At 41.7% G+C, this 288,358-nt stretch overlaps 2 protein-coding genes across 6 annotated transcripts; one reads left to right on the top strand and one right to left on the bottom strand.

The window, feature by feature from the left end:
* The first annotated feature begins 76,224 nt into the window (after nucleotides 1–76,224).
* On the top strand, nucleotides 76,225–113,886 carry ATIC (5-aminoimidazole-4-carboxamide ribonucleotide formyltransferase/IMP cyclohydrolase). The gene is made up of 16 exons (XM_063317909.1): nucleotides 76,225–76,367; nucleotides 78,620–78,746; nucleotides 82,122–82,198; nucleotides 83,052–83,118; nucleotides 84,869–84,957; nucleotides 87,157–87,308; nucleotides 87,410–87,566; nucleotides 90,517–90,642; nucleotides 90,962–91,069; nucleotides 91,602–91,687; nucleotides 92,783–92,872; nucleotides 100,731–100,859; nucleotides 102,716–102,808; nucleotides 108,258–108,440; nucleotides 110,461–110,616; nucleotides 112,855–113,886. The coding sequence occupies exons 1-16, from the start codon at nucleotides 76,346–76,348 to the stop codon at nucleotides 112,972–112,974; spliced, it is 1,782 nt and encodes a 593-aa protein (XP_063173979.1). The 5' UTR covers nucleotides 76,225–76,345; the 3' UTR covers nucleotides 112,975–113,886.
* A 2,665-nt stretch (nucleotides 113,887–116,551) lies between these two features.
* FN1 (fibronectin 1) lies at nucleotides 116,552–203,883 on the bottom strand. 5 transcript variants are annotated; one of them, XM_063317903.1, is made up of 47 exons: nucleotides 203,764–203,883; nucleotides 203,506–203,665; nucleotides 201,069–201,197; nucleotides 197,360–197,497; nucleotides 195,862–195,993; nucleotides 194,948–195,085; nucleotides 190,858–191,016; nucleotides 189,656–189,859; nucleotides 187,992–188,171; nucleotides 184,699–184,875; nucleotides 184,119–184,271; nucleotides 181,881–182,009; nucleotides 177,835–177,978; nucleotides 168,039–168,160; nucleotides 166,550–166,727; nucleotides 165,137–165,313; nucleotides 163,648–163,776; nucleotides 163,442–163,531; nucleotides 162,915–163,109; nucleotides 161,978–162,250; nucleotides 156,678–156,944; nucleotides 154,794–154,888; nucleotides 153,315–153,483; nucleotides 152,521–152,607; nucleotides 151,788–151,979; nucleotides 147,894–148,166; nucleotides 146,561–146,743; nucleotides 145,453–145,542; nucleotides 144,691–144,960; nucleotides 142,977–143,093; nucleotides 141,886–142,050; nucleotides 140,365–140,520; nucleotides 137,179–137,292; nucleotides 134,476–134,745; nucleotides 133,184–133,371; nucleotides 132,365–132,452; nucleotides 131,534–131,710; nucleotides 130,555–130,644; nucleotides 130,185–130,364; nucleotides 129,247–129,336; nucleotides 125,848–126,311; nucleotides 123,902–124,040; nucleotides 122,341–122,505; nucleotides 120,807–120,932; nucleotides 119,667–119,773; nucleotides 118,853–118,945; nucleotides 116,552–117,453 (listed from the first exon to the last, which is right to left on the bottom strand). In XM_063317903.1, the coding sequence occupies exons 2-47, from the start codon at nucleotides 203,654–203,656 to the stop codon at nucleotides 117,382–117,384; spliced, it is 7,425 nt and encodes a 2,474-aa protein (XP_063173973.1). In that variant the 5' UTR covers nucleotides 203,657–203,665; nucleotides 203,764–203,883; the 3' UTR covers nucleotides 116,552–117,381. The 5 variants fall into 5 exon arrangements, with proteins under 5 accessions (XP_063173973.1, XP_063173975.1, XP_063173976.1 ...); XM_063317905.1 differs by having other exon boundaries at nucleotides 125,848–126,173; XM_063317906.1 differs by lacking the exon at nucleotides 134,476–134,745.
* Between the last annotated feature and the right edge of the window lie 84,475 nt (nucleotides 203,884–288,358).

Raw genomic sequence — 288,358 nt, 5'->3', positions numbered from 1 at the left:
AACATTGCCAGTCTTCTTAACTAGGAACAACCTAGTGTCATGGCAAAACATATTAATAAAATTTGCATTCAAAAGGAAAAAGCCATACATAAATAGAAAAATCCATGAAATCTTGATAGGTGGATAGGGATTTCCTAATACAAAGTTATAATTTTAACCTTTTCAACTGAAACACTCTCCATTGTATTGAAAGGTAAATTTTTAAAATGGATAGTTTGAGGAATCACATTTACTGTATATAGTCAAGACCTGTATATAATACTGCATTAACAAGAGGTCAGATTTCAATCGGCAGGAAAAAAAAATCTATAAAATGCTTTTCTGGAGTACATAACTGAAATCTGGTAAAAAGTAGTACCAAAATTGAGCACCATGTCACTCCCCATTAATGTCTCTTGCAGGATATTAATCATCTTGGTGAATTGGTGAAGGCCCTCTGGATAAAGAGGTGAAACAGGCAGATCTGAAGCTAATTTAAAAGACTGTTTTATAAATGGAGGAATGATACCTAAGATAAACCACAGAGCTAATACTTTATGACTAAATTGGCTACAACATTCCCAAGCTCTATTATCACTAAAGACGAAGAGAGAAGGGAAATAGCCCAGCATCTTCTAACTGTCTTTGAAATAATAATTCTTCAAGAAGAGGAAAAATGTAAAAGGGCAATGTCAAAATCTATAATGTTTTATTAAAGTTCTCTGGCTGTTGAAACATTTATGGGAATGGGAGCTTGGGAAAAAATATTGGTGATAAAATACTTTATGGAGACAAAAACCGTTGAGATTTGGTTCTGAAAGGACTAGAAGAATCCACTGAAAGTAATATAGGAATGGTATTAGACTCCAATCTTTTTGACAAAAATGCTAAGGCCTATATCTAAGGATTGTTGGAAGGAATGTGGTTACATTGGCACATTTGGTGGGTTATGCAAAATGCCAACAGTTCTGAAAATGAACAAGAAAATCAGTAAGTTCTCTTCATGCTCTGTCCTTCCAACACCAGAATTATGTTTTTTATCACAGCTGAGAGGAAAAAATGATCTGATCTTGGTGAAGTTATATGCCTCCACCATTCCCTTTGCAATCCTTGGAGGTAGAATTTGTTTTCTAAAAAAATTTCCCACTCCTCTTCTAAAAGAAGGTGCCAAAATGAAACAGAAAGCATGATGGCATTAAGGTGAGCTGCAATGTTCACTGCTAATATATCTGAAATGCTGTTCCACCACACCACAACAGTGTGTAATGATGCAGACAGGGTTCTTTGGTGCAAGAATGGGTATTTACAAACTTCCAAATATCCTTTCTAAACAATGGTTAAAATTATTGAGGAGTATGTAATAATGACTTTTCAACAAACTTAGTTTCTCTTAATTTTTTTGAGATGCCATGAGAAATCTTGCCTAAACCAAACCCAAGTTTGAAATGTTGATCTCCTCAGCAAAAAACAAGCAATGTATAGTTTGTCAGCTGAATGCATCTACTGCAGTCTCCTCTCACAATGAATGAACTGCATGATTAACATATTGGAACAATATCAGTAAAACTTTGGGTGTCACCTGCATACATATGCCACCCAGGAGAAAAACACCTGTAGAAAACATACCAAAACTATATTAATATATGCATGACTAGATGAACTGGTATGTAACTGAGCATATGGGCTTTAAAAAAATCTCCAGTTTTCTATTTTGGTGGCAAGCCAAGACAGCAGCAATTTTAATAGCAAGTTTGCCACCATTTTTCACTCTATTCCTGTTGTTCCCCCTGTTTTGCCTTTGCTGGTTCTGTGGCTTGTTCCTGTCCTTTTCCTTCCTGTCAGCAGCAGGCAGAAACTGCTGGGTGGAGCTGCTTTATTCTGTGATGCATTGCTCATATGCAATTTCTCAAAGTGGATTGTTGCACTTTGTGATGGTGAAAGGCCCCCTGTGCAAGCACCGAGTCATGTCTGACCCTTTGGGGGGGATGCCACTTTCACAACGTTTTCTTGGCAGACTGTAGCGGGGTGGTTTGCCATTGCCTTCCCCGGTTGTCACCTTCCCCAGCAAGCTGGGTGCTCATTTTACCGACCTCGGAAGGATGGAGGGCTGAGTCGGCCTGAGCCGGCTACCCAAGAATCCAGCTTCCGCTGGGATCGAACTCGGGTCATGGGGAGAGTTTTGGTTGCAATACTGCCGCCTACTATTCTGCGCCACAGGAGGTTTGTTGCACTTTAGCACTTAGCAAACCAGAAATGCATTGCTAAAGGTGAGGGGCTAAATGCCCCAGGGGCAAGTCTAGAGAAACTAGCTTGCAAAGAGAAGGAAATGATCAAGACCATTAGTAGAGCACTGATAATAAGTTTCATTCTGAATGAGACTTCCAATACCCATATACTGTTAAGAGAAAGAGAATGGGATCGCAGAAAATATTTGGCGGAAGTACCCACACTGGCCCAGGACACTCATCCTTACTTCAGCCTAGCTCTATTTATGTGGCTGAAAGCTACATGAAATTGTTACAAATACTGCTGTCCCCTATCAGCAATTATCATATGATTATTTAAATAGAGGGGGGGGAAAAACCTCAAAGCTTCATGCATGAAAAATGCCAAGGATGCTTCCAGGGAACTAATGGCAAACTGAAGACAGCTCCACTAAAAGCGGATCTGATGACTGAAGCGGAATTAAGAGCAACTTAATAGTTGCTATCTCTGGTAACCCTTAATGGACTTTTGCTGATCAGGACTGAACGAGGAGGCTTTAAGGATTTGTTTATAGACAAGAGATGGGATATGGGAAGAAGGGATCATTTGTTGTATTTTAAGAGAAGGTGGTAAGTTACTGAAATTGTTTATACTTGTTGTGATGAAGGGGGAAGTCATTTCTTTATATGTTTCTTTTCTTTTTCGTTACTATATTCTTATTTTTTCTTTCTTTTCTATTTTTCTTTCTTTTTTTCATTTTTGCACTTTCTATTTTTTATTCTTTATTTTTTAGTTTGTATTAGTTTATATCTTTTTAATTGTAATTTTTAATAAAATTACTACTTAAAAAAAAAGAAAAATGCCAAGGATCAGCCTTGATGGGATATAGAACAAAACAAAAATATCTTAGTTAAAAATATAATAATTAATGAAAGTCTCTTACATAAAGGACTGGCCTCATAAAGAGAAAGAGAATGCACCACAGAGAAGGTTAAAAAATAAGTAAAACCTGTCAGCATCATCTGCTGCTGCCTTTAATATATTACTTGTTGCATAAATGCTTCCTTGTGCGGATTCTAATTTAATCTAAAACAGCCTTCCCCGACTTGGTGCTGGGACTAAAACTCCCAGAATTTCCAGCCAGCATAGATGTAGATGAGTACCAAACTGAGAAGTTGATCTAATTACTGAAATAACGAAATACTCTCTGATATAAGTTGCCAACTCTTGGGATGAGCAGCTACAGATACAGAGCTCAGTAGAAATATTACAAGATCCAGTCTGATATAGTGATTGGTCAGGCTAGAAATCGGGAGACAGTGAGTTCTAGTCCTGCCTTGGGCATAAAGCCAGCTGGGTGACCTTGGGCCAGTCACTCTCTCTCAGCCCTAGGAAGAAGGCAAGGGCAAGCCACTTCTGAAATCTTGCCAAGAAAACTGCAGGGACTTGTCTAGGCAGCCTCCGAGAATTGGGCATGATTGAACAGATTACAAAAAGAAAGAAATACTACACTGAAATAATATTTAGAACACAAGGGAGCGCTTACTTAATATTTCATCAAAACAAAAATGTAGAGATTAAGCAATGGAGAAAATATTCTAACCCCAAACTTTGCTTGCCGAGCTGGCTTTCTGCTTGGTTAACATAACATTTAAAAATACACCCTGCCCCTATCCCTAGGTGCCATCCAATGTGGATCATTCTAACAACAAAAAATTAAAACTTTCCACAAATACAGCAGCAGCTTTGGTTGGTCAAATAAGAACCCCCCCATATGTATATATGTATATGTATGTATATATACTGTATATATGTGTATATATACACACGCGCGCGCACACACCTTATTCATTGATCAAATGTGTGTTTGTGTCTGTGTGTGTGTGAGTGAATCTTACTCATTGATCAGACACAGAATAGCACCACATTCATAATCAAATTTCACTAGAGAAAATATTTTTCATGTTCGCAATTTCAAAAAGTTTATTACTACCCTTTTCTTAATATTTTCTCCTGGTTTCCCTGGCACTTAAAATTCTCTCTCATTTTAATTTCCATACTCACAGGTTGCCTTTTGACACTCAGCCAGTTCTTCCATAGCAACACCCACAGGTGTCGGAAGAGCGAAGCCATGCTGGGAAGAGCTCCGGGAAAAGAAGCAAGTCCTTGTCTTCTCTCCCACCCGGCCTCAGGTTGCCAAAAACATAGGCTGGGACCAGGAGTTGTAGTACTTTGCCTGTGGACTTCTTCTATACAACCCAGATAGCTAGCTCATCCCTTTGCCTCTGCTCTGCGCACATCATTGACTTTCCAGCTGCAATAGCCCCTAGCACATGCAATAGGTTGATTCAACCAATGAGAAACAAAGAGTGCGCATTATAATACGATGTACTCTCTCAGCTTTCCTCAGTCCCTGTGTGAGAAGGCTGGTGTCATTCCAAGAAGATGCTTCTGCTGAAATTAAAGAAGCCTACCTGTTCCCCCACAAGGAACTCCCTACCACCTACACATATAGCCTACAGAAGAATTGACAAAAGAAGCAAGCAACCAAGTGGCTTGCCAAGCCAGCAGGGCCTGTTTTATTTCTTTTCCCTGATTTAATGCACACAAATTGGCTGGGAGTGATACAAAGTAGAAACAGGCATCCTTTGTAGTCTATTTAAATAAAAATCAGGTCAATGTTTGTCTAAGTCAAAAGACAGAACATTTTTTTTTCCATGAGGGCATGTAAAAAATTCTGGACCATAAACTTGTTCATGATAGTTCTCAATAAATGGCTTACAGTAGATTGACTCATTAATTATCATTATATCACACTTAGGGTCTTTTCCCACTGCTGAGATGAAATGTGCTCCACCCTTGAACCAGCATAAAATTATATCAGCATGGAATTTGCTGTGCCCATGGCTGAGTTCTATCCGGCCTCCATTGTCTCTCTTTCTAGTCACTGAAAATACACCACTTTCTTCCAAGTTGAAAGCCTAAGAGTTCTTATACACCTTGAGTCTGCCTTTGGATAGAGTCAGAATAAGGGAGAAAATACTGCACTACGGACAAGCTTAACCTGGTCTCCTTCATGAGCTGGGAATGAGATAAAGGCAGTGGGGATTCAGCAGAACCAATATAGTGTCAGGACATGTTTGTTCTGTAGTTAGATGTAACTGAGGAAAGGTCCACAGTTAGGTCTTAAATCAAATGAACTGTGGTCCAGTTGGAGACATTAGGTAAGATTCTGGTGGGATAATTACCTCCCAACATAATAGAAAATTGAGTATTAAAAAAATGAATTTTTCTTTCAAAACTATGCACATCAGCACACAATGTTGTCGTGGATTAGTTGGGACAGTCATGATTTGCCTTTGTCAGAACAAGCTACCTGGGAAATCCCAGTTTGGTAGTGAGAGTCAGCCTGGTCTATGGGTTTAGTGGAAGAGACAAGTGGAAGTATGTGCAAAAGAGTATAAAGTAATGTACCCCAAATCATTTGTGGGCCCCAAAATATGACTTCCTTGCCACATGGCTCTATCTGGAATCTTTGGGAAGAAGGGTTAGGAGGGGCTGTATATATCCAAAACTGGGCTTCAAAAGGCAAAAGGTCTTCTGGAATATAAGTAATTCCTAACAAATATTCCCTCTAATAAGAGGTGTGCACTTGGCTAACCTATGGAATTTGGAAATCAGAACAAGAAAGTATAAAGATGTCACTCTTAAGTTATGCATGATGGGGACCTTCAGTCATGCAATGCAGTGTGGCCTGTTTTGTTTTTAAACAGGAATACCAGCTGACATGCATTTGCAAATGCAAGGTTCTAGTAATTCTTAAAAGAAAAAGTCAAAGGATTAGTACCGCAAATGGCCATACCACAGCTGGTCCAAGATTTATCAGATCAAAGGAAGAATGCTCTGAAACATGTCCTGACATGGGAAGCAACTCTCCATAAGGAAGAAGCTCAAAGGAGCAAATCCAGTAACAATAACCAGAAGCAAGAAGCACAGAAGATATTTTGCACTACAGAATTCAATCAGCTTTCAAGCCCCTGCAGAAGAAACTGGCTCTGGATCTTCAGAAGGGTTAAGAGAGACACTTAAGAAATAGAAGACAGGACACGGCATGCAACTGCACCCTATGAGAAAACAAAGAGAAGAGTCAGTGGCTCACAACTATGAGGAATAGCAGCCCAAGTGGCATACATTTGTAAAAATAAATAAAAATAAATGTATAGCAGCAATGAAAAAATATGCCCCAGACTAGCATTTGGCAGAGTACCAAAGAAGGCTTGGAAGAGGAGTTCAGATGCCAGGATGTGTCTACACCCACAAAAATCAGAATCATGCAGGCAGTGATTTTCCCTGTGACACTCTATGGAAGCAAAGGTTGGACTTTAAAGAAGCAGGATAAGAAAAGTATGGATGCTTTTGAACTATGCTGTTGGAGAAGACTGCTGAGAGTACCGTAGATGGCCAAGAAAACAAACCAATGGATCACCGAAAAAATCAGTGCATTTGAGGCCCAAAGAACTGGCTCAAATTTTTGTACTTTGGACACGTTATGTGAAGACCTAGCTCTCTAGAGAAGTATATAATGCTGGGAAAGGGGGAAGGGAAGGGAAGGGGCTTAATTACAGCAGCAATGGGAGTACTGTTAGAAAACCTGAAGGACCAGGTTGGAAACAAATTGTTATGTGGTCACTAAGAATCAACACCAACTTAATGGCTTATGATCAATCAATCACTCAATCTGCCAAGTGAACTCATAGCCCATGAAGTATACCTTCTGCTAGAAGGAGGAGCAGTGGATCAGAGATGTAACAGAATAACATAAAAGGCTTATCCACTGACAATTAATTGAACCCTAATCCACATGGATATGAATGATACTCCAAAAAGCAGACCAGACTGTATCCTATCATGATACAGTAAAGAGCATCTGGGTTAAAAAAAATAGAGGAATGAATAAACAACTTTGTTGTTGGTGTCCAGTATCAGTCAGCCAACCAAGAAACAGCAGGTAGTACCTTCTGGAAGCATCCTGCAGAGTCTTCAGAGAGGCATGAAATAATAGTGATGGGTTTTCTTTTTCTTTTGACGTATGAAGCTGACAGCATTTTCCTTCAGAGATTCAAAAAAGGAACTTGATATTAAGAACAGGGAAGGAAAGGCAAATCACAGGAACACTGCAGGGAAGTGACTGTGGAATGATCTGAATTAGCTGAAGGCTGTGAAGTTCCTTCTGAGCAAATGAGTCCAACTCCTGCTGTTCACGAATACGAGAAGTTAAGGGAGTAGGGCCCAGTGTGGTGGCAAAATTTTCTGGGCTCAGTATGGAGGCCAAAGGTGCCTCCCCAGCCTTGGATCCATAGTTTGATAATTGTGAAAGCACATCAGCCCTTCTGTTGCGAGTCTCTGGTACATAGGAAACTACAAAGTTGAAATGTGCAAAGAAAAGTGACCAACAGATCTGTCTCTGATTTAGTTTGCATTCTGTGGGTAAGTGCTCCAAATTTGTATGGTCTATTTGTACTTCAATCAGATGCCATGACCCTTCCAAATGATGTTGCCAGGTCTCAAAGGCCTTCTTAATAGCCAGGAGCTCTTTCTCCCGAATAGAATAGCTGATCTCTGCTTAAGTTAGTTTGTGTGAATGAAAAGCACAAGGTAAAGGGGACAGTCGGGAGTTGACAGTTGCAGGAGGACAGCTGCAACAGTGAGATTGGAAGCATCTGGCTCTACAATGAATAGTTTTGCTGGGTCAGGATGCTGTAAAAGTGGGGCTGACAGGAACCTTCCCTTGAGCTGTTGGAATGCCTGTTGATTCTCAGTCCCCCAAATGAAGGGAACGTTTCTTAATAAGCCCAAGAGAGGTGCAGTGATCTTGGAGAAGGCAAATATGAATTTGTGGTAGAAGTTGGTGAAGTCCAAAGATCTCTGTACATGTTTTTTTTTGGGGGGGGGGTTACAACTTCTGCAAAGCCTCCACCTTATACCCCAGGAATTCCATGATACCCTGGGTGGAAATACAGTACCCCAGGAATTCCACCTCTGAAAGATTAAAAGCACATTTCTCTAATTTAGCATGAAGGTGGCACTCCCAAAGATGATGCAAGACGGCCTTGACATGAGTTGTGTGTTCTTGTGGGGACTGGGAGTAAATTAGGATATCATCGAAGTACATGATCACAAATTGTTCCATGAGGTCCCAGAAGATATTGTTCATTAGGTGCTTAAAGACAGTGTCCTGTTCAGACTACGAGATGGCCAGGCAGAGTTACTAATAAAATTATTTATTGAATAAACTATTTACAACAGTAAAAGTTCTTCAACAGATTAGAATATGTAATTCAAATCAAGTCCAACCAGGTGGCAAAGGACATGCAGGCATCAATGCAGGGTCAGACTGTGTCAAGAAAGCAGGGCAGAACTTGGCCAATCCTCTGATTGAAGCTGCAAGGCTGGAAGGAGCTAGAGTGCATGGCAAAGGAGAGGCTGAATGCTCAGATTGGCGCCCTGGCATGCAAGCTGGATCAGGCTGGCACACCAAGGCTGGACAAGGCTTGAATGGAGTATCTAGGCAGGGCTTGGTTCTAGAGACAAAGGCTAGACTTGGTTGAAGCATCTAGGCAAGGCTTGATTCTGAAGGCAGGACTAGACTTGGCTGGAATGTCTAGGCGAGACTCAGACCTGGAAACAAAACTGGACTGGGAAGGAACATATTGGCAAGGCTTGGATCTGGAGATAAGGCTGGACTGGACTGGGGCACCTAGGCAAGACTGTGATCTGGAGGCAAGGCTGGACTGGACTGGGGCACCTAGGCAAGACTGTGATCTGGAGGCAAGGCTGGACTGGACTGGGGCACCTAGGCAAGACTGTGATCTGGAGGCAAGGCTGGACTGGACTGGGGCACCTAGGCAAGACTGTGATCTGGAGGCAAGGCTGGACTGGACTGGGGCACCTAGGCAAGACTGATCTGGAGGCAAGGCGGGACTGGACTGAAGCATATAGGCAAGGCTGAGATCTGGAGGCACACTCAGATTGTGATGGAGTGACATGGCAAGGCTTGAAGCTGGACGCAAGGCTATGCTCAGCAGGGACAGCAAGGAGAGGCTCGAATGGAGTGACCTGTGCAGGAAGCAGGTCCGCAAAGGCAGGAGGCACTGGCGCTGGTTCCACGCAGGCTACAGGCAAGGCTGTAAGGACTCTTCTGCAGGTTCTGTGAGCTCAAAGGATTGGTTGTCTCCAGCAGCTTGATCTAGGCACAACTGCCTATTTATCCACTCCTTTTTGTGCCATTTTCCTCTAGCAGCCAATCGGGTTTCTTTGTCCTTCGCGCGCTTCTCTGCTATCTACTCTCGAGCACTGATTGGAGGCTTCAAATCTCCCTCTGGAGTTTGTCCAATCAGCATCTGCGATTTCTCCTGCTCTGCTGAGTCACTTCCCGGTTTTGATTCTCCAAGTGCTTCCTGATAGGTTTCGTTTTCCCCTTCTGACACCGAATAAGTTTTGTTTTCGGATTCAGAAGCAGGCTCAAACCTCACAGATGGCGGGTGTGTTGCATAGGCCAAAGGGCACCACGTGGAATTCAAAATAGCCAAACTTGGGTTGGAACGCAGTCTTCCATTCATCCCCTTCTTTGATCCTGACTAGATTATAAGTTCCGCAAAGATCCAACTTGGTGAAGATCATAGCAGAGTGCAGATGTTCCAACAAGTCAGATATCAAAGGGAGAAGGTACCGGTTATGTATGGTAATCTGGTTCAGACCTCTGTATTCACAAAAAAGCCAAAGTTCTCCAGATTTTTTTTTTTTTTACAAATTGCCCATGAGCACCTGCAGGAGAGGTGGATGGTCAAATAAACTCCTGCTTCAAATTCTGATTGATGAATTTATGGAGCCCTTCGGTTTCTGGCTCATATAGCACATAAAGACAGCCTGTGGGGATGGGCACTCCTGGTATCAGGTCAATGGCACAATTGTAAAGGTGATGAGGAAGTAAACGATCAGCTTCTTTGATGCTAAAAACTTCTTGATATTCATGGTACTTGGGTGACAGTTGATCAGCTTCTAATTCTGATGAAGAGGCTATCTGTGTGGTCTGGAGAGCCTCCAAGGAAGATTTGCAATCTTGTTCCAGGAAACACAGGTTGCCCTTGGACCAAGAGATCAAAGGATCATGTAGCCGCAACCAAGTTAACCCCAATACAAATGGAAACTCGATTGCTGGTGTAACCAGAAATTGAATTTGCTCCTGGTGCTGTCTCTAACGCATGGTTACAGGAGTGGTAACCTTAGTAATGGGACCTGATACCAAGGGGTGACCCTCAGTGGTCTCTACTAACACCAGTATCTTCATAGAACATATAGGAAGGGCCACTTGGTCCACAAACAAAGCGCTTATAAAGTTACAAGAAGCCCCAGAGTCAACAGTTGCAAAAGTCTGAACACGGTTATGGCTGGAAACTGCAGTTTGACTGGAACCTGGAAATGAGGTGGATAAGTTGTAGAGTATGACAGGCTTGTAATATTCACCCCCAGATTCCGCACCTGTGACCTTCTGAAGATATAGCATTTCCCGGCAGTTCTTTTTTATCCTGCTTCTCAGGACATTGTTGGGCATAGTGGTTTGGTTGGCCACAGTAAACACAAAGGTTCTGTTGGTGCCGTCAGCTCTTTTCTGTATCTGTTAACCACCCTCGAGTGCTACTCAAGTGCATGGGTTCCTGAGGAGTCACTTCTGGAGGAGCACTACTAAATGAACCAATGATGGAGGGCAAAAGCAGTTTAGTTCTCTTGCAAGTATTGGAACGCTCCCTTTGAGCCTTGTGCGCCTCTAGTCATGCATCAATATGCATGCATAAGTGGATGAGTGCTTGTAAAGTAACGAGTTGATCCACTTTGGCCAACTCATTCAAGATTGCAGTAGAAAGTCCTTCCTGGAATTGATCCATGAGCATGGCCTCATTCCATTTTAAATCTTGCACAATTAACTTGAACTCAGCAACATACTGCATCATGGAGCACCCTCCTTGGTATAACTGTCTCAGTTTTCAGTTGGATACACCAGCCTTGGCTGGGTCTTGTGTGTTTATCTAGAATAAGTTCAAGTCTGTGACTCTTGATGAAGTGGACAGAGTCTGCGAGCTTGGCCAATATTTACTCCAGATCCCTCCTGAGTTGTTAAGGCTCCCTGGGAGGTGACTTGTGGTTGAGTCCATGTGGTGGTATAAGCCTCTTTGAAAGAGGAAGAGGTTCCTTCAGCTTTGAAAAAGAAAATGGCATACCCACTTCTTAAGAAACCATAATTGGACCCAACAGTCCTGGACAATTTTCATCCAATGTCCAACTTTTTCTTTTTAGGGAGTGTTGCTGAGTAGATGTTCAATAACAACTCTCAGAATCCTGGAGGAAACAAATGATATGGACCCATTTCAGTCAGGTTTCAGGCTGGGATATGATATGGAAACAGCATCAGTGCCTGCATCAGTACCGTCACTTGCCAATGGTACTGGCAAAGCTAGGATGGGAGTGATGTGTCCATCCCAGTGCTCCTTTTGCTATCTTTCTGGACCACTGTGAAGATTGGGAGTGGGGGAGCCCATATTGCAGTGATTCTCCTCCTTTCTCTGTCCATCCCAGTGCTCCTTTTGCTATCTTTCTGGACCACTGTGAAGATTGGGAGTGGGGGAGCCCATATTGCAGTGATTCTCCTCCTTTCTCTGGTTCCAATTGCTGTTGACAGGGAGAGGGGTTGGGCCCATGGCCTATCATGTATTGAGTGCCACAAGGCTCAAGGTGCTCACTCTTTTGTTTAACATCTACATAAAATCACTGAGTGAGATCATTTGCCATTTTGGAGTCCAACATCATCAGTATGCTCATGGTATCCAACTGTATAACTTAAATCCTGGGGTACCAAAGTGATGCTATTGATATCCTGTCTCAGGGTCTAGAGGCTATGTGGGTGTGCTTAGGTGGAACAGACTTAGGCTCAATTAGACCAAGTGGCTGTGGATATTTGGGCCTCTGATTCTGGGGACTTTCCATTTTAGTCTTGGATGGGGTAGCACTTCCCCATTCAATACTGGTGCACAATCTGGGGTCATCTTGGACTCACATCTCCTATTTGAAGAGCAGGTAGCATCTGTGACCAAGAAAACTTTCACACTGATTCATCTGTACCTCTGATGCCTGTTCCAGAATCAGGAGGCCCTTCAGGTGGTCACGCATGTCCTAGTCATGTCATGAATTAGAGGAGTGGAATGGTTAAAGAATATATATTACATATTATAGTAATTATGGTATTCTTATTTTATTGCTTGAGCCAATTGCAACAAAATTTCATTTTAATGTACACTTTGGTGTATAGTGAAATGACAATAAAAGTTCTATTCTATTCTATTCTATTCTATTCTATTCTATTCTATTCTATTCTATTCTATTCTATTCTATTATTCTGAATTGACTACTACAATACACGTTACCTTAGGTTACCCTTGAAGTTCTATAAAGGCCACAGCAAGTTCTAAAATGCTAATCAAACTACTTAGTTATAATCACCCAAGTACTCTGCTTTCCATTCTAAAGGTCCACAAGGCAAAAATCATATCAGTGTTGACATATGGTGCCAAACTGTGGGGCCTATCAAAGGCCTCCTTGCTCAAACAAAATCAAGCATGCTTTTTAAGAACCATTCTGGGGACCGACAGGAATATGCCTGCAGCAGCAGTAAGAGCTGAAACAGGCACCCGTTCCATTTACAGTCTAGCAGTAAACAAAGTCTTCAACTACTGGTGGAGGATTCTTCCAATGGAACATGATAGACTACCAAAAATGTGCCTTGAAGAACAGATGGGCACACCTCAACCCACCACATGGATCAATCAACTCCTCCAAACTATCACATTCCTCAGCTTTTCATCACAGTACTTACTTTCAGCTGGAGACCAGGCCAAGGTAATATTTAAACAAAAAGTCTTGGATGTTAACACCCAAATCGATATTGAGTCACTTGCAAACATTAGGTTGCTGAAATGGCTGGCTCAGAATAAAATGTCTTTTCAAACAGAAAAATACCTGACAATAGGTTTGAGTCAATACCATAGGATAGCTCTTACCAGAGCAAGATTTGAGCAGTTGGATTCTATGGTCAGATACGGACGATTCCATCAAGTGCCGTATTTTGAGAGAACATACGTCTGTGGAGCATCTGAAATAGAAGACATTGAGCGTGTCCTATTTAACTGCCAACTATATGCCCCAGCAAGGGCTCAGTACCTACAGACACTACTTGACAGAGACTGTAACAAATGACTATGTTACTTCCTTCAGGGCACAAACACATATGTAGTCACTAAAACTGCTAAGTTTATAGTCAAGGCTGTCCAACTGAGAATACATTTTATAGAACACATTGGGGTGGCATGCAAAAGTGATGAATTCACCTAAACACATATTGTTTTTGTATTTTATTGATCAACTTATTATAAGCCTCTGCATTATCTTATATTCTTTTATCTAACTCTTTTAGTTCTATTTCATCTTCCTATATTTTGTCCTATTTCTTTACTTGTCTTATCTTACTGTATCTTACCTGCCTTATGTTACTGTATTTTATTGTGGCTAATGCCCATTTTTTTTTATATGGTCAATTGACTAATCAATAAAGTTATACTACTAGTAGTCCCTTTGATTAAACAGTGTCATCTATTGGGACCCAGGAAGTATGCCTTCTCTATCATAGTGCCTGGCCTCTGGAACAGCATCCCCACTGAGATTGGTCTGGCTTCCACCTTAGATGACATTCAGAAAGTAATTGAAAATCTGACCATTCTCCTAGGCCTTGGGGTAGGGAGGTTGTTGAACCCCTATGGGATGTTTTATTTGTTAAGTAATACTGTCATCCGACAACAACTAGACGTGTCATTAATTACAGAGAAGATGAGAGAAAGCCAGCTTCGTTGGTATGGACATGTCCTTAGAGCAGAAAGTTCCACTGTCTCCAAAATAGTTTACCATCTTAAAATCCATGGCCAGCGACCACATGGGTGACCAAAACAGAGATGGCAAGACACCGTCAATAAGGACATGCAAATTGAGGGCCTGTGCCCTAAGGATGTGAACAATCAGGCAAAGCGGCATTTCTGGATCTGAAAAGCAGACCCTGTGATAGTGGAAAAATGCTAGGAAGAAGAAGTTTGTCATCTGGAGACATACGATTTTTACCCTTGTTTTTATTTCTTGCTTTTTAAATGTAAGCCACCAAGAGTCACTGGGAGTTGGGCAACCTCTATATTGTATAAACAAACAAATAAATGTCTACAGGGCAAAGGAAGAGTTCCTATGGGTGAGAAAACGGCCATCCAGTAGCTTAGCAGAGCACCATCACATATCGGCCTGAGAAAGTAACCTTGGACACATGCAATAACCCAAACATACATTCCTCAGTTACAGTAAGGAGATTACAGCCTGGCACGGCTGAAAATCTCCTCCCAGCAAACGTGAAACACGGATCAGGAAATTGACATGGGAAACGTTATGATGTATTCAGTACATTGGAACGATGAAGATGACATACCGCCCCCCTTAAAGAAACCTAAATTAAGGAGCAGGCTTGGCAGGGTAGGCAGCATGAAAACGGGTCACTAAAAGAGGGGAGTGAACATCGGGGGCAGCAACCCACTCAGGATGAGGGAAATGTTTCCATTGGATAAGATATTGCAGGGTAGAGCGAAGGCGCCGAGAATCGAGAATCTCCTGGACCTCGAAGTGTTGTTGGCCATCAATCATAATGGGAGCGGGCGGTGATGGCTGTGGGTGCCAGCGATCCGATTGGTGAAATGGTTTGAGCAAGCTGCAATGAAAAACGGGATGCAAACGTTTAAGATTATGAGGCAAATCCAATTTAAAAGTAACAGGATTGATTTGGGCGACAATAGGGAAGGGCCCCACGAACTTGGGTGCCAATTTCTTAGAGGGCTGCGGGGATTTGATAAATTTTGTGGAGAGATAAACTTTATCACCCACTTTGAAAGGTGGTTGAGGTGCGCGTTTGGCGTCAGCATGGCGTTTGTAAGCGGCTTGTGCATCGGCAAGAGCTTGTTGAATTTTTGGCCAGGAGTCACCCAGATGTGCTGTCCAGTCTGCAGGGGACAAAGGAGGAGAGGTTGGTCGAGGCAGTTCAGGAATGGGCACAAAATCTCGACCAAAGACAGTACGAAATGGCACCTGCCCAGTGCTCTGATGCACGGCATTGTTGTAGGCGACTTCAGCAAAGGGCAGTAGATCGACCCAATTATCCTGCTGATAGTTAACAAAAGCACGCAAATATTGCTCCAGTGTGGAATTAAACGCCTCTGTAGATCCGTCAGTCTCAGGATGTGACGCAGTGGACAGTGCTTGTTTAGTGCCCACCAATTTCATAAAAGCCCGCCAAAATTGGGAAGTAAATTGTGTGCCTCTGTCAGTCACCAAACGGGAGGGGCTCCCGTGGAGCCTGTACACGTGTACAAAGAAGAGGCGGGCTAGTTGCTGTGCTGAGGGAATGGAAGTGCATGGAATGAAATGGGCTTGTTTTGAGAAAAAGTCTTTTACAACCCAGATTACAGTCTTTCTCTGGCTTGGAGATAAATCCACGATAAAATCCATAGAGATTTCCTCCCAGGGGTGAGAGGGACTGGCCACTGGCTGGAGCAACCCTTGAGGCTTACCAACCTTCCGTTTGGAGCCAGCGCACACAGGGCAGGATGCAACATAGTCTTTAACATCACGCCTTAGTGTTGGCCACCAGAATTGGCGTCTGACCAAATGGAGTGTTTTCACAAACCCAAAATGCCCAGTCAGCTTGTCATCATGGGAACAGAGCAAAATGTCTTTTCGCAAAGCATTAGGCACATAAAGACGATCGTGCTTCCAAGCGAAATCACAGTCAAAAGTAACACTGTGTAAATTTGCTTGCAACCAAGTGTCAGATTTCAATTGGGAAAGAAACTGTTGTTGCAAGTCTGAGGAAATTGGCAAGTGTCCCGGACGGGGTGAAAGTGAAGCGTCGGGTTGCTGTGCGCAAGTCTGGCTGCGAGTCACAGCTGCCAGACTCAATTGCGGCTCCGTCCACAGTGTGCCTACTACATCAGGCACAGTACTGGAAACTTGGGGTCTGCGGGAAAGTGCATCAGCCAGAAAGTTTTTCTTTCCCAGAATAAATTTTAATTTGAAGTCAAACCGGGTGAAGAATTGAGCCCATCTGATTTGTCTTGGGTTGAGCTTACGAGGTGCACTGAGCGCTTCGAGGTTCTTGTGATCAGTCCAAACCTCGAAAGGGTGGGTAGCGCCCTCCAACAAGTGGCACTAGGTGTCTAAAGCAGCCTTAACAGCAAAAGCCTCTTTCTCCCAAACATGCCACCGTCTTTCTGTTTCAGAGAATTTGCGGGATAGGTAAGCACAAGGCTTCAAACATCCCGACTCATCTGCTTGTAGCAGGAGCGCTCCAATGGAGAAATCAGAGGCATCCACTTGCACCACAAATGGTTTGTTAGGATCGGGATGCTGTAGAATAGGTTCATCTGTGAATAGCTGTTTGAGCTTTTCAAAGGCCACCTGGCATGCGGGCGTCCATTCGAGCAACGCCCCTGGATTTTTTGCCCTCCGTGTGTCCCCCTGCCCCTTTGTTTTGAGTAACTCAGTGAGGGGCAGCGCTATCTCCACAAACCCCTGGATGAACTGCCGATAGTAGTTCGCGAATCTGAGGAAACTTTGGAGCTGCCTACGCGTGCGTGGCGGCTTCCATGCCAAAATGGCTTCAACCTTAGCTGGATCCATTTCAATACCTTTGTCTGAAATTCTATAGCCCAAATAGTCAATTTGAGATTTATGAAAAGCACATTTGGACAATTTAGCATACAGTTCAGCCTTTCTCAGCTTGCTGAGCACTTGTCTGAGCAGTGCTACATGTTCTTCCATGGTTTCAGTATAAATTAACACATCATCCAAATACACCAAGACCCCCTTGAATAAATGGTCATGCAAGACCTCATTAATTAATTGCATAAAGACCCCAGGTGCTCCCGCCAACCCAAAAGGTAATACTTTATACTGGAAAGATCCCAGAGGGCAATTGAAGGCGGTTTTCCATTCATCCCCCTCCCGAATGCGAATCCGGAAATATGCCTCTCTCAGGTCTAACTTGGAGAATATTTTCCCCCTCGCCAGATGTGCTAACATGTCTTTGATTAATGGTACGGGATATTTATTTAATATTGATACTGCGTTCAATCCACGGAAATCTGTACAGAGTCTCAAAGTTCCATCTTTGGTCTAAAGAGCACAGGAGCCCCTACTGGGGAGCTGGCTGGTTCAATGAAACCTCTAGCTAGATTTTTGTCAACAAACTCCCGTAGCGTTGCCAGCTCCTTTTGGGACATAGGATAGATTTTTGGCTTCGGCAGTTTCACATCAGGAATAAACTCTATAGCACAGTCAGTTTTTCGGTGCGGTGGCAGCCGATCAGCCTCCTTTTCACCAAACACATCTGCAAAATCCTGGTATTGTACTGGTAGCCCGTCTAGCGGACCATTGAGGAAATGCGGAGTTGCCACTGCCACCCTCCCCACTGTCCCATCGTCCGTATCATCCCCCTCAGGGGCTTTGTAGAACCCATCTGCAAATGTCACAGTTCTGTGCACCCAATTTATATGGGGGTTTTGTTGGACAAACCAAGGCATCCTCAAAATGACAAACGGACCCCCCACAGGCGCCACCACAAAAGGCAGTTTCTCCCAGTGACTGCCCATCTGCAACGCCACCAACCCTGTGGAAAGAGTCACAGGCGACCCTCCCGCTGTAGATCCATCCAATTGCGTGAAGATCATAGGACGTTTCAAAGGGAACTTGGGTAACTCTAACGCAGCCACCACATCAGGGTGCATCAAACACCTAGAACACCCCGAATCAATCATCGCCCACAATTCCACCATTCACCGTGAAGGGTGGGGGTCTCGCTGCTTCTGGTCACTCAGCCCTTGGCACGGCCCCTAGCGAGCACCTCCTCGCCGAAGGGGACCTCGAAATTGTCACCCTCGGGCCCCTCTCCTCTCCTCGGCGCCTGGTCCTGCTTCTCCCTCTGGGGGATATTAGGGGTGATGGTGGGGTGGAATGCCTGTGGTGGGACCCTTCCCTTCCTCTTTCAGGCGAACCCCAGCCCATTGACATTTTTTTCAGCATGAATTCGACCGAGTCTAACTTTGACTCCAACACCTTTATACGGTCAGGGGTGGGTGATCCCTCGGGCGCCTCTTGTCTGACCACCTTAGGTGACAGCGGGTACCGCCGCTTCCAGGAGGCTTGAGTCGCCCTAGTGACCGAGTCTTCATCCCAGGTGATGTAGTCACCAGCCGAAGTACTGGTCATTTCTGGTGCTTTTTGACGTCCCTCCTTCTCCTTTGGGTTGGGGTCGGGTTCTGCCTGACCCTCTGGAGCGTCGCTGCAGGGTACCTTCCCCGCTCTCACCACCGTGGCGTCCGGTTCCCCTTCACTCGATGCCTCGCTCTCCATCTCTTGCAATCTCGGTTCGCTCATCGCTAGCGCTCCCCTTCACAGACGGATCTGGATAGGGGCTAGCGGAATAAGTTTTTTAGATTCCCAGCTTTATGTAAGGGTTGCCTATTCTAACAGACTCAGTCTCACAAGCAGGTGCTTAAGGAAAACTGGTTTATTGAAAGAATAGTGTGCAAATACAAAGAAAGCTGGGAATGAGCAAAAGCGCGCCAAATACAAACTAAAAACCCTCGCTTCAAACCCGATCCCGCCCTAGCTCCCACTTAGCAACCACCCCCTCCCAGGTGTTGGCAACCATCACATATCGGCCTGAGAAAGTAACCTTGGACACATGCAATAACCCAAACATACATTCCTCAGTTACAGTAAGGAGATTACAGCCTGGCAGGGGCTGAAAATCTCCTCCCAGCAAACGTGAGACACGGATCAGGAAATTGACATGGGAAACGTTACAATGTATTCAGTACATTGGAACGATGAACATGACACTTGCACTGCAAAGAAATTGCTTTGCAATGATTTCAGAAACTGGAACTGGCTTTGCTTCAGTTTCAGATAAACAGCCAGAGAGTCAGGAGAAAAAAAAAACTCTCAGAGTTTTTTGCCATGGTTCTATCACAATTGGTTCTAAACCAGTGGAAAGCCTCTGTGTATTGGTACCCATCAAATAAAACAAATAAATGTTTGAAAACAGTGGTAGCATGACAAAAAAGAAGCATCAAGGAAGAGGCATAGAAAGACTGAAAAGAAAAGATAGTGTCTTGGTTTATAACCGGTTACAAAATGAATGCTAATATATCTCCTGAACTGTTCACTTTAATTTGTAGGTGGAGGGTTTCCTGAAAAACATATCTAATACATATGGCTAGACTAAAACAAATGCTTTTCTCAGCTTTTTCAGATGTTGTAGTTGCTGCTTTGTGTTACTGCTGTGGTTTGTTGTTGCAAGGGTGCATTGAAAACATGCAACCCTTCACCTGCAATCTAAAACTGGCTTTTCAGCTTGTGGAAATTAAGAAAGAGTGAAACAGTATTTACTTTTTAAAAAATAACTAAATAGAATGGTTCAAAATATCAGGCATAAAAGGAAACACTAAAGAAAGATGGTCAAGAAAAAGACTGACAAATACAGGACTGTAGTTGGAAAGTTCTTGTACGTGATGCTGCTGCAACAGTCAGAATCCTGTTTAGGAAAGTGAGTGCTCCAACCAAAGGGGACTGGATTGGAATCAAGAAGGTGGAGCAGATACCTAAAGGCCATTATGAACTTAGCTCTGAGATTTCCAGGGAACAGCAATCCAAAGTCCATTAAGAGTCTATATAGCAAGGCTCTTGATACAGTCTCTTGATACACATGTGATGCTGATACATACCCTGCTTTGGTGGATCATAGACGATAGATGATTGTTCGTGGCTTGCCCAACTTGCCCTACTGTGATGGTCCTGATCCTTTTTGCTATTAATTCAGAGACTTCCAGTACAACCCATCAAAGGAAATAAAGTAGTCCTTTATTAATACAAGTGATCAATGCAAGTGCAAAGACTAGACTGGAAAACCCCACACAAAGGGGTAGTTATTGTCCTAACAGCCAGGAACCACGCTGAGACAAGGAACAGGTTTCTAGTGTTTTATTGCTGCTACATAACAGGAAATCCTAACAAACTGAAGAAGCGTGGGAAAAACCCAGACATATCAACCCCAAAGGTTAAGGCGGGCCCGATCTGTGTCTCTTGGAATGGTTACCTAATTCCTCAGTGCTACGCATGCGCTTTACAGCCTGGATGGGAGCCCCCTGCTCGCCATCCTTACTCATGACAGTTATATCTTCCACTTCCACACCAGCCCCCACCCCCGCCACTTTGCTCTCACAGCTTCTCTTCCTCCCAGTTACAAATCCTTCAGTCCCAAGTTGTTAGAGCCCCTTGAGCTGGCCTTGGTGTCAAGCTGTTCAAATAAATGACCCTAATCCACATTCCTAACTGCTATTTCAAAGCATTCCTAAGGACCCTGCAGGCATCCTAAACTAATTACTGCATTGCCCATTACACACTGGTAAGATATCCCATCCTGACACCTACCCCATAAAGGAGCAGCTGTTGACTTGTTTACTTATGATCTGTCCTGTCTTCTGTCCAGCCTGTGTCCTTGCAGTGTACTAGGGGCTGCTGTTCCCTGGAAATCTCAGAGCTAAGTTCATAATGGCCATTAGGTATCTGCTCCACCTTCTTGATTCCAATCCAGTCCCCTTTGGTTGGAATACTCACTTTCCTAAACAGGATTCTGACTGTTGCAGCAGCATCACGTACAAGAGCTTTCCAACTACAGTCCTGCATTTGTCAGTCTTTGACCTTGTTGGCTTCAGTCAGCAAAACAAGCATTGATTGATTGATTATGTAACATCAAGTTGTTTTCAACTCCTAGTAATGACGTAGATAGATTTTCTCCATGGTGTTTTTTCAGGTCTCCCAACGGTGCACTCATCACTACTGTAACTGAGTCCATCCACCTTGCTGCTGGTTGTCCTCTTCTCTTTATTTTCTTTCTTTCCACCTCTCACAGCATTAGAGCCTTCTCCGGAGAGCTAGGTCTTTGCACGTGTCTGAAATATGTAGGGTAATTTGAGCCTGGTCATTTGTGCTTAACAACCTAAGAGACGGCTTTATACATGGACTTCACCAGATGGACAACACCGAAATCAGATTGATTACATCCGTTGCAGCCAAAGGTGGCGGACATCTGTACAGTCGGTAAAAACAAGACCTGGAGCTGACTGTAGTTCTGATCATGAACTTCTTATTGCACAATTTAGGATCAGACTAAAGAGACCCACAGATCAGCTAGATATGAGCTCACTAATATTCCTAAGGAATATGCAGTGGAGGTGAAGAATAGATTTAAGGGACTGGACTTAGTAGATAGGGTCCCGGAAGAACTATGGATAGAAGTTTGCAGCATTGTTCAGGAGGCGGCAACAAAATACATCCCAAAGAAAGAGAAAACCAAGAAGGCAAAATGGCTGTCTGCTGAGACACTAGAAGTAGCCCAAGAAAGAAGGAAAGCAAAAGGCAACAGTGATAGGGGGAGATATGCCCAATTAAATGCAAAATTCCAGAGGTTAGCCAGAAGAGATAAGGAATTATTTTTAAACAAGCAATGCGCGGAAGTGGAAGAAGACAATAGAATAGGAAGGACAAGAGACCTCTTCCAGAAAATTAGAAACATTGGAGGTAAATTCCAGGCCAAAATGGGTATGATCAAAAACAAAGATGGCAAGGACCTAGCAGAAGAAGAAGAGATCAAGAAAAGGTGGCAAGAATATACAGAAGACCTGTATAGGAAGGATAACAATATCGGGGATAGCTCTGACGGTGTGGTCAGTGAGCTAGAGCCAGACATCCTGAAGAGTGAGGTTGAGTGGGCCTTAAGAAGCATTGCTAATAACAAGGCAGCAGGAGATGATGGCATCCCAGCTGAACTGTTCAAAATCTTGCAAGATGATGCTGTCAAGGTAATGCATGCTATATGCCAGCAAATTTGGAAAACACAAGAATGGCCATCAGATTGGAAAAAATCAACTTATATCCCCATACCAAAAAAGGGAAACACTAAAGAATGTTCAAACTATCGAACAGTGGCACTCATTTCACATGCCAGTAAGGTAATGCTCAAGATCCTGCAAGGTAGACTTCAGCAGTTCATGGAGCGAGAATTGCCAGATGTACAAGCTGGGTTTAGAAAAGGCAGAGGAACTCGGGACCAAATTGCCAATATCCGCTGGATCATGGAAAAAGCCAGGGAGTTTCAGAAAAACATCTATTTCTGTTTTATTGACTATTCTAAAGCCTTTGACTGTGTGGACCATAACAAATTGTGGCAAGTTCTTAGTGGTATGGGGATACCAAGTCAACTTGTATGCCTCCTGAAGAATCTGTATAACGACCAAGTAGCAACAGTAAGAACAGACCACGGAACAACGGACTGGTTTAAGATTGGGAAAGGAGTACGGCAGGGCTGTATCCTCTCACCCTACCTATTCAACTTGTATGCAGAACACATCATGCGACAAGCTGGCCTTGAGGAATCCAAGGCTGGAGTTAAAATCTCTGGAAGAAACATTAACACTCTCAGATATGCAGATGATACCACTTTGATGGCTGAAAGTGAAGAGGAACTGAGGAGCCTTATGATGAAGGTGAAAGAAGAAAGTGCAAAAGCTGGCTTGCAGCTAAACCTCAAAAAAACCAAGATTATGGCAACCAGCTTGATTGATAACTGGCAAATAGAGGGAGAAAACGTAGAAGCAGTGAAAGACTTTGTATTTCTAGGTGCGAAGATTACTGCAGATGCTGACTGCAGTCAGGAAATCAGAAGACGCTTAATCCTTGGGAGAAGAGCAATGACCAATCTTGATAAAATAGTTAAGAGCAGAGACATCACACTGACAACAAAGGCCCGCATAGTTAAAGCAATGGTGTTCCCTGTAGTAACATATGGCTGCGAGAGCTGGACCATAAGGAAGGCTGAGCGAAGGAAGATCGATGCTTTTGAACTGTGGTGTCGGAGGAAAATTCTGAGAGTGCCTTGGACTGCAAGAAGATCAAACCAGTCCATCCTCCAGGAAATAAAGCCAGACTGCTCACTTGAAGGAATGGTATTAAAGGCAAAACTGAAATACTTTGGCCACATAATGAGAAGACAGGATACCCTGGAGAAGATGCTGATGCTAGGGAGAGTGGAAGGCAAAAGGAAGAGGGGCCGACCAAGGGCAAGATGGATGGATGATATTCTAGAGGTGACGGACTCGTCCCTGGGGGAGCTGGGGGTGTTGACGACCGACAGGAAGCTCTGGCGTGGGCTGGTCCATGAAGTCACGAAGAGTCGGAAGCGACTAAACGAATAAACAACACATTTGTGCTTAAGCACTGAAGAAGATCCTTTATCGCCTGTCTTTGGCTGAGGAGGTAATTCCCATCCTTCTTTCTTTCTGTGTGAATGGTATGCTTCCTACCTTTTTCACTTTGATTTATTTCTTGAGATTCTTTAGAATTTATTATTGTTCTGATCTTGCTAGAAGATAATTATATCATCCATATAAGTTAGGATGTATTCTGTTGCTTTTACAGTAAATCTGGAGTAAAGACAGGGGTCAGCAATACCTTACATGAAGACTTGCTTGATGAGCCTCTGGTACAACTTTTTTACTTTTTACTATCTGCTTGCTTCAGATAGGAGATACCCATCAAAAGCTTGCACACTAGATCCTGGTTCCTCAAACCTGGGTGGCTTCTTCATATAGATGTTTTCTTAGATTTCTCCAGGCAAGAATTATATCAAAACATTCTACTTGTGTGTTTCTTGTTCCTGTTATACTAAGCAGTGTCCTTGATTACAGGTGCAGAAATTTTATCATAATCCCTATCATACCTATGAGTGTAAACCTTGGCCGCCAGTCTGGCTTGATGGCACCTTGAAAACCCATTTGCATCCTATGGTTTTCTTCATTGTTTTCTTCATGGTAAGTTTTCATGTGTCATTCTTATGGAGCCCTCCAATCTCTTCCTCTGAAGTCTTTGTCTTAAGTGGCTGATATCCTTTCAACGTTCTTCCATGTGGAGGTTAAAGTTTATGATCTTAAAATAAATTAATTCCACAAAAGTGCTTTTTTTCATTTTTATTGGACCTCTGAGAATGTTTAGAAAGGGCTGGTTGTCAATTTCATTATGGTGGAACTGTAAAATGATGGAGGAAATACTTATACATATGAGATCGGCTCTCATTATAATCCTGTTTCAGTTTAAAGGTAAAGGTAAAGGTTTCCCTTGACGTAAAGTCCAGTCGTGTCCGACTCTAGGGGGCGGTGCTCATCTCCGTTTCTAAGCCTTGGAGCCGGCGTTGTCCCTAAGGACCCGTCCGTGGTCATGTGGCCGGCATGACTCACGGAACGCCGTTACCAATTAATCTACTCACATTTGCATGTTTTCGAACTGCTTGGTGTGCAGGAGCTGGGACGAGCAACGGGAGCTCACCCCGCCGTGCGGTTTCGAACCGCCGACCTTCCGATCGGCAGCTCAGCGGTTTAACCCGCAGCGCCACCGCGTCCTTTGTTTCAGTTTAATATCCATAAAATTGTTAATATGCTTTTGAGAAGTAATGTGATTTAAAGATATCACCATATCCAAAATGTCAAATAAATCAATGTACAGGTAGTCCTCGCTTAATGACAACAATTGGGACCAGCAACTCCATTGCTAAGTGACACAGTTGTTAAGGAGACATCATGTGAACATGACAAATTTAGGACCTCACTTCCACCATGGTCATTAAGCAAATCGCCCACAGTTGTTAAGAGAGACATCATGTGGCTGGGACTTGCAATTTTACTGCCAGCTTCTCCATTGACTCTGCTTGTTGGAAGCCGGCTGTGAAGCACAAATGGCAATCACATGACCGTGGGATGCTACAACGGTCGTAATGCACACTGGTTGCAAAGTGCCCGATCTCGATCACATGACTGTGAGATTTTATAGATTTATAGATATATTATAGATTATTTATAGATTGTTACTATAATTGAAAGTGAGTGACATCTTCCCCATTGGTTTAAAAGAAGCTTGGGATGCAGATTTAGGAAAACAAATGGAAGAGACAAAGTGTTTGCCACTTTGAACTCAAGCAGCTAAGTAGGGAGGTGGTTGTGCAGCAAGGAGGTTAGTACTGTACACAAGCAGCAGTCGCTTCTGGCTCCTACAGCCAGCATTCACAAACAGGGTTCCCACTTGGCAATCTGTGGAGCAGTATCCATGAAGGCTAGTAGGGTTTCTCAGATGACTATAGCCACACCTCCACCCTGACCCAGTTTGTGGCTGGTTCCACATGCGAAACCTGGCTGGGCACATCTCCAAAAGGGGACACACCCCCAACCAAGCCAAGTTTTGGTGATGCAAACAAGGTCAGCCCTCTCATCCACAATTAGATCATGCATGAAGTCAACTTTATTACAGACTGCTTTATTAAACAGCAACAGCCTAAAGCCAGGGTGTCTGGGGCTCTGGTTACCATGCCTTGTAGCACAGAACAGAGGGCTGAACACTGTGGTTGCCTTCCACAAGTGCAGACCACCCCCAGTTTCCCACTGCATCTCCCTCTTTCTACAAATCTGCCCCCAAAATGTATAAATCTCAGTTTCAGGGACAGAGTGTTCCAGGGAATCCCAGAATAGTTTATTTTTCTTCTGAACCCCCTATAGAGAGTAAGGAAGATGACCTCTATAGAGATAGGACAAATCCGTTACCAGAGTGACAAGGGGAAAAACATCCTTAAATCCAAAACAAGAAGAAGGTATGTGCAAATGACCTCCCTAATTCACATGAGTATGGAGGGGCAAGGGGGAAGGGAAGTAAAGCACAGTCAGACGTGCAAGATTCTGTTACTAGAGCCAATATTAATAAAAGCAATTTTAGCCTTCTTGTGGAGCTGATTTCTTGGTTTGGTCTACATAGCGGGGCTGACACCCCTTGACCCAGGCATTCCAGATACAGTTAGGTAGTTTTCCAAAAGTAAGTCTTCTGGAAGAATAAGTGATTTGCAGAGTTCCTGGCCCAGGGACAGGAAGTTGAAAGTAGCTGTCTTCTTTGAATGGGTTTCCCAACATTACAGTCCATCTACCTGGGGAAAAAAGCTGTGAGGCTGCTTAGTGCAGAACTAACTTGTTTGTGGATTCCACATTTTGTTACCCTAACTGAACTTTAGAAAATCCCAGCATGTCCTGGTTTTGAATTCTCCCTCTGTCCAACACCTACCCTTCCCCACCCCTCTGACATGATGATACTATGCCTGAAGCAGGAGGTCCACATCTTGGGGGTTCTTCTGGAGTCTTGCTAGAGTAGCAAGTGGAGATCACAGCCAAGTGGTCTTTGCCCAGCTTCAGCTGGTATACCAGTTACAACCCTACTTGGAGCAGGACACTCTTTCTCAGTGACTCACACCATCCTCATCACCACTTAGACTACTGCAACACCCTCTACATGGGGCTGCGTTTAAAGATCACCTGAAAACTGCAGTTGGTTCAGAGTGCAGCAGCCCTTGTGCTGACCAATCTTCACCAACAGGAGCACCTTACACCAGCTGTGGGCTCTGCACTGGTACCAGTGGGAATCTGGGGGCAATTTAAAATGCTCGTGCTCATCTTTAAAGCCCTGTATGACTTGGTGCCTAGTCATCTGCAGGGCCACATTTTTCCATTGGAACTGGCCTGACCAGTTCAATCGGCCTGAGAGAAACTGTTAGTGGTGTCCCACTGTAGAGAGGTGAGGGGGGTCGAGGCTCAGAGCTCTGCTTTTCAGCAGTTGCACTGGTTCTTTGAAATGGCCTCCCAGTGGACATCTGGTTGACTCCAAGCCTGACTGCCTTCTGGAAGCTGCTCATAAGAGAGCTCTTCCAGAGGGCACTGGGGCCTTGACTCCATCTTGGTTGGGTTAGTTTAGTTTGATTAATTTTATTCTATGTTTTCATTTGCTTGTGGACATTTTATTTGTATACTATTAGTTGAATGCAAATTGTTTTTTATGTAGCTTATCTGTAAACTACTGAGAATTATTATTGAAAATAACAACAACAACAACAACACTTTCAACACATTGCTTATGATTGAATAATTTTTATAAGTTGTGCATTTCTATTTGCATCAAGCCAAAGATATTTATGAAAACCGTTTGGGAGTCCTGCTCCTTCAATAGAAGTAAACCAGCTGCAAGATGATATATCCAGTCTGGGACTCAGGTTAGGCAGCTGATTTGAGAATACAATTTGAAATTTGGTAGTGCCAGTCCACCTCATTCTTTCAGGACTTGAAAAACCTTAAACTGTCTTCTATTTGACCATATAAAATTAGTTGTTTGTTTCTATTATTGCTGCTGTTTTCTAACTGGGATTGTTTTAACTTCTCCATCTTAAAATATCTGCCATTGTATTTTTTTTCTACTCTGTGAATCATTATTCTTAAATAAGTCTTTGTTTTTTGTTAAGAAAATTGCTGGGAACCTAATCAGCTTAACACAATATTGAACCCTGTTATGACTGCAGATGCTGCCTTTCTTCTTCAGGTAAATTCAGTATAGTCCTTTGAGCCTTTTTCTTGTTAACCCAATATCCTGATACCAAACCATATTGCTGTGTACGTTCCATTATTGATTCTAAAAAACCTTTTGATGAGTAATTGTATGTACAACATCATCGGCATGCATATAATTTTAATCTGCGTTCTTCATGCCACTTTGGTTCCTGAAAATTTTATTTTCTTGTCCTAAGTTCTTTGCAAAAGGTTCTAATGCCAGTAGAAATGAGAAAGGGGGGCAACCTTGCTTTTATCCCCTTCATTATAGTCCATTTTTGTGGTAAAAGTATACTTACTATTATCTTAGCTTCTTATTCTTTATAAATTATAAATTATATTTGATAAATCTTATTAAGTTATAACACATAATTGTATTGTACTATATTCTCTATATCCATGTAAGAACATTCAAACTTTCAAACATTCCAACTTTCAAGCATTCAAAAAAGAGAGCCAGTTTGGTCTAGTTAAGGCTCCAGGTTAAGGCTCCAGGCTAGAAACCAGGAAACAGTGAGTTCTAATTCTGCCTTAGGCATGAAAGCTGGCTGGGTGACTTTGGGCCAGTCCCTCTCTCTCAGCCCAACCCACCTCATAGGGTGGTTGTTGTGAGGAAAATAAGAGGAGGAAGGAGTATTAGGTATGTTCCCCACCTTGAATTATTTGTAAAAACAATAAAGGTGGGATAAAAACATCTAAAAAAAATGCATTTCCTATTCTTCAGGAAGCTATTCCAAATTATTAAAGGCTTTCTCTTTCTCCATATCAAGAAAAATCATATCACTTTCTTGTTATTTCTTGTTTATATTATCAGTAGCATTCAGGATGATATTGTCCCTCATGTCCAGTCAAATCCAGTCTGATCAGGATGTACTAAATCAATTAAAAGGTCTTGCTGTAAAAAGTTTATAATCCACATTCAACAGAGAGAGTTCTATATGACTCTGGATGAATTGGGTCATCCTCTTCTTTGTAAATCAAAGAAATAAAGGCTTCTTGCCATGAGGAAAGAAATATCTATCATGGCTGTACCTCACTCATTACTTGAGTTAAAGGTTTAATTTGGAATATCTTGTAATATATTGCAGAAAAAACATCTGGAGATTTGTTCACTTTTAATTTCTGAATTGCTTCTTTTGCTTCATCTTCTGTAGTTAATTCCTTTGTGGATCTGTAAACTTCATTGTTGTATTTAGGAATTCTATCTTCTTTGGGTTTGATGTTTGTTTTCTGTATAATAGAGAGTAATATTTAATAAACTGATTCATTGTCTCTCTGTAGCTGAAACATGACTCTTGCCATCCCAAATACAAGTAATAATTTTTTTCTCCTGTTTCTTTTTCATAGTTGATAAGCCACCAGTTTTTCTGGTTTATTATTGTTCTCAAAATATTTCTGTTTAACAAAACTCATCTTGTAAGTTGCATTTGCTTCCATTAGGTCCAACGGATTACAAATCATTTTGATTTTTTACTTTATGTCTAGACCAAGTTCTGCTTATGTCTTGATTCCAGTTGCTTCAATTCATTCAATTGCTTCAATTCATTCATCAATATGTCCTTTTGTTTCTGGTATGGCTTTCTTTCTATATGATGCCAAAATGTGATGCCAAAGAAATAAACAGTCCTCTCATAAATGCTTTGCTAGGATCTCATACTTTAAATAAAGGAACATCATGAGTTAGGTTGGTTTGGAAGAAGCTTTTTAAGTCATGTTGACACTTCAGTTTAATATCTTCTTGCAATTATTATATATAGACCATTCAACCACCATTCAATTATTATATATTGACCATTCAACCGCCATCTTTTCAATTTGGCTTGAGTGTTAGCAGCTGATATTGAAGTGTTTTCATTATTGAACTTTTTTTAAAAAATTGAATATTGCTATTAATTTCATAATTATAGTTTACTATGGATGTTTTAATACTATGTATGGTTTTTTGTTAATCTCCAGGACCTATAATTATGATTGTATACACATGGAATGAATTAACATAATAGTATTCTGTGTGGTCATGATTTAATTTATTTAATATATTTAAAAACTGATCTGTTTTCTCTATTTATTATATCTTTTTATATTTTTGTATCCTTTTCTTCTTTATTTCTGTTCATTAAAGCAAATAAACATTTTTTTTTTAAAGTTTAGCCTTGAGAAAAGATGACCAAGAAGGCATAGGTTGGAACTTTTAATACATGAAGAGAAGTAAGCTGTTGGTGTACTGTATTTTTTTTTCCTGGCTGACTGCATGTCTGATGCCCTGGTTACTAATTACTGAGGAGTTCTGTTCCCTCCTCAGCCTGTGGATCCTCTCATGTGATGTTTGCTAGGAGTGTTGGATGGTTGTGTTTTTGTTTTTGTTTGTTTTCCTGGTCAGAACAAAACACATGGGCTGGTCATGCTGGAGATACTCAGCTGCAGGTTGTTTGACTCTCATTGCAAATATAAAGTGGGAGAAAAATGAAGTGCCAGGAGTGAGAGGGGAGGAGAGACCATAAAGAGAAAATGATGGCAGGAAAAAAACCTGCCAGATGGGAAGATGATAATGGGCACTGGTGGGCTAAGTGAGTAGATGACACAGGTTGTGGTATCTCTGAGTTTGAAGCACTTTGTGATTTCCAGTGCCCACTAGCACCAAGCCTGGCCAAAGAGGAAGGGACCATTGCTGTGAGGCACTGCCAGTATTACAGAATCATAAAAGAATGTGGGATGCATGACTAAGGCAGGGATATTGGATTCCACAGATTTGTGGTCATCCACAATATGCACGTCTGTCTTGTCAATGATGACTGAGAACCAGCCTTCTGGCTAGCCTGGCTAGACATATTGTGTGAACACAGATGACTGCTATTGCCCTTTTATCCAATATTAAGCAAATTTACAAGTCACCATTCTCCAAATAGAAGCCATTTTTGGTATCACTTAGTAAACATCCAGAATTAAATTTCCACGGATAGTCTGCTCACTGATGAATGAAAATGCAGATAAGCTTGGTGTCATGCGCTGCCTACCTCTGAATAATTCTCAGACACTGGTTCTGTGGAACAGGCTCTGATTTATTCACAGCGTAGATACAGATTGGAAAAAAAGCTGAGAGTGACAGGAGCGCGCCGGTGCGGGGTTTAAATACCCCGCGCCGGACAGCGCCCCCTCACTCGCGGTTACGTCACCCCCCTTTGTCCAACACGTTGTCCTGCCGGTAGGTGAGGGGTTGCGAGGCCCCGCTGGCGTTCCGGGATCGCCCATCATCGGTTTCTCTATTCCTCCGGTGATTGCTGTCAGCTGGGCGATCTCCGTTGCGTTAGCGCTAACAGCTCGGGTGTGCCTCGCGATCCGTTTAGCCATTGTTTCTTGACCTTCAGTCTTTGTGAGTTGATGGCTACTTATCTTGAGCCCCTTCCCCTGTTTCCTTTCTATTGTCATGTGTGCCATTGCGCTGATGTCTTCAGCTCAACGGCACTCATGACATACTGCCCCCTGTCCGAATAGTGCCCCCCCCCGGTTTTCTGGTTTTTTTTTTTTTTTTTTTTCCAGGAGAGCTGTCAAAAGGAACTTTTGAAATTCCCGCCGGAGTATTTTTCGCCCCTCCCTTTGTTCCGCCCTCTACCACGTGCCTTCCTAGGGTGTGTCCTTAGTGCGCATGCCCAGGTCACCCCCTGGCGTGCGCATGCTCCGGCCACACCCTGCTAGTTTGGCTCAGTTCGGCGAGGCGAGAGGCGTGGCTGGTCGGGTGCTTATCGGTCCAGGTAGGGCCCTTCTTTTTTATTCAAAGTGCGTCGCCTTTGTTATGTGTGCTCCTGGGCGTTGCCCCAGGATGCCCCGTTGACTTGCTTGCCACTCCCCCGTGGGCCCGGGGCAGGGGGAGGGTGCTGGCGACCACTTGTTACTGCCTCGTGGGCCCGGGGCGGGGGGAGTGAGTCCCGGGGGGGGAGGTCCACCCAAGTTGCGGGCTTGGGGGGGCCCTTTCCCTTGGGGCACGGGAGGCGGGGGGGCCGCGGGGGAGGGGTTTTGCAGGTGACGGCTTGCTGGCCTTGGTTTTGGCTTGTCGGGGTATGCCCGGTGAAAAGCCCGGGTCAGGTCAGGCGCGTTAACGTTGTGCGCCGCCACCCATTCTGGGTGGGGGAAGTGTTTCCACCTGACCAAATAGTGTAAAGTTCCCCGTTGCCTGCGAGAGTCGAGTATGTCCCTTACATCAAAGTGATGTTGCCCGTCGATCATCACCGGTGAGGGCTGTGGCGTGCTTGGGTGCCATCGTGAGGTGGTTGCCGGTTTCAGGAGGCTGGTGTGGAACACCGGGTGGAGTCTCCGTAGGTTGTGTGGCAGGTCCAAGCGTATTGCCACCGGGTTCACTATTTGCGTGACTCGGAACGGCCCGATGTACTTAGGCCCCAGTTTTTTCGAGGGTTGGGGTGACTTTAGAAATTTGGTGGATAGGTAGACCATATCCCCCGCCTGGAACGTCGGTTGTTGGCGCCGGTGCTTGTCGGCCTGCTCTTTGTAGGCCGCCTGTGCATCCTTTAGCGCTGCCGTGATTATTGGCCACGATTCCGCAATCTTCCGTCCCCAGTCGCTAGCGTCCACCTGGGGTTCCGGGGGTTGTGGTAGCTCCGGTATGGGGACGAAGTCGCGCCCCGAGACTACCTCGAACGGAGTTTTCCCCGTGCTCGTGTGGACGGCGTTGTTGTATGCGACTTCGGCAAACGGGAGCGGTTCGGCCCAGTCGTCTTGATGATAGTTGGTGTATGAGCGTATGAATTGCTCTAGGGTGGCATTAAGGACCTCTGTGGCTCCGTCCGTCTGGGGGTGCCAAGCAGTGGATAGGGCCTGTTGGGTCCCCGTCAGCTTTAGGAAGGCCCGCCAGAATTTAGAGGTGAACTGTGTACCCCTGTCGGTCACCACACGTGCGGGACATCCGTGTAACCTGTACACGTGGATGAGGAAGAGTTTGGCTAGTTGTTGTGCGGACGGGACCGACGTGCAGGGGATGAAGTGGGCCTGTTTCGAGGAGTAATCCTTCACCACCCAAATGGCCGTTTTCTTCTGGCTGGGTGGGAGGTCCACTATAAAATCCATAGAGATTTCCTCCCATGGGCGGGAGGGTTCTGCCACCTGTTGTAATAGCCCCGCGGGTTTGCCTGGTGCCCGTTTGGCCCTAGCACACGTTGGGCAGGACGCTACGTATGCTTTCACGTCTCGTCTGAGCGCAGGCCACCTGAATTGACGCCTTGTTAGGTGTAGGGTCTTGAGGAACCCAAAGTGTCCCGCTTGCTTGGCGTCGTGTGCCCTATGCAAGATCGCTTGGCGTTGCGAGTCCGGGACATAGATTCTGCCTTCCCCCCATGCCAGGTCCTGTGCCATCGTTACCTTGTCGGGGTTTGCCAGGAACCAGGGGTCGGTTTTGAGGGCGGCGGCGAGGTCCGTGTGTATTCCCCCTGGTAGTTGCGGTTGGCTTCGTCTGGTTGCAGGTTGTCCCGCCGTCGGCTGCGCCGTAGAGTCGAGCTGCCTCCGAGCGCCGCTTCGGGTGGTCACGGCCATCCCCAGTTGCGAGGCGGATAGGACCGTCCCAATGGTGTCTGGGGCGGGTTCTTCGTCCTGGGGCAGTCGGGAGAGGGCGTCGGCCAGGAAGTTCTTTTTTCCCGGCATGAACTTCAGCTGGAAATTAAAGCGGCTGAAGAATTGGGCCCATCGGACCTGTTTTGGGCTAAGGCGTCTGGGCGTTCAGAGGGCCTCAAGGTTCCGGTGGTCGGTCCAGACCTCGAATGGTTGGGTGGCTCCCTCGAGTAGGTGTCGCCATGTTTCCAGCGCCGATTTTACCGCGAAGGCTTCTTTCTCCCAGACGTGCCATCGCCTTTCTGTCTCGGAAAATTTCCTCGACAGGTAGGCACATGGTTTCAGGAGTCCCGTGGGGTCCTTTTGGAGTAGGATGGCCCCCAGGGAGAAGTCTGAGGCGTCGGCTTGGACCACGAACGGCCGTTCTGGGTCCGGGTGCGCGAGGATTGGCTCCGTGGTGAACAGCGCTTTCAGCTTGTTGAATGCAGTCTGGCACGCGGGAGTCCAATTCAATACTGTGCCCGGGTTCTTGGCGCGTCGGGTGTCCCCCACCCCTTTGGTTTTGAGGAGGTCCGTTAGGGGGAGGGCTATCTCTGCGAACCCCCGGGCGAATGACCTGTAAAAATTCGCGAAGCCGAGGAAGCTCTGGAGTTGGCGTCTGTTGCGAGGGCGTTCCCAGTTCAGCACCGCCTCGACTTTTGCGGGGTCCATTTCTATGCCGTCTCCGGAGATTCGGTACCCCAGGTAGTCTAGGCGCGCTTTATGAAATTCGCACTTTGTAGGTTTGGCGTAGAGCTGTGCCCTTCTGAGCTTGTCGAGGACTTGCCTGACTAGGGTCACATGTTCTTTGTGCGTTTTCGTGTAGATGAGGACGTCATCTATGTAGACAAGGACCCCTTTGAACAGGTGTTCATGCAGTACCTCATTGATGAGCTGCATAAACACCCCGGGGGCCCCCGCGAGTCCGAACGGCAGCACTTTATACTGGAAGGCGCCTAGGGGGCAGTTGAACGCAGTCTTCCATTCGTCCCCCTCCCTGATTCGGATGCGATAGTACGCCTCGCGAAGGTCCAATTTGGAAAAGACTTTGCCCGTGGACAGGTGGGCGAGCATGTCCTTCACCAGGGGTAAGGGGTATTTGTTGGACAGGGAAGCCGCGTTTAGGCCCCGGTAGTCGGTGCAGAGCCGTAGGGTGCCGTCTTTCTTCTCCCGGAATAAGACGGGGGCTCCGACCGGTGAGCATGCTGGCTCTATGAATCCCCTGTCTAGGTTTTTATCGATGAACTCCCGGAGGGTTGCCATCTCCTTCGGGGTCATCGAGTAGATCTTTGGTCTAGGTAAGGGGACGTCGGGCAGCAGGTCGATCCGGCAATCCGTCTTGCGGTGGGGGGGTAGTTGGTCAGCTTCCGCCTCTCCGAAGACCTCGGAGAAGTCGGCGTATTGTTCCGGTAGGTCTGCTATGGTAGCGGCATTGTCCTGTGTAGTCGCCTCCGCTCGTCCCACAGTGGGGTTGGTTCTGCCCGCTGGAACTGGTGCCCGATACTCGCCGTCGCCGAATGTGAAGGTGCGGGTCGCCCAGTTGATGCGCGGGTTGTTTGTCGCGAGCCATGGCATCCCCAGGACTGCAATGGGCCGTCCGATGTGAGTGACGACGAACGATGTGCGTTCGGTGTGAGTGCCCATTTGCAGGGTGACCGGCTCGGTTTGCAGCGTAGCTGGTTTCCCTTCCGCTGTAGAGCCGTCCAGCTGGTGGAATGCCAACGGCGTGGGGAGGGGGAAGCAGCGGAGGTCGAGTTTGGCGACTAAGTCTGGGTGGATGAGGTTTTTTGAGCACCCCGAGTCCACTAGTGCCGCGGCCGTGGTGGCTCCGTTGCCGGCATAGAGTTTAATTGCCGCCATTATTACGGCGCTTTCGCCGTTCCGTCGAGGTGGTTCGCGTTGCTGTCCCACCGCCTGCCTCGCAACGCGTTTCAGGGCAGGCGGGGAGCTTTTCCCGCCGGCTGGTCTGGGTCTACATTGTCCTCTTCCCCCCAGTAGGCGTCCCAGCCTTCCTCTGGTGTCGCTGTGGCCACGGTCATTCGGCGGTGAGGGGGCGGCCCCGGGTTAAGTGGTTTGGGGCTAATTTTCGGGGTGGGTTTAGGCGCACTGGTCGGCGGTCGGTTGGCGAAGCAATCCGCCGTCTTGTGCCCTAGTTTGCCACACTTCCCGCAGGGCTCCCGATTGAATTTCTTCTTTGGGTATGTGGGGCCGGCCGTCCCCACGTGTGGTGCGGGTACCTTTTTGCAGGTATAGTTTGTGTCTTCCGTGGTTGTCATGAGGAAGGTGCGGTGCGCGTGTTCGGCTTTCCCCGCGAGGTGGATCCACCCGTGTAGCGTTTCTGGGTCGTCGCGGTAGAGGGCCCATTGGAGTACGTCGCGGTTGAGCCCCCTTTTGAACATTTCCAGCAGGGTGGTCTCGGACCAGTCGCTGACCTTCCCCGCGAGGGCTTTGAACTCCAGGGCGTAGTCCGGGACAGTGCGTGCGCCCTGTTTAAGTCTTTGGAGTGAGCTTTTCGCCCTCACTTTGGCTAGGGGGTCTTCAAAGTAGTTTTTCATCTCATTGATGAAGGCGGGGAAGTTGGCGAGGGCGGGGGAGCTGGACTCGTACAGTTGGACGTACCAGTCCGCCACCCTGTCTTGTAATTTGATCGCCACAGTGGCGATCTTCTCCGCTTCGGAGTCGTAGGAGTGTCCGTGCCTCCCCATGAACTCCCTGGCGTTCGTTATAAAGAACGACAGTTTCATGGGGTTCCCATCAAAGAAGATGGGGAAGTCCTTTGGGGCCCGGGCGTTTTGCGTGGCCCTTCCTCTCGCTTCCCAGCCTGTGGTGTCGTCCGCCTGGGCCGTCTGCTGACCTTCATCTGGCCCGTGGGGGTTCGGTGCTTCGCTCGGGGCGTGGGCCTGTGCGGGGACGTCGTTGGGCGGCGCGGGGGGCATGAGCGACTGCAGCATGGTCCGGAGTTCCTTCAGTTGGGTCCGCATGGCCGCGAGTTCAGCTCGTGCTTCCTCGTCCACGGTCCGCGCCGCCGCTGGGGCCGGTTCCGTCGGTGTGTCGGCGGGGGTGGGTTGCCGGCGGGGTTCATCCTCCCTCTGCCGTTGGTCCGCTTCCTCCGCCGTCTGCTGGGTGTCTCCATCGTCCTCCTCCATGCTGACCGCCGTTGGGCTGTCGCTCCACGCCCGTTGCTGGGGTGCGATGTGGGGCGCGGGGTCCTCCGCTGGTTTCGGAAGGTATGTTGCTCCCTCCCGCAGTCGGGTCGCCTCCGTCGCCATCTCCCCTTGGGGTTGGAGCTGAGGCTCGGGTCGGGTCGGGTGGGCGTCCATGGCTCCGGGAGTCCGCGGTGCCTCTGGCCTCGGTCGGTCCTCCTCTGCTTCTTGCCGTGCGGCTCGCCCTCCTTGTCCGTGTCGCTCCGGCTTCATCTTTCTGGTCTTCTCGCCGTCTATTCCTCCCGCGGCTCGTTGTCGTCCGGTGGGGCTCGGCGAGGCTGAGTTTATGACTCTCAGCTTTATGTCATGCGCTGCCTACCTCTGAATAATTCTCAGACACTGGTTCTGTGGAACAGGCTCTGATTTATTCACAGCGTAGATACAGATTGGAAAAAAAGCTGAGAGTGACAGGAGCGCGCCGGTGCGGGGTTTAAATACCCCGCGCCGGTCAGCGCCCCCTCACTCGCGGTTACGTCACCCCCCTTTGTCCAACACGTTGTCCTGCCGGTAGGTGAGGGGTTGCGAGGCCCCGCTGGCGTTCCGGGATCGCCCATCATCGGTTTCTCTATTCCTCCGGTGATTGCTGTCAGCTGGGCGATCTCCGTTGCGTTAGCGCTAACAGCTCGGGTGTGCCTCGCGATCCGTTTAGCCATTGTTTCTTGACCTTCAGTCTTTGTGAGTTGATGGCTACTTATCTTGAGCCCCTTCCCCTGTTTCCTTTCTATTGTCATGTGTGCCATTGCGCTGATGTCTTCAGCTCAACGGCACTCATGACACTTGGTCTGAAATCAAATGCAAAAGAGCAAATATAAAAAGAGATTAGCTGTCATCCAGACTCTCCTGAAGGCAAGTCTCAGCATGCTGGGAATTCAGCCAGCAGCAAATCATACCACTGCCTACCTCCAGGGTAGTTTCAAAATTACCTAGTCTGCAAAGTAGGTTATTGAAGTTATGTTAATGAGACAAGGGAAATGAGGATAAACACTAAAGAATGTGGATCATAAAGTTTTTTTCTATATTATTTATTTTGTTCTGTGCTATAGTATTTTAGGCAATCTTCGGAAAAACAGCCAGAGAAAAGGGTAGCTGATTGATGACACTCATAAAGATGTGACCACTGTTGGCATTATTAGCTTCATAATCCTTTAATACCATTCAGGTCTGCTTCTGAACAGCAGGTCACATGATAGCAGATGATAGAATATGTTGGGCAGACCATCATCACTGTTACTTTATTTTACTGATTTGTAGTCAAAGACCAAAAACAAACAAAAACAATTTTACACTTAACCAAAGGTTATACAGTAAAAAAATGAATTAAAAATGCAAATAAAAATCTGCTAGTAAAATAAACTATTAAGTGTTGAGCAACGCTAGGAATTGGACGGGTCTCAGATGACCTGTCTGTTAAGAAGAGTGTTCTGCTCCTGTGAGCTCCCATAAATATTAGCTAATAAAAGCATTATTAGCTCATTTCACCAAGCTCTATAAAAAAAACACATGATAAACTGATTTTCTTTCCCCCCATAGACAGCAACGAAGTCACTTGTACCCAGGAATATCATTATATTCTCCTTCTAGCAGAAAAGACAACAAAACTTCAAATCAAATGAGTCTAGGGGCTCTCCTGTGGATCAAGCAAATAGTAACTAGATTCTTGGCATGGGAGAAGGATCCTCCTTACTAACCAAGCTCTCTGACACCAAGCGAGGTCAGCTACTGAGCTGATAGGCATCAGGTTTTCATAATCTAGATCATCACCTCCATTCTATGATGATATAAAGTTACCCTGCAAAGTTAAGAAAGCCAGGGAGCTGCTACCAAAAACTAATTTGAGTTCAGAACTATAGGTAGCAAAGTCTCATGTGAGTCTGTAGATTCCATTCTCAGCAGAGAAATAGAAACACACTGGGGAACTCCCAAGAGGGCTTCTAAGAATTTAGACAGGGCAGTTTCAGAAGAACATAGATCATGACAATGACAAATCTGTGCTATGGTCACTAAAATATAATGAATGCCACTGCAATTGACATGTCACAGGACAGCATTCAAGAGTTTGTGGTCCAGGGTGGTAAGAGTCCTATGTGGTTCTTCCCAGATTGCTGATGCTTAGAAAGAAATACCCATATATTTTAAATATCTTAATTTGGTCAAAACTAAAGCCATTGGTTTTCCAGGAAAGAAGACTTTTAATTTAGGCAGACTGGGGGTTATTATTTTAATGTTCCCTTGTGTAAAACAGATTGTTCTAATAGGGGAAAACTAGAACATCAGAGATAATTGTCCTCACCCAATCCACAAACTATTATTCTAGTTTTGTAATTGCATGGAACTTCTTATATGCAGGAGAGCATTCAAACTATGATCCTCCCCTGCAGCCACAAGTGATGAAATCCCTTAGACTGTACCAGAATTGTCCCATCTGATTCCCATCTCATCCTGTTGCAGTGTAGACCTAGCCAAACCACTTAGACAGTTTTCTCTATTGCCAGCTATTGCCACTCTCCCCTGTGCTATTCAACAGTAGCAAGAACTTTTCTTAGGAGATGGTGGAATCTCCTTTGCTGAAGATGTTTATACAAAGGCTGGATGGTCATCTATCAGAGATGCTGTAATAGTGGTTTCTGTACTAGGGAGGGAGTTAGACTAGATGATCTACAGGATTCCTTCCAATCCTTCCATTCTGTGATTCTTACAGTGCTGTCTAACGGGCTTCTTTTTCACCACAGTCACATGCAAAGAGACATGGAGACCTAACTGGGGCCAGGAGCCATAGTTACTCTCTTAGGGCCAAGTGATAATAGCAATAGCGGTGGTATTCTTGTTTTTCCTAGAACTAGACACAGTCCAAAATGATGAAAAATTACACTATATGTATGGTAGGGGAAGACCGACCTTTTCCACAGCCCCATTTGTACATGAAAAGGGCAAGGGGGCAGTGTTCAACCAAGCCAGGAGCAGTGAAGATGCTGCAGCAGGAGTGATTCTGGTTTTCAGCATTTGACTGTATGACTGGAGCCTGGAGGCAGAAGAAAAATCAACCAGTGTTTAACAGCTTCTCTGGTTTCATATAGTGACCTATATGCTTTTAAACTGTAGTTAATGCAAAGTCTTAACCACAATTCAACTCTCTCTTTTAACCACAATCTTAGTGCTGCAACTGACTCAAATACCCTGCTAATCCTAACTCTGGTATTGTTTAATACAACCTTCTCCAACCTGGACTTCCTTCTGGTAGGTGGATTTCAATTTCAATTCCCAGAATTCTCCAGCCAGGTTGGCAATTGCTGAAAATTCTGGGAGTTTGCTCGCTCATATGGAGGCGCCCACGATGGGAAAGGCCAGCTTATCTATTGTAGGTTACAGTATATGATTAAAACAGCATAGTTTAGTATCATGTGTGAACTCAAGATAATTTTGTACAAATGTTTTCGTTACATTTCCTCTTTTGTGGTTTGCCTTTTCTTGTCCCATTACTAATATTTAGTTGCTACTTGCATATGCAAGCTTCTCCTTCTCATGTTTACCAAAGTCAACTTTTCTGTTATCAAAAAGAACACCCCTCAAAAGTATAATTATATTTAATGTGTTCACTATAAAGTGATCGATTCATTTTGACAAGGAACAAAAAGAAATTCTAAACAGCAGTAGATGGCCACTTAGTTTAGTGATGGTTCAGTACATGTGTGAAGTAGGTGGATGGACTAGGTGATCTTGTCCTTCCCTTCCAATTCTTACATTATATGGATTTTTGAATTAACTTTAAGCATAGTCTCTGGACACATGACCTCAAGAAGATACTACATTTCTACAGATATTGCCTCAGAACAGAACTCACTTTTACAAGCCCTGGTACAGACCCAATTCTCAATGGTAATTGTACACTGTACATGTGTCCCATAGATCTCTAATGCCCCCAAGTCTTGCCTTTATTATTTCCTTGTCAGCCTAACAAGAGGAAATATGAAAGTAACAGAATTTCATGAGGACAACACATCTAGATAGGTGACATTTGTAGGAGCCTTCTGCCCTGGCTGCACTGCTCACATGAGATAGGACACATCTTAGTTCCCTCTGTATATATAATAGTGGCAGTGTATTGTATCATCAGACAGTGACCAAGCTTCTAGTTGAACTTTATATGAAAGCAATTGAAAGCATCTCATTTTTGTGCAGCAAAATTAATACCATTAGAGAAAATAGCATATTGCCAGTGTCATCACAGCTCATTGCCCAAATCAGCTGAATATTCATTCTGGCTGATGGTTGTCAGCACACTGCTGCTTGTGTAATGTGCCTGGGTGGGAAGGCTTCACTGACAGGTCTGTTGGGGCTGTTTCCCTGCCAGCTTGTTTTGTTGCAAAACAACCATGATTGTTGAGTAACAGGAGGCAGGAAATGCAATCTTCCCTGTCAAAGCAAAGGGAGAGAGTTCAAAGCATTGTATAATTGATCCTACATCTGATTTACATTCTTAAACATTGGCTCCCAAGCTGTGCTCTTTTGGAGTTTTAATGGTACATTTGGGGCTTTTTTTTTTTTTTGAATCACAGGGTTCCTTATTATGAAATACATTGTAGGAGGAGATCCATGTTAGTCTATGGGAGTAAAAAAAATCAGGAGTCCACCAGCACCCTTTCCAACTAACAAATTTAATTAAAAGTAATATGCTTTTGTGAACTGATGAAGTAAGCTGCAGCTCAGGAAAGTTTATGCCTTTTAATAAAATGGATTAGTTGGAGATTCTTACCAGACTCTTGATTTTTTTGTTACGAAAGAACACATTTAACATTTCATAACATTCACCAGTGTCTAACATGTCTAAAATGGCATGATTAGGTACATTTCAAAGTGTGAACTACTTAACACTGTAGTTAAGTAGCAATTGTTTGTCTAATAACTGTGAGAAATGAATTCTGAATGAATCCTTGAAGAGTTGCTTCAGGTCTGTGGATATTAGGAATGTGCAAGGATTGTCTAACCTGCTTTGTGGCTGGATCCTTGGCTCCAAAAGGAGCTGAACTGGCTTTGCATCAATCTGAGGAAGAGGGCCCAGCCCAGCTCCAAATTCTAGAGCATGAGTCGGAAGAAACTGAACCCTACCCTCTTATTACCAAGCCTGGGAAACATGACAAAGAAGATAATATTTTTTTTCTTCAGTTTTTCTTCCTAGCGCTTTTCCCGCAGGTGCAGGGTCTGCTTTTTTGGATTAACCAAATGTTGACCCATTGGTTGCAACAGGAATTGATGAAATTGTAATAATACAGACATGTTTAACAATACAGGATGAAATTTTTGGGAAAGTTAACACATTGTAAAGGGACGCGGTGGCGCTGCGGGTTAAACCGCGGAGCTGCTGAGCTTGCCGATTGGAAGGTCGGCGGTTCGAATCTGTTTGACGGAGTGAGCTCCCGTTGCTAGTCCCAGCTCCTGCCAACCTAGCAGTTCAAAAACATGCAAATGTGATTAGATTAATAGGTACCGCTTCGGTGGGCAGGTAACAGCGCTCCGTGTAGTCATGCTGGCCACATGACCACAGAAGTGTCTACAGACAAATGCTGGTTCTTCGGCTTTGAAACGGAGATGAGCACCGCCCCCTAAAGTCGGACACGACTGGACTTAATGTCAAGGGAAACCTTTACCTTTACTAACACATTGTAAGTGGATGAAGTGTGCCAAATTTCATACACTGTACATTATTCAAGGGCTTTTAAGCTACTCACTTTAAAAATCTGTTTTTTTAAATGCCAATAAATATTGTTTGCCATCAAAACAGGGGGGAAAGTATGATTCCATTTAAAATGGTTTAATAAAACAGCAGTGAACATTAAGCAGTGTCTCATTATAAATGTCACACAAATCAAATCAATCAGTTATTAAAATCTGGGACTTTCTGTAATGATTGCCTATCCTGATATACTCAGACTCACAAGCAGGTACTTAATGATATCTGATTTATTAAAAGAATAATATGCAAATACAGAGAAAGCTGAGAATGAATAAAAGCGCGCCAAATACAAACTAAAAACCCTCGGCTCGAAACGTAATCCCTCCCCTCGCCCAACTGCAGCAACCACCCCCCTCCCAGGTGCTGGTAACCGTTTTCCACTGATCCTGGGAAAGCAACCTTGAACACATGAGATAACCCAAACACATTCCAAACCAGCAGCCAACATATAACAACTCCCCGAAGTGGAATCCTCCTCCCTCCCGAGATCACACACGTATCAGGGAAATGACATGCGAAACATTACGATGTACCAGGAACATTGAAACGGTGAACATGACACTTTCTGGATAAGCTAAGAAGGAATTCAGTGCTTTGGTAGAGGAACAGAAGAAATTATAATATGATTGTAATTAAATAAATTACCATAACTTTCTAGGTGAGTTTTATAAGAGCTTCCTAGACTTTATTTTCATTCTTATTTAATGAAGTTTTAATTTCGGGAATTATAGGGCAAAGTAAAAACCTATTTAATGCGTAAGAAGAAAATCCAAACAAAGGTACAGGGATCTACAACCTGAGTCCCAGCAGACCTCATGTAGCCCATGAAATCATTTGTAGAGTTACCTTATTGCAATTCTGTCTTTGCTTGTATTGTATCATTCTGAAGCAGAAAAAGACACCCAACATTAAATTTATTAAGCTTGTATGCTGTGGTATATGTCTTAAAATATGATGCTCAAGTTCTTCTTAAAGCTGCAATAATTTTATTCAGTGGGGATTACTTCTAGGTAGCCTTAGAATTCCTATCTAAACACATGTATTTGTGAAACAAACTTTTCCCAGAACTCAAGCTAAAATGTAAAACTCAAAACATTGCTGGAATATAAGGAGTAAAACAGCAAAAAGAAAATTAGTCAAGAAGCTCTATGGCAGCAAAAATGTTAAGTATTAGCATTAACATAATAAAAGCCTAAGAAAACAGAAATGTCACTGGAAAGGTAATAAAATAGGCCTGACATCCCAACAGGATGCCATTGGACTTGCACCCCACAGGAGAGTGAAGGAGGTGGGGATGCAGGTGGTATTTTATTCACTCTTTTCTGATGAAGAATGTGGAAAATGAACAAATGCTACCAATGGGAACTGTTTGGATTGACTGATACAAGGACATGTTTTGAGAGGGAGTCCTGGCAAGAAATGGGATGCACCTCACAAGAACTGGAAAGAATGTTTTTGGAAGGTGCCTTGCAAGCCTAATTTAAATAGAATCCTATGGGGGAGAGAGAAAGTGTGATGCCAAGTACTGGGAAGGATGTACAGGATGTGGAGCATTTAAATGTAAGAATGAATACAAAGAGTTGTGAGACACAAAAATTTCAGCATCAGTATTAAAATCTACAGAATATGGGGAACAAACAAGAAGGACTAGAAAATGCAGGAAGGCTAATTTTATTTAGTAGGCATGACTGAAACCTGGTGGAATGAAACTCATGAGTGGAATGCAAAGCAGATGCGTACAACTTAAATGGAACAGGCCAGATGAAAAGAGAGGAGTAACATTAAGGAAGTGCATTCATATTTGAGATTAGGTGGCAGATCCTTCCGATCAAAAGGTTCACAGAACCCCTTATCGGAGTATCTTCCTTTAGTCTCTTATCACTGGGAACAGACTCCGTGTTGCCAGATGGGAGGGGGCGCTGGGTTGGAGTGTGAAGTGGATTATTATGGCAAGGAATTTATGATGTTCACATGTCAAGGCCAGTGAGAGGAGATACACCAGGGAGCCACCTGGATTGGGAAGGGGGGTGACATGCTTTATTGGGGAGTGGGGGGGAAAGTAATTATGTGAATGTAGTTTTAAATGTAGGTTTTGCGCGGGAACTTTCCATTCACAGCTTTGCTCTTGTACTGCTCATTTCGCTTCATTAAAACAGTAAAAGGAGCTTGAACTCTAGACTGTTATTGTGTGAATGCCTGAATGTGCCAGTGCTTACATTAAGCTGCGAATCCTGCATTCGGTAACTCTTCCTGGGAATCCTAACCAGTTGAGAGTTAATGAGAAAAGATGCCAAAACGTGGAAAGTCCAAGGTGAAGGAGCCATCGCTCTCCTCCAACACGAACCAGATTGTGCTGTATGCCAAAGTGGAGGAAGGAAGGATAGAGTCGGCGGACAGTTCTGGAAGCGGAGAAAGTGAAGGAGAAGCCGAGCCCAGACTGAGCACAACAGAGCTGGAGAGTGCACTCCTCACCCTTGATTTTGTGGCAGACCCCCAAACCGCAGATGTGAGAGTGGGGGACCAACAGATGGGTCCATCAACCTCAAGCTCAAAGGGGCTGGATGGGAGAGCCCCCCAACCCGTGGAAGCCCAAGTATGAGTGCTGAGCCCAGGGTCCCGTGGAACAGCATCTGAGGTAGATGGGACCCTGCAAGCAATCAGAGGGCTGGAAGCAAGGATGTCAGCCATGGAGGTGATGATGCAGCACATATCGAAAGCGGATACCCTTGTACCCGCCAGGTGAGCTCTCAACCCAGCTTTCCAGAGGGGCCTCGCCTGATTGCCACCGTTGCCATCGCACTGTGACGCCTGTCGAGGGGTTCGACTCTCCTACCTGGCGACGGAGGGGTGGTGGCCACACGGAGAGCCAGGATGGATTGATGGGGGCTCCTGTGGCAGAGGCGGTGCACACAGGGGCCCTGAAAGAAATACAAGTGAAGTTTAACAGCGACCCCCAGCAACTGTCCTTTTTTTTTGATCAACGTGTCCATTTATATGTGGGAGTTTGGGACTTGTTTTCCTATGGAATACAAGAAGGTGAGCCAGGTCGGGGCAAGGCTTTGGGGAGCCACAGCCAACTGGTATGTACAACTTCACGACGCTATGGCTCCTGAACTGAATAATTTAAAAGAATTCATGAAAGCCCTCAGGGAGAGGTTCGAAGACCCTTTAGACAAGATGAGAGCTAAATCAGCCATCCATCAACTCAGGGAAGGGGGGAAGAGTGTGGCTGAGTATGCTATGGAGTTTAAAGCCCTAGCTGGAAAAGTGATAGATTGGTCTGAGACCACCAAGATAGACTATTTCAAGGGGGGCTTGCAGCCAGAGATCCTAAGGTGGGCACTCTGCAGAGGGGATCCCCCCACATTAAAGGAATGGATCTGCCTGGCAGGGGAAGTCAAAAACACCCAGTACCAGTTCTGGAGGCAACTGAGAGTGCAAGCTGCAGGAAGAAACACTGGAGCCCTGGGTCAGTTCCTGTTCGCCCAACGGAGAAATGGAGGAGCCCAAAGACAGAACCTTGGAAGAGAGGGGGATGCTTCAAATGTGGCAAAGACTCCCATTGAGTGGCAAAGTGTCCCCGTAGAGGAATTGAGGCAACCAAGCCGGCAGGGAAGGTCACCAACCCCCACACACACACCAAGCGCAAGGGAGCTGCTGCAACCGCCCTGAGTGGGTCAACAGCATTCATGTCAACGCTCCCCTTCTAACAAAAAAGTTTCATGCAAAATATCCTCTAAAACCTTTCCCTTACTAACTACAAGCCCTCACCTTTCCCCCTCCCCATTCTTTGCATTTTGATTGTCTGTTTTTTTTAGGGGGGGCAATATGTTAGATCCCTCCAATCAAAAGGTTCACAGAACCCCTTATCGAAGCATCTTCCTTTAGTCTCTTATCACTGGGAACAGACTCCGTGTCGCCAGATGGGAGGGGTTGCTGGGATGGAGTGTGAATTGCATTATTATGGCTAGGGATTTATGGCGTTAACACATCAAGGCCAGTGAGAGGAGATACACCAGAGAGCCACCTGGATTGAGGGGGGGGGTGACATGCTTTATTGGGGAGTGGGGGGAAAAGTAATTATGTGAATGTAGTTTTAAATGTAGGTTTTGCGCAGGAACTTTCCATTCACAGCTTTGCTCTTGTACTGCTCATTTCGCTTCATTAAAACAGTAAAAGGAGCTTGAACTCTAGACTGTTATTGTGTGAATGCTTGAATGTGCCAGTGCTTACATTAGGGGTGTTAGCATGAGGATACAGTTGAGAATATAGGGAAGGGGCATCAGTACAAAGAAAGGAAAATAATAATGATGTTATTGTACATATGTGTTTTAGACCAGGGGTCCCCAAACCCCAGGCCTGTTAGGAACCGGGCCGCACAGCAGGAGTTGAGCGGTGGGCGAGCGAGCAAATTTACAGCCTGAATATTTACAACCACTCTCCATTACTTACATTACTGCCTGAGCTCCACCTCCTGTCAGAGAAAGCAAGCCCATTGGCTGCTATCTCCAAATGGTGCAAAGAAAAAGGAATGAAAGGTCAGGAAAAAGAGGAAGCGCTTGAATCATCCCGAAACCATCCCACCCCTCCCGACCCGACACCACCCCAAAGGGGTTTTTTCCCGTGCTTTGGTGTATCGCGTTGTTGTATGCGACCTCTGCAAACGGGAGTAGGTCCACCCAGTCGTTCTGGTGGTAGTTTATGTAGGAGCGGAGGAATTGCTCCAGTGTGGCATTAAGGATCTCTGTGGATCCGTCCATCTGGGGATGCCAGGAGGTTGATAGGGCTTGCTGGGTACCTATCAGTTTCAAAAAAGCCCGCCAAAACCTCGAGGTAAATTGTGTGCCCCTATCGGTCACCAAACGGGAGGGGCAGCCGTGTAGGCGGTACACGTGGACTAGGAACAGTTTCGCCAGCTGTTGGGCTGACGGGATCGAGGCGCAGGGGATGAAATGGGCTTGTTTTGAAAAGTAGTCTTTTACAACCCAAATGACCGTTTTCTTTTGGCTGGGTGGTAAGTCTACTATGAAGTCCATTGAGATTTCATCCCAAGGGCGGGAGGGTTCAGCCACGGGTTGCAGCAACCCCTGGGGTTTGCCAGCCGGTCACTTGGCCATAGTGCACACTGGGCAGAACGCCACATACATTTTGACGTCCTTCCTCAGCGAGGGCCACCAAAACTGCCTCCGAGTTAGGTATAGGGTTTTCAAGAACCCGAAGTGACCAGCCTGTTTGCTGTCATGCGATCTGTTGAGGATCGCCTGCCGTTGTGAGTCGGGTACATATAACCTTCCCTCCGCCCATGCGAGGTCCTGTGCCATAGTGACCTTGTTGGGGTTGGCGAGGAGCCAGGGGTCAGATTTTAACGCCGTTGTAAAATCTGCCCGTAACCCACCTGGCATTTGAGGTTGCCTGCATCTAGCTGCGGGTTGCGCAGTAGTTGTTTGCGAGGGGGGGCAGGTTGTCCCCGAGTGCATCCCCGGGTGACAGCTGCCATACCCAGTTGGGAATCGGAGATAGGCTCCACATCCTGGGGCAGTCGGGAGAGTGCGTCTGCTAGGAAAAATTATTTTTTCCTGGTATGAACTTCAGCTGGAAGTTGAACCGGCTGAAGAACTGAGCCCAGTGTATCTGTTTGGGGCTGAGGTGCCAGGGCGTACGGAGCACCTCGAGGTTGCGGTGGTCTGTCCAGACCTCAAAAGGGCAAGTCGTCCCTTCCAAAAGGTGACGCCAAGCCTCCAGTGCTGCTTTAACCGCAAATGCTTCCTTTTCCCACATGTGCCAGTGCCTCTCTGTCTCTGAGAATTTCCTCGAGAGATAGGCGCATGGCTTCAGGATTCCAGCAGCATCCTTTTGCAGCAGGATGGCACCTATTGAGAAGTCAGAGGCGTCCACCTGCACCACAAAAGGCCGTTCGGGGTCCGGGTGAGCTAGAATTGGCTCCGCTGTGAACAGCGCTTTTAGCCTGTCAAACGCGGTTTGACAGGCAGGAGTCCAATTAAGTACAGCCCCTGGGTTTTTGACCTTGCGCGTCTCCCTGACACCTTTGGTCTTGAGCAAATTGGTTAAGGGCAGGGCAATTTCCGTGAACCCCCTCACGAAGGACCTATAGAAGTTCGCGAACCCAAGGAAGCTTTGAAGCTGGCGCCTGGTGCGTGGGCGTTCCCAGCTCAAAACTGCCTGAACCTTCGCGGGGTCCATCTCTACACCTTTGTCAGAGATTCTGTACCCTAAGTAGTCCAAGCGTGACTTGTGGAATTCGCACTTGGACAGCTTAGCGTAGAGTTTGGCTTTCCAGAGCTTAGTGAGAACTTGCCTCATTAACCTCTCGTGTTCCCTCTGCGTCCTTGTGTAGATGAGGACATCATCCAGGTAAACCAGTACGCCCTTGAATAGGTGTTCATGCAGTACCTCGTTGATGAGTTGCATGAAGACCCCCGGGGCCCCCGCAAGACTGAATGGCAGTACCTTGTATTGGAAGGAGCCCAAGGGGCAGTTGAACGCCGTTTTCCACTCATCCCGCTCCCTGATGCAGATTCTGTAATACGCCTCACGGAGGTCGAGTTTGGAAAACACCTGTCCTTTTGACAAGTGTGCCAGCATGTCCTTTACGAGGGGTAGGGGGTATTTGTTGGATAGGGAAGCGGAATTTAATCCACCGGTAATCGGTGCAGTCTCAGAGTGCCGTCCTTCTTTTCATGAAATAGGACGGGTGCTCCAACCGGCGAGTTCGCTGGTTCTATGAAGCCCCTGGAGAGGTTTTTGTCCAAGAATTCCCGCAGCGCCGCTAATTCTCTCTGGGTCATGGGGTAGATCTTGGGCTTGGGTAATGGGACGTCTGGGAGCAGTTCAATTGTGCAGTCCGTCTTGCGGTGGGGGGGGGGGTAATTGGTCTGCCTCCTCTTCTCCAAAGACATCTGCAAAGTCCACGTATTGCTCTGGCAGTCCTTCTGGGGGGGGAGTCGTGGGTTTGGTCGACGACTTCTGCCCTCCCCACCGTCAGAGCAGATGGTTTGTCCGATGTTGGTGCCTGGTAGACCCCGTCTTTGAACTTGATGGAGCGTGTCCTCCAATCTATGTGTGGGTTGTGGCGTGCTAGCCAGGGGATCCCCAGCACTACTATGGGTTTCCCCATCTGGGTTACCACAAAGTCTATGGATTCCTTGTGGGTGCCCATTGTCAGGGTGACCTTTCCAGTCCTCTGGGTGGCCAGTCCCCCCCACCCCGCTGTAGAGCCGTTGAGTTGTTGGAATGCCAGCGGTTTAGGGAGGGGGGAGCAGGGCAGTTTTAATGCGGCGACAATGTCTGGGTGGATCAGATTTCTGGAGCATCCAGAGTCCACCAGAGCCTCGACCGCGATGGCTCTAGGGCCGTATGAGAGTTCAATTGTCCCTGCCAGGATGGAGCAATCGTCACTCACCCTGGGGTTGTTGCGCCCCTTCTTCACCACCTGCCCAGCGGCGCTGCTTAGAGCAGGTGGGGGCATTTTCCGCTGGCTGTTCTTGGGCGTCGATCGCGTCCCCTGTGAGGTAGGCGTCCGTGTCCTCATCCGGGGTTGCTAGCGCTCCTGTCAGACGTCTGGGGGGGTTGGATGGCTTGTGCAGCGTCTTCGGTGTGGGTCTGGGCGGGCAATCCGTTGTCCTGTTCTTGAAACAGTCCGCCGCTCGGTGGCCCATCTTCCCACACCTGGTATATTGCCCGTGGGCAGGCCTCCGTTGTTGGTCTGCGTGCCAGGTTGGGCCCGACTGTGGGATGGGTCCTCTTGTGCTGGGAGGGACTTTGTCATCTGTGGTTGCGAGCAGGAACGTGCGCTGAGCGTGCTCCGCTTTTCCGGCTAGGCAGATCCACCCGTGAAGGGAGGCTGGGTCATCCCTGTAGAGTGCCCATTGTAGTACCTCCCGGTTGAGGCCACACTTGAACATGTCGATCAGGGTGGCCTCAGACCATTCCGTGATTTTGCCTGCAAGGACCTTGAACTCGAGGGCGTAGTCAGCCACCGTTTTTCTTCCCTGGCGAAGCGCTTGGAGTGTGCACTTTGCCCTTTCTTTCGCCAGGGGGTCCTCAAAGTAATGCTTCAGCTCAGCTAGGAAGTCGTGGAAATTGGCCAAGGCTGGGGCTCCGGACTCGAACATCTGCACGTACCAGTCCGCAGCCCTGCCTTGGAGCTTGGTGGCCACTGCCGAGATTTTGGCTGCTTCTGTGCTGAAGTAATGGCCGTATTGGGCCATGTAGTCCCTCACATTCATGAGAAGGAAGGACAGTTTCGTGGGGTCCCCGTCAAATTGTACGGGGAAGTCTTTGGCGAACCCCCCAATTTGCGGGACCCTTACCTGTGGGTGGTGAGGGATGGCTCCCACTGGCCTGGGGCCACGAAGCCCTGCGACAGAGTCTCGTGCTTGGCCCCTTCCGCTCGGGGTTGTTGGCAGGGTGGGTAGGGTGCCCCGATCCCCTCTTGCCCCCTGTGCCACCTCAGTCTTGGAGCACTCGCCTACGATCGTTGCCAGGGACTGGAGCATGTGTTCCAGGTCTTGTACCTTGGCTTCCAGGGCCGTGACCTTGTCTGGCGTGCCCTGGTCTGCCGATGTTGGGGACTGGAGCAGGTGCTCAAGGTATCGTACCCTGGCTTCCAGGGCCGTGACCCTGTCTGGCGTGCCCTGGTCGTCCGACGTCGGTGCTGCCAGATGCTGTTCGGTCTGTAGTCTTGCGCCTTCCTGCTCGGGCGTTTGGGGGTAGTGGAGCCTCCAGGTGGAGTAGGGTGTTCCTGTCCAGGATCCTGCTCTGCCGGCCCATGTGAGGAGTTGTTGGTCCCCGACTTCATCTTCCGTTGGGGCTCTCCCGTCTGGGTTGGAGCTCCAGGTCTGGAACTGGGGTGCGGTGTGGGCAGGGAGGGTGTCCGTGTCCCATTTCAGGTGCATCGCCTCCAGCAGCTGTCGGGTCGCCTCTGCCTCTTGCGGGCCGTCCTTCACGCCTCTGGTGCAAAGTGCTGGCTCCATTGCTGTCCCCAGTTCCATTATCGCCAGTTGATCTCTCCTGCGGAAAATTTTCGTCCGGTGGAGCTTGGCGACTTTGATTTGGTGACTCTCAGCTTTATGTCAGGCTCTGCCTGCTACCCAGTAAAAACATAGATGCTAGTGTAGGCTTAGGTTCTGGTTTTATTTGAGTAACAGTATGCATGCCCTTTAAGAAAGCTGAGAGTGAGTGGAGCGCGCCGGAACGGGATTTAAATAGCCCGCGCCGGTCAGCGCTCTACCCCTTCTTACTCTGGGTGTGCCCCCGAGCCCCGTCGGTTCCGTCTTCGGTAGGTGAGGGGTCGTGGAGCCCCTCCTGTGCTCCAGGCGTTTCCTTGATTGCTTCCCTGGCCGGTGATGGTTCATTGCTGGGCGATCAGGTTCGCTATCTCTTTGACAGCTCGGGCGCGCCTCGTGGTCTGGTCTTGTCAATTGCTTTCTTTGCATCATTGTATCTTTCTCTTCCGTGCCTCCGGCTAGAGTTGATACTTTGTTGCCAGCACCTGTTGCTCTCTTTTGTTACCTAGTTGCCTTTTCCCTTAATCCGCCCGGGACCCATTTCCCTGCATTGTCATGCGAGCCATTGCGATGTCACAAGCATTGCAACGATGATCATGACAGGACGGGCCTTGGTGCCGTGGCTTGGGGCACAAGGTGGCGGTTGGGCAACCTAGTTACTGTATTTCGACGAGCCAGTGGTCTGACACAACAGCAAATTGCAAACTGTGAACTGACACAACAGTTAATTGCGAACAGTGAACTGCGAACTGCGAACTGCGACCTGATGGAAAGACCCAGGTGGGCCCTGGATTGCGGGATTGACCAACACCAATACAGAGTCCCTTGGGGAGTTCGATTACTTGCATCCAGTTGACTTTGGAACAGCGGTACTGAGACCACAACGCAATCTAAGTTCGCCATCCCTTGTTAACCATCCCAGCCTCCCTGCTGCATGGCAACCTACCTGCCTGAACTGCTAGAGGCTGTCTCCAGTTTTACGGTGGAGTTCCCCAGGCTTATGGTCTTGGGGGACTTCAATCTGCCTTCCTTGGAGCGTGCCTCAGAAGCAGCTCAGGAGTTCATGGCCACCATGGCGGCCATGGGCCTGTCTCAAATTATTCAGGAACTGCCTCGAGACAGTGGCCTCACTCCAGATCTAGTCTTCTTGTCAGAGCAGTGGCAATGTGGTCTGAGGGGAGAGTTACACCTTTCTCCTTTGTCATGGTCAGATCATGCCCTGGTGACCTTGAGATTCTCTTATGCTGCCCCCCTCCGCAGGGAGGCAGGACCCATTCGATTGGTCTGCCCCTGGTGACTGATGGACCCGGTAGGGTTTCAGAGGGAACTGGGGGTTATATCTGAGGACCTGCTGCACAGTCCGGCAGAGGCCCTGGCTGCTGCCTGGAATAGGGAGGCAGCCGGGGCCTTGGATAGGATCGCGCCTGTGCGGCCTCTCTTGTCCATTCAGACCTGACACTCCCCATAGTTTACAGAGGAGTTGAGGGTTCTGAAGAGGGTTAAGAGATGCCTACAGCACTGCTGGAGGAAGACAAAGACTGAATCTGATCGAACACAGGCTAGAGCTGCGATTAAGGTCTATCTTGTGGCGGTAAGAGCAGCGAAATGCCAATATTTCTCTGCTCTTATTGCATCCTCAGAATGCTGCCTGGTGGCCCTGTTTAAGATTACCCAGTCCCTTTTGGGGAGAGGGGATTCAGAATTCCATCTCCAGGGCCATGCTGAGGAATTTTGTGGGCATCTGCAGGATAAAATCACTTGGATTCGTTCCAAGTTGGACTCCGAGTGCGAGACAGTCTGAGAAGAGATCTAGGGAACAAACTTACCGTGTTATCTGAGAACAGTTCAATCCTGTTGAACCCGAGGAAGTGGACAGGATCCTTCAGACTATAAATTCCACCACTTGCCAGTTAGATCCATGTCCCTTCTGGCTGGTGAAAGCAGCTCGGGAGGTGACATGTGGTTGGGTCCAGGCGATGGTGAATACATCCTTGAGAAAGGAGGTGTTCCCAGCAGCCTTTAAGGAGGTGCTGGTGTACCCACTCCTCAAGAAATCATCCCTAGACCCTACCATCCTGGACAATTTTTGCCCAGCTTCCCACCTCCCCTTTTTGGGGAAGGTGGTTGAGAAAGTGGTGGCGTTACAGCTCCAGAGGATTCTGGATGAAACGGATTATCTAGACTCCTTTCAGTCAGGTTTCAGACCTGGTTATGGGACAGAAAAGGCATTGGTCGCACTTATGGATGATCTATGGCGGGAATGGGATGAAGGCAGTGCATCCATCCTCGCTCTTCTTGACCTCTCAGTGGCTTTTGATACCATCGACCATGGTATCCTTCTGGACTGACTTAGGGAGTTGGGGGCAGGCGGTGTGGTCCTGCACCGGTTTGCCTCCTTCCTCCAGAGTCGGTCTCAATTGGTGTTAATAGGGAGCGAGAGATCCACCCCGCGGCCCCTACACTGTGGGGTTCCACCGGGTTCAGTACTCTCCGCTCCTTTTTAACATCTACATGAAACCACTGGGCAAGATCATCCATCACCATGGGTTGAGGTATCATCAATATGCAGATGATACTCAATTATACATCTCCATCCCAGGTGAAATAAGTGATGCCGTCACCACCTTCTCTAGGTGCCTGGGGGCTGTGGGGGTCTGAATAGGGAACAGCAAGCTTTGACTGAACCCTGGTAAGATGGAGTGGCTGTGGATTAATGGTTCCTCGGTCTCTGGGAAATTGTCATCTTTAGTTCTGGATGGGGTTGCACTGCCCCAGACAGATCCAGTCTGTAACTTGGGGGTCCTCCTGGACTCATGACTCCTGCTTGAAAAGTAGGTGGCAGTTGTGGCCAGAAGGGCCTTTGCGCAACTTTGTGTTGTGTGCCAGTTATGCCCCTTCCTGGAATGAGAGGCTCTTCGAACAGTCACTCATGCCCTGGTTATCTCCCATATAGACTAGTGTAATGCGGTCTACATGGGGCTACCCTTGAAGAGTATCAGGAAGCTACAGCTGGTCCAGAATGCAGCCGTGTGGGTAATTTTAGATGCCCCAAGGGTGGCACGTGTAACACCTTTACTGCACGAGCTGCACTGGGTTCCAGTTTGCTTCCGGGTCCAATTGAAGGTGTTGGTTATCACCTTTAAAGCCCTACTGGCATGGGGCCAGGCTACCTGAGGGACCATCTCATCCCCATCACATCAACCTGCCCCACCCGGTCATGCAGGGAGGGCATGCTACAGATCCCACCTGTTAGAGAGTTTCATCTGGCGGGGTCACGGAAGTGTGCCTTCTCTGCAGTAGCCCCTGCCCTTTGGAACATTCTCTCCCTGGAGTTGAGGCAAGCCCCCTTGCTCCTGGACTTCCAAAAAAATTTAAAAACCTGGCTTTGTCATCATGCTTGGGGTGGGACAGAGAATAGTTCCTCTTGGGGATGGCTAGCTCCTTAGAACTGCCCTGTTCTGCTTATGGACAGAGAGAGAATTTTAACCATCTGGATTCTATTATATTTTAATACATATTTTATTGCTTATTTAGATATATAGTATAGTATTTATATTATTTTGTAGTCAAGTGTTTTTATTGTAAACCATCCAGAGTCCCTCCTTGTGGGGGAGATGGGCAGTGATAAATTTGATAAATAAATAAATAAATAAAATTAATAAATGTAGTCAAATTTGTAGAGTCAGTTGCTCAGGCCTACCTCAAAAGGCTGACCTTTGACCAATCAAGTTGCAATCAAGAGCATGTATTTTCTGCAGGGAGGTTGCCATGTTAAGAGAGTGGTAGGAAGATCCGATTTGATAATGTGAGCAAAGGAAAGGACAGTGAAAACAAAGACCATGTACTTTGCACCATGACTAAAATGACTGGAGAAACCATCAGGTAAGAAATTTCTTAGATGGTGGCAGTGGTGGTGGGGTGGCTCTTTTAAAAAACATTTAAACAGTCACATTAAAATACTTTGTTATTTCCTTGGGTTGTTCTTAAACATAAAGATGTAATGAAGGGAAGTCTTGATACTCTACACATCAAGAGTTTATAATCATAGTACATATGATTTACACGTTCATTCCATGCCTGGATCCTAGGAGATAAACTTGTTGATACAAATACTTTGTTCTGAACTTTGTGTATCAGTAATCTGAAATATGGCAGAGCATAAAGAACCTCTAAAGAATGCTTATTAGACTCCAAGAAAGGTCAGAAGATTTTGGAGAGGAAATCCATTATTTCAGCAGGCCAAAAATCAGTGACACAGTGACTAAAAAGCTAAAAATTATATCCATGGAGAATTTCCATCCTGAACATTTTCCTCCCAAAGGAAAAAAACCTGCTGTTAAATGGCTTAGATGTGAAAACTGAATTGATAGGTAAGACAGAGCCTAATGTCATATGTGTCAAATAACAGCCATTAGAATTTGTACATTTTTTGGGCCTCCCTGTTGCAAAAGAAGGTGACAATAATCCCAGCTGCCTGGTTTTGCTGATAACCACTGTCACACACTTGGTATATCATTTGAGTGTGAAAGTATTTAGTTTCCCAAGAGGAAGCTGTGGCAACAGTTATGAACACCTGTTCTGGGGTCAATTATAAATTATACATTTGGTTGGTAACAACTCTTTTGGCAATATTTACAGTAAAAAAATTGTGTTAATTTAACATGATGACACCAACTCACAGCACTCTGGGTGGTAGACTGCAGAATCCTACAAAACAGTTCCAGCTCAGTTTTGAAGATGGATACTGTCACAGTACTGACAGTTGGCCAGCATATGAAAGACAGATGTCTCTTAATAAATTGGGAGCAATACGCAAAAGCTCCATTTGATCTCATTCCACAGCAAGAATGGAGAGATTGCTATTCTTTGATTAAGATAAGAAATTGTGAGCAGAATTTTGATTTGCTGAGTCTTCCCAACCCCAATCAATATGATGGTAAGTAGTGTTTTGACAACCTGATAGAAATAAATCACAGAAGAAATGCCTTGTTGGGCTACAGGTCACATGGACAGCATGTAGCTAACCCATATCCTATCTTGAAAACTGCACTCAAAATATTTTCTTTGGCACATTTGTTTCTAAGGGCTAGCCAAAGAGAATTTGTTATAGTGACCCTTGGAAATGACTGTCAGTTTCCTGTTCTACAATCTGTTAGAAAACTTTGGAAAGCTATTTGACAGAGGATAGCAGGGGAGAATTTCTAATCCCCTAATCTATGTCTTTTTCTTAATCATCATGAGATTAAAAAAAAAATGCCAGCAAGGCCTGTTTCAGCCCAGACAAGTATTGGCCCCAGATTCCGTGATCACCACTGTGCATTCTTTCAATAGCAGCACTCTTAACATGTAAATTCAAGAGCTACATTCTTGTGATTTGGAAATAAATGATCAAATTATGGTATATAGGAGAAAATAAAAAGAAAACATGAAGCCTTTTTGTTACCACAAGGCTTTTGTAATAATAATAATAATTATTATTATTACTATGCCTCCCAGTGACTCTGGTTGGTTTTATTTTATCATGAGTTTCACAACCATGCTCCCTAATAAGCTCAGCACAGATTGTCTGTGCCACTGTATTACCCATAAACAACCATTTGTAGACAGCAATTTTGTACTTTGAGAAATCAAGCACAACACTACTATGCATTAAGCCAGACTTTGCCCCAACCCTGTCCTACACAACACGAGAAAGACTGAGCAACTGGACTTCATCCAGAACTTTTGGGTAACTGACCGGATGCCCATTAAAGATTTTAATTTAGCTAAAGAAAAGCACTCCAGCCTTTAAAGGTATGTTTGGTGGTAATATGCTGGAGGCTGACCAAATCCATTTTATTTGAGCCATTTAACAATTTTCGCTTTCCTTTATCAGCTCAGGAAGAAACAGTGTTTTGCTTCATTTTGGTTAACAGAAGCCTTTTTTCTTCTTAGATCTTGTGGGTAGGCTGTCCAGCTCTTCTTGGAACACTGTATCAGAATTAGTTGCAGCTGCTTCAAGAGTTTGCTGCAGCCAAGACAAAAGCAGGCTTCATTTTGCCTTTCTCTGTCATGAGTTTCATATTTGGAAAGTTTCATAGCATTTAGCTTTCTTGTACTCTGAGTCAGACCTTTGAGGAATCTTCTGCATGTTAACGTTTAAGGAAGAGCTTGTGGCCCTCCTGATCTTTTCCTTCTTAGAGGAGGAGGAATTTCCTCCTAGAGCAGGTAGAATCAAGATTTTGTTTTTTGGCATATTACATTTTCACTCAGATAAAAATCTAGTAATCAGAGGGATGGCAACCATAATAATGGGAAAAAAAATTCTGCAGACTGTTTCATGAAACATCTCTCCACTTTTAGAAAAAGTGTTTTGTTGCTTAGGGCTTTGATGCCACCACAGTTTTGCTCAGGTAATATATCTGTTGAGATATATTGGATTTTAAATTTCAGAGATGACCTCTATTACGATCATCTCAGCTATGTCAAGTATGGCTGTCCTCTGGTAGGGGATAGCCTTAGTAGATACTTCCGAAGGGCCATACTGTAGTCAGATAGCTCTGGGTGGGAGGCAATAGCAACAGACTGCAAAGTAATGAAGTCAGAATCTTATGTATCCAGAAGTGATGTTTTCATACTTCAGGCCAGCCTGGAAGCAAAACAAAGCAAAACAAACAAACAAACAAAAAACAATTCCCTAAACAATAGGATACAGGAATGGGGACATTTAAATCTACCAAAAGATAGCCCAGGGGTGTCGGGGGGGAAGGGAAGGGACCAGAGTGGCAGCTGTGACCGCCCAATCAAAGCTCTGTCCCTTTACACATGAATCAATGTCACATGCCTGTACAAAAGGGTGGGGCTTTGAACATGCGACCATGCCCACCATCTTGGCTCCTCTGAGGTAGCCATATGATTTAAATGTGGCATCATGGAAAGTTTTAGTGAAATGTTAATTTCCATGGAATATTTGGCTAGCCAGAAATACAGTCTAATTTTTCTCTGGGATTTTTAAAAAACGGGCCTAGTGCTCTGTCAAAAAGGAGCCTATAAATGATCAGACCAGCTCTTAGGAAAGCATCAGCCAGGTATTGCCCAAGGAGATGGCTCTTTGTGCCAGGCGTCTGGTTTCTCCTGCAGAGGGCAATGCTGAGCAACCCAAAAGAAGGGGTGGGGAGCTGAGCCTGCAGAAGCCCAAAGTGGTGAATAGGAGCCGGGGGTATCCCAGTTCTGACTGTGTACCAATTCCAGGGTCAATGTTCAGGGTAAAATGTGTGTGGGGAGAAGAGGGAAAACACTACTATGAAACCAGAACTGCTAAACATAGCTTTAACCTGTTTCAGCTGCCGGTTAGGGATGAGGTAAAAGTAAGGTCACAGACAGCTTCTGCAGCTGTCAGTTTCTACTGTGGCTCCTCTTTTTTTTCAGTGATTAAACTTCCCTGTTATCAGCTAAGCAAGGCCCCTCTCCATTCCTGATCCAACAGCTATTCCCTGTGACCATCTCTGTAACGTTTTTGATTTGAGGCAGATGCTTTTTATAATAAAAAAAATTCACACCTCTTTGTTGTGTCTAATTATATAACATTAGGTAAATAATTGTGACTGATTCTTTGTTTCTGTTTCTCACATCTTCATTTTTTAAAAAATGTGTGGCATACCTGTGAATAGTATCACTTTGATGTATTCTAATGAAGAGATGGTTGTAGCTCTTTTCTACTTGTAAATTTTGTATGAGCCAAGAAGTATCTGTTCAATACCTTCTGACAATATGGATGGCATGAAACCAGGGAATATTTTATTTATTTAAAGAACTTATATGGCCACCTGTTGCACACAGTGATCCTAGGTGGCTCACACCAGCCAATAAAAAAAAATATAAAAACAGATCATCCCCTTCTCACCAGGTGCCAGACCACCCATACTGTGGACCCTGACTCAGCCCCTTCCTAGCCCCGTGCCAAGGTTTTCATGGCCTTCTGGAAGGCTAAAAAGGTGGGGTGGGGGCTGGATCTCAGGTGAGAGGCTGTCACCAAGGGCTGGGGCAGCTACAGAGAAGAAACAGCTCCAACGTCCCACCAATGACAGCATTTGCGGGAAGGGACCTGGAGTGCAGTTTTTTCCTATTTCCATAGGGCATACATTGTTCAGACCCCTCATTCTTTCCAAGAGAATTTTCATTTGCCTTGTCCACACTTCATATGCAAAGCTTCTTGTTTGGCATTTAATCAAGGCTTAATATAAGTTTCGGATATAAAAGGATTACACACGCACATGTTGCAGCAACTGCCATTCTTTTTAAACCATTTGTACTGGTCACACCTCCTGTCATATCTGTGCATTCAGAGTTGCTCATGATTTGGTTTAGCTGTTGGAAGACTTGCGATTTTTCAGACTAATTGATTTAATTAATATAAAGGCTGAATGACCTCATATGACTCTGGGCGGCTTACATTTTAAAAGCAATTAAAAATAAGGAAAAATAGTATAGATATCCAGAAGATGACAGAAACCAAACAAAATAACAGGTAACAACCTACAGAGGCTAAGCAGCCACCCTACCCCAAGGCCTGGGAGAACAGCTACATTTTCAAAGATTTTCAGAACATCATGGGCAGGGGGTGGGTGGCATACAAAGTTCTGGGAGATACTGTTCCTGTGGGCAGGCCACAATGGAGAAGACACATTTCCTAGGCCTGTAAGATGATATTGTTTAATTATAAATAGTTTTCCCAGTATTTCTAAATCTTCAAGTTGCTTTAAACTTACTGAATCACAAGCATAGCACATAGCACTTACAAAGGGCAAATATAGCTGATGTGGGCTGTTCCCTAATTGGTCTAAAGATTAATGGAACACAGTCTACAAAAAACATCAGAACGGTATGTACCGTCCACCTTCCCTTAAGCTCTCAGCAACCAGTAAAGCTTTTTAATACCTCTAGTGGACAGAAAATGAAGTGCAGTCATTTCCTGTCTCCAGAAACTTTCAACAATAGAATTCAGTAATAATTTAATTGCAAATCTTTTCAAGAAAGAAAAAGCACACCATAATGTTTACAACCTTCTTTAAAGAAAGGGAAACGTGCTCATCTTGCTGGGCACTACTATGGATGCTGAGAAAAAAATGAGTCTTTTTGATAAACGTGCTTACTAAAAGTTGAGCTCGAAAGAACACAGACAGATAGCCCAGAACTGTGGAGCTAATATTAGGAAAGCAAAAGTTCAGAAAGAGTTTTATTTATTACATAGATTTAATGAAAGTCTGACTCCATCTGATTCTATGTACTCTACATAATAAAAGAAGTCAGAACAACAAATATGATGCTATGATATGCGTCCAGAAAAGACATATGAAGCAACATAAAAAAATAGTACAAGGGCTCACCCACCACTTTGCCCCAAGGCCTGGGAAAACAGCTAGGTTTTCATGCCTTTTGGAACATCACAGGATGGGAGCTATACAGATCTTTGGGGGAATGCCATTCCAAGGGCAAGTGCTGCAACACAGGAGGCACACTTCTGAGGCCCCAGTTGGTGACACTGTTTAATTGAGGGGACCTGAAGTGCACCCCTCTGACAGATATTACTGGACAAGCAGACACTATCAGAGATAGGTAGTCCCCCAATAGCCAAGCCCTATGCCGTGATGTGCTTTATAATGATAACCAGCTCCTTGAATTGCAGCCAGTGCAGCTCATGGAGAAGTGGTGTCACACTGAAGTCAAAGTTAGCAAATGTGTTCCACAAGAAAATTGTGAAGAGAAGGATGAAGGGGCAAAACTGAAGCTCAACACTGATGGAAACATGGACAGGAAATATTTCTTGACTTTGAATGAGTTTAAATCTCCCAGGACCAAATGAATTGCATCTAGAGAACTGAAAGAAATAGCTGTTGCTGTGGCTGAATTCTTAGATACTTCCTTTCAAAAATCCTGGAGAACTAGTGCAATGCCAGATAACTGGAGGACAGCAACTACTGCCTCTATCTTCAAAAAGGGGCAGGCAGGGCGGGGGGGTGAATGAAGATCTAATAAAGTCAAACTAGTCAGTTTGATACCTGGGAAGAAAATTTGAAAACAGTGTGGTAATTACCAAAAGTCTGCATGGATTTGTCAAGAACAAATCTGGCCAGATTAATTGTATTCTTTGATAAAATAGCAGAAATCCTATTGACATCATAAATCTTCAATTCAGCAATGCATTTGACAAATTATTCCATGACATGCTGATAAGTAATCTAGTTAAGTGTGGGCTGGATGGCAGGACAATTAATAGATACATATGTACTAGAATTGAAAATCGTTCTCAAAGAATCCTAATCAATGGTTCCTCATCAAATTGGAGAGAATTATTAAGAGGTTGCCACAAGATCCTTTCCTGTACCTGTAGTATTTTTTTTTTAAATTAATGACTTAGATGAGGAGATAGAGGGAATACTTATCCGATTTGAAGTTGATATAAAACTGAATGAGCTAGCTAGTACCTTAAAAGACAGAAAAAAGGTCAAAACAATCTTGGTAAATTGGAGGAATGGGCCAAAAGTAACAGAATGACATTTAATAGAGTCAGAATCAGATGTACAGGTATAGGATGGAAGACATCCCCAAGCTTGGATAATGGTACTTCTGAAACACAATTTTAGGGTGCATCAACAGAAGTATAATTTTCAAATTATAGGAAGTACTAATTACTCTCTAGTCTGCATTGGTCATACCACACCTTGAATACTGTGCCCAGTTCTGGATATTACATTTTAAAAAGTATATTTGAACAGGTTCAAGAAAGGACAGCAAAGATGACCAAAAGATTAGAAACTAAGACCAGTGAAGAAAGATAAAAGGAACTGGTTGTATTCAACCTTGAGAAATGTTGTCTGGGATGTAAATAACTCCTCTTTGTTCTTGCTAAGCTAGGGAGCTAAATCACCAACACATGCTCTACTTTGCTATTTGGTCTGGATGCATATGCAACATCTAAAACTCCTGAAGTACTATTAGCAAGGAAATATGTTTTGGATGATTGAAAATCCAGTGTTCTTTTCCTAGACAATTAAAAAGTATTAGTAAGGGGGATATTGATTATTTGCATAAACTTTGGAACAAAAAGTTGGCATAACTCATATTAACAAATCAAGGGTTCAGAATCTTAAAAATATTAAGTATGTTTTTATTAACTTTAGGTGTAATTAAATCCAAAATAAATTTTTATTCATGTGTATTGGCCACCTTAGAGGATGCGTAGAAAGTCCTGCCTGTCAGTTTCATTGTGCTAAAGTATAAAATTCTAGAGGAAATACTTAAACATATTATATGTGCTTGTCCTGTTGTAATCCCATTTTGGTTTAATATCCATACATTTGTTAATGTCTTAAGAAGCAGAATGAGGTTTAAAGATGCCAACATGTCAGCCCTTTGAGGTAGGCCGGGTCAGGAAACAGATGGTGCAAAGACTTCAGGAACTCTGTTGCTGGGGGTATAACAACAGAACATTGAAAACATGATAGAATTTCCCTCTGCTCCCTCTTATACTAAAAAGACTCAAGATGGGAATATCTTGAGTTTCCTTCTCATTCCCTCTTCCTTCCCAGGGCTAAGTGGATATTTACCTAATACTTCTAGCATTTTTTTCTTCAAGATTAATTTAATACTTTTTTACACAACCCAGTGTTATATTACAAACCAAAAATCTTGAATTCATCAATGTATGAAGAGTTTGGGATTTACCAAGCAATGGAGCACTGCAAAGAAATTATTCTGCTATGATTCAAAGATAGTGCCACACCAAATGAACACAGACACAAGGACTGTATTTGTTTTTCCCCATACAAAACTGTTTTATTGTACAAAATTAAACTCCTCTCTTGTTCTACTATCTTCCTATTACTGGAAGTTTTCAACTATTTCTATTCTTATTTAATCTATTAATTTCTATCTCTCTGTTCTATTTCCATGTTCCTATTCCTATGTTTGTAGCACTATGTTTTATTTATTTCTCAGCTGTTTAAATCTTTCCTTTTCCTTTTATGTCTTTCCTTTCCACCCAGGTCTTCAGCTCTTGTAGCCAGTCTCAGTCCATTTGCCCCTGAAAACCCTTTTCACTCCTTTATGGACTTGCAAATGGGCTATTCTGTCCCCATCCCTGCCCCGTCCTCTGTTTCTGGAGCTGGCTTGTGGAGTGCTGCCCTGGCGGGGCTGCTGCACGCAGCGGGCTTGGCTCACTTGGCAGTCTGCAGGCTTGCCTGGGTTTGCAGACTCTGGTCGGGCCCTCTTCCTCCCCCGTCTTTCAGCCCAGCCTCTCTGCGGCCTTGCAGCTCCGAGAACCGAAATTTTCTCTTGCTGTCTGCGGACGGCTGCTGAGGTGCTTGCCTGGCGTTGGCGTTTTTCTTCCCGCGTCTCTGCTGTCCTCTGGGCTTGACTCTTTTCCTCGACACAGCCTCCCCCGTGCTTGTGTTCAGCTCCATCTTAATAAAACAAACTCTCCAACTGGGGGGGAGGGGTCTGTTTTAACCCTCCTTCCCAGGGAGCACCAAGACTCTGGATCTGAGGGAGAAATTTGCCTTCAGTCCAGGGCGTGACTTCACTCTTCCACAAAATAGTAAATTTTTACCCTCTTTTTTATCCCCCCGTTTTGGAATTTTTTTTTAATTTCTGTAAAAGAAAGCAAATATATATTTTTAAACCAGAAAACGCTGCTTAAGAAAAGATAGTTGAGGGAATTTATATATATAATTAATTAATTAATAATTAATATCGGAAAGGATGTCACACTGAAGGTCAGGCCTGCTGTACCTCTTTCCAGAATGCAGGACACAGAATAATGGACTTTAGTTACAGAAAGACAGATTCTGATGGAATGTTAGGAAAAAATAAATTCTACATCCCTTTTTAACACTATGATTCCGAGAGTGTATGAATGCAAAGAAAAAGAAGAAAGTTGTTATCTGTTGTCAAAACCAAATCTACCTCTCATAGAGCTTGTTTTTTTTCCCATTTGGGTGGTTTATAATATTTTTGCAATCGGCCTGGAGTAATTGGTCAGAATTTAAAATGTCAGCCAACTGTGTGCTCGCATTTATTGACCATTTTATATAAAATTTTGCATTTACAGGTAGTCCTCGCTTAACGACCCTAATTGGGACTGGTATTTCCATTGCTAAGCAAAGTGATTAGGCAAAACATCACATGACCATGCCACTTAGCGATGGCACTGCCAGTAGTCCTGGTTGCGGTTGTTAGGCGAGGACCTCACGCTTCTCCTGCCCTTCGTGAACTGCCAGCTCTGCCCTGCTGCCTCCTCCCCAGCCAGGCCAGGCGAGCTCCCTTTGGCAGACAAAACTCCACTGACCCATCACACTCGCCTCTGCTTCAACTCCCCCGCCTATCTCCCCCCACCTCTGCCCTCTGTTGCTGCCGCAGCCTGCCCCTGCTGTCCCCGCCACCCCAGCTGACCTCAAGAGGCCTTGCACAGCACCAACAGCTGCCACCTTCACCCAGGGAGCCACTGCCTGCACCGCCACCCTGCCTCCTTCACCAGCTCTATCCCGCTGCCTCCTTCCTGGCCAGGCCTGGTGGGCTCCCTTCAGCAGATGGGACTCCACCACCCTGCTGCGCTCACCTGGATCCTGGGCCAGCAGCAGCAGAAAGACGGCGAAGGTAAGCTTGGGGTGACGGGGGCAGCAGGAGTGGGTAGCAGTGGTGGAGTGCAGGGCAACCAAAAGGGCAGAGACAGGGGGCAGATAGGTGGCTGGGGGGAGTTGAAGTGCACACCATGGTCATAAATGTGGGCCAGCTGCCAAGTGCCCAAATTTTGATCATGCAACTGTGGGGATGCTGCAACAGCCATAACTTCGAGAACTGGCTATAACTACCATTTGTTCAGCACCATCATAACTTTGAATGGTCACTGAACAAATGGTCATTAAGGAAGAACTACCTGTATAATTGATGACAGTGAGCAATTAAGAAACACATACTTATTTGTTGGGTGAAGGCTCATTATTGGTAGATTATCACTGAGCAACAAGGAAGTGTAAAATTTCCCAGCTCATTTAAAAGTTCCTGAGTGAGAATTGTGTAGTCATTAGAGCTCTGTCTGATCCAGCCCTAAAAATATGTTTCCATGGTCAATCCAGTAACAGTTGCATTTAAACTGGAGAGATCCACTTTGCTAGTAAACTGCACCATGTGAATGTATTTTAGAGCAGTGGTCCCCAACATTTTTGGCACCAGGGACCAGTTTTGTGGAAGACAATTTTTCCATGGACCGGGGGTGGGGGGTGGGGGATGGCTTTGCTCAAATTCACAAGGCACCTGTCAGGCACTAGGCCCGGTACAGAAACCAGCAGGTTCAGGCAAGGTGCTCCAGCCTGGTAACCCTTGGAGGCTTCACAGCAGCACAGATGAAGCTTCGCTCACTCCCCCCCCCCGCCACTCACCTCCTGCTGCGCGGCCCGGTTCCTAACAGGCCATGGACCAGTACTTGTTCGCGGCCCAGGGGTTAGGGACCCCTGTTTTAGAGGATGCTGCTAAAAATTTAGATGACAACTCTAAGTCATTTGGCCCTAAACTGGCATGAAACACTCCCCTTCAGATCACCTGAGCTACAGGGTACCCAGGGCCACAACTGCAGGGGGCAACAGGGGCATGTGCTCTGGGCGCCATGCTGGTGGGGTGCCAAAATGAGTGCTGGGGGGGTGCCAAAATGGGCGCAGAATCCATGTTTGCCCCAGGTGACACAGACCCTAGTTGCGGCCCTGAGGGTAGCTGCCTGTCAGTTAAGCTGTGTACAGTAGTTTTATCATTCATGTTTTAGATTTTTAATTTGCAAGTACATCTTTACCAACAATGCAGTGCAGTGTTTAAACTCAAAAGGACTGCCAGTTTAGTATAACATGTATCTATATCTTCATATATCTCATAGCACAATCAAAGCAACTATTAACCATGAATCTTCCAGCCCACTCTGCATAAACAGCTACAGATCTGAATCTAGCAAAGAACCAAGCAACAATGATCAGACTTAGTTTAAAACATTCCATGATCACAACAACAGCAACAACAAAATACGCTGTTTTGGAGACTGACTTGAGGTTTCTTTCTAATGTAGACATACTGTATAGTGCATACTTGGGTACCTACCTTCACACAGAAAGAAAAGAAAGGGGGGAGGGGGAGTTGCATTTACTGTTTTGCAACCTGAAAGTCTACAGCTGTTAATGCACACAGCTCATAATTCTGGGTTTGCAAATTCAATAAAAATAGATTTAGCATTAGCAACCTGAAAAGTTAGGCACCAGCTGTATATTGTAATAGAGACTGCACTTTGCATTTCAGCAGTCAGCTTGGCTGCTACCCTTCTGGGAGACTGCCACCTTGAGGTGACAGAATGGCTTGGGCGCTCCGATGGCAGGAGAGCAACATTGCCAGTAAATCTGAAGGGGAAAGGGCAAAGCTGTGAGAAATCTACAATGAGTGATTAGGAGGCTTCTGGTGGGAATGGAGGACTGAATGGCTGTGCTCACGGATTCAGCAGGCGGAGCAGACAATGCGGTAACTTATTTTGGGCTCAGGCACGTTCTCCTGAAGCCCAGAAACATTTTCTGGATAAAGGAGAATATTGTAGCCAGAAGATCGCAAATAGTGTTTTGCATTCCACTGGTAAGAGCCAGCTGGGAGGCTGGGACTCCATCACTTTCCAAGCCATGCTGTAGCCTTAAAGGGACACTAAGACTGGCCACCCCATTTCTAAGTCACCAATTTGTATTTTTTTTAAGTATATGGACCCCAAGAGAGGCTTTCTACAGCGAGGAGTTCTCTTGGTGCTTAACGTTATTTTTGGGATTACTTTTTAATTTTTTTTTAAGTTTTGGATTCCGTTTTCCTTCCAAACATAAAGGAGGATTGAGAGTAAACAATTGTCTTCCTGTTATTGTTTTTGTATTAAATTTGAAGATATTAGCATTTTCCTACACATTGAATCAGCAGACTTAAACCTGCAGCTTTCTGTTTTCACTTTGCCTTGAGAACAATCTGCTAATTTCACTCTCACTTTATGTAAACACACTCTGGAACTCTTCCATATCTTCAACTTTTGCTGGTTAAGCTCCTAGGGGGTGCCATAATCTACTGCGTGTGACATGGAGGATTTCAAACAGATTCTTTCTGACTTCCAACAAGATTTTAAACAGATTTCTTCTGACTTCTATCAAACTTTTATAAAAGCAAGATATCGAGGACATTGTGGAAAATATGAGATCTAAAAATGTGCCATCTGTTTGGGGATGTGGTGGATGAAATTGAGGAATTTAAGAGCGATAGAAAGGTCTTTTTTAAGAGTGAGATTGGGATTTTTATTGAGATGCTGGATGATAGTGGAGTTGTAGAAATCTAAGGGAGAGAGTGATCTGCAATCAGTAAGTAAAATTAATCTCCTGGTGGAATGCCATGAAAAGAACTGGAATCTTTGAGGGGGGCAGTTGGGCTGTTTGATTCTTTCAAGAGGAAAGCTCTGTGCACATTGTGGGGATGTGTAACTGATCTGGTTTATTTTGAAGTGGGATAAGGGTTGAAGAATGTTCATCTGACTTGCCTTAAGGATTTGATTGATGCTATTTGCCTCTAAAGATTTGGATTTACTGTTTTGAATTGGCTTTGTTTTTGGGGTTTATTAAAATTATTAAAACTGTTGTATTGAGGTTAAAGAATGTTTATCTGGTTTGCTTTAAGGATGTGATTGATGTTATTCCCTTTTAAAGATATGGAATTACTGTTTTGAATTGGCTTTGTTTTTGGGGTTAATTAAGATTGGGATTATTAAAATTGTTGTACTATTAAGTATAATAGCAGACAACATACGTGCTTTTTAACTTGATTATTATAGTAGACAGAAAGGTATAGAACAGTGGTAGGAAGGGAATAATTAAATATGTTTTATCTTTTGGAGGGGAGAAAGATGTTTAGGTTTATATGAAGTTTTTTTCTCTTTATTTTAATATAAGGGGGAGGAGTAACTGTACTTAGTGATTTTTATTATGTGTTAAAGTGGAATGATTTATAGAAATAATGTGTTTAATATAGAGTAAGCGATTGATTATGGAAATTTTTGTATATCCTTGCTGTTAAAAGTCAGAAGCCACATCTCTTTGTACATTTGAAAAAAAAATTATCTTGTGTTTCTGCACTTTAGTTTTTTTTCTTTCTTTGTAGTTTTTTATTTTTCTGTAGTTTTTATTCTTCTCTTGAAACTTAATAAAGTTTACTATAATACAACAAATGATTAGGCCAGATGGGACTGTATAGGCAAGAGGGAGACCAATCCCACTAAAGAAAAACAACCCCAAAATTAAAACCAGAAAGAGATAATGCAAACCACTTCTGCATTATTGCTGAGAAAACTGCATACACATTGATGAAATATTGCAACAAATTTGGGTTCCAGATGACAAGACTCCACGTTGAAAGGGATCTGGTTACTGGGAAGTGCTCTGAACTTCCATGAGTACATTGGAAGATGATGATGTGGCCAAACAAAACCAGCAAGGAACTCTGGTCACCAATGGTGCCAATATTAACAGAGGATTTCCTTGCTTTAAAAGGACACATACTCTCTGAACATAATAAGTGAAAAGGCTGAACCAAGGGAAACCTATAATTATTAAAGTAGAAATAAAGTATGCCAAATTAGATGTTTAGGAATAAGTGAATTTAGGTGGGCCTCAATGTGGCATTTTAACTCAGATGACTTCATGTTAAATTATTTAGAAAGGAGTAGAGTGACTGTGATACTGAAAAAGGACATCACTATATATGTGTTCAGCTATAATCCAAAAAGCAGAAATTATATCAATCAGAATTAATGGATATCCAGTAAACAGCTGTATTATACAAGTATACACACCTATTGCAAGACACAATGTTAAGAAATTCTATGACAATTGGCAAGAAGTGCTAGTTGCATCATGGACATAATAGCATTAATAGAAGAAACATTAACAATCTCAGATGTGCAGATGATACCACTTTGATGGCTGAAAGCGAGGAGGAACTGAGGAGCCTTAAGACGAAGGTGAAAGAAGAAAGTGCAAAAGCTGGGTTGCAGCTAAACCTCAAAAAAAACCAAGATTATGGCAACCAGCTTGATTGATAACTGGCAAATAGGGGGAAAAAACGTAGAGGCAGTGACAGACTTGGTATTTCTAGGAGCAAAGATTACTGCAGATGCTGACTGCCGCCAGGAAATCAGAAGAGGTTTAATTCTTGGGAGGAGAGCAATGACAAATCTCGATAAAATAGTTAAGAGCAGAGACATCATACTGACAACAAAGGTCCACATAGTTAAAGCAATGGTGTTCCCCAAAGTAACATATGGCTGTGAGAGCTGGACCATAAGGAAGGCTGAGCAAAGGAAGATAGATGCTTTTGAACTGTGGTGTTGGAGGAAAATTCTGAGAGTGCCTTGGACTGCAAGAAGATCAAACCAGTCCATACCCCAAGAAATAAAGCCAGACTGCTCACTTGAGGGAATGATATTAAAGGCAAAACTGAAGTACTTTGGCCACATAATGAGAAGATGGGATACCCTGGAAAAGATGCTGATGCTAGGGAGAGTGGAAGGCAAAAGGAAGAGGGGCCGACCAAGGGCAAGATGGATGGATGATATTCTAGAGGTGACGGACTCTACCTTGAGGAAGCTGGGGGTGGTGAAGCTCTGGTGTGGGCTGGTCCATGAAGTCACAAAGAGTCAGAAGCGACTGGACGAATAAACAACAAGAATGCAAATCATTAGAGAAATGAATTACAGAAAGATTTGGATTTGCTAAGTTCAGGGATGCAGTATATAAGTTAATACAGTTTGTTAATGGAATTCTTTGTCCAGTGCCAACAACTGGTTTAAGCAACATAAACACAGCCTTTATACATGAATGTTACCAAATGGACATCTGAATTAAATATATTACATAATAGGAAAAAAAGTGAAGTGCAATCAAATCAGAATGCAGACTATGAAAAGACCATGAATTACTGCATTACAGTAAGATTTGACCTAGAGAATATACAATCATAAAATATGACAATGTAAAGAACAGATTTAGTATATTTAACTTTTACAAAAGTGAACCTGAAGAGACCCAGGAAGAGATGAGACACTGTGAAAACTGAAGTAGGAAAAAACTCAAAAATTTCAAAGCAGAAAAGGTTCAAGTAGTTTTCAGAACAAGCTATCATGAAAAGCAAGGATGAAAATTTTGGGCCACTATACAGATGCATGATGACTGAACAGACTTCCAAGGAAGGAAAGATAGCTGGACCAAGAATGTCAACAAATAACAAGGAAAGAAAAATGAGAAATATTTTAAGATCAAACAGATCATGGGAGGATTTATAGCTAGGGTAGGAATACTCAACAATAATCACAGAAGAGATCTGATAGAGACACATGAAGTTAAAGGAAGATGGAAAGACTATACCAAAACCCTTTAAAATAGGATTATAGAACAATAGAAGCATTTGTTGAGAGTTAATATATTCAGGAACTGATTCCATTAGAAAAATAAGGTATGTCAGGCAACAGACCATCAAATAGGAAAACACACAGGCATGAAAGGACCATGGAATTATTTAAAGCTGCAGATGAGGCAGTTCAAGTGCTAAGACCTCTATGTGAACAGTTATGTAAAGAGACACTGTGGTGTAGAGATCTGAAAAGGTCTGACGGGAGATGTAAAAGAATATGCAAATTAATGAACCATTGCACCAATTCTTCATGCAATCGAAGTTTTGCTTAAGGTCTTACAGAAAAGAATAAACTCAAACTTGGAGGACAATTCCTCATGGCTGCTTTAGTGGGCATTCCTTTCCCTCCCACACAGAGGGAAATTAAAACCACCACCAGTTGCTCTCAATAATTTATGATGGGGCAGAGTTGGGAGGCTCTAGGCACTCCTTCCAGGAGATCAATAGCCCTGTGTCAACAACAAAAGAAAAAAAAACAAATCTGATCTATCAGTTGGGATGGAGCTGACATGCAGATCAACAGCTCCCTCCTGCTTCATTCTGCTCCCCATCAATATGCCCCACCAATTGATCAGATTTTTTTTTTGCCGTTAGACTTTAGGACTATCAATCTGAGATACAGCAATACAAATTATCATCATCATTCTGGCTGGCAGGCCTACTCTGTACAAGCCAGGTGTCCAGTTTCTCTTTCAGCCCAAGTCAAAATAACTTTGAGGGCAATGCCAGGTGCTCAATGTTAGTGCTAAAAAATTTAAATGTCAGTCTTCCACAAAGTCAATGGACAATATTTTGTTGTTGCTTTTAAATCCTGACTTGTCAATCGTCTTTTGACATGAGTATATTGATTGTATGAAAGGCTGACATTTATTTGAAAAAATGCCAGGAGGGATATATTTCCATCTCAAAAACAATAAAAAGACTGCAAAAGCAGATGCACAGTCTCTCTTGCAGTCATAGAGGGCACTGCCATAGAGGGCAATGCCCATAATGTCCAGTGACCAGACTGGGAAGGGGTGTGCCCGAAGCAGAAGTAGCTACTAGGAACAGGATAGATTCCTGATCCTTACCATGTCTCTGTAAGCGTTGACACTGAGTTATTGTAGATTGTTTTTATGGCAAGATGTTTTGGGAGAAGAAGGAAAACACCACTTCAACAGCGGAACAACTAAAAATTACTTCAAGCTTCCCTCCTCAGTGGGCTGGGGTGAGACAGAGACAATGTCATGTGGACATGTCCCTTAAAAATGGGTAGCAAGGCATTTTCATGCTGTGGCAAGCAAGACGTGAGGATAATGCGAGAGAAATGCTGAATCTAACAGATTTTAGAAATGGCAAAGGAACATGTGATCATAAGGTTAATGAAGAGAGCAAGAGGATACAAGAAAGAGGTTTGTTTTGTTAAATTAGTGACAACAAGGCTTTTGACTAGATCATGCCAAAATGTAGACTGTACTAAGGTCAATGAATGTGCCAAGCCATTTGTTTATTGTAAAGATTCCTCAGAGTAAACAAGCAGTTTCTGTTGGAACTGAATTGAGAGAAACAGTAGTTTTGAATGAGCAGGTAAACAAATATGCATATTGTCTCCACATCTGTTCACTTCCTAGAATGTATTTACTGTATGAAGAAAAGATTGTTACAGATTAGTAATAATATGAGACATGCAGATATACTACTTTATTAGCCAAAAGAAAGGAAGGCTTTGAAAAGCCCATTATGAAAATTAAAAGTGAAAGTGAAAATTCTGATTCAAACTTAGTGAAATTATAGTCGACTTAGTTGCTCAAGAAGGTAACACATAGTTTTGTTTTCTTAGATTCAGGAATAGATAAAAAATGGACAGGGTGCTGGTGAAGTAAAGAATTCAGAATGATGAAAGAGGAGAATAGTTACAGCAATAGTTTTTCCAGTAGTAATGTGTGGCTGTGAAAGCAGGACAATGAGAAACAGGGAGAGAAAGAGGATAGACTTCTTTGAATTGTGGATCTGGAAATGTTAATAAGAGTTTCATGGATTTCAGTCACTCCTAATAAAGACTGATTATTGCTTTGAAGTATGTTCAGCAAGCACAAACTCACAAATTTAGGGCATGTGATGTGAACGGATATGGATTAGAAAAAGTGATTATGCTTGGCAAGAGAGAATAATCAAAGACATTGTTCAAAAGTCCTTGGAAAAACTAAGAGTTACTACTGAAGACCTATCAAGATGGTGTATGTCTGTGCAGTCACTAAAAGTGAAAGCCAACTTGGTGGCAACCAAAGCTGAGTGTTGCTGAGCATAAATGTTGGACTCTGAATTTTGATAAAAGAGGTTTCCTTGACAGGAGACAGTACCAGGAAAAGGAGCTCAAGATGGGTGGGAGTTTCTACAAAAGGACATAGTAAAAATACAACTGCAAACAATTCCAATGGAGTGGGAAAATAGAAGCTAATGGCAAAAAAAGTCAGTATGGCTACCCAAACAATTTGGTGAAAATCTACATCCCAAAAGAAGACTTACAGGAAATGGGATGAGGATCGGGTCATCAATGAAGAGTACATACCAAACAAGAATACAACTTAGAACTGTATGAAAGTGTTAAGAATGCTAAAGCTCAGAATGAGCAGGGGGTGGCAAAGATTACTAAGAAAATAAAAGATGACATGTAAAAGGAAAACCAAAGAAATGGTGTATCAGCTGCTCAGTGAACAGCTAAAGGCTAAGACATAATACAATAAAGAAAAGGCACTCCTGTTCAACTCCTATTTTGGTTCTGTATTTTCCAACAAGAAAGTATTCTGCAGTGTTCTAACTGTAAAGAGCAGGATTGACGATGACAGAAACATGGTCAGGAAATACCTCATTACTCTGAATGAGTTTAAATCTCTAGTACCAGCTGAATTACATCCTAGGATCCTGAGTAATTAGCTGATTGGCTGAAGCTTTATGTACTATATTTAAAAAATTCCAGAGAATTAGTACCAGATGATTGGAGGGCCAGCCAGTCTGGCATCAACACCTGGAAAGATTCTGGAGCAGATTCACCTCAAAAACAATACCGTAGTAACTCAAAGTCCACATGGATTTGTCAAGAACAAGCCTTACAGAGTAACTGTAGTGTAAAGGGTTTCTGCTGTCCTGTGCAATCAGGATAAGCTGGGGTGATGCAGCAGTTATTACCCCATTTATTATCACCACTTTCTTTTCCTCTCTTCAACCAGGGTTAGGAGCAAGGCCAAAAGAAGGAAAATGCCTTGTTTCTTTTAACCTAAAACCACCATGTAAACTTAGTATCTGGGTAGCTGAACTGAAGAGGTCTAAGTTTTTGGAAGCAGATGAATAGATCACCAAGCCCCAAGACATAAATTGGCACCAAAAACATGTTTGAAATTGTCATGTATTAAGGCCACACAACAACAAAGAAAAACACTTGTGGGGATTAGGTGTAAAAAACAGGATTAAACTGCAAAAGTGTGTGTGAACAAAGAAAAAATGGGTATGCAGATCCATCTAAGATACTCATTGGACCTCAGAGGGAAAAAACAGCTTTGAAGGAAACTGGGCACTTGCCTCATACACAATACAACCAAACCCTAAAGCCACTGTATCTGCTTAGTCTTAACAGTCTAATATGGGTTACTTCCTGCGTCCTGGAAGATTTCACCACACAACTTAGCACTTAGATGCTTTTCTTCCCTACAGCTCCCCAAAAAACTCAAAAGAATTAAAGACTTCACCAAACTCCTCCCCCATTACTTAAAATCAAGAGGAGAGAAGCTGCTAAGGAATTCAACCCACCACCTGCCCCAGGTTTTCTTTGCTAGAGGTAGAAGGAATTGATTTACAGGTAAATTCTTGATCCATTCTGACCCAACAGGAATCTCTAAAAGCTTCCATTGCTAGAGGTGCTAGTTATAACAGTAACTATACCTTGTTTTTTCATCTGATAATTTCCCTAATAGATTGTAGGATGGACAATATGAGAATTAAGTTGATGCATAGTTGTGTTGAAAATCATACTGAAAGGACATCAATAGTTTTTCATCAGATTGGAGAGAGGTATCAATTGGGTGCCAAAAGGTTCAATACTACCCCCTCTACTCCTCAATAATTTTATTAATGATTTGAATGAAGAAGCTGAGGCAGAACCAACATTTGCAGATGACACAAAACTGGAATTGCTAATATGCTGGAAGACAGAAATAACATTCAAAATAATCTTGCTAATTTGGAAAACTGGACTGAAAGTAACATGAAATTTAACAGGGACAAGTGCAAAGTTTTCCTCTTAGGAACAAGAAATCCAATGCACAGATGCAGTTGATTGCAAATCACATTTATGTAACATGATTTCTAAATTGTATTAAGTAATCAATCCACTTTTTTCTGCTTGTGAGATTGCCCTCGATACTCAAATTCTGGGCACCACCCTTTATTGGAACAGTTTCAGAGAGCAAACAAGAGTAATCAAGACTAGAAACTAAATCCCATGAAGATAGAAGGCGCTGGGTGTTTTGTCTTATAAAGATTAGACTGGGGGGGTGTTAAAGTACTTAAAAGAATATCATACCCAAGTGGCATCAAGACCTGCTCTGTGAAGTTTCACACTAATGGAAAATTGGATTTAAAGGAAAGCAGATATATTCTATTATTTGTGTAAAATTTATACAAGCAAAAGTATTCCTTTTGTGTGATGTATATTGATATTTAAATTTTATACATTTGTGTAAGTATACTCAAATATGCATGAATACATATTTATGTGCATTTATATTTTATTCAGGTTCATATATTGTTATTTATAATACAGAATAGTTCCTGTATATTTGTGATCCCTGAAGTACATGGAACTTGCCTCAGTAATATAAGCAGCTTATACGAATATATAAAACGGTAGAATCTAAAAATAATTGCCCTCTCTCCCCCTTATTACCCACATTACTGAAACATGCCAATCATAGCTACATGACTAGCTTTACATAAAGAAAAGCCTGCATGTTGAGAACAATTGTATACCGAGATTGCATCCCAACGGTGGAACTAGGGAGTTTTGCATGGTACAAATGAGATAGAAGATACTGTTACTGCATCAAAGCCGTTTAGTCCGAGGTGACTGGTGAATTTGCTTCCAGTTTTTACACCGTCCCTTGACTAGAATTTTAGCGCGTCTAATTCACAAGGAAAACCATCAACAATCGACTGTCTCGCTCTCCTTTTCGTTCGGGACGAGTCCCCCGACGGGAGGGGATGGGTGGGGACAAATTAAATAAATAAATGCACTTTTCCGTGCCAAGCTTTCGGCGCCTCTCCTGCCCCGAAGCCACTGCAGCGACTCAACTTCCCCCCGTTCCCAGCATGCAATCGTAACCCCACCCCTTCATTCCGACTACCACCTCCTCATTTATTTCCACCCGCGAGGGGCAGAGTTTCTCTCTCGCTGCCTCTTTTCCTCCGGGCCCGTTGCCTTGCGGAGGGTCTGCAAACATGGCTACGAGGCAGCAGCTGGGTGAGTCTTTCGATAGCCATGCCTGGCATCTCGGCGCTGGGGGTTCGCTGCACTGCAAAAGTTTCGCTCTTTTACTTCCGCAGCAGCAGAACACGCCTCTCTCTGAAAGGGGAACGGAGCCCCATTGTTTTATGATTGGCTTAGCGGAGGGCTTCTTTTTACCCTGTTGCAGGCTGTGTGCTCAACTTGCCCACTAGCTGGCCTGGCAAGGTTTTAATTGAGCCCGATCCTGCCGTGTTATTCAGAAGCAAGCCGCGCGACCTGTATTGGCGCTTTCTCCCGTGTGACTAATTACAGGTTTGCATTCTCAGATCGAGGGAAAATGTTGCATAAAAGCTACAGGGGCTAGAAAATACAGTAACTGCATGGACTACTTGGTACTTACGTGTTAAAAATCAGTGTGCATAGTTAATCAGTATCCTGATAGGTTAAAAGTTTTAACCCCGCCCCGTCCAAGTTGTAAACTAAGGCCCAGTTTGAAGATCAGCCGAATCAAGCGGAGTTACGTTCTTGGATTGAATCCTTTTCAACTATTCGTAGAACGTATTTTTCTATGCATCTCCTTTGGTTCCCGATGAAAGCAATCCGGAACCATTCTCCCTGATTTCCTTTTTGCAGATATATTCGGGAAGAGCTTTCAGATATGCAGGCACACTTTGCAGTCTAAAATGTAAAGTATAACACGCTCTTCGCCATTTGATTCTCACGACTCTGAAGAGCAGATTCGCAAACTTAGACCTAAATAGTTGTCTTTCGCATTCTATTGAAGGACAGAGTACAAACCTACATATTCTTAAGAGTGGGGGAGCTATTGTCTCCCGTTGTAAGGCATCTTGGATGACTGCTTAGAATGGCAGGGGAAAAGTGTGAGAAATAAAACAAATAGGCAGTCTGGCCTGCTTACTTTTCTTTCCATTTTTTATTCAGGACTAAAAGGAACCTTTTTTTTGCAAAATAGGTACAACAATCTGCAATTGGATTAGGGTGTAGTGTTGAGAAGGGGAGGTAATTTCTCCAGCAAGATGTGTGCTGGAGATGGGGAAAAGCAACTGGGGGCAGAGTTCAGGTCAGAGAGAGAAAGTAGCACTGAATTCAAGGTTTTGTTTAAAATTCCTCCCTCTCTGTCACTGTCACTCAATCTAAAATTTGTCCCTTCCTGATGGATAGATACTGCCAGTGTAGTGGTTAAGGTGCTGGACCAGGAGTGGGGAGACCCAGGTTCTTGTCCTTCCTTGGGCACAGAAAATGGCTGGTTGACTTTGGATCAGGCACTCTCTCTCAGCCCTTAGACTAGGAAGTCAAAAAACATTTATCTACCAACCCGCACTGGAACAGCATGGTAGATTAAGGTCCATAACCTTCAATGAAGTGACCTTCATCCTGCAGGGGATTGATTCAGGCTGATAACAATATAAATATATGGACAGACTTATTTTTGTGAGATGCACTTTAAATCAAGAAAAAAAATGGAGGTGGAAAGGGTTAGGCTTCGTCTATCATCCTAGGAGGATAAAATAATAAATTTTGAAGGCCTTGTGTTAGGCTTAAATTTACCTTTTTCATCCTGGATCTGTTATGTCACATTCACAGTGCACTTCACCCACTTATCTATGGACAATACATTTTCTCAGTTTTGTCCTCTGGAATTCCTAGGAAACATGCATGAAGTTATAAACATGCATGAAATTATTTGTGAGGAGGAGCAAATTGACAAAAAGAAGAGCTATAGCAGCTGCCCCAATTATTCTCAGTTATCCCAAACAGTATACAAGTTAGAAGGAAGAAAAAATGTAAATGTCTTTGTAAAAGCTCTAAGGCTGTTTACCATCCCAATGAAGAGGGCTTATATGACAAACAACATTTCCCCTGCACCAGCGCCCCCCCCCCCCCCCCGCCAGCGCCTTCCTGATTTGGTGAATTACAACTCCAGCAGCACTGAAGATGATGGACCCTCTAGTCTAACACCTGTGGGAAATGCTGGATTGTAGAAGGTTATTGCAGAGCTGTGCTGGGGAGTGGCAGTGTTTTCACTGTAATGGTAGAAGGAAAGGGAATAATGCTCTTGGTGAATGACCAATACCTACTTAGTATGTCAGTTCATAAAAAGCAACAATCTGCTTCTTCACTGGTGATTAGCGGTTCTTAAAATCAGAACTGTAGTGAACTTAGCTGTATAACTTGTCCTGTATGAATGTGGATTTTTGCTATATACTAATACTCTCTTTTAAGAATTTGTTTTACTTTCTTTTTAGCTTTATTTAGTGTCTCAGATAAAACCGGCCTGGTGGACTTTGCAAAATGTCTGGATTCTTTGGGTTTGGCTTTGGTTGCCTCTGGAGGAACAGCAAAAGCCCTTCGGGTTGCAGGTCTGAATGTCAGGTAAAAGTTGTTCATGAGATCACATTCCACACTGAGTACCTGAAAGTAATTGATCTGACCTGGTTTTGTATTCTCTGAATTGGATTTTCGTTTCACATAGCAAACCAGGTTTGGTCCTAGATGAGCAAACTTTGTTTGTGCAACCATCCTCCTCCCTCCCCTTAATCCAACTTAATTAGTTGGTTCCTGGCTGCTTTTGGAAATTAAACTGTGAAACTCATGTGGCTCCCTGATTGTCTAGAGAGCTTCAAGAAATGAAGTAGGTTACCAGTGGCTAAAGTACTAGTGGTTTGACCAAACATATATTAGGGTGCATATATTTATTGGGGTGACAAGCCTCACTTTGTTTATTCCATTATATCATAAGTAGAGCTTTCTGACATCAGAAAGCTGGGAAATGTTATTCTGTAACTCAAAATTCTGCTGTGACAAATTTACAAGGTATTCTGATGATAAAAATTGCTCATAATGCTTCCATTGTTACAAGTCCAAATAAAATGTCCATTGCATCATCCTTTCTGGTTCTGAGAGATCAATTTTCAACATTTGCAGCAGAAATCTTCTTGATCCTTACCATTATAATTAATTTGAGCTAGGTGAGGGAGATTGATGGAAAGTTGAATGCATCTTTGCTAAAGCTGTGGTTCATATAACCCTTAAAGTAACAGTGGTAAGATTACTGCAATTAAAGAAATTTCTGGATCTAGAAAATATATAATTTAACTATCATTTAATTTTCATCCAGTGGGGAATACTTATTTTGAAGGACAATGAGGTCCTAATGGTAGTAGGCTCCCAGCCGCACAGGGCCCTGGATGAAGCAGATTATCTGGACCCTTTTCAGTCAGGGTTCAGGCTGGGATATAGTACTGAGGCAACATTGGTCATGCTGGTGGATGACTTTTGGAGGGCTCAGAATGAGGGTGGTATGTCTGTCCTTGCCCTCCTGGATCTCCTAGTGGCTTTCAATACCATTGACTCTGCTATCTTGTGAGACCGGCTCCAGGGATTGGGAGTGGGAGGCACCATTTTGCAATAGTTTTCCTTCTGTCTCTGTGGCTGGTACCAGTCAGTCATGGTGGGAGAGCAGAAGCCCAGCCCTAGGCCCCTGTTATGTGGGGTTGCTTAGGGCTCAGGTCTCTCTCCCCTCCTCTTTAACATCTATATGTAGTCGCTGGGAGAGACCATCCGACAGCATGGTGTTTGGTATCATCAACTGATATGATATCCAATTATATTTCTCTACCCCATGCTGGGCAAGTGATGCTGTTCAGGCGCTGGCTTAGTGCCTGGAGGCTGTAAAGGCCTGGATGGGGAGAAACCGGCTCTGACTCAACCTTAGCAAGATGGAGTGGTTGTAGGTCTTTGGCATCCTGTGGTCAGGAGAGTTGACATCCCTGACTCTGGGTGGGGTAACACTCCCCTGGAGAGATCTGGTGTGCAGGTTGTAGGTCGTCCTGGACTTGCAGCTCTGGCTGGAAGAGCAAATGGCAGCTGTGGCTGGGGGACCTTTGCACAAATTCATCTTGTGCACCAGTTGCGCCCATTCCTGGAACGAGAGGCCTTGCTCATAGTAACTCATGCCTTAGTCACCTTCCATTTGCTTTACTTCAACAAGCTCTACAGGAGGCTGCCTTTAAAGATCATCTGGAAGCTGAAATTGGTCCAGAATGCGGTGATACGTGCAGTTGTTTTCTGAGTGCAATTCGAGGTGCTGATTTTCACCTTTAAAGCCCTATGTGGCACAGGGCCAGATTATTAGCAGGACCGCCTCTCCGTGAGGATATCTGCCAGTACTACTAGGTTAGATAGGGTGGGCACACTCTATATCTCCTCCCTTAAATGTTGTCACCTGATGGGACCTTGGAGGTACATCTTCTAGGTGGCCACCCCAGCCTTTTGGAATAGATCCAAGGGATCCCTACTCTTTTAGCCTTCTGGAAGACTGTGAAGAAGTTTTGAGCTAGGATGGGGGTTGAGCTGGGAAGTGGTTTGGTCTGGTGCCTGGGGAGAAGGGTGGTTTTGTTTTTATCAGTTGTTGTCAGCTGCCTAGAATCATTATATGAGATAGGTGGGCATAAGTTCAATAGATAATGGTACCCTCACTGGTGTCCTTCAATATTTTTATTTAGACTTTTCACATTTTAGACTAATAATGGGTTGGTGTGGGTATCATTAATGACATCCACTTTGGAAAAAAATAAATATTAGGAGCAGCTTTAGTTCTTCAAGGCTGGACATTTTACTCTTAATTCTTCTTTAAAATTTACCTGTTTCTGTGTCCAAGCCAGCATTCTATAAACTGGATTTCACTACTTGCACTCAGCTTCTCACTCATTGAATTATAAGGCTGGCTTAGAATAAATAATTTGCTTTCAACTTCTGTCTTTCATCTGAAAAACAAAATAGGAATTCCTCACTGCAGCTTGGAAAAATCACTTTGTACATATGCTGCAAATATAAAAATTGACAATTACAAATGCATTCTGTGAAAAATTGGGAATTCCTTAAAAGCAAGGATAAGTCCAATGATTCCATCATAAACATTAATGCTAAATGATTTTTATTTCAAAGACTATTAAGCATGCTGATTACATATGCAACATGATACATCTAGACCCAAGAAATAGACTAAAGACACAACAAGAATTGCTTAATAAAGGAAGGAATCTACCATGATTAATGTATTTGCAAAAAGCTGAAAAAATGAAGATGATCTTGAAGAAGGAGGGACCCTGAGAAAAATGATGGAATTTGAAATACACAGAATCAAAATAATTTATTAGGATGTATTTACAAATTGTTACTTAAATATGACAGAGACAGAACAAATGAAAAATTGTATAAATGGATGCAAAATTTCAAAAAAACAGTAACAGTGGAACAATCTATGGAACAAATACAAATTTACACCAAGCTACAATCTGAGGGAAAATTGGTACAAAATGTTCTACAGGTGGTACAGACATGACCACAAGTATTGATAGCCCTCCACTTTTTCCCAAAGAATCCTAATCCTTATTTTCACTCTTTATATTTATTTATTAAGAGCAATGCTATATTTATATATCATATTTATACTGTATGTTTGTTGTTTTAATCGATTATTTTATTGTAAACTGCCCAGAGGGCCCTGATGGGAGGAGATGGGTGGGGACAAATTAAATAAATAAATTTGTCATGAGGTAAGTTGAAACTGATGCATGTAAATGGTATCCACCGTCTTGCTTTTGATGTATGACTTAACATATTTTTGTAAATGATAAAACAGCAATCCAGAGGCAGCAAAACTTAAGCTAGGATGCTAACCCTTGCGTTACATGAATGCTATCTGTGCTAGGTGATGTTTTGACTCCTCCCTCTCTTTTTGAACAGAGATGTTTCTGATCTTACTGGCTTTCCAGAAATGCTGGGAGGACGTGTGAAAACTCTTCATCCTGCAGTGCATGCAGGTTTGTTTGTATCAATATGTTACTCTGTTGATATTCTGTTGTGAATGAATTAGTGAGTATTTTATTATGGTCCTAGAACAGGATACAAGTAAAATACAGTTCATAACAAAGAACATGCTCTTACACAAAACTGATCCTGTAATTTGCATGGCATCTGCAAAAAGATGGATCGATTGGAGTTACAGTTAATTTGTAGCAGCCTTCCTCAGCTTGTTGCCTTTAGCTGCTTGGAGCTTTAACTCTTATCATTTCAGCCAAAATGGGGATGATGGAGGGATTCAGGGAATTGAAGTCGGGTGCATTTCAGGAACAGCCAGCTGGGGACAGTCGATCTAAAACTGCTGTTATGCAGATGGGTAACTTGTGTCACAGCTGCATCCGTTCAGACTGCAAGCTGGGCATCTGCCATAAAGGATTCTTCCATACAAGTGCATTTCTTCAACATGATAGATGCACATGACAGGAGAAGGTATTTTATCTCTTCTGTGGTACCTTGTTTCACACATCAAAGACTGAAATTAAGTCTTCTATAGAACAACTTATGATAGCATGCATTGCAGATACTGTTTCTCAGTTTATGTTTTTAATAGATGACTTCTTAGGATGTTTCGAAGCAATATTGGGATAGCTTGGGTTAGAAGAAAAGAAAACAGCCTGCCTTTCAAGAGTAAAATCTACAGGAGAACTTGATAATACTTTCTTTTTCTTCATACACCCAACTGTTTTATCTGATTTTGTTTAGTATAGGCCATTCTGCAATTCCCCACTGGCCATCTTTAGCAAGGGCTTGGAGGGCACTGGACAATCTTACACTTTCTGAGCGTCTCCTCCTTTTTCCTCCCACAAAAACTAGGCATCCTGGCTCGTGACATTCCACAAGATAAAGCTGACATGGAAAAATTGGATTTCAGCCTTGTAAGGTAAAAAGGGTAGATTGTGAGTTAATAAATAATTATGAAGTAAATCTTTGATATCAGTTGATGGAAGCTAACTTGCATAGAGATTAAAAGTTTGTTTTCAATTATAAAGTACCTCTCTTCTCTGGGTGTGCATGCGTTTGTGTGTGCACGAGTATTTTCAGAATTGATGCCTTTTTTTGTGAAAGGAACTTTCTTGTAGTTGTGCAAGAGATTGACAAATCTTGACTTCTCATCATTTATTTTGAAACACTGGCAAATATACCCTTTTGAGATTTACCTTGCTTTATTTGGATTTCAACATGTAAATCAACTTCAAACGTAAGAGAACGAAGTTTCAGGGCCAACCAGTCTTTGATGCTGAGATTTTGGTCTGTCGTTTTCCTTAATCTGCCATGACAAAACTCTTGCCCCTTTCTTTAATCAGCTATTGAAAGAAAATGATACTCAGTGAATCCAGTATTGGAATCATTTGTATTCCAAGAAACATATACAAATAAAATGCTTGGTATTAAGGTTTTAAACATGATACTATTTTAAAGTTAATACCACCTCTTAATAGCACAACATCCTTTAATAAGAATGTTCCTTTTCCAATAAAACAGCATAGTTTCAAAAAGTAATTGGGCTCAGTACTTCACTGTGTAGAGTGCATGGGTAGATGGTGTTTTATTGTATATGGTTTATTGAAGAAGAGTGGAAGAGTGAAACTAAATAAACAGTATATAAATCTGAAAGAAAACCATTTGTGAAGTTACAACTAACATTTTTGAGAAAATAAGTCAACCATAGCTACAGCTTTAATAATAAAATAAACAGTTACCAAAAATAAATATTTCAGTCTGAAATGCACAGCTCTGTTGAAAAGGTGTTAGGAATGTTCTGAATTGCTTTGCTGCCATCTAATGGCCATTTGGATATTTGTACTTGGTAGTATTCCGTGCTGCTGGCACTTGGAAGACTCACTCAAACTCTGTCAAGCTAAATCTCTGGCACCACTTCTCTCTCGGGAGCTCAGTAACACCTCCTCTCCCACTTTGCCCTGACAGAGCTTTTTAAAGTTTTTAAGTGCAAGTTTGTCAGGTACCCTGATGTGTGTCAAATGCTGGATTGCGACTGAAGACAGTCATAGGGAAAGTAGAAGCTAGAGTATGACTGCACTCAACTTTTGGTTAGTATTATCCCACATTTCAATAGGATTAAGCCCCTTAACGTTGGTGGATGAATACCATCCTATTTGGAAGTGAACTGTATCTGAGAAATTATCATTACTCGGGCTATTCCCCCAATATTTATTTTCCCTAGTTTACAAACATCCCAGAAGCAGCATATGATGGAGGCAGACCGTTGGTATGATGTAGACAAGTTCCAAAATATCCCATTAGTGAAAACTGAAGGGCTTAATAGTATCAGCAGCATGTGTTAACCAGCAGGAAACCCATGATCACAGAAGTGCTTTTACCCTGGTTTATTGCAGTGCTCTTTCTTTGGCCATACGAGATAGAAACTGTAGGAAGATCCCCATCACCAAAGCACCAGTGTCTTGAACTGCCTGAAAGCAGTTGACGGGTGATGATTCATGAGAGTCTAACTAGGCCATAGCAGGGATAAAATAACAGTTGCATTACACTGAGACATGATGAAAATTCTTGGGTCAGCAGAAAGCCAGGTGAGATTTTAGGGGGAGCACTTGTGCAAATGATAACTTACATCTTGGATTTAATTTAAAGTTACTCCATGTTTCTTTTTCTAGAGTTGTAGTTTGCAATCTCTACCCATTTGTCAAAACAGTGGCCTCCCCAAATGTAACTATCCAAGAAGCTGTTGAACAGATTGACATTGGTAAGTCAGTATGGACTGTGTATTGGCAAACACATTTTGCTTTGAGCCAGTACTTTGTGGGTGCCGTCACCTCTTAAATGAAAGCAGCCTTCACATAATGTGTTCATATATACTCCCTTCCATGGATCCTCCCACTTTTGTTGCATAATACTCTGCCAAGGATAGATTTAGAATTAATGAGTTGGAAGGGGTCATGTAGGCCACTGAGTCCTAGCCTCTGCTTAGTGAAGGAATCCAAATCAGAGCATCCCCAATATATGGCTTCAACTTGAATGCATTGAGTAAAAGGGTTCTGCTATTGATCTTTTTTCTAGCGTTTAATTGAAATCTGCCTTCCTGGAACTTGAGTCCATCATTTTGCATCCTGCACTCTGCAGCTGGGGAGCAGAGTCTTGAACTTGATCATTCCAGGAATTTGAAAAGCACTGTTCATGTCCCTCTTCACCCTTCTCTTCTCAAGGCTAAATGTTCCAGGTTCCTTCAGTCTGTCCCCATTAGTTTCCTGGGACTTTTTTTCTCCATTTGAAGATAGGCAATGTAAATTCATGCAAAGTCAAGAGATATTCAATGATCACATGTCATTCCTACGATTTCAGCTTGCTCTTTCCAACTGCCTGGTGAGACAGATATCTTCTTGTTGAATAACAGTGAACAAAAATTTAAAAGCTCTAACTTTTCTTCATTACCTGATAATATTTCACCATATTCAACTCCTTTCCTCATTAACTTCTGCTGACTACTTATTATTGTTGGAATTGACTTTGTTAATATCCAAGATACAAGTTTATGCTCAGTTTTAGCTTTCCTTGAAATCAAGAACTCGGCATTACATGATCCCTCTCCCCAATATTCTTCCTGCTGGGACTTCGTTAAGTCTTTCCTAGTAGTCAGCAAGAAGTGAAGGGTAGCTGAACCTCTTGTGCCTTCTTCCATCTTTTGAAAGAGAAAGTTATCAGCAACTTTCCTGAAAGAACTGTGTTTTGCAGAGTTTGTCTTCCAAAATACGATTTTATATTGTATTGTTTTTATTGATTGTTATTTTATTTATTTTTATTTATATATTATTCAAATTTCTGTCACTGCCCATCTCCCCCCAAAAAGGGGGACTGGGTGGTTTATGGTCTGTAAGCTGCCCAGAGTCGTCATGTACGAGATGGGCAGCAGAGAAATTTGATAAATAAGTTGTAGAAATTAAAAAGTTACTACTTTGTGCCTTTTTCAAGGATCTGACAGTAGGATGCAAAAACAATATGAGTTCCGTTGCTGCAAAATGTTTTGTATCTCATTTTTGGTTGTCAAATTCTTTGCTTGAGTATCATAAAGAGTTGTGTTCTTCTATCTTTGATCTGATAAATCCTCTCTCATCAACTGAAGTGTGACCATTCTTTTGACTTTTTCAATGCACATGCTACAAATATATGCCAGGTGGTTTCATGCAGGAGCAGAATTGTGCCACAAGCATTGCAGGTATGACTGCAGATTCCTGTATCTTCACATTTGTTATTTTAGATTCCACTAGTAGAAGGGTTTTGTTCATTCCTGTTCCCTTATCAGGTTAGCTAAAAAGTAAAGGGATTCAAACACATCTCTATAGTCCTTTGTCCTGTTTCCTCCACTCAGCCATGGATCAGTTAACCCTGCCAGTCTTGTATACCTTTCCAATCCTCTATGAAATGCTGGGGCCTCATGGACCAGGTGGTGTGTCTCTGTTGGCTTGACATAGTTCTACAGCTTCCAGTGTTACTAGCTTAGTTTTCTTTCTCTTCTATCCCTCTTCCTGGGACAGTTGTGATGACCATAGCTGTATCTTGATCAACCAGTGTTTCCTTGGCTTGGTTTGCTTTCAGAATGCTGCTCACTCTCATGAGGGGAGGGCAGAATTCCTTGTTTCATTCCTTGAATGAAAATATAGTGCAAACAAAATGAATTCTCTGGAAACTATGAAACAAATGTCCACGATAGACTTTTTAAAAAAGTTATTGTATTATTTTGAGAAGCCAGTTCAGAAATGATTGCAGATACATTGTTGTTTGGGTTCTGTTAGTAATGCATTCTTTTGGGTTATTGGAAGGCTGGCTGTAATACTTGTGCTATAAATTGTAGATGTGAAAGACAGAAAAAAAAGATTTTTATATATATAAAAATATCTGGTGTCTGAAGTGCTGTATATGATGTTTTCTGTGCTCTCTTTTATCACAGGAGGTGTTGCTTTACTGAGAGCTGCAGCAAAAAATCATGCCCGTGTGACTGTTGTTTGTGATCCTGGGGATTATACTAATGTAGCAAAGGAAATGAAAAACTTCCCTGATAAAGATACCAGTTTGGAAACTCGACGTCAGTTGGCTTTGAAGGTAAAGTGTACTTATTACAACCTAAAATGTCCATTACAACCAGAGCATTTTCATAGTTTTTAAAATACCTTGATGCTGCATCTCTGTCACACTTTTCGTAGGCCTTTACTCACACTGCTCAATACGATATGGCAATTTCTGACTACTTTAGGAAAGAGTACAGCAAAGGAGTATCTCAGCTTCCGCTGAGATACGGCATGAATCCCCATCAGACTCCTGCTCAGCTCTATACTTTGAGGCCTCAACTTCCCCTCTCAGGTAGGATGCACTCAAAATCCACTCTAAATGCACCGCAGCAGGATCATTAATAAATAACAATACTGTTCAAAGTGTTTCAAGTATAATATGTTGCTTTGTCAGGCAGGTCAGTCTCATTATTTTAATTTTGCTAATAGCTTAAACTTAAAACTGCCTGAGTTACTGAGTAACTCTCCATCACCTGATGAACTGCACCGTAGCATACTGAAGCAGCTTACTGATGGCCTGGCTAAATCTTTGTTATGTGGAGAACAGAACAAGTGGCCAGAGGACCCCCATCTTCAAAAAGGAGGGAAAGAAGGATCCCAGAGCTAAAGGCCAATTCAGTCTGACCTCAGTAACTGGGAAGATTCTAGAGCAGATCATAAAGAGCTCAGCCTGTAAGCACCTTGAAAACAAAGCATCTGATAGAATTCTCCATGACAGGGTTTCTCAACCAGGGTTCTGTGGAACCCTAGAGTTCTGTAAGAGGTCATTAGGGGTTCCCTGGGAGATCATGATTTATTTTAAAATTTTAAATTAGGGCAACTTTACATTAAACAGGTAAGTTTCATTCTTTATTTTTAGTTTAAGAACACTGTTAATGCATATATACAGGTCTACACATGAAATGAATATAATAATTTTGTAACTTCTGGCCTGTATTTGAGCCTGAATGTTCAGGGCTTCCCCGAAGCCTGAAAAATATTTTAGGGGTTCTTCCAGGGTCAAAAGGTTTGAGAAAGGCTTCTCTGTGATATTCTGATGAGCAAGTTAGGGTGTGCTGGATAGCAGATACATACATAGCTGAGTGGGAAATTGTACTCAAAAAGTGCTTATTCATCAAACTACTGTGAAATATCAGATGCAGAGCCACAAGGTTCAGTCTTGGATGCTGTACCTTTGACCATTATTAACGTAGAGAGAATGTTTATCAGACTTGGAGATGACCCAAAATTAGTTGGGGTAGCTAATGCCCTAAAAGAGAAAATGAAATTCAAGCAATCTTGAGAAGTTAGAGAAATGAACTGAAGTAACATAATGAAATTTAAGAGAGGCAAATGCAGAGGTTTTCACTTAGGGAACAGAAATCCGATGTGCAGGTATAGGATGGGGAATACGTGGCTTGGTAATAATACTTGTGAATCACATTTGATTGCGAATGGAATGTGAGTGAGCAGTGTGATGCTACTACAAAAGAAGCAAATACAATTTTATGCTACATCAACAAAACAAAGCTTTGAAATGTAAAGTTACAGGTCTATTTTTTTTTCCCTGTGTTGGTCAGACCCACCTCAAATACTGTAATCAATTCTGGGTAACAGGCTTAAAAAGAATTGAGACAAAGTAAAGCAGTGTTAGAGAAACGCAGTGGGGTTGCTCAGAGGACTAAAGACAAAGCCCTATGAAGGGAGATTGAAGTAATAGGAAATGTTTGGCCTTGAGAAGACAAGACTGAGATGGTACATGATAGCACTGAAAGATTGTCACAAAGAATCAAGGTCTGTTCTCTCTCATTCCATAGTGCAGGATACAGAAAAATGGATTTAAGTTATTGCAAGGCAGATTCTAATTGAATGTTAGCAAAAGTGTCCTAATGTAAGAGCAGTTTGACAGTAGTATTAATTACCCAGTAGTACTAATTACTAATAATGGTGGGCTTCCCTTCAGTGGATGTGTTGAAGTTATGGCTAGACAGCCATCTCTCAGGGATCCTTTGACTCGGGTTCCTGCACTGATCAAACGATTGGACTCAGTGGCCTAAGTGGCTCCTTCCAACTCCAGGGGGCTCTTCTGTGATTCTGTTTAATAAAAGCAAATGTGCTGTTGGAGGCAGGATTAGAGCTGATTCTAAAATCTGATTCCCAGCTCTTGGTAGCAGTAGAGGCAGCACAGTCTAATTGCTGATGTTGGACTGTGACTGGGTAGACACAGGTTCAGGTTCAAGTTTACTGGAAGGCTTTTTTTCAGTAAGTATCTTTAGGCTCTTCAATAAGTGTCTCTTCTGCTTCTTCTGAGTTAAGTATGAAAACTGTACTGCTTGCCCTGGGCTGCTGTAAAGAATCTTGATAACTAGACTTAGGTTTCACATTTTACATATTGATACATTGCATACCAAAACTTTTTGGAACTCTGGAATATAAGATTTATATATGTATTTTTAAATCTTAGTTTTACACAAAAGTATTTTAAATCAATAAATGAAACTTCAGCGCTCATATAACCCTAAGATAAATCTATAGATGCATTTAACATCTAGCTCTTTTGCCATACCCAGCTATTCATATACCTTCTTGAACTCTCATCATACTATTGTGGCTCTACGCTTATTCTCACCTTTACCTTTTTTTTTTCTTTTACCATTCCCTCAGATAGTAACTTTCAGATTTCAACCTAGATAGGGATCCTATTTATTTAAAACAAATGTCTCTGTGTTTGATTTATACAAGTTAATAGTCCTCTTCTGGGGTTTGCTACTGAATGAGTAAAGAGGCGAATGGGAACATAGCTAGGAGCCCCATCCTATTTAACACTTGTAACATCCCCAAGCCTTAATCTGAAGCGAGCCAGACACAGTGCCTGTCCCTCTGTAGAGAACTCTACAGGGCTGAGGTGCTTTCCTTCAGGCAGAGTTTGTTTACACATCAGGCACGTAGAGGATGTTGTAGGGTTTCTTAAGGGAGCAGAAGCAGTTCTGCAAATTTCTGCTGGCTCCTTTTTATGTTGGATACCTTCTGTAAAGCACTTCTTTCCCTCTTTCAATAAAAAATTGAGCTGAATCAGTAAGGTGACATAACTTTGCTGAGCAGATGAAGAAAGAACCACCACTAACTTACAGCTTGTAGGGTTAAAGAGGTAGACCTTTCAGGACTGGTGTTCTGAACCTGAATTGATGGCAGGTGTAGTTTAGGTGTACTTCAGAATGCAGAATGACCTTTATGACTGAGTGAGTTTTTTCATCCCATCACAGTTCTGAATGGTTCCCCGGGGTTCATAAACCTGTGTGATGCTCTGAATGCCTGGCAGTTGGTCAGGGAGCTGAAGCAAGCCTTGGGCATCCCTGCCGCCACTTCCTTCAAGCATGTCAGTCCAGCAGGTAATACCAAAACTCCTAGTTCTGGTCTGGTTGCTTGCCAGTGTATTTTCTTCAGAGTGCACGTTCGCTCACGTTTTAAGAGACGCTGCAGTTATGAGATGGGTTTGTAAAAAACATGTTCAGCGTGTTTGCTAGAAGAATTGACTTTCTAACAAAGTTGCGTGTAGCAAGTGATGTGCATTTTTTAAATGGAATAGAAACAATCACTGCAGTTTTCAGGACAACATGTGAAGTAATGTCACACCTTTATATCTTGAGAAGTCACCTTCAGGCCTCGGAGAAGAGGCTCTTACTGTCCTTCACTTACTTTGTCTACTAGGTGCTGCTGTGGGTGTGCCCCTCACCGAGGAGGAAGCTGAAGTCTGCATGGTGCGTGACTTGTACCCCACTCTAACACCCTTGGCAGCTGCATATGCCAGAGCAAGAGGTGAGTGGGGTCTCAGAAGGGGGCCAGGTCTTTTCATTTCACGTTCTAGTAGAATTATTTCTCTTCCTGTCGATATGATGGTAGTGTAGAGCAGTAGTGGCCAAACTGTTTCAGGCTTATTTGGCATTTTCTCACATCTCTCTTACACAAAAGACTAGCAGCCTCATGCTGTTCAGTCACTTTATAGATGCCAGTTGCTATGAAACAGTTGAAAGATAGGTCATTCGTCAAGCAGCAAATAAAGAAAAGGCATCTACATATTTTAGAGATCTACAATGAATGGATCCATCTTGAATTGCTACACACACTTGTACATACTTAGCGTGGACTGGACATATAAAGAAAAAGTATGACCATACCAACCTGAAAGCAGTGTTCAAAAAAACAATATGCTGGAAATTGCTAAATTTGCATGATAAGCTTGTGCCTCCTGGGGCAGGTTCCATCCAGCTGCTGTGCTCTTTCTTATATATATGACATGGGTCTTACTCATGAGAGTTTCCTAGTTTGAAAACATAACTTTGTTTCCCAGGTGCTGATAGGATGTCGTCTTTTGGGGACTTCATTGCTTTGTCTGATATCTGTGATGTCCCTACAGCGAAGATCATTTCCAGGGAGGTCAGTAACTGCAGCATTTTCTACTACAGTCATAACTGCAGTTGAAATTAGCTCTATCAGTGCACGACAATACATTCAGGGATAGCTGGGGACAGTGTTGTGGGGCTTCAGGGGCCAAAAGGATATCTTAAGCTTTGTGGAATATTAGGAGATTGACTTCCCCTCCCCCAACCCCTCAAATAAGGCCAATTTTTGTCCCTTAGGCTCTCCCCACAACAACCAAAACACACGTCGTAAACTTACATGGCCTCACAACGTGGCTACATGCCCTGTGGCTCTAATAACGGTCACAGCCACACTACTTACGTGCTCCTGCCCTAGAGGATTGATCAGTATTCATAACAAATAAAGTGGAAATTGGGAAAGTAGTGATTTCACAGAAGGAATTGAAAAAGGACTTTATGAAAATGGCCAAGAACTCCTAGAATTCTGAGAGGAGCCGCCTCCTGCAGTGCTGGTTAAGGGGTCCCACACTAGGCAACTCCAGTATGGGTCAGGGGAACCTTAAGGGTCTTTCAGGCTGGGAGACTCCAGCGCAGGCTGCAGGGCGGACCTAGTAGGCAAGAAATCCACAGCCAGCCCAAAGACTTCTCAGCACACTCAGAAGGACTCCCAGGCTGAACAGCTCCAATGTGGGTTGTGGGGAACCCCACAGTGTATGCCAAGATGGGATTTTGGGTCCATAGCAACCAGCAAAGGCAGTGGCCCTGCAGGGAGTGCAGCTGCTGAGTCTCCAGACCCCCAGTTTGTTGAAGCAAATTGGGTGATATCTCTGTTTTGCAAATCAGGTTCCAGTGCTCAAACCTCTCTGATGGAGTGCGTCTGTGCCATACATGTTGTCTGGCAAGATGTTCAGAATACCAGCCAGCCAAAACCTCCTCCAGATTCTTCATTCCATTGCCTGTTCCTCTGATTTTCTCTCCCCGCTCCTCCAAGCTCAGTCCTTGTTGGTTCTTTTGAGTTCCCTTCTTACTAGTATGATTCTGGCTGCTCCTTTGTACTGTATACAAACATTGCTGTTTCTGCTACGTAAGAATCAGCACTCAAACTTTGTCTTCTTTGTCCCACTTGGTGTTTTAACCTTTATTTGTGTAGGTGTCTGATGGGATTGTGGCTCCAGGCTTTGAAGAAGAAGCCCTCAAAATTCTATCCAAAAAGAAAAATGGCAGCTACTGTGTACTCCAGGTTAGTGTTTTGTACTTCGGAATATTTGAGGATGATTTAGATGTGGGTTGCGAAAGTGACATCCCCCCAAAGGGTCAGGCGTGGCTTGGTGCTTGCATGGGGGACCTTTCACCTATTTCCACTGCCCCTCCCAGTCTAAAATCTGATTTCTTGATTTGCCTGTTTTAAATGTGTTCATACAAACAAAGCTAAAAAAAGATATAGACCATAAAACCATGAGCTCTCATTCATAAACTGCTTTAAACTGTGTGCAATAGTTTTTATAGTAGAGCATCAAAGGTTTGTTTACTATTAGTGTAGTGTGCTTGAATGGCTGTAAATCCTGATTGGGGGAAGTAATATGCAGTCCCTTGGCTGCATATTACTTCCCCCAGTGCCTCACTTAAACTCCCTGCAGCCCCAGCTCTCCGGCCTTCTCCCCCACAAGTAGTTGAGTTTCAGGTCTTTTGGCAAATCCTGAATTGTCCTCCCCCACCCTGTCAAGCTGGCAAATTTTTCCTTTTATTTTTTCTTTTCTCCTGATGGGGTTTAAAGGGCAAAATATGTGCTTTAAGCTTCTGTACAAACAAAAAATTTGGGCTGAAAATTTCAGCCCCATCCATTCTTTTTTTTAATATATATATAAAATTTTATTGAAGTTTCAGAATACAGATAAAATACAAAATATAGAAAAGATTGAAGAAAATACTAAAAGAAAAAAGACAAACTAAAAAGTGCAGAAATAGTTAGAAAGCAATACAGAGAAAGTGACTTCTGACCTTCTCCAGCACAGATTTAATATAGTATGTGATAAATCAGACCTTAGTAAACATAATTTCTATAAGCTATAACTTAATCATCAAAACCCAAAATCAAAACTTCATTTTTTTCCAGACATAAGCGGTTTCCATGTAGAAACAAATCCAGCCAAATTGTTTTCTCTTACCAGTGCTGTCAGCTTTGCCATCTCTGCCAGTTCCATTAATTTCACCATCCATTCTACTGTGGGAATCTGTGAATCCTTCCACCTTTGTGCATACAGAAGTCTTGCAGTTGTTGTCATATACAAGAACAGAGTCCCAAATTTTATTTCAAGTTGTTTATCCATCAAACCCAAAAGGAAAAGTTCTGGTTTCAATTGTACATTCATTTTAAAAATCTTTTGGATTATAATACAAATATAATCAGCCCCATCCATTCTGAGGATAATCATGAGGTCCAGGGGGAGCACAGAAGCAAAAAAGCCGCTCATTCCTCTTGTAAATCAGCATGAGACTCTTAGTAGCGCCTGCTCTCTGGAACAAGCCCCCCCCCCCCCCGCCCCAGGTCCGGATGGCCCCCACTCTGCTGTTATTTAGAAGAATTGTGGAGGCCTGGGTGAAGAGCAAAGGAGAGGGTGTTATTCCATCCGGGCTGTCGTGGTTGTCATCTTTTCTCTTTTATTGGTTTTATTGTAATTTCTTTGTTTGACTATTGTGAGCCACCCAGAGTCATTGGGAGACAGGCGGCATACAGGCTTAATAAGTTGTTGTTGTTACAACATGTTGATTATGAAATAAGGGTGCACTTGATGTGTAATAAATACACTTTAAGATTCATTCCTGAAGTTTTCAAATGAAACAATAAGAAAAGGTTAATCCTCGTGATTAGGAATCTAACAGTCTGGCATTGACGGTGGTTTCCAACTCAGTAGTTGCTCTAGAAAGAATAAAGTGTAGTTACAGTGTTACATGCATATATTGTCCTAACAGCCAGGAAACACGCTGAGACAAGGAACTGGTCTCTAATGTTTATTGCTAGTACATAACAGGAATCCTAACAAACAGAAGAAGCGTGGGAAAAACCCAGACATATAAACCCCAAAGGTTAAGGTGGTCCCGATCTGTGTCTCTTTGAATGGCTGACCAATTCCTCAGTGCTACGCATGCGCTTAACAGTCTGGATGGGAGCCCCCTGCTCGCCATCCTTACTCATGACATCACCCTCCCCTCCAGATTCACATTCCATTTCAGCCCCCTCCCCTCCAGAGTCTTGATAAGATTTGGCGTCTGCTTCTAAGGTCCCATGGGAACTGGGCAACGATGGAAGGTCTTCAAAGGAAAACTCCTCCACGGACGAATCAGTGCTGCTCTCCAGGTCTGATAACGCTTCTGGGCCAGGTGGCTGCTGCTGGAAAACATCTAGATAATTAGAAAAGTCATCCCCCCTCCCCCCTGGGAAATGCAAGCCTGAGGTGGAGGGCTGCGGCTCCCCCACCTCCTCTGTAACTGGAGTGAAGGCTTCAGGTGGGGGGGGGGAAGGTGCACACTCACAAACTCTTCTGCTTGGGCTTCTTCGGCCTGCTCAGCCGAAGAAGGAATCTCGGGTAGAGTGCGAGGCTTGGGTTTGTGAGGAAAAAGCTGATGAAAATGATGAACCAGTGCTAGTGCATGCACCTCTCTGGCATTCTCCCACGTGCGCTCTTCCTCAGGGTACCCTTTCCAGTGTATGAAATATTGGATGCCCTTTCCCCTCCTCCTAGAGTCCAGAATTTCCTCAACTTCGTACTCCTCCTCTCCCTCCACAATTACTGGAGGTGGGGGGGGGCAGTTGCGATCGCAAGGCACTTGGGGGAGGGTCTTTGGCTAGCAAGGCTCTGTGAAACACTGGATGGACTTTCATGGATGCTGGGAGCTGTAAACGATAAGCCACTGGATTTATCTGCTGCGCCACAGTGAAAGGGCCCACAAACTTAGAGTCCAACTTCTTGGAGGGTCTGGTAGAGTTCAAAAACTTGGTAGAGAGCCACACTTTGTCTCCTACTGCAATTGCTGGCCCTTCCTGTCTGTGAGCATCTGCTGCCCTCTTGTAAGCACTCTTTGCCCTGTTCAGCTGCTCCTTTAACAACTGTGCGGCTTGTTGCTCTTTAAGAAAATCAGCCGCGGCTGGAACAGTTCCCTGCTGGGAGGAGGTGGGCAACACCCGAGGGTTAACCCCGTAGAGTGCCTGAAAAGGGGACATATTGGTAGAGGATTGCACAGAGTTGTTATAAGTAAATTCTGCCATGGGGAGCAGGGCTGGCCAATTGTCTTGCCGATAAGTGGTGTAACACCTGAGATACTGCTGTAACCACTGGTTAATTTTCTCGGCTTGCCCATTACTGGCAGGATGATGTGCTGATGACAGGTGGATCTGGACCCCTAATGACTGGAAAAGGGCCCTCCAGAACCTGGAAGTGAACTGTGGGCCTCTGTCACTCACCAAGTGATTCACCATGCCTCTATACCTAAAAACGTGGTCCATGAACAACTGCACTGTGGCTGGTGCAGATGGGAGGCCCTTGCAAGGAATAAAATGTGCCATCTTTGTGAAAAGGTCCACCACCACCAGTATGGAAGTCAGGCCCTGGACCGGGGGTAAATCAGTGATGAAATCCATGGAGATAGTATCCCAAGGCTCACTAGGGGTGGGTAGGGGTTGCAAGAGTCCTGTGGGCTTCCCTGGGAGAGGCTTGTCTTGTCTGCAGGTGTGACAAGAAGCAACGTAACCCTTTATGTCTGCAGCCATCTTAGGCCACCAGTAGTCTCTCAGAGCTCTATGGAGAGTTTTGAAAACGCCTCCGTGGCCTGCCGTTTGGTGGTCATGACACAGTCTCAGTACTTCTTCCCTCAATGAAGGGGGAATATACAATCGCCCACTATGCCAGAGGATTCCTGCCTCCACATTGAATGGGGAGGCAGTGTCTTGCGGGTCCCTCTGGAGGTCATCCATCCTGGCCCTGGCATATGGGTCCTGTTGCTGCTGAGCTCTGACTCTTGTAAATAGGTCCTCTGCTTGTCTGCCTGCTGCTAAAATCTCTGTCTGGCTCCCCCTCATAGACTGATCAAAGTTGTGAGGTTGTAATATGGTAGCCTGTACCTCCTGGTGAGTGGCGGGATTTGCCTGAAAGGATCGAGACAGGGCGACTGCCAAGCAGTTTTGCACCCCGGGCACATAAGAAATAACAAAATTGAAACGGGAGAAAAACTGGCTCCATCTGATCTGGCGTGGGGTGAGGGATCTGGTGTTTTGTAGAAGCTGTAAATTCTTGTGATCGGTGCAAACTTTCACAGGAAAGGTTGCCCCTTCTAGCCAGTGCCTCCACTCTTGGAATGCTGCTTTAATTGCCAGCAACTCCTTGTTAAAAACATCATAGTTTCTCTCTGCTGGTGAGAGCAGGGGTGGATAAAAGGCACAAGGAAGCAATGTATTCTCGGCTTTGTTTGTATATTGCAATAACACTGCCCCAATGGCAATATCGGAAGCATCTGAATGCATGATGAATTGTTTCGTGGGATCAGGGTGTCTTAACTGGCTGGGATGCAAAGAGCTGCTTAAATTCTTGGAAGGCTGCTTGCTGTCTCTCCCCCCAAATGAATTTTGCTCCTTTCTTCAAAAGCTGTGTGAGGGGTCTAGCGAGATCACCATAGCGTTTTATAAAACGCCTATAGAAATTACAAAATCCTAACAGCCTTTGTACATCTTTAACATTTCGGGGAGGTGGCCAAGAGAGAATTGCCTGGACCTTAGAAGGATCCATGGATATGCCTTCTGTTGAGACTTTATAGCCCAGGAAATGTAATTCAGTTAAATCAAAGGCACACTTCTCTAGCTTGGCAAACAGCCTCTTCTCTCTGTCTTTGCAAGACATTACGTACATGGGTTACGTGAGTTGTAGCATCCTCAGAGAAAATTAATATGTCATCTAGATAAATGACCAGATACTTATCTAGTAAATCAGAGAAAACTTGATTCATAAATCTGGAAAATATGGCTCCTGCGTTAGACAAGCCAAAGGGCATAACAAGGTACTCAAATTTTCCAAACCTGGTGTCGAAAGCAGTCAGGTATTTGTGCCCCTCTTTCACCTGGATCAGATTGTACGCACTCCTGAGATCCAACCTGGTAAAAATGCGTGCTTTCTGTAAGCGATCTAGCAGATCCGAGATTAAGGGCAGAGGATAGGATTCTCTTTTTGTTTGTTTGTTTAAAAAACTGAAGTCATGGACCACTCTCATGGGTGTCTCCTGGGTTGCAGGTGCCAACGGGTCAGGCTTCTTTGGTACGAAGAAGGTAGGAGCAGACGCTGGGGAAGTAGATGGTCGGATGAAACCCTTTTGGAGATTGGAGTCCAAGTAATCCTTTAAGGTGGCTAGTTCCTTGGGGGACATGGGATATTGTTTCCTTGCTGGAATCTTGGCTCCTGGTACGAACTCAATGGTGCAGTCACAGTCCCTATGGGGGGGTAGTGCTGTGGCCTCTTGTTCGCTGAAAATGTCTGCAAAATCTGCATACTTGGTTGGCAACTGGACCCCCCCTGCTTCCGTGACTGCGTTGGTTGCTGGAGAGCATGGAGTGGCTTGAATCTTGTGGTGCTGCCATTCCTTAGCTGGGAAGGAGATTGCTCCCGTAGTCCAGTTCAGCAATGGGTTGTGGATCCTCAGCCAAGGTGTGCCTAGGATTACAGGCACATTAAGCGATGCAGTAACATAAAGCTGGATCCACTCAGTGTGGTCTCCCGTTGTCAGTTGCACCAGTTCTGTGAGCCTTCTAATTGGCCATGCCTTGAGGGGCTGGCCGTCAATGGTCTCCACTTCTATGGGACATGGCAATTCTCTGGTCGGGATGTTGAAGTCTTGTACGGTCTGCACATCAATAAAATTTGTTGAAGCTCCGGAATCCACGATGGCCTCTAGCTTGACCTGGTGCTCTGGGCTGACGTGCATTATTACGGGTAAGTAGTAAAAGGCTTGCCTGGAATCTTCGGAATGAGCCCTCCTGTGGTGGTCTCTCATGAAGGATACACAGGCTGCAAGTTTTCTCAGGATGAGAGCTTGTGGTCTCTCAGGAAGAATGTAGGAAGAATGCACAGACACAACTTCCTCGGGATGAGAGCCCCGATTCAAGCCGTAAGCTCTCTTTTATTATTCCCCCAGCTAAGCAAGTGCACTAAAACAGTAATTCACATAGCAGAAGGCTGATTGGTCTAAATAGCAATGCATACCTCATGTAACCCCCGATAGCCTCCTGGCACAGCTCAGGTTACAGCTCGTGTTGCCTTGTGAGGAAAGTTTTTGCTACAACCTTATCCACTATGGAAGTTCAAGGAAGGTTCAATGTAAATAAGCATCTCGCACAGCTGTCGTGGTTTGCCAACCAACAGCATAGCATACAATGCTCTCTACACCCTCCTTAATTGATTGATGGTCTCCCTGCTGAGCTCTGTGGAGGGAGACAGATGGAGTTTCCCTAGTTGGAAGCAGAGGCGGAGATGGTTCCTGTTTCAGCTGCTTGCCTTGGGGCTCTTACTGGAGTTGCTTGGCCTCTCGCTGGGCAAGCTCTCACCATGTGCCCCTGGGCTCCGCAGTAGAAACACAGGGCTCTCTCTCTCCTTCTCTGCCTCTCAGCCTCGGAAATCAGTCTCCTGCTTGCCCCAATCTGCATTGGCTCCTCTTGTGCTGAGTGAGAGGATGCTACGGAGAGAGCTGGAAATCCTGAAAACGCTCTGAGGGTCCTGCTTCTCCCCGGCTGCATCTGTCTGAGCTCTTCTAGCCTGGCATCTATGACCACCGATAACTGATATAAGGCTTCTAGGGTAGCTGGTGTTCCCTGGCGCACCAATTCATTCTTAATTTCCTCATCCAGCCCTTGTTTGAATTGGTCTTTTAATGCACTCTCATTCCAGTCCAGATCTCCTGCTAACAACTTGAAATCAGCAATATAGATTCCCACCCTCTTGTTACCTTGCTTGAGCTTCCGAATCTCTCGGCTGGCCGTGGCCTCTCTGATCGGGTCGTCAAAGTGTGCTCGGAACCCTGCCAAAAAATTCTGGTAGTCGTTGAGAATCAGGTCGTTGTTCTCCACCATGGGAATAGCCCATTTGGCTGCTGGGCCCTTTAGCAGGCCTAGGATGAAGGTGACTCTGGTTCTGTCTGTGGGGAACTCTGCTGGTCTGCTGTCGAAGAACATAGTGCACTGTGTGAGAGAGATTCTCAGCTGTCCTGCTTCTCCAAATTTCTCTGGTAGACTGCCCTGGGATCTCAAGACTACTGGCAGAGCTGCTGCTGGCGCCGGTTGTGGGTTAATCGGAACTGGTTGTTGTAACTGCTGTAGCATGGCAGCTTGTAATGTGTTGATTTGGGGATCTACTTGTTGTTGGTGTTGTTGCAGGGCTGCTGCCAATTGTTGGATGGTGAGCCGCATTTCTTGGTTTTCTGAAGACATTTCCAAATGTCTCTCCCTAATTTCTTGTTCCTCCCTCTTTCGATGGGAGTAGGAGTTTGTTAGGATTGATGTCCTAACAGCCAGGAAACACGCTGAGACAAGGAACTGGTCTCTAATATTTATTGCTAGTACATAACAGGCAGCCTAACAAACTGAAGAAGCATGGGAAAAACCCAGACATATAAACCCCAAAGGTTAAGACGATCCCGATCTGTGTCTCTTTGAATGGCTGCCCAATTCCTCAGTGCTACACATGCGCTTAACAGTCTGGATGGGAGCCCCCTGCTCGCCATCCTTACTCATGACATATATCTTCCCAATATTGCAAATTCTGAGCAGAGCAGTCCAACACACCTTTACTCAAAAGGAATCCCCGTGTGTTCAGTGTGGCTTCCTCCCCAGTTAGAAACGTTAGAGTTACAAGCAACTATTAATGAACAGAAGGGTGCAGCTCTGAACATCATGAACACCAGAGGGATGCCGCTTCAGTATTTTGAACTGTATCTTGTTACTGTAAGGGCCACAATTTCTTGGCCATCTTTTAACTATTTGAAATAATGGGAGTTAGATATTCCAGTAACTCTGTCACTGACACCAAATAATGAGTCAAGGAAGTGAAATCTTTCTCTGATTTTAGATGGATCCAACTTACAAGCCGGAGGAAAATGAAATCCGCACTCTCTTTGGATTGCATCTAATGCAGAAGAGGAATGATGGTGTGATTGATCGATCACTATTCAAAAACATTGTAACCAAAAATAAAAATGTAAGTAGGAAAAAGGATGTCTTGATATCAGGGCTGTCTGCAAGCTAGGTATCTAATGGGTTCCTAACAGGTATGTCCTCTAGAATGAAAATGGGACTAGTTTCAGTAGTAAGGCTTAGTCCTGTTGCATCTGCTGTTCGAAGGATCTCTGTCAACAGGGCTGTTGAGAGTCTCTTTTGAAAACCCTGGATAAGATTGCTTATGAAGGAGATAATGGAGCATACAATACAATTTAATACACGATGCTAAGGGAAAACAGCTACGTTTGTGCAAGCTCTGTGTAGACAGAACAGTATGGAGAAGAACAGATGACTTGAAATATTAGATGCTAAGATTGCTTTGTGTCAGAGCTGGGTTGCAATTACAGGAGAGAAAGTGGAGTTGCTTCTTTAGAGAACCAGCCCCAAGAGAATGCAGCTGGCAGGCTTTGCCCTAGTTTAATGTCTCTATAGGACACACACTGACAAATCGGTTGCTACTACAGATGTGGCAGGTTCAAGAGCGAGTAGTTACGAAAAAAAGTTTTGGATTTTCTGCTGTCATCTGGATTAGGGAAGTGGGGAGGATTTATTTTTTAAATTGTGGTAAGCTTATTTTAGGCTTTACACTGCTGTTTTTGAGCACTTTCTGCTTGCTTCAGAATAGCCAAAACCCATGCTACTGATTTCCTACAATTGCATCATTAAAATCTGGTCATGCCGGTGGAGAGTCTTCTGTGCCACTGACATAGACTATTCCTTTCCATGGGGTACCTAGGTGAATGGCCTATGAAACAGTTTACTCTTTCTAATACAGCCCAGATGTCGATCCAAACTCTAAAAGTCAACACTCCTGTGTCTTGCCCCCCTGAATCTCAAACTTTGCCCTCTGGTGATCAAGGTCCAGTTGTAACAGCAGCAGCTTTGGGCAGGATTGGGCAAGGTAGGATGGCTTTCAGACCTGTAGAAGCTTAAACATTGACTTTGGCTAGGAATAGAGGAAGCTGCCTTCCTGTTTGGCTCAGCACTGGCAACTTCTATCCAAAACAGTTTTTTAGGGTTTCTTTGGTAGCTGTGGCTGGAGACACCAGGTTTGAACCTGGATTGACTGCATACAGAGGGCGTAGTCACTTGTGGAGCTACAGCACACGCTTAAACCTAGCTGGCATTCAGCAGAACCACCTAATCACACCTTTGCAGCTCTACCTAGCTAAATACGTGTGTGCAGAAGGTGAACATTAGGAAACAGAGTGGTCATGCAGGAGATGAGAAGTATGTTGGTAGAACATAGAACAAATAGAGATTGATAAGCTTTTTAAACTGGAGTTCACTACTCTGACATTTTCAGAAATTGCCTTCCATCAAGAAACAATTTTTACTGTAATTCAACCATTCAACCTTTTGAATTTGGAATGGAACAGTTTGGGGATTATTTAAAGTCAGGCTCAAAACAGCCTTTAATTAATTGCCCATTGTCTGCCCATTAGCAGGATAACTCTCTGAAAACTGAACAGAATGGAATCACATTTGGTGTTCAGAGAAACCAACAAAAGAAATTTTTGAAATTTGAAAATGATGTGAATCCAGCCAGGGCTGAGGGCAAAAAATAAAAGAAAAATTTCCCTAGTATAACCCTATGAGGGAGGCAGTTCGATGGTGACTTGGAATGTTGCTGAGTCTTCCATTCTAAACCTCCCTCCCCTTCCTGGTCATGTGACCGGAGAGGAGCTCTTATTAAGGAGTTGGAAAGAATGCCAGAAGCCAGGCCAGCATGTTATATCTTCAAGAATTCTGACAAGCCAGTGGGTGTTTTCATTTCCTTATGAATTTGCAACTGAGTTCCAAGATGCCTTTGTAATTATCTCTTCTTTGTTTCAGTTGCCTGACCCAGCTATCAGAGATCTGATTGTTGCTACCATTGCTGTTAAATATACTCAGTCTAATTCAGTTTGTTATGCCAAGAATGGACAGGTATGTACATAGGGACATCTAAAGGAGAGTGTTTTCTTGTTCTTTGATCTCATTGAATGCCCAGTTTTAAAACTGACTGCTGTCAAAATTGTTCCTAACATTTTTAACAATAAGTTATCCTGAACAATAGGAGTTTTCATCTTATTGTGGGATCGTCTTTCAAGAATTTGAAGAGTGTTACAGTATCTCCCCTCAAACAAAAAATGATGAGGGCATTTACAGATTCCAAAAGAGCTCATAATTTATTTTAATTTAAGAAAATGTAATCCTTCAGATATTTCTGGATTCCAACCAGTATGATCCATAGTGAGGGACTGATTGTTCAACAATATCTCACCATCATCAGATTCTGAGGTCATATGTAAGTATGTGTGTGTGTGTATACACATACATATATTTTGCATACAGTAAAGTGAATACTGTAAAAAAAGTACAAGGTTGCCTTTCTGTTATAAGGCGTCATTCATATTTTGAATTACTGAGCAATCAGTGATGCTACTTCAGACTATACATTCTGCCATCGTGAACTTCCAGGCCTTCAGCAGCTCAAATCAGCATTCTTGATGCACTCATTCATCTTAGTCTTCTCCCTGTCTTTCTGGGAAATTAACTTGGCCAGAGAAAGGAGTTCAGTTATATGTGTCCCTAAAGCTGAAGCAGGTACATGGCCCTTTCTGTTTAGAAAATGCAATTATGGGCATCGCAGAAGATTATATGAAGTTAAGCCCTTCTTGGTTTAAACAAGTAATTTCATAAACTTGTCCAAATAATTGCCTCATTTATTGAAATGAAAATAAAACTATTCTTAAGAATGGTTGAAGTGCCAAAGGAAAGGAGGATCTGAGGAACTATAGACATTTGGCATTATCTAGGGAGATTCTGTGGCAGATCATGAAGGCATTAATGATGTGTAAGCACCTTAGTACAGTAATTACTAATAGACAGCAAGGATGGGTCAGGAATAAGATTTGCTAGAAAACCTTATCTAATTTTTAATAAGAAAACTTCTTTAATAGATTGTGGGTATACTGTACACGGACTGTATCTTGATTTGAGCAGAAATGTTTGATAAAACCACCTGCAGTATTTTAATTAGCAAGCTAATTGAGCATTGAGTTGAGTGGCATGTCAATCAAGAAGATACATAGTTGGCTTGAAAATCATACTCAAAAAGTATTCATTGAAAAGTGTTCCGTATTAAATTAGAGAGAAATATTACGTGACTGACCCTAAGTCCAAAAATAAAATGTGGAAGTATGGAATGTGGAATATTGTGCTTGACAATCATATTTGTGAAAAAGATCTTAAAATACTAGCTGATTGCATACTGAATTGTAATAATGTGTATGGCTGGAAAAAAATGCAAATGCAATTTTAGGCTGCATCAACCAAAGTACAGTTTATGGAATGTAATCATTTCACTTTATTCTGCTTGATCAAACCCCGGCTTGAGTACTGAGTCCAGTTTGTGGTACCACACTTTAACAAGGATTCTGACAAACCAAACGAGATTTTGATGAAAGGCAGTGAGGCTGATAATAGGAGTAGAAGCTCTGCGCTTGTAATGGAATGCGTCCCTGAAGGGGGGTGTGATGTGGTGGATTTCAGCACTGCCACTGGCTCTCAGGAAGGAAAGAGCGCATTCCAGGGAGATAAGAGAACTCTTGGTAGTCCGGGGGCTGTTGGTGGGAAAGCAAAGAGACTCAAGGTGGCCCCGCCCTAGAGTCTCTCGGGTTATTTGTGCTTGGGTTGGTTAGAGTAGCTTTAGTCTGGCAAGATTCTGTCTGTATGGTGAGAACAATAAAGAAGTAGAGTTGGGAGACACTGGCTCAGTGTGGTTCTTGGCCTGGTTCTGACAGTGCTACAAAGATTCAATTGGAAATGCTTAGCTTTCATAAGGGAAGACTATGGGGGGATAATAGCATTCTTTAGATAAATGAAATGATGTCACACATCAGCACATCAAGACTTGTTCTCCCTTGTTCCATGGTGCAGGCATACAATAATAAATTTAAGTTCAGGGAAGGCAGATCTTGACCAAAAGGAAATATTTCTTAACAGTATGAGCAGTTTGATCATGGAACCAACTACTCAGAACAGTGGTGATTCTTCCCTGTTGTTACTTATTTGTTTAGTCACTTCCGACTCTTTGTGACTTCACGGACCAGCCCACGCCAGAGCTTCCTGTCGGTCGTCAACACTCCCAGCTCCCCCAGGGACGAGTCCGTCACCTCTAGAATATCATCCATCCATTGGTCGGCCCCTCTTCCTTTTGCCCTCCACTCTCCCTAGCATCAGCATCTTCTCCAGGGTGTCCTGTCTTCTTATTATGTGGCGAAAGTATTTCAGTTTTGCCTTTAATATCATTCCCTCAAGTGAGCAGTCTGGCTTTATTTCCTGGAGGATGGACTGGTTTGATCTTCTTGCAGTCCAAGGCACTCTCAGAATTTTCCTCCAACACCACAGTTCCAAAGCATCTACCTTCCTTTTCTCAGCCTTCCTTATGGTCCAGCTCTCGCAGCCATATGTTACTACGGGGAACACCATTGCTTTAACTATGCGGGCCTTTGTTGTCAGTGTGATGTCTCTGCTCTTAACTATTTTATTGAGATTTGTCATTGCTCTTCTCCCAAGGATTAAGCGTCTTCTGATTTCCTGACTGCAGTCAGCATCTGCAGTAATCTTCGCACCTAGAAATACAAAGTCTTTCACTGCTTCTACGTTTTCTCCCTCTATTTGCCAGTTATCAATCAAGCTGGTTGCCATAATCTTGGTTTTTTTTGAGGTTTAGCTGCAAGCCAGCTTTTGCACTTTCTTCTTTCACCTTCATCATAAGGCTCCTCAGTTCCTCTTCACTTTCAGCCATCAGAGTGGTATCATCTGCATATCTGAGATTGTTAATGTTTCTTCCAGCGATTTTAACTCCAGCCTTGGATTCCTCAAGCCTAGCATGTCGCATGATGTGTTCTGCATACAAGTTGAATAGGTAGGGTGAGAGTATACAACCCTGCTGTACTCCTTTCCCAATCTCAAACTGGTCCGTTGTTCTGTGGTCTGTTCTTACCGTTGCTACTTGGTCGTTATACAGATTCCTTGGGAGGCAGACAAGATGACTTGGTATCCCCATACCGCTAAGAACTTGCCACAATTTGTTATGGTCCACACAGTCAAAGGCTTTAGAATAGTCAATAAAACAGAAATAGATGTTTTTCTGAAACTCCCTGGCTTTTTCCATTATCCAGCGGATATTGGCAATTTGGTCCCGAGTTCCTCTGCCTTTTCTAAACCCAGCTTGTACATCTGGCAATTCTCGCTCCATGAATTGCTGAAGTCTCCCTTGCAGGATCTTGAGCATTACCTTACTGGCATGTGAAATGAGTGCCACTGTTCGATAGTTTGAACATTCTTTAGTGTTCCCCTTTTTTGGTATGGGGATATAAGTTGATTTTTTCCAATCTGATGGCCATTCTTGTTTTCCAAATTTGCTGGCATATAGCATGCATTACCTTGACAGCATCATCTCGCAAGATTTTGAACAGTTCAGCTGGGATGCCATCATCTCCTGCTGCCTTGTTATTAGCAATGCATCTTAAGGCCCATTCAACCTCACTCTTCAGGATGTCTGGCTCTAGCTCACTGACCACACCGTCAAAGCTATCCCCGATATTGTTATCCTTCCTATACAGATCTTCCGTATATTCTTGCCACCTTTTCTTGATCTCTTCTTCTTCTGTTAGGTCCTTGCCATCTTTGTTTTTGATCGTACCCATTTTTGACTGGAATTTACCTCCGATGTTTCTAATTTTCTGGAAGAGGTCTCTTGTCCTTCCTATTCTATTGTCTTCTTCCACTTCCGCGCGCTGCTTGTTTAAAAATAATTCCTTATCTCTTCTGGCTAACCTCTGGAATTTTGCATTTAATTGGGCATATCTCCCCCTATCACTGTTGCCTTTTGCTTTCCTTCTTTCTTGGGCTACTTCTAGTGTCTCAGCAGACAACCATTTTGCCTTCTTGGTTTTCTCTTTCTTTGGGATGTATTTTGTTGCCGCCTCCTGAACAATGTTGCGAACTTCTGTCCATAGTTCTTCCGGCACCCTATCTACTAAGTCCAATCCCTTAAATCTATTCTTCACCTCCACTGCATATTCCTTAGGAATATTAGTGAGCTCATATCTAGCTGATCTGTGGGTCTTCCCTAATCTCTTCAGTCTGATCCTAAATTGTGCCATAAGAAGTTTGTGATCTGAACTACAGTCAGCTCCAGGTCTTGTTTTTACTGACTGTATAGACGTCCGCCACCTTTGGCTGCAAAGATGTAGTCAATCTGATTTCGGTGTTGTTCATCTGGTGAAGTCCATGTATAAAGTCGTCTCTTAGGTTGTTGGAAGAGAGCGTTTGTTATGCAGAGTGAGTTGTCTTGGCAAAATTCTATCAGCCTATGTCCTGCTTCGTTTTGTTCTCCCAAGCCATGCTTACCTGTAATTTCAGGTGTCATTTGACTGCCCACCTTAGCATTCCAGTCTCCCGTAATGAAAATAACATCTCTTTTAGGCGTGTTGTCCAGTAGGTGCTGCTGATCCTCATAGAACTGCTCTACTTCAGCTTCTTCAGCATCTGTGGATGGGGCGTATATTTGGATCACTGTGATGTTAGATGGCTTGCCCTGAATTCAAATTGAGATCGTTCTGTCGTTTTTTGGATTGTATCCAAGCACTGCTTTAGCCACTTTACTATTAATTATGAAGGCTACTCCATTTCTTCTGTGGTCCTCTTGTCCACAGTAGTAGATCTGGTGGTCATTTGATGTGAAGTGGCCCATTCCAGTCCATTTCAGTTCACTGACGCCCAAAATGTCTATCTTTAATCTTGACATCTCACCAATAACCACATCCAATTTGCCCTGGCTCCTGGATCTTACATTCCAGGTTCCAATGGTGTGTTGATCCTTAGAACATCGGATTTGCCGTTCATCACCAGCACTGTCGGCCGCTAGCCGTCCTTTCGGCTTTGAGCTAGCTGCGTCATCATGTCTGGGGCTAGTTGAACTCATCCTCTGTTCCTCCCCAGTAGCATTTTGACCATCTTCCGACCTGGGGGTCTCATCTTCCAATGGTATACCGACATATCTCTGGTTGTACTGATCCGTTTAGTTTTCACGGCAAGAATACTGGGGTGGGTTGCCATTACCTTCCCCAGGGATCGCGTTTAGTCTGACCTCTCTGTCATGACCTTCCCGTCTTGGGTTGGCCCTTCACGGTTTAGCTCATGGCATCATTGAGGTGCTCAAGCTCCAGCACCACAACAAGGTAACGATCCTTTGCTGAAGTCTACTGGTAATACTGTAAGGAAAACAAAGAAAAATGAACATGACCTTTAGTGATGCTGACATAATGAAGTACATACAAAGTTTTTCATATGCCTTTTAATTCTATTGCTCCATGTGTTTTAGGTGATTGGCATTGGGGCAGGGCAGCAGTCCCGTATCCACTGTACCCGCCTGGCTGGAGACAAGGCAAACTACTGGTGGCTCAGACATCACCCACGAGTGCTCTCCATGAAGTTCAAAGCTGGAGTGAAAAGAGCAGAGATCTCCAATGCTATTGATCAATATGTTACTGGGACCATTGGTGAGGTAAAGCACCAGACACGTAACTAGAAACAACTCCAGAATCATGTGTGGACTTCAACTCCCAGAATTCCCCAGCCAGCATGTTGGGGAGTGCTGAGGAGTTCAACTTCGATTCTGGGAATTGAAGTCCACACATCTTAAAGTTGCCAACTTTGAAAAACACTGCTCTGTATCATTACAGTTTGCTCCTAATTAACTATGGTGCAAAAGAACACACATGCATCATGCCTAGTGGATGAGCTTGATTAGGATCATATGGTAATCAGTCCTGTTGAAGTTAGGGTGTTTTTTAAAGGTTTGGGACACTATTGGCTATTACATTTTTCTAGATTTGGAGGTGGCTCTAGAATAGGACACAGGGACATTATTTTGTGCTGGTTGTGGTCCTTTATGGAAGCTACATTCCAGAAGTGAGGGTAGCTTCTGGTAACATTTGACATGTCTTCCTGGAAAATTTAATCGTGTCTTTGTTTGTTTGACATCTCCAGGGATGGATTACTAGAAGAGAATAGTATAAGGAATGCGAATTTCGTTCCCTTTTCGTATCAGTCCATAAAGGCTGTTGATGTTCTAGATCATTGAGATTTTGTATGGACTGAATAAAAGAGATGCTTCTGCTTTAAAGAAAATGGTGACTAAGTGATTGGCATTTAGGCTGTTTTGAAACTAGTTGGACTTCCTTTGAAAAAGTGAGATCCCCGGGGAACCCTGAACCCACACCTTTTTGTAGGCCCTTCACTGACGATTGAGGACAAAAACGTTATGCCCAGATTAGGCTAGTCCAATAACTCTGCCTATTAATGCAAAATCTAACTTGACTACAGCAGATGCACAATAATTAATGCTAAACTGTTGTAAGGTCCATTTTTGTGGGACTCCTTTGAAAAATATTTGGGAACTTCATGTATATTCAGAAGGCTTTTGATAAAAGTTACCTTGCGCATCAACTTGTTGTGGTTTCTCCATTAGTACCCGTACACTAGCTTGGAGGTAGCCAATAAAAACATTTATTTCAAATAATATGTTTAGCAAGTCAGTTGGGTATCCTATTCAGCATATAAATTTTTAGGTCATCACCTGGCAGGGGGAGAGTTTAAAAGGAAAAAAAGGATATATACAGTAAATTAAGTGCCATGCCTCAGTTTTCAAGTGGACTCACAATTAGGGGTGGGGGACCATGTCTAGTGGTTGCTGCTCCTACTGCCATGACCCTCCCTTCCTTACTAGCACTTTACTCAGAGGTGTGGTGCAGGGTTCTGAAGAATCATCCTCCTGTGCTGTCTTGAGTGCACACGAGCCTCACGGAGGGCCTGGCTTTCCAGATGCCTAGCTCAGAGGACTTTCCAGAGCAAAGCGTTACAGCATGTGGCCTATCCAGATACATTTCCATGGGGAAAGAAGGCAGGGGGCTCCTGGCATGGCTTGTGGAGTAGCAGCTCATTCTGAGGAGCATGCTCGACCAGGAAGAGCTGTGTCTTCACTCTGAGGAACCCTCCAGTAAGACAGTGGCACATCTGGTCACAGAAGATGACAGCTTAACTCATTGCCCAGTAGACTTCATGGTAGAACTGACCGTGGTTTTAAGTAACAGGACTATTCATCTATCTGAGCTTTTTTTGCCAGAAAAGTTTATGTTGAAAGAGGAACACTAATGCACAGAAAGTTTTTGCTACTCTGTGCTGAAATGATTATAAGGCAATTGAATGCTCTTAACTTTATCAGAAAAACAAGTTAACTCATATTAAATGAGACTGAGTAATAAAACTTACACAAGTCAACAAGTTTTGTTGATTTCTTCAGGTGGCTGGAGCTCAAGGAAATAAAAAATTGGTTTATGACATTTGGCCTAAAATATGATACATTCCACTATAAAAACTGATGCTGCAGCTCTTAGAAGAGTGCTGTTTGAAATTAGGAGGCTGGGAAAAATGATGTATGAAACAGAATTGCAACTGTATTTGCCATATTTTTCTGAATGAGATTTCTTCCATCTAGCTGGTGATTAAAAAATACATTTTTACAGGGTGAAGATTTTGCCAAGTGGAAGGCACAATTTGAGGAAGTCCCCAGTTTGCTTACTGAAGCAGAAAAAAGGGCCTGGATTGGAAAATTAAATGGAGTCTCACTAAGCTCTGATGCATTTTTCCCTTTTAGGGATAATGTAGATAGAGCAAATCAGGTAAGGTGGTGACATTGTGATCTCTTGTTCAAGTCACATAATGAAAGGTGGTCTTGTTTAATCAGCTACTCACACTCTAAATGGAAATGTTTGGCTCCTTGAAACGTGCTTAAAGCAGCAGGCAAGCTAGATATACCACACTGGGGTGATTGTGGGCGTTAATTGGAGAACAAACAGTAGCCTGTATCTCAGGCTGATACCTACCTTGCTTCCTGCAGTTCCAAATCAGGCTCCCTTAATAGTCTCTCTCTCGGCAATTTAGCACTAATACTAAATACAAGCTTCATCCCACCTTCTGGATGTCCAAATTCACAGTTCCTCAATTGACTAACAAAAGACATTAGTGCAATTTTAAAAAAGAACCCAGCGTTGGCATGTTACCAGTTTGGAGCGTGCCCATCAAAGGAGATAGAAGGAAAAATGTCTTGTTAGTGTGAGTTCAAGAAAGCCAGGACTCACTCCAAAGCAGGGGTTTCTTCTGCCATGTATCACAAAAGAGAAACCTGAAAGTCCTCTGACTTTTAATTGTCTGCTGAGCCTGTTCTAGAAAGCCAAACGTTGCTTCCATCTTCTCCAGTGCCATGTAAGGCTTCCTGAGAAGAATAGAAGTGGTGATGGTGGGGGTGGCATGCAACTTTCCATTACAAGTAAGTCCTAGGCTTACTTTCTATGGCTGCTGCTACTCCCCTTACCTTTACTTACCACCTGCTGAATTTTTCTAATTACTCTGAGCTCAGCAATCTGTAGCCACTTCTGACACCATTCTGTTATTCTTAGCAAGACAGCCCACAGAAGCAGCACAGTCACTCAAGATAAGTCTCTCTACAGTCCTCTGTTCCAGCTCTCATCCAAGACCAGTGTACTTCAGGAGTTACCGTTAAAGTAACAGCAACATACCACAGACACACTTTAGATTTTGCCTCAGGCAGTCTGGATGTAATTAGGATTGTAATCACTCAGTTGTCATGATCACACCAAGTTTGGGTGAAATTTGCAGGGCTGGGAGACACATCAAAATAGTCTGCTCTCTGAAATTATAGAATCCAGTGGGATGTGATTGGAAGTGCTGCCATTGTTTCAGGTCCAAATGGAGTGTCTGAGGCAGCCTCTTGTCTAGTTTTGTGGGAACAGTCTAAATTTTTGTGGGCTGAGGATCCAGACAAGCCAGGATACTGCAGCTCGTTCTGTTGACTCCTGTCCATCTTGGCCAATCAAGTTATCTTGAGGGGGTTGAATGCACCTGTGGTTCATTCAAAGAGGAGGTTCTTCTTGCCCGTATGAGGCAGTGCTTAGACTACTCTCCTCAGGAGATTGCTTGCTCTAGGGTTAAAGGGCAAATACCCCTTTCTGGGCAAGGTGATGTGTCTCCCAGCCCTGCAAATTTCACCCAAAAGTGGTGTGATCATGACAACTGAGTGATTACAATCCTAATTACATCCAGACTGCCTATCCCATCACCTGAGGCAAAATCTAGAGAGTGTCTGTGGTATGCTGCTGTTACTTTAACGGTAACTCCCGAAGTACACTGGTCTTGGATGAGAGCTGGAACAGAGGACTGTAGAGAGACTTATCCTGAGTGACTGTGCTGTTCTGCTTCTGTGGGCTGTCTTGCTAAGAATAACAGAATGGTGTCAGAAGTGGCTACAGAGGAGGAGGATGATCCAACTGAAAGCATTCTTACAGGCAAGTGATTCTGTAGAGCCATGTCTGTGTTTCATCCTGGTTATGTGGAAAAAAAAGTGGCCTTGACTTGGTTGACTTTTACAGGAGACAAACAGAGACAGTCTCTTACGCTGACTTGGTCTTCCTCTGGCATCCTCCACGATCAGCTATATGGACTGTGGTGGGGGGACTTTTACGTAATATTTCTGCTTTTAATTGTATATTATTGAGATTCGTATTGAGAGACTGAGGGTTGGTGCCCTGGAGCTGTACTGTGGGGTTCCCCAAGGTGCTGTCCTTGTCTTTGATAGTGTTCAGTATCTATATGGAACTACTGGGTGGAGTCATTAGGGGATTTGGGCTGAGATGTTAATTGGCATGCTGATGTAACTTCCGTGTTTCTCTGTATTGTCTGAAGTGGAAGAGTGGGTGTATCACCTCAAATGGTCCATGAGTGCAATAGTGGATTGGATGAGGGTCAAAAAGCTAAAGCTGACTCATGGTAAAGTAGGAGTATTTTGCATAACACCTAACAAAAAAGTTAATAAGGTGATTGTTTTTGTCTTCCTTTTTCAGAGTGGAGTCCAGTTCATTGTTTCCCCATCTGGTTCTGCTGCTGACCAAGTTGTGATTGAAGCCTGTGATGAACTGGGAATAATTCTTATTCATACTAACCTTCGCCTCTTTCACCACTGATGTTTAATAATCAGTATTTGAAAGTATATTCTTTATGAAATCTGCATATAATGCCAAAATCTACATATAACACATTGAAAGTATTAAAGTAAGATAGAAAGTTCTGAAAACTTCCTTGAAAAATAAAAGTGCAAAACTATCAATTGTGTCTGAACTCTTAGAACTCAGGGTACGGATGTAGCTTCTATCAGCATGCAAAATCAATCACTTACTGCTTTTATCATGCTCAGCTAAGCATTGTACACACTGGAAATTTGTACTTTTAAATTAGTGAACCCAATTGAGTTCATTAAAAGTAGAATTACAGCTTCTCCTGAAATTGATCCCATGCAGATAGAAACATGTTTATGATGACTTCTGTTAGAGTAGAATGCTTTTAGCAGGGTGGGTAACAATCCTGCAGAGAAAGCAGCATAAGGACCCAGCTATCAGAGATCTGGTAGTTGCCACCATTGCTGTTAAATATACTCAGGCTAATTCCGTCTCCAGAAATTAGAGCAGCATAATGAATGGGGAAGGAAGATGTTGGCATCACGAGTAGTATATGTAGATGTATCCATCTCATGCTGAAAAAACTGCAGGGACTTGTCAAGCTGTCTCCAGGAGTGAAGACTGATCTGAAGGCCCACAAAACCCCCTCTCATTAAGTGAAGCTGTATGATGGAAGCCTTTTAGCATATTCTGTCAGCATACAAAGTTGGTATATGAACAGTGAAGAGCATCATTTTTAGCTCATCCGTTCCTGCAATCCCATCTCTGCAATTTCTAGTTTTCCATAATATATGCACATCTCTTATAAATCTCAAGGCTCGCTCTGAAATGTCTTCATTCTTTCTAACATAGACAATAATAGGTTGCAAGATGAACATGAATGGTACCAATTGTTAAATGAATAAATGCATTTTAAAGTGATGGAAGTATCTTTTGCCATTTTGATGTAGATAGTAATAGTACTAGGAGAAAAAGATTGTCTGAATATTGTCTTAATTTTTTGTCTTGTTTTTAAAATCTCCATTGTGAGATTTTAATAACAAGCGGTGTGTTTGTTTGCCACAATCAGATGAGTATTTTTAAAAATCAAAAGATCTTGATTATAGGCATAGTTAGTTTCATTTCTAAATGATGTTTCTATAGAAAATTGTTAAAGGTGTCTAGAAAAAAACCTGGTGGTATGGACTTGCATTTGACTGCTAATTACCTAAATAGACTGAATCACTGATTTTTTTTTTATTGTAAAGACCATTTGTTTGCATTATATTAAACTGGGAAACATGGTCTATCTGTTTACTATATTCCAGAATCCTCAAAATTGGCAACAAATACAGGTGAAAATTTGAAGGACCTGCAAATCAGATGTCCTTCACATGCCTGATTTTAGCTAAGGGGGAATGAAAATGGGATGCAACTGCTGAAAACGGTATTACTAGCCATGCTATTCAGACTATTTTTGAACTGGAACAGGAGTCGGCAACACAGAGACTGCAGATATCAGCATTGCTCCTAGGTAGTATTTACAGACCTCCAGAGTTACAAAATGTGACATTCTGAGATTTGAGGTAAAAGATGACAAATAGATTTTATTGCATGTTTTCACATGATTTAAAATAGCTATTTAATTGGGATTCTGCCTAGCTATTGGGCTCATCCTAAGACTGAAATCTTGAAGCATCAGCTTCTGCAAGTACTTGTGTGACTTGGCCAAGAAGTATGCTTTATTACAATCAGGAATGATAGCCATGTAAGTTGACCAGCTCTGAGAGCTGGGTGAAAGAAACCATACATCCAGTCTGTTTTCAAATGTAGTGACTCTCTTCACCCTTCTGTTTATGCAATTATGATCTAGCTTTCAGTTTCTCACCACCTTTCTTCTGTTGGAGCAGTTGAATGCTGCTTTCTTGTCTTTCAACTAGCTAAAACAATGTTCTTAGCCTGGGAACCTTCACTTGCTTTTGGAATTCTTAGTATCATTGTCCTCTCAAAACTGCTCCCTCCCTCCCCCACTAGTACAAAGATTCCTGAATTTATTGGAAACAGTCCTCCATTGTGCCCAATTCAGCTTTCTCAACTATTGGATCGCCGCTGGAGATGTTGTGAGGTGTGGCCTTTGTCCTCCCACACTCCTGCTTCCCCAGTAATCTTGGGGTGAAACCCTGGAATTCATGGCTTCATTCATCCCGTTTCGGTTTCCCCATCAGAATCTGAGCTGTAGTCACCTCCTGTGTGGACCAGTCAGCTGTGTATTGAAAATTGAAATGGGTAGGATTTATGTACGTGAGTCACAAGATCTCAAGTCTGTATAAACCCTTCAGCGGATCAAATACTATAGCCTGACTTGCTGATGGTGAGAGTCCAGAAAGTGTTCAAATTCCCCACCTTACAGAGAAATGGGAAAGGGTGATGGTACATAAGGGGCTGGGCCATTTCTCCAACTTGACACAGAGCTTGTGGTCACAGAATGCAACAGTCATATGTGGGTTTAACGATACACAGTATACTTTTCAGAGTAAAACATCCAGATCAGGAATCTGTCCAAGAAATTGTGGAAGATATGGTTCATCAATTGTCAAATTTTTTTTTTTGCCAATTTAAAAGACACACCCAAACAGGTAGATGCTCTTCCTTACCCTTCAGGCAACCTAATTGTCTCAAGGTTCCGCTTAATGAAAACTGATGATTTCTATGGGCAGTTTGAGTCTGAAATTATATATGCAAAAAGCTATTTTTAACAACAAAAAAGGTATTGGTATTAAAGAAGGGGCAACTGAAACCTTTTGCAAATTGATATCAATGAAGTCCTCCAAGCTGATAATCTCAGCTGATATGCCCAAATATCATTTGAGAGCTGCAGCGCTGTACAGTAATTTCCCCATAATATTTATTTCCACTTCCTCAAGTAAGTCTTCCCTATTAGCATCAGGTGAAGGGTCAGCTATATTCCCATCATAGGATTTCTCACAACAGGTCTCTGTTGCACCAAGGGATGTGCAGCACCTTGGAGCTGAGAAGGTGCTTTGGACTGACCCTTGGCATGCACACTGCCCCCGTCAGGGCCTCCTTTAAAGGACCTGTGTGTTTGCCTGGGACTGCACAATAGGCTCAAGCTCGTGAAGGCTGCTCACAACCAAGAAAGAAAGGTGGTCATAGTCTCATTAGTCACATCTATTGGAAGGAAAGGGGGGTTAGGTTACAGAATCTTGGAAACTGGATATGCATACTTTATCCCTCATTTATAGGTGAATATGGCAAAGCTTTCAGACTATGATCCCAGAAGCCTAATAACTCCCAATCATTTACTTGCAGCAACTTACTTTTCCATTCCAATCCCCATATATGAACCAAAATCTGGGTGTTTAGAAAGACAAAGTTCAAATTTCTGCTCAGGCATGAAGCTCAATGGGCAATAATAAGGCATTAATCAGCTATCGATCTAATTCTCTTCAGAGGCTTTGAAAACAAAATTGCAGGGCATTAAAAAAAAGAATTTGGCAAACTATTTCTATGGCTAATTACAGTACCCAGTATCACAGTGCTCTTTTGTTACTGGGATAAAACCTAACGAAGTCAATAATCAAAACAGTTTGGTGAAACCTTTTATTAAAAGAATTGTCTCCCACAGCAGAAAGCTTTGGCACTTACAATATTAAAAAAAACCCACTGATCATAATTATACCAAATTCTGTCAACGGTATACTAAATGTCTTCAATGTATTTTCTTGTACAAAAATACAGAAGACATTTAGAGATGGAGGGGGAGGGTATAAAAGGAAATTGATGTTGATAAATAACAGTACGAGATATAAACATACCACTAGGGGAAAAAAATTAGGATCATTTATAAAGATTAAGGCTGTGCATATTATAAATATCACAGTAATAGGATATGCAGTTCCTATTGACACCTGCACAGTTAGCAGAACATACTTCTTCTGGGATTTTCATTTGAATTTTCATTTTCTCTCTCCATCTCTTATGGGCCCCATGGATGTTTACTAATTGCTGAGCGTTTATTATTAGCAATAGTTGCTTTAAGGAAAATACTGAACAGTATTGAAACACTTTGAGAAAAGAATGGACAGCATATACGTTTTCTTGCTGAAAAGAAGACTTTGAAACACAAGACTGGTTTCCTTTGGACAAGCTGTGAATTGAGCAAAAGCGGAGAAAGCAGCTGTTGTAAGGCTATCAGATCTGGGCTGGAAAAATCCAGATGAACACCAGATGGGAGAAAAGAATCAAGTTTTTTGTACCTCTTTACTATAAACTTGTGTTCATCCAGATTTTATGAAGCCCTAATATGGTAGCTAAAGGTTTTCATCACCACAAGGTAAGATCTGCTTTTTTCTAGCAGCATTTACAGTGATAGTCTTGGCTGCAACCTCTTCTTGCTTGATGCTAAAATCTTGGTAATTAATCTTGTCGGTTCTGTGCATCTGAATGTAGATTTAAAGGATAGAAGCATTCAATTGGACAATGGATATTCTGTTGGAGGAAACATAGATAAATAAAATTAGCACTCATGATGCTAAAAGGCAGCAAGGATCTTACTGACATTGTGGACAATCTGAATCTGTCCAACATTCACACTGTAGGCCCTTCATGAAGAATCTTCAAATGACAATTCCACTTCAGAAGGAAAACCCAAGTGTGCCTCAGCATCTGCAGCAGCCTGAGATTAGATCAAAACAGATGGTGCGGTGACATTAGGATGCAAATTCTGCCCTTATGTACTTAGATCCTGATGTTTGGCCCAAAGTACATAATCACAGACTTTACATCATGATGCACATTTTATCACTTTACACTGATAAGACACCTATGCCAGTGTGATGATGATTAGGACTCCATGGAAAAGTGCATAAAGTATTTTGTATTTTGTATAAACTTCACCTTCATCTAGTTTATAACACTGCAATTCTACTGTACAGAATGCAAATGGCTCTGTATAATTTGCCAAAGAAAATGAAATTAGTTGAACTCTAACACAACTATCTTTCAAATATCAGTCTCTTTGACAGTGAAAGATCTTGGAATCCTAAGTATAATGGAAGCCTATGACAGGCAAAGTCTGCCTGATTTTACTTACAGAGTTTACTTATGTGTACTTCCTATAAACCATGTTAGGAAACTATGCAACTTGCTTTAAAATGGTATATATGCTTCAGCATTTTGGCCAATGGATAAGGCAAAGGGACTCTGAGCACCAAAGACAGTTTCATATTTATTCTCAAAAAGTAGAACACCCCCATCCACAGAAGGCAAACGGGTGGTATTGTGAGAAACACCCACACAGGAATCAAAAGGGCAAAATATGCAAACGTAGTGCACGCAGACACCGTGACTGCAAAGAACGTATGCCAAATAAAGCAAAACCCACATCAAAGGAGAGCATACATTTAAAGAAAAATTCTGTTCATTCCCTATGATACCTCATCTAAGAATCCATATATGAGATAAGTAGTCATGTAAGTCCTGTAAATAAATATAAATAAATATATCACTCCCCACCCACCATCACAAGGATACTCCTGGCAATAGGCAATTTTGCAGGATGGCTGGGCATGTTTTTAAAACACAACACAACGTATCTCGCTACCATTTAGCACTTTTAAAACACTGGAAATAAAAGACAGCACTGGAAGCAAGAACTTGTGTATCAGCCTTCCATTTAAAGACCCATTAAAAAAATCCTTAAACATTAAAAAAAAGAGCAAGGAAGAAGGCCACTCTTGGGTGCAGAAGCTAAGGAGTTCTGGATGGGATCTGTCTCCCAAATGGAAACCTACTTTGAGCTTCATGTAAGAGAGAGAAATTCCCAGTATTGACCAGAATGTAAGAGCCACATACAGTATGATCCTATAGATGGAAAGTGTTCACTTACCGTGTTCGTACTTTGTTGTTCTCTCTGTGTATAGGTTTGACTAGGAGAACCTTCAGAAGCACTAGGTCTACGGCAATTGTCACAACGCCAGCCCTTTACAAACACAAAAGAGAAGCCTGTATGTTCCCGAGGGCTGCTTTCAAATGTGGTTGGACTATGCCTCTCTCCCGACCTGGACCTTTGGGGTGGGGCTCCTGGTAGTTAGAGTCCAAAAGCACATGAGGAACAGAGGTAAACCTGCTTTCATGTGCGGATTTAAATGAGGTGGCTATACAACGGATTATGGAAATAATATACTTCCAACAACTCCAAGAAAAGCATTTTAGCAGATTTAATTGAAAAGTGTTATAGCTTGCCTACTCCAACATGTCTTATGGGCTGTTTCTTATCAACCAGTGCTGCAAATAACAATTACTGAAAACAATGGTTGTTACAGGTACTGTATACCATACACAAATACCACTTTTTTTCCACTATCCCCTTCAATAATTTTATCTCATTTGCCATTTTTCATTACGTCTGTTTTGAAGATACAGTCAACCCTATGAGTATAATACACACACAGACACACACTGCACAAAATCCTCTGTCAGGGCTCTGAAACTGAAATATTTTATTTATCAGATCAACTTAATTACGTACTTGGCTGGTTTCCACTGTTTTACACACACACTCATATAGATTTAAAATTTAAAACTGACATCTTTTAAATTGGTTGGGGATAATCATTTTGTGTGCTTTCAGCAGGAGCATGAGATTTAAAAATTGAATGATTGAGTAGACACAGAACATGACATAGGATGGAAATACCTACCTGCTGTCCTCCATAGCAAGTACAAGAGCAGATGGCCCCGAGATATTCTTTCTGCCACTGCTCTCCTACCTGATACATCTGGCCATCGTCATAACAAGTTGCTTCATCTGCAATCAATTAATAAATGTTTTATAAATTGGAGGACGAACAATCTTTTGTTAACTGAAGTATATATTGTCATTATCTCCAATATAAGTTTCATCCTAAAACATTGCCAAACTCTTCTTAAATAAGTACTGTAATTCTATAGTTTTCTGATGTAAGTCCATTTTTGCAGATTCTTTCCCCATGATCATCTATGAAGAAAACATTTCATAGAATCACAGAGTTGGAAGTAACCACAGAAATCATTGAATCCATCCCCCTGCTCAGTTTGAAGACTTCTAGCAAAGAACTCACCACTTCATGTGGAAGCCTGTTCCACTGACTGACTGTTAGGAAGTTCCTTCTGACATCTATCCTGAGCCTCCTTCCTTGCAGTTTTAACCCACTGGTTCTGGTCCTGCCTTCTAGGGCAAGAGAGAAATTCCCTCCCTCTTAGAAAGGTTGAAGGAAAAGAAAATCCAATTCCAGAACTCTTCGAGCTTGTCAATAGTACACAATCTGGTACTCCAGGACCATGTGTAGCTCTCAAAATCCCTCCAAAAGTTGTCATTGATTGCAACTTTTAACAGGAAAGAAGGGGATAATACTTAACATGAGGAATAACTCTATTTAAGAAATGTATTTAAAATATGTATAGGCAAATTTAGCCTTTGTCCCCACCCAGACACTTTTCTGTCCTGACCACATCTACTTTCTGGAAGGTGGCCCTGGCCCACAACTCAAAGGCCAAGTGGCAGCCTTCAGCCTGTTCTAAAAAAGTTGGGAATCTGTATCCCACAGAAATGTTGGACTTCTACTGCGTGAAGTCCAAGGGTGAAGGGAACTGTAGCCCCGTAACGGCTGGGAGGATAGTTGTAGGGAATCTAGCAGTGTATCAGAGCACAAACTTCTGACTGCTTGTGGGTGGTGTTTTTCTATTACAATAGGAATTGTATCCCAACTTCTTATATTTAACTATGTAAATTCAGAAAAATAATCCATATATTTCCATTTAGTACAACAAAAGCAGAGACAGTATGCATCAAAAATACATACGAGGGTCACACTTGAATTCTCCTTTTCCGTTTCCAAGGCAAGTACAGCTCATCACCTGCCCATTCTCTCCATGCCTGTCCCACTTCTCACCAATCTTATAGTTCACCCCATTGTCATGACACCACTCTGTATGAAACAAAGTAATAGGTGAAGTTGGATTACCGCATTTGCAGCAGCTTTTAATACCCTGAGACTGGCTCACTGATGATATCAAACTACACAGAGCAACATTTTAGCTGAGAAAGCAAGAGCTCTGCTCCAGGGCCACTGAAATGCAACAACAATTTGGTCATAGTTGGACATCCTAAGAAAGGTTGGCTGCACATTTAATATCGACAACAATCCTCCCCACACAAATTTCAGGCAACATTTCCTACCTTTGCAAACATGAATTCTTGCTCTAAGGTCAAGCCACAACTTAGTAGTTGTACCAAAGGCCCCTGGTTCAATTACCAGCATCTTTGGATGCAAGTGCTGGAAAAATCCCTGTTTGAGCCCCAGAAAAGCTCCTGCCATTGAGCTTGGTGAATCAATGCTCTCACTCAGGATAAGATTCCCACTATGACCTCTACTCAAATGTGTAACAATTTACACACCCACATCCCAGGGTCAGCCAAATTTTCTTCCTAATAGCTCAACTCAATCCCAATTCACTATTGGAAGATAAAAATAGATTTAGAAGGTAAAATTAATTCAAGGGGATAACTGTTGTTGTTGCTGTTAATTGTTTTAGAAAGCTTTATGACTCCAATGCAGGTTGGAAATATGGGGGAATAAATGCTCAGCTATAACCCACAGTATGGTTGAATCAATCAAGTTAGATTGTCATATAGGTTTCAAGTTGGGTTCTACTACTGTCTGCAAGAACGGTGTTACGGATTGCATTATGTGACTATCTGATAGTGACAGATTGCATTGGGGGAGGGCACTAAGTTGAGACTAAAGTGTAATTAGGCAGAGGTTCTGGGAGCAGGGATTTTACTTCTGACTAGGACTATAGTCCCCTGAGGAACAGCAACATAGTCTGAGAGTTCTGATAAAATTATTTTGCTGGAATTGCATGTGATTGACATGAATGGGTGGGCTGAGTGACAGACAATGACTGGCTCAAAGTCCCCCCAGTGAATGACTAGAACCCTTCTGCTCCTAGCTCCATACCTGAAAAAAATACAAGATATTTTATATGCTCTCAGTATATAAGTTGCACCATGTTCGTACATTCCCTCTTCCTGAATGTCTTCGGAAGAATAATCAGGGCTTAATCTACCATATTTCTAGTTGCTAATGCCAACCAAGAATCATACATTCAAAACAATTGTCAGTTGCTGAAGAGCCAGTAATAAAACAAAAATATGGGAATGCAAATGTGCAACAAAGTAATCTCCGGTCCAATGACAAACTGCACTACAAAAAATAGAACTTACGGACATTAAAGTATGGACATTATTCTGATGTAGAAAGAGTATTTAAGTCGATTCTTAGAGTTTGGTATGACTGGACTATTGGAGAAAAAGGTGCACAAGAAGGTACTCACTTGAAGAATCACATCTGAAATGTCCACTACCAAGGCCTAAACACTGGCACCAGAGTTTGAATCCCGTTTCAGACATCCTTTCCCACTCATCCCCAACAGAGTAGAAAGTACCAGTGAAAGTATCATAACATGCATCATCAGTGGGTGGGATTAATCTTTCAGAAACTGGAAAGCAAAGTAAGTAAAACATTGTTATAGGTTTTTCCTATAGGAGGAAAGTAGGAGGTTTTTCCTCCCCGACATTCTGCAAGTAATGATGAAGTCTCCTTACACTAAACAGATCCCTCATCATAATTAAGTGGCATGGAATTCTCACTCAGATTCCCTTGTTGTTTCCAAAATAAATCAGTATTTCCAACTGTAAGAGACAATGAAATGTGCCAGCATATTTAAAGAGCTGAAATGCATATTCAAGGATTAGGTTCAGACTGTAACCCAGAATGGGGAACTGAACTGGCCAAAGGGCTATCTGTTCCCTTCACATGGCCCAACAATCCTGTCTCTGTGCAGAGGAAAAAAGAGAAATCACCCTGCATCTCAGAAAGAATGTAGTGGGGCAGGAGAAAGGGAGAGTTTTGAGATCTGCCCTAAACTGAATGTTCATTACTCTTGCTTGTATCCAAGGTGCCCCGATGGAGACACCGTTTCTTAACTGACTGTAAATGCTCCCACTGCATGCAGTTATGTTCCCTAGTGCCAACCATGTTGAACTCTGGGTCTCATGTGGAGAGTTGCTAGGTCCACTTGCAACTCCTAAGGCTTTACTCTCCTCGAAGAGAGTCCCTGGAAAGGAGTAGCATTCAAGTCCCACAGGCCAAGGCTACAGGGAAAAACAGCCACAGGTCAGTGGCAGAGAGACTTCTCTACATGCAGAACATTCCCACCTTGTAAGACAGACTCCCAAGTGACATCTGGGGAAACTGCTGCTTGCCAGCGCAAATGCTGAGAGGAGCATTTAGAGTCACAGGAAGAATTTAGACTGTGGATTTCTGCCTTTTGAGATGAGGTTGTATGTCCAGTGCCATAACATTTCAGACTGTGGGTAAGGGTCCTTCTTATCATTAAGACTTCTCCCTTTAAACATTTTTTTCTTAATGTTTTTTTTAATAGAGGGTGATTTCTTTTTTAATAGAGAAAAGTTTCAGTCACATGGGCAATCACCATCTGCAACGCGAAATAGTATCCTCCAACACTGGTGTAGTAACCAGGGAAACATCAAAAAGTATTTTGAACAGGACATTTTAACTATCCCACTAGCCTACACGAGAACTGAAGAGCTATTGGCAGTTAGTATCCTGGGCTAGGACAAGGAGCATTCCCATAGGGTTACCCATTTTTTTCCCTCAGACTAGCCTCCCTTCATGGGACTACTGTAAAGTTAAACAGGACTATGCATGCACATAAGATTGAGAAAAAGATGGTCCACGTGTCCTCTCTAAAGGACTATGAAGATAACAGGATATCAATGCAATCATCAACCAGAAAACAAGTTTAAAATGTCAATGTTCCTGAGATAAAATTAGCATAAAAATAAGAGTAGAATCTTTTCATTCCCACTCACCATCATTGCCTACTGTGACCACCTCTTCAAGAACTCTGTGTCTTCTCTGATTTTTAACTGCTTCTACTATGATGTTGTAGGTGGCCCCCCTAGTAAGTCCAGTAAGAGTTGCATGAGAATATGTGCCAGGAACTTTGATCTGCGGTTTGAGAAAATATTGTTTAAAATGCAGTTTTTAAAACTTGTTTGCTTTCTAGCAATACAGGAGACTGGTTCTTACACATTTTCTAGGCAGTGAGCCTAGCCAAAAAAAGAAAAGCAAAAAAAAAAAAAAAATCTCAGGGGAAAGAATTTGTCCTGCAACCTTTAACTAACTTCCATGTTATTTTCAGTGTGAGCAATACTATAAATGTTTCCCTTCCTCTGTGTGACTTTTCAAACAACAGAAACCTGCCCCAGAATCTGACACTAGCCTTGTTTATTCACACCTCTTGTTGATTTTACTAGGATTTTCTTCTTTGTAAACATGCTTCAATGGGCAGCTCATGGCTTTGTACCTAAATGTGTTTACTCAGGTACAAGCTCTACTGAGATGGCAGCACTCAGCAGACTCTGGCTGAACTCAGCAGGGGCAGTGCTGCTTAATACACAGATATGAGACCATCAGGCAATCCACAGCTGCAGATTAAACTGGGAAGTTGAACAAACTTCCTAGAAGAAGCTATTTCGATATTGTTGCTAAGAAAATTCCATAGCCCTGTCTATGCAGTGACCAGAAGTCAAGCTTGACTCAAGTGAATTTTACTTTTACTTTTATCAGCTATTTTTCTATTTGGAGCCTACTCTCTTTAACACTCTTAATTATTTTCCACTTACTGTATGTAATGTTCATTTAACTGGCTCATTTTCTTTCCTTCTTCATCTTACACTTTAACCTTTTAACCCTGCTGTTAGGCAGCACCTGGGTTCCAGAACATATGCCAGTATTTGCGGGACAAATGTATCACAGGAATCCCTAGTCCAAAAGCCTCACGGGTGGTCCCCAGAGCTTCTGCAAAAGTTGCCACCACACAGTAATTTTTACTATGTCAGAAGGAAGACAATTGAATAATCCTCTTAGCTATTTTCATTTATCTTTAATCTTGGTCCTACCTACTTCTTTGTCCTAATTCTGTCTGATTTTGGGTCTCTAATCTGTCACTAACAGGCAGCCATTGGCCAGAAAAAGGTTACACAGCACTGCTTTAGAGCTTACCTAAGCAAGCTGCATTCGTAGAACACACTTAACCAGGACACTTCTCTATTTACCTAATGAGCAAACTTGACTATAGTGTTCATTTTGGTCAGGTTTTTTTCCCCCCTGACTTAGGGTGTTCTACAAACCCAGCTTGTTGGGTTAATTTATGATTGTATTGTGAAAAGCCAGAAAATAAATTAATTTGGTAACTTATTGACAAGTATGATGTGTGAATGCAGCAATAGACTCACTTGTTTTTGCTGTACCATAGCTGACTTCTGGCTCTTTCTGTTCCAGCCTCTAAAATACTGATTTCTTACCCAGATTTATCTGGCTTTCTTTTTCATCTCTCTTCCTAACTCTGCTGCAAACAGTTTCCATGTGAAGTTCCTCTATAAAAATCCCTATTTCAGAAAACCTTTTGCCTGATTCCCTACTTAGAGCTATTCACCTTCCAAGCTTGCTACTCCTAGTCTCCTGAAGACACCTCCACCCACACTGGGTTGTTGTTTCTCAGACTTAGAAGTCCCTCCTGAAGCACACATTAATCCTCATCCCCCATCTTTTCCAGGCAGTACTACCGCTTTCCTCCTTAAATCCCCATTCTTAAACTGTGACTTCAATATAATGCAATTTCACTGTTGCCTTTAGCAGACACACATACCGACACAGCTGGTTCAGCTTACCTATTGGATCTTATACTGAGGATATTATTAAAATAAAAACAATATTGGGCATATTGCTGCATCACTCAGCTCATCTAAGTTACCTCAGTGGGTTCTTCTTCAGCGTTAACAGGCTGGCAAGAAATAATGTATTCAGAGCTATCTGTATAAGGTGTCCATGAGATGGTTGTCTGAGAAAGTGCTTCCTGGGGCCTTGTATTATTATTCTTGGGTAGAAGGGTATGATGATAAGAGGGTTCGTCGACATCAGGAACTCGAATGGGATGACGGATCACCACCACTGGCTGCCGTTCCCCATTCGGTTTAGCCCTTCCTGGAGTTGCTGCAGTTGTGGGGGTTCGAGAGCCAAATTCTTCTACAATGACTTGTTGTCCTGGGTTGCTCAGGATAGGTTGCTGACCAGAAGAACCTGGAATTGGGATACCATTTCCATTGTCATAGGGGTTGTTTGTGAGGTAAGGTACATTCTCCAGAACAGAAGGCACATCCAAGATCTCTGTCACCCTTTTGCCAGGGTGCGGCGGTGTTACCAGCCGGGGAAGCTCATCTAGCCAAAGAAAGGTTGGAAGCAGTGAAAGCCAGGTGCTGAAAGCTCCAGCAAGGGCTCCATTTGCAATGGAGGAAACTTGCCCCATAAAACCTTAATTCAAGCAATTGCATCTTTAATTGCATTCTCAAAAGAGTGACATTATTCTACAAAGCCTGGTTAAATTACTCTCTCAGCACTTGAATCAGAAGGTGAAAGCAAGCATTGGGTTTTGGAACTAGAGCCAAGTTAGAATGATAACCAAAGTGCCTTGAAAGATCCATAAAAAGCAAATGTACCAACTGCCAAAATATTGATCTACTGCTACATTTATAAATAAATGAATTTAACATCTTACTCACCTTTACTGCTATACTGTTATTCTAATATTTTGTCTTAGGGGAGAAATATTATATATTGCATTACATTTGGGGCATATTTACAAATTCAGCTCTCCTAAGATTTCAACCCTTCACTCCCCATCTAAGCTTAAAAGGTGAATCTACAGTCTCAACTGGAGAGCCAATAAATTATTCATAAGAGATTTATGGATCCACTTCCTGCCCTTTGGTTAAGAGATCATACCACAAAACAGCAATTCTCTTTCATCAATGAAGTGTATAGTTTCATGAAAAATCATTTAGTCTATTTATTATAAACCACTATTTTTCATAAAATATAAAGTAGCTGATTCAGATCTAATGAAAGTATTAAAAATATTTAAACACACAGAGAGAGAGAGAGAGAGAGAGAGAGAGAGAGATTTTTAATCCACTGGAAGCAATGGTCCAAACAAAATTATCCCCTTTTCGATTTTACTGATTCAGTGGAAGCAAGTTAAGGAAATACTAAACGGCAGCTGAAATCTAATTCAACATTATAATGTAATATTCTCTGTTTACTTGGAACTAAATACCCTTGAACAGAGTGAATCTTCATTCTACGTAAACTTAAATAACAAAAGTGGTCAATTTTTTAAATAGTAGAATACGCTTTTTTTTTTTAAAAAGAGTCCTCAGGGGTCTCTGATGCCACTACAGTAAGGAAGGCTGATTTTGTGGCCAATTCGGGGTGAAGCAGTAAGATATCTTTTGTGGTTTTAGCACTCATAGAAGTCCTTCATCTTGCAGGGAGTAGGAGGAGAGAGTGAAAAATTGACCCAACTTCTTTTGGGGGTGGCATTTGAAGTGAACTAAAGCAGTTTATTTGGAAGAGATTGTATCGTTGTTGTTAGTTGCCATCGAGTAGTACTGCCGGAAACATGGATGATTTCAAGGAGGCTTTTTTAGAGTCCTGTTGTGAGCCTGAGCAGACCTACAAAGAGATCTTTTCAGATTTTTGTCAGGCTATTCTGCAAAATATTCGGGACACTGGGGAAGATATTATTTCTAAGTGTGTAATCTGGCTGCAGACGTTATGGAAGATGATGAAGATTTTGGCAAGGATGGAGATCTTTCCACTCATAGCGAGATTAAAGTAATGCCAGACAAAGACTACATTTTGGTGCTGAAGGGGTTAAAGCAAAGGTTCGAACTGCAGATTATAAGGAGAGTTGTTTTTCTGAGGGATTGTTATGGCTTTCTGAGGGAATATTTTGGGAGAGAAGAGAATCTGCTTTATGGAAGTTTTTTTGCTGAGAAGTTTGAGTCTTTAAGCGGGGCACTGGGCTGTTTGATTTTTGCAAGAAAAATGCCTTGGGTATAATAGGGAGATACGTAAATGTCTTAGTATATTTTGAACTGGGGTAAAAATTTAAGAATGTGTAATTGGATTGATAATGAAGCTATTATGATTTCATTTCTCTTTAATGATTTGGATTAAGATCTATTGGACTTTTTAAAGGTTTGTTTGATTTGTAAGATTTATAAGGTATCTATAAGGTATAATAATAATTGCTTGGTTTTTAGGTTTAATAGGGCTAAGATTGCTGTAGTATTATTAATTATAATAGTAGACAATTTATATGTTTTTATAATTTGACTTTTATTATGGTGAAAGGTCCCCTGTGCAAGCACCGAGTCATGTCTGACCCTTTGGGGGGATGCCACTTTCGCGATGTTTTCTTGGCAGACTATAGTGGGGTGGTTTGCCATTGCCTTCCCCAGCTGTCACCTTCCCCAGCAATCTGGGTACTCATTTTACTGACCTTGGAAGGATGGAGGGCTGAGTCGACCTGAGCTGGCCACCCAAGAATCCAGCTTCTGCTGGGATCGAACTCGGGTCATGGGGAGATTTTCGGTTGCCAGACTGCTGCCTACCACTCTGCGCCACACAAGGCTCCGACTTTTATTATAGTGGACAGAAAAATATAGAATAGTGGTAGGAAGGAAATAACTAAATAAATGTTGTTTTATGGGGGAGGGAAGTTGATTCAGAAATTTATATATTTTTTCTTTTTTTATATATAAGGGGAAGGAGCGATTGCATTAGTGATTTGAATATGTGCTGATAGAAGGATTTATACTGTAGAAATAATGTGATCTTGGTTTGATACAGAGTAAGGGATTGATCATGGAAATTGCTGTATATTCTTGTTGTTGAAAGTCGGAAGTCACTTCTTTATGTAATCTTCAAAATTCTTTTTTTCTTATGTTTCACACTTATTTCATTTTTTTTTTCTTTTTATAGTTTTTTTCTTTTTTGTAGTTTTTATCTTTGTTTCAAACTTAATTAAATTCTTTTAAAAATCAAAGCAATGTTTATTTACTATAAAAGACCAGTATATCCACTTGCATCCAGATATATAACTGATAGAGGCCAATGAAATGGTAAGAATACTATAGAACTTATTGCCCCATATTAGCATTATCAGAAATGCAAAAATAGGTGCCTTTTGGCTTTTCTCTGAGATTGATTTGACCATGCAATGCTATGTAAGTTTACTCAAGAAATATTTCTCACTGAATTGAATAGGATTTATTCCAAGATACAGGAGTGAAATCTAAGTCAATATTACCTGTTCTTTTCCTTCCAATCAATGGTTCACTCTTCTGATTATTCTTCACAGCAGTTACATAGATGATGTATTCTGTCCCTGGCTCCAGACCTGTTGGAAGAAAATCATTTTAAAAAGGCACTGGGGTCAGTTCAGGATTTAGGAATTAAGAGCTTTTCGTTCAGAAAAGCAAAGCCTGCTTAGTTTTTGATAGTCAAACTATAATTTTAAAAGGATTTCATCTGTTTCTGTGGTTTTATTGCTTTATCTTTTATTATTTTTTCTAATATGTGTTACATTGTTTTAAATATTTTATGTTGGTGGGATGCAGTATTACAGCATTATAAGTGCTATAAAGCATTATAAATGGTTTTTTTTAAAAAACAAATTCTCGTCTGCCTTCAACCCCCAGGACTTATAGTAGCTGATCAGGCAGTAGCTATCCATGTGGACTGGGCTCATGTCCCAGCTATTCTGTTTCAGATCTAAGGCAAGAAGGAATGGTTCCAGTTGAAAAACATGTTAGATGGGATCAAAACCTGCACTTGCCTTCAAAAATCTTTAATTCACTAGGTAGAGAACACATCCTATTTCCCAAAAGCAATCCTTTACTTCACCTCCTATTAGTGTATTATTACTACACAACACACCAGTTCTGATGTGACTGCACTTCAAAGAACTTCTTCACAATATCTACAAGCAAAAAGACTCCAACTTCAATCCTCTCAATCTTTAAGTATGGCTGAGAATGTCTTCTGCCTGAAAAACTGGGGAGCCACTGATATTCCCTGTACTCTGTTGTGAACGACCTGCTAGTAGTTAATAGCAGTTTCAAGAGTCATCTTTATTCCCTCTGAATACGGAGATTCTAAATAGCACCAAATTACCTTTGCCCCAATACTGTTTGATGTTCCACTGCAGTCGATTAGCCTCTTAGCTTCGTTATGAAAAGTTCATACCTGTGATAGTGGCCTCAGTAATGCCAGGATGAGGATGAGGAAGTAGCTCCCTGGCCGGGCCCCCAACTCGCTCATATTTGATTGTGTAGCCTGTGATCTTGGCCCATGGTGGCTGCCAACTGATCAAAAAGGAGTTGCTCGTAGTTGTGAGGAAGTGTAGATTAGAAGGTGCATCAATGGCTAAGGAGCAAAACCATTTAAATGGATATTAGATAAAGTGATGTGAACTATTTCAACCACTGTCCTTTTTTCATTCTCAAAAGGTGGGCGGGGGCAGAAACCATAGCTGTCTGCAGTCACCAAGGATTGATATGACCAAAGAACAAAGCCCTATTTTCAGCCCATAGGAATTTTTACTAAGTATCATTACCAGTGGAAGCATCAATCACTGCTGGGGAGCTGCGAGCATTGTCATTCAGCGTGTAGATGTAAATCTTGTAGTCAGTGCCAGGTTGCAAGCCTATAAATCAAAATAAAGTATTAAAAAATAAATTGGTGTTGCTTTTATAAAGTTCTGTTTGGATGGAGACTGCATCCTAAAATTCAGTTAAAATAAGTAGCAAGGAGTTATAGAAATTCAGTTCACAAGCCCTAGAGTAGAAAAACTGAGATAGCCTCTGCTGTTTTCTTTTGACTATATTACAGACAGCTGTACTGAAATCCCTGCACAATTCTGAAATCTTTCTGCAAACAATGAAGAAACAGTAACTAAGGGTGCTATGGAAACTGAAGGAAGGAAGGTCAAACTAGATTATAATGATCACATGGGAACCATGGCAGAAGACATGATGGCAAGAAAGAAACGCACAGGCAGGGAAGCTTGAAAACCTGAGCTTCCAAAATCACAGAAGACAAGGGAGCCCAAAGGAGCACCAAACTGTTTTTGATAGGTCTCCCGGACCTTTACAGTCTGCCCAGAAAGGAAAATTCCACCAGCAATTGCTTTTCTCCTACCTACTGCAAGGTGATGTGATGGGGGAAATGATTTATCAAATGCCCACATGGAATGTGACTCCTAAGTATTTGCTACTCAGAAGGTCAGGGAGCTCTGAAGAAATGATCCCAGGGGGATGAAATGGAAATACTGAAAACCTTACAAGACTTGGTCCTTCAGCTGTATTGAAGTCAGTGTTTTCTGAATTCTCCTTGGAACTTCCCAATTGCTTATATTGTTTTAAATGTGGTAATAAAAAAATAGACAAAATAGCCCAGTTAAGAGCTAGAAAGTTACTGGGGTTCAGTTTGGTTTTGTTTTGTTCTGCATGATATCCTCAAGCAGTAAGTTTCTCTTCCTTCCTGCAAAGTATTATAATAGAACTTTTTGGGGTACAGGAATGATGCTCACATACCAGTAATGGTGTAGGTTCTAACATCAGGGCTAATTGTTCTTTGAACCGGATTCTGACCACCTGCGGGGATGGCATTTATCTGGAAACCTGTGATGGCCTCTGTCTTGGTGCGCCAGGTAATTGTGATGGTTCGCTCTGTGACATCTGTGACACGAGCCCTACGGGGAGAGCTAATACCTGCACCAAAAAGGCGGAACGTCCATCATTAATGTAACGGTCATACTGAGCATAGAAGTTGCAGAGAAAAATTTATTAAACTGAATGGCAGTCAGTCTACAGCCCATAGAGTAGGAACACTTTTCTGGGCAATTCTACAAGAATGTGACAGTAGTCTTACTGTTAGCCTAGCCCTATGTCCAGCCCCATGTCCAGTTTCTCACAATGCATAACCAAATGACTACATGGGAGCCCATAATGGAATATGAGGACAATAGCCATATCATGCCAAGATCCCTACGCACTGTATTTCAATGTCTCTGAATCTCAAGGTGGTGTACAGCCATCCTCCTTAGTAGCCACTGATAAACATACACACACACATATCTCATTTATTTGCTGAATTTCCTTTTAACATCTTCAACATTGACCACATCAAATCTTGTGGTATGAATTCTATAATTTAGTTATGTGCATTTCCTTTATCTGTCTTGAATTTTGTACCAGTTAACTTTACTGAATGACACAGAATTCTGTTATGGCAGAGATGGAAAATGCCTTTGTGTATTTTGTCTCCATGCTCTCTTCTTTGTACTTCTTCTGATCTAAAAAGCCCCGGTGTTTCATCTTTCAGCTCAGAGATTTATGGCAATTTTGATTATGTGGACTACTTACTTTCCAGAGTACTAACTACACCTTGGCCAGGTCTGCTGGTCAGAGTGTCCTTCAGAGCATAGATACTAACTTCATATTTAGTTGCCACCTAGACATTTTAAAAAAATCATGCAGTTAAGAAATTTACATCCTTCAAAAGAATACAAAAAGCTGACACACAAGCCACTTCAGTAAAGAACCTCAGCTCCTAACAAGATTGTGTTCTTTATGTATGTGCTATATTCATCTCTAAAATGGGATGTGGCATTTTTTTTTTCAACCAAATGGTTCTCTACTTTACCTCCCTCTGCTCCATCAACCTAAAGACTAACACCCAAGCCTAGCTTGGATACGGCTTCCGTTAATGGAATGGGAGGGGAGGCAATTCCTTCTCTCCCACTGCAGTCTCTTGGTCTTCAAGGTTTGCTTTGAAGATTTTAAAGTTATGGGGAAGGCCTGAAATGGGGAAGAAGAGAAGGAAATCCTATTTCACAATGTTAGTGCCTACCCTTATTTCTCCTTGAGTATCTTAGATGCTTTACAAGAAGGCCTTAGCCTTGGATAATTATCCTACACAACTTGCTACATATGTGAATGTATTTATACTACCTTTAAAAGATGTTTTCTTTTCCTTCAAAAGATTAAAGCTAATTATGAAGAGAAACAGGGATGAAAAATGTTCATGTTTAATTTGCATCTTCTAAATAATTATCTTCTAGTCCAACTGATTTTCTAAATACTAAATAAAACTGTATATAAGTTATATTTTTCTCCCACAGTACTTTAAGTTGCTGCAAAACAAGTACATCAAGTCAGCAAAGTGAAAAAAAGAAGCATTACCATTAGTCCAGAGATAACAGCAGATGTGCTATCTGGAGCGAGGTTAATTTCTTTCGTTGGCCCATTCTTCTCCTTGGGATTTACTCTCACTCGATATCCAGTAAGCTTTACATTCGGTGCAGTCCAGGTTACTGTGAAACTTGTTGGAAATACCTGAATAAACTTCAGATTCGTAGGAGGTGGGATTGCTGTTAAATTTAGGATTACAAATTGAGATTACACAGAAAGTATTCATGAATATAGAAAACATGTAGGCTTTTCAGTTCAATATTTTCATTTCATTTTTACAGTTACAACAGCTTTTTGAAAGTTTTCATGCATTATAAATAAAAGCTAAAAAACAAGTCTAAACCCAACTTCCCTGCCGAATATATGGATGTTAATTTCAAAACATTATCTCTTCTGGGATAATAAAAAATTCTCCCACAGTGCAAAATGACAAGTGAGCCAACACACAACTTAATCGAGATACAAACATGTACATGCCCGGAAAATGACAACGTAAGTTGGCATGGTAGTGGTAGTAGACTAAAGGTGAAAGTGCAAAGCAGCTCCACCCATTTTCTTGCTGCAAAATGAGTGTTTTGGGACTGGCCAGAATCACCCTATCATCACTGTTATACTTAGATAAACTCACTGTGACAGTCCTTTTGGGAGAACACTGCAAAAATGCTTTCAACATTCCAAATATGTCCACTACCTCAAAAAAAAAAACTTGCCTAGTTCTGTTCCATAACATTTGGTTTAAGAAAAGGGAATATGAAGACACCTGCCCCAATTATTCTGATCAAGATCTGAGTCAGAGGAAATTTTTACTTAAAAAAATAAAACAAAAAGTTCAAACACCATAGATCCAGATCTAGTCCTTGTTGAGCCACCTGTGTCCCCTCAATCTATTATTATAGATAATATAATACATATTATATTATATTATATTAATAGATATATAATATCTGAAGTATGATATCAGCTGCAGAAAGAAGAGGGAAGCTGTGGAAACTAAGAAAAGGAACACCTTATATCTTTGGGTTCAAGACAATAATCTGTCACTAAAAAGACTTCCTTGCATTGTGTGCATGGGTGAGGGAAGTTTATATGTGACTCCAAGTCTCCCATGTTGAACAGTAAGTTTTGATACTATTAATCCTCATAATCACCCTCTCATGTTTCTCTGATCCCGTACCCATGGCACTGCATACACCAAGCTCTTCATAGACAATTAGTTGCAACTGGATTCCTTCTCAAGAAGGGACAGTTGTTGTGGCCATCAGGTGACATTATTTCATGTGTACCTGTGGTCTGGGTCCCAATCAAAGGTAGGCTTTCCAACTCATTGTGCAAGGCAACAATATGAACAGTGTACTCAGAACCAGCCCTGAGACCATGCAGCTCTGCAGTGTCGTCTTCACCATCTGGAGCAGGGAATAGTTCCTTGATTCCATCCTCAGGGGTTGAGTAGGTCACCCTGTATCCGGTGACTTGCCCCTGTGGGCTTTCCCAAGCAATTTTGATGGAATCGACATCCACTGCAGTGAATGCCAGTCCTTTAGGATGGTCAATGTCTGTTAGGCAAATTAATGGTGAAAGGTTAAGCAGAGGAGGACGCAAAGCAGATTTGGGGTGGCACAAAGCACTCTTGTTATAAGCATGCAAAGCACTCTTTTGTTTTTGTACATTAAGAAATTATAATTTATTTTTCACCCGCCTGACGTATCACACAAAGACTCTTACAGCATCATAGCTGATTAATTACAGAGTAGTTCTATGGATACCTAACTTGGACAGAAGTCCCATTTGGTTCAGTGGGCTTACTTCCAGTTAAGTGAGAATGGGAATGCAGCCTTAGACTTATATGATGACTCCCAGGCACTTGACATGTTATCACAGCAAACTGAAATGCACTTTTTGACACCTACGATTTTGCTGCAGTCCAGGAAATAGAATAAGCAGCAAGTACAGATGGAGGTAGAAATCTCCTGTCAGAGAAGGACTCCAGCTGAAATGAATGCAGGCTTTCTAAGACTGCTTTATGTAGTTCTGTTATCCACAGACCCAGTTACTGTTGGCCTGCTGCCATTTATATATATATATATATATATATATATATAAAATAAAATTATATATATGATTGTACTTAATAGCCTCCTTTCTCACCCCATCACAGAAAAGTGTTGTGCCCAACATAACAGAATCAGACAATTTGTAGAGCTGTAATTGAGTGCAAGATGAATTAGGGTTATTCCTTTATACAAATTAACGTTCACACAGACCAATTATTTAACAATAAAATTACTTCGGGAATTGATAGAAGGCGGCATAAGATGTTTGCCTAAAAAGGGTTACTGTGCATTACAGAAAGATTTTGGCAAGCCAAAACATCACCTTTGATGTTAAAATTTCAGCATGTTAATGAATTATTCCCATGACCAAAGGCTTAATAACAGCACTGAAACTGGCCTAAACCGTTTCAGGAATTCTGAAATAATATCAGGTAACATCGGGAGCAGCAGGAATTCATGTAAAGGAGTCAGGAGTGGTCACCCTGCAACCCTACGCCCACTGGAGAGTAACCTGCAGAGGGCGCAGCGGAACTCTTTTTCTAGAACAGTCTCTAGAAGGCTCTCCATTTTCAGTAAAGACTCAAATTATGACTTCCTTTCACCACCATGGATTGTGAAGCAGACGTTGTGCTTTTCGGGTCTTTGGGGAGGAAAAGATAGTTCAGCAGGAGAAGTTCTGGCTTTCTGCTGTTTCCCTATCAAGGCATATTTGTAAATGGAGAGAAATCCCCAGGATTAAACACAGCCCTGCTTTTCCCCTTCTTCCCATGCAGGGAACAGAAGTCTTGAGAACATTTTCTGCATCTTGCTTGTCGGCTTCCCAAAGGCAATCGGTGGGCCATTTTTGAAAATGCTGGATCAGATGGTCCATAGTTCTTCTTGTGTTCTTATCTAGTGCTCTCTCCTCTACTTGGGCATATTCTGTGAATGCACTAAATTAGAAAGCTCAGAGGTCTGCTGATTCCTACATACCCTTTGTGACAATTCTGTACCATGTGACAGAGCAGATAGTTAGGAGCCAATTCAGGAAGGCACCAGAAAATCTGCGTGTCACAATGGACATTGCTCACGTACACATTTATTTGTGGGATGACAGCTTCAGTGTAAGCAGCAATAAAAATCCCAAACAGGTTTTTATTTTATTTGGTTTTGTGTCAAACAAAGCCAGATTTTGGTGAAAAAAACCCTGATACTCCAATTTTAAATTTTGGATTTAAATTGCTTCAATTTGTTTAATGCAAAGGCTTTTTTTATTACTTATTTGCTCCTGGCATGTTCTTGAGAAGAATAAAAAGTTTAGATATATGACCTCAAAATAGTAATTTATTTTTTAAGGTGCCCAGAGTCCACTAGAGTGAGTGGCTATATTAAATTTGATAAATAAAATAAATAAAATGTTGCATTTTAAGCAAATAGTACATAAAGAGGAATTAATTTTCTCCAGTCAGATTACCTTTCTCCAAATTATTATTTTTACTTTTTATTTTTATCCCGCTTTTATTATTATTTTTTTATATAAATAACTCAAGGCGGGAACAAACCTAATACTCCTTCCTCCTCCTATTTTCCCCACAACAGCAACCCTGTGAGGTGGGTTGAGAGAGAGGGACTGGCCCAAGGTCACCCAGCAGCTTTCATGCCTAAGGTGGGACTAGAACTCTCAGTCTCCTGGACTCTAGCCCAGCACCTTTACCAGTAGACCAAACTGTTTACCAATTAAGGATTCTTTTTTAACACTGATAATTTTGAGTTCTACTATAAGCACAGTTTGTGGGTGAAGAGGTAGTAAGGGAGCTTCTTCATGACACAGCAATGGGAATAATACTGTTTTTTGCCATATTCTCAGAATTCTGATAATAAGCATGTCCTGCGGGATTCAGGTATTTGTAGGCATCATATTCTTACTGTGAAATGTGGGAAATGTAAAGTACATACTTGTAACAGCTTTCTCAACCAAAGGCTGGCTTTCTCCATTTGGCCCTTGGGCATAGACACTAACCACATACTCAACTGTAGGTTGCAGTTCATCAATTGTAACTTCTGTTTGTTCTGTAATAAATAAAAAGATATATGGTTTCTTTTCATCTTAACCAAATTTAGTCTTCTGTGCAAAACTACTCAATTGTCCCCCAGGTAGAAAAGCAACTAGCTCTAAATTAGGATGGGATTGTCTTATGCATAGAAACTGTTCCAGAGCAAAAGAAACAATTTCAACAGATTTCACACTCACAAATATTTTGACAATGGAAAATGCAGAAATGCCTTTCTCTAGAAACAGCCCAATGGTGTCCATTGTGCTTTAGGGTTTTTTTTAAAAAGCAGATATTCATCAGACATTTTAATTACATATAAATTATATGTTTAATAACATCTACATTTTTGGCAAGCCTTCTTTTAGAATGTGTTGCAACAACAATTCCCATTTTAGAACAACATCTCAAGAGCTGCCCAGTGTAGGGAAGCTGCACCATTCAAGTTGACCTATAGAGTGAACTAGCTTGTTTAGATACAATCCATGAGTCTATTCCATATGACCTTTAGACAGAGGGTAGCAGCTGTTAGGATTCAAGGTTTCAAACGGACTAAGACATTTTTTTTTTCCTTTAAGCAGTGGATCCTCATGCCTAACACAAATTGCTTCTTAAATTCTCCAAAAACAGATTCAGAATGATTCGTTACTTGAGATACTTGATTCATACTTCATACTAAGCTGCCGTTTGCTTAACCGTAGTTTATTAAATACACTACATCTGGCTTAATCTGCACAATAGGATAAGCCAAAACCACCACAATTTATAAACCATGACTGGACACCAGAAACACCTTTCTTCTTCAGATGCTGGTCACTGTGGCTGTCTACCATCCAGGGCTGGGGCCTGTGCGATATAAAGAGATGGCTACTCATCCTTTGTCTCACACTGGGGGAACGAGGATCAAACTCGGAGTTCGTGGAATGCCACGTTCTTCGGTGTGGGAAGAGCCTTCCCTACATACCAGGATCACCGTGGGTGGCTGTCAAGCTATTTCTCTTCTCCCAAGCATTTTTATAGGGGGCATTTTGAGTGCCCACTTTGTACAGTGGATTTTATATTTGCTGTGCCATTTGGCAACTGCATGGTATTGTTTTACCAGTTCTCTCCTCCTTTTTAATGTTCTTTAATGTTTTAATCAAATCAAATCTTTTTACAGTCATAGACCAGCATAATTAATGTTTTAATAATATTACATTCCACTCAGCGAATTTTGGTCACTGTGCGGGTAATGATAAAAAACAGTACTTTGAAAGTAGAGGGGCTGTCTTAATGTCTTGATAGGTAAGGAGAGAAGCAGTCACTCAGATAATTAAATCCTAGATGGTTTGGGTTTTAAAGGTTAAAACCAACACCTTCAACTGCACTGGGGAAAAAATGGGCAATTAGGGTAGATTTTTTCAACAGGGCATGGCAATGTTTTGGTCTAATGCTTTGGTTATCTTCTAGCTTCCACATTCTGCATTAATGGAAGTTTTGGGGCATTCTTAAAAGATAGTCCTACATAGATCACACTGTGTCATCCAATTACATTGTGATCAAGGCATCAATGACTGCATTGTAATCAGACCTGCTCAGGAACAGTTGCATCCAACATTCTAAATATAACATGCAAACATGTTCTTTGCTGCTGCCACCATTCAGAGATCCAGCCCCATTTTCTAATGACCAACTGTCCCTCTATCTTGTCTCTGGATGCAAATCTAGCTTATTCATACCGATCTACTCCATTATCAAGTATAAGCAACTATTCAGGGAATCAAATGCTTCTACAAAGTTACACACCAAACAGAAGTAAATCAGGGGGCTTTGGCATACTGGTGGGATTTTACATCAATGTTTTGCATGACAATGAAACAAGTAGCTTCATTAAATATTAAATGACATAAGGGACAAAATGGGATTCTGTGAAAAGCCAACACTAATCCCTCAGCAACTTTGTCTGGATGTGGCCTGACACTGTAAAATAGCCCCCCAAACAGAGCTAATAATTCAGCTCTTCACCAAGGTAACCACCAAAAAAAAAATCTAGTTATATTTTAAGTGCAAGTACAATTACAAGTACCTTGAGAGGAATGAAATATTTAATACTGGCCTATGGCTTTCTAGTTCTTGCCCATAAAGAAAGGCTCATTTAATCAATGTCTTATGGCTGTCTCTTTTAAGCAGGAGAAAATTCACATCTTCCACAAGAAGACTTTGTTCACTTTCCAGAAGCACGTGTTTAGTCCTGTTACGGCTGATTTAATTGAGAACTGAGTGAACAAGTAGTAAAGCCCACATTCTCATTTCCTCAAAATCTACATGCTGAAAGGAATCCAAAATAAACAGTAGTTGCTGAGACTATATTGCCATGGCCTATCCCAAGATAAGCCAAAGGGAAGATGGATCTGAAAAGAATCATGTAAATTCGTCCTAGTAAGCCTTTCCTGATAAAAAAAGATCCCATGAACCATAGAAGAGAAAGCCTGGACTATCCTGTGGTCAGAAGAGAGAGAAGTAAACGTTCTTCACTTAGTCCCCAGCCATGGAGTAAATTTCCATGGTCTTAAGATACCCTTGATCTCATTTGACTTGAGATTTCTTCCATTTGTCATCTCTCTTAATTTATGCTGTTAGTTCCTCTCTTAGAAAACAAGGCTGCCTCAACTCTGCAAAGGAAAGAATGTGCTTAGGAGTGATAGGTTTACCAAACTGGTGGTTTCTCTATGCTACAAAGCAGCCAGAGCTCTGACAACCACTCTAACCAGTGAAGCAGAAAGATCTCCATGCTCACTGAGATTCAATCTAAAAACATTTCCTAGGTAGACCATGTGGTATTCACGGTAAAATACCCACTTTCCCACAGATCTGAGCATCATCTTTCCACTCTTCACAATGGTGAACCCTTATCCATTTCCACATGTTGGTGAGAGTAACACAAAGTCTCTTTAGGTGCCTTCTGTGGAAGCTCCCAAGGAGAAAAATCTACTCATGCGTAATAGACAATAAAAATCCCACATTATGCTTGCAAGCAAGTAAAATTAAAATTATGGACTGCTTTTCTTCCATTCAGATTGCATCCCTCTTCCTGTGCTTTCTTCGTTCTTACCTGCAGAGAGCACTCTAGTTTTTGTGGGGCCATGGCCATCCTTGGGGGCGGCTGTCACTCTATAACCAGTAACTGGGGAAGAGGAAGGCTGCCACTTCACAGTAAGGCTGTTCTCTTGAACATTAGTAACTTGTAGCTGTGATGGGGTATCAATCTCTGTACATGAAAAATTAACTTTCTATGTTAGATTTTGTCCTTCGGGCTTCAACTTCCTTAAATCCTAATGTAATATATTTATTATTATAAATCCCTTTGATCAAGAGGTCTCTTGATGATGCGCACACACACACAAACACAAAAACAGATTAATAATCACAATTCCAATACAACAAGAATCAGTGAAGCACAAAATTAAGCTCATTAAAAACTATGCAAGACTGTCATTTCAAAAGAGAGGACTAGGTATCAAAAACCTCACCACAATTATTCAGTAAATCTGACAACCAAAGGAATACATAGCATCATGTATACTGTGTTTTAATTCTTGGTTGCATCAATCAAATCTTCCTACCAATTTAAAATACTCAGGATGCTCCACCATGAGAGATGAGGCAGAAAGCTAATACAGAGAAAGGACATTCTTCATACAAATCTTTTTTCAGATCCCTTATGGCAGTGCTATAAGTTTTGAGGTGCCATGCTAAGATGGTATTATTAAATATTAATGATTTTTTAAAAATTTAAAAATTATCATACCAATTCTTTTGTGTTTTTAGTTAATGCTTTCTTTGTAAATTTTTTCTACAGTTTGTTCCCCTGTATTTCATGCCATTTTAATATGATGTGCAAAGAAATATATTAATTACAAGTAATATTACATTATTGGTAGTACTTTGGTTATTACAAGTATACCTAACATTGGCCTCATCCAGCTTAGAGTAATGTGGAAGCCAAGTGTTGGGGATCTTTCAGCTTCCTAAATACAATGGTGTTGGGCTCCTTTTACCTAGTCCATCTCATGGAATTTTCTCCATTCAGCTCCGGCAGGTAAATCGAATGTGTATTTAGGGACAACAGAACTCTTGATCTAAATTCTAGATGCTAGAGAAAATCAACAAGGGGAAACTGCTGCTCTGATTACAAGTTACGCATGCATGCACGCACGCACGCACGCGTATCATCTGGTTTCCAGTTTCTAGCTCACTACCTTTCCTGGCAACTGGTTCTACTGAAGTTTACCATTAGGAACCCTTATCATCCTTGTTGCCCTACCTATTCCAGTTTGTCTGTATCCCTCTTAGGTGCCTGTTTCAGTTTGTTTGGATCCTCTCTAATGACAGTGAATCTTTTTAAAATTAAAATAACTGTTAACCATTCTGATCTAATCAAAAGATACAGAAATTTAAAAAACATGCTTTTCATTTACTGTTGCAAAACATTTCAGTGCATCAGAAAAGTAAGATATAAATATTTTCAATAAGTTCCAAATGATCTTAGAAAAAGTTCTGAACATACAACAGATTAAATGAAGGCAATGGACTGCTTGTTCGTCCTGCTAATCTAGAGAGAAAACAGGCTTACCTATTCGGTAATTGACACTGACAGGTTTACTGCTGGCAGGACTGTCTCCACGCCCAGTGACCACATACACAGTAATGGTGTAATCCACCCCAGGCTTAAGACCGGGAATTGTAGCAGTGGAGACATGGCCAGGAACGGTGAACTCCTGAACAGGCCCACTGCCACCTGGGAGTAATCGTGCAAAACAATCAGAGATCATCATCATCATCATCACCATCATCATCATCACCATCTTGAAGTGCTTTCCATAACTTCCCACAAAAGGGAAAAACTAATACAGTGTTATGAGCCAGCCACAGTAATTAATGCCTTAGTGATATCTTCTACCTAACTATAAAATATCTGCAAAACTAGAATGGATAATTTAACCTAGTTCTCAGCTCTCATAAGATAACTTACACCAAAGTTATCCCCAAAATATACTATTTCAAAAGTTTTCTTAAAATTCCAAGAGTTTAGACTCTAAAACTATCTTTAAACTGATAGTCCATCTTCCTTAGTTATTTAAATCCTTTACCCATGGACTATACCCAGCAGATATCCTGAGTAATTGCTGCTATTTTCTAACACTGAAGAGCCATTTCAGGCATCACACAGAATGAAAACTAAACTTGCCAATGAGCGTGCTTCCAAACAGAACAGAAGTCATTATCTAACAAATGTAACAGATGTGTGCAGATGTGCTATAGTTTAAAATGCAATGTGTGAAGTGGTCCATTAAGTGCTTTTGTATTTGTATTATATCATGATCAAACTATGTAAATCTGTAAAATACAATTACAGCAAGATTTTCTATGATTCATAATTTCAAACCTCTTTGGATCCAGATCCACTATGTTTTATTGATATTAAAAAAAAGTTGGAAAGGGAGATGTTCTTGTGGGAAAAAAGGCCCTTCATGCCTTTTCTAACGCATATTCGATTGCTAGGTATCTCTTGGTAAATAAACAGCATTTCAGGGCCTGCATAATAATTAAATGTGATGCAGTGTTTTTAAGTCACTGATTTTACACATTGCTGTAACCTTCCCTCTATTTCCTCAGTTGGAGGCTAATTTTTTCTGGCAGGTATCAGCATCAAACAGTGCTCACCTGTTTCTCCATATGTGATCCTGTAGTAGCGAACTGTAACAGCAGGTGCATCCCAGGAGATGACCAGACTATTGGGGCCAGTAGCAGTCACATGTAGATCTCTTGGGACATCAGAAACTAGGGATGTTTTTTTAAAAAAAATATTTAACATTTATCTCATTAATGTTTTAACCATTGCACTAAGTGCAGCTATCTAGATCTATTTTTTCAGACTTCAAAGTTCCCAAAATCATGCTGCCAAAATTCAGTGGCAAAGGGGTAATTTTCATCCCTGGGATTCCTCCTCTTTTTAAAGCAATTAAGACACAAGTACGGATAGGCTTTGCACACCTATCTGGGGCAGCCCACATGTGCTGAACTTTCAACTCTCCCAACCTCAAGGCACAGCAGTGCTTCCAGGTCATGTTCTCTAGTGCCCTTAGAGTCCAATTTGTCAAAAACCACCACCACAACAAAATGTGACCTGAATAAAGTTGCCTTGTCCTGCACTAAACTGTACCATGTAATGGCAACTAAGGCCTTACTGCAGAGATTACGATTATGGGTTGCATGCTTTGAAATGATTCAGAAGAAGTGATTCTGATGTCACATACATTCAGCACCCAACAGTGTCTGGCAAGGGGTGCTGCGGCATCAAAACACAAGCCCCAGCTCTTTTCTATGTGCCTTACGATGTTGCACACATGCCCACAGTGCCCAAATGGGGATCCTGCTGGCAGCACCTCTCTACTATTCATTAATGAGAGTCTGAAAGAACCCACAAGCCACGGCTACATTAAGAGCAGATAGGTCCTGTGTTCACATGAGGTTCAAAACACTTTATCCGAATCATTTCAAAAATATGCACAGCCTCAGTATTTTAGATTGGTATTCCACAAAAAGATCCAAAATTCCTTATCTTATTCACACTCTTCACAATCACTTAAAGCTCCTCATTCTCCTTGTAAAACAATAAAATGAGATCTAATGTCTCTATGTTCCAAGTTTCCCTGGCTCACTGGCTGCATATGCTGCCACATTTTTCATCTTCTTAATGTTGGATAGACAGCTAGTTGAGATTTACGGCTGTTGTTTGTCCAAATCAGTTATAGCCAGCTAGCCAGCCAACTTCTAGCCCCTGACAGGCTTCAAAAATAATGCGGTAAGCCTCAGTAGGACGCCAAAGGGTTTGCTTTTGTGCCCTGTGTGTGTGTGTGTGTGTGTGTATCTTTCAATGCCTAGCAAAAGCAAAATAAAGTTCAGAGAAGTCTGCACTGTTGAACTGCCATCCAAAACTATGCAGTGAACTTCATCAGACCTGACAGTGAACACTCTTGACTTATTTCCTTGACTTGTTATAAACTACAAAAAGTGATCAGAGGAGGAAGAGTTCAATTTGGGGCCACTTTCTCACAGTCTTACTGCGTTTAAGTTGATATGTTTATATCCTTTGGATCTCTGTGTAGTGTTGACAGATACATAAGAAATCTTTACAAGTCCATCCCTGTAAAAATTAAGTTGATCCAATATACCTTTTCACATTTCAAAAAGTCATTTTTTAACATTTAGGTTTTTGTATTTTTATAGCATGCCTAACCCGATTAAAGTGAGGTTTCTGACCCATTTTTTAAATTCAGTTTTTGGGAAGAGATTTTTTTCCCAATAATGCCCTATCAGATCTGTTTCAGCAGGCCAAGAACTTAATTTGCAATTATTTTTCTTATTCAGTTCTTACCTGTACTTTGCTGTCCAATTAACGGCAAGCTCTCTTCTTTGCCATGGAATGCAGATACACTAACCACATACTCTGACCCTGGAATCAGATCAGTGAGAGTGATGGAGTTGCGAGATGGTGCAACACGGACTTCTTTGGGCCTGCTGCCACCGTGCTCAAGATAAAAGCGTATTTTGTAGCCAGAGATGGGAGCATGAGGGGCAATCCAATGGACAATAAAAGAATGGGCTGTTATGTCTGAGAAATCCATTCCACTGGGGGAATCAAGGCCTGTTTCACAAGAAAATACAATAGAAGCACAAACTTCAATAAGTGGTTAATGTCTTTTTGAAAAGAGAAAGCTACATATACCTACAATCATTAAGGGTGCAGCTTGTAAATGGGAATAATTTAAGCCATGCTAGCTTGCTGAAAGACTGAAGCCCATGTCCATTTTTGGAAAGAACAACTTCTCTCTGCAATTCTAACTCTGGTATTCTCTGAAGATCTCCCACCTAAGGATTGCCTTAGGTGGCAATCCTTCAGCTGAAACTAAGTTTCAGCTTAGTTTCCAGCTGAAACTTGGTTAGTCATGATCCAGGTCCCATATTTTGCCATGTTTTACAGTATCAATATAGAAACAATATTTGGGGGTTTTGTCCTCTAGCTGAAATGATAGTACAATCATACAAGGGAGACGTACAGTACATAATGAATGAATACAGCTTAATTTCCAAGAAAAAATTAAAGAAACAATTATTTTATATTTGTCATTTCACAGACCTGTCTTCTGCTCTCCACTTAGAGGTTTACTCTCATGTTGCTCATATACACTGTAGACGGTGATCAAGTATGCTGTGCCAGGAAGGAGATCTGAAAGATTACAACCACAATGATATCCAAGAGTTAAGCCAAGGTCATTTTCCTTCCTATCCCCAAATCTCTCCATACACCTCTGCTCCTTGGGATTATGATTCCCTACAGTTGTCTCAAGGTGCTTTCATCTGTAAGGATTTCCTTAAACTCTATTGAATTTGAAGAGAATTTCTAGATTTCTAATTTTCTAAATTTCATTTAGTACTATATAAAATATACATAGCGGCTAAATTACAAAGATATTCAAACATTGTTTTTTGAACTACACATGCTAGCACTTGCAGCGGTGGAAATTTATATATAGCATGACTCAGCTCCCAACCTACCACTTTGCTATTGTAAAAATTGTAAAACGTGGATTGCGCAGGTGAGAAATGAATTATATTGTGAAGTTTTTGTATTCTTTGCCATTTTTATGCAGGGGTTCCCTGAGACCTGAACATTATTTCAAGGGTTCCCCCAGGGTCAAAAGATTGAGAAAGGCAGTAGCTAAGGAACCTCTAAGAAATTCTGTTATCAATGAAAAATGCTACATTAGCTGATTATCACAGGTAAGTCAGTATCTCAACAAGTTGAGCACAAGTGCAAACTTCTCAAATACTCTTATTCCATCATATCGAATAAAACAGGAAGGCAAATATAGTTAACTGCTGGCATTCCAGATTTTTCTGAATTATATGGCCAATGGTGAGGAAAGATGAGAACTTTGGCTCAATGTCTGATCAACCAGTTTCTCTACCTTGAAAACAAGGGGTATTTCGAAGGTTAGATAAACCCTATATAAATGAAAAAATGTTCAGGGATATAGCTGTGTGACCTTATAATTCAATATTTTGCCTCCTCTAATTTATAATGCCATAAATTCTCTCAGGAAGTTTAACAATTTTTATAGGATTTTATTGCTAATTATAAAAAGTGGAATGGTGACTAAAGCCCAGGCACCTATCCCAGCATACATCTCCCAAAAGATCAGTGATACAAGATCAAATGGTTTCAATCTGAAGAAGCTTCTTACTTGTTAAAACCACGGCACTGTCTGAAGGTGAAATGGAAAGCTCTGCAACATCCTCCTTGTTCTTCACGGGTGAGAAGCGAACCAAGAAGCTGCTCAGTTCAATAGATGCCGGTGGAGTCCAGGTCACTCTTAGAGTGTCAGGTCCCACATTGGTGAAACGGAGATCCGTCGGTGGAGGAACAGCTGAGTTTAAAGAGTAATGACTTACATGTTTTCAGGGGAAGCAGAGGTGGATTCAATAGTGAGTCAAAAATATGCAAGCTCATGCACAAAGAAAATCCACTATTGAGTCAAACCCATGCAAATAACCTTTTAAACTACTGTCTTTAATTCCACGTAAGCCAAAGCTTGTGTAAAGCATCTTTAACCTCTCAGTTCATCCTTCATAGATTCTAATTATATCTTATATTATGGTTGACCACACAGCCAGCCAGATGTTTAGACTGGATTTGGCATTTTTGCCCACCTATCGAGTCTATCCCCGGGATAGGCAGATTTGTTGTTTAATAATATTAAAGTTATTATTTTGTTTTTCTTCACTGACAGGCATTGAGATCCTTTGCATCTCTACATTACAATTTTTGAGAGTATCAAATGAGAGAGGCTCAATTTACTTCACAGCAGCAGTGACGGAAACAGTACATACCTTCTTTTCTAACTTTTGATACGCATGCAGGAGAGGAGGCTAAACAGCATTTCTGAAGTCTCCAGGACTCTAAAACGACTTCACCATTATAAAGTATCTGCTCAAGTATAATAAACACTAGTCTGCCATGCATAATGAATTCTCAGGTCATGTTTGGTACATGCACTACCAAGAATCTTCCCATACTGCCATAATTTGTCACTAGCATGAGTTTGGAGGATGTTTTCTTCCCCACACCATTTTGGGGATTTATTTCAACCCTTGGGCCACTGCAGTATCTAAACAATATGTGAGAATCATACATGCTAAAATTTTGCACACCTGAAACTGTGGTATGGCAGGGAATATTATATTATATAGTTTGACCTCTCTCACAGTGAAGTTATGAGAGTTAACGTTATATGTTTCTTTCAACCTATGTGTTAGGTACAAATGTCAGAGCTTAATAAAATAGGATCTGATGAAAACTGAGACTGCAATTGCAGATCTCCAAATTAAATAATCCAAATACAGATAGTTGTAAATGGCTGGTAATACAAAGTATTCTGATTTCCATCAATTATCTAAAATCAAGTATTACCTACTGGTCACCCCCACCCCAAAATAGCAGCAAATTTCTACTTCTCATCCAAGCAGCTAGTGACACCATGAAACAGGACTTTAATACAGTAGTTTTTCACTAATCACCCGTTTGTTGAATCAGCGTAGTAGGGGCACTCTCTCCGCCATTAATGAGTGTGATTACGCTGATTTCATAATCAATGCCCGGCTCCAAGCCTGTAACCGTGTAGTATCCTACTGAAGAATCCACAAAATCTTCAAAAATGGGGACAGTTTCTCCTGTGGCAACTACTGTGATGCGGTAGCCAATAATGGTAGAAGCATTTATTGGGGTCCACCTTAGGCCGATGCTTGTATCACTTACATCAACAAAGCTTAAGTCAGTAAGCTGGGGCACCTCTATTGAGTTAGACAGCGAAATAGGGAGGCAATGACAAACAGAGGCAAAACATGACAAAGAACAAGGGGAAAAAAAAGCAATGATCATCAGGTTACTTCAACTAAAAATGAAGACAAGAGTAAAGTACTTATGATGATATTGTAATATTCTCTAGTAATAACCCTACAACTTACAATGCATGATATTTGACTAGGTGTCTAACGCTTCTTCCAGTTTTGCAAAACCGTTTATCTATTATAAGGGAATTTTTTTAAGATTTAGAGCCCAATCCTAGAAAAATGCTGCCAAAAGATAAGCAAAGGTGAAAAAGGACCACCACAGGGTTCCTGAGAAATCTCCCAAATTACCATCTTGGCAAGAATGTAGGAGATGCTCTCAAGGCAGAGGTGCTGGACCAGGACCAGGACCAGGACGACCCAGCTTTATCCACCCTCACTGGGTGATTTTAGCCCATCCTACCTCACAGGACTCTTGTTGTAGGAAAAATCTGGAGGAGTGAATACTGTATATTCCACCATGAACTCCTGGAGAAAAGGCAGGATGTAAATCTAACAAAACCACCTTCTGCTCTCTTGTCTTGCTATTTAATTCTTCAACTGCAGCACATTGTGTGCCAGTATCAAGTTTGCTTTGTAAAAACCATCAGCAATCTATGATAGTTTATTCTCTTTCCATGCAAAAAAGGAGGAGGAGGGGGGGGGAGACGACAGCAACTACCAGATGCAACAAAGGCTCAAAGGAATGTTGAATTTCATTTCACAAAGTCAAATATTGTCCTCTAATCTCAGAGGCGGAATTCCAACATATTTTCTCTGATGGTCCATAGGACTGTTCCCTCAGCTGGTGCTTGGCCTTAGAATTTTTGGGCTGAATATGATTGGTCTTCCAGAAGTGAAGTGTCCGTAACTGTGAATACATGTGTATGGGTAAATGGATGGATGTGTATGTCTGTGTGTGTGTGTGTGTGTGTGAATGCATGTATATATATAGGCATTCCTTGGGTTGAATGACACCTCCTCTGAGCCCCTTTTTTGCAATGGTAGATTCCTCATCTCATCTCCCTGATTTTCTCCAAGTCCAGCTCTTTCCAAATTTGGGAAAGAACCTGGCAGGAATAAGCCAGGTCAAGAACACACAACCTTCTTGAAGCCAGAGGCAAGACTTCTTTCCTACAGTACATAAAACAGATGTGCTGAACCTCTTGAACCAACTTGTTTTGTAGAGCAGGAATATGCTATTGTATTTCACAGTCTGCTGCAGAATTTTGGCACCACAATCTTGGGGGACAGGGGCTAAAGGGGGCTGGGAAAAGGTTTCATGCCATTTCTCCAAATTCAGAGCCTTTTGAAAGTAACCAACATTTATCACACACACTTCCTTTCAGCAAAGACTTCTCCTTCTGCCCGATCAGTGCTACTGGAGGGTATTTTGAGATGTCACAGGGCTCTGCTCTGATGATTCAGCGAGATCACACTTTATTAAGATTTACCAAAGGTGCTAACTAAACAAATACTCTGAAAACCTGCTCTTGTCTCTTTCAGCAACTGTATTTGAAAACCTTTCATGACCTGACATCAGAAGGATGGAAAGCATGAAGGAGACAGAATATTTGATGGCTGCAGAAAAAAGCCCCTGTATTTTATTTGGCACTAATGTAAGTAGTAAGAAAGGGAATCTGTATACTAACAAATCATTAAAGAAAAATTTGGGAGATATGAAATATATCTAAGGTAATCTACATGAGCCGTATCTACACATGCCAAACACTTTTCATTCTGTAATGGAAACCTGCTGAAGTATATTGTAAAGAACTGGCCAAATTAAAACTTTTCCTAGGAGATCTGCTTACTATATCACCTAAAAGAAGCACCAAAAGAAACATATCTTTTTAGAACTTCTTTGCTTAAAAGAGTGGTTTTGGATTAAGCCCTTGGGTGTTTGAATTATACCAGGATATCATACCAGGGTATCACAAGCTCAAAATATATTCAATGCAAGCACAGAAATGCAAGCAGTGTTAACAGCAAGCAATTGTGAAGTCTAGCAGCTGGAGCCATCTTGACATTAAAAATAAAAATAAAACAAAATCCCTTAATTATTGATTATCCCATAGTTATATGATTTTATAGCACCCAACATTCAAGCAATTTAGTCTACATTTGAAGCTCTGAAATAGTCCTTTGGCCATAGTAAAGAGCAGAGAAATAATAACTGCAACAACATGCACACTTCTCAAGAAGTAAGCAACACATAATAGGACCTATTTCTGAGTAAAGATGTACATTAAGGTTGACTATTTTTAAATGGGTCAGTTGGATCACCTTGCACATTTTGTGTTTCATGGTCCATATGGCAGTATCACGACCTCAGACAGTAATCTGATAGCATGAAAGGTTTTTTTCCGCAGAAGTCTTCTTGATATCATAGCTAAGTGTATGTTCACATGCTTTGCTTTGCAAATTTCAATCATTCAATTCGCAATCTTTATCAAGAAAGGCTCCAATATATGCTCCAAATATCAGGCAATCACCAATAGCAATGTCAATAGCTAAACCATGAGTGAACAATATCTAAACCTTGGGCAAATCCTGAAGTTTTGCTGCATCTCCAGAGTCTCCTTCCCATTTGCTACTGAAAATCAGGGGCTATTTCAAATCTAATTTCAGTGGTAATCAACTTGGAAACTATGGAAAACTTTCCCAAAAGAAAAGAGTATAGTAACATTTCTTAAGGAAATGGATATATTACAGTAAACCTCAGAAATATTTTGGAATTTTTTCTTCTATATTCCATCTTTTCAAATGCCCCACCTGATTACAAAATAGGTTGGGCCTGTACCTGATTCTGTAATATTAAGCAACAGTAATAAAAGTATGTAAGATTGTCATGTTTCCTAAAGTATTCACCTCCATCTCCTGGACCTCTTTTAAGAAGCCAAAGGCTGAATACTTTATTCATTTATGTATGAACATTATTTTATACCCTGGTGTTTTACTCTGTCCTCATACTTACTTATGAAGTACAGTCCCCTTTCCCTCATACAAAACTGAACATGACCCGCAGTCCAAAAATGGTTGCCCACTCATGAACAAAACAGGTAGAACCTTTGTTTTACAATACTCTCCTGCCTCTTTTCTTGATTAATAGTATCTAATACAGCTTCTCTAGAGGTGGCACATCTAGGCAGAGAATAACACAGAAACAAGCAGTTAACAATTCCTTCCAGCTGAATCAGAGTGCCAAGACACTCTGAACAGAGGAGTGATCTGCTTGCCACTGTTTTGTATCTATGCAAAGGAAATAAAAATGTGTAACTTACACAAAGCATGTATGGCTTTGTGTATGGCTTTATCTGATTATTGTGTATGGCTTTATCTGATTATTCATTTAATCAATTTAAAGAGGTTTATGATATTTAAAAAAAGTTCAAAGAAGCTAAATCTTGTTTTCAAAGTCCAGAGTTCTTACTCTTATGCATAATTACTTGGATGTTAATTTTACTGAAGGATTTATTTATGAGTAAATGTACGTGAATCAGAGAAAAACTATGGCAGACAGCTTTCATATAGAGGCATTTGTAGGACTAATTTGCCAGATCTATTACTCGGTTTTTAATTTACCTTGTGAGATGGTTTCAGAGATGGGCAAACTCTCTTGGTTATCTTTAAGTGTGTAAACACTGACATTGTATTCCACACCAGGACTCAGATTTTCAAAAATGCAGGATGTATGCTCTGCTTGAACTTGCTCCTCCAGAGTGTAGCCTTGTTGCCCATTTGTAGGGACAGTAGTAATTCTGTATCCAGTGATATCTAAAGCAAAATGATAAATAAGCTCACATAATGTAATCTCTAAAATACGGAAATCAGTGCAGTTATTTTAAGATATCCAATTATTTTAACACTACAAATCAAGCAACCATAATTGTCGATATAGTTTTTCAAATATTGATTTAGGTCCATTCAGTATTTAGTAGTCCCATTCTGGTCACTGTTGAAGTAATGTGATTTAATTATTATAGTACAGGTTAAGTGGATTATTTCTAGATTAGAGTAAGAATCTATCAAACTTCATTATTTTTATTCTACCACACACTATGTTGTTTTTCATTACTTTTATTTTAAATGCCTGAAGCTCAAAACTCAGCAGAGTATCTCAAGGTGTGAAAAATGCTCTAGAAAACAGAGCCAGTTCCTTACAGTATAGCTACCTGCTAGAAGCTATTCTGTACCAATAACCTGATTACCAAAAGCACTGGAAACCTCAGCTCAGTTGGTGTAACCACGGGTGAGCTGTTCCTGTGAGCTGGAATGCTCTAGTCAAAAGGGGATTCCTGGGCAAGGATAAAGATACCTGGAGTGGTGCTTCTTTTCCAAGAAACAGTAAGGATTCCAGTGTCAGGGTTAGAATCAAGATGCAAGTTTGTGGGAGGAGATGGTGCTATAAGAAATAAAAGCAGTACGTTAAGATTTGACTAAAAATGCAACTATCATTTGTCGTGCTTTAAAGACACAAAATCTAAACCCAGAAAGGTTTTCAACAGTCACTCTTTCCATTTGCAATGTTTCTCTGTGCCACAGTCATGGTCAAGTGGCTGTCTAAACTCAGTTCTAGAAACTTAGTGATAGCTTAATAGTGCTTTTTCCAACAGCAGCTGAACCCTGTGGGTTTATCCTATAGAACAGGAGTAGGCAACTGCAGCCCCCAGGGTTCCTTCTAAGTTGATAAGACCAATCTGCATTTGTTTGTTTGTTTGTTTGTTTATCAGATCTTTATCACTGCCTATCTCCCTCATATGGGGAACTCTGGGCAGTTCACAATAAAAGTTGTCAGTGATGCACCTATTATGGGACTGTGGCACAATTCTGAACATTGACTGAAGCTCCAACCTTAAAGGGTTGCCACTGACATCACAGTGGAGAGGACATGCAATATAAGTATGTTACAAGAAAACATAGTTATGAAGTCATGTAACTACTTCCACCTTTCCTATCTCAAATTATATCAGATATTTTCCTGATACATTTTATTAAGAAAACCATTTGGCCCACAATAATTCCTCTGAAGTTAGTGGGGAGACACTCAGGGAATAAGTAGCTTTGGTGTCTTTGCCTCAGAATATAATGAGATGCTTAAAGGACCCATACGTGTGACTACTGTCTTGACGATAGGTGTGTCCCTTTCTTGACCATCCGTAAGAACGGTAATGCTGTAGATATATTCCACACCAGGAGTTAGGCCAGATATAACAATGCTTCCAGATTCTGAAGTGACCTCCCTTGGAGCTTCTCCACCTTGGCTTGGCCTCACCCCAAGCTGTAGTAGGAAAAGAATGAAGAATCACTTGCTGATAACTGTAATTCATCTACTTGAATTCTTGAAACAAACTGGTTTTTGTCTAATGCTAGGACAAGTATGATGAACCTCAACTTTCTGAGAATCTCAGAAAATACATATTGGAAATGCACAGGGAATTAAAGCCGCAAACGGAAGAGTTAAGAGAGGTATGTGTAGGAGAAGGGATAAGGTATTGTATGGCTTTAACGATAATACATTAAGAATGAACTCAAACTATTATAGGCAGCAGAGTCCAGTGTTTTTCAACCTTAGCAACTTTAAGGTATGTGGACTTCAACTCCCAGAACTCCCCAGTCAGCATGGTCTACTCCCTCTTATCCTTACACTCAACTTTAACAGAAAATCTCTCTCTTCAGGACACAAATTTGCCATGCAGGGATGTACATTACTGACATTCCTTTTCATCAAGCTTGAAATTGTTCCATAGATTGTGTGTTAAAAGCTTAGAACCAAAGGTTTCTGTCCTTTTGTATATTTTCATGGGGGGTGGGGGTGTCAGTGTTCTTTATCTTTATTTCTCTCTTTCTCCCTTGTCTTGGGAACCCCAAAGGATTATTACAAAACTCTGAAATATCAAAAATTAAAGCTTTTAGTTCTTATTAAATATTACGGTAGAATTGTTCACTCTGGACCCAGAATCTGATGTTTCCTTGAATACAGACTGGATTACTTGTGGCCGAAGTACTGCAAGATCCACAAATGATTAACAAATGACCTAGCCACAAAAGAAGAATCTTGGACAAAGTGCCAGTTTCAACTGCAAGGCCACATAAAAAGAACATCACAAGCTGGCCATGTTTTTCAACCTCATCTCATCAAGTGGTGGTTTTGTTTTCTTTTAATTCCTTATTACTTCTTGGTTTTTTATTGTTCTAGGAAGTTGTATTTAAACACTGTTTTAACTGTGTATTTTATCATTTGCAAATTAAAACGTTTATTATTTCAGGAATGGTCCCTAACTAGAAAGCAATATGGCATTTTAAAAATAAAATGAATCAGGATGACTATTAAAAGCTCTTCAGGACCATAGTAAATCTGAGATCTTTGTGAACATTATCCTCTTCTTTCATCACATTAGAATTTAAATGTATGGCTTTTGATCAATGTACTAAAAGCTACTATAGGTTGTTAAACAATCACTAGCTATGTGTAATTATATACCCTGAAGACACAAAACATCTTCCCTGACCAAGTTATCCACAATTACTGTGAGTAAGCAATTCCTAAACTAACAGTAGGGTAGAGAAAAGGAGAGTCTATTTTCCTACCTTAAAACCAATTTTAGGTGCAGGTATCCAGGTAACAACAATGGATGTCTCTGTCACTTCAGTGTTATATGGAGGAACTGACCCTGTGGACTGCACTGTCAAATGAAGTATAAAGCCAGGCTTAGAGATAGCGGATTATTTATGTATTACTTATTTATTAATAGCCTGTTTTCCTACTTAAAAAGCACTTTGAAGTGGCTGGTAAGATAATTAAAAACAATTAAATTGTAACTAAAATTTAAAACCAGATTTAAAAAAATGCATATCATCATACATTATATATACTAATTACCAATTAAGTTAGTCTTGAGTACTGTGATAATCAGAGACCATCCAAAATACAACATTTTACAACTATGAATAATCCTAATATATAATTCTTTTTAGTTATTTCCCATTTGCAAAGTAGAATGATTTTCATTATTTATTTCAACCCAGCTGAGGAGGGAATTGAGCAAAACAGCTGCTTAGGAATCAAAAGCTACCTTAAAAAAAGCTAAATATCCAGTATGTCTGCTCTCCCATTAAAATGACAGTGTGGCAACTCTGAGACAAGTATTTTAGAGTTCCTTCTGGTTTCACTTTGAATATTTGATACTACATCTGAATCACAGCCTAGAGTGACCTTGGAATATAAATGAGTGTGCATCTTAGATCCCTGTCACCAGAAACATTTAATTTGGAACACATACAAGCCAGAAAACAGCCAGTAACAGAGTAAGTCAAGTCTGATATGAACTAACCTTTCTAACTTGGAAAATGTCTACATCTATCAGCCAAACACGGCTTCTCTACAATGGCTAATTCACTGATCTACTGGTTTCTTCCAAATCAAGCAGGTCTGGATTAGCCATACTGTTGATAAACAGTCTGCAGTTAACTAGGGTGTCTACTCAGCTCAATCTAACTTGTGACCCACCAAGACAAAAGCAGCTTATCCGACACAAATCCTAGTATGAGGCTGGAAGGCAAGAAAAGCAGAATTTCCATGCTTCTGAAAGGCTGCTATTCATGACAGTGTGCTGTGTTCAGCTTATTAAGTCAACAGTTATGCAGCAGTCTATGTTTTCCCTTAAAACAATATCAGAATGAGGCATAGGTGTTACCTCAAATGGGTAAGTCAAGCTGTACTGCATTAAAGAGAATGACTTCTCTGGAAAAATACAAGAACTGTAGAATCTGATTGAAGATACTCAAGTTATCTTTGTATGATAGGAAAGAAAAAAATTCCCCTAAAGAAAGCAACAAAGCTGTTCCTGGTACAATGGAATTACAGCCCTATTTTATACCTTCCTGATGGCTTTTAAGGTCTTGCCTAAAAATTGGCAACAAGTTTTTACCAAGCTAGATGATTGAGAGACATGCCATAAAACTACAACTTACTATTTTCCTTTAACTAATAATAGATATTTTCCAGGTGTATTAGGCAAGAAAAGTGCTGAAATTACAGGGTTACACAGGAAGTCTGCTCTATTTCTTTTCCATAGCCTGTAACTATTTCTCGTTTCATAGGCTCTGGGAGGGAGAGTGCTAAAATTAAAGGAAGCCAAAGAAGAAATCTGTGGTTTTCATTAAAGATTTTGCAACCTTACGCTGCCACCCAAGTTAAGTCCTGGGCAAAAAAGAGAGATACATGGCGTTTTCTGCTCCTGATGTCCAGCAGAAGGTATTTGGCACTGTTAAAAATAAACAAATATTTAGGATCGACAAAATTCCCAATTTAAAAAATCCACTGATGGGAGAACGTTACATTTAATCTGAACACCTCTCTAATGAAATCTCACATGTTCCATTCTAATAATTTTATTTCCATTTATTTAGCTACTGAGTCATCCTAAGACTCATTTTTGGGAGGGGGAAGGGTTAAGACTGCTTCGCACTTACATGTTCTGAAGATTCCCGTTTCTGGATTGCTCTTTTGATTACCCTTGACGGCCACTAGGGACACAGTATACTCAGAGCCAGGCTGCAAGTTCCTCAACAGATACTTGGTGGCTGAAGGCCCCACGGTGTACTGCTTGGGGTGACCGCCTGTGGTGGGCTGCACAGAAAGTTGGTATCCTGCAATATGGGCTTGTGGGGGCCTCCATGTTACTAGGACAGTAGAGGATGTCTCATTGACAAGCCGTAAATTGGTCGGGCCATCAAGTTCTAGAAAGGAAAGAATATAAGTTTATTTATCCAATGTATATGGCCACCCATCTACTCAAGAAACTCTAGCTGGTGAACAAAATATAAACAAGGGATTCTATTAAACCACAATAAAATTATTTCACGCTCTCGCTCTCTCTCGCACACATACAAATGAAAATTATTTTTCTGACCTTCATAATGCATTAATAGGGACTTTAGATAATTATTACTACTACTAATACTAGGAACGTTTAGTAGCCTTCTGGTAAGCTAGCAGACACTGACTTTTATCTATAGTTAAATGGGTTTTACAAAACTTCTGCATGCCCAGTCTTCATTCTGCTTATTTCACATCACTCTCACTTTCAGGAAAGTGACATCTGGAATAGGACAACCTGCTACACCATTGCATCACATATGCCACTAGGTTTTCAGCCTAGTCAATTTCTGCATACTATTGTTTAAGAATACTGGACTGGGCTATTCTTCACTGAGATATAAACATGCATTTGAGATTAACTACTTCACACCACAGAAAGTAAAGAAGATTTAGAACGGCTGATCCTAATAGTCAAAGATGAAAGTGAAAAACTTGGATTGCGCCTTAACACCAAGAAAACAAAGATAATGACAATGGCAGAGAATGTGCAAGTCAGTGTTAAGATCACAAAGAGGAAATTGAAGCAGTAAAGGAGTTTAACTTCCTTTGCTCTAAAATTGATCAAAAGGGTGACTGCAGCCTGGAGATCAGAAGACGTATAGTGCTTGGAAGAACAGCAATGACCAGTGTAAATAACATCTGGAAGAATAAAGATATCAGCCTCCCAACCAAATGCAGACTAGTTAATACAATTATATTTCCAATAGCTACATATGGTTGTGAAACTTGGACTTTGAGGAAGGCAGATAGAAGAAAGACACATTCTAATTGTGGTGCTGGAGACGACTACTACGCATCTCACGGACAGCGACGATTACCAACAAGGAAGTCCTAGACAGAGACAAACCAAAAATATCCCTGGAAGCCAAGATCACCAAACAAAAACTGTCATACTTTGGTCATGTTATGCGAGTTGACCCACTTGAAAAGACAATTATGCTGGGATTGGTCAGGGGTAAAAGAAGAAGGGGCCGCCCTAGGACTCACTGGCTTGTCACCATCAGAAGGGACAGTGGAATGACTTTGATGGAACTAAAGGAAGCTGTAAGAGATAGAGAGGCAAGGAGAGCATCAATCCACAAAGTGACCGAGAGTCGGACATGACTGAATGGATAGACAGACAGACTTCACACGACAATCTAGGGTTTGAATTAGAGCTGCATTCAGAAGCATCCAGAAGTCCTAAAAAATGTGCCAATGAATATTTGAGAGGGGGGAGATAAAAACAGAAAACTATTAAATATAGGGGACATAATTATATCAATTCTAGTCTATTGCATTAATTAATTCTTAATTTGTTTTTGTTTGGGCCCTCCTATTCTTGTGTTCTTGCTCCATCAGCATACCAACCACATACTTTTGTCTGGCCCTTGGCAAGCTACACAAAAGCCAAATGCAGCCCTTGGCCTTCAGGCCTATCAGACTGAATGCCAGCCTACAGAGTAGTATTTCTTAAACTTTGTTCTACAAAACACCAGTGTTTTTCAAATAACTTAAGGTATCCTATAACCTGATCCCAAGATAAGTTTTGTCGTCATGTTTTATACCTTCAGTTTCACTTGTCAAAAAAGTACACTGTCAATGAATGAAAAGAGAAGCTGGCATTCTCTACTCAGATGCCCCACTGCACAATTAAGGGAAATATAATCACTAAAAGACTTTTGACTGGAATTCAACAGAGAATATGAGCTTTTAGATGAAAAGACACATTACATTCAATATGCGGAATGTAATGCCGACTCTAACACTATCTTTACAAATTCTATTCTGGGCACTGATGAAACTTATACATCTGATTAAGACAGAGATGTAGAGGTAGAGACAGAGACAAATATTGTTTGGTGTTCTATGATGTTAAATTTTAAGGAAATACTAAGGAAAAACAATTAATTCAGCCTTTGTAAATGACCCTTCCCCCTTTCTATAATTTGATTTGTTAATGGCCACACAGATGTCTACTGCTTCAGTGAGAATTAAATTGTGGGGCTGTTGTTCAAAATGACATAAGCCGTGAGTTAAACTTAAATTAGCCTAAGATCCCTATTCTATTAAACTGATAGTTCAAACTATTTAAGCATAACATACTTATCCCTAAGCTTTTTTAAAAAAAAACTTCTGGGCATGTTTCTTACAGTAATACTGTATGGGACAATTTTCATCCAGTCTCCCACCTCCCTTTTTTGGGGAAGGTGGTTGAGAAAGTGGTGACGTTGCAGCTCCAGAGGGTTCTGGAGGAAATCTAGACCCCTTCCAGTCAGGTTTCAGACCCAGGTATGGGACAGAAACAGCATTGGTCGCACTTATGGATGATCTCTGGAGGGAGCGAGATGGGGGCAGTGCATCCATCCTGGCTCTTCTTGACCTCTCAGCAACTTTCGATACCATCGACCATGGTATCCTTTTGGGGCGACTCAGGGAGTTGTGGGTGGGTGGCGTAGTTATGCGCTGGTTCACCTCCTTCCTCGGGGCCAGTCTTAATCAGTGTTGATAGGGAGTGAGAGATCTGGCCCGCAGCCCCTCTTTTGTGGGGTGCTGCAGGGGTTGGTACTCTCTCCTCTCCTTTTTAACATCTACATGAAACCGCTGGGTGAGATCATCCATTACCACGGGATGAGGTATCATCAATATGCTGATGATATTCAATTATACATCTCCATCCCGGGTGAACTAAGTGATGCTGTCACCACCCTCTCTAGGTGCCTGGGGACTGTGGGGGTCTGGATGGGGAACAACAGGCTTCAGCTGAACCCTGGTAAAATGGAGTAACTGTGGATTAATGACTCCTCGGTATCCGGGAATTTACCACCTTTAGTTCTGGATGAGGTTGCACTGCCCAGACAGACCTGGTGTGGAATCTGGGGGTCCTCCTAGACCTCCTCAAAGAGCAAGTGGCAGTCGTGGCCAGGAAGGCCTTTGCTCAACTTCATGTTGTGAGCCAGTTACGCCCTTTCCTGGATCAAGAGGCCCTTCGAATGGTCACTCATGCCCTGGTCATCTCCCATATAGACTATTGTAATGTGCTCTACATGGGGCTACCCTTGAAGAGTATCCAGAAGCTACAACTGGTCTGGAATGCGGCCGCACAGGCAATTCTAGGTGCCCCAAGATCGGCACATGTAACACCTTTGCTGCATGAGCTGCATTGGGTTCCAGTCTGCTTCTGGGTCCAATTCAAGGTGTTGGTCATCACCTTTAAAGTCCTACATGGCATGGGTCCAGGCTACCTTAGGGACAGTCGCATCCCCATTACATTGACCCATCCCACCTGGTCATGAAGAGGGCATGTTATGGACCCTGTCTGTAAGAGAATTCCACCTGGTGGGGTCCAGGAAGCGGGCCTTCTCTGCAGTAGCCGCTGCCCTCTGGAACATTCTTCCTCCGGAGGTGAGGCAAGCCCCCTCTCTCCTGGACTTTTGTAAAACACTGAAGACCTGGTTTTGTCAGTGCACCTGGGGCAGGGAGAGGAATAGTCTTTCTTGGGGATGGCTAGAGCCTTAGAATGGCCCCATAGGTTTTAAAACATCACAATCTAGAACAGCAATTTCCTATTCACTGGGAAAAGCTCTCAAACAGGAAAGGCAGCCAGCACCTTACAAATGGAATGCCTTCCAATGAAGGGCTCCTGTCAATCAAAATATGCTAGGCCATTGCTTCCTCTTTTTCTCTGTTGTGGCTTGTGGTGGAACGTAAAGAGGTAGGAGAAGTGGTGGGATGAAATGAAAGAAAGGACGCTATGAAATCCTGTGAATGAGGAACTTTACAGTCTCAAGTGAAAGTACTCCAAATATACAGGTCCTCTTACTGATTCCAATAGTGCTGCCAGAGTCAAGGGGGTTTTAGATCCTTGTTTCAGTGCTGCCTGTGAACTCCCCAATACTATTTTAATGTATCTCTTTGACTGCATCCAGGAGAAAACAAAATCCCAGATAATTTTCTTTCATTTAGCCTCTCCTTCTCACCTGAAGATTCCTTTTTCTTTTATTTGTTTGAATGCAATATTGAGGAAGAAGCAGGTGGTATAGGAAGTGAAGTTTTGAAAGTATTAAATGATCCAGTTTTGGTTGCAACAAGATTTGGACAAGACTTGATTTAAGGCTGCAGTCCTAGACAGTTTCCCGTTAGACTTACTTGTAAGTAGACTGAACTGTCACCTTTCTTTTCTCTCTCCCTCTCTCTCTCTCTCACAGGTACCCACTAATCTGCTACTAACTGCTTACAAGAGATAAGAACATTCAAAAGACCAGAAACAAGGAGGAAGAAGAGGTATGTTGGGGGTGGGAAGGGGAGAGGGGGAAGAATGGTAAAAGGAGATTTCTTATTTTGAGGAAGAAAAGCAAAAGCATAAGAAAGGATGGATGGACAAACACACACACATACCTATACGTATACATACGCTTTTCTCCTTTCTTGCTGCTAACATGGACAACAAAGAACCAGGCATACAAAGACAGACTCTGCTCTGCATTGACACTTCCTCCTTTTCCCCCCAAGACAAATGGAGACAAGGAAGAGAGTAGATGGCTTACATAGCAGTTGTAGATTATGTTATTTTCCTGTATCTGTTAGCACTCTGATGCACATCACATTCTCCTGGAGCTTCCAGCCCACCTTCAAGACTTGTGCAGTGTGTAAAGAAAAAGTGCCCTGATATAGCTGCTTAGATGTTGGAAAGGCTTGGATGTTCCTCCCACCTCCTCTTGCTGGCCCCTTTAGGGAAACTTTGCTGAGCAAGAGGCTTGGGCTGCAGGGCCATGGCTCCCACTGCTCATCCAGCAAAGCCAATGGATTCATCCTACTAAACTCTTTATTACAGGCTTTGTGAAATGAAGGAGTTTCTGACAGGATGAATTTGGAGAAAAACGATACACTGAACTAGAGGAAACAGACTTACTTGTTGTTTGTTCTCCAGTTAATGGCTCACTTTCTGTGTTTTGTCCTACAGCATAGATCTTGAAGAGGTAAGTTGTTCCAGGCAAGAGTTCTGTGACCTCAGCAAATGTGTATCTGCTGACAGGCAGCTTCTGACCATGTTCTCCAGGGCGGTTAACTGGAATAACCTCTACACGATAGCCAGTCACTGCACTGTCAGGGGGGCTCCACATGATGGTGATTTTGTCACTGGCAACTTCCAGAAATTGAAGATGCTGGGGAGGATGAATCTCATCTAGCCAAATAGATGTACAAGGTAAAACCTTTAATGAGTGGTAAGACTGAATGCTGGAAAACAAAAACTCTGGCAACATAATCATCACAGCTACCCTCTTCCTTCTGTCCCACTTCAAAATTAATCTCTCAGCAAAAACTGTCATTGCTGCTTTTTGCTATGTTCCTTGAAATCTCATGGAGACAGTCCACGAAAAGTGTTCTTACTGAAGATAAAACCAGTGCATAGGTTGTCTATCATCTCGCCAGACCTGACCAAGATGTCTTGGTTACTGAAGCAGACAGTGGCATAAAAATGAAATAAATAAATGGTGGAAAACTTAAGTGCAGTTGCAGTGCTCCTTCACACAGCTCTATTCTACAAAAAAAAAAAAAAGGCTACCTGATAATAACTAGAAGGCAAATATATCTAATTTTCTGAATTGTTCAAAATGAGAAAAGCAAACATCTGCTGTCTCAAAAATTAGAAATGATTTTTAAAATTAAATTCAATTTTAGTTCCAGTACTGTACATGGCCTTTTTAAGTGTGTCGTCAAAAAAGGAGAGCTTACGTGCAATAAATAAATACTGCTTTCAAGAGAACAATTCTGGAATATAGGAAGGAAAAAGGAAATCACAAAATTTAAAAAAATAATAGAATTACAGAAATACATTAGATTAATACCTGCCCGTGGCACTCCTGTGGTTTTCTGCTGAATGAAGATAGGTGTGCTTTCCTGGTTCTCTTCCACAGCATAAATACTAATATTGTACTGAACACCAGGCATCAAGTCACTGAGTGTCACAGATGTAGCAGATTCAGGGAGATTGAGTTCTGTACTGCTGCCTTCCACCGATGGAGTATAAATAATTCGGTAACCTTGTGTAGCAAAAGATGCAGTCAGCCCAGTCAAACCAGAATGGCGCTCCTCCATATACTGAACTACCCATCTTTGTTCACACATCTTTATTTGTAATCCACAGGTTTGGAGAAAAGAGTCATAATTTAGAATGAAGAAAAAGGTCCCTTCATAAATCGAATTCTAGATGGTCTCCAGCTTCAATCAGACAGGCAGCAAGGCCAGTCTTGCTTCAGATGTATAATTTTATTTGGTCGTCAGCTATGCTGTAATGATCTTGCCTCCCTTACAAATGGAAGGAATCCGCCCCAGCCCCCAGATTCCAAAACAGATATAGGCTGACAATACAGACCTGTGATTGGAGCTTCTGGTCTGCTCCACCTGACAAGAATTGAAGTATCATCAACATTTTCTACAACATGAGCAGGAGGAGCATCAGGTGCTGTGTAGAGAGATGACAATTAAGGAAGTTGATTGAACAAAAGAAAATCTTTAGCTTTCAGAGAGAAAATGTTCATGTCCATCTGTCTCTACCTGATAACATGTGAACAAACATACCTGTTGTCTGTGTTGTTGAAAGAATTAGATTCTGCTCCCCTTCCTGTGAAATTTGATAGACTTTGATAATGTAGTTGCGACCCGGAAGTAAGTTGGGAATGCTAACTGAATTGACTGTGTTTGGAAGATCTTTAAGAAGAAAAGAAAATAGGAGGGCATAGGATACATTTTTTAATTAAAATGAATACAAACTTCACTCAATTCATAAACGTATAGTAACAGCAAATTGAATGGCGTTAGAATTTTTCTTGTTTACCTCACAAAATTTCAGATCTGAATGATAATAGTATATGTCAAATATTTCTACACATTCATATGTACTGTATTTCTTTAGTATGTCTTATTTGGGGTAACCATTGTGAGAGAAGGTCTGGAGGTAACAACTGCCCTGCCTGCTTTCTTTGTAGGGCCAGGATTGCCCAGTGAAGCCCCCCTACTGCCTGCATGTAAAGGAGTGTGGCCCTTCAAGGGGCAATTCCGAGGGTGGTTCTCCCTTGGGGAAGCCAAGGAGTTGCTCTTTATGTATGGGCATTAGGAGATAGACAGGGAAGAAGAGTTTTCATTTGTAGGCTTTACCAACTATGGCCTGTTGTTGTAAGATGTGCCATGGACATGGACTCCAGTGTTGGGGCTGCTCATAGGGAGGTAACTTTGGCAACTGCTCATTCTGAACGTACTGCATGGATTATTTGCAGCTTGTAGATATCAGGAAGTAGAGGAAGATGAGGGCTACTCATCTTGTATGTTCCACCCATGCTCCTCCTGGCTGATTAAACTGGCTGGGTGGGGGCTACCCCCACGGTAAAGAGAGGTGATCAATGAATGCATCTTTTAGCGTGCAACGCATTTCCACCTTCTTAAAGGATGCAAGAATTAAAATGATTCTATTTAAATAAGCTCTTCCTTGGCCCAGATCTCTCTAATTATAGGGCAGTCTGTACTCTTCCATTCTTATGTAAGTGATTAAGAACATAGTGGCCTTGCAGCTCCAGATCTATTTGGATGAAACTGATTGTGTGGATTCACTTCAGTTACTGTTTCCTCTGGGATATAATATTGAAACTGTTTTGGTGGATCTTACTTTGCCCATTTTGACAGGCTTAGGTGGCTGCTTCTGTCACACCCATGGAGCATCTTTCGAAGCAGTCACATGAGCCCCAGAACAATTTTAATGATTCAGAAAGAAATGTTACATATGTGCATCTGCATGTTCTGAAGCACCACTTTTGAAGGAATTACATAGCCCTATTAGCCAGAAGTTTGGAGTGAAATTTTCAACAGAGATTGGCTTGGCTGCAGGCCATAAATGTATCTAAATATACATTCAGGAAGTTCTATGAACCTTCAAATTCAGGCTTATGAGGTTTGGGTTTTGAATAGCAGAAACTATGCAAGTTAGTTATACAAGATAAGACTTTTAGGATGTGAGAGATTAACTCTGTTTATGCCATCTAACTCTATGACTCATTAGATCAGGTATCTTCCTTACCAAGATACTTAGGTTCATCACCATCTTCACTCAGTTCATATTCCACCCGAAATCCTGACACAGTGTCTGAGGCAGAAACCCAAGAGACCACAAAGCTATTGGCTGTGATTTCTGTGACAGATTCAGAAATAGAGACGACAGAAGGGGGGGCTGTTGTTTCTCCCATCACACGACTAGCTGCAAAGCAAAGATCAAAGTATAAAATAGCAGTATTTTTCATGGAGGAAAGTCACAAGGTCATAAGACTCGGCTCCTCGCTTCCATTTCTATTTATAAAACAATAAGTTTTAGTACCATTTCTATATCTTTTTAACTGATAAAATAAACGCTACAATTAAACTGGTAGCAAAACCCCCCCCAGCATGTTCAGAAACAGAGAAGCATTTCCATCCATGATTGGATGGACAGAAAATAGTAGAGTAACCATGTTTGACAGGCAAGTCTGACTTTCAACCACATACAAGTAATTAAAATCTGCAATATAGGGACAGATACTCAGCTGATAATATATTGTGAAAAACCTCAATGTTTTAATAAGCTAAAAATGAATACAGATTTATCCTCATTACTATCACTGCTATAGTTAGTACTTGGTTAAGACAGCTGGCTAGAAACCAGGAGCCTGAGAGTTCTAGCCCCGCCTTAAGCCTGAAAGCCGGCTGGGTGACCTTGGGCCAGTCGCTCTCTCTCAGCCCAGCACACCTCACAGGGTTGTTGTTGTGGGGAAAATAGGAGGAGGAGGAAGTATTAGGTATGTTCGCCACCTTGAGTTATTTATAAAAATAATAAAGGCGAGATAAAAAATCTAAAAAAAATATTGGTATTAATTCAGGGTTAACACTGATGGCATATACTGCTCTATGTCATCCCATTAATATAAGAAATTCTTAGCTGAATCCTGTTCTTTAGGGAGAGGGGGATAATGGAAAATAATTAAAGGCAATGGAGGCTTAAGGCAGAACTCCTACAGTTATTATCACCTCATTTAGAGCAGCAGCAGTAGAGAGAATTTATATTCTGGTTTCACTTTATAGGGAAGGCAGGAGTAACCTTTTTTGGAAAACAGCAACACAGAGAGCGGTACAAGCCAGCACCATAATTACCAAATCAGTAAATTATGTCCTCCCTCTGTTTTTAGAGCCAGAAGAAATACAAACTAAACAAAGCTAAAAGATGTGACAAAGGTACATTGCTTTGCCCTGCAGGTCAAAGTTCACTTCCAAAATATTACTTATTTATTTGTTTATTTATGTAATAAGTTTCACTTGTATACTGCCCTAAGCTATGTCAACTCCAGTGGTTTACATCAACAACATATAAATATATATTGAAAGAATAAAATATAAAAATAATGCAAGTAAACTGTCCAGGGTAATTGTCCAGGGTAATAAACAGGCAAATCAGCACACTTACATGAAATAGCTGTTGTACTAGAGGTGGTAAATTCAAAACGGGTGATTTCTCTCTGACCATAATGCTGCACACTTATAAGCTGTCCCTCATAAAGGACACCAGGTTTTAGGCCTGAGATTGTGTAGGAATTTAAATAGCCTGGAATTGTAGCTTCTTTCCACTGCACTCCAGAATTTTTCTAAAGGAATCAAACATAATATATCAGCATGAGAATACTCAGTAGCAGAATTCTGTAATATTTCTTTCTATTGGGGTTATTGCTACTGGCTTTAATTTCTACCAGATTATTTTAGCAACGATGTTTGGAAAGGAACAAAAAGTTATCTGCAAAAATACAGAACAAATACTAATATCTGTCTTAAAACTCTATGTGCATTTCAATGGAAGAAGGAGAGAAATGGATTTCTGGGACTGCGATTTGAGTTGTTTGGAAGATGGACAAGTTGGTGGCATCTCACAAAGATTGGCAAAAAAGGGTTTGGTCAGAGATGACAGGCTTGTTCAGGAAGGCTTTAAATTGAATCCAGTGAGAGCTGAAACAACCCTAAAGTCTTACTTCAGACAAACATTCTTCTACCTAAAACAATGTAGGAATGTGACTGAAATAGAGCTTATTAAACCACCCAATGAAAAGTCAATGAAGAATCATCATCACCTTTATTGTCTATACACTAACACTCAAACTATAGGAAATCAATAAAATGAATTTGTACTCTTTGTAAAGGATGGTAAATGTGACAATAGTTGAAAATGAAATCTGGTGAGATGATTCTTCAATTAAAATATGCACATCCTGCTCAAACATCTGAATAGTAATATTGTAGACAGCACCTGGATTAGAATCATAGAATGTATGATAATAATGATAAATAGAATAAATTGACCTTATGGACCTTAGAGGCCATCTAGTCCAACCTCCTACCCCGTACATACGTGTTCTACTAGAAGATCCCCAACAGATGGTTATCCAACCTCAGTTTCCACTAATGAACAATTCACCACCTAAGGCTAAGACAGTATCAACTATACACTCTTGCACAGGGCAACTTAACATCAAAAACCCAGAAGAAGAGAGGGGAAAATAAACATAACACCCGTTCCTGGCGTAAGTAAACACAGCATTTATTCCTGTTCCAGCCAAGTGGCTTTCATTAAAATAAATAAAGCTGTACATTAAAAACTCTGTTACCGACTTCAAGGACCAATCTTCTAAACAAAAAGCCACACAAGTCCGGAAAAACAGGTGGTTCCTTTAAGGAATCCACCCATCAACACTGACACAACTGATCTTACACGCTGCCCAGTCTCTTGCAGCACACAGAATATGACCTTAGGCAAGTTAGAAAACACAACCAAGCATTAACACAAATATAAACTTAGAATTAAAAGGCTTTTTAATGATCTTGTTGAATTGCAATTATAAATTTGTAAAGAATTCTGAATGTCTGAACTAAGCAAAAGATGATCAGTAGGTGACAAAAGGGCTTACCGGTTTCCAGCGAAGAATGTAACTGGAAATGTGAGAGGACTCGGATGCAATCCACTGGACAGGATGAGAATCAGGTTGAATTGGAACATCTGTGATAATCACCTGGACAGGACCAGGGGAACCTAAAATTAGAAGTATCCTTATTAGTTTAGAGTCTCTTTGCTGCCATTTAATAGTCCTTCCAATTTGGGATGGCCAGATAGGGTATCCCTGATTTTAATGAACAATTTTTCAGAAAACATTTCACTTCTGGTTACCTTTGCAATGAGATCTATAGCCAAACCGATTAAGGGAGGGGTGCAAGTAAAAGGTATATCTGTTTTTCTGTCAATGGGACTATGCATCAAAAATTATGACTCCACGTGCAGGGCTTTTTAATATTATTCTTTCCTCTCTTTCTTTAGGAACTGGTCCCCTAGACAATTTACAGGAAAGTGGGATGAAGGGAAAATAGGTGTTTATTTAAATCCTGTACTAACATTTGTTTGCAACTACAGTAATGCTCTATGGCCAGGAGGGAAGCTGTGCTTGAGTATGAATATTAAGAGGCTGGTGCCCAGTCAAGAGCTGCTGCCACATAAGGATACAACTAAATGCTTTTCAAAGGTACTGTATTATTTTTTATAAATTAATCATCAGAACAGAGCTTTACTTAGCGTTGGGACTACTAGATTTGGACTGAAAAACCCAAGAGATCATGGGATGACAGCACTTTTCTCTTTCTCTTTGCTGCCATCTAGTGGTCACGCAGATCTTGTAGCCATACTTGTATGTTTTTCCATATTTATTTTATTACATTATTGTTCATTTAGCCTTGAAGGATCCCTGAGTTTCCATTTTATGTTTCTCACAACCACATGAACAAAATTAGATTGAAATACAGAGCCAATCTGTCTTTTATGTTATGTAAGTGGGGAACCAGCAGTTATATCTGAGGTTTTTCACAGTACAGTGATAGTTCATTGTGGTTCTCATCAAAATCAACCCGCCCACCATATTCAGCCTTAAGCTGAATATGGGAAAAATGCTCCCCCATAAGTGGGAAAGGAAGGAAGTGAAAAGTAGAAGCTTGGGGAGAAGAGGCCCAATCAAATCCCTCTCTTCCATTTTTTTTAAACATAAAAACCCAATCCCAGTTGCCACTGCGGTAGAATATAAGCCACTGTGTTCACACCACATGGTTATCTCTGGTATGTTGGTTTGTTTATAGCATTTGTATGGCCAGAGTGGCTTACAATAAGCTAAAAGACAGAGAAAACAAAATAAATAATTCCAATTAGAATCCAATACAAGACCCTTAATAGGCAATCAGGGACCCTCATTACACCCTCCCCCAAGGCAATGGGGCAGAGTGACATACAGGATGGCCATTTAGCCTTCCTCCCAAGCTGAAAGAATTCAAATTTAGTCATTTGCTTTCTTAAATTTATTTTTTAAAAACAATTGCATTTTCTCTCTTTCCAGGGGCTCATATTTTGTTTTTGTATGTTCTCTTTTTTATTTTCAACAAGAGTAGGGCCTCAAAGGCTGGACATGGCCCAGACCTCTATGAAACTCTAAGATGAATTCTAAATTAACCATTGTAGCTTGCTCCATTAGCTTAATTTCCTGGGTTTGCACAACACAATGCACCATAATCTAATTATATGCTTGATTAAAATGTGTCTGGCTACTCTATGGTTCAGCAGGAGCTTTACTGACTGGCTGACATCACTCAAAATTAGCCAAGGTCACTAAATTCACAGCTCCTGTTTTTAGTTTATTTAGTTTATTTACTTTTTTTAACCACTTGCATAAATTTTCCAGTTAAATGCTGATTCATTTTGCTACTGAATGAGCCTACAGAATTTTGTGAACAAGACAGAAATTCCCACAGCACATCAGCAAACAACCGTCTACTCTGCAAAAACCTCTGTTATTTTAGCAATTAAACTTTTCCTTTTTAAAAAGTCCCCCATTTTATGTATTTGTTTGGATAAGTGTATCACACACATACCTGTGGAATGTTTAAAAAGCTTCCACAAAAACAACCCCCATTTCAAAGGTATCCCAACTCCCAAAGCAACTCTGTAATTTATTAGGTGTACTCCTTTTCCACCAAACAAGGTGTATGTAAGGAGAGGCATTGACCGCCCCTCTGAGAGTACACATATTTCACATAACTTCATTAGAAGTTTGTTTTAACAGCAAGTAGTAAGACTTCCTGGGGTGCAAGAAGATCACTTCAAAAGCCAATGAAAGGAATCTAAGAGTTTAATTTATACTGCTTCTCTTCAACAGTCACCAGAATGCGCTATTCATCTCAATCAAAGGTTATACGTGGATGTGCACAAGCGATATTCCATGTCAGCGCAGGTTCAGAAGCACACTGCTTAAGTCCTGATCCCCAATAGTCTGCCATTTTAAACTTGTGGTCCTAGGCGGTTTACAGGAACTTACATACCACTCCAATCCAGCAGGATACTTACATTCCCTTATCATCAAATGCTTAAAATACAAAAATGGCACAAAAATGTCAAACTATGGTACACAATAGTAGCAAAATGATCCAAGCCCAATTCAGTGCTGGGAATGTACCTTATCCACAATCCCCTCCTAGGGCTTTGTTAAAAAGCCAGGCCTCAATGGCTGTCTTACAACACAGCAGCGGAGCTAGTCTGATCTTAGTGGTAAACTGTTCTAAAGAAGCAGGGCTGCAGGAGAGAAAGCCTGGTTCCTTGGGCCCCACAGATGACAGTCCCTACAGGAAGGAACCTGGAATGAGACTACGCTGCTGGATCTTACTTTTTTACTGGATGGGAAAAAGCCACAGCGAGTACATTATCCCATAGATGTGTAAGTCCTGAGCCATATCAGTGCCACATTATCTGGTGATAACAACATCCTGCCTACAGAATGTTCTATTTTCTCACTCTTCCATGGGAGGGGGGATCAGACAAATGGGACCTGGCCCTTTCCTGACCACCAGTGCACTGCACAATGCTTTGGCGAGTCCTAATTTATACCTGCCTAGAAACCAGACCAAAAAACCCCCTTCTCATTCATTTTATCTTCTTGCCACAAGTTCATCCCCTTGGGCTGTTATGCCAGGCCTTATTCAGGCACTGATGTTAAATGGGATACACCAGCACAACTAAGAGGAATGGGATCCTTGAAAACTCCCTAAACCCCCCGCTTGTGGAGGTGGAGGAGTGTCTTTGCTCTTTGAGGGTGAGAAGAATTCTTTTTTATATTTGCATACCTTCATAAATATTATTCCAAATCACATGAGGACTTTCACTTGTCTTCAAGCAAATGTGAAAAGAAGCTAGATTATTATAAGTAAAAATGAATCAAAAATAATTTAAAATTTGATTAAAAACAATTGAAAATAAACTAGGAACTTGTTCAAACAGAAAAATCCATCTAAAGAGAATGCTGTCTTTTCTTCTAAAAGCAAGAAAAGAGGGCACTGAGTGCAATGGCTAAAGGAGAACATTCTGTAACTTGGGAACACCACCACCTTCAAGAGTCAAGAGCCCTAAATGCTCCTCAAGAGTCTTCCCACAAAGAAGACATTGCAACATACAAGCTGGGAGATAATTAAGACCTGGATAGTCCCATATTCTGTCTGAAAGCCTGATTGAAAAGGACCCAAATGATCAGCCTCTTCCAGATGTGCTTGGAGTTTGGGGGTCATGGCTTTCTCAATTCCCTTACCCAGAGTAAGAGATACCAGCAGTGTGGATGGTGCAACAGTATTCTGATACAGTCCCAGCCACCCAGTCTCTCAGCCCAAGTCTCTCTATTACACAAGGAGTCCACATTCTCATCCATGGGAAGAATGTGAGATCCCTTACCAGCAACCACCCGGTACAGTCTTTGGAGCAGCCTATCTGTGGATATCCAGACCACCTTGTCCTTATTATGTTTCCGAAAAGCCATGAAGACATGACTTTTCAGGAAGGCATTTCTGGATGCGTAAGATCAAACTATCCTTGAATGGTGGTGCGTCAGACTGACTGTAACTTTGTTGTGAATTATTACAGGGCCTGGGAAACGTTATGGCAGGACTGTCATGCAAAGCTCTGCATCTCTTGCTTATACTAGTATTCCCTCTTCAGGGATAAAACACTATACTAGAATACTTTATTCTATTAGGTTGTAATAGAATAAAGAAATATGGAAAATAGTCTGCCTAGAGGCAGAAGCTTCATTGCATCAGGAACTTTACATGATACTTATTATGATCTGAATCAAATTGCTACATTCATGTTTATATTTGGAAATCATTTCTAGTGACTCAGGATTTTTGTTCTGTTTTGATTAGCTAAGTGAGTTTGCTTTCTCTTGAGATATTTAACTTAGTCCATCACTCAAGCAAGTGAACCATCTATTTGGCGGTGTAACCTGGTGTGAGGCAGACAGATGACTCCTGCTTTCAGCTTGCTTTTAGCATGTGCATCACTGAAGCTCTGGATAATCAAGATGCAATCTCTGTTCTTAACTGCTTTTCATAACTTTCTGGCCCTACAGACAGATGCCCACATTCTATGTCCCTAACTAAATGAAACACTTAAAAAGAAGCATTAAGTTCACAATGGATGTAAAATCTGATGAAAGGCCTTTTATTGCATCATTGTTGATATAAAGAAAAGCAAATATTGTAGTTACACCTAGCTTTTCAGGTAAGTTCAATGGAATTTGAATCCTTAACTATCCATACATCAGCCATAGTTTTGTAAGAAATTAAGATCACCCAACCCTAAATCTGATCTTGTTACTTTAGGAACACTATATTAGAGTTTTCCTGTTTATTTAAAGCAGTAATTGTAGTTTTCAAGCACAAATGTTAGTTATTTGCATTCTTAATCAAAGACTATGCATTAAATTGAAACAGAATAAACAAATGGCATCATCCATATCAATAGAGTTCCTAGAAATAGATGTCAAGTTGTATGCTGCCCAGAGTCACTTTTTGTGAGATGGGTGGCCATATAAATTTGATAGACAGACAGACAGACAGACAGACAGACGGGACAGAATGGAATGGAATGGAATAGAATAGAATAGAATATTTTGCTCAGAAATCTGATCATGCCAGGAATACTTAGCATTCAGACAGCAGTATCTGCACTCTTCCCTGATTTCATCAGAATGACAAAAGCAGCATTGCAGCCTTGCATTGCATGCTCTGCCCATTTTGAGGGTGCGTATGTGATGTCACAATGCATATAGAAAAGAGGCAGGGCTTGTGCCAGTATGCTGCTTTTGTCAGTCGGACCCCACCTCCTTTGCTCCTCCCACAAATGCTGCTGCCTCCAGATTAACACTAGATGAAGAAAGGTAGCATATTGTAAAAATCAACTAAGTAATAGGAAATAATAAAGTAACATCTACCACTAACAAATGCATCCAGTCACAACCTCCATCTTGGCACTGATTATGAATTGCAGAGTGATTTTGAAACATTTGGCCTAATTTTTGGACTTGCACATTTCTTCAACAGAAAGAAATTTTTGTAAAATCTGGACTGAAATTAAGAGCTCTGCAGAACTTGAATGTTTGGCTCTTGTGGGATATTCTGCTTTATCCTAAGCATTAACTGACTCTGGATTTTAATCTTAAATTAGAAAACCTCCTTTAATTTCACAACTTCTATTAGCATATCAGATAATACCACCTCTTCTTTACAAGGCTGTTACACAGATTACAAGATTTGTATGTAAAGGTTTTTAAATACTAGTGGTTAAGGTATCAGGATAAAAACCAGGAGACTGAGAGTTCTAGTCCTGCCTTAGGCATGAAAGCCAGCTGGGGAACCTTGGGCCAGTTGCTCTCTCTCAGCCCAACTCACCTCACAGGGTTGTTGTGGGGAAAAGAGGAGGAGGAAGGAGTATTAGATATGTTCACCACCTTGAGTTATTTATAAAAATAATAAAGGGGGATATAAAATAAATAAATAAATACTAACCACAAGACAGTTGAATCACAAGTTAGTTCCAATTTTTAAGGAAATTTAGAATATTTTACTATGATTTAGGTAAAATTCATTCAACAGTATACAACAAAACTGGCAAGTTTCACATTATACTTTTAGGCACTGACAAAACATAATTAACATAATACTCAACTAATAAAAAGAGCAATACCAATTCCCCACTGCCACCAAATGTTGCTTTGAAGCCTTTCAGAACAGCATGGAAGGAGAAAATCAGGAAGCTAACTTTTACCCTATATTACTTCTCCAAGCCAAAGTACTGCCAGTTCATTTTTCCTTAATGAAAAAGTGTTTATGTACCCAGACTGGGGAAAACTAAAAGAAAGAAAGGTCTGTTCATGGTAAGATTTGAGTATGCATTGGAAACTGATGCCAGTAAAACTTCAGCTAGGATGGCAATAATCAGTACCACGCCTTGCACTAAGCCATAGCTTAGCCAGGGTTTATTAAATAAATTATAATTTCCTGGATTTACCCAACACAAAGTCACAAACCAAGATTATACTATACATATATGTATACTATTAGCTTTGTATGAACCAAGTACATGAGAGTATGACTAGCACACATGCTTGAATACATTGTCAGCCCATACGTACTTCCTAATTGGTGGGATACAGACAGAAGTATGCTGGTAAGTTGTGTGTCTGTAAAACTAAGAGAAATGGAAGGATGTAATAGAACAGAATGAAGACAGCCTGACCTTGTGTAATGGAATTGATGAACACATGCAGGGAAGTGAATGAAAGGTCTAAAATCTACGCCAGAATATAACTAGTGCCATCTAGGTGTTCTGGATGCTGATGAAAGTAGGAAACTACAGATCATGCCCTCTGCATATCTCGAAGGGAGATTTTGTAAGCTCCCTGTTGAATGACCTCTCTGTCCTTGTGGTGTTAGTCAAGTGGAGGACATTATCCATTATGTCCTTCACTGCCCCATTTACAATGAGATCAGAGCCAAATTATTGATGGTCGGTGAACCCTTTTCAAGGGCTCCGACCTTGAAAAACTGAACTATCAGCAACCAAGCTGCTACCTTTGCTCTGCTGTCATTTAAACGTAGAAAGAAATACTTAAGTTGTTAGTTGTAGCTTTGGTTTTATTTTGCTGTAACCGTTTACATCTAATACTCTTTTTATTACTTTATTTTACAATCTTACTATTTTACTGTTATTTTATTGTATTTTATGCCATGCTATATGTTTTGACCTGTGGTTACAACAATAAACTCACTATAGGTTGTGGTTTAGTTGCATATTAAGTTCCAGTCAACGGTGATACTGGAAGAATTAGGGAGATGTTCTGAATGAATGCAATTGAAGATAAAAAAAACCCTAGTCTGTCAGGTGACAAGAATGGATAGGTGGGAATGAGATGAGAGAGTACAGAAAAACTGATTGGGCCATTTGGCCACCCAAGAATGAATGAGAATGGTGACTGTTGAGCAACTGCTTAGAAAAGAGTGCTTTTTTCAGATGCGTGGTTTAAGCGTAAGTCTATTGACATGCACACAAAGAAAAGGAATGATTGGTTGATTGTTTATGATGAAAGACTGAGAGAATTACTGAGAATAACAAGGGTGAGTGAGAAGAAATTCTGAATGCAGGATAGGCCAGTATTTGGTAGTGTTAAGAGTGAATTTTGAGAAAAAGGGAATATGGAAGAAAAGAAATGAAAGAAACTCGAGTAAAAGCAGAGTGCCTCCAGGAAGAGAAAGAACAAGCCCTGTATGAAAAAGTGTGAGAAGACAGATAACTCGCAACCAATGAATGGAAAGTTGGATGCAGAAAAGACAATATGAAAGCTTCTTGGAACACAGTGAAAGAATTACATTACAGAGTATTGAAGTAGTAGGTACAATTACAGTCATGGGAAGTATGAAAAAGAACACATGAAACTAGTAAGCGAAAGAGGCTGTGGATGAGAAAAATGCATTTGAGAGAATAATTGATGCAAAAACTGAGGATAAGAGGAAGATTCATATGGTGACTATAGACAGAAAAAAGAGGGTTGAAAAGACTAGTCAGAGCAAGGAATAGTTAAGCTTAAAAGAGTCAGAGGAAATGCAGTAATTTTAATGGAAATAAAAACATTTTAGGAGTGAGTAAAAAGAGCTCAGCAAGGAGCCCCCAACAGAGTGAACTGAATTAAAAATAAAAGTGATATGATTTGGAATGAGACTAAGTGAGGGAATGCTTAGAAGACATATTTTAGATATTTGTGGGGGAAGTATAAAGATATGTCAAGGAGCAAAACTGAAGTGAATTCTATGTTAGTGTCGACGATAAAACTGTTGAAAAGAGTAATAAATGATGAGGGAATCTTTGAAAATGATGAGGCTGCAGGCGCTAATGGTGGAACTGGAGACCATGTTAAAATAGGAGTGCAGTTTATTCATTGACTGGTGGTGCACCTTATTTAAATGTGTGTGATGACTGTATCTGTGCCTGAGTATTAGAAGAATGCCATTACTGTTCTCCTCTGCTAACAACAGAAAGGGAGCAAAATTGAATGCAAAAGCTACAGGGGATTGGCTTGTTAAACGTGCCTGGGAAGGTATCTGGCAGGATTCTGATTGAAAGGACATGAGATGTGATAACAAGCAACGCTAGGGAAGTGCAGATCTGATTTTTGCTTCTCAGAATATCACTGAGAAATGTATGACTGTGCAAAAGAAAATGTATTTGTTGATTCAGAGAAAGCATGATAGATTTGAATTACAGAACATTCTGGGTGAATATGAAGTTGAAGGTTGATTGCTAAATGTAATAAAAGCAATATATGAGGGAAGCAAAGCAAGCATCAATAGTCCAACACGGATTCAAAATTGATCAGGAAGTAAGACAAGGAGGTGTGATGTCCCCTTGTTTGTTTAATATATTTATGGATAAACATACAAGTAATGCAGTTGATGCTATGCTCTTGTTGGCTGAGAACCTGAATGATTTGCAGCAAATTTTAGACAGATGCAATAAAGAGGATGGTCTGAAAATTAATGTATCAAAGGTCAAGGTGGTTGTGTCTGATAAGAAACAACTGCAAGTTACTAAACATGGAAAAATGGATGGAGAAATTTGCAAATGCTGCTAAAAGCTGCAGGTAGTATGTGGTAGTGTATTTGTCGAAAGAAGTGGAAATGGTTGCATATGAGTGTGCATCTGTTCACTTTGTTAAATGGAAGTAAGCGTTGTGTGTGTCAGCACAGACATAAAAGTTCAGTGCAATAGGAATCAGTTACTTAAGAAGTGTGTATAAATCTATGTAAATATGGTCAAGAAGGAATGAATTCAAGAATGCTGAATGAATGTGGACTAAATACAAAAGTGAATGACCAAAACAAACAAGTTCCATTGAACTGGTTGGGCCACATAGAGAGAATGAAAGAGGCTCAAACTGCAAAACAAATATTTGAAGGAAAGTGAATATGTCAAAAGAGAAGGGAACTGAGAAAAAAAGTTTCTCAAAAACAAAAGCATGAGAATTTTAAAGAACAAAGGGCAATGGATGGATGGTTATATGGACCCAGCGGAAGCATTAATTTCTCTGACCATTTCTTATTTATTTTCTGCACTTTGTGTAATGTTGCTTATTTCAAAAGGTGTGGTTACATGTGTCTGATTAGCACAACTACAAACCTAGCCACTGATGCTATCATGGGATCTTTATGTTTGACTCAATGACCTCTGAATTTTTCTCTATCCCTACTTAAAATGGTGATTTAAAAAGGTGTATCATAATCTACTCAGAAAACATTCCATGAGTCATGTGAACACAAGTCATGTGACATCTCTCATTCATAGATTTGGATTCTTACCTGTGTACGTATTCAAAGGCTGGCAGTGCCATTCTCCGATGCCCCGGCCATAACAGTAGCACTGATATCTCACTCCATGAGCATGCTTCTCCCATGACTCCCCAATCTGGTAAAAGGTCTGGCTTTCTGAATCTTGACACTGGTCTAAAAACAGAACACCAAGCAGTTATTTCAGGCCTACAAGGGTGGGTTACTGCTGGCTTAGAGACTAAGTAGGTCTTTTGACAGACACTGAAAGAATTTGATCCCAAGTTACTTTTGAACTGATTTTAAGAAAAGATTCTGTGAGTTATCCTATCCTCTGACTTGAATAGAACACACTGAGGCAATCAATCTTTCCTCATCAAAAAAACCCCCCTCCAGATTAACATATCAGACTAAACCTTAATGTGATTTATTTGCTCCTGGTTTAGTATGTTCTGTACAAGGGAAAAAAGGAGGAGAAAAGAAAAGGAATATATCCCAATTCCTAGGGAAATATTGTATTATAGGAGCCAGTATGTATTTTGAATATAAACCTTTACCAAGGGCACTGCAAAACACAACTCAGGTAAAATAGCTCATAAAACCTTATGATACAAATTATTCTAGTTTAGACAAAATACTGTAACATTTGAAATACAACAAAAGCGCAACTTAAGAATGTAGTGGCTTATAATGCTTCCATTATTTGCAATGCTAAAACAAAATCTTAATACCCTGGAAGTGGTACAGCAGTCTTGTGCACTAAATGAAGAAATCCTCTTCAGAAGAGAAAAACAGAATAATAAAGTCCTTATTTAAACTCAACTTCCTGCTCTATATACTTTTGTATATATAAACTTCCCTATAATTTAGCTGACTGATTCCTCATAAATATCTCAGCATTGCTGCCACTGATGAAGATTAAAAGCCAAAAGGGGAAATATGTTGAAAAACATCTCCCTGACATTATACTATGTTGTGCAAGCACAACAGTAGGGCTACCAGATCTGGGCTGCAAAATTGCAGAAGACAGAGTTTGTCTCATCAGGATCTCTCTGCTGCTAGCCAGAGCCATCCTGATTTCTGCAGCCCAGACCTGGTTTCCCTAGACAACTGTTGCTATTGTAAATCATAGTTTCCATTTTAGTGCAATGGGTAAAGCAAACTATCGTGGCTCATTCCATAAACCATGGTTAAACAAACCACAAATTAGTACATTGTACGTGAACCAGATAATCTGATCAACAGCAGATGGAAGGACCCTCAGCAAATAACTCAGAAATTTTAAATTGTGGAGTCCTTGGTGCTCTCTGAGCCTTGTTGTTTTCTTGCAGGCATTTCATTGCCAGACTAGGCAACATCTTCAGTGCAAAAAGGGAATGGGACTTGCTCTCTGTTTATATACCGTGGTTTGTCCTGCTTGTGTTGGTGGTGGTGTTCTCTCCTTGGGAGTTCCTTGATTGGGCTGTTGTTTGCTGCTTGGTTGATTGCCTGAGTTAATAGTTCCTTGATTAGGGTGTATTGTGCTGTTTGATGGTTCATCTGGTGTTAATCCTAGCATTGATTTTTGCATATCTGGGTGTTGATTGCTGGCAAGGGAGTGTACTGGTCTTTTGGCTTTTCTATCTGGCGTGGGCGGGTCCATGAAGTCATGAAGAGTTGGAAGCGACTAAACGAATAAACAACAACATTGTCTCTTTTGAATGGTATGTAAATGTTGTTTACCTCTATGTGTCTGTTGATGGCTGCTTTGTCTGAGTGCCAGGCTTCCAGGAATTCTCTGGTGTTTTTGGATTTGGCTTGGTTTAAGATGCTCACAGTTTCCCAGTTGAAAGTATGGTTGAGTCTGTCCATGTGTTGTGAAATTAAGGAGTTCTCATTGTGACTTCTGACTGCTAGTTGGTGTTCATGGATGCGCTCTGCTAGTCTTCTGCCTGTCCTACATAATGGCTGCTCCAGTCCTTGCACTGTACATTGTAGATGACTCCTGTATTTTCTTCATGGGCTACTGGGTCTTTTGGGTTACTTAAGTTGTTTTGAAGGTTTTAAAATTGTCCTGCTCTGGAAAGTCAGTATGCTATAGCATATGGGGAAAAGGCAGCGGTGCTTAGTGTTTATTTCCAACAGCACAGCCACTGGCCGAGCAAGTTGCTTCCAGAGCTTGCCGGCTGGTGGGAGAGAAGGAAGGCGCTACATTCCAGAGACTCTTATCAGTTCAGCAAGCAGCTGAACAGCTCCTAGGGGGTGGGAGAAGAGGGAAGACAGGCTGTAAAAAGCCTGGATTTATGGACCTTCTGGACATTTCTTCCTGTAATTAAGAGAAAACAGGTTTGTTTTGCTTCTCTAACATGGAGGCAGTAAGCTATGCCAATGAATGGATGGACTCAAGTGTTGCAGAAGCAGTGGTTAAAATAACACCTCCTAGGAAGAGACCAGGCATCATCCTCATTCCTGCCCCATGGAGTAGATAATACCCTCTACTTCTCCCTGCTGCCTCCATGCTATTGCAGCCTTTGATGAGAAAAAGAAAAGTTTCCGTCCTTTTTTTTATAAGAATTTTATTAGATTTAAAGCAAAGAAAAAAAAGTACATAAAAGCAAAAAAACTACAAAAAGAAAATAAAAAAACTAAAAAGTGTGAAAACACAAGAAAAAAAGAATTTTAGAGATTACATAAAGAAATGACTTCTGACTTTTAACAAGAATATACAGCAATTTCCATAATCAATCCCTTACTCTGTATCAAACCTAAATCACATTATTTCTATAAATCATTCTATTAGCACATTATAAAAGTCTCTGAATACAATTGCTCCTTCCCCTTATATTAAAAGAAAAAGAAATATATAAACCTCTTAATCAACTTCCCCCCAAAATAAGATTTATTTAATTATTTCCTTCCTACCACTATTTCTATACATTTCTATCCACTATAATAAAAATCAAACTAAAAGACATATAAATTGTCCACTCTTAAAATTAATAATACTGCAATTATAACAGTCTTAATTCTATTAAACCTAAAACCAGCATTTATATTTATACCTTATTAATCTTAATCCAAATCATTAAAAAAGTATGAAGTCAAACAAGCCTTAAAAGCAATCCAGATAAATATTCTCAAATCCTTACCCCACTTCAAAATAGACCAAGACATTCACATATCTCCACAATAAACATTGACCCATTTGAAAAGTTTCCTGCATCTAAGAAGCAAACCTAGTGAAATCAGACTCTTTTTAAACCTCAGAGAAAAAATCCAAAAAGATAAACAGCCTCAAGGAGAACATTCAGACAGGCGTAATCCCAATCTGCAGCCTAAAATGATATAATCCCAGAAAATCTGTGGGAAACCACAGCAAGTGCCCCCAACTGAAGTGGTATTCAAAGCTTACCTCACTTAGCCTTGTTCACATCATCTCTTTCACCCTCTCCTAAGGCAAATCCTCCTCCTTTACCCCATACCCTTATTTTACCAGGCATGAAAAGACAATGCTAAAAATCAGTGTGATAAATACAACCAACAGCTAAGGAAAAAAAAAAAGATTTTGCTGAGACCAGGCAAGGAATGGCTAAAAAGTGCTCAGGGCCATAAATGGGGGGCTTTTTAGAAGCAGCATTTTCCTGGAATCAGAGGTACTTAGATAAATACCCCTGCGTTTCTTTTGGAAATGTGAATGTGCCAAAGAGTATAACTGAAAAGATGCAGAATACATTTGACACCAGGGAAGAAGGATATCCAATTCAATAATGTGATTTCCAAACTGAGACATGACACCGTCTAACTAGGATGACATGAAGGCTGGGATAACAACAGCCTAGGGAAAAAAGCAATGATCTGGCTGTCTTCTGCAGCCCACAAATGAGTGGAAAGCACAGGAAAGTGAATAGAAGCAAGAGGCTGATGGTGTGGGAAGAATATAGACACTCATAAGTCACAGAGGTTCCTTTGAGGCATGATTCTACAAAGGCAATATTTGATTACAAACTCTTACTGACAGTTTTGCAGCAGGCCTAAAATTACTGGCATAGTCATGGTGGCAACCCCTTATATTGCCCTAAGCATGAAAGGACTGAACTTACCAACCGGATCACATTTCCATCTCCCCCGACCTTGGCCAAAGCATGTACAGTTCAGCATGTGTCCTTCTTCGTGACGTTTGTGAAAAGTCTGATTAACATCATATGTGATCCCATCAACTATACACTGATCTATTTCAAGAGAGAAGTGTATTTGTATCACTACACTTTGCATGGCTGCATATTGTTCTCCACTCAATTTAACAATACTCTCAAATTGTTCACGTTTTTCCAATATTCAAAAAGCTTCCAGCAAAAAAAGCAAGAATGTCATATAAAGTTTTTTAAAAGTCAATTATGCGCAGTTTCTATAAGCTTTATATTCTTTATAATCTTTGAACAGATCTTGAGTCACTAATATGTTATTTCTTCCTCAAAGTTGCAGTGACTATTCACTCCAACCCACACCCACATAAATGCTACCTTGCTATCACTTCGTAGTAAGCTGGCTACAACTGCTTATACCATAAAGTCACCTGATTTGCTCATCAGGCTAAACTATTATTTGTTTAATAATGGTTTAGTGAATAAACCACAATTACATGGGTGTTAAGCCATAAATCATAGTTTACAAACACATAGTTTACAAATAACAATGGTTTCATTCGCGTACCTTGTTATGTCCTTTGACTGGTTTTGGCTTTGTGCAGTCTTCCCTTTGGACAATGACACAGAGAATCAAATCTGAGATTCACATGCAGTAAATGCAGGTTTGGGGTGAGGTATTGTCGGGAGTCAGGACAGGTATCATCAATATGCTCACGATACCCAGCTTTATATCTCCACCACCGGCCACCTGAGAATGCCATGGATGTCCTGACCCAGTGCCTGGAGGCTGTAAGGGTCTGGATGGGGTGCAACCATCCTGACCCTTCAGCTCAACCCAAGCAAGACTGAGTGGCTTTGGGTTTGTGGGCCTTCCGGTGACAAGGTTTTTCCATCATTGGTCTTGGATGGGGTTGCACTGCCCCAGACAGACCCGGTGTGCAATCTGGGGGTCCTCATAGACTCACGGCTCCTGCTCAAGGAGCAGGTGGCAGCCATGGCTAGGAGGGCCTTTGCACACCTTCAGGTTGTACGCCAGTTGCACCCATTTCTGGATCGGGAGGCTCTACTCAGTCACTCATGCCCTCGTGATCTCCCGTCTGGATTACTGCAACACGCTCTACATGGGGCTGCCTTTGAAGAGCATTTGGAAGCTTCAGCTGGTGCAGAATTGCAGCTGCACAGGTACTAAGTGGAGTCAGATATTCGACACACGTAACACCGCTGCTATGGGAGCTGCATTGGTTGCCGGTGTGCTTCTGGGTGCAATTCAAGGTGCTGGTTGTCACCTTTAAAGCCCTTCATGGCTTGGGACTGGGTTACCTGAGGGACCGCCTTCTCCCAGTTGTTTCTACCCGTCCAATTCGATCTGGTAGATTGGGCATGCTACGGATCCCGTCAGCCAAAGAATGTCAGTTGGCGGGGACTAGAAGGCATGCCTTTTCAGCCATAGCGCCTGCCCTCTAGAATATTCTCCCCTCAAAGAGCAGGATGTCCCCAACCCTGTTGGCCTTCCATAAGGCCATGAAGACCTGGTTATGTGCCCGGGCCTGGGGCCCCGAGTCTGGTAATGGTCCCGGTTCTTGGTTGTATTGACATCTTACATTGTTTACTTGGCAGCCATGTATATTTATTTATTTTAATTGTAATTGTTTTAATTGTAATTGTTTTATGGTTTTATGGTTTTTATTGTTGTAAGCCACCCAGAGTCACGTGTTGAGATGGGTGGCTACAGAAATTGAATAAATAAATAAATAAGAGATTTGTGCATGAGATGTTGTCACAGAGGCTTTGCTTATGATTCTCTGAGGTTTCAAGAAACTGACTTTTTTGCATGTACTATAGTATATTCCTCCTATTTTTCCTGCTGTAGTAGGTCTTAGAAAATGAAGTTCTGTAAATGGTTACACATTGTTGGCTGTATATGAGATGAGTTTAACAGCAACATGAAACTGATCCTATACCATACCCTTCTTTCCCAAGTGTACTCTACAAATTAATTCAGGAGAGGGTTACCTGTGGCCCTTCAGAGACAGCTTTTAGCATCCCTCTCTATTGACCATGCTACTTGAGCTACTGTGAGTTACCATTGCATCTGGAGAACCAAGGACTTCCCAACTCCAACGTACTCCCTACTGCACAAACTCTAACTGGCTATATCAAATGATGCATAACGACAAATCAAACCAAAAATACCTCTGAGCTGGGAATATGCAATGCAGGTCCATTCTCCACGTCCATCTCCCACACAAGTGCATCTCATCATATGGCCCATATCATGCTGTTTGTCCCACTGGTCTCCAACACGATACATAACACCTTCATTGGTTGTGCAAATTTCCTCATGAGCTAGTCAACGTATAAAAATGAATTAGGCTTATTTTGGTTATTTCATGCTGCTTGTTCATGAAAATAACAAGGCAGACTCTTAGGAATTTTCTTTCTTCCATGTGGATGTTATACCAGTGCTAATAGTATCCATTTTCTTCCAAGTACTTCAAATATGAATCTCCATTCATTTGGGAAAGAAAATTTAATTCATAAGCGGTTATTTGAACCCTGTATTCTGAATGTGCATTAAAGGAAGAATACACTCCCACCAATTTTATTCCCACAATAAAACTGTAGACAAATCAGTTTTACTGAGGTTAACCTTATATGCAGCACCTATCTTTATACATAAGTTGAATGAATGTTTATATTACATTATATTTCATAATTCCCCCAAGAATTAAGGAACAACACTGGGCCCTAACAAAACATATATGCAATATACCTGCCATGGGACAAAATCCAAACTTCTGATCAACATCATAGTTTGGGGTAGTTCCACACCACTTCATGTTATCTCTTCGTCCTTCAGAAGTACAATCGGTATAATTCCGGTTATTGTAGAGGAAAGGAAAATGACACAGGGCACCATTGGAATTGCCACCACGTGTTTGAACCAACACTGCAAGAAAACAATTGTTCTTCAGATAAACGCTGTAATGAAAGCTTAGCTACCTGCCAATTACTTTACTATCTGTTGTCCAGCATACCACATTCATGAAAATTGTTTCTGAAAAACTTACTACAATCATTTTCTTCCATTAGAAAATTATTTTTCTTTCTTTTTTTTTTGGCAAATGGGAAATTACCATTTAAAGAAAATGTAATAAATATTATGAAGAAATTGAGGAATGGGAAAGAGAAGGAAACAAAGAAAAAGAATGATGATTTTTATGTGAACCACTGAGAAGATGAAGTGTGAGAAAGAGCTTTTTTTTTTTAACTTATCAGCCATCGAATAAAAATTGGTCATATTTCCAGGTTTTTTTTAATTTATTTTTTTATTTTTATCCCGCCTTTGTTATTATTATTTTTTTTATAAATAAGGCGGCAAACATGAAATACTCCTTCCTCCTCCTCTTTTCCCCACAACGAAAACCCTGTGAGGTGAGTTGGGCTGAGAGAGGGTGACTGGCTCAAGGTCACCCAGCCGGCTTTCCTGCCTAAGGCGGGACTAGAACTCCTGGTTTCTAGCCCGTTGCCTTAACCACTAGACCAAACTGGCTCTATATAAGTGACTATAAGTGTAAGAGCTGGGAACGTATTTGTAAAGTAAGATGTCGGATTTCTAGAGCTTCAAACAACTGAACAGACACATTATAGAGCTCCTAGGTCAGGTCAGTGTACAACTTTCATCAGCTCAAGAGCTGCACCAGGCTTTGCATGTCAAAGACTGCACTTCCCAAGTGGCTGTAACCAGGCCCATCTGGGGAGGGCGGCTTCAAGAATATTAAGGGATGAAATCGGTATCTTAAGTACTTGCAAGCACCCATTTTACTTCTGCACATCCCTTCTCCCCACAGAGAAAAGGGCTGAATGCTTTGCTCCATCCACTTTGGCTCTCTCACACCCCTGTCTTGGTCCCAAAACGCATGAAAGCATCTGCAGGTCTACAGCTAGTCTATACAGTAGTTCCCTGCCAAAAATTCAAGGTAATTTTGTTCTACCAGGTCTCATTCAATCTCAGGAAAAACTGTTTACTTCAGAACTTCATTGAAAGAAGACAATTGGGGGAAAATTCTCATGGGTGAAAAAGGGAAATCCACAATCAGGAAAGTGTGGGCAGCTAAGGAGCTTCGGAATGATGGTGCCATGGTGACGGTGCTGGCATAGAACGCAGGAGACGGTGAGTTCTAGGCCTCCCTTAGGCAGGAAGGCCGACTGGGTCATTTTGGGCTAGCCCCTCTCTCTCAGCCTAACCCACCTTGCAGCGTTGTTATTGTGGGGGGAAAAATAGGAGGCAGGAGTATTAGGTATGTTCATCACTTGAGTTTACCAAAAATATATAAAAGGTGGGATAAAAATCTAGTAACAATAATAGTAAAGGACAACCACCTTCAATAAACTCAAAAATCACAAGCACTCTGAAAATATGGTAGAAAAATAGAAAGCTCTGGCACAGGAAAGAACATTTTTGAGAAACTGCAAGGCAGATTTTAATACAGCATTTTCAAGTTATGCACATAGTCCTCTGCAAGAACTGTCACGTACATGACAGCAGCAGAATTATGTTGTTCCCACCTCCTAAGATCAAAAATTAAAGTAAGGCATATTGCTAAAGCTTCTCTGCTATGATGAAACAAGAAAATATACTCTTATCATTTAGAACCCGCCCAAAGCTTGAGGAGATGTGAATTTCACAAGCATGCCTGAACTAATCCAATTTAACCCTTTGTATGTTTTTTTTGTATAATGGATAATCATTAAAAAAAACTTTGAACAATATTTGGGTAGGCAATTTCTCTTTTAATAAAATAACACTGAATTATTAAACTACGCAAAAGAATCCCAGTTTTAAGGCAAATGCCCCTCCAGGTCTCGTGGGGTAAAAAGCCCCAGTAGCCCCGTGCTAGTTCTGACTGCTGCTATATATGGCCACCTGGCTGAGAATTCCAGCTTGGCTAGGGAGTGACATCAGAGCACTGCACTCATTAGACTCAGGAGACCTCTTCCCCTCCTGCCAAATATAGTCATTGGGCTTCTGTCTTAAAAAAGAAAAAGAAATGCCAGCCAAACACAGGCAGAAAATCAAAGATACTAGCTTTCCTTCTACTTAATCCCCCTCCTCCTCACAAATGTAAGAGGAGACCCAAAGTGAGCAGAATGGCACAAACACCCAATTTTTATCTGTGAACATTTCTGCACACTGTATGCATTTCATTGGACTAGTTAGTGAGATGACATCAAAACACACAACTGTTGGCAAACACCCTAACACTGATTAGCCCCAATAATTCCTAGTGGACAAGATTCCTTGGCTAAGAAATAATTGTAAAATTGACTCTGATCCATAATTGCCCAGTTTCACTTCAGCATGGAACAAGAAACAAAGGTGACTGCAGACTTTCTGAAAGGCTAAAAATAAGGAGCAATCGCTCACAATAAAACAGACAACTCCTCTTAGACTGAGGGCTGCACTGAGTTTTTATGATGTGCTGAAAGCTACACTCCAACAGTGAGCATGCTCAGGATAAAAGTGGTGGGAGCAAAAGAGAAAATGGGGGGTATTGAAGTTTAACAAGGTAAAGAAGAGCTAAAATAAATATTCTGCCTCTGGCAATAGTCAACTAGATTCTTCCAAGAGATCCAGGGAAAGCTAGCAATCTGGTATACAATATTATACTGCTATTCACAGACAAGAAATCTGTAGACAAATACTACCCACTGCTATCTAATTAAGCCGTGGCAGAGTCAAATATGAACCTAGCGTTTTTTTATGCTAAAAACATTTTGTGTATTGCACTGAATTGCCTTTCTGACAGACTTATTATAATTTGATTTCTGTATTCTTCTCTTTCCCAGTTTTCAAGACTTTCCTTGTATCCTTTATTCAGTGCAGATCCATTTCTCCTATTCCCAGCCTAGCCTGTTTAAAAAACTATGTGTTAACTGGACTCAGTGGAATAATGCTGAATTATAATTAAGATGTCTCCTACTGCCATTGATCACACTTTCCCAATGCATGCTAAAATCTGCCTCCTGCTTCTCCCCAAGAAATTTTTCCTCTGTAAAGTTTACCATTTTTTTCGGTACAAAAGGAGTAGCTCTTATCCTGGTCAAAGTTGGAGGTCGTACTGCACCAGAGATTCCCATCATTACGTCCTTCAGAAGTGCATGAGTAGAAAGTCCTTCCATTATAGGTGAACGGGAAGACACAGGGTTCTCCATTGGAATTGCCACCATAAGTTTGGGTCACAGCTTTAAAACAGAGAACAACATTATAATCCTATTATCTGCTTACAAGCATAAGGCAATGTAACTTTCTGTACTATAAATTGGTGTTATCTGAGTTCAGAGCAATATTTAGTAACAATATTTAACATTTATATAACAAAACGTATTATAGTGAAACCTCAATTTTACAAACCAGTGGGATTATGATCATTGTTCCTGACTGTCTGTTAAATTGTGGAGTATGTCATCTCAGCAACTGACATTGTTTCAATGATAATGTCACCACACAAATTGCATAAATTTATGTTATGTTATGTTATTGTATTGTTTATTTATTTATTTATTTATAAATTTATTCACTGCCCATCTCCCCCTCATGGGGGACTCTGGGCGGTTTACAATAAAATGCAGTTAAAACTTAAAATCATTTCAGTATAACAATACAATAAAATAAGAATATAGTAAAATCTAAGTGGCAAGAGATTTTAATCAGTCCGTGAGTGTAACAGGCCCCTCAAAATCACTTAGGGCGCTAGCCATCCCCAGGTATGACTATTCCCCCTCCCATTCCAAGCCTGCTGACAAAACCAGGTCTTTAGTCGTTTTCGGAAGTCCAGGAGCGAGGGGGCCTGTCGGGCCGCTGGGGGAAGAATTGTCCTAACAAGCAGGAACCACGCTGAGACGAGGAATAAGTCTCTAGTGTTTTATTACTGCTACATTAGATAGAAAATCCTAACAAACTGAAAAAGCATGAGAAAAGCCATACAGATAAACCCCAAAAGTCAAGGTAGGTCTGTTCTGTGTCTCTTTGAATGACTGCTCAATTCCTCGCTACTACGCATGTGTTTTCCCCCCTGGATGGGGGCCCCCTCCTGCTCACCATCAGTGCTCATGACAAGAATGTTCCAAAGGGCGGGAGCTACAGCAGAGAAGGCAAGCTTCCGAGAGCCTGACAGATGAAATTCTTTTATAGATGGGGTCTGTAACAGGCCCTCCCTGCATGACCGGGTGGGGTGGGTCGATGTAATAGGGATGAGACGGTTCCTCAGATATCCTGGTCCCATGCCATGTAGGGCTTTAAAGGTAATAACCAACACCTTGAATTGGACCTGGAAGCAAACTGGGACCCAGTGCAGCTCACGCAACAAAGGTGTTACGTGTGCAAATCTTGGAACGCCCAAGATTGTCCGCGCGGCTGCATTCTGAATCAGCTGAAGCTTCCGGATACTCTTCAAGGGTAGCCCCATGTAGAGCGCATTACAGTAGTCTATCTGGGAGATGACCAGGGCATGAGTGACTGTTCGAAGGGCCTCTTGGTCCAGGATGATTATTTCATTACACAAATGATATAAATCACTGTAGAAATTGCTAGCAAAGTCTGTTGTAGGGAGGTCAAAGAAACCAAGATTTTACTCTGGGGGGGTTATATAAAAAAATGTCACAATGCTGGTTGGTTTTGGAAGGAGGAAGATTTTATATGCCAATACATATTTAAAAATATGTCCTACCTGTTTCCTGGCAGCTGATTCCATTACCCAGGCAAGTACAAAGCATGTGCTGGCTTCCCTGTGCCTGGAGCCACTGCATTCCCAGTGTATACATTGTACCACTGTCAGTTACACAATGCCCATAAGGCGCAGGCTGGGGCTGGGGCTGGGGCTGGGGCTGGTAGAGTGCAGTTCGTACATCTGTGATAGTTGCAGATGCACTTCCTGTATATATATATTTAAAAAGGCAACACAGTTTTGCAACAGTCAGCAAGAAATACTGTATACATCACTTGATTAAGATTGGTTATGATTATTTTTATCTTGTTTTTAACGGTTGTTAGCCACGTACTCATGGATTTGACATGGGCAACCATAGAATAGGATGGATAGATAGATGGACAGAATCTTGATTGTCTCCTATGAGTCACTTAATCAATCTAGTGCAGTTGAATTAATGTGGAACTTTGGAACTTCCAACATTAATAATATAAATATTGTTTTTACTATTCTGGCTGGAGCCAAAATTATCATCCAGATGGGTCTTCTCAACATCCCAGCAAAGCTGAATGCTTGCTTTTTGCTGGGAATGCAGCGATGTCTTTGATCACCTTGCTCTAAAAAGATTATCAGAGGGTAACAAAGCAGTTACCCTCGTGTTGACAAGGGCCAGTTGGCTTATCAATTCTAATCCACTACCCAGTGAAAGAGCCCAATTTTACACATTCCCTGGAAGATCCAACCTCTGCTTGCACAAAGGCGGGGAGGGTATTCAGTAACTGGTTCCATTGCCAAATTACTCTTATTGTTAGGATATATTTCAGAACATTCAACTGGAATCTGCCTTCCTGTAACTTAAATATATTAAGAAATATTCTTTACAGTAAGAAAGAGCCTTTTTCTCTGTAGTTGATTTCTGGTAAGGGAAAATTAAGCTTCAGTTAAGCTCCCATCAGTCCAAGGGACTAAATCAAGTCAAGTCCAGCAAGTAGGAAGAGACTCTGTGATGCTAGTGATTTTAGCTTTTTCTTTTCTGCTGGACTTCATTAGTTGGCAGAGGTTTTTTTAGTTTATGGTGGCTTTATAGTTGTTTTATATATTATATTGGCTTCTATTGTTTTCAGATTCTAATGCAGTATTAGCATTTTGAATTGGAATGCATGATTTTCCAAGGCAAGTAAAGAATGAATAAATACCCAGACTCATCCAGCTATACCACCTACCTATGCCTGTGGCTTGCAAAGATGAATGCCTCTCACATTTCCATTCCCCTCTGCCATTCCCTGTGCAGATGCACTGAAGCAGATTTCCTCTGTTATCCTTCTTGCTCCAGGTGTCTCCGATTCTGTAGGATGTCTTGGTGTCCTGATCATTGCATCTGTCTGTAGGAAAGGGCACACCAGAAGATCAAGCCTATGCCATTTAAACAGTCTGCACCCATTTGTGATGGTTATCCACTTGGACTAATACTGGATTTGTTAATGTAACCAACACTCTCATACAGCCTGGTCCAAAACTATCACTGGTATATTGTAACTGCTCAAATTGAAAATGGGTTTTTTAATATTTTCAGTACAGCTATGTGAGAAACAGTCCTCTTCTAATTTTGCACATAAGGAAAGACAAATCAGAGTTTTTCTTCCTTAAAACTCCCAAGCAACTTCCCAATACTAAAATGACTCAAAAGTCTGATTCCAGCCATTCCAGGGAAACTCTTGAGGGCCACAAAAAGGGTGCTGGGGTTGCAAGCAAAAATAATGGTTTACAAGCTACAATAGCTGGGTTTAGGCAGCATGCTAGGCCAAATCAAACAAACCATGTGGTGTTTTTGTGCAATGTTTGATCCCAGACATTACTGACTCTTCTGTGCCTATCAAAGCAAACTCTTCTGTGCCTCCCCATAAACTAACTCTCAAGGCCCACATACCTTTCTGCACTCCCCCAGGCAGACCTGGTGTGCAATTTTGGGGTCCTTCTGGACTCTGCTCAAACAGCAGGTGGCAGCCATGGCTAGGAGTGCCTCTGCACAAGTTCAGCTTGTGCACCAATTAAACCTGCTTCTGGATCAGAAGGCCCTACTCACTGTCACTCACACCCCTGGTTGGATTACTATAATGTGTTCTACACAGGGCTGTCTCAAAAAGCATTCAAAAACTGCAATTGGTCCAGAATACAATGGCACGGAGAGTTTTGGGCTCTTCTTGATACTCTCATGTAACACCTCTGTACAGCAAGCTGCACTGGCTTCCAGCAGGTTTCTGAGTGCAATTCAACATGCTAATTATCCCCTATATAGGTTCCGTGAGCTCTGCTCACTCCATTAGAACTCTGTTAGGCAGCCTTACCTTGCGGGACCCGGGAGTTGCACCTTCTCTGCCACACTGCCTACCCTATGGAACAGCATCTCCCTGGAGTTCTGGATGGCCCTGACTCAGCTGGCATTAAAGACCCGGCTATTCCCTCAGGCACTCAGGCCAATGGTTAAACAAGGCTGTTGACTGATTTGTTAGTTCTTGTTTGAGTGATTAGAAGTGGAGTGAGGGTTGGGGTTTTTTTTAAGACCTTGGGCATATTTCATTTTATAGTTTTGGGGTGCTTATTTCTGCAAATTGTATTGCTGTCCTTGTTCTTAATCCTGTGTTCACCACCTACAGTCACTGCTGTGAGATAGGTGGCTATATGAATTTGTTTATTTGAATAAACAAATAAAATCAATCAACCTTGAATTGAAAGGGAGAAATATGAGGACTATAATTTGTCTCCCCTGGGACGAACTGCCCCCCTCCTCCCAGAAATTCTGCCCCATTTGTTATCACATAATTCTGGGGAAAAATCACTGTGTCATCCCAAATAGTTACTCAGCTGTTGTGCTTCGACCACAAAAAACGAACATGAAGGAAATGTTTAAGAAAGATATGAAGTCAGATTGATGAAGTATGTGAGTTTGCCAGGAAATTGGTCTGCGGCTTCAGCTATATGAATGGAAATATTTTTTAAAATATTCAAAGCTGGGAACCAGCTGTTACACAATGGACTGGCATGGATTTAAACCTAGTGGGTTAATCTTCTGGATTGTTAAAAGACTTGACCAGAGTTGCAAGGAGACCTCCATTTCAGTAATTATATACTTTAGTAAAACAAAATGCAAAATAAAATAATGTAATGATAAACTTTCCAATGCAAACTTAAAAACATTTACTCTGAAGTAAGTAGCATTGTCAACGTTCTTAGTCCCTGCTAGATATATTTAGAAATTGAGTGTTAATCTGGGGACAGAAAGAAACTATTACGAACTTTGGGAAAATGAAACAGGTGAATAGAAGATCTCTGAGAGGTAAGATAAAGGAATCTACTGATGAATGCTTCAGAGTCTGATCCAAGTATTGTATGCATGATCCTAAACACTCTATTAATATTAATTAATCCTTAATTAATATTAAGAAATTGTGGTGATCAATTCTATTATTATTATTCAGAGAGAAAGTGCTGCACACAGAAATCCAATCTGCCCAAATGCAAGTCATTAGGAAATGATTGCATACCCTGTACAATGATTTTCCTGTAACAAGTAATGAATTATTTAATATGGCTGATGGATAACTCTTTAAAACCTTTGCATTCTGAATAGTCATGTTGTACTAGAGCCAAGTGTTCATTTTAGTTTCAAAGAATATGAATGATAAATATTTAGAAAAGAAATCAGAATTCCTGTTGAATTCTGGACTTCTGGACCATACTGTATACTGAATTAAAACACACTGTCTGTGTGATTCATTTGATCATGTTTTTCCTGGCAGTTGAGAACATTCCATCCCTGTATCTTTCCCATTGGACACTACCATACGTATTTTTCTCCACAAGTTTCCAGTCAGAGGAAAACACTAAATAAAAGTGTTGCCTTTTATGGTTTTAAAGTCTAATCCCAAACTGAGGATTTACTTTGTATAATCTTATTGTTTATGTTAATAAAAAGTTATTAGCCTCAATTAAAAGCTAAACAGCATCATCTCAAAATCTACCAACCAAAAGTTTTAAAAGACTAGGTGTGTCCCAAGACAGCTTAAACAAAGTTTATACTTAACCAATTATTATACTTTCAAATACTTCTTATGCGTGTCGATTATCTTGCATATAACTGGATCCTTGCTATAGTAGTTTTTATCACAAGCTAACATTTTCATATAAGAAAGAACATTTCAAAGATTCTTTTTAGGTTCTTTTATCCTTAAAATGCCAATCTTATTTGTAATGATTTAGAATTTAAGGAAATTCACCGAAGGAAAATTTCCCATTTTCTCCATTGCCGTGCAGTCACCTGCCACTCAAAAACTTCTGTGAAAAGCCAAGAGACCCACCTGAATAGTGTGGAAAAGGGAAGGGGTCTTGAGAAACAGAAGTTTCTCTAAAAAAATGGACTTGTTAATTTATGGCAACTTAACTATGGAACTAAATTTTCACACTGCCTTTCTTCCTAAGTACTCCCACACTGACCCTTCTCAATGCCTTCAAAGATAGTCTAAAAGAAATAATCAAAGCTTTCACAAATTTATCTTGGGATCCAAGCTAACTTCTTCAGGGTAACACCAAGACTTACTTTCTATCAATATCCAGTAGGTACAATTTGATAAGACTACATCAAATTGTACATCGAAACAGGTTTGTACATCAAAACACAGCTGCTGCTCGTGGATTGCCCACCAGTGAACTAACCCACAGTAAATAACTGCAGACCTGCCTGCTTGTGCCCTCAGCTCTTTATTCTGAGCAGTGCAGCTGTAAGACTTCCTGTTCATAGGTTGTTAAGATGAAATATGGCGTGCAATTGCTACTTCCAAGTTTAATGCAAACCATAATTTGTCTAAAACTAACTTTCATTATTAGTATGGCCCCAAAACAGTGGTTACATTATATGCTTATGCTTTTTTTTTTTTTTGCAACCCCAATCCCCCCATGACTGTTCTGCCAAATTCTACCCTTTCTGGTGATGTCTTTGTGCAGCTATCATGTCCCTTGTGGCTTTACAATACTGAAAAAAATGGGAAAGGCCAGCATCCTTGATTTAAGGAAACCCCTGACAGGCAACTTTTTAGCCACGCTACTTGGATGGAGGAGGCAGCAACCACCAAATCTGGGTTTTCATACTAATAATTTGCTATAGCTTTGCAGATGATGTGAACACAGACAGCCAACCAGTGTGTGCAGAACAGTCCAGACTTTGGGCCCTTCCTCATAATAGCGGGGGACATGAAGAATACCTAAGAGCCTAATTCATGCTGATGCTCTACAGCTGCTCTGCCATGAGTCCATACTTACTTCTGGAAGTGCAAGTAATCCTCCCACTGCCTTCTCCTAAGCAAGTGCAATCCACCATCATCCAGCCCTGATACGGCTTTTCCCAGACTTCTCCAACAACGTAGGATGTCCCAGCTGTATTATCATAGCACCGTTCAGCTACAGGAAATTAATTTTCAAAGGTGAAAAAGAAAGAATAACCTCACTGCACTGTTTTCTTTAGAATGTCATTAAGGGAAAACCAGACTTCTTAATTAGGGACAGAAGAAAGAAACTGCTTCTATAATTTTTGTACTTGGATAAAAAACAGCATGCAGAAATCTGATGATTTCATGAAATAGAGGTCTCTTAGTGGTTTGTAATGTTAAGAGTTGTAGAGATCTTTTATTTTATGCTCCTTTTGACTGTGCACAAACACACACACATACATACTGTATATAAAGTTTTATATTTGGAAACAATTTGGAGAATTTTCTGTTATGTCAATAAAGCACATCAAACTTTGGGGCAGGAATCTCATAACCAAGTATGTCTTCCATGTCAAAAATTCTGAACACTAGATAGCAGGGACCAGATTCAGCCAAGCATCTTCTCCATGACATACTTGTTTTCTAAGTGAAGTTATTTGTTTATTGTCTAGAGGGATATTCAGAAGCACCATCTGCAGTTCAAAAGTCCAGGTAGAGATGGATCATTTCAATATATAGACTGCAGGCTAGTGATATTAGAACTTACTTAAAGAAACAGGGGTTTTTTTGAAGTTGTATATGTGTTTTGTGTATTTATACACATCAACTGAGAGAGCAAATAAAAAAGCATGTTATCACAAAAAGTCAAAAGTCTGCTTCAAGACACTATCATAAACCGCTCTATTTGCAACTGAAACACCTAGCACTTTTGATCTCCGAAATACATAAAACAAAACTAATACATACCAACTGGTTTGCAAGTCCATTCACCCTTCCCACTGCCAAGACAGACACATTCTAACATGTAGCCTCCTGTCTCGTGAGGCCTGCGCCAGGTATCACCAATTTTGTATGACTGGCCACCTTCATGACAGCGATCTGAAAAACGGAGTATATAGGAAGCTGTTTTTTACCAAATTATATCCTTAATGCATCCACTTCAATATTTCCTATTGGTTCAGCAATTGTCTAAAATTGCCGCAGTTATGCTACTGAGACCCCTTTAAGCAGTGATTGAATTGGGGACCTGCTGTATAAAAATCTTATGTCTCCCACTGAAGTGATCTCAGCATTGTGCAGCACCTGACTAATTTGGCCTGATCTTGGAAGCTAAGCAGGGTTGGGCCTGGTTAGTATTTGAATAGGAGACCAAGAAAACTACACGACAGAGTCCATGACATAGAGCACCTTTGCTTTAGCTCTGGACTGCAGTGTTTTCTTTTCCACGGTGGAAGATGATGAAGCACTAGCTTCCTTTATCCAGTTCAGCATTCGGCATTTCTTCATAATGCTGTCAGCTATGAAAAGTAGCTGGCTTCCTAATATTTCCAATACGAAAGTCTCTTCCCAGCACCAGAGCTGGGCTCTTTCCAACACAATGGAAATAAGTATAACTTAATACATAAAAATGTCTAATAACTGTAACGTGGCACCTTTGTGTCATATCAGAAGTCCACATTGTTGTTGAAAACATTTCGCTTCCCTCATAGTTGTATAGTCCAGCTGTTGAGCTGCATTTCCCTTCATCCCTCATATTAACAAGGGCTGCTAGGAATTGGGGTTGGATATCTGGAGTCATCTACAGAACAGTTCATCCTTACTTTACAATTAAGTCAAAGATCTGAAATGTGGTACAGTAATGAAAAATATTTTTTCAAGATAAATATTCAATGTAAAAAAGAACAAGGAGCAGCCCCACAAAGGCAACGGCAGCTGCATAGACACAGGCTCCACTTTATGTATATCAGGGCAGAGAACTGAAGCCAGCCTCATTGGGCTGGATGGTAAGGGATGAGGTCTGGAGGGGGGAAGCCTTGCACCTCCTTGGATCCCTGTTTATTTCAGCCTTCCTCCACACTCCCTTTTTCTTCATGCAGGAGAAAATATGAGATATCATCTACACACTTATTCATAAAGTTGACATACTACAAATGCCAGTGGTCTCTTTTCACACAGTTATTGTAACAATACATAATGCTACCTGGTTATATATTCTAGCAAAGAGGAAAAGAATTAGAGAATAGCTTGTGCTTCTCTAAGTGTTCATAGGTTGATGATCTTGACTGCTCTATGAACGTTGCCACTGAGAAATTCCTTATAATCATGCTGTACCTACCTCTTGTTACTGCGAAAACCACTAACTCCTGTGATGCTCCAGCAACATGAGTAAATGGCTTAGCACAGGCATCAACATTTATCTTAGAGGACATCATCTAAGCATCTCAGTAAAGGATCTAATACATACTTGCAATAGTGCAGCTGATTCTACCACGGCCAGCCCCAATACAAGTACAGTCCCAGATCATGGAATCCTTTGGACGTTCATAGGTTTCCCCTACACGATAAGTATTCCTAGTGTGTTTGTCAAAACAGGTTTCTTCCGCTGTGTAGGAAGGAAAGAAAGAATCACCGCAGAGAAATCTACAGCTTGCAGCTTCTAACCTCTCAGCCCTACCTCATTCATATAGGCATACACAAAAAATTAACATGGCATTGACTTTGATTGTTATGGTGGTGACAAGCAGAAGGCTCTTTGGATGCCAATGGTGAAGCTGCTCAGAAGGCCTAGACCATAAAGAATAGGAGAGGCACTTGGACCAATGAAAGCAGAAGAAAGAAGGCAGAAAAATCAACATTATCAGTAGAAGTAAGGGAGATTCCAGGGAATTGGTTTGGAACGCTGTATGAAAGTAAGTTTTTTTAAGAAGAGTAGAGAAGAACAGTAAAGAAAGATGCATTTGACCAAGAGATACAGAACAGAGGTGAGGAAATCCAAAGTTCAGATATGTGTATTTGAATTAATCAGTCAAATATTTAGTCCCTCACTAGATTAGATCACAGGGGTAAGTAAATGACTTGGGACCTAATTACCCAAAGGATTGTCACACAAGTCTTCTTGATGTGAAACTGGAGGGATCTGTGATCATCCTACAGTCATGGTTAAACAACTTCCCAATGAGGTATGCTAATTTACCCACCTACAGGGAAAGAGATCCATTGAGACACTTTTGAGACAAAAATCCAATCTAAGGGATTTTTCAGATAACTGGGAGGGTATTCTTGCCCAAGTTCTAGTCACTTTATGGAACAGAGAGACAAGCTAGGCCGTCTATAAAATTGTTCCCAAATACTCTTCATCACCATGGGACTCACAGGGTCTATGGATGATGAAGCAGGTCTGATGACAGCACATTTTGCCAGAGCACATTATCAAGAGGACAAGATAGCTGAACCATGTGGAAATGAAGGAACAAAAAGTATTTTCTTTGCTGCTGCCACTGCAAGCTCAGGTAGCCAGCCATCGGGAAAGCTATTTTTTGTGATTCAAGACCATATTAGAACCTATAGAGATATGGTGTGATATATTTGCAAGGTAGGTTAGAGATAACATTGCTTATTGCTGGGCAGGTCTGTTGTCTGATGCTCTGACTGATCTAGTTCTGTGGGATTAGTCTCAGCCTTTAAAATCTGAGTATGTCAACGGGATGTTAGAAGCTATGCACCCACTTGCACATCCTTTTCAGACCTTCCCATTATGGCTCATTCATTGGAGTTGGATTGCCTAGATGAATCCAGTAAATATATTTTTACAGGAGAAGCAGTAGATACCAGATACGTTAAAGAAGGTGATAGTATGGCTTCAAGAAACCCACATTAGACTTTGAGTTCTTAACAGCAATCAATCAGCTGCTAATGTCCCCTTAGGGAACTGCTTGTGCAGATGATGTGATACAGCTCAGACATTCCTGGAAGAAACAGACTCTCTGGACCTATTCCAGTCTGGGCGCAAGCCTGGATGTGATCATAACAAACTCGGTCTCCCTAATGAGTCAGCCATGAGGATTGGGAATTCAGGGCATGATGCTACAGTGACTCAGCTCCTGCTGACAAGATTGACAGGATCCAAGGCAGGGGCTCGAAGCAGGCAAGACGGTGGTTGCGATGTCATGATCAAAGACCCACCCTTTATTCATGTGTGCAGTATGAACACATGAATACATACAAAAGGGTAAGGCTTGGATTTCAATTCTACAATTGCCATCTTACATGTTTTGACACACATAACCTCAGGCAGCACTATGCAAGGTTGTATTCAGATTATAGTATTATACTGTATGTCAGTTGCAGGACAATTAAGTACTGAGGTGCAATTCTGCTTAATGCTATGAGAGAGAGATCCATTAGGAGTAAAGTTCTCTGTAAATGACACCCATCTCAAATATTCTATTACCTGAATCAGGGGAAGTTTGACCAGCAACTGAAGGCAGTGGCAGGCTGCATGAGGGTCAGTAAAGAGAAGAAGAATCCCAACAAGACAAAGTCACCATGAATAGGCAGCACCTTGGGTCAGTAAGTAGGGAGGCTGTCTATTCTGAATGGGACTGCACCCTCGCTGAAAGAGCAGGTGAGCACCCTGAGGTTGATTCTGTACCCTTATTTGTCAGTGGATGCACACATGGCCTCTGATAAGGAGCACCTTTTTCCAAACTTGTCTGCTTTGCTCCCTGTAGCTATTTTGGGACAGACTAGTTGTAGCTCTATGAACCAGTAACCTCGTGGCTGAAGCACTGCAATGGACTTGATAGGAGACTGCTTCTGAGGCTGGCAGGGAACTTACCATTAAAGTGGAATGCCATGGCTAGGTTCCTCAAAGGCACAAGTTAGCATGAATATATTACATCTATTTTGAAGGCTTCCTGTTATCATGATGTTTGTGTGGTGGCATGCAAAATGCTTGTAATCTCCATTGGTTATCTTATTCTGTAATTGTATACAGCTTTATTATTTTTATCTTATTGCACCTCCATGTTGGTATTACTTTTTTTAACAAGGGGGCATTAAAGTTTATGAATTGTTAATACGTGTTCTTTTTTCCTTTGCTTCACAACATTCTCCGTAGTGAACCTGACCTGCCAGCTTTTATTGGTGCACTGTTTTCTCCAAAGTCCTATCTTATGTGGGGGTGTCCTTCCATAAACAGTTACCTTGTACAGCATTAGTGCTCTGACTTTTTTCTGACAGGGCCAAGTCACACCCTTTCCAGAAGCCAAACAGCAGAGCACAAAGGGCCAATGAGTCCTCTTCAGAGGTAGACAGCCTCTGAATTTGAAGGTTCCTTTTAAAGTCATGTAAAGCAAGAAGGAGTAAAGTCCAGGAACAAAGCTTTCTTGAGAGACAGTTTGCCTATTGCTATGTATCTGTAATGGGTGGAAGGAATGACCGTGAGGAGCAGGAAGAAGAGCCGCTACTAAGGCAACAGTCAGATAAAAGAAACCTGAGTCTGGGTTTCTCAGACAAGACTCTCCCTAGTTCCCAAGAAGATAAAGGGAGGGAGAGGGGAAGCACATTCAGACTTGCAAGATGCTGTTACTATAACCTTAAAACGTTATAGTATAAAAGTAGTATTAGCCTGCATGATTTTGGTTTCCTAGTCTGGTCTACTTGAAGAGCTGACAATATCTGTCTCTGCAATGCATAAGGACATGTCAAGCAATTCAAGTCTCATTGAGTTCATGTTATAACAAGCGGGCTGGAGAAGCTCCATACAAATTATCTGTGGGTCACAGAATATGCCCCATTATCTTCTACAATACCTGGAACCACAAAGGCTTATTGATTGTTAATCCATGTGAGCAGTTCTTGAGCCTAATTAGTATGAAAACTGTACAGTAGGAACGATCTGTTGCATAAAACAGTGCAATGTTTGTCCAGGATACTTCCAATCTTCAGTAGACAAGAACAACAGTCAGAAATTGAAATTGAGTTGGAGAGACTGAACTGTACAAATACATTAACAGTAACCTATCTCACAAGAAGGGGAAAGGTTAAATGTGGATGCTGCCTTTTCCAAGACCTAAAAGACAGGATAATTCCATACATGTAAATATCTACTTTTAGGGGGGGAAAAACAGGTTATTGTGCCAGAAGATTGTAACAAGATGCCTCCAACTTACGCTCAGGCTTGCTTTCACAGCTGAATCCTCGGCTGCCCCCGTAGCAAGTACAGACTAGAGTGTTCCCCAAGTAAATGCGCTCCCACTGCTGGTTTATCTGATAATGTTGTCCATTGTCATAGCATCCGGCTGAGAAAGAAACAGCACTGTTTAATTACATCCCATCATCCAGACCCAGGATGGTTCTCCTGGTAAGGAGAAAGCATGTGGAGGAGAGAGGCAGTGTCAGCCCACACATGCATGGAATAGACATTAACTCCAGGCCCTACATTCCTTCTACATCTTGAAACCTCTGTGAAATGAGGCTTTAGATGCAGGCAAATCAAGACTGGACTTAAATTCAAAACAGTTCCATCCCTTTTTTTTTTAACCGTGTTTTAAATGTACAGAATTAAACCACTAGAGGTTTCACATTCTGGAGCAACATGTTAACAGCTGGAAAAGATTGCTCAACTGGGAGGCTTAATCCAATGTTTCATGCAAGTCTATGGAAAGACCCCAAAAGATCTGAAAGAAACTTTGGCTCTCTTCCTAAGCAGGCTTATCCTTGCCAAGTGGTACTGGTCTCTATTTTTTATTTCCAAGCATTTTTCCCAACTTACATTTACAGTCTTATCATTTCCTGAGATGATCTTTTTAATGGAAAATCATACTTCCTGAACAACTTTAAAAAGTGTTATTCCAGCATCACTTTTCTCAATTCACATACAGGCAGATTTTAAAATGAAATCGGCCTGTAATGTATGTTCTATACTTTTAAAAATGAATTCAAACATCCTAATTTTAAAATAGGTTTTCTATACCAAAAAAACAGCATGGAGGGTTTTTTCCCCTTTTACTTTCAAGACAATCATTATAACAATATTCAAGTTATTGCCATTTGCTATCTACTAAACAACACAAACAGAAGGATAAACTTTCTGAATCTAATTATCTAAGTGTAGGGTTGTGCAAATCCTTTGAAAGAGGTGCTCTGGGATGCTCAGGAGCACCTACCAAGCACATTTTTCTGAACTGTTAAAGCAGCTGCGTCTTTTTCCGGGCTCATGCGGCTGCTTCTGAGACTGGCTATCTCTGCATGTGTGTGCTTCACAGTTCAGCAATCTTAACGCCGTAGCAGGCTCTAGTCTTTCAATAAGTGATTTTGCTTAGAGTCCTCCCATAAGAAAAGAGAACAAAAAGAAGTCCGTCCATTTTACATGATCTCATTTGTCTCATTAGCAGGGATAACTGCAGTGAAAAAAAATGCAGTGCTAATTACACTCTTCTTGAGAAATGTCTGGATTTCAAATGAGAAAAATTAATTTACCCCAAACCAGCCAAACATGTGTTTGAGAGAGAGACAGGACAGGACAGGACAGGACAGGACAGGACTCCCCTTTATCTGTAATGGAGAACACAGCAGACCAGGGAGCCTCTCTTTCAGGGGCTCTGTGCGTATGCAGCTAAGGTTTCCCCAACAGCAGGCCCTGAAATACGGAATTTAACCACCAAGGTCCACCTCTGACTGGATTAAAAACCAAAACCAAAAACTTTGTTCTCCCAACATCTTCACACTTAATTTGCCTAAACTGGTGAAGTATTTTTCTTCCCACTGGAGTCAATGAGAAAAATAACAAAAATTAAGAATTTCCACCCCAGTCAGAGCAAACTGGCCATGTTTGGGAAGGGGCAAATCCTCCACCAGGCCTCCCTAAGAGTACTATGCCCAATCTAATCAGCAGGCATTCAGTATTCAGACATAATTATCTTTGGGTACAATGCAATTTATACTCTAGCCACAAACCTTCACCGTTAATTAGGCCTCTGAGTCTCAAGGGAAACCCAGGCTTGACTTCCATGGCAGAAAAACTGGGTATAAATGCAATAACCCCTCCCAACAATGTGACTCAATTCAATTAATCTTACAAATTCTCTGAAAAAGCTGTTTCATGATTTAACAGTTTTGTGCGCCTGGAAATGTTCTAGCTGCCTCTTTACAGCCAGAGTGTCCTCACATCCAAAAGCCTATGATGGATTATCAAGATGCAACCATAGATACATTGCAAAGCTAACTGGAGAGATGAGGTCACAAGGGACATAAATTTGGCATATTTAAGCAGGGTTAAAAGGTTCTCCTAAATTGCTGTAAGGCTCAGTTAAGGAATGCAGTTAAACAGACACACATCCCTAAACTCAAAAATACTTCCTCCGTTTTGTTTTCTGCAAAATTCCTTCTTCTTCTCTTAATCTGATGATTTCATTTATTAGACGTGGGTGGACTCAGGAAAGATCATTCATGTGGGAAAAATCTATCCCCCCCCCACTCCACAACCAACCAAAGTTGCAACTTTCCTTATGCTCCTGAAGTTTGATTTTGATGAAAATCAAAGCGTCCGTGATCTGACCGTCTCCCCTCTTCTGCAAAGCCGTCGTTGCCCATCCCAGAAATACTCACGTTTGTTCTGGCCGACCGGCAGAGAGGGCTGGACGATACGCTGTGCTTGCCTTTTGCTTTTTTGCGCGCCGGGTTGGGAACCCCAGACCGCTGCCCCGAAACAAAGGGTCAACACCAAGAGAAGCGGTCGCCTCAATGGGCTGCCGGGCATCTTGGATAGCTATCGGGAAAATAAACGGGTCGTGTTTGAAACCGGAGGCAAACCAATTTTATCGGATCGGTAAAGCGGGATGAAGGAAAACTTGCAAATTCCCTTACCGCCTTTCAGCCTTTGCTCCTCCTGTCTGGTGCAAACCTTACAGGCTGCGAGAAGGGCAGATCGCTGGGTCACATTGGGTTTATATAGAGTTCCTAGCCGCAGAGACCCCCGCGAGGCACTACAGGAGAGAGGAGGAGGAGGGAGGAGGAGGGCCTCGCCGGGGACACCCCTTTCGGACGGCAACGCCTTTCCAATTGGCCCAGGCGGCGGGATAGCGTCACGGCCCGGGGAGTTGCATTCCAGAGAGAACAAAGATCCCGCTTCCGAAGGCTTTGAATGGGGCCAAATTCTGACGGGATCTGGGAAGTGAAAGCAGGTCTGCTGCCTCGCTTACTGCAAGTTAACGAATGCCCTCCAGCCGATCACATTTGGACCCCGGGATATCAGCAGGTCACCGAAGCCTTCAGGGTGTCGCGAAAAGGCTCTGAGTTTAGCGCTCCTTTGCAGTATCTAAACATAGTTACGTCCCAGTGAGGAAAGGAACTATACGGGAACTATAACTTCTCTCTGAAATCTGCAGTTAAATCTTATACACGTGCACTTAGGTGTAATGATCATGAATATGAATATGAATATGAATATGACCGATGGCTTTAATTTTTGTTGTTTATTCGTTCAGTCGCTTCCGACTCTTCGTGACTTCATGGACCAGCCCACGCCAGAGCTTCCTGTCGGTCGTCAACACCCCCAGCTTCCCCAGGGACGAGTCCGTCACCTCTAGAATATCATCCATCCACCTTGCCCTTGGTCAGCCCCTCTTCCTTTTGCCCTCCACTCGCCCTAGCATCAGCATCTTCTCCAGGGTGTCCTGTCTTCTCATTATGTGGCCAAAGTATTTCAGTTTTGCCTTTAATATCAGTCCCTCAAGTGAGCAGTCTGGCTTAATTTCCTGGAGGATGGACTGGTTTGATCTTCTTGCAGTCCAAGGCACTCTCAGAATTTTCCTCCAACACCACAGTTCCAAAGGATCTATCTTCCTTCTCTCAGCCTTCCTTATGGTCCAGCTCTCGCAGCCATATGTTACTACGGGGAACACCATTGCTTTAACTATGCGGGCCTTTGTTGTCAGTGTGATGTCTCTGCTCTTAACTATTTTATCGAGATTTGTCATTGCTCTTCTCCCAAGGATTAAGCGTCTTCTGATTTCCTGACTGAAGTCAGCATCTGCAGTAATCTTCGCACCTAGAAATACAAAGTCTTTCACTGCTTCTACATTTTCTTCCTCTATTTGCCAGTTATCAATCAAGCTGGTTGCCATAATCTTGGTTTTTTTGAGGTTAAGCTGCAAGCCAGCTTTTGCACTTTCTTCTTTCACCTTCATCATAAGGCTCTCAGTTCCTCTTCACTTTCAGCCATCAAAGTGGTATCATCTGCATATCTGAGATTGCTAATGTTTCTTCCAGCAATTTTAACTCCAGCCTTGGATTCCTCAAGCCCAGCATGTCGCATGATGTGTTCTGCATACAAGTTGAATAGGTAGGGTGAGAGTATACAGCCCTGCCGTACTCCTTTCCCAATCTTAAATCAGTCCGTTGTTCCGTGGTCTGTTCTTACTGTTGCTACTTGGTCGTTATACAGATTCTTCAGGAGGCATACAAGATGACTTGGTATCCCCATACCGCTAAGAACTTGGCACAATTTGTAATGTCCACACAGTCAAAGGCTTTAGAATAGTCAATAAAACAGAAATAGATGTTTTTCTGAAACTCCCTGGCTTTTTCCATGATCCAGCGGATATTGGCAATTTGGTCCCTAGTTCCTCTGCCTTTTCTAAACCCAGCTTGTACATCTGGCAATTCTCGCTCCATGAATTGCTGAAGTCTCCCTTGCAGGATCTTGAGCATTACCTTACTGGCATGTGAAATGAGTGCCACTGTTCGATAGTTTGAACATTCTTTAGTGTTTCCCTTTTTTGGTATGGGGATATAAGTTGATTTTTTCCAGTCTGATGGCCATTCCTGTGTTTTCCAAATTTGCTGGCATATAGCATGCATTACCTTGACAGCATCATCTTGCAAGATTTTGAACAGTTCAGCTGGGATGCCGTCATCTCCTGCTGCCTTGTTATTAGCAATGCTTCTTAAGGCCCATTCAACCTCACTCTTCAGGATGTCTGGCTCTAGCTCACTGACCACACTGTCAAAGCTATCCCCGATATTGTTATCCTTCCTATACAGGTCTTCTGTATATTCTTGCCACCTCTTCTTGATCTCTTCTTCTTCTGTTAGGTCCTTGCCATCTTTGTTTTTGATCATACCCATTTTGGCCTGGAATTTACCTCCAATGTTTCTAATTTTCTGGAAGAGGTCTCTTGTCCTTCCTATTCTATTGTCTTCTTCCACCTCCGCACATTGCTTGTTTAAAAATAATTCCTTATCTCTTCTAGCTAACCTCTGGAATTTTGCATTTAATTGGGCATATCTCCCCCTCTCACTGTTGCCTTTTGCTTTCCTTCTTTCTTGGGCTACTTCTAGTGTCTCAGCAGACAGCCATTTTGCCTTCTTGGTTTTCTCTTTCTTTGGGATGTATTTTGTTGCCACCTCTTGAACAATGTTGCGGACTTCTGTCCATAGTTCTTCCGGGACCCTATCTACTAAGTCCAGTCCCTTAAATCGATTCTTCACCTCCACTGCATATTCCTTAGGAATATTAGTGAGCTCATATCTAGCTGATCTGTGGGTCTTCCCTAATCTCTTTAGTCTGATCCTAAATGGTGCAATAAGAAGTTCGTGATCTGAACTACAGTCAGCTCCAGGTCTTGTTTTTACCAACTGTATAGATGTCCGCCACCTTTGGCTGCAAAGGATGTAGTCAATCTGATTTCGGTGTTGTCCATCTGGTGAAGTCCATGTATAAAGCCGTCTCTTAGGTTGTTGGAAGAGAGTGTTTGTTATGCAGAGTGAGTTGTTTTGGCAAAATTCTATCAGCCTATGTCCTGCTTCGTTTTGTTCTCCCAGGCCATGCTTACCTGTAATTCCAGGTGTCATTTGACTGCCCACCTTAGCATTCCAGTCTCCTGTGATGAAAATAACATCTCTTTTAGGCGTGTTGTCCAGTAGGTGCTGCAGATCCTCATAGAACTGCTCTACTTCAGCTTCTTCAGCATCTGTGGTTGGGGCGTATATTTGGATCACTGTGATGTTAGATGGCTTGCCCTGAATTCAAATTGAGATCATTCTATCGTTTTTGGATTGTATCCAAGCACTGCTTTAGCCACTTTACTGTTAATTATGAAGGCTACTCCATTTCTTCTGTGGTCCTCTTGTCCACAGTAGTAGATCTGGTGGTCATTTGATATGAAGTGGCCCATTCCAGTCCATTTCAGTTCACTGACACCCAAAATGTCTATCTTTAATCTTGACATCTCACCAATAACCACATCCAATTTGCCCTGGCTCATAGATCTTACATTCCAGGTTCCAATGGTGTGTTGATCCTTAGAACATTGGATTTGCCGTTCACCACCAGCACCATCAGCTGCTAGCCTTCCTTTCGGCTTTGAGCTAGCTAGTCATCACGTCTGGGGCTAGTTGAACTCATCCTCTGTTCCTCCCCAGTGGCATCTTCCAACCTGGGTGTCTCATCTTCCGATGGTATACCGACATATCTCTGGTTGTACTGATCCATTTAGTTTTCACGGCAAGAATACTGGGGTGGGTTGCCATTACCTTCCCAAGGGATCGCATTTAGTCTGACCTCTCTGTCATGACCTTCCTGTCTTGGGTGGCCCTTCACAGTTTAGCTCATGGCATCATTGAGGTGCTCAAGCTCCAGCACCATGACAAGGTAACGATCCTTTGCTGAAGATGGCTTTAATAGGCTTAGTTTAAAGGGTATCCTGTCGTCTCATTATGTGGCCAAAGTTTTGCCTTTAATATCATTCCTTCAAGTGAGCAGTCTGGCTTTATTTCCTGGTTTGATCTTGCAGTCCAAGGCACTCTCAGAATTTTCCTCCAACACCACAGTTCCAAAGCATCTATCTTCCTTCTCTCAGCCTTCCTTATGGTCCAGCTCTCGCAGCCATATGTCACTACGGGGAACACCATTGCTTTAACTATGCGCACCTTTGTTGTCAGTGTGATGTCTCTGCTCTTAACTATTTTATTGAGATTTGTCATGACTCTCCTCCCAAGAATTAAACCGCTTCTGATTTCCTGACTGCAGTCAGCATCTGCAGTAATCTTTGCGCCTAAAAATACAAAGTCTGTCACTGCCTCTACGTTTTCTCCCTCTATTTGCCAGTTATCAATCAAGCTGGTTGATGCTACAGAGAGTGGAAGGCAAAAGGAAGAGAGGCTGACCAGGGCAAGATGGAGGGATGATACTCTGGTTATGGGTGATGGTGAGAATGGAGAATGTCTTTGCTTCTGTTTTGCATCCGTTTTCCTTCTACAGGTAGTCCTTGCTTATCGACTGCCCTGTTTAAACTTATGACCAGTCCTCACACTTACGACCATCACAGCGCCCCCCCATGGTCACATGATCGACATTCGGGCACTTCACAACTAGTGGGCACTTACAACCATTGCAATGTCACACAGTCATGTGATCACCATTTATGTGCTTTACAGTTGGATTCCACCAAGCAAAATCAATGGGGAAGCCAGCAGTGAAGTCACAAGTCGCAGAAACATGATGTTTTGCTTAACGACTGCAGTTGATTTGCTTAGTGACTGCAGCAGGAATGATGTCAAGTCTAGCGTGGTCATGTGATGTTTCACTTAATGACTGTGTCGCTTAGTGATGGAGTCACCAGTCCCAATTGTGGTCATTAAACAAGGACTATCTGTATTGTCCCAGATCAGAACCAATGTGTTAAAAATTACAAGGAAGGAGGTTCAGAAGGAAATTCCTGACTGTTGACACTGTCAGCCAGTGGAACAGGCTGCCATGTTGGTGAATCCTCCTTTCCTAGAGGTCTTCAAACAGAGGCTAGATGGTCATCTGCCAGGGAGGCTGTAGTTGATCCTGTACTGAACAAGAGTTTGGACTAGATGACCTCTAAGGTACCTTTCAACTTTATGAATCTGCTCATCTGTTATGTGAATAGATCTGTATACCAAAACTAAAATCATTCGCCTCTAAACAGACTGGGCAAACAAAGAGATAGAGGGACAAAGAATAGAAGCCAAATTAAATGTACTCCTCTGAGGAAGACAGCATTGGAAAGAAATAAAAGATTCCCAAAATTTTTCTTGCCAAATTTATCTTATTGATTCTAGTTCCTGGGGACAAAGAAAGATCTCATTTACTCTCACTCTGGAACCCACTCCCTATATCTCATTGGGATGGAATAGTGATTTTAGCTATAGACAGTCACTGTGTTACCCACAAGTCCCCCAATCCACTACAATATGCATGGATGGCCTTTTCCTTGGTTTTAGTGTTTATGCATTCATCATGGTATAAGCCAACATTTAGCTACATATGGAGAGCTGGAAAAATGGCTATATAGAAATATGCATTTTAACTCCTCTGATTAAAATTATTATTGTATCGTATTGTATCGTATCGATATTTATAGAGAGCCAGTTTGGTATAGCGGTTAAAGTCACAAGGCTAGAACCCAGGAGACCGTGAGTTCTAGTCCCACCTTAGACACAAAGCCATCTGGGGGACCTTGGGCCAGTCGCTGTCTCTCAGTCCTAGGAAGAAGGCTGAAGCCGCTGCCGAAAAACCTTGCCAAGAAAACTGCAGGGACTTATCCAGGCCCTCTCCAAGAATCAGACACAACTGAACAGATTAAAAAAAAATCTTTATTAATAGTTTACAATCAAATAAAATATAAAACATATTGAAAAGAATACGGCTCTGAAGCTTGACTGGCTAAGCTTTTTAGTGTGTTTAAAAGAAAAATTATTTAAAAGAATTTGCTGGTGGTATTTTTTTTCATACAATTTAAAGTAAATATAATTGTATTATCAGGATTATTGTTGTAGATGTGGAAGAAGCGGTGAGGGGTGTGAGGTCAGAAGGAAATGAAATTAAATGAAATGCCAAAGTTGTGACTCTCAATCATGACAATCCCAGGCTTCTTGGGACAGCCAACCAGGGGCCAAAACCTTCCTTCTGTGACCCCTCCAAGGCTTTTGGACCTGACCTCCATAAATGGATTTCTTGAGGCTGGAAATCCTGACCCCAGGAAGCCCCCCCCCCCCACAAGAAGGTGGCTGATGCTGAGCTATTGTGTAGGGTGAGAAGAGCAAAATACCCAAAGCCCCCCCCCCCCAATTCTTGTTTGAAAAAAGATGCCACTCATTTCGGAGGCGTATAAACAGAAGGAAAGTACAACTTTAAAAACATGTTTCACTGGTAACATCTATAAGAGGATACCTAAATGAATAAATTAGATTTCTAGAGGAAAAGATGTTACAACCTTGCACAGTTACTTTCAGCAGTTTAAAATGTTCCATAGGCTTGATTGATGGACACCGGGATTTCCTTTGGAAATATGGTCAATAACAGGCAGATCTGATCTGTATTCTAAAACACCCATGCATGGAAATGGCTATATAATTGGATTCCAATGTGAGTTAAAGGGCACTCTTACACAGCATTGATTCCACTGGTACCCCCATCTCTTTGCAAATGGTCAGGTTGCATTCTGAAATACAGTCGTTCTCTCACTTCTATTTTTGACTGAATTAAAGTGAAACAATCTAAGGTATATATAGGTCCATATTCATACATTCAACTAAAGTCATTCAGAAGAGTTTCTTTTGACATAAAAGTTGCAATAAAAGGATAACACTTATAAATTACTACAGTACAGTCCTATTGGAGATCACCCACATATTTTATATAGCTGCTGTGCACATCTTTTTACCCTTGCTGTTGATCAGGTAATTATGGCTGGGGATTTTAATCAAGTTTTAGACCCTTCGCTAGATCATATTACCATATCAAGTAAACTGAGACATAAATGGTGGAAAATGCTACAAACCTACCTAGTCGAATTTAATTTGGTGATTAGGGTGACAATTGTGATCTCCAGCGGGTCAAGCACTCTGGAAGTCACAGGAAACACCTTGCCAAAATCACAGTTCAGATCCTTCAGACAGACACTAGATTCACTTTCACTTCCTCTCTTAATTAACACTGGAAACTATCTTTTAAAGATTTCTTTGGAGATTAGGAACCTTCTGAAGGGCAAGTTTTGCTATGCGGGGAGAATTTCCTCCAATCCTTGATGAAAGAAGATCTTTGTAAGTTTAAAAGTTAAAAAGAATAACTAACTTTTGAAAACAGCAAGGGAAGTTTAGAATTGATTTTGAATAATTACAGCACCAGAAGGATGTGTAAAACAATTTTTATGGATTGTTTAAAATTTGATATAAAACATATTTTAAGATTTTTTAACTAGCTGTAAGAACTTTCTTGTGGAAAAGTCCTACCAGTGAAAAATAAACATACATTAAGAGTGGACTTTGAAACTTACCTAGAGGAAACCAGAGAGCATTTAAAGGGGAAGATACCTATTAACATAATGGAGCAGCATTCTTTGACTTTAGAAGAAATTAAGCAATACACTCAGGATTTACTTTTAAAAATATCTGTTACTACAAAAATGGGTTTAACAGATGCAATAGAACAAGTACAGATGTTACTAGATAAAAGAGAGACTGAAGTAATTTTGGATGTGGATTTGAACCAGGATCACAAAAGCGATATGGAAAGAGATGCTGTGGATTTGAAAATTGATTTTAAGATGTTAGGGTACAAGAGTGGTATGGAAAAAGATGTCAAAATGGAGAGTCAATGGAAAGGGATCACACAAATAATAAATCAGAAGAGTGAATTGGAAAAACTTTTTATCTTGGATTTGCAAAAGAGTGTGTTAAACTAATGAAGCTGTTTTTGTGGAGATACAAACAGAGATTATTGAGGCCATTCCTGAAAGAAAACAAAGATAAGAAATGAACTTGGGGGACATTATTTGACAGGGCTAAAGATTAAGCTTTTTAAAAGTAAACAGAAGCTCTACAAAGTGAATTTATCTGATTGGGGGTATATTTTATATGTTGTGATTTCTGGTTGTTAATAATGGGGTTTTTTTTCCTTGATCAGGACTGTACAAGGAGGCTTTAAGGATTTGTTTATAAGTGAAGAGAGGGTTTTTTTGTTTTATTTCTTAGAGAAAGGGACAAGTTAGATTATAAAATTGACATCTTTTTTATTAAGGTTAAAATTTATATGTTATCTCTTAATAGACCTTTGCTAATTAGGATTAAATGTTGATTTCTTATATTTTGATTATTAAAAAGGATGTGATATGGGAAGAAGAGATTAATTTTATTTCTTTTTTACCAGAGGAGGTGTTAACTTACTGAAATTGCTTATACTTGTCTGGAGGAGAGGGGGGGTCATCTTTTATATATCTTCTTTTTTCTGTCTTCTTTTTCTGTCTTCTTTTTCTCTATTTCTTTGTATTTCTTTTTTTCTTTACTTTTTATATCTTTTTAGTTTGTATTAATTTTTTATATTTCTATATGTAAACTTCAATAAAATTATTATAAAAAAAGTAACTTATAGCAATGAATCTCTTTTTTAATTATCTCAATTAGCCTGTTGCATTTTATTATTAGATGCTGTAATATTAGCTATAGACATGTCTTACTGACAAGTCCCATTAATTTCAGGAAAGTATGTTTAGAACTGCAGCCTTGTTATATTTAGATTTCAAGTCAGTGTCAAATTTAGATAATTCACAACCATCTTATGTCAACACATCTCTCCCAGGGAAAGTCTATCGTGTTAACCATTATGTTGTATCAAGAGCAGTAATTAGAAGAAGAATGTTGTAGGTTGACATTAGCTTTTCCTCCTTCCTATTTCAGGAAGTTTTTGGTGTCTGCTTTGGGGTTCTCCCCAGCATAGACTGTGATTAATTATCCTTTTGAACCAATGAGGCCTCAGAGTCGCTACCACCTGCATTTTTGCTGGTGTGTTTAGGTTAATGAATAATCTAAATATTTAACTGCCTTTTAGTGGTATCTCCTAGCCCTTAATGGAAATCATTCCTTTTTGTTTAGCTAAGAATTCTTGGGCTTGAGGCAGACTGCCAGATTCACCCTTAAAAACGTTCTCTTCGTCCCTTTAGAACCCTTGTTTGTTCTAGAAACCACCCTGGGCATACTTAAGATGTTCTCCTGATGTTGCCTTGTCCAATAGGATCATCTGCCAACAAAACTCTCACACAGGAGGATACATTCTCCTCTCTTGCTCAAAGTGGGCAGTCATATTTGCTTATGATTTTACATGTGGGTGACTGGGAGAACAATTTGTTCCATTGATTAAACTACTCAGGACTGCATTGATGCCAGTCAATATTTTGGACTAATGTGACTGACCTACTATTTATATAGTTTTCTTCTGTGATAATCTCACTATTTCCTCAGGAAAATTGTTAAATTTCTGTTTCATCCACTGTCTCTTTCATGCTTGTCCTTTGCAAACATTTCCTCTTTCCTTTGCTTCTCAATAAAAACAGAGTATAAATAATAAGACTGAGAGCTAACCATTTATCAGAAGGGTTGAAAAAGCTTCTCCAGAGCATCCAGTGATGATTTCCTTACAGTTTGTGATCTAGGTGCAGAAGTTAACAACCAATCCCAGGAAGGAACAGAATTTAAACACTTGATGTATTGGATTGTTCATATCAGATAGGATTCTTCCAAATTGCAGTAATTTCAGTTTCACTGAAAGTTGCTGAGAAGCAAGGCTGCTTTCTCCATTCTCCTAATCTTGATATCTAAGATTTATGGTTATAATACAAAATAAAAGCAAAAATACACTGGTAGAATCACATACATTTTGAAATCGCATTATCTTTGCCTTTTGTTTATTTAGCTCAATATTTTGTTACCATAAAGAAGTTTTAAACTGGGAATGGGCAACCTTATGTCTGAACTGGAAAAACCACAGGAAATCATTGTGAAAGAGGCAATGTTTGGATAATCACTATTTTATCTGGCATCTCTGTCTTCTCCCTCATGTGGTAATCCCACTAAAAGAGCTTTTTTTTCCCCTCCATGACACAGTGTGACATCTAGAAATGATGCAGAGTTATCAGATGTTTTGCAAGAGGCCCTGTTGTGAGCTGGAAGTGAAACTCTGTATGACCAGTAGTTGACATTTCAGCATTTGTTGGACCCTGGCTAAGCTTAATTGAACACATGCAGCTGCTTCACCTGGCCTAGACTATTGATCCATCTAGCCCTCTCCTGTCTACTCTGCCTGGCAACATTGCTTCTATGGTCTTAGGCAGAACCCTTTTCCAGCTCTCCTTCTTGAGAACCCGTCCAGTAGAGATCCTGGAAAAAGATCGTGGGACCTTTCTACCAAGCACTTGTGTTACTATTGAGCCACAACTATTGCCTTTCTCAAATTATTTTTTTTATTGAATTTAAATGTTGTTCCTCAACTCATATCAGCAGATTACATGTTTTTTATCTGAGCTATTGGATCAATATGATGTCTGAATCCTCAAAAGTTTGTTTCTAGACACAACTAAATGTTGCAAAGAACATTGGGAAAAGTATCAGCCTTCTGAAAAATATTCCTCTGTCTTGAAAATATCATCATTATAATGTAACCCATTTAGATAGAGGACCAGTTGTGGCAGATCTTATGGTAGAATGCAATACAACATGGTCATTTCAGGCAAACGTTCTTTGTGAGGATCAAATGCTTTGTCCCAGTTTGTTAGTGGGAAAAGAGAAGACACAATAAGCTTTTCTATAACATTTTCACATGTTCAACTTACTTCACATTAATTTTACTGTCATAATGTTTACAACTGTATGATTACGGACATGTTTAAGCTGAGGGCCTGAACCAAAAAAATGTCCTGTCTAAGGTGATCTACTATATTCATAGGAGAAATTAGATTGGAGCAGGGACTTCTTGGTTCATAGCTCAGTCTCTCATCTGCTGCATTATATGAACACCCTAGAGGTTGCCTTCTAATGGTCAGACTTTTTTAATGTCACAATCAAACATAGCAAAAAACTGATTTAAGTATACACACGCTTAAGTATAGTGCTGAGAATTCTGGCTAGTTAGTCCATATCCTGCTGTAAACTAATTTGCATGAAAAGCATCCTTTTTGTGATACCCAGGACACCCCTAGAATGGGAGGAGTCAACATCTTCAGCCAGGAGGTAGGGGTATAAGGAACTGCCCAAAGCCTCCTCTGCCCTCCAAAAACAGGCAAAAACTTTGGCTGCATCCTCTCCAATAACCTTTGGAACAATTCCTCTGACTATCAGAGACCAAACGAGAAAGTATCCATCCCTGCATTAAGCCATGGGATTTGTTGATTTTTGGCTTAGCATTGTGTGAACTCAGCACACAATTGTGTTTTGCATATTCTGGTTTATGTCTTGCATTCTTTTTTTTATTTTACAGCATTTTTGTACTGTCTACTCAGAAGATCCTGGATGGTGTACTGTACAATAAAATGTTATATAAAAACCTCCCACAAAGCCACTTTAATAAGTTATGTTATTAAAGCACACATTAATAAGTGTGCTTAGTGACAAATTTTAGTTACATTTTGAAAATCAAGTGCTTTTATTATCTGCATAATCAAAGACATTTTTTTAATATATTTACATTAGTATTTTTAAAAACTGACTTTTGATTGCAAGGAATGATATTGAAATACTGTAACCTACTATTCTTACAGAGATCCAGGTTGGTGTAGTGGTTAAGGCTCCAGGCTAGAAACCAGGAGACCGGGAGTTCTAGTCCCACCTTAGACCCAAAGCCAGCTGGGAGACCTTGGGCCAGTCATTCTCTCTCAGCCCTAGGAAGCAGGCAAGGGCGAGCCGCTTGCCAAGAAAACTGCAAGGACTTGTCCAGGCAATCGCTAGGAGTAAAAAAAACTGACTCAAAGGAACACACACAGACACACACATTTCTTCTAATTACGTTGTAGGCAACATGGTTGTCTTGAGCTTAGAGGAAAGAATTTAAAACATTATTTGTGAGTCAGTTTGGTATAGGGTTAAAATGTTAAGACTTAGATGGGCGATTCAGGTTCTTAGCTCTGGAAGCTGACTGGATGACTTTGGGACAGTCACTTTGTCTTGACTTAGACTACCTCACAGGGTTGTTGTGGGGATAAAATGAAGAGGGATCCCCTTATAAAGCATTTTGAGCTCCTGAAGGAAAGGTGGGATATAAATCAAATAAATAAATTCATTCAGTTGAAACCTTCCTCAGCTGGGGTTCCATGAGAGTCTGCTAGGGGTTCTGCAAGAGATCATGAGTGAAAAAAATCAACATTGCTTTTTTGCCTAAGCCAGTTATTTAACATAAATTTATTATATTGGCCTTATGAGTTTTTAAAATTTATGAAAAGGAAGGAAAGAGATTAATATCAAGAAAGGTAAGCTAAGCATAACTTTTTTTTAAAGACAGTGGGGAGCTAAAAATTCATTTTCAGTTTTAAATAAGGAAAAGAGTATGCTTGCACATACCATTCCTCATTAGCATCTTGTAGAGTAGAAATTTGTGATAACACTTTTAGATCTACTTGGATAAGGTAAAAAAAAATTAAGTAGGAAATCTTTTTAAAAAGGAAAATGGAGGTTTCCTCTACCTGGCTTGCATTAGAGTAGATGTCCTTTGTGGGGGAGGAGGAAGCAAACAAAAAGAGGAGGCTAATGTGGGCCAGAATAAACAGGTCCACAGAAAAATAACATTCTCTCCTCAAAAGAGCACTGACAATTATATCTGCACCTTACTGATCACACTAATGCACCATGAGCTGTGAATATAATAATTTTTATTCAGGGGATCCCCAAGAACTGAAAATTATTCTTCCTCCAGGATATAAAGGTTGAAAAGGGCTGGTTAAAATCAACTTGGCTAATGCTATCAAAGTGAACAGGAGATAGGATGCTCTGTAAAACCCAAAACAGAGTCCATAATGTACTGTTTGATCAAAGGGCACAGTCTCCTGCTGAATTCTCCTTGCTCAGCCTCTAGTCATTAACCAAACTATATACAGTTTTCAAATAAAAGCAGCTCACCCAATATCTCAAGCAACGAGGAGGATGGTGCTACTGCTAAATTAAATTTGGGTAGTTCCTCTAAACAAAATAACTTAGATACAAAATGTTAGGATTTTTAAAGTAGCATTTGAATATTTTAGGAGCTGAGATGATCCAGGAAGTTGTGAAAGCCATATCATCTGTTAAACCTGAGTCAGCTGCATTCCAGCCATTACCAGCCAAATCCCTCATCATTACCATCACCAGCCGAACCACCACTGCTAGACCTGGTTGAACTAACCTATTGTGCTGTATCTTTATGTATTATTGTCTGACTATTCAAAGGGAGGAGGGAGGGGTGGACAAAGACAGACATGGACAATCATACACACAGGAACTCCAAGCAAGCCTATTATAATATAAGTATGGACCAATATATGAATTGAGGTTTGAGCCTGCATAGGGCTATTCTATAACAAACCCTATAAAATGTCAAAAAGTTGTACAAATCTTTGAGTACACACATATATACTACATACAATGCACAGTCTTCAAACTCAGAGTTGCTGACTTTCTGCAGGTCAAATGATCCAAGAATATGAAGCAATCACTCAAATTTTTTTATATTTGAATGACAACAAAGAAAAAGGGGGAATGTGGTCTTTTTGTACTTAGGGACACAGGTCACAATTCTAAGAGCCCATTTAAGCTTGCAGAAAACAGGCTATTGATAGTCTTTTTCATCAGAAATCACTTTTGAAACTCAAGCAAGTTTGATCAGGGTTTACCTTCACACATCATGCTACATCAGCATCAATGATCCCCATCTTGAGTTTGACCAAGCTTCATGTTCTTTTTACAGTTAGAAATATTGCTTCTAGAGTCAAAAGAGAAAATAGCCTCCACTTTGAGTAGTACTTTTTAAATACTTTTTATTATTCAGACTTTGCAGTCCAGAGGAACAGTCAGGATAAGAGCTGGCCTATATAGCAAGATCTATCTGAGAAAATGCAATGTTATTTAATTTAAACAAACATGAACATAAACTCTTTATCTGTTAATGTGATCAAACCAAACTTAAAGACTTTTAAATTCCTTACATTTTAGTGGAGGACTGTAAACATATGCAGATTCTCCTATCCAAACAGATGAGTCAAAAGGCTTAACTTGGCTCTAGATATCTGCTGGCTGGAGGTTCGTTCAAGTTTCTTTTTACCAACATTCACTCCTTAGAAGCAGAAACAAAGTGGTTACAGTACTGTATAACAGCACCGTTCTAGATGTAATTGGCACTTTGATTCTGAACATTTTTAAACATTCTAAATCAGATGTACTTCTATTTGCAATTTGTAGCAGCTAATTCCACACTCACAATGTTCAGACAATTAAAAAAAGGTAATTGGTTTCCTTCTTGAAGCACAAAGATGTTTTGAAATCATGAAGTGTACCACAAATGGTTGTAACTGTCACGTTAGTATTATAACTACCAGTGTATTTTCCCAAAGAGAATGTAATGAATAACTCTAGCACAAACACAGCATTTTAGTCAGTTTCTACATTCATTTGGTAAGGTGGGGGTTGAAGTTTTTTACTCCCTGATTATTCAAGAGCAAGTGTAAATGTACAAGAGCCATGAACAGTCTCTTCCTGATAAATAGAAATGAAGCAACATGACTGCAGATTTTGACCACTGCACCAGTATTAGGAAGATGCGCATAAAACTTTCTCCACAAATTTTCTTTCCAAGCTGTTTTCTAACCAGAAGGCAAAGGATTTGAAGAAAGTTTGATGGGGGTCAATGTTTATTTAAAAAAAAATGTTCAGTAGTGAAAGATAAATCACCTTCATTGTCCTCAGCATGTATTTAGTGAGAAAAAGGATAGAACTGGAAGAGGGCAATTAGGCCATACATCAAGCGCCTTGCTCAACATAGGAAGCTGAATTAAAGCTTCCCGGACCAATGGCTCTTAGTTTCAGTACACATTCATCTCAGGGTTGCTCACTGCCTTCCTTGATAATTACTTCCACCAATGAACAGCTCTTATCATTAGAAAGTTTTTCCTAATATTTAACTAGAATCTGCCTTCCTGTCATTTGAAACTATTATTCTGTGACTTGTATTCTGGGACAGTGAAGAATAGATCTTGACCTTCTTTTCTGTGACATCCTTTCAAGAATTCGAACAATGCTACCATATCCTTCCTCAGTTGTTTCTTCAAGGCTAAACATTCCCAGTGAATTCCTCATTGCCCCTTATTGGAAATGATTTCAGTTTGTCTAATTCCTTCCTCAAGTGCTTAGCTCTCCTGACAGCCTCTCTAAAGTTCTGGGCCACTTGTATGTCCTCTTCCTTGGTGACCCAGATCGCCTTCCTCTTTCTCCTACACAAGTCCTTTTTTACATCTTCATAAGCTTTTTGTGCAGCCACACTGACTCAGTTTTCTGATTGCAACTGTGCCTTCAGAATCTCTTTTTTTAGAAACTCCCACCCACTTTGAGCTCCTTTTCCTATTTGTTTCTCCTACTGTGGAATAGTACTTATCCTTTCCGCATGGCTATTGATATCTGCTCTGTAACAATCATTCATTCATTCATTCAAATTTAAGTCCATTTACCCTGACCAAAAAAGCAGGCGTCTTCCCACTGCACTTGCATAACTGCACTGATTTTTTTTCCATTCTCATTAAATCAGGAAAACTAGATTGATTTCAGTAATTTTAGCCATAAGCTTCATGATATTAGAAAAGTTACATGTTACTTAATAAATCAAATGGGTAAAATTCCCTGGTAAAGAATAGACATAGCAAAATCAGTAGTATACAAAAGGAAATCCACAAGCAGAATCGCAGTAATTTTCTGTCAGGAAGTAACTGTTCTTAAGGTCAAGATGTCTCTTTCCATATTGTAAAATGCATCCTTGGCTTTTCAGGCCTGCTGGACTTTCTGTTCCCCCACCCTCTTGTGTTTAGCATGAAAAGAAAATGCTAAAGGTGAGCCTGGTTCTCCTGGGTCCTGCCAGATGCAGAGAATGCTTTCACACAGCCATCTGCAACCCTGCAAGCCAATTAAAACTCGGGCTGCTCTGCAAGGCTCTTCCCTGCCTGTGCATCAGAAGAAATGGGCTCACCTGGCCTTTGCTGGATTGGGAGGCCGTCTCCTAAAAGCCCACCACACCTTAATCTCCGTGGGGAAAAGTCTGCAAAGTCTGAAGGCTCTTTGGGCAGGCTCCCTGCGCCTCCACTGGTTGCCTTGCAAGAGTCCTGCCAATACCGTATGGGGAGCTCTCCACTGCCAGGGAAGACAGGAAGGGCAGGGCGGTAGTCTCTCAAAGAGGCTTGCCTAATTTGCTCCCAGGGCTCACTAGGGCTCCTGTAAACTGCTGGAGAGCAATTACTGTAATTAGCCATCTGTCCAGTGACTTGTTAGCCAAATCAAAATCCATTAAACAAACCAGGGAGTTGGTTTGTTTGAAGGGTAATGAAACTGGCAGTTGCAAAGCAGATAAACAGGACATGACTGTACAGATGACCCTCTAGGGTTTGTAGTCCCCCCCAGTCTCTGTGTATTCTCAGGGCTGGGGGTTTCTCACTTGTAACATACAGCAATCAAATACGACTTTTGCTAAGCCAGGCTTTTCATCTCCTTTGTTTGATTAAAATAATACCGAAAAAGGAACAACATTAAGTTGCAGCCAAGTGAAAAATGGTCTCTTGAAAAACATACTTAACTCTGGCCAACAACCAGGTTGAAGAACTAATGCTAACAACTGCTAAGGTTACAATTCTTTCTCTTAAGATTTTTTTTCCCTTTGTTGTTCTTTTTTGCATGATGGTAGATAGTAAGATAAGGTTTCTTTTGAAGAAAGAACATGAGAGCAGACATAGTTTCTTTGTCTGTTTGGTGAAAAGATGGGATGAGTGTAAGCTTATACCAGGCTATCACTGTCTGAAATTCTCTTTAGCCTGCATTTAAAAATTTAAGACATCAGCATCCCTAATTTGAACACTGTCATGGTCCCTGTTCCAATGCTCCTGAAAAACATCGTAACGGGTTCCCATGCCATGGGGCTGACACGAGTTGCTGTATGGGAGGGGGCTGCTCCTGTTCCTTGTACCAGGCTGCGATGCGAGGAGGGAAGGATGAGGAATGCATGTTTGGGTTATCTCGCCTTGTCAAGGAAGTTTCCCGCAGACCGGCAGGAACCGTTAGCGGCACCTGCAGGGCATGGACTTGTGCTGGCTTTGGAGGAAGGGACTGGGAACCGTTTGGGGTTTTACTGGGAGACAGCCCGCGCTTTTACTATTCTCAGCTTTGCTTGTGATCCTGCATACTATTCATTATTAAATCAGATATCCGTGAAAGCCCTGTGTGAGTCTGATGGTGATTTTGAATAGGCAATCATTACAAACACTGAAGACCAGACAAAAAAATGGAGAATTACAGTTTCCTTAGGAAAGCATTCTTAGATGCAGAGCACAAAGCAATTCCCCCCTTTGTCCCACTTCTCCATTTGAAATGAGTGATTTCCCCAATTGTGGCTCATACTGATAATTATAAGATATTCTCCAATTCCAGCTTACTGTCTTTCTCAGTGATGCACCTCAAGCACAGTGTGGTGGTCCGTGTGTTGCACCAGGACTTGGGAGAACCAGGTTTGAGTCTCTGCTCAGCCACAGAAACTCCCTGGATGACTTTGGGCCAGTCACTCTCTCTCACCCCAACCCACCTCACAGGGTTGTTGTTGTGGGGAAATGGGAGGAGGAAGGAGAATGAGATATGTTCACCACCTTGAGTTCTGTCTGTCTATCATCATCATCATCATCATCATGGTTTGTTCCCCAAACCATGGCTAGGCAAACCAAGCCGTAATGAGATTGCGCATACAGGTCAAAAGCAGATTGAGCAACACGAAGAGATCCATAGCTTTGCTGTGTTTGCAGATGCAGACGTCGCTTCTAATGTGCAGGAACTATCTGTGGTGGCAGGGTGCCTCCCTGAAGCCAACAGTATTGCCTCTTTGCTTCCTAACAAGAACATGGAGCTCTTCATCCATGTGAAGCCAGGCTGCCTGGTTCTGCTCTAGTCTGCTCTTCGGGTTCAGAGACTGCATCTCTAGAGAGGGGCTTGGTAGCCTGGTACCATCTGGATGTTTGGAACAAAACTTCCAATCCCTTCCCACTGGCCATAGTAAAATTTTCTACCCATCTGCCAGTAGGGTACACATGAGTAGGAACCTTGAAAGCACACTACCCTTTCTAAAGAAGCCTAACTGAATGCCCAGAAGTAATAAGCAAAAGAAATTAGGCAGAAAAGGAAATATAGTTCAATCTAGTACCATTCACTACACCTCTCCTTATCTTTAATTATTGTAGACCATTGTTGTTTTCCACCATGTCCGTACTGTTTTTTCTTCTTTAAACTTCTCACCTCTCTCTTTCTGGAGATCTCATAAACTTCATCCAACCATTACTTTCTTGAACTTCCTTTTCTTCTTAGCCCATTCACTCTTACTTTACAACTCAGTCCTCATTCATTCTGTCTGACCAAGCCACCTCAGTGTATTTCTTTCCTGTTTGCTACTTACTTTTGGTTTTAGCCCAGACTCATTCATTGCATTCAGTCTATATTTATACATCACTCATACATTCTTGAATCTATGCCTTGTTTTGGCACACATAGGTAAGCCATTCCCACTGCACTGAACTTAGTTTTGTTTCTCCTAAAATTCTGTTGGGAGACTAATTTATCTTCTAAGACATTTTGTGCTTTCTTTTCCTGTAGTCTAGCTTCTTCACTTTTCATCCATGTCCATTTTTCTCCAAGATCCATTCTTGACTTCATAAAAAAAAGACTTTTTCCACATTCAAAATCTTGTATCCCTCTTTGATACTTTCAGTCTTCCATCATAAACAATAAAATAGTCATTCTTTTATATTTAGATTTCTTCCTTCTTCATGTATATGCATGAATAGACTTATATTTGAATACAGGTAGTCCTCATTTAGCACCACAACTGGGACCGGCAGCTCTGTCATTAAGCAAAGTGGTTGCTAAGTGGGAAATCACATGACTGCAACTGTGCTTTCCTTTTCCCCACTCCTCCACCCTTTGGGACGCTCAGGTCTGGGATAATAGTAAGAAAGGGATTAATGTTTCTATTTACATTCATTGGAAAAGGAGGAATTACAAAACAGTAAGCAGGCACACAGTGGGGAATACACATCAAAAGCAATGCTCTGACTCTGGCATCCACAAACCTGCTACACAAACAGCCCAGTGTTTCCCCCGTTGTGTGCCTGCTTACTCTCCTGTAATCTCTTCCTCTCCAATCTCTCTGCTCTGAAAGTGGGGGGAAGAAGAGCAACAGGTCAAGCGTAGAATAATGTGTACTGACTGTAATGGCGATCACATGACTGAGGGACACTGCAAAGGTCGTAAATACAGGCTTTGGTCATAAAGTTGTTTTTTTTCAGCACCATTGTAATTTCAAATGGTCACTGAATGAGGCAGTCAGTAAGCAAGGAGTACCTGTAAACATATTCAGAACTAATAGGCTTTTTCTAAGCAGATACTCATCAATCATCATTTTAATTCATTCTTGGGTCTCCAAATGGCCCAATCACTTTTTGGTACAATCTCATCTTGTTCTCACCCATGTCACCAAGCAGAATTTTTTCCCCTAGATCATTCAGAAATGATCATTCAGATCATTCATGTGAATGATTTCTCAAAACTCATCCTTGGAATGTAACATGCAGCTATTTCAAAATATGAATTTCTATTTTTATAACACGCCTACATAATAGTCTAGGTAACACCAATTAAATACTTTTTGACATATACAGTATATTAGCCCTTTTATTCATATTTAAACATACGTAGACTCTATCTCAATCTTTTGTATTTTCCTAATGAAAATATTTCATGACTTTTATGTAAGCAGTAGAATTTTCTACCAAAGTTTGCAAATGGTAATCTAGATAGTTAACTAATAGAATGTGAAAAATAGAATGTGTACTGGAAATTGTAGAGTGTTCTGGTGGTGGTCTCTGTAGTCTTCAGAAGGATGTAAAGTACTGGAAGTTGCAGGAATTTAATTCTCAATAAAATATAAACTTTCTCAGTTTATAAATCTCAGTGCTTCTTGTATAGTAACCTTAATGGTGGGCACTGTTTCTTTGGCAGGATCCATATTAACTTGCAAATAAAAGGGACAAATCCTGAAGTTTTCTCATGATCTCATATTACAAAAGCTCACCTGCTGGCTTTATGACAACATTGTGAGACTATGATTCTTGTGTAAGCCCTGAAGACCATTCCTTTCTTGTTTTTATTTTTTAAATTTTATTATTAAATGTATACACCGCCCATCTTACTATAAAAGTGACTCTGGGCAGCTTACAAATAAAAAATATAAAACCATTATAAAAATAAAAAAGTACAAAAAATAGAAGATAAAAGAGGGCAGAGTAAAAGTAAAAGGCAGAGAGAGCGTCTTAAGCCACCAACCAACCCCAGGGCTGCCTATCACTCTTGGACTGCCAAGCTAGTTGGCAGAGCCAAGTCAACCTCACCTGAGGGGGCAAGATGTTCCACAGGGTGGGGGCAACGGCAGAGAAGGCTCTCCTTCTCGACTCCACCAGTCGGAATTCTTTAGCTGACGGGGTCCATAACTTGCCCTTCCTGCTGGATCAGGTGGGACGGATCGATGTAACCTCAGGTTCCTCAGGCAACCTGGGCCTATGCCATGAAGGGCTTTAAAGGTCATAACCAACACCTTGAATTAGACCAGGAAGTACACCTATATGCCAGTATCTATCAGTGATTTTAAAATTATTATTATTATTTACCGATGTCTCTCCATGCCACTTTCTCAAAGACCTTAATGTTAGGTAAAACTTGTATTTGATGTTGAATCTTTAAGATGAAGTTGGTGCATATTGATTGTCTATTAAATAAAACTTAAAAGTTGGTGAAAACATTCAGTTCAGCAATTCTGTTAACTTCTGCTCCGAAATTCTTTTTCATGACTGCTTATGGACATATAGAGATATTTAATCCATATTGCTGGGAAGAAGGAAAAAAACACAAGAATCACAGAACATAAGGTTTATGTTTCTCACTCATTTCTGGTGAGAACTTAACAGCCATCCACACTATTGGTAAACACAACCCAGGCAGTTACACTTAAGGAGCTGGAAACGCTTACATGGATAATCCAGTATTCTCTCTATTATGGTTGTTTCAGAGTTCTTTTGAATGAAGAATGGGAAGGGAAAAAATGTAAGCAGTCTCCGAAGTTTTGTTCAGTAGGGAGAGAATCCATAACTTGACTGTGTTAAGCTGCACTCTAGCATTCTTTACCAGAATTGATGTCAAAGTTGGAGAGTAGATGCCGACTCTTTGTCTTTTTATGCTGTGAAAGCTTCCAATTCTTTAGCAGGACTGATGTGTTATATTATTATCTGCATTCTTTAAAATAAAAGGGAGAAAGTGGGTCTTTTCCTTCTTTTTCTTTTCTAGAAGAGGTATTGCCTCAGGTCAGCAGTTTTGCACTCTGGAGAGGGAACAAAGGACATCCTGTTTACAGAACTTCTTTGGCTGGAGGTAAACAGCTGCTCACACTTAAGTGTTAGAGGCTTTTTCATGACTATTTTTGCCCCCAACACCCCCTGGCACTCCCTGCTGCTCCTCCTACCTCTCTGTCACACAGATTTTCAAGTCTTTCCCTCCTTGGTTTCCACTAGTGGAACATGTTGGATTTAAAACGATGCTAAATGAATACCATGTTCACACTAAATGTAGCTGATCATCATGTAAAATACTGTATGCACTTATAAAAATGTTGAAAGGCACAAGAAAAGGAAAAATTGTTATTTTCTATTTTTTCTGATTGTTTTTTAAAATTAGCAAATGCAAAAGCTTTTGATTTCACATGCAAACCACCTCTCATTTTATGTATATGTAGCTTAGTATGTAGACCATGTTGTTCTCTACCACATAAATCCAAGTTTGTGATTCTCCTGTGTGGAAGAAGGTTATGTTCACTAGCAACCTTTGTCCAATCAAAGTGATAGTTCATTGTAAATATAACTTAAATGCAAAGAGCTAAATTTAGAATGGGATAAAACATAACAATGCATTTGCAGTGGGTGTTTAATTCTTTGAGAGTTGACTCAGAGAAACTCTCTACCACATTGTCCCAAAATTCTGTACCTACAGTAAATTAACTGAACACAGGAACATCTGTAGTAATTCCTGGCTTTTAAGTATTTATGTTCATTGTCAGAGCTCTGAAAGCAAATGTCCCATAGTAAGAAAATTGGTTGGAATCCTTCCTCCCTCCCTCCCTCTCTCCTCCCTCCCTCCTTCCCTCCCTCCTTGTCTATTCATTCCATTCCTGTCCTGTGTCTTCTAACAATATAGCATTCACTTTACAGTTTCAGAGACATTTAGGTTTTTATACCACAAATTACTGGTAGTGAAGAATCTGTGGAAGCTAAATATGAAGATTAAGCATAGATGAACAAGGAGGAGAACATAAAACAAGCACAGTTTTGTTCAGAACAAACTATTTAGCGGAGGCAAACCAGGTGAAAACAGGATTCTTTATATTCTTATTGAACAGTATGCAAATTAGAGTAAAATAGGAGTAAAATAATGAGGAGAATTCAAAGGTGTTTTTTTTTTCCAAAGGAACAACTGTTTCACCTTAAGGAAAGATGCAGGCCAAAAATTGCTGGGCTATAAGAAGAAGATTAACAGAAGAAAACACCAACTCATATGACAGGATAAAAATTATCCCAAAGGGAATAGGGCACTGCAAGCAAATATATTGCTAAACTGTAGAGGTGGAAAAAGGTACGCTCCAGGTTTGGTGTCTTTCTCCAGATTCTTATGGAATATATAAATGGTGCAGCCACAAACTTCTCACAGTATCCCAGAGGAATGCTAAGTCAGAGCCCGAGGCACTGTGGGAAATTGTAATGGCCCCCTGTCCAAGGACTGAGGTTGGATTTGGAGGCATTTTGCTCGCGTTTACTTGAGCAGCTGGACATGTAGAAAATAAACTGGTTACTTCATAATAAACCACTTCTGCTGGCAAAGTGATAGAAACTGGATGGGATACATCTTGCACTCATTGTAGTCTGAGGCCTAGGAAAAGGAAGGAAGCAGTTTTCTGAGGTGGGAACGCGGGCGTATTGCCATCTGAATTTATCCAACGGCATTCTGGCTCTCTTAGCGGATTGCAAGAATGTATCCGCTGTACTTTGCACATCTCCCCTCTGAGCCTCAGCTGCAAAGAGAAACTGTACAGCAAACCTGTTGCCAGTTGTGCACACTTGTTATGCAAATACAAGATCCTTGCAACCCCAAACCGTGTGGGTCACATAACCTTTTTCATTTGGTCTTCATCTCTTCTTGATAGAGCTTCAGGTATTTATGTGTGTAGTGTTGACTACTAACAATACTTGAGTTATTTTTACTGCACAGACTAAAATAGCTATGCTTTTAGAGATTCTTTAATTCCCAATTTAATTCTGAATGTGTGTCCCTTTATAATTTTAAAGTATAAGTGGCATTACTTCTTTCTGCCTGCATCTCATGCTACTCTGGGATCCTTGTCCCCTTGTATCAATTATCTTACTCTACATGCACTAAAGGAAGACTAAAATTGTGTTGGCATTTTGCAGTCACATCACACTGCTGCCTTATATTTAGCTTGGAATCCAATGCAGTTCACAGATAGCATTGTCAGATCAGACATTCCCCATCTTATGTCTGTTTATTTGATTTCCTTTTCCTAAATGAAGAGTATTATGCAATATTCTTTTATGCTGTCATTCCTAAGAATGTCTCTATCTTATCAAGATTGTTTTGTATTTTTTCTTATATTCTAGAAAAACTACTTCATCCAGTTTTGTGTCATCAGCATTTCCTCCATTCCATCACCCTCTGTTCTATTCAGACCCATCTTCCAGTTCATTGCAGAAGCTCTGAAGAAAGCTTTTCACTATAGTTTTCAAGCCAGCTTTGGACCTGTATAATAGTTATGCTATCTGGCCCACACTGAACTATCCAGAATGCCTTCAGGATCCTGTACCTAATACTGTCCTGTAGTCAGATCTATTTTGTCAATAGCATGCCTACAGTCTATTAAATATAAAACAATGAGAAGCAGTAATAGCTTTATTAAATATAAAACAATGAGAAGCAGTCTGACAATAGTTGCTCTTAATCAATTCATGCTGACTTCGATCGCTGCGTTGTTTCTAAGGTGCTTAGAGATGGATCAGTTCCAAGATATTGATGTCAGTCAGTCTGACCAGTTGGTAGTTCTCTGAATCTCTCTTTCCCTCTTTTAAAAACGGTATTTGCTTCTTCCAGTCAATCTGTACTTTACCCCTTCACTATGATTTCTAGAGATAATGGATAAAATTTTATTGGGACTCTCAGCAATTTCTCCTAGTACCAATGATACAACTCATATATTTGAGTATGAATACTGAAGGTTTTAACCCAATAAGAACTCCCTGTTCATTTGTATGTCACTCTCTAGCTGCAGTCCTGCCTTTTAAAGATGCTGTTGACATTTGTTCAGTAAGACACCTGCAGTATGTTCTTTTTAAGACTTATTAGCCTAAACAGGATCTAACTGGGTTGTTCCTTTCTTCCATCTTCATACATCAGATAGGGGGTTATGAAAAACCCCAAGTTTTTGATATGGCACAACAGTGCCCCCTAAAGCATCTGGTAAATTGATCCCATGCTGAATGATCTGAAGAAATAGAATTCAGCTTTTGTGTCCTGGAAAGCTTTTCCATGGGAATGGCACAACTGATGAAAATTACACTGTGACTTTATCATTCTACCAAGGATTGTAAGGAAGGTAGGTTCAGCCACAAGATAATTTCTGATTATTTGGTTAGACCCAGGACATAAGAGATAAAGAATTTTGTCTGAAAGAACGAAGCAGTACTCAGTCTCCCCAATGGGGCTGGCTTTTGTTTATCCACCACATTATATGTAGTTGAAAGAAAGAAGAAGGGAAGATAGAGCAGGAAGAAGGAAAATCAAGTGAGAGGCCCAGATGGTCTCTTTCCAATGAACTCTGAACATATGCTGTTACCCAAGAGCTTATTCAAACAGGTAATAAGTAACTAGTTTAGCTAAGTTGGCTGTATTGATTTTACTTGGAATTTTGTGTGTTTGGCTGCTGCCTTTTACTTGATTTTCCTCTTTTTCATTTTCCCAATAAGCTCCTTTGTTTTTTCAGACAGATAAAAAAGAGCTTACTGGGAAAATGAAAAAGAGGAAAATCAAGTAAAAGGCAGTAGCCAAACACACAAAATCCCAAATAAAAAGGGAATTTCTCAGTCACCCCTTATCCAGGGGCAAGAGTACAAAAAATAAATGATACAGAAAGATATTTCTTAATATAGGTGAATAAATGTTGTAATAAATGTGTTGCATTTATCAATTTCTCCCAGGCTTTAGGAGCCAACTGAGTGGAGTCCCCTTTTAGTTATTTTGTGTTGGTGCTTGGTTGCCATTTTTATATTTTGTGTTTTATTTTTATAGAGATCCAGTTTGATGTAGTGGGTAAGGCACCAGGCTAGAAACTGGGAGATTGTGAGTTCTAGTCCTGCCTTAGGCACAAAGCCGGCTGGGTGACCTTGGCCCAGTCACTCTCTCTCAGCCCTGGGAAGGAGGCAAGGGCAAACCACTTCTGAAAAACCTTGCCAGGAAAACTGCACGGGCTAGTGCAGGCAGTTGCCAGGAGTCAAGACTGACTCAAAGGCACTAGGGAAAGAAATCATATACTGTATACATTTTAATGTTATAGCCTATACCCTATAACATTAAAATGTATACAGTATATGATTTCTTTCTTTCTTTCTTTATTTATTTATTTATCCAATTTATATGGCTGCCCATCTCAACAAGGGACTCCGGGCAGTAAACAGAATTAAAATATAATAAAATCAATAACAATTATTATAAAAATTAAAAAAATACAGGCAGCCAAGAAACAACAACCCAAATCACTTACACAACCAAGAAGTGGGTCCCTGCACACACTCAGGGCCCCAGGCCTGGTCTTTAGGGCCTTATGAAAGGCCAGCAGAGTTGGGGCCATCCTGATCTCTGGAGTGAGAATGTTCCATAAGGTGGGCACTACAGCAGAAAAAGGAGATCTCCTAGGCCCTGCCAACTGGCATTCTTTGGCCAACGGGACCCAAAGCAAGCCCATCATGCCTGACCATATTGGACAAGTAGAAACAACTGGGGAGAGATGGTCCCTCAAGTAATCCAGTCCTAAGTCATGAAGCCTTGAATTGTACCCGGAAGCATACTGGCAACGAATGCAGCTCATGGAGTAACCAGTGCCATTTACTACCCGTGCTGCCTTTCTGGACAAAAATCAGCCAATGCCATTCTAGAGTTTTTCCGAAGCAAAGGCGGGCACTATATTCCAGCAGCTCTTAAGCTCTTCCAGGCGAAGTAATTAGCCCAGCTCCTTTATGGGTCCTGCATTGGTGCTCCCACTTCAAGCATTACACCTCTGGAAAGAGTGCAGTCCAAATTTATTACAGCAGTACTCCAAATGCCCAAATGTGTGACAAACGCTCAACTTTGATTGGAAGTCGGCATGATAAAAGTCGAGGCAAGAGTGCGTCTAGCCTCCCTGAACCTTTGGCTAAAACTCAAACATTATCCCCAAGGTTTAGCACCACTCATTTTTCAAGATTACTTCCAATCCTCTTGGTTAAAGGACATTGAATTTAGTCTCGCAAAGCTTGGATTTTCTACAGATTCAATTCTTAGGATGGATTACGAACAGGCAAAATTGATCCTGAAGCAAAGGATAAAGGATATAGAGAGACAAATGGACTTACAGAAGGCTCCTCGTTTCCTATCTTCAGAGCATCATAAATATATTGTCAATACTGCTAACTACCTTACTCAACTCAAAATTCCTAGCCATTGGAAAGCTTTCTCCCTAGCTTGAAGCCATGCACTCCCTTCTGCAGTCTTGGAAGGCAGATACAAAAAAAATCCCAATAGCTGCAAGGCGGTGCCCTTGTAACAATGGAGAGATAGAAACCACAGACCACGTGCTTCTCCGTTGTCCTTTTTATAAAGAGCTCAGGAGTAAACTAATATTACCTTTGGTTAGTAAATGCCCTAGGTGGAAAGATATAGATTGTATGCAAATGTTACTTATAGATGAATATCCAACTGTGACGGCGCAAGTAGCCAGATTCTGCACAGCTGCTATGAAGATACGTCAGATTATGATTGGAAAAATGTAGTAATGTATCTCTTGTAATAACTCTGTGGTCTATATAACACATTTTATATATGATATTTTAGTCTTTTTATCACTCCTTTTAATATTTTACATATATTTTTATAGAATATTAGTCATGATGATTAATAAGATTGTTTTTAAACTTGATTAAGGGGCTCACTTACATTGTGATCCAAACGTATTTTAACACTTAATTGGAACTTGTAAACTCAAATTTAAAATTATTTTAATTTAGATGGCTCATATTTTATGTGCATATTTTTATAGAATTGTATCTTGTACTGGTCAGTGACCATAATAAAATCAATTGAATTGAATACCCGTGCTGACACATTCTGCATCATTGAAGCCTCCAAGTGTTCTTCAAGGACAGCCCCATGTACAGCACATTGCAGTAACCCAGATGAGAGGTCACGAGGGCATGAGTGACAGTGAGCAGGGCCTCCCAGTCCAGGGACAGGCTCAGTTGGCATACAACCTGAAGGTGTGCAAAGGCCCTCCTAGGCACGGCTGCCACCTGCTCTTTCAGCAGGAGCCTTGAGTCTAGAAGGACCTCCAGATTGCACACTGGGTCTGTCTGAGGCAGTGCCACCCCATCCAAGACCGATGATGGAAGGTTCCCAGCACCACAAGGTCCCAACACCCAAAGCCCCTCAGTCTTGCTTGGGTTGAGCTGAAGCCTGTTGCTCCCCATCCAGGCCCCCAAAGCCTCCAGACACTGGAACAGGATGTCCATTCAGGCAGCCTGGGGTGGAGATAGAAACCTGGGTATCATCAACACATTGGTGATACCTCACCCCAAACCTTCAGATGACCTCACCTAGCAGCCTCATGTAGATGTTAAACAGAAAGGGAGAAAGACCAAGTCCTGTGGCACCCCACAAAGTAGGGGCTGCAGACTTGACATCTCCCCCCATCAATACCAGCTGGAACTGGCCCAGAGGAAGGAGGGGAACCAACACAACACCTAAGTAAGGAAGACTTAGAAAAACTCATTATGAATGTAAAACTGGAAACTGAAAAATCTGGACAAATGTGAAATATTAAGGAGGCAAAGACACGTCATCCAGCATACTTAGTAAATTTTTAGCTAACAGCAAACGGCACAGCTGTTCAGTCCGCCATTCCCACCAGAAGCCCAAGGATACAGATATTTCAATAATAATAGAGATCAAAATAATTAAAGCAATGTGCTTTTCAGTGGCAATATGAAAGCTGAGCATTGAGAAAGAGAAAGAAGATAGACATCTTTGAATTACAGATTTGGAGGTGGTTACTGGCTGAAAAAAGGCTGAAAGAATCATTATTATGGGATCAAGTAAGACTGAGTGTTCCTTAAGGCCAGCAGAAACTCACATTTTTGGACATGGGATGGGAACACCAGAAATTACTGTACTTGGCAAATGTCAGCCTTTCAGGATAGACAAGATCAGGAAAGGAAGGATGAGAGAAGTTTAAGTAGGAGAAAAGAGGGTTAAAGAGATTACAGGACTGACAACAGGATCCAAGTCCAACTTGATGTCCCCTAACTAACTAACAAAAATATCCAAGATATTTTTAAACTTAGTCCTAGTTCCTGTCTTTTGAGATCATTCCAATTGTCCAAGGTAGATTAAACAGGTAGATTAAAATGTAGACAGGGAAGCAGAATCTTGTCTTCTGGCTGACCTGTCTGTATTCGGCACAATGTCTGACAAGAAGACTCTGTGCAGACAAAGCTTTTTGTCTTGCATACAGTATGCCTTTTTTGTTTTTACTTTACATCAAAAGTCTAAATGTTGGGGATAAAACTGATAAGATGGTTAGGATCACATTCATGATCCAATCTCCCCTCTCTGTAATTAACATTAATGTAAATAGGACTATCAGTCTTCATATAAACTTCTAGGTTGCTTTAGGTTGCTTTAGGTTGCTTTAACAACTGGAATTTGTCATTCAAAGATTCCAAAGGGAGCAGGAGAGGCAGGCAAAATGACCCTGACAGGACATTTGTTTGGAGAGCCAGCGTGGGGCCGTGGTGAATGTGCTGGCCTAGAAACCAGGAGGTGGTGAATTCTAGGCCTCCCTTAGGCCTGAAAGCTGGCTGGGTGACTTTGGCCCAGTCCCTCTCTCTCAGCCCAGCCCACCTCACAGGGTTGTTGTTGTGGGGAAAATATAGGAGGCAGGAGTATTAGGTATGTTCTCCACCTTGAGTTATATATTAAAAAGGCAGGGTAAAAATCTAATAATTTTTTTTAAATGCTTGGGTCACTGGGGTTGAATCATTCCTGAGGCATCATCTGAACATCCCAGTTCAACCAAAATGCTCATTTTGGGTCCCGCCTTAACATCCCAAAAGGCATATGGGGTCAATTCATCATACAAATTATTGCAGTCCCAACTGCACAGTGTAGGAGACAGCAGCTGTAGTGCTTCCCCCTGTCCCCATCTAATAGGGGTCTGTTTCCTTTGGGCTAACCCTGCCGTTGCCTTGTGGAATTTTCAAACTGATCTGGTTGCTTGCTTCTGAGTGAACTTGCACAGAGTGAAATGTCCAAGTATTGCTTGAATTTGTAGCTAAGTTGGGGGCTCCTTTTTTATTTTACTTATACGAAAATTTGTTGGCTGTTTCTCCTCTGTAAAATGAATTAATGAAATAATGAAGTAAAAATAAGAAACAATTATTATATTTTTATCCTGCCCTATCTATCATCTATCTATCTATCTATCTCAAGGTGGCAAACACACCTAATATTCCTGCCTCCGATTTTCCCCGCTGCAACAACCCTTTGAAGTGGGTTGGGCTGAGAGAGGGACTGGCCCAACCCTTCAGCACTACACCAAACTGGTTCATAATATCATATTATCAGGTTAATGGCTGGCCCAACCAACTGGTCTTCAAGTCTTGGAGCTGAGAGCAAGGCCTCCCATTATGCTCACAGGTGCCTGAAAGGCTGAGGTAAATGAAAACACAGTTTTGGGTCATTCAGGCCCAAGTTGTTCAAGGCTTTGAATATGAATGCCAACACTCTGAATCTAGTTTGATAGTATATTGGCGACTAGTGCAAATCTTTTGGTGCAGGTATAACATGTGACTGGCAATCATAGAATCATGCAGTTGGAAGGGACCTAGGAGGTAATCCAATTCAACCCCCTGCACACTATACCATCCCCAATGGATGACTATCCAGCCTCTGTTAAAAACCGCCAGTGAAGGGGAAGAAACCTTCAGAATACATTTAATTTCATATAATCTGCATCATTCACTAGATGATAGGTACAAAAAATGATCCTATACTGTTAGCATTAAAAAAAACTTATTTTGCATGAATGATCTTTTAAGCCATTTAGTTTCATGAATCTAGTCTGTTTCCTCTGAGCAATGGAACACTGCCCTAGTAAACAAGTAGAGGTTGAAATGCTCGTGTGAGTTTTTGTTCGAATCTATTAGCATTCTTAGGCCACATCTACATAGTTGTTTTGGTGTGCTTCCTTCCTATCTTACAGACAGCAGGAAATCATGCCACCTTAAAACTTGCTTGCTGGAATGGATCTGTGCTGCTGTCCATAAGCTTTAATGTGCAATATTCTAAGGGCCGGGATTGCTAGTTCCTTCAGCTGAAATTCTAGCCATCATCATCTAAGACATGAAAAGCCTTCTGCAGTTGGCTTGTACAATGCTCTGATTACTCAAAGCACTGCTGTTTTTTTTTCCTTTTTTTGACCGGCTGAATCTCTTATTCTTGTTATTCCTTGAAACCAGCCTTTCTCAACCTTTTGACCCTGGAGGATCCCTTGAAATATATTTTTCAGGCCTCGGGGAACCCCTGCACATTCAGGCTCAAATATAGGCCAGAAGTTACAAAATTATTATATTTGTTTCATGTGTAAGCCTGTATCTATGCATTAACAATGTTCTTAAACTAAAAATAAAGAAACTTACCTCTTTAATGTGAAGTTGCCCAAATTTGAAATATTTTTTTAAATAAACCGTGATCTCTCCAGGAACCCCTAGTGACCTCTCGCAGAACCCTAGGGATCCACGGAACCCTCTTTGAGAAACCCTGCTTGAAAATATGAGTTGACCAGTTGTGTGACCCAGTGGCCACTAGTGGCAGCAAAAGGTTGGGATTTTTATCTTTTGACTGGCATCTTGTGGTCATCCAGATTTTTGCAGCCACTGAATAAGCGCTGTTGAAGAGCTGGAATTTGGGAAGGGGGTTCAGCTGTGGGAATCAATGTGGGACAGCTGTAAACTACTGTACCCTAAGAACATGAACAACACAATGTGAGGAGAGGAAGCCAAGGCCTCTGTAGGAGCAGTGGTCACTGGGGAGGGAATTCCCTGCCAGGCAGGCTATAGAAGTCCCAAAGGTAGGTCATTTTGATTACATTTCCCTCTACATGCATTGAGTCAGGACAGGCTAGTCAATTTCAGGGGTTTGCACCCTTTAGACTGACCAGTCAACCCTGTAAAGAAGAAGAAAAAAGTAGTTGTGCAAGCTAGGGTTCCAGTCTCCCCTATAGCAAATGGAGAATTGAGAGGCAGGAGAATAGGTCAGGGACTGGACAGAAGGGGGAAACTGGCAGAACCCATGGCAATCACATATTTGCCAACACAACCATGGTCAGTTCAGGCTACCTCACCATGCTCCTCAGTGCACCCTACGTTGCCCTCATGAAGTGTCTGGAAGCAGAATAAGAAGGAAGCCATCACTTCCAGAGCGAAGCACTTAAAGCTATCCTCAGGCTGCCTCAGCTGCAGGTATATGAGGAGATGCAGGCAATGGCACACGGGCATGTCCTCTGGAAACAGGGTTGTCCCTGTGCCAAGACCAGGAGACTGTGTGGAATTGCACTTCATCTTGATACTAGCTTGCCTCCATGTGTCTTTCACAATAATGTATTCCTGCTGAGGAAAAGAGAAAAGTGAATTTAAAGGATGTTTTGCTGTTTGGGACGCGGTGGCGCTGCGGGTTAAACCGCTGCGCTGCTGAGCTTGCCGATCGGAAGGTCGGCGGTTCGAATCCGCACGGCGGGGTGAGCTCCCGTTGCTATCCCAGCTCCTGCTCACCTAGCAGTTCGAAAGCATGCAAATGTGAGTAGATTAATAGGTACTGCTTTAGCGGGAAGGTAACGGCGTTCCGTGTCGTCATGCCAGCCACATGACCACGGACGGGTCCTTACGGACAACGCCAGCTCCAAGGCTTAGAAACGGAGATGAGCACCGCCCCCTAGAGTCGGACACGACTGGACTTTACGTCGAGGGAAACCCCCCTTGCTGTTTCCCAGGGAAAATAAAAGTCTCCTGCATTTCTGGCATTTAATAAGTGGCTTGCCTGTCTGCCTAAAGTGCCCTCTCATACTTTGGGCACATCGTCAGGAAAGACCGATCGCTTGAAAAGGACATCATGTTTGGTAAAGTTGAGGGCCAGCGGAAAAGAGGAAGACCTCCAATGCGATGGATTGATACAATTACAGCAACAACAGATGCAAACAGTGGAACAGTCAGGCATATGGCGCAAGACCGAACAGCATTTCGTTCTGTTATACCTAGGGTCGCCATGAGTCGTAAACGACTCGACGGCAGCTAACAACTGCCTGTCTGCCTAGCTTTCAGTTGTTGTTGTTGTTTAATGACTTTCTAATTAAGTGTTTCCCTCCCCCGCTTTGTTGTACTTACTTAGTATTCTTGGGGAGAGCTTACAATCTTCTGTATTCCAACAAGCCAAGTATACTCTTCTCCAATATAGCATGTTTTACTTCCTCTTCGCTGTGACCTTTACATGATTCCCTCTTCACACATCAGCCAGCATAACATTCCTTACTGACTGAGCATCCTCGGTCCTCACTGAGCCATAAGAATTAACTCGGTTAACTGACATGACACACGGAGAAAATCTCATCACGAATTGGATCGTACACAAACTAAGGTCCATTTGTGGCAATAATATGGAGAAGGCAGCAAAGAATGCTTAATTCTCTGCCTCCACTGCCTTCTTATAGAAAAGGTTTTGCTTTTGCACACTGTGCAGTTCATCCTCCAGGAGGCTGTTTTTGGGAGGGAGAAGCCCCAGCAATCTGTGGCTCAGTGTGAACAGTTTGCAACATTCTTTGCAGATAAAGTCACTCAGATCCATCTTGACTTGGACTGGAACACACGGCAGAGTGCAGTGATGTAACCTTGGCAATTATTGTCCTGCTGCTTTGGATTCTTCTCAACACATAGATCTTCAGGATGCGAACAAGATATCTGCAGCTGTTTACACAGCTTTTGCCCCACTTGGCTGATTAATTTGGCCAAGGAACCATTGGCCTACAGCTGGAGGAGAAAATTTATATTTCCTTGGAAGAGGGGGTATGTTCTTCTTTACCTGAGGAAGACTATGATAAAATAATGGTTAACCTCATCTTGACCCAGAACGGATTGTCTCAGATATATCATTCTGAGATAAGCTGATAGAAAAAGTGTCTCACAACTCCAAACACAATTGGAAAATGCTGATTATCAATTAGCCTTTCAACTGGAATGGGATTGATGCTGCTTGGTCATCTTGGTAGATAACCTATATTAGGAACTGGATGAGGGGAATAGGCCCAACTAGTCCCCTTGGGCCACATGGTAACTTTTTATATCAGCAAGTTTTATATACTTCTGGTTTGCCTAACAGGGCTTGGCTTTGGGGACCCTTATATAGTGTTTCCAGTCTTTTCTATGTCCAGAATGTGATGATGACAGATTGCAGTTCAGCAGGGAGGTCATTGACCAAGAGTGTCCCAAAGAATGCCATCTTGTTCTCTACTCATTCAGTAGCTACAAAACCCCTGGAAGCTTTGGAGTGTGTGCTACCGGAATGCCATTTAAGGATGTTACTGCTCCTTGCCATCCAGGAACACAGTTGAATCCTTTGACTGGTTGACATAGGCTGGATGGGAGTGAACAAGCTGAAACTAAATCCAGAAGTGCAAATGGTCAAAAACCAGACCCTTGGAGAGGGGTTCAGCCTGTTCTGAAGGGTTGCACTTTCCTGGAATGAGCCATAGCCTGAGAGCTTTCCTTGACTTCCAGCTTTCTCTGGCCACTGCTGCCACCTGAGAACGTTCCCTGGCAGGTGCTTTTTCTTTAACTGGGTCCCCATGAGAGTGCTCTTATCTTGTCCCAACCTATGAGCAAGATAACCTTAAGTCATCCTTAGCTGTACTGATGTTAATGTTTTCCCGTTTAAGTCAGCAGCATCCAGTAGCAGTTGCCAGGTGTGTAAAATCCGATGTGGTTCACCACCCATTCTGTCCATGGTGCAGTCAAGTGACCCACGGTAGGTGAGATCTGCCCATGACTTGCTGGACATTTCTTTAAAACACCCTCTTGTCCTTATGTCCCCAGATAGCCTTCTCCCCTGACATTTTGCTTCCCTAGTTTGAGCAGGAGGGGGTGGGGGGACACACAGAACAAGCTGAAAGGGCTGGCACAAGCAAAAGAATCCCAGCTGGCAGTTTTGCCTTTGTCTGTGTGTTTGCCTGTGTGAGCCAATATCTGTGTGTGTGTATGTGTGTGTGTGTGTGTGTGTGTGTGAGAGAGAGAGAGAGAGAGAGAGAGAGAGAGAAAGAGACAGACAAATAGATAATTCTCTCCCTACCGTCCCAATTATTTTTGAAAAGAGAGGACTGAAATGTTCCTTTCTGACAGCAACATGAGCTTCTATGTTTTAAAGGGTTACTTAAGGAAGAGCTGCAGTGGAGTTTGCATGGCACAGACATGTTGAATAAACAGATAAATGGCACGTACTGGAAATAATACATTGAAATAACTTGCAGACATGTTTGAGCATATTTCAAAGGACTTGAGTTTGCAATGACCACCACAAACAAGCTTTATAGCTGACTCATTTTGCCTGATCCTCATTATTTCTTGCTTTGAATGGATTGACTTCATACAATTACCGTAAAAAGTAGTCATATTCCAGAAGAGATGTTGATCAGGGGTATGGGAGGCAGGAATTGAATCAATGTGGAGTTCCAAATCCAAAGTCTAGTGGTTTCATGGTTTCTTGCAGTAGAATGCAGGTCAATATTTTTCCTAGGAAGTTTTGTTGAAGACTATGGAATTACTTCTGAGTAAAGAGGCCTCCTAATCATCTGCACATTGCTAGAGCTTCCTTCCTGATTCTTGCATCACTGTTGTTTCCTGCTGGCTTGTGACATTTGAAGGAAGGAAGGGAAACAAAGCTGGAGGAATCAACCAATCATTTTTGTATAACATGGCCCACAGGACACTACCATTCAACTGGAATCAGAAGAGATACACTAGAGACAAGATACAGACAATGTTTTAAACTATTTTTCATAGTTTGAACTGTTCATATTTTTTCACCATTTGCTGCTTTGAGCCCCTTTGGGGAAAAGGCAGGAAAATAATAAATAAGCATGTACTGTATTGCACTGCTGTTGTGCCTTTTATGTCCTGGTAAGAGATGAAGATGGATTGCAGAGAAGATATAGTTGGCCATATCTACAGAGACCTCTTGGCTCTTCCCGCTATTAGACTGTTATCTGCTCAGCTAGTCTCAGTGGGAATCTCCCATCACTGAACACTTCCTTTGATCTCTCTGGAGTCTCCCACCATTCAGCTTCACTTACTGGATTATTTACTTTCTGCTATTAAAATACATTTTAAAATATTTTTTTTAGTATTCTGCAAAAGAGATTATTTTAATAACTCCCCAGGTCACATTTACTTATGTATGGAGAGCTTTACTGAAACATTGACATCAAACTTCAACCTTCTTTCTCCTTATAATTTTTCCTTTCTGAAGGCTTATGATGTTCTTGCCAGGAAAACCTCTGGATTTTTAATCACGGCTTACAATAGGAAACATCCAACTACTAATCCAGATCTTTAGTCGCATAAAGGACATTTTGGATATTACCAAATACCTCCTGGTATTACCAATTGAAAGACATTATAGGACTATTTTGTCTTTCCATTTAAAAAATTTAAAATTAAATTAAAATGTTGCTGTTTTGCCAGTACTGCTACTATTATTCTGAAGGTCCCAGCTGTGCAAAGGGCCTTTTTTCTATTAGATGAAATCACCCCCATGTTTGCTCTACCCTGTTGTTTGTATGTAATTTTGCTCCCTCCCCGGCCCACAGCCTTAGGGCTTCTCCAGCTGGGCTACTTTTCCACGAGGTGGATGGGCGGGGCTGCTCCATCCGGGGGAACTCACTCGGAGCTTTTACAGTAACTCACTGTAAGGATGGAGAACCCAGGGGCAATGGTTAATTGCACCTGGGTGCTCTAACCTTACACATCAAAGGGAAGGAAGGATAGAGGAGAGACTACAAGCAATGAAGGGGCAAGGGATAAGAAGAGAGCAGATGGCAGCAACCCAACTGAGAGACTGAGAGGCCACCATCACATAAGCTGTCAACACAGAGGAAGGGGTGGGACAAAGAAAAGGTGGGAAGACAAAGGAGGGAGGCAGGAGGAAGTGGAGCCAGTTGTGGCTTTGACAGTCTGAGGTAAAGACCTAATAAAGAACTTTGCATATCCATCGTGGCTTGTACTGTGAGTTTCTGAGATTAGGCCTTAAAATAAAAACCTCACACTCACCTGCCCCTCCATTCAGCAGCTTCTCTAAGGGTTTGTGGACCAATGACAAAAACCAGGACCATTGGGAGGGAAACAAGCAGGCACATCTATTTCATGTTTGTTGAGGTGTTGAAGGTGTTTTTGTTAATTTGCAATCACTGAGAGATCAAAGAATCGAGCACTCACTTATTGGCCAGTTGGAGACCAACAAACAGCTGAGGATTTTCTGCAGGAGAGGTTAAAGGAAAGTCAGGAAGGCGACCACAACCATGCAACTGAAGCCCTGGCTGTCCCTTTTTATGTGTGTTGCATGTGATGTATGTAAAAAAGGGGTGGGGTGGGGTGGGGTGGGGTTTTAATTGCACAATTCCAGCCACTGTCTAGACTTCTTGGACCCCCTTGGTAGATATCCCTGATCGGTTGAGTCCTGTGCTGCAGACACTAGACTGGCAAAATTCAGACGTGTGTAATAGAGGTAGTCCTCACTTAACAATCACAACTGGGACTGGAATTTTGGTTGCTAAGCAAAGTGGTCATTAAGCAAATCTGACCTGATTTTATGACCTTTTTTGCAGGCGCTAAGCAAATCACATGGTCATTAAGCAGATCACGTGGTTCCTGTTAATATGTTTTCTACTACAGATTAAGGTTACTATGGTAAGTAATCATTTTGGCCGGGTGAAGAGGTTGAATTTAATTGTCCCCTTTTCACGTGTTAATGGTTGCATTGCTTAAGGGAGGAACTTGCCTGAACTTGGTTTAGTTTCAGTTTCCCTTCTTTGTAGGCTTGCAGAGAATACACAGCTGAGAGAAATCTCTCCTCTCAGCAAACAGCCTTTAAATATGTTTGTTTTCTGTAAATAAAATTATTTTTATAGAAATGCCTGGTGTGTGACTTTTCTGATCTCTCCTGGGCCAAAGGCTTTCTAGCACTCTGCCAACAGGTTATGGGCCCAGTAAACAGCCCAGTAAACCCAGTAAAACCCAGAGAGAATAGAGAGATCAGCTCCACACCTCATGCACAATTTAAAGGCAGGTAGCAAAGACCTGTGAAGATTTTCTTTGGAGCCACCTGGAGATTTTCCAGCAACTGCCAGTCTACAGGACAAAGAGGCCAGCTGAGGTGACTTGCAAAAGAAGGAAGAAGCCATGGCTACCTCCCAGCCCTCAGTGATGCTTCTGGAGTGCCTATCAGAGACCAACTATTTGAATTGGGCCCTGAAGATGGAGATGTATCTTCGCAGAGAGAATCTTTGGCTGCCAAACCCCCCAAAATCACAGTGCTGAATGGCTTAGACAGGATGAGCGGGCTAGAGCCACCATTATCCTGGGAGTTGAGGACAATCAGCTAGTCCACGTGCAAGGTATGCAGTCTGCAAAGCAACTTTGGGATGCTTTGAGAGACTTGTTTGTAAAGGCAACAGCAGGGAGTAAAGTTACCCTGACAAAAAAGCTGTACAAAGCCTACCTTGCAGAAGGAGATAGCCTTCCTGAGCACCTGCATTATATTCAGCAGCTGTTTGTTGAGTTGCAGGAGAGAGGAATGGAATTTACACCTCTCACAAAATCCTATATCCTCCTGTCCTCACTGAATGAAACGTGGGACATGCTGATTTGTACCCTGGAGGCTATGCCTGAAGCAGATCTCACCCCATTGTATGTTACACAGTGCTTACTCGCTGAATGGGAGAAGAGAGAGGAAAGATTCCCGCCCCCCACCACTTCTGGAAAGCTGCAGTACCAGAGAACAAGGGAAAAGAAGGGAAAGGATGCTGAGGCCACAGCGCTAACCAGCCAGCGATGCTTCACTTGTGGTTCAGCTGGACATTTGCAGAAAGACTGTGCCTTGAGACCCAAGAGTAGAGACAGAGAAGAAGAACACAAGGGCAACACAGAAGAAGGCTCTTCAGACAAGCCAAATTGCACAGGTTGCTGAGAAGGGTAATTCTGATGTATGGGTGTTAGATTCTGGGGCCAATTGTCATTTATGTAATTGTAAAAGCTCTTTTGTGTCACTGTCAAAAACTGAAAGACAAAGTGTATCTTTGGCTGATGGGTCTGTGACCAAAATTATGGGACAAGGTGACTTGTATTTATCCTGCTTAGGAGAAACTGTAAAAGGTGTGTTGTATGTGCCAAAATTACAATCAAACCTTTTATCTGTGGCACAATTGGCTGCAACAGGGTATGTCATAACATTTAAGAAAAATGGTTGTGATACGTAAAAATGGAAAATTGTGTGCTACTGGTATATTAAAAGACTCCTTGTACATGGTGCAAAATGCAAGGAAGCCAAGCTGCAAGGCTGCAGTTGGCAACACGCCATATCATGACCAATGTGTACACCTGATGCACAGGAGATTTGGTCATGCTAATTTCAAGTATATAGCACAAATGCCACAGCTGTGTGCTGACCTAAAGATAAAACCCTGTGACAAATACTTAGACTGTGTAGTTTGCAAAGAATGCAAAACACTAAAAGCTCCTGTGAGTAAGCACAGTGACAGAGTTACAACTAGACCTTTGGAAATTGTACACTCTGACATTATTGGTCCTTTTGCTCCAAGTCTTGGACAAGCAAGGTATGCAATGACCATCATTGATGATTTCTCAAGATACACATTTATCTACATCTTAAAACATAAAGATGAGGCATTTGAGAAATTTAAAGGTTTTGTGACATGGGCAAATGGAAATTCCCTAGGCCTGTATCTGCACTCCAATGTGATAGAGGAGGAGAGTACCTTTCTCACAAATTCAAAAGGTTCCTAGTGGAAAAGGGGATAGAACAAATTCTTTCTAACGTTACACCCCTCAGCAAAATGGTGTTGCTGAAAGAAAGGGCAGAACCTTACAAAATGCGATGGAATGCATGCTTAAAGATTCACATTTATCTTTTAAGTATTGGGGAGAGGCAATATCTACTGCCTGTTGTGTACAAAACAGATTGTATAACTCTGTGATTCAGGACACTCCATTCCATTTGTTTTATGGTGTGAAACCAAAGGTAAACCATCTTAGAGTGTTTGGTAGCACTGCATGGGTTCGTATGCCAAAACAACAGAGAAGGAAAGGAGGCCCCAAAACAAAGAAAGCCATCTTTGTTGGCTATGAACAAAGCCAAAGAAGCTACAGGTTCATAGTGGGAAAGAAATTGATAATTAGCAAAAGTGCTTCTTTTGCTGAACAAAACTGCGGGAGATTAAATTCTAGCTCTCCAGTTGATCTGACCACCACAAGAGAACAGCAAGAACTTGCTGATAGTGATCTTTTGCCTGATGAGGACATTAAACCAGAAAAGCAAACTGAAGATCTGTCTGATGAGACAGATGCTTCTCAGGAAAGTGATAGGAGTCAAAATTTAAGCCCTGTATTACCTCGCAGATCTCAGAGAAGTAACAAAGGCGTTCCTCCATCACGTTTTCAGGCTGAAACAGTAAAGGCTTTTCACATATTCACAGAACCTGAGTCTTTAGAACAAGTGAATGCTTTACCACCTGAGATTGCACAAAATTGGCATTCTGCCATGCAACAGGAGTTAGCATCCTTGAAAGAAAATAAAACATGGAAACTGGTAAATCTACCTCCCAATGAATGCTGTCTGGGTTGTAGGTGGGTTTTCAAACTGAAAAGGGATGCTGATGGCAAAATCCAAAAATATAAAGCAAAGTTAGTTGCAAAAGGGTTCACTCAAAGGAAAGATTTAGACTTTGACAAGACTTTTGCACCAGTTACTAAAGATGAATCAATTAGATTACTGTTAAAAATTGCTGCATTCAAAGGAATGTCAGTTCACCACTATGACATTCAAACTGCATTTCTCTATGGTGATTTAGACCACAAATTATACATGCAGCAACCCCCTGGCTATGAAAAAGGGGAAAATCTAGTCTGTAAACTGCAGAAGTCTATCTATGGGTTAAAACAAGCTGCTAGATCCTGGAACCAAAAATTAGATGAAAAACTGCAGAATTTTGGTTTTGAAAAAGGAAAAGCAGATCCATGTGTATATATGAAGAAAGACAAACAAGGCTGTATGTATCTGTGCATTTATGTTGATGATTTGCTGCTGTTCACACCAACAGAAAAACAAAGGCTTGATTTTGAAGCCTGCATGAAAAGCCATTTCACATTAAAAAGCCTTGGAACTGTAACAAATTACCTAGGTTTAGAAATACACAGGGATGGTTGCTTTCTGTTAAACCAAAGGGGAGATAATGTTAAAATAATGTGAATGGAAAGACGTACAGAGTTGTCAAAGAAAATTGGTTTGTGTCTTATTCTGTAGTATAAAAAGGGGAGTGTTAATATGTTTTCTACTACAGATTAAGGTTACTATGGTAACTAATCATTTTGGCCGGGTGAAGAGGTTGAATTTAATTGTCCCCTTTTCACGTGTTAATGGTTGCATTGCTTAAGGGAGGAACTTGCCTGGACTTGTTTTAGTTTCAGTTTCCCTTCTGTGTAGGCATGTAGAGAGTTAAGCAGCTCTCACTGAGAGCTTGTAAATATCTTTGCTTTCTGTAAATAAAATTATTTTTATAGAAATGCCTGGTGTGTGACTTTTCTGATCTCTCCTGGGCCAAATGCTTTCTAGCACTCTGCCGACAGTTCCCCATTGATTTTGCTTGCCAGAAGCCAGAAGGAAGGTTGAAAATGGTGATCACGTGACCCTAGGATGCTGTGATGGTCATAAATGTGTTCCAGTTGCCAAGCACCCAAATCGTGATCACGTGACTGCAGAGACGCTGCAATGGTCATAAGTGAGAACCAGCCGTAAGACGCTTTTTTCAACACCATTGTAAATCCAAACAGCCACTAAATGAATGGTTGTTAAGTGAGGACTACCTGTAAAATATTTTATCACCACCATAGATCTGAAAAAAGTAAAGACAATTCAGAAACATTTTTATTTTATTTTAATGTAAATTGTAAAGGTTTGGTTAACAAAAGAAAAGGGTACGAGGTAGCCAGGTGGAAACCAACAATTCTCAACCCAGGCAGAATCTTTCTGTAAATTGGGAACAAATGGTGGTGAAGCTCCTGGCCAGGAAAAGGACAGGCAAAAGTCAGCTGACCTGAAAGGGCAGGAGGGAAAGGCTTAGGATGGAAACCCTGCAGCTGCCATGGATACAAGGCTTGACTCCAATAATCCACAGTAGGCTCCTTTTCTGCTTGTGTAAGACCTTTGTCTTCTTTGCGGTAAAGCAACTGGTCTAGCTGTGGTGAATCTGTGAAGTTTCTACTGTTATTGAATGCCCAGATTCTAGAGAGTGAACTTTATTGCCCTGCCTGGTGTGAAGTCTGATATAATAGTACCTAGACTAGCCATAACATTTTGTGAGTGAGGCAGGGTGATTCCTGAATGAAAGCTCCAGTTGGAAGTATCCAGTGATATTCAAAATTAGCCCACCTTATGTCTGCATTTTATTTATTTGTTTGCATTGTTTGTATGCCACCCATTCCTGCATGGTCGAAGGGGCTAACAATAAAAACATGTAAGCTCCCCCACCCCCCACAAACCCCTATCCATATAAGCAAAACAAAGTAAGCAAAGAAACAAAAAAGGCCAGCAACCCCACCTTCCAGTCAGAGAGCAGAACAAGTAGGTCTTCAGATCTTTGTTGAAGGCTAGGAGGGACAAAGTTGATTGAATTCCCACTGGAAGGGAGCTCCAAAAGTGGGGCAGGCATTGAGAACACCCACCTCTAAGGCTCTACTAGGTGATAATCCTATAGGGACAGGACCTGGAAGAAGGGAGTTATGTATTTATGTATTTATGCTAGGTGACTTTGGGCCAGTCCCTCTCTCTCAGCCCAACCCCCCTCACAGGGTTGTTGCTGTGGGGAAAATAGGAGGCAGGAATATTAGGTATGTTTGTCACCTTGAGGGGACGTGGTGGCGCTGCGGGTTAAACCGCTGAGCTGCTGAGCTTGCCGATCGGAAGGTCGGTGGTTCGAATCCGCATAACGGGGTGAGCTCCCGTTGCTGGTCCCAGCTCCTGCCAACCTAGCAGTTCGAAAACATGCAAATGTGAGTAGATTAATAGGTATCGCTTTGGCGGGCAGGTAACGGCGTTCCGTTTAGTCATGCCGGCCACATGACCACGGAGGAAGTATCTACGGACAAACGCTGCCTCTTCGGCTTTGAAACTGAGATGAGTACCGCCCCCTAGAGTCGGACACGACTGGGCTTAATGTCAAGGGAAACCTTTACCTTTACCTTGTCACCTTGAGTTATAGATAAAAAAGGTGGGATAAAAATCTATTATTATTATTATTATTAAACTTGTATCCTGCCTCAAACATAAATTGACTCTTGGCAGCTAACAAAAAGGTAATAACAAACTTCTATAATAAAAAAATACTTTATTTTATTTGGTTGAATGGGAGGATCAAAACAGGAGAAGGCAGCCTCTCAGATAAACAGGTCTGGACTCATATAAAGCCTTAAAGGTGACAACCACCATCTGGATTTGCACCTGGCTTCTACTAGTATGATAAAAGCATCCAGAAAGGCCAGGAGAAGTGTTAAGGTACAACCTGCCATGGTGGCTATTTTGATGGAATCAGGTGAATTTTTGTATGTTTGCTAAAAAAAAATAAGCAGAAAATTACAGGATAAGATCTAAGAATATGGCAGGCAGATCTAAGGACTGGTGTACAAGTATAATAGTACATTGTTTAGAAGGATTCATGAAGGAAAAAAGAATAGGAAAAGAGCTAGAAAAAAGAATAGAATGAGATGTCTGCTTATACTAGTCAAGATAAGCCTTGTAATGGGTTTCACTGTAAAAAGATAATTTCTCAAAACTTGACAGGGGTAGGAAGTAGCTCGAACCTCCTCAGTAGAGGAACAGCTGCTGTGATCTCATTACTCATTACTACTTATGGTCCTATTGTTATGACAATTATTTTGAACCTAATGTGGAATGAGATTATACAGTATTTTCAGTTTTCCTAAGGAATATAGAGATCATCTGTCAGATGTACACCTTCCTGATCCACCCAGTGCCTTTCTGCTGGCTTTCACACCTCCCCCCATCTTCCATAACCTTTCCCCAAAGAGTAGAACCTTGATTTAACAGTCTTGTCCATTATTTCAGGCTCAGATTCTATCCTCTATAAATATAGAGGTAGTTAATTGGGAACTGACTGTATCAAAAAGGGGATAGTCTTCTTTGTTGCTGATAAAGTATATTTAAGATGGGGTGGACTGGGGCTTCCTGCAGCACCAAATCACTTTTGGTTTTTGGTTTTTTAATTAGACATTTTAAAGCAGATATATAAACAGACATAAAAAAGAAACTAGAAGAAGGTGACAGAATCAAATACAAATGAATAAACAAGGGATTAAAGATGTTACAGAGATTATAGTTTTCTAGTACATCACTATGGATGATATTCTAGAGGTGACGGACTCGTCCCTGGGGGAGCTGGGGATGTTGACGACCGACAGGAAGCTCTGGCGTGGGCTGGTCCATGAAGTCACGAAGAGTCGGAAGCGACTAAACGAATAAACAACAACAACAACAGTACATCACTGATTAATTATGACTAACTGAATATATGATAGTTTTAAACAATTAAAAATTGCTGTTAGTCTCTAAGCTACACATGAATAGCAAGGACTATGGTCAACACACTATAAATCACTGAGTGAGGTTATATGCTACAGTGAATTCAATCCATGTTACTAATTCAGATAACTTGTAAAATTGAAATACAGACTCTATTCATAGAAAAACCAAATTTTGGATGTGGTACAAATCCATGCATTAAGTTGTAGTTGAGAAAGTTTTCCAGTTTGAATTAAATCCTATATCAGATTTACTTATAAAATACAAAGTTAATCTAGACATGAAAGCATTTTCCCACAGCTTAGCCATTCTTCTAGTGAGGGGATCAAACAACCTTTCCACTAGAAAGAATGTTATATCCTTGAAGCAGCTAGCATATACAAAGACTGTTGGGTATATTTTGAAGGAATATGTAGTTCAGTAAAATTCAGTAAGAACACTGCAGGTTGAAATGGGAATTCAACTTGAATATACAAATCACTTCTTTGTAGCCCTCGGAAACTTCATAAAATCAGAGATGGAAGTGATATCCCAGGTAGTCTAAACCAACCCCCCTGCTCAGAGCAGGATCTGCTAAAGCATTTGCTGCCTCTGTGTGAAGGTCTCCACAGAAGGGGAACACTGTAGTGGTAGACTCTCATACTGGGCAACGGGTTGGACTAAGTGATTTCCAGGGTCCTTTCCCATCCTTTCTTTCTTTGATTCATAAAAGGAAACAGGGTGATGCCTTTGGGTTCAAATATAAGGAACGCTTGCTCTGTGGAAAGTCCCACTGAGTTGTCCAGATCTTACTCAGATATAAGTATGCTTAGACTTCTGGTTCTGATCAGTGTGCTAGTTTTATTCTCCTCTCGTTCCCTTCCAGACTTGGAGAGTCTGTGTCTCCAGTGGATGGTTGAGGATCTTGATTTTTCTGCACCCCTATTTGCGCAAAAAGCCTTCAGAGATAAAGGAGGTTCTCCATTATATACACTCACCCTCTACACCTGGAGGAAGGCAGGCTAGCATGTTATTTCATATTGAAGTGGTGCCAGAGGCTTCTCCCCAATCCTGCCTCCATTTCATCCACTTGCTCTCATTATTTGCACATCTTACCCATTTCAACAATATCTTCCACAATTTCCATATTTGCATCAGCCCTGTCCTCAAAAAGAGGAGGCAAGGCTGGTGGGCTCATTTCCATCTCCCTGCAGTGATGGCACTGTGTATAAAATTGCAGCTAAAAGATTTTTATTTTTAATTTTAAATCCTTAGGACAGAAATGAAGTACTGAACCAAAACCTCTTCATTCTTGACTTCTGCTTTGTTGTTGTTGTTGTTAGCTGCTGTCGAGTCGTTTACGACTCATGGTGATCCCATGTATAACAGAATGAAATGCTGTTTGGTCTTGTGCCATATGCCTGACTGTTCCCATGTTTGCATCCGTTGTTGCTGTAATTCTATCAATCCATCGCATTGGAGGTCTTCCTCTTTTCCGCTGGTCCTCGACTTTACCAAACATGATGTCCTTTTCAAGCGATCGGTCTTTCCTGATGATGTGCCCAAAGTATGAGAGTCTAAGCCTAGTAATCTTTGCCTCTAGTTGTATTTCTTCTAAAACTGATTTGTTTGTTCTTCTGGCAGTCCATGGTATTTTCAATAATCTTTGCCAATACCACAATTTGAATGCATCAATTCTTCTTCTATCTTCGTTTTTTAATGTCCAACTTTCACAGGCATATGTGGCAATTGAGTAGACCATGGCATGAGTCAGACATCTTTTTAAACTGACGGCAGATTTTCGCAGTGCTATACGTAGTTTGATTTCTTGGTTACTACTTCCCTTGTCATTGATCGTTGATCCAAGTAGAATGAAATCATTGATGAGTTCAATTTCTTCTCCATTTATTGTGACATTGTTTATTGGTCCATCTGTGAGAATCTTCGTCTTATTCACATTCAGGTATAGTCTGTATTGCTGACTACAATCTTTGATCTTCATCAGCAAGTACTTCAAGTCTTCTTCATTTCCAGCAAGCAAAGTTGTATCACCTGCATATCGCAGGTTGTTACTAAGTCTTCCACCAATTCTGATACCCCGTTCTTCTTCGTACATTCCTGCTTCTCAAATTATTTGTTCAGCGTACACATTGAATAAGTAGGGGGAAAGCATACAACCTTGCCGCACACCTTTTCCAATTTTGAACCACTTGGTGTCACCATTTTATGTTCTAACGACTGCCTCTTGATCCATGTACAGATGTCATGAGTGCTGATGGTGAGCAGGAGGGGGCCCCTATCCAGGGAGGAAAATGCATGCGTAGTACTGAGGAGTTGAGCAGCCATTCAAAGAGACACAGATCAGACGCACCTTAACTCTTGGGATTTATCTGTCTGGGTTTTTCCCACGCTTCTTCAGTTTGTTAGGATTTTCTGTCTAATGTAGCGGTAATAAAACACTAGAGACCTATTCCTTGTCTCAGCGTGGTTCCTGGCTGTTAGGACAACAGGTTCCACAGGAGTATAATTAAGTGCTCTGGAATTCCCATTCTTCATAATATTAGCCATAACTTGTTATGGTCCACACAGTCAAACACCTTTGTGTAATCAATGAAACAGAGGTCAACATCTGGTATTCTTTACATTCAGCCAAGATCCATCTGACATCAGCAATGATATCTCTCGTACCACGTCCTCTTCTAAATCCAGCCTGGACTTCTGGTAGTTCTCTATCAATGTAAGGCTGCAAATGTTGTTCAATTCTTTTCAGCAAAATTTTGCTAGCATGTGAAATCAATGAAATTGTTCAATAATTTCCACATTCTGTTTGATCTCCTTTCTTTGGAATGGGCATGAATACGGATCTCCTCCAGTCAGTTGGCCAGGTCATTGTCTTCCAAACTTCTTGACAGAGAAGAGTAAGTGCTTCCACTGCTGCATCTGGTTGTTGAAATATCTCTTTGGTAATCCATCAATTCCTGGAGCCTTGTTTTTTGCCAGTGCCTTCAGTGCAGCTTGAACTTCTTCCTTCAGTACCGATGGTTCTTGATCATATTCTACCTCCTTAAGTAGCTGAACATTGACTAACTCTTTCTTATACAGCAATTCTGTATATTCCTTCCATCTTCTCTTAATTCTACCCGCGTCATTTAACGTATTGCCCATAGAATCTTTAAGGATAGCAACTAAGGGCTTGAATTTTCTCTTCAGCTCTTTCAGCTTGAGAAATGCTGATTGTTTTCTTCCTCTTTGATTTTCTAGCTCTAGGTCTTTGTATATTTCATCATAATGTTTTTCCTTACCTTTTCAAGCTGCCCTTTGAAATTTTCTATTTCGCTCTCTTACTTCATTCTTTCTTCCATTAGCTTTAGCTACTTGGCATTTAAGAGCAAGTTCCAGAGTCTCATCTGACATCCATTTGGATCTTTTCCTTCTGCTGACTTCTGCGTTATCATGACTGAATTAAGTTTGGAAAGCATACTACGCTTGCATAAACTCTCTACTGCCTTCTCATCAGTGGAAAAGAGGTGGTGAGTTGTCTTGGCCAAAGTTCCATCTATTTGTGAAAGAGAAGTATAAAATGGTATAAATATAATGAAACAGGAGATGTTTCAGTTTTACACATAGGCAGGTAACAAGAGTCACAATAAGAGACATGAAATCTCTACTTCTTGCATTATTAAACCTTGGGATTATCAACTGAAGCTAAATGCACAAGATTCATGACCAATAAAAGAAGGTATTTAATTATAAAGCAGTTTGATTTTGGAACATTACATTTTTTTACAAGGCAGATGGTTTTAAATAGGTGCTAGAAAAATTCCTGGAGGATATGAGCTATTAGTAAATATGAGTCTTGATGGCTGTCTACTCTTAAATAAAATGCCAGTTGGTAGGAAACAGAACTTGTTGGCCACTGTGAGATGCAGAATGCTGGACCTTTCTCCTGATTCAACAGGCTCCTTCAAGGTAAAAGAAAGAGGAATAAAATGAGGAATGGAGCTTTGGGACTAGCTTCTAATCACAGTATTCTGGATGATGGTTAAGGTCATTACAAGGCTGTTGCAGCGTTCACTTGTTTTCCTTAATCCTTCCTCCTAAGTGCTGAAATATCACACAATGTCTAGTGGAGTCTGTGGGACCTGGAGAGATGTATCACTGGATGTTTACTTGAAAAAAGATTATCTGAAGTCTTTAAAACAACTTTAAATGGTTTTCCACTGTATGATGGCCACCTGTGAGGGATGTTTTAGTGCAAGGTTTTGCAGCAATAGCAGGAATTAAATTAGTTTTTATAATGCATTGAATTATAGGCCTTAGGAAAGAGACATTAAACCAACTGTGGGGTTCATTATGAAAGGATGTTGGGTGACTTCCCAATTTCTTCGAAAACTTTTTCAAGAAAAAATATTTTAATTTTTTAAAATGTATTTTGTAAAATATATTCAGGAATATATATCTATGTTATAGTATTTTGATGTTTAAAGCTCTAAGTGCTAATGCGAAATGCCAAAGTTCAACTAACGCTTTCTCTTTTGTAAGAATGCCCAAGCTTCATCCTATTAGTAAATCACAAAGCCTTAATTTTTGTTTGAAATGCACCAAGGCTATTTTTCCATGACTCCTCTAGCAGCACTGCACAGATCTCAACATGACTGCAGCTACATAAGCTCAATCCAAAAGTATTCCAGTGAAGAATATACCAGCTGGCAGATGCGATGCTATCATCTCTGGATGTGTTTACAATTACTGATGCTTGTCTAAACATACTTTGATAAATTGCTTTAGGATGCATGTTTTCTTGTGGATAATATTAAGATAGCAAGCCACCAATGCTCTTCTCCTGCTAAAGGCCATTTTCACAAGAATTCTGCTCTTCGATGAAATTATTATTGGTTAGTGCAGGGCTAAGCAACCAGATGCCTTCCAAGTACCTTGAAGTGGACTACCAAAACCTCCAGCTGACATAAATAATAGCCAGATACTCTGGGTGGGAGCTATGATGACTTAAAGTAACAGCATATAATTGAAGATACATTTAAAAAATAGAAAAAATAAAACGATCCGAATTCCAGATTAGGACTTTCAAATAGTAAATCTAAGGCATCATATGTTACGACACAGTGAAATCAAATGACAGAACAATGTCTAAAAGGCAACATTAACAAAGCAAATCCCGTGCTGTTTGGAACACCCAGCCGCAGAGGGACAAGAGACTGGTAAACTCCAAAAAATTAAATTTGGCCACTATTTTGGGGAAACGATAGATCAGATATATAAACCTACAAACACACAAATAAGAAGTAATAATTAGTACATAATGTTTTGGTAATTTTATTTTTTAAGAGGCACTAAACAGGGATGTTCATTATGTTTCCTTCTGATTTATTTATAGAATCAGAAGTTATAGAAACATTAACAACAGTGTTGTGGATGAATAGCTACATGCAAAGGCGGTCTATATAGAAGGCCAATCTATTAAATTTATGTGCAGATGATATGGTCCTTACTATTCCCAATCCAACATATTCAGCATATTCTCTTCGACTGATATTCAGCTAAGTATATTAAAAGAAAAGAGTTTAAAATGTTGCTATATTATCAAGCCTATCAATCATAAAAAAACTCAATTAGTTTCCACCCATACCCTCTAAAATACAAAAAATAATATTTAACACTTTATTATTTAAAAAAAAGAATTTTATTACATTTCAGAAAAAGATAAAAGATACAGAAAAACAAAAAACTACTAAAAAGAACTAAAAAAGTGTGAAAACACAAGATAATTTTTTTTTAAATAGGTTACAGAAAGAAGTGACTTCCAACTTTAGACATCAAGGATATACAGCAATTTTCCATAATCAATCCCTTATTCTATATTAAACCAAAATCACATTATTTCTATAAGTCAACCCCTTAGCACATTATAAAAATCACTAAATATCATTGCTCCCTCCCCTTATATTAAAAGAAAAGAAAAAGTATAAATCACCTAATCAACCCCCCCAAATAACAATTACTTAATAATTCCCTTCCTACTACTATTCTATACATTCCTGTCTACTGTAATAAAGATCAAAAATAAAAAGTATATAAACATGAATTAATATTAATTTAAAAAAATAAAAAACTTTATAATCTTAATCTCAATCATTAACGATAAGTAAAATCATCCAAAACCGAAAGACCATCCAGATAACTATTTTTAGCCCCTTAACCCACTTCAAAATAGACCAAAGCATTTACATATCCCTGTAATAAACACAGAGCTATTTTCTTAAAGAAATCAAACAGCCCAACTGTTCCCCTCACAAACACAGACTTCTCTTCAAAAAACCTCCCATAAGTAATAACCCCTTCTTTTCCCCTTCTTTTCCATAACATTCCATCAGAAAGCCAAATTCACTCATGTCTTGCAACTCAATGGTTAAACTTCTTCAATTCAGCATTGTCAATTTCATCCAGCATTTCAACAGAAGCCCCAATCTCATTCTCAGAAGAGTCATTTCCATTGCTGTTAAGAGTCTTCAGGTTCATCTACAACATCTCCAACCAGATGGCACATTTTAGACCATATATTTTCCACAATGCTCTGAGTGTCTTGCATGACAACTTGGCAGGAATCAGAAAAAATCTCTTAATATCTGCTTTAATATCTTGATGGAAGTCAGAGAGAGCCTGGTTAAGATCCTCCATGTCTCACACAGTAAATTATGGCGCATCCTAGGTACTTAACCAGCAAAAGTAAAAGGTAATGGAAAATTTCTGAACTGAGTTAAGATAAGATAACAGACAGTTCCCCAGAGAAAGTAGCGGCAGGAAAGTAAAAGTTCAGAACAGCAGATTCAACAAGTAGGAAAAATGCTAAAATCTTCAAAATTGGCACAAAAATAACAGGGAGATGATAATATATTCTCAACTCGCCCAGGGTCCCCCGTGAACCACCCAGAGTCCCCCATGTGCGGGAGATGGGCAGTGATAAAAATATGATAAATAAAGAAAAATAAAATAAACCCTCCTTTGTATGGGATGGAAAGCAAAATCTAAAACTTAAAAAGAATTTTTTTCTAAAAAAAATTAATCACAAAAATAATGATAAGCATGAAGAGATATTGTTTCTCCTTAATGTAGAAACTCTCTGCTAGGGTACAAATACTTAAAAAAAAATTAACTGGGTGCTTTAGAAATGGGGTGGCTGGACATAATGTCCCTTTAAGGCTGCAGTGTGGCTTGGAAATGGTGATGTCGCAGCCTACCGGCAAACTTTTACCCATCAATCACAAACACTGTTTACGATCTATTGGCTACAATTTGCAGTCAAGAGGACAAATGGGTCAATTCCGAGCATTTTCCTTGATCCGGAAAAAAGCTCCTGGGCTTCAGGAGAAACCAGCCTGAGTCAGAAGAAGCTGCCATGATGCCAATTCTGCCAGCGGAGCTCACGGGCACAGCTGTTTAGTCCGTCATGTCCCCACCGGAAGTCCAAAATAGTCTCTGCCATGGCCCCAGCCCTCTGGAATAAGTTACACCCGGAGGTGAGGCAGGCCCCCACTCTCCCAGCCTTCCGGAAGGGGGTTGTGCTACTTCGCTTGGGGTGGGAGAGGGGATAGCCAATCATGGGGGTGGTTGGCACCTTGAGGGGGCCAGTGATGAGATTGTTATTTGCTTCTTGGATGTTATATTTTATATTTATGTGTATTTATTTTGTATGGTTTTCATGATTTTTAAATCTTTTATCTTAACTGTTTGTAAATCTCCCAGAGTCGTTGCAATACGAGATGGGTGGTAAAGAAATATGATAAATAAATAAATAAATTGACTTTTTTATTCCAGACCCCTCATAATGGATATCTTGGATAAAACCATAATTTGGCACAGAAAACATTTTGTTTTAAATCTATAATTCCATGAAATCATCAAAATTGAGAATTAATCAGGAGAACAATCACCTTTCAAGGTGGCTTCATTCTATGTTGCCAGGAGGGCTCTCCTTTGGCCACACTGCTTGTTGCTCTCTGAGAGGCTCCAGCCACATCCACATGGAGCCACCAGGGGTGCAGCTGGGGGACGGAGATTTACTACCAGGTCCTGGTCAGGTAACCCTGGCAGCTACAAGCATCACCTTATTTGTTTGACTTGTTTATGCAAAACCTTGTGGCACTGCTTATTCTGTAGACTGTGAATGGTCTACACAGAATAACAACACATAGCTAAGAACCTGAGGCAACAAATTAAAAGCCACAGCACAGAACCACAGAACCACAGCAAAACATTACTTCACAAAAACCACAGAGGTAGCCCATCTCCACCAAGGAGGACATAAGGCTTCCAGACCGATATGGTCTTAACAGCCTTGCAAAAGGCAAATAAGTTGCCCCCAAGGAACAACCTGTCCATCGTGTGGGGCCGCCTTTCAAGAAGAAGCACTTCCTCCCTCTCACACAGAGTGGAGGCCTTCAGCATCTCTTCTTGGGAAGAACGTGCAGGATGGGCTAAATCTGCATAGAAGAGATGGTCCTGGGGGCCAAGCCATCCAAACACTAATATTTTCCTTGAATTAATGGAAGCTTCTCAAAAGGAGAACCAAGTAATGGATTGCTCACCAATGAGCTTCTTCCAACTTGAGGTCCTCTGAACATAAGAAAGCTTCCATTCTCAGAATCCCCTAGTCAGCCTTGCCTGGGGCATAAGACTTACAGCAACCTGATTCACCAGAGGACTTTTGCTTAACCTCCACAGTGGTTCAAGAACAGGTATGAATAAATTCAGCCTTATTAAATTTCCTTTTTTAAAATTAGAACTCCGGAGTATTTAAAGATATAAAACAAAACTCAAAAGCTCTTGCCACTTAATGTTTAACCTCCTTTTGGTAAATAAACATTAAATATGAATGCTTGCTGTACACAATGACTGACCCTTTAAATACACACCTTCTGTATTTACTTAAAAAGCAAGGATGTTGGAAGAATATTATTTGAAAAATCAAAGAGACATGAGGGAGGCAGTGTTGAACGTTCTCCTCGGCTTCTAAAGTGACTACAGAGTGCTTTTATAACTACTTTCCTCATCTTGAATCAAGGTGTGCCAATAATCAGTCTGGATGGTTGAGGACTTCTTTACACTGTGTGCACAATTATTAGGCAAGTGAGTATTTTGACCATATCATTTTTATGCATATTTTCCACCTCCAAGCTGTATAAACCTGAATGCTTATTGGATATAAGCATATCAGGTGATGTGTATTTGTGTAATGAGGGAGGGTGTGGCCTAAGGAGATCAACACCCTATATCAAGGTGTGCATAATTATTAGGCAGCTTCTTTTCCTCAGGCAAAATGGGCCAAAAAAGCGATTTAACTGACTCTGAAAAGTCAAAAAGTATAAAAAGTCTTTCAGAGGGATGCAGCATTCTTGAAATTGCTAAGATATTGGGGCGTGACCACAGAACCATCAAACGTTTTGTTGCAAATAGTCAACAGGGTCGCAAGAAACGTATTGAGAAAAAAAGACGCAAATTAACTGCCAAAGATTTGAGAAGAATCAAACGTGAAGCTACCAGGAACCCATTATCCTCCAGTGCTGTCATATTCCAGAACTGCAACCGACCTGGAGTGCCCAGAAGTACAAGGTGTTCAGTGCTCAGAGACATGGCTAAGGTAAGGAAGACTGAAACTCAACCACCACTGAACAAGTTGAAACAGCAAGACTGGGCCAAGAAATATCTGAAGACAGATTTTTCAAAGGTTTTATGGACTGACGAGATGAGAGTGACTCTTGATGGACCAGATGGATGGGCCCGTGGCTGGATCAGTAACAGGCACAGAGCTCCACTTCGACTCAGACACCAGCAAGGTGGAGGTGGGGTACTGGTTGTTAATGTTTCCTACTGCAGATTAAGGTTGCTATGGTAACTAATCATTTTGGTCGGGTGAAGAGGTTGAATTTAATTGTCTCCTTTTCACGTGTTAATGGTTGCATCACCTGGGGGGGAGGAATTTGCCCGGACTTGTTTTGGTTTCTGTTCCTCTCTGTGCAGGCATGTAGAAAGTCAGGCTGCTCTCACTGAGAGCCCAAGACTTTTAAATATGTTTTGCTTTCGTTTTGCTTTCTGTAAATAAATTATTTTTATAGAAATGCCTGGTGTGTGTGACTTTTCTGATCTCTCCTGGGCCAAAGGCTTTCCCAGCAATCTGCCAACACTGGTATGGGCTGGTATTATTAAAGATGAGCTAGTTGGACCTTTTCAGGTTGAAGATGGACTCAAAATCAACTCCGAAACCTACTGCCAGTTTTTAGAAGACACTTTCTTCAAGCAGTGGTACAGGAAAAAGTCTGCATCTTTCAAGAAGACCATGATGTTTAAGCAGGACAATGCTCCATCGCATGCATCAAAGTACACCACTGTGTGTCTAGCCAGTAAAGGCCTCAAAGATGAAAGAAGAATGACATGGCCCCCTTCCTCACCTGACCTAAACCCTATTGAGAACTTGTGGGCCATTCTCAAACGGGAGATTTACGATGCAGGAAAACAGTACACCTCTCTGAACAGTGTCTGGGAGGCTGTGGTTGCTGCTGCACAAAAAGTTGATTGTCAACAGATCAAGAAATTGACAGACTCCATGAATAGAAGGCTTATGACTGTTATTGCAAAGAAGGGTGGCTATATTGGTCACTGATTTTTTGTTTGAAATGTCAGAAATGTTTATTTGTAAATTTTGAGTTGTTTGTTTATTATTCTCACTTTAACAGATGAAAATAAACAAGTGAGATGGGGGAATTTTCATTTTTCATTTAGTTGCATAATAATTCTGCACACTAATAGTTGCCCAATAATTGTGCACACATAGATATGCTCCTAAGAAAGCCAAAACCTCACTTTTACTTTCTTAAATATTCAGGTTTGAGGTTTATTAACATTTTGGATTGACTGAGAGCACTGTAGTTGTTCAATAATGAAATTCATCCTCAAAAATACAACTTGCCTAATAATTGTGCACGCAGTGTAGACAGAAATCTCAGTGACTCAGTGCAATAAATGTTGAGCTCCTGTCATATTTGGCATTCCCATTCAAAACCAATGCAGAAAAATGTTACATGGGCAGGTGTTTCCCTTAATTAAGTAATTAACTTTAGGTAGGTTCTGTGTGATGTTTTATCTTATTAATATTTGGGGTGCAGCTCCAATCTGATTTTTATTCATTCTGTGTTCAGTTGACACCAACCATTCACAGTAGGAATTTTGCCACAAATAAATTGCTACTTCATCTTCTCATCTTCTATTTATTCTCAGGGCTTGTGGGGTTTTAGTCTCAGATGCATGACTTCATTTTATCAGAGAGCTTAGCGAAGCATCATTTATGAGTCCAGCTGGAAGGCAGGCAGGCAGGCAGAGAACCTAAAATAGTGGCCAGGCTGGATACTGAAAGGTTCAGTTTTGCATTTCATCAGTAGGTTATATTTCTACTGCCCAAAAGAAGATCAAAGCATGCAGTAAATGAAGAACAGCAATTTTGAGAGGAAAATACTTTTGCCTACTAGCCTGTTAAATTTTCTAGATTGCTTACTTTATGGACATAGATCAACTATTATAACAAACTCTAGATATTTTTTGGCACTTTAAATACTAATATATTTATTATGGAGCAAGATTTTGTGAAGTATATATATGTATTTTTAAGTTCTCCAAATTCACTTTTTGGTTTTGTAGCAACAGATTTTCTTTCTATCTGCAGGCAGAAGAGCAGCATATACTAGTTTTAGACTCATAGAGTCATAGAATTGGAAGAGATAATTTTTGAGTCAGCTACATATTTACTTTATTGCCATGACCTCCAGCCTATATTAACTATCTTGTTAATTAGAATGCCATGGGGTAGTTTGTCAAATTCTTCCTAAAATCAAGATATGTACCTGATCTTCCCATTTGGGGCAGGATGGTCTATGAAAAGATTCGTGTTTCCAGATTGAATCTGCTTAGAATCTTGACCTCTTCCCACCCTGAACAGTAACTCTGAGAGATTTCTAAGGGTGTTCAGCCAAATATATTTCAAAAAGGAGAACCAGTTTGGTCTAGTGGTTAAGGATCCAGGCTAGAAACCAGGAGATCGAGAGTTCTAGTCCTGCCTGAGGCATGAAAGCCGGCTGGGTGACCTTGGGCCAGTCCCTCTCTCTCAGCCCAACCCACCTCACAGGGTTGCTGTTGTGGGGAAAAGAGGAGGAGGAAGGAGTATTAGGGATGTTCACCGCCTTGAGTTACTTATAAAAAATTAAAAAGGCAGGATAGAAGATCTTTTTAAAAAGATCCCACTTAAGACCCCAGTTGCAGCTGGAGCCAGTGTCAAATATCCAGCAGTCCTTTTCCCCAAGCATGGGAGACTGTAGCCCAACACACTAGGCTAGGAAAATGTAGGATGATAAAGGCTTAATATTCACTACTTTTATAAGGGCAGTAGGCAGACCCATGACACAAATAGCCTTCACTCTAAGCTTCTTGATAGATGAACTGCAAAACCATTAAGTTTACAAAACTGCTGAAAATCCTTTATTCTAAGCTTCTGAACCCCTCATAGGATGTTGAGCACTATCAAAATAAAAAAAAATGTAGTAAGAAAAGTTGTTTTCTTTAAAAAGCTTTTCGTTGTGCCTGCAAGTATGTGCATTTTGACGTTTTAACTTTGTATGTATCAATACACGCATACATACCTACATACACATAAAAGTATATACAGGTAATCCTCGTTTAGCCACCGTTTGCAGTTATGGCAGTGATGAAAAAGTAACTTTGCGACCAATCCTCACATCGATGACCTTTGCAGGTTTGTAAAGCAAAGGAAAGCTGAAGTAAGATCATAAGCACTGTCACGGTTTCACTTAGCAACCACTTCACTTAATGACTGAATTGACAGTCCCAACTGTGGTCACTAAACAAGGACTACGTGTATATCCAGGAAGACCTGTCCCCAGTAAGGAAAACAACAGGTAATCAGTTTCCTGGAAGAAAAGTAGGAGGGAGCAGCAGCAGGAGAATTGTCCAATGGGAGGACATAGTCGTCTGCAGGCCAGACTTAACACCTTACAAGCTGTTCCCAAAGTATTTCAGCACAGACAGGATTTTTTAAAAGATGTCTTAAGAGTCCAGCTGGCATGAGTACAGACCAGGAGCAGCTTAAACGGCAAATGCCAACATGCCCCTAATCTTGTTCCCAGACTATTGCAGAGGCATCTTAAAGTAGTCTTTAAATGATTCATGTATAAAGTAATGCTTTTGCACTTCTTCCATCTTTTGCTATGGAGATGATTTAGGATACTTCATCAATCATGTGGTTGATGACAAAGATAGCTAATACCACCTAATTCTGCCCAGGCACTCATCCATTGCCATTCTGCTTTTTGTCAATGGTCAGTATTTTTCCACAAATAATTACAAGTTCTTTGGAAAGAACACCCACTCCAAGCAAATCCAGCTACATACTGTATTCCATTGCTTTCCATTTTGATTCATTTTCACTTGCTTGTATTCCCAGGAGATCATGGCTGAACTTTCTATTTGAATATTCAGATGAACAAACAGTGAAACAGACATCCTTGCGCTGATGAGGTGATGATTCACAAGAAATCCCAGCAGGATAGCTGTGCTTCTCACCTTAGACCCACACATGTACTATTGCAAATAGTGTCTGAATAATAAAGTTTTGCTGGAATGAATTTGCTAGTCTTTAAGCTGCTTCAGCACAAAGTTTTTTGTTGTTTAACCAAGACTGTGTAGTAGGAAATATTTCCCACAGAGAGGTTCATTTTAAACTGGAGACCAGGACACATTACACTGAAGCACAGATTGGTTTATTGACAACTCTGGAAGTGTAGACATACCCAAAGAGAGATGGAGTCTTTACAGATTCACACAGATTGAATATATGTGTGATTGGATATAGCAGCCAAGCATTTCACTGGATGTAACACATCATGTGCCTCACGAGGTCAGTATAGCTGTTAGGGTATACCTATGTGATAACAGGACAGAACAATGGGGTTTTGAAAGAACAAAGAGGCAGTTATTCCATGAACATAGTTTCTTTCTAGGGAGCTCCTTTCTTTTCCTTTCCCAGAGCTCCGCTTGCCTCCCAGTATCTTTTCCCAGCTTATCATCATTCCTTGCCTTTCTAAATGTTCTATAGCTAGTTTTCTTGGGAAAGTGCTTTTGTAATACTGGCCCAAACTGGCATCTTGTACTGAGTCAGTGCTCTATTTTCTCTGTATTTGTGTTAGGGGGTTTTAACTTGTCCCCAAGAATTCTGGTACTGTTTTTTCAATCATGATTATTGTTGTTTGTTTGTTTGTTTGTTTGTATGTATGTATGGAAGATTGACAGGGCCTCAGCTGAGGAAGGTGGACCTTTGGGTGCACCAGTTGATGCAAGCTGAGCCGAACTAGGCCACCATCAATCTCCCTAGTTCAGAATTCTCTTTCTAGGACTTTTTTAGACACACGTCACCTGTCTGAATGGCACTAGCACTGGGTTGATTATTAGAAGGCAGAGAGGCTCCAAAATGCAAATCTGCAAGGGAGTAATCTATCTTAGATGTCCCTGGAACTAGATCAGCTTAAGACCACCAACTCAATAAGAGCAGAATAGCTGTTCTAGAAGCTCTTCTTGAGGGAAGCAAAGTCTGCTGTTTCAGAGTCTGGATGACTCTAACCCAAACTGCTTGAATGACCTCTCTACTTGATTCTCTGTTGCCTGGACCCTGACCTTTGCTTTCTAAATTTAGCCTTCTGGAACATTTGACTAGGACTCCCAGTGGATTCATTTTTGATTTCTAGACTGACTTACTGATTCCTCTTTTGTGAGGCTCACTGGGCATGAATAACCATTTCTGGAAATAGACTTAGTACTATATAACTGCCATGAGTTTTAGGTCATTAATTTATTTTGCCTACCATTTCTTACTCTTTTCCTACACTTTACATAATATTTCTTACCCTGAAAAGGAATAATATGATGGTATATATTTATATATGCTGAGTGTGTGTGTCTGTGTGTATGTGTGAAACTAAGAAGTTTCAAACCAGGTCTGGAAAAGTAAATTATTATGAGATGAACCTAATATACTTGACTAATAGTGCAAAATACTGAAATATATATCCGTTTCAATATACATACATTCACATTTATGCATACAAAAAAGAATGGAGAATACTCTTGACTGAGAAAGTGAGAGTCACACTGAATACTAAAGCAGCATCTTTCTCCAAATTCCCATTAGCCAACTGGCTTTTGTCAAGCAGTTGCAACCAAACAAGAAGTTTTTGTTTATTCTATAATATATACCTGGCCATCCAACTCAAATAGCGTGGGTGGTAAACAAAAGGAGAAAACATTAACAACGAATGCAAAGACAAAGGAAAACAACACAAACAATTAAACACCAACTACAACAATAAAATTGCAACCAGACTAAAATATATTACAACTCATCTGCTCATCCTGACCCAAAGGCCCGGGGAGTGGTCTTGGTCAGGTCTTGACTGCCTTTCTAAAGGGCCTGCAGGGTTGAGGCCAACTGGATACCGGGAGGCAGATTGTTCCAAAAACACCACCAAGAAGGCACAGCTCCAAGGAGCTATCAGATGACATTGTTTCAGTGACAGGACCCTGTTGGAGCATGTGGGACAGGCAGATACACTTGGCAGTAGATGGTCCTGCAAATAACCTGGTTCTATGCTATGTAGGGCTTTATAGGTAACACACACACACACACACACACCCTCTTCTCAGAGAAGACTGAGCCAGAGTAACACTACCCAAACTGATATCAGAGGTCATCTAGTTCAATCTCTGTTAGCATTTTACAGTCTTTGTTGAGCAGCTGCAATGCCAATTCTTGTTTCTTCCTTTTATTTATCTTTCCTGTAGCTTTTCTTTATGTACCTAAACCCAAGCCGCTACCTGAGGATGAAACAACTTGCCCACCTCTGGGATGGACTGCACAAATAGATTAAGCCTTCCACTGACTTTATTAAGTAAATCTACTCTCTACAAAACATAGCAATTGCAAGTACTTTGGGGTGAATTTGGAAAGCATGCAAGGAAAGAAGGAGACACCCAGATAGCAGAGGTGCTCCAAGCCACGTTTACAGTCCTCTCAGCTGTCACAAAGACTGAAACAACCACGGAGATTGGAATATCTTGGGGGGTTCGCTAATATGTCATCTCTGCCTCAAGAAAAAGTAAGCTAGACTCCAGGTCACTTATTTGTATGACTCAGCTGGCCAATTTTCCGCCTGTATGGCATGCTAACTTCTTTCCAGATAACTCAGTTAAATGGCCTCTGAGTTTTTGCTCAATCACTGCACTTATCTGGAATTATTTTAACCCTTTCTAGAATGTTTAAAAAAATATTCTCAGTCTTGGATGTGGGCATAATAATACCCCCTTCACAAAATCATCTTTCATTGCAATCAAGGTTGCTTTCCGTAAGCAAGTGTAGGTGATCAGCAACATCTCTGTGGGGTTCTAGTATCTGTATTTGGGATTTTGATGCAAAACAGAAAATATTACTAATCCTTCACCAGACACTGGCAGGCTTCTACTTCCTCTTCCAGTTCCTGCTATGAGAATCTGTGGTCCTGTTCCCACAACATAGGTGATCCAAATGCTATTTTGGTCAAAGCTCACCATTTTAGGAATATTGACAAGTAGGAAATACAGTTATTTCAATCCCTGGAGGGGAAAGTGCTTTGGATCTAAAAATTTCAGTTTTTACTGGCAAGTAGTTACATCACCATTAGCCAGGCAGACAGCAGGAAAGGGAGACTGGTAGTGCTTCAGCCCCTCCCCCCCTTACACAAAAATGTGCAATTCTCATTCACTCTGAACCTCCACCTACCCCATCCTATGCCCCATTCTTTCCCCCAGTTCCAGCCTAATATCCCCAAACCAGCTGCAGTTAGCAGAAGAAAAGCTGTCAGAAGAAGCCCTAAAAGGCCCCCTCTCCCACCTGCAGCTGCCTTTTTTGCTGAGCAGCAAATGTAGCAGCCATGGGGAGGACGTCACAGGTCCTTTGCCACATATGCTGATAGTTATCATGCACCACATTCTCCCAGTCCCCAACTGGGTCTTCTTGAGAATAAACTCTCACCGTTGGCTGTGAGCAGAACTCTATCAGCTGCTGTCGTAAAGCCACAGCCATAGTTTCCCTCCAAGCATCTTCCCATCATGTGGACCTATGGAGCCCCTCCGCTACAGCATCCTCTCTGTCTAGGTACCAGAGAAGGGCAGGATCCCCACTAGCAGATTCTTGTGTCTTCTAGCATCACCCAACCATCACTCTGGCAGTAAAGCAGTAATGACCCTCAGCAATGGCTGGATGACTCTAGAAGAGGGTTTCTCAACCTTAGCAACCTCCCTCAAGCAGGGCATTGTTAGTACTTTTTCCTGGGTAAATTAAACTGGCAGGCCAATTCCAACAGGAGAATGTGGTCCAGAAGGTAATTAGATGCTAAGCCATGCAGAGCACCAGCACTTTAAATTGCCCCCAGTAGCTTGATGGCAACCAGGGCAGGACTCGCAGCCTGGGTGCAATGTGCTCCCACCAGCGAATGCCAGTGAGCACACAGGCCACTGCACTTCGAACCAACTGCAGCTTCTGAGTGATCTTCAAAGGCAGCTCCTGGGGAACACATTGCAGGCTGGCAATGTGGGCCTGAGTCATCATACCTTAGGTAGGGCTGCAACTGGTACACAAGCTGAAGCTGGGAAAGCCCCCCCACCCCCTGCCCACAGCCTCTGACTGCTGTGAGTCCAGTAGGAGCTGTGAGTGCAGAAGACCCCCCCCCAAATAATATGTATTCAGAGATATGTAATAATACATACATATTATAATACATAGTTTGGCCACTATGACTGGAGAAATAATAAAACAGGACATCACTGAACTTACAAAAAAAAAAACCATCCTGGGAAAAGTAGTTAGTTCAAGAAAGGCAAAACAGTAATTACCAAAAAAAGAGAGGTTCCTATCAAGTTTCAAACCAACAGCTTGAATTCTTGGGATCACTGTAGCCCTCCAAAACATCTTAAGTAAACCAAAAGACCCCTTAGCCCAAGAAGGAAAAACAGGAGTCATCTACAACATGCAGAGTAAGGACTGTAACAGCTGCTATATAGGCCAGACAGGCAGAAGACTAGCAGAGCGCACCCACGAACACCAACTAGCAGCCAGAAGACACGATGAGAACTCCTTAATCTCACAACACGTGGACAGACTCAACCATACTTTCAACTGGGAAACTGTGAGCATCCTAAACCAAGCCCAATCCCAAAACGCCAGAGAATTCCTGGAAGCCTGGCACTCAGACCAAGCAGCCATCAACAGACACATAGAGGTAAACAACATTGACATACCATTCAAAAGAGACAATAAAAAAGGTAAGAAGGAAACAAAAAGATCACAACATCCTCTCCAGCAGCCAATACCCAGGTAAACAGGGATTAACACCAGGCAAACAATCAAGCAGAAAACAATTCCCTAATCAAGGAACTACCAAGGAGAAAACCACACCCCGACCAACACTGACAAGCTACTGTATATCGACAGGGAGCAAACCCCACCCTCACTCCCACTGAAGATGTTGCCTAGTCTGGCAATGAAACGTCTGCGAGCAAACAGCCAGGCTCAGAGAGCACCAGGGACTCCACAGTTCAACCCTGAGCTACGGATACTCTCTTCTGTAAGAACTATGTGTGCTACCAGGAAATTGTGAAGAATAGAGTGAAGGATGTGGGTTAAGGTTAAGAATGATAGAAAAATGGTCAGGGAATGCCTATTATTTTTTAGAAATCCTGAAGAAATGGCAAAGTGTCAAATGACTGGAGAATATACTGTATGTTGTCCCTGTTTTCAAAAATAGGAAAAAGGAAGGTCTGGCAAACTACAAATCAATCACTCCACTGTTGATCCTAGAATCATAGAGCTGGAAAGGTCCCTTAAGACCATCAGGTCCAATCTCCTGGGAAGATTCTAGAACAGATCATGAACAGATCAGTCTGTGAGTATGTTGAAAATAATGTGGTAGTTCCCAGAAATCAGCATGGATTTGCCAGAGACAAGCGTTGCCCAATTAACTTCATCTAATTGTTTTTGTATTGTGGAAATGTTATAGATGTGTATTATTTATTTTGATTTATTCTCATATTTCTGTTATGTAAAACAAAAATATATAAAACAAAAAGCTTGTAGAATAAGCACAAGCCTAAATAAGCCAAAACAAAGCAAAGCCCTGACCAGTTGCATGACATCAGTGCCCAATCATCTCTAGTTGTGAGCTGCTTCCTCAAAATATACCCTCTGTCTCTTGGCTACCAGCAGTTTGTTCACCTCTAGTGCCTTCCTTTAAATTTTGCTGACAACGGTAAACATGGTAGGTTAGAATAAGGATGATGGTGGGCTAAGGTCTTTTCCTCAATTTAATACGAAGTGCTCTGCAATTAATATCATATAATAATTAATCTTATGATGATTAATACTAATACTTCATAATGGTGCCAGGAAATCGTAACTATGCCATGATTTCTGCTCCCTTTTATTTGAAACGTCAACTAATGACCCTTCAAAAAATGCTGATCGAGAAAACTTAACCCCCTGCTTTTGAGCAGCCCACTTGTGCTTTGCAAGACAGCATGACTACAGCCAAAATAGAAGCCAGCCCTTTCAGTAAATAAACAAAGGTTGTCTGCAGCAGTCACCATCAAGACAGCATTGTAAGGAATGCAGACAGATGACTCACTAGAAGACTTGAGGCAGGGAGACTGGAAGCCGCCTACAAAATGTCCAGACCTAACATACAGCAAAGCGAAAGACAAAAGACGTGTCATTGATAGCCGGCTGCTCTTCTGGACTCTCCTCTGTGTGCTGTTATGGCCCTGGCTAGTAATTCCTCTCCCGCTGCCTTTCAGCATCCTGGGGCTTCATTGCTCTCCCCTTCTTAAGGCTCCGATGGGTGGATGTGGCCATTGTGTTTCAAACATCTAGTCTAGTACAGAGGCTCATGCACTAACAGTATCTTTCTATACACGTTTATTTCAAAGTAAGTCTCTCTGCACTCAGGGTGGTCTACAGTTAGAGAAATGTATACAGTAGGGTACAGTATAGGATTATCTTATCTCCACCATGAATTTTTGGAAAAGGTTCTCCCTCCCTCTCTCCCTCCCTCCCTCTCCCCACTTTAGTTATAACCATATTATTTGTCTATCTCACTTTATCATTGCATGAATTACAAGCGAAAGGTGTGTGAAAAGCAATTGGTAAAAATATATGTATTTCTACAGACCCCTGATTTTTCTAAATAAGGACAGTATTAGTCATGCTGTCTTGTGAAATACAAGCAGGCTGTTCCTTCGCTTAACAGACTCTTTAGGTTGCCTCTATGGGACCTGCTTCATTTACAAATATTCAGGTGCCACCATGAGAGCAAGTAAATAGGCGTTCTTAAAGCAGGCAGCAGCCTCCAAAGAGCAGTGTGAACAGCATTTTCCCAGCTCTTGCTCACATAGGGCTATTTTCTGCTGTTGTATCTGTTCACTCAAAGCCACAAAATCTCAGCCCCCAGCAACTCCCTTTCTTTCTAAGGCCAGAAGTCCTGGGGGATCTGGTGCATTCAGCATGTCCTCCCTGAGAAGCCCTCCCACCAATGTGTCCCTTGCCCTCCATTCTGTACTACCTTGGTGTAGGATTGTGTTTATGGGAGAGTGAGGGTGGATCTCTACTTCCTGCAGGCCTCGGCATGAGAATGGGCCACTTAGCATTTTAGGAGACCAGAAACTGCTGATGTTAACCCCAGCCTGCCCCTTGCCTGCTGGGAAGGTGACTTACACCCACCCATTTCCTTGCCTCTCCCCCAAAGTAGCGTTTCCCCTCTCTGCGGACTCACTCTGGGCAGGCTAGTCTGCCTGCTGCCCTTCGCTCCTTCTTACACAAATGTCGCCTTTCCAACTGGCTGGCGTGTACTCTGGTGATATGTGCCCATCCCATCCATGTCCCCCCTTTCTACCTTTGATAACCATTTTATACTGAGCTACTGAATTGCTTGGACCTTTGCTGTTGTTTTTCCGAGTTCAACAGTGGTACAGTGAAATGCTGGCTGTTTCTTCATTCTTTTCAAGAAGAAAGAAATTCTCCCAAATGTCCCCTTGTAGGCCAGGAGACTGGAAGAAGGAAAGAGCTGTGGTATGTAAGTTCAGCAGAGGAAGCTCTTTTCTTTGTTTGGGTTTTTAACTGGTGAAAACAGTTCTGTCACATTTCCCCTTCCAGCTGTGATAGGAAGAACTGTAAAACTGTTGTCCTTTTTTTTTTTTCACCAGTCCTCAAAGACATGCCCACAGAAGGAAAAGAATTTGGTGTGTGCTTTGCTGGCATGAGTGGGAGTGGAAAAGCAGCAGGGAAATCCACAATCTTAACCACAGTCCAGACAGAACACCTGGCCGTCCCTGTGGCCAAAATGGAGGAAGGGGCTGACACCCAGAAAAGGATTTCTCACACTGGCTTCATACCCAGGAGACAAACAGCTGAAGCCCGCAGGCAGAAAAGCCTGACCTGCATTTGGAGGATTCTGAGGGTTCACCATGCTGCTCATCTGCTAGTTAACTGGGAATCAGTGGAGAACTGAAAGGACAGGAATCAATTTGTATGTGTGATAAAATTTAACAGCAAAATTATAGAAGCAATTAATAGTAATTAAATTCATATTTAATTAATTTGTTTTTTATCCCTCACTGCTTTTACAATGCTTGTATGTGGCCCTATAGGGTCACATGCTTTTCAAAGGTTGATGTATTGTGAGCCCAACAAAGGTTATTGTCCATTTTGAAAACATCTGAAATTATGAAGGTATATAACAGTTTAATCCAATCAGTGATAAAAACTATAGTGATCGATTATACAGATAATGATGAGAATGGCAGACTTACATAATAATAACAACAGTAAAACAGTGATGATGACGATGATGACAATGATGATGATAATGATACAGTATGGGAAACAAAACACCTCCAACCTTAAAAAGAGTTGAGTTCCTCCTACAGGAAACCAAACATCCAAAACTGCAGGGCTAAAGCCATAGCCAGACTAAAGTTTTACAATACAGTAATTGCAAGCTTTGGGTTTTCTCAGAACCCTTGTACAGACAAAATAGTTAAAAGTCAGGAAAAGGAGACTTGTGGGGTTGGTGTTCAAGGCTCTCTGGTACCAAGTGTCACTCTTCCACTGGCAAGAGACCCCCCAGCCTGCTGATCAGCTCTTATCTGGCCCAGGACCGGACGTTCTAGGATCCCTGGGGAGGAGAAACTGATAAATACCTCACTTCTGAAAATGCAAGTCACAGCTGACAAAACACACCTTGTGCAAAGATACAACAGAAAATTGGATTCCCAGCCATGGAGCAGCCTTGGCCTGTGGGCCTGTTCTACCTTCTCAGTCTAGTGGCAAGTCCTGTGATTCCCTGCTGGGCTCCCTCAGCCAATGTTGAGCCTGCTCTGGAGATGAATTCTTTCATCAGGAAATAACTTCAACTGCTTCCCAGGTATCAGAATCAAAGAAAGCCAAAAGTATCTATCAAGAAGTTCTGAAAGGTACACTTTCAACAGCAGAAAAAACCCCACTTTTTAAATACAGTATTCCTGCATTAAGCTGCTGAGAGCCATGCTGGACTGAAGCAGCATATGAGCTCCAATCAATCAATCAATCAATCAATCAATATCACGCTGTGGTTTCTGTTACAAATACCACTGTTAGTTTAAACGTTGTTCCAAAATAATACGTGAGTGAGTGTGAGATAAAGGGAGAAATCAAACTATAAACATTATAACATTATAGATCCAGAGAGGACAAGCTTGGCTCACACATTACACTTTCTTAAACAGAAATGTATTTATATTTCCCAATAGTACTCTCAAGCCAAATTCTCAGAAGTAACATTGATTTCAATAAGATTTCCATTCAAAATCTATAATTTAGGGTTGCAGACCTGATTTATATTCTAGGTTTGGATTTAGTCTTTTTACATTTTTTAAAATTGTGTTCTATTTATTTTATTCTTAGGTTTAATAGGTATGACACACTTCTAGATATGTTGGGTTTCTGGAATCTATTGAATATGTCCATGTTAATACTGCAGGGAAAAGGAGACAAATAATTTTTGGAGGGGTGTCCATAACAAACCAAAATTATATCAAATAATAACCAGCTATCAAGTCCCCCGTTGCGATGTATACATACATCACAACGGGGAACATGCCTTTCCGGTGAAGGGGAGCGGGGAGGAAAGAATCAGTGCTAATCCCATAAGCACTGAAAGACAAAACAGATAAAGGACAAAGGAGCCATACCTTTGCCCTGACCCGGGAAGCCATCATCCTATCTCCCTGACATCTCTGCATTACCACGGGGGACACACCTGCTCCAGACACAGGAAGAGGACAGAGGTAATCAGCGCTAATCCCCCTGATCACCCATCGAGACTCCGGAATCGCCCCCTGATCGCCCATCAAGACTCCGGGTTCACCGTCGGTCAAGACTTTGGGACAATGGGGGGTGGGGAGGGATCAGGTCCGCACCGCAGGTATTTACCGGCTACCTCGCACGCCATGTGCTCATTCCCGTCTTTCTCTGTGTCTGCATTCTATTCTTAATAAACCAGATATCCTTAGCCCTGGTTGGTGAGTCTGTGTTTTTTATGAATAAGGCAACCATCACATAGAGACAGGAATCAAAAAAAATTTTCTGCTAGCACCATTCCAGATTTCGTCTGAGAGGATCAAAGCTGGTGATGGAAAGACTCAACCCACAAAGAGGTGGCTACCAGAGGACCGGCGATGGGGCACCCGACTCCACGGCATGGGCAGTCGGTGAGAACACCATTCCCAGACGGTACGGACTCCAGGAGGGTTCGAGATCAAGCTCGGAGGAGGAGGAGGCCAGAAGGAGCAGGACACCTGAAGCCACCAGAGAGTCGCAGGGCGAGTGGGTCACCCTGGACGAGACACCGGGATCCCTGCCAGGAACGCTCGGGGCGTCTAGGAAGCCACGGGACCGGCTGTCCTCGACGATCGCAGGAGCCGAAGGAAGGCGCCAGATCGGACGAACCGAGGAAGGCTCCCAGACAGCTGAGAGGCTGAGGATAATGGAGGCGAGGCTGGAGTCAATTGAACAGCTGTTCCTGCGATGGTCGGTGGTGTGGGAATCCCGAGGAAGGGGTGAGGTGGAACCAGGTACCAGAAGTTCATCACCCCCCCCCTCCCACCCCTGAGACGTGACATCTGGGGAGAGGAAGGAGATGGCAGGAGGCTGAGGCAGCGCCGGGCAGAGTTCACTCACGGAATCCACCAGGAGGTCATCTTCCCCTCCTCCCACCCTGGAGACACAACCGCTGGGAAGAGGCTGGAGCCGGCACGAAACTGAGGCAACGCCACCCAGAGTCCGGCTTGAGGAATCCCCACACCGAGACCGGAGAACCCTGGCAGCCCGAGGTACGTCCAGACGACCAGATGTGGTTTGGAGCCCACCAGGAGCGGGGATGAAAGACTTCGGGGTCAAATTCGATGGGGATCCAACAACATTATCCTTCTTCCTAACAAATGCCAAGAACTACATGGAAGAATTTGGGCCATATTTCCGCTCAGAAAAGGGCAAAATTAATGCCATTGCTAACAAACTTAAAGGAAGGGCAGCTGACTGGTATGTGCAGCTATACCAGGCAGAAGCACCAGAGCTCGATGACTTCGACGAGTTCCTCTGGGCACTAAATCTGCACTTCAGAGACCACTTAGAAAAGGAGAGAGCGAAGAGATCCCTAAGGGGAATCAGCCAAGGGCAACAATCTGTAGCAGATTATGCCATGGAGTTTAAAGCACTGGCTGGAAAGGTGGTGGACTGGTTGCAGTCTACCCTAATTGAACGTTTCAAAGAGGGCCTGAACTTGGACGTTCTGAGGTGGGCATTATGCAGAGATGGCCCAAACACTCTACATGAGTGGATACTGCTGGCCGGTAAGGCGGAAAATGCCCAGGAAACCTTCCTACAAGCCAAGAGGGTGGTGCAACAAGCGGCGATGGTAAAGGGACCCCGAACCGCTGCAGGACCGGTGAGGCCAACATCCCAACCCTGGAGAGAGGAGAGGGAGCGACGGTTCGCCAAGGGGCAGTGCCTCTGATGCGGGAAAGAGGACCACAAAGCGGCGGCGTGCCCGAAAACAAAGGTAGTTGACAGGCCAGGAAAAATGCCGGGCAAACCACCCATAGCGCCCAAAAAGATGCCAGCAGCCAGGGGAGAGATCGGAGCAAAAGAACTACCTTACTCCAGTGAAGAGGAGGAGAACGACCAGGAAGAACCGGCGGGAAATGCCAGCCACCTGCCCTGAGAAGCGCCAGAGGGCAGGTGGAGGAGGAGAATGGGCGCAGCGATGACGGGGTGAGTGCCAACTGTCCCACCCTGTACGTAAAAGTTAAGTTAAGTTCCACTGAGAAGTCGGTTGAAGTCTGGGCCCTAATAGACTCAGGCTGTTCCAGGTGCCTAATGCACCCGGACGTGGTTGCCGGTTTAAATCTCCCCTGCTTTCCACTTCAGCACCACATAGTGTTCACGCAATTGGATGGTTCAGCAGCGGGAGGGGGCCCGGTCACCCAATTCACCGGAGAAGTGACGCTGCAGTTAGGCAGCCACTGGGAGAGACTGAAATTTGTTGTGGCACCGGTGGGCCACCCTTTAGTCATCTTAGGCATTCCGTGGCTGGTACGAAGGAACCCATACATAAATTGGGAAACCAGGACGATCACATTTGCAGACGGCTTCTACCAAGCACCTACAGGGGACCGAATTCCCCGTGCTGCGGTGGGGAGAGTGGCGTCTACAACCACAAATCTGGCTGCAGCAGCCCTGGAAGGCTTGCCGGACAGGTACACTGAGTTTGCAGATGTGTTCGGGGAGAACGAAGCAGACAAACTCCCACCCCACAGAAAGACTGACTGTGCCATAGAACTGGTCCCCAACGCACCCTTGCCAAAGCCAAAAATTTACGCAATGACCCAAAAGAACTGGCAGCATTGCGGGAGTTTGTGGACAAGAACTTAGCACGAGGCTTCATCGAGCCCGCAAACTCGCCAGTTGGAGCCCCAGTGTTGTTCAGAGAAAAAAAGGATGGAACATTAAGACTCTGTACGGACTACCGTGGATTGAATTCGGTTTCCATATCAAACAAATATCCCTTGCCCCTAATCAAAGACATATTAGCACATCTGGCAAAGGGGAAAATATTCTCTAAACTGGACTTGCGAGAAGCCTATTTCCGCATACGCATACGGGAGGGGGATGAGTGGAAGACGGCTTTCAATTGCCCACTGGGATCATTCCAATATAAAGTTTTACCGTTTGGTTTGGCAGGGGCACCAGGGGTATTTATGCAATTGATCAACGAGGTCTTGCACAAACACTTGTTCAAGGGGGTCCTTGTGTATTTAGACGATGTATTGATATATTCTGAGACTGAAGAGGAGCACGAACGCTTGGTTAAGCAGGTGCTCAGGAAACTCCGCAAAGCCGAGCTATTTGCCAAGCTTTCTAAGTGCGAGTTTCATAAAACTCAGCTAGATTATCTGGGTTACAGAATCTCTGAGAGGGGCATCGAAATGGACCCTGGGAAAGTCCAGGCCATCCTGGCATGGGAGCTCCCGCGCACTAGGAGGCAACTACAAAGTTTTCTGGGATTTTCTAATTTTTACAAGGGGTTCATCAAGGGACTAGCGGAAATCGTTTTGCTCCTAACTAATTTACTCCGCACCAAGAGTTTGGGAGACACGCGCAAAGCACGAAACCCGGGAGCGCTACTTAACTGGACACCTGAATGCCAAAGGGCTTTTGATCATCTCAAAAGCCTGTTCACAGCCGAACCGGTTCTACAACACCCCGACCCCACCAAGCCCTTTGTAGTCCAAGTAGATGCCTCCGATTTCTCAATTGGGGCGCTCTTGCTTCAGCGGGATCCAAATGATCAGCTGAAGCCCTGCGCGTACCTCTCCCGCAAGTTCTCCGAAACAGAACGGAGATGGCATGTATGGGAGAAAGAGGCTTTTGCCGTCAAAGCTGCCTTAGAGGCATGACGACACCTCCTGGAAGGGGCCACTTGCCCCTTTGAGGTCTGGACGGACCACAAAAACCTGGAAGCACTCAGTACCCCGAAATGCCTCAGCCCCAAGCAGGTTCGCTGGGCTCAATTTTTCAGCCGCTTTAATTTTCAGCTGAAGTTCATACTGGGAAGAAAGAACTTCTTAGCTGACGCTCTCTCTAGGCGGCCCCAGGATGCCAGTCAGGCATCAGACATTATAGGTACTGTGTGGACCGACACACAGCTGGGTTGCCAAGCTGTCACGCGCAGCCAAACTGGAATGCGGCGTACTCTGGCACAAACGCCCGCAAGGGGAGGGAGACGCATGTCAATTTCATCGCAATTGCAACAGCAGTTCGTACAAGCCTTAAAAACAGATACATGGTTGCAAACCAATAAAAACAATGTTTCTTTTGACAATGATTTGGCCTGGAAACAAAATAGCCTGTACGTGCCGGAGCAATTGCGAGCAGAGGTTCTGAGACGTTCTCACGATGACAAAACGGCAGGGCACTTTGGCTTTGTAAAAACACTACATCTGGTAAGGCGACAATTCTGGTGGCCTACACTTAGGAGGGATGTAAAAGATTATGTCGCTGCTTGCCCTACATGTGCTATGGCCAAGCGAAAAGTGGGTAAGCCCCAGGGACTATTGCAGCTGGTGGCAAGCCCCTCCCGCCCTTGGGAGGAAATCTCGATGGATTTCATCGTAGACTTGCCACCCAAGCCAGCGGAAAATGGTCATCTGGGTGGTTAAGGACTACTTTTCGAAACAGGCCCATTTTATTCCATGCGCCTCCCTTCCCTCCGCTCAACAGCTGGCACGCCTCTTTTTAAATCACATCTACAAATTACACGGTACCCCCTCCCGCTTGGTCACAGATAGGGGTACACAATTTACTTCACAATTCTGGAAAGCATTTTTGAAGTTGATTGGCACCAAGCAGGCATTGTCCACTGCTTGGCACCCCCACACGGATGGCTCTACGGAAATCCTTAACTCCACCCTGGAGCAATTTTTGCGCTCCTTCATAAGCTACCAGCAAGATAATTGGGTAGACTTACTCCCCTTTGCTGAGGTGGCATACAACAATGCAGTGCACCAGAGCACGGGCCACACCCCCTTCCGGGTAGTCTATGGACGAGACTTCGTCCCGATCCCAGAGTTGCCACAGCCACCTTGTTCCCCAGATGACTGGGCTGCTCAGCTAGCCGTTTGGCCAATCATTCAGCTGGCTCTCTCCAAAGCCCAAGCAACCTACAAGCATTATGCAGACAACCACAGGGCTGCACAGCCAGACTTCAAAGTGGGAGATAAGCTCTACCTCTCCACTAAATTCATTAAGTCTCCACAGCCCTCAAAGAAGTTAGCCCCCAAGTTCATTGGCCCTTTTCCAATAGTGGAAATAATCAACCCAGTAACTTTTAAGTTAGAATTGCCACACAACTTGAAACGCATACACCCGGTATTCCATTGTGCCTTACTGAAACCGGCTACCTCCTCAAAGTGGCATAACGAAACCCCCCCGCCTCCTCCCATCATGATCGATGGACAGCAGCACTTTGAAGTAAAGGAGGTTCTAGATTCCCGAAGGCTACAGGGCACCCTTCAGTACCTGGTCCGCTGGAGACATTTCCCCCACCCTGAGTGGGTGCATGCCCGGGATGTCTCAGCGCAACAGCTAGTCACACGCTTCCATGCAGCGTATCCTTCCAAACCAGCACCTTGAAGTTTTTTTGGGGAGGCAGTATGTCATGTCCCCCGTTGCGATGTATACATACATCACAACGGGGAATATGCCTTTCCGGTGAAGGGGAGTGGGGAGGAAAGAATCAGTGCTAATCCCATAAGCACTGAAAGACAAAACAGATAAAGGACAAAGGAGCCATACCTTTGCCCTGACCCAGGAAGCCATCATCCTATCTCCCTGACATCTCTGCATTACCACGGGGACACACCTGCTCTGGACACAGGAAGAGGACAGAGGTAATCAGCGCTAATCCCCCTGATCGCCCATCGAGACTCCGGAATCGTCCCCTGATCGCCCATCGAGACTCCGGGTTCACCATCGGTCAAGACTTTGGGACAATGGGGGGTGGGGAGGGATCAGGTCCGCATTGCGAGTATTTACCAGCTACCTCGCACGCCATGTGCTCATTCCCGTCTTTCTCCATGTCTGCATTCTATTCTTAATAAACCAGATATCCTTAGCCCTGGTTGGTGAGTCTGTGTTTTTTATGAATAAGGCAACCATCACACAAGCACATAATGATGTCATCAAATGCCATAATTACATGCTTGTGTCACAATCTCCAATGCAATACAGAAATGGCATTACTTGTGGGATGATGTCATCATTTGCTCCCCTTGTCCTCTGTTGACCCCCATGGGTATTGGTAATGCCTTGAAAAAATATTGCAGCACCAATACAGTTAAAAACGGTTTAAATAACTGTGCCGGTGCAAGAGCCTGGAGCGAGGAGATTCCATTCTGGAAAGGGTACGGCGGTGTGTATGTGAGGGTGGGACAGGAAGAGCAGTGACACTGCATGGAGGCAAAATTAAAAGGCGAGAAAGAGAAAAGGGAGTGAGAGCCCAATGCACACTGAAAGGATGAGGTTTGTTGATACACGAAGGTTTCTGCTTTCAGTCTTCTAAAGATCCTGAATTGCCTGGGTTACAGGCTACAAACTGGAAAAGAGGGATTTGTAAATTGCAGTTAAAATGGAGGGAGCCAATTGCTGGAATCTATCATTGAAACAGTTCCCTTGATCTCTGTTCTAGTTATCTCAAATTACACCATCACTAGGGGAATCACCACCCTAGTTTCTTCTGCTTCATGTCTTCTTCCATGACAGCCAGCTTCAGATAAACAGCTCCCTAATCTCATGTCTTGTATTTAATTTGCAGAAAACTGTGGATGTCCCATGTGGTTGTCTAGCAAACAGATTTGGAGTGAAACATCCATTCAGTATATTTGAATTGCTGAGCAGTGGAACCTCTCCTTAGACTATTTCAGGCAACATTCTAACTGACAGCTATTTTAGGTGGGACATTTATGTTCTGAACACAGATTTGCCATTCTGAGTCAAAATGCACAAAAGCCACTTCTAACTTTTAGCTAACTTTTCCTAAAGAAAAATATTGTACCTGTTTCTATTATCATAAAAAATAACACCTGCGATGTTCAACAGGTACCACAGTGACAGTCATAAACCACTAATTGAGTCCCAAATATCCATATCCATATGTAGTGGTGCTAATTAAAAAGAGTTTTATATTTTACCAGCAGTATTGTGGTTTTGGCATTTGATTTTTGATTTAAAATATAGAAGAGGTGGGCAATTTCTCTTCCTTCCTTCCTTTTCTTTTCTTTTCTTTCTTGCAAAATGAGAACAGAATCATATATGGGTGGGGCAGTGAATTTTCTTTGATTTTTAACTGTCATACATCTGTTTTAGGCCTTACACTCTTGTCCAAAGGAAACTCTGCCATCACCTTTTGGAAATTATGATCAGGGAGGACTTTGAAGGCCACAGAAATGATATGTGGGGGCCCCTGGGGCTGAAGATTACTTATTCCTGTTTGGAGGAAACACGTTGAAGCCTATGGAATGGAATGAAGGCAAGCATCTTAACCATTTCTGTCTTAAAATCTTCCAAATAGGCTCATAAAATACATAATGATAATGAATTAGCTCTCAGCTGCATAGTAGTACTTAAATTAATGGAGCTGAAAGGGCTTATATGCAGGTACTGTGGGATACACCGCTGGTGCAGATTTGAAAAAGTTTTCAAGCTGCTTAGCTTGCTGGACTTCATTGCAGTGCCAGTTGAATTTCATTTCAAAACATAACAAAACTAACCGATGCTGCTGCATTCGTGACCAGTTGCAGCTTCGAAATGCTCTTCAAGGGCAGCCCCATGTTGACTACAATACAGTAATCCAACCAGAAGGTGACTAAGGCATGAGGCCTTTACTTTCCAGAGGGAGGTCCCCTTCTGAAATGCGTTCTCCACTCCATTCCTTCTGTGGGCTCTGAGATATCTCTTGTCTAGACTGCAGCTCTTCCTCCTTTCTCCCAAGTTTATTCTCACAGCCTGTTGCACAAGGCAAACCTGTGCAAAGGTCTTCCTCTTTGAGCAGGAGCCTTGAGACCTGAAGGACCCCCAAACTGTACACCAGCCCTGTCTGGGAAGTGCCACCTCATCAGAGATAAGGATGCCTAACATGATATAGTGCTAACTTGAAGGAGTTACTGTGTTCTGGTCTTTTCCTACCCTGGGGCTCTTAAGTGTTGCTGAAACAATGGTCTTCTTCAATCTATTGCCTGCCCTTCCACACCTAGAGCTATATTTCTATCTGTCCTGTTCAGACTAAGCACCAGACAGGTTCTCATTATTGTAAATAGTTATTTATTAAATAAATTAATAAATAAATTTATTAAATAACTATTTATAATAATGAAGTCCTTGGTATGCTAGACTTGGTTAAGCAAGCCCAACTGGGCCGACTGGAAGCAACAGTTCTCGAACTGGAACCGTACTGGAATGGCACTGGTGCTGAATCTCTGACTCACTGGACCTGGAACAGGACTACAAACAACAGACAGGGATGAACTGGAGACTTGGAGCAGGACTCGAACTCAGAGCGAGGTTAGACTTGGCTGGAGGATTTGGACTAGGCTGGTTACTCTGAACTGAAGACTTGAAGACAAGGCTTGAAACTGGAGCAAGGCTGGACTTGGCTGGAAGCCCCGGACTAGGCTGGATTCTCTGGACTGGAGACTTAGAGCAAGGTTTGAAACTGGGAACTAGGCTGGACTCGGCTGGAAGCCCCAGACAAGACTGACACCCAGATCCTGAACACAATAGGTGTGAAACTCCTGGACACAACAGAGCATACGAGGCAGGAGTGCGCAGGACTGGAGGCAAATGGTGGCAGTGGAACGTCAAAGCTTGCCCACTGTCATGAGTACTGATGGCGAGCAGGAGGGGACCTCTATCCAGGGGGGAAAACGCATGCGTAGTACTGAGGAATTAAGCAGCCATTCAAAGAAACACAGATCAGACCCGCCTTGACTTTTGGGGTTTATCTGTCTGGGTTTTTCCCACACTTCTTCAGTTTGTTAGGATTTTCTGTCTTATGTAGCAGTAATAAACACTAGAGACCTACTCCTCGTCTCAGCGTGGTTCCTGGCTGTTAGGACACCCACGCTGCTGAGGAGATTGTGGAGTTTCACGGCTGGAAGCAAGGCAAAGGCTGCTGGGCATGGCTGACACTGCTTCCTCGCTTGCAGTAGATGCAGGATTCAATTCGTCTTCGGAGTGGAGCTCGAACGCTGGTTCCTCTTTGGCCTCAGACGCTGACTCCGATACTGGTAAAGACTCTTCTCCCAAAGCTGCAGGTTTAGAGGATCGGTTGTCTCCAGCAGCTCGCTGTCTGCGCGGCTGCCTTTTATCCCGATCTTTGGCATGCTTGGAGTCTCCTGCAGCCAATTGGGCTGCCATCTTCACACACTTTTCAACCCGTCTCTGGCACGCACTGATTGGTCTATTCAAATCCTCCTCCAGATCTCGCCCAATCAGCATTGTAGGTTCTTCCTGCTCTGCTGGGTCATGCTGGAGTTTCGTTTCTCCGATTCCAGCCGGGTAAGTTTCCAATTCCTCCTTTGACTTTCACTTCTGAAAGTGAAACTAATTCTGAGTCAGAGGCAAGCTTGGTTCTGACACTATCATGATATAGAGCTATATTTCTATCATGATTCTCAATATCCATTCGGGAAATATCTTATTATGTTAATTCAAAACGGACATCTTCTTTGTTTGGTTTGATAAGCATTCTCTGATTCTCATCTCCAAACTGATTAATAGGAACGTTGAAGAAATCTGGGGTCCCACTTGATACTTTCCTCTAGCCTACGCATAACTAGTTTGCTAATCAGGGTATAATAGGATACTTTGTCAAATGCTTTGCTTCCATCAAAATACATCCAGAGCATTCCTAAACCTACCAAGAAATTTACCCAACCAAATGACTGAAATAAGATTAGACTGTCAAGACTTGTTCCTGCCAGAGCTACTGTACTGTACTTCCTCAGATCATTTTTTATGTCCTGTGTTGAAGAAAGGGACACATGTCCTCCAATTATGAGTATTAATGTACTGCGATTTATTATAATAAATCATACAGTTGTATATTAACAATGTATTCAAGTATTATTATTCTACTTCACTGCATGAGAGTTTATATTTTAAGTTATCTTATGAGGAGGATTTGGGGTAAGCAATTTTAATAAACAAAAAACAAACAAACCTTGTAAAGCAGTTCCAAAACCAAACGCTAGGCTGCTAAGTAAGAAGCTGACAGCAGAGTCATCCAACATTGAGCTGCTTTTCCCATCAGTTTTTCCTGCTGTGGCATTGTAACGTTTATAAAATCTGCTTACTTTAAGTCTAGTGTTTGTGTTTGACCAAATCCAGCTTTAGCGTTCCTTCAAAGGCAACATTACAAGGTCATTTCCCCTCAATATCCCTCCTACTTCCCTGGGTTGACAGGGAGCCTTTGGTGCCCATCCTGGGTTTCCATGCTAACACCAAATGAGAAGCCAAGCCTTTCTGAAAGCTGAGTCTGTCTGTGTGGCAAAGGGGCTCTTGAAACTATAAAACAGCTGTTTTATAGTGCCCATTTTATGCTGGTATCTGTGCAGAGTTGATAACTCCACATTTAAGCAAATTTCCCAGCTATTCTGACCAGTTTTATTTACAATTTTTACTCACAGGTATACATGGTCCCATCATTCTATGTGTAGCTAACTATGGTTACATTATATGTAAAATGTGCAGTCAATTGACTGACATATCCAGTTAATTTTATGATTTGTACCTTTCCATATATGTAACCTGTTTCCCATTGTTGAGTTTTATTACGTACTGGTTTTTCATTTCACTGAAACCTGAGTCACTTTTTCTCCTTGGGGACAGTGGTGGACTGTTGTTTTTCATTTGTCAGGATCTTCCTGTCTCCCAGCTACATGGCTGTCCTACCTTCCCTTGGTTGGGAAGACACATAGCACTCTCGAGGTACTTTCTGTACTAGAAACTGAGATGGTGAGTTCCAGTGCTGGTTCTATGGAAGGGCCCTAGGTCTTCTGTATTGATTAGCAAGGGTATCTGATCCTTGTATAACTTCCTTCGCTCCCAGGTGTCGGCAAGGAAAGTCATGAATTTCCTAAAGAGATCAGGCTTGGTAAAGTTTGTCTCAGAATAGATGTCAAGCTAATTAAAACCCACAATCAATATTACTTTGACAGAAAAATCTGTAAAAATCTGCAATCCATTTCCTCTCCTTGGTTAGGTGGTCAATAATACACACCAGTGTTAATATTACTTCTCTTCTTCCATACATTCTCAAGAGTGCTATCATATCGATTCTCTTTGATTACTATGCAAACTTTGAATTAATACATATTCTACAACTCCTATCGCTTTTCTAATTATATTGTTCCTTTTCACTTGCGTATTTCCTATACTTTTAGTATTAATATACAGATAATGAACAAATGCATACCATCCAAAAGAGGCCTACTGAGAATCTATTAGAGCTGGGCCTTTTTCAGTGGTGGCACCGACCCTGTGCAATTCCCTTTTCCAACCAATGTGATCTCCTGCTTCTTGGAGCTTATGTTGACATTGTGCTTTGTGTGTTATCTTTACATGTTTTATATATTGTTTTGACTTTGACTTTCATCTTGGTTTCAGTTATGTTATTATGTGATTATTTATTGCTTTGTGTACATGTGTGCCTTTGAGTCAGTGCTGCCTCCTGGCAATTGCCTGGACAAGTCCCTGCTGTTTTCTTGGCAAGATTTCAGAAGTGGTTTGCCACTGACTCCTTCCTAGGGCTGAGAGAGAGGGACTGGCCCAAGCTCCCCCAGCTGGCTTTGTGCCCAAGGCGGGACTAGAACTCACGGTCTCCCAGTTGCTAGTTTGGTGCCTTTAACCACTACACCAAACTGGCTCTCATTTATTGTTTTACAGTCTTTTAAATTATTTTAGGATTTTTTAGTTATCGACCAGGATATACTGAGTATTTTAAACCACCAAGAGCTGGCTGTATTGGGAGTTAAACCATACAGAAATTGGTTAATTACAATTTTAATTAATGTCCATCTCTGAATTGCTGCACATATGGATCTCAATTCATGCATAAAAATACTATTGATGCTGAGGTATTATATGTAGCACAATTTGGATTTTCCAGAGTATCTTTAACCAGATTAATCAGAAGACAGGCTGTTACAGAATAAATAAATATCCGATATAATGTATAGAGACTTCACCCATTAAGCTATTTAGAAAGGAGTGAAATATGCAAAATGATTCTTGGCATGCTAACAGAGGTGCCAGTTTTAATTTGTGATCTATTTGAAAGATATGATGTTACTGGGATTGTAACAATATGTGTGCTGTTCAAAAATAAAACTTGCAAGAGCAGCAGAGGCTTGTAACAGCTCTTCAGGAAACTGGCTCAATAAACTGGTACTTTTGAAAAAGTTTCAAATGTCTTCTTTTTCTTTTGATATCTATCTTCTGGTCTGGAAATTGTTTTTCAGACCTGTATCTAAATCCCTGCAAACTGAAAATAAATGTGGAGCACCAGATGCTAAATCCAAATTCTGGAGGTTCATTCTGAAGGGCAGCTAGGGAGGCCTAGTGCAAGAAAGCTCATCTGGAGGGGCAAAGTTCAAGAAGGGAGACAAAAATGCAAAGGGGCGTGTGAACTAAGGCTGCAAATACCAGCATGTGTACATAGCCACAAGACCTAATAAAAATCCATCCGGTTAAGATAATCATGTCAGTAATCCTGAGAGTTTGATATATGAACTTCATCCTCCTTCTGGCAAGAAACAATGGTAAAAAAAAGTCTAGAAATTAATTGTACAATTTTATTTTGTGTCCTTTTTAATGCTCTACTCAGCAAAGTCATCTGGTTAAGAAACCACATCTGTAATATACTTTACCAGATGTTGGCATGAAACTTAGCATTGTAATTGCTTTTAATTCAAACCATAACAGTTCCTTAGTGTATTTTAGGCATTAAAAACAATGCATTGCACATATTTTAAATTAACTAAGCCCAAGAATGCCTCTAAACCAACATTTAATTACACAAGGTCCTCTCTTGTTGGGAGGTCCTGATTTCCAAAGAATAAAGATTTTTTTTACCCCAGGAAAAATATTTAATCAAATTAATTACCTGAAAGAGTTCTATTCTTTTGGCTTTCTCAAATATTTCTTTATTTTAAAAGATACTTCAGCTTCCCAAAAGCTCCAGAGAGAGGTGAGAATTTTCAGCTGCTTTGGAACAGATGCTGAATGTATGCTATTTTAATTTGGGAAAGTATTAGTTTCCCCATATTAGATGAAGCTGTGGTTACTTTAGCTGTGCTTTTTAACCTTATCACATATACACCTCCTGTGTAAACTATTTGACTTTTATTGTTGATAATTTTCAACAATAAAATAGTAGTTAAAAAAGAAACAGACAAATCCACAATCAATTATTTTGCAGTTATTTAAATAATTATATACTATCACACAATCAGAAACAATGTAATTCAAACAAAACCAGTTTAGATGAAGTTTGGCTGGTGTAGTGATTAAAGCATCAGGCTAGAAACCAGGAGATTTCAAGTTCTACTCCCGCCTTGGGCACAAAGCCAGCTGGGGGACCTTGGGCCAGTCACTTTCTCTCAGCCCTAGGAAGGAAGCAAGGACAAACCACTTCTGAAAACCTTGCCAAGAAAACTGTAGGGACTTGTCCAGGCAGTCGCCAGGAGTAAAAAAAAAACTGACTTGAAGGCACACCCAGATGAAGTTTACTACTGTAATGAACATTTTTATGTAAAAAAAAAAAAAGGCTTTATACAATGTTGCAGTTTTGAAATGCCCTTAAAGTCTGCCCTTTTCACCTCTAGCTTGTTGCAATTTGACAATATAAACAAGTCACTAAGGGCAAGTAAGTCACTTCAAAATGAAGACATTGCTTCTGGAACATACACCCATTGCCCTCACTTTGACCTGTCATCATGTATTAGTCAATGACATTACAAAATAGGATTGGCTGTCTGATGGTGTAAGCTTTATTAAGGAAAAAAACATACAATTTCTCATAGAAAAACAAATTTATTTATTATTCATTTGTTCATTTGATTTACATGGCTGCCCATTTCAGCGAATGACTCTGGGCAGTGAACAGAATTAAAATAATATAAAAACAATTTCAAAATTTTTTTAAAATGAAAATACTTAATTGATGACAGTTGTTACTTATATGCCACATATTAAGCAAACATCTCATACCAGTGCTAGAAGTCACCATGCTGGAAAACGAGATACAAAAGAAAAACACAGACACATTTTGTCCATAGTAGCCAGGAAAAAAATCACATAGAGAAGACATTTCTCCTATTTTTCCTCTTCCTTCAAAATCAATTCTACACAAATCTAAATTAAAATTCACTTCATTCAATAGGTTGATATCACCAGTTCAAATCAAGTAGACTAAGGGCAAAGAGTAAAGGCAAAAACACTTTCATTGGCTAATTTGCTCCAAAATATCATGGATAAAGTGATAGGACATAAACACAGGAGCACCATTTGGAAGAACTGGAATTGCTTCTCAGTGGTTTTCTTACAATCCTTCTCTGATAACTGTTCAATTTATGTAATTCCTTAAATAAAGTATCTACAATAATTAAAATAGTCATACTTTATGCTAATAAATATCTCAATTTGTTGTTGTTTATTTGTTCAGTCGCTTCCGACTCTTTGTGACCTCATGGACCAGCCCACGCCAGAGCTTCCTGTCGGTCGTCAACACCCCCAACATGAATCCATCACCTCTAGAATATCATCCATCCACCTTGCCCTTGGTCGGCCCCTCTTCCTTTTGCCCTCCACTCTCCCTAGCATCAGCATCTTCTCCAGGCTGTCCTGTCTTCTCATTATGTGGCCAAAGTATTTCAGTTTTGCCTTCAATATCGTTCCCTCAAGTGAGCAGTCTGGCTTTATTTCCTGGAGGATGGACTGGTTTGATCTTCTTGCAGTCCAAGGTGCTCTCAGAATTTTCAAAACCATCTATCTTCCTTCACTCAGCCTTCCCTATCATCAGGCTCTTGCAGCCATATGTTACTACGGGGAATACCATTGCTTTAACTATGCGGACCTTTGTTGTCAGTGTGATGTCTCTGCTCTTAACTATTTTATCGAGATTTGTCATGGCTCTCCTCCCAAGAATTAAATGTCTTCTGATTTCCGGGCTGCAGTCAGCATCTGCAGTAATATTTGCGCCTAGAAATACAAACTTCAGCAAAGGATCGTTACCTTGTTGTGGTGCTGGAGCTTGAGCACCTCAATGATGCCATGAACTAAACCCTGAACGGCCACCCAAGACGGGAAGGTCATGACAGAGAGGTCAGACTAAATGCGATCCCTGGGGAAGGTAATAGCAACCCACCTCAGTATTCTTGCCGTGAAAACTCAATGGATCAGTACAACCAGAGATATGTCAGTATACCATCGGAAGATGAGACTCCCAGGTCGGAAGATGGTCAAAATGCTACTGGGGAGGAACAGAGGATGAGCTCAACTAGCCCCAGACGTGATGACGCAGCTAGCTCAAAGCCGAAAGGACTGCTAGCGGCCGACGGTGCTGCTGGTGAACGGCGAATCCGATGTTCTAAGGATCAACACACCATTGGAACCTGGAATGTAAGATCTATGAGCCAGGGCAAATTGGATGTGGTTATTGGTGAGATGTCAAGATTAAAGATAGACATTTTGGGTGTCAGTGAACTGAAATGGATTGGAATGGGCCACTTAACATCAAATGACCACCAGATCTACTACTGTGGACAAGAGGACCACAGAAGAAATGGAGTAGCCTTCATAATTACTGGTAAAGTGGCTAAAGCAGTGCTTGGATACAGTCCAAAAAACGATAGAATGATCTCAATTCGAATTCAGGGCAAGCCATCTAACATCACAGTGATCCAAATATACGCCCCAACCACAGATGCTGAAGAAGCTGAAGTAGAGCAGTTCTATGAGGGTCTGCAGCACCTACTGGACAACACGCCTAAAAGAGATGTTATTTTCATCACAGGAGACTGGAATGCTAAGGTGGGCAGTCAAATGACACCTGGAATTACAGGTAAGCATGGCCTGGGAGAACAAAATGAAGCAGGACATAGGCTGATAGAATTTTGCCAAGAGAACTCACTCTGCATAAAAAAAGCTTTCTTCCAACAACCTAAGATACGGCTTTATACATGGACTTCACCAGATGGACAACACCGAAATCAGATTGACTACATCTTTGCAGCCAAAGGTGGCGGACGTCTATATAGTCGGTAAAAACAAGACCTGGAGCTGACTGTAGTTCAGATCATGAACTTCTTCTTGCACAATTTAGGATCAGACTAAAGAGATTAGGGAAGACCCACAGATCAGCTAGATATGAGCTCACTAATATTCCTAAGGAATATGCAGTGAAGGTGAAGAATCGATTTAAGGGACTGGACTTACTAGATAGGGTCCCGGAAGAACTATGGACAGAAGTCCGCAACATTGCTCAGGAGGCGGCAACAAAATACATCCCAAAGAAAGAGAAAACCAAGAAGGCAAAATGGCTGTCTGCTGAGACACTAGAAGTAGCCCAAGAAAGAAGGAAAGCAAAAGGCAACAGCGATAGGGGGAGATATGCCCAATTAAATGCAAAATTCCAGAGGTTAGCCAGAAGAGACAAGGAATTATTTTTAAACAAGCAATGTGCGGAAGTGGAAGAAGACAATAGAATAGGAAGGACAAGAGACCTCTTCCAGAAAATTAGAAACATTGGAGGTAAATTCCAGGCCAAAATGGGTATGATCAAAAACAAAGATGGCAAGGACCTAACAGAAGAAGAAGAGATCAAGAAGAGGTGGCAAGAAT

This window comes from Candoia aspera, chromosome 1 (genome assembly GCF_035149785.1).
Source record: "Candoia aspera isolate rCanAsp1 chromosome 1, rCanAsp1.hap2, whole genome shotgun sequence".
Lineage (NCBI taxonomy): Eukaryota > Metazoa > Chordata > Lepidosauria > Squamata > Boidae > Candoia > Candoia aspera.
This window is presented reverse-complemented; position numbering and strand designations above follow the sequence as displayed.

Bases quoted from the DNA above. Each gene is read 5' to 3' on its own strand.
- ATIC (XM_063317909.1), top strand. From the start codon at position 76,346: ATGGCTACGAGGCAGCAGCTGG. The intron at 84,958-87,156 runs GTAAGTCAGTAT...CTTTTATCACAG, and splicing joins TGTTGAACAGATTGACATTG to GAGGTGTTGCTTTACTGAGA. The intron at 100,860-102,715 runs GTAAGTAGGAAA...TCTTTGTTTCAG, and splicing joins TTGTAACCAAAAATAAAAAT to TTGCCTGACCCAGCTATCAG.
- FN1 (XM_063317903.1), bottom strand. From the start codon at position 203,656: ATGCCCGGCAGCCCATTGAGGCGACCGCTTCTCTTGGTGTTGACCCTT. The intron at 184,272-184,698 runs GTATATTGCATA...TACGTTGACTAG, and splicing joins TGGATTTTGTCCCATGGCAG to CTCATGAGGAAATTTGCACA. The intron at 153,484-154,793 runs GTAGGAAAATAG...TTCCTACTACAG, and splicing joins CACCTAAAATTGGTTTTAAG to CTTGGGGTGAGGCCAAGCCA.